The following is a 250,164-nucleotide window of genomic DNA, read 5'->3' as shown; positions in this document are numbered from 1 at the left end:
GAATTGCACAAATTTTATGGGCCAATACGTTAAATAAGGGATTAGACCAAAATTATAAATATTCAAATTTATAAAATACTCTTGCTGAGAAAAGGGCTGTCAGTCACAATATCCTTCTGGTTCTACAGTTTCCGTTTTCTGAAAGTACAAAAAAATGAATTCAAAGAAACACAGAAACACAGAAACCCCAACTAATCACATGTATGATGACACAATGGCATGGCTTCAGTGGCCACAAGCTTGGTCAATTTGAGAAGAGGCATTGCGGCCAGTGAGTACCCGGCATCAGAACAAATGCTACATGCAAGCTAGTAACTCCAACCTTCCTATTACCATGTTCTTGCTTTACTTTACTTAGAGGGGAAGTCTACCTGATATTAACTTGTTTTTAAAAAACCTATAAGAAAGTTATGAACTTTAGAAGATACAATCAATCAGACACAAATTGGCAATTTTTTGCCCTGTACTAACTACTAACAAACCTCCAAAAATCTAAATTTTCCTGTAAGAAAAGTTTCAATCATACATTCAACCTAAATATAATGGTTGCAAACATGTTTTTTATAAAACTCCTGTATTAAACAAATCTGTTTCTCTAATTTTTCTGCATTAATTAAAACCAGGATGGACTTCCCCTTTAAGCCTGGTGCTGTGGGCTGGGTGAATTGAACTCAAAATGAGAAACAAAATGGCGAGTAGGAAAATATGCAGAGGACACAAAACATTCAGGAGGAGAGAACCATGTGGATGAAGTGTGAGCCGACATTTGCTCAACCAACAATGACTCCAGGCCAAATGTTTAAGCCTTGGTATTGTGGTTTAAGTTAGGTTTAGGGTTAGGTATAGTGTTGGGTCTATGGTTGGAGTTTAGAGTTTGGTTAGTATAGGAACACGGAGCAAATGTTGTCACAGGAACATGTTGTGTACGACTGGACGAAGACGCAATTCACTTGTTCCGCAAAGTCCTAACGCGATGTGATTCAGGTGTACGACATTTGGTAAAGCATTGGAGTGTGGAAGTCAATCATTCACGCAACTCTGGGCATGACGCTTGAAAATCAATGGAATAAACACATGCTGAGTTTCAACAAGAGCTTGTCAGACGTTCATCTATATTTCCTCATATTATGGGTGCTCAAAGTTATTCAAAAAATGTGGATTTCTGCTAGCTATTAGGTAGTCAGCAGAGTTGCTTCTGTTGTTTTAATAGAGCATAAGGTTTATGATGATACAGCAAAATCTGCTTCAGAGACAAGCTGTATAATATAGAAAGACACTTGTCTATAAAGATATCTTTTGGGTTTCCATTGAAGAGTCCTTGAAGCGATTCATCTGATTGGTAGTAATTCCATAAATTGAATTTTCATTGTTTCAAAATCAAAAAGGTTGTTTTACCTGTGAGCTTTCAGCCTACTTGATGAGTGTTTCTCACCAAACCCTTTACTAAAGTAATCTTTCCTGTGCCAAGATGCTAAATTTGGAAATCACCAGAGAAAAGTTCCCCCTACATCTAGCCCTATCATCTGTATTGAATCAATCGTTGGATTTTGATCAAAAACACATGTTGATGGTGACTTGAATCAACAGCCTGAAAACACTCTTGACTGACTTACCAAACAAGCTCAAGTGGACAATATCTAGTGACACACACTACGAACCATGTTTACAAGCTCTGATGGTTTAAAGTAATCCATGCTGTCATACATACATAGTGAAACGTGTATGTATTAAAGCCCCACTGTACTACTTGTAGCTACTTGCTCCCTCTATAGAAAACAAGGCTAATCGGTGACCATTGGTCCCCCATGATCTTCTTTTTACTATGTTAATTGAGAGCTGAGTTGATGAGTTGTCAGTGAGCACCCTGGGTGGTCTAATCCCTCCTAGCCAAGCAAGTACAGACGTTCTTTAAAAGGCACACTCAAGGGAGACAAAATACATAGCCTCTATATTCAGCCTGTCATTACTGTGAAGTTTCTTCACTCAGGTTTCAATGAGGAAACCTTATAAGAATAACAAAAAGTGGTCTTTAAAGACGAGTGGTCTTTCTATACAGGTGGTTACTAGAGCAGGTTTTACTGCAATTCAAGAATATGCAATCTACTTTTATAACTCTTAATATTCTGAAGACAGGAAATAAAGACAATAAAAAACTCCTGAACTTTAGAGGAATATGTAGAGCAAGTGCTCCGTTCACATACGGTTCATTATGATTACTATCAGCAGAAGATGTGAACTGAGCAGGAAGCGAATACAAATTGCAGTCAATCCCTACTGTGGTTTTGAAAGCAACGCATTGGATTACTCAAAATATACTCCCTGCCTCCATGGCAATATATACTGTAACACAATCAAACCACATGTATGTAATGTATGATGAATCATCAATATAGAAAGAGCAAATAGCGACATGTATCAGATTCTCAGTCCTACACTGGCACTAGAAATACTCAGAAAACACTCTGCCCCAGTTTGAGAAAGTAATTCAGTTCTTTAGCACTAAACCCCAAGGTCTAGAACTAGAACTAGAACTAGAACTATTCAGACACATACATCTCATTCCTGTTTTAGTTTTTCCTCCAAAAGACGATTCGTCTGTGAAAAGATGCCGACTGTACCAGGAAAAATATGAATTTACAAATATCCAATAAATATACATCTTGCTGTTGAAGGTAAAATAAAATGATGACTTGTGTATGATCCTGTGGCAGACTAGCGGAAAAGTATGTAAAAGCACAGACTACTCATCAAGATTAGTAGAAACCAATTTTTCTGGATGATGGAATGCAGCTAAATGAAAGCCATCATGACAAAACTCCTTTTTTTGTAATAGGAACATAGAACAAGATATAACCAGCTGAAGAATTCCATCAGTTTGTTAATTCCACTGACGAGTGTAGTCGATCAAATAAACATTTCAAGCAGGAAGACGACTGAAATGATGAAAAATCCTGTAATCCTTTCACACTGGAATCCTACTTCTATAGTTTTCACAGAAACTACAGTTTCCATGGGCAAGAACTCTCATACGCTTGATCAGAATGACTCAAAGCAATTATATGATTCATCTATAGAAATTCAAAAGTTGCTCTATTCTCAGATCCAAATCTCACAAGGTAGGCACCGATATCATACAATTTTCCATCCAAAGGATCAATGGACAGCATTTTAACCACTCTTCACCCGCCTACTCCAACTCCATGCAGACTCATATTAAATCATCTCCCGACCACACCGCGATACAAAGGATCCAATTTCAAGTGCTGAATAACGGTGTAATATCACATATTCCAAACAGAAGAATTGATGTACTGTAAAGCGAGGTGTTGGACAGGTGAATCCTCAGTGCTCCGAGGAGCTGTCACCAGAGCTTTTGATCATCCATCAAACCCCTCTCCATCGTTCCCCCCGCCGCTACCTTCCCTGCTGCATGCCTACCCACAGATATCCACGGCACAAATGAGCCGTGCCTGGAGAACGCCACTCAACGCAGCAGAGCTTGATGCCCTACCAATGTTCCGTTCGCACGTGAGAGACCCTGTAGACATTATTAGTACTCTGAACGGTGGTGGAACACAGAATAGCAGAGAGAGAGAGAGAGAGAGAGAGAACATATTAGAACCTCCCCCACACTTTCATATTCTCACCTTACCCTGTGTCCCACTTCTCTCTTTACTCATTCTTCCTTCTATATTCATTCATATGCAGGCTTTGTGTAGCATACATGTATATTGCCTCCGCCTCTTTATTTGTATATTTCATATTCCAATTACTTATAGTTTGCCTCAAACAATCCATACACTCCCTCACATTTATTACAGTTTTTATTGAGGACCTCTCTCTCTCTCTCTCTCTCTATCTCTCTCTCTCTCTCTCTCTCTCTCTCTCTCTCTCACTCTCTCTCTATCTCTTCCATGCTAAAGCCCTCTTCTTTATCCACAAGTTTTTCTACCCCCCCCCCCCTAATTAAAAAAACTAAACCTAGGTAATCCCCTTTATCTAGATATCTAACCGTTTTTTTGCTTTTAATCAGCTCAGAAAGTTAAAACATCAAATTTATAACATTCATAAACATTAGATCTGGCAACCCCCCCCCCCCCCCTTCTCTCTCTCTCTCTCCCTCTCTCTATCTCTCTCTCTCTCTCTCTCTCTCTCCTTCTCTCTCTCTCTCTCTCTCTCTCTCTCTCTCTCTCTCTATCTACCTCCCTTCCTTCCTTCCCCACATTCAACCTCTCCCCCACACACCCTCTCTCTCTATCAGTTTCTTGTCTCTATTAAATTTGTCCGTCTTTCTTTCTCCTCCTTTCTCTCCACACCTATTCTACATGAAGAGAAGGAAATTCATGTATACCCTTCTTTCTGAAGAAAAAAATCATTCCACCCCTCTCAAATATTCAGATACATAAAGATGCTCCCAAAGAATTCAGTATTTTGGCACACCTCCAATTTGTAACAAATATATGCTTATTTCTACTCCACCATTACCTCACCGATAGTAACAAGCACAAGCGTGGTTCTCTCTAATGACACCAAAATTTGATTGCCGAGAATCCTTTCACGTTCCATTACTCTGGAATCGCAAGCGCTTCCACGTCATATTCTCATGCTCAGACACTTGTGCCGACCTTGGAATTTGTGGGAGATCAACGTTGAAGTACATTGCATGTGGAGAAGATGGAGTTTGATTAAATGCCATACCCTGGAGTCTCATAGCTGTCGGGTACCTATAATGTACATTATGATTAGATTAAGTCATGATAAAGTCACGTCTAAGAAGGATAGAATCGTGAGGAAACCTTGCAAGTTCTCATCGTCTTAAAGGCTGCGTCATTGAGTTTTGATACTACGTGCATATTTTTTTTTTTTTCAGTTGAAGATGGTGTGTTTGAATACCATTTAGGATTGATTTAAATAATGCCAAAAAAAATTACTTAAGGATTGATCTTATACCACTACATATTTATTTATGATGTTTTTATTTAAAACATATGTATACAACAAAAAAAAGAGACATTTTGTTTTGTTGTCAAATAAGCAATTGAAGATAAAGGCCAATTTACCACTACAACTAATTTATAAATATTTTGTTATCAGGAAAAAAAAGATTATCAAATACATGTTTTTCTATAAAGTTTTGAAATCAATAACATCCTATCTTGATACGACAAATGAGTCATCGCTATTTTATTTCTGATTTTGATTTATTTTCACATTTCTATAAAAAGAAATAAAAAATCAATATTCATGAAATACTGTATACGTAACAATGTATATATAGTTATATTTGTCTTTCATTTTTGCAAAAAATCAATAAATGCCTTGATTCATATACTCAATTGATTCCTGTATATTTATCACATGTAATAAAGCTGTATTCAACTCTGTATTCTGGATTTATTAAAGGGAAAGACCACCCTGATATTAGCTTTGTTTTAATAGAAGAAACTAAGAAATGATACAGAGCAAATAGGAGAGGACCTCTCAAGATACGTCACATTAGAATCTTTAGAATGGAATTTTTTGTACATATGCTTAAAGAAATTTGGTTTTAAGGAAAATTGTATTCAATGGATAAAAACACTTTATAATAACATTGAAGGTTGTGTACTTAATAATGGATATTCCTCACCGTCATTCAATATAAAGAGGGGTGTAAGACAAGGTTGCCCTCTTTCACCATATTTATTTTTAATTGGTGCTGAAATTTTAGGGGTGATGATTAGACAATCAAATGATATTATAGGGATCCGTGTAAACGACTCGGAAGTGAAACTTAGTCAATATGCAGATGATACTGTTATTTATTTATCAGCGACCGAGGATAATTTAGAAAAATGTTGTAATATGTTATCACTATTTGCAAGTATATCAGGTTTGAAAATAAACATAGAAAAGAGCAATATCGTTCGTTTAGGTAATTTTCAGGGTACTTTTTGTATAGATAAGAAATTTAAATGGGTTTCTGATTCATTAATTTATTTAGGTATAAAAATACCTGTCTCAGATGAACTTGATCTATATGATTTAAATTTTGAAGACAAAATTAAAGAAACTGATAATTTGCTAAATGTTTGGAGTAATAGGAGTTTGTCATTAGTTGGAAAAATTGCAGTAATCAAAACACTTGTGATTCCAAAGTTTGTATATTTATTTAGTAACACTCCTAGCCCACCCAAAAAGTTCTTTGACACCCTTCAAAAAAGATTATTTAAATTTATTTGGAACAATAAAGGTGACCGAATAAAGAGAAGTATTATGTATAATAATTTGAACGATGGTGGATTAAAAATGACGCATATAGAGAGTTTTTGTAAAGCCCTAAAAATTGCATGGGTAAAAAGAGTTTTGGACCAACCCCGTGAAATTTAAAGATATTATGAATCAATCGCTATGGAATAACTCTCATATCAAAATAGATGGAAAAACAATTATGTATAAAAAATGGTTTGATAAAGGAATTTTGTTTGTAAAAGATATAATGAAAATAGATGGATCATTTAAAACTTTTTTGGAGTTACAGGAAATGTTACAGTTGAATCAAGGATGCTACTTAGAATATTTTGCACTGCTATTTTGTATGAAAAAAGAATGGAAAAGAATATTGAAAATAGGTGATTTAGAACAAGAACGAGAAGAAGATGGATATATGAAATTTATTACATTTAAAAAAGTAACCAAACCTTGTTATGAAAAATTAGTGTCTACATTTTGTTTGAATTTATTGAATACGAATCAATGTGAAAAATGGTCATATGATTTGAATGTAAATTTGAGAGACTTAATTCAATGGCAGAATAGATTTGAAATTGTATACTGGGTAACGCTAGACACAAAGATTCGTGTATTTCAATTTAAATTTATCCACCGTCGTTTGGCGACGAATGATTATTTGTATAAAATCGGCATACACAACTCTCCAGTCTGTAATTTCTGTAAAAAAGAACCACAAAGTTTATTGCATTTGTTTTGCACATGTTCTAAAATTCAGCAATTTTGGTCTGATATAAATGCTTGGTTATTAAGAAAAAATGTATACACTCAAAAAATTTCATACCTAGATATTTGTTTTGGTTTTGGCGAAAAAACTCACCATCTTATAAATACAATTGTATTTTATGCAAAATATTTTATTTATAAAACAAAGTATGAAGAAAAAAAATCTTTCGTTTTTACGTTTTACAAAAGAACTAGATTTTCTTCAACAAGTAGAATATATTATTGCATTCAGAAAAGGAAAACTGAATACACACAAACAAAAGTGGAGACCTCTAATTTAATTTGATTTGATACTTGATATCTAATTATTCGTTTACATGTTCTTTTGTTAACTTTGAATTGTATTGTATTGTATTTGTTATGCAGATCGAATGTTATAATGAACAACGATTGTAAATATCTTTGATTTGAAGCAATAAAAAAACTATTAAAAAAAAAAAAAAAAAAAAATACGTCACATTGTTGCCAATTTGTGTTTCACTGATGACAACTTTAAGAACTCATAACTTTCCTACTTCTAATCAGATATTGCTCAAACGTTTACTAATTTGTGTCTTACGTTTATCTGCTTTTATCAATTCCAGCTAATTATTAGGGTGTATATCCCCTTTAATCCATACAGCATTGCTTGAAGTATTGCTTGAAATAAAGTAGACACATTACCACCAATTCACACCAAAGTCTATGGAATAATACATGCAGTCAGGCGTGACACAGTGGGAGAGTGTCTACTTTCTTTCAAGCAATACTGTAGGTTGTACATCCCAGTATATCATCTGCTGAGAGCCAGAAGGACCTTAACTCATACACTGTTACATACAGTAATGCCCTTCTGGCTCCCAGAAGACAATATAATGTACACTAACTCTCCATGTGTCTGTAATACTTGTAAAGTGTAATATATCTGGACCTGGCTTGTAAAGCTGAAGGTGCTATAAATTGCTGATATATTTATATCAGAATCAAATCAGAAATCGGAGTCAGGGAAAGTGCATTTCAAGGAGTAAACAAATTTATTACGACAGCTTTACACTTTGTTATTGCTTCGGAAACATGATGCTATTTTGGGAGAAAAAATTATTAACAGGTCTATGGATTGCAAGGAAAGCTTGAAGTTGAAATTGAATGATCATTTCTGCTATATTGAATCAAGATATATGTGTACAACCTAGAAACAAAACATGTGATGGTATCTAGCACTGCTTACCTTTCGGAATTTTTTCTATTCTTGTTATCTTTTCATTTCTTCGGAGCCAGAAGGGTATTATCTCTTTGTGAAAGAATATGAATTAATGCCCTTCTACAGGCTTGTAGCTCCAATCTGATAATCAGTCCTTTAATTCTGATTTATCTCAGAAACATAACATGAGGAATATGAGGTTTGGGAATTTAGACTGTTTTGATATGCATGTAGAGATCATCAAATCTGTAATGAAATCTTTCATTTCGTTTAAGGTCATGTTTTGACTAGCTCTAGATCTGACTGCATCTGCATGCAATTGCTTTGAGCATGTTATTATACACAATAAAACGGCATGGCCAACCTTTGTGTGTTTGAACATGTTTAGGTTGGATAAATCAAACAAAAAGGGAGATAATAAAGATGCGAGTATCTATTCCCGGAACCATTGTTCACTATTCCAATTATCTTAAAATGTAGGTGGGATGAGTATGTGCGCGAGAAAAGCTCAATTTGATACCCCCCCCCCTTGCTCTGCCCCCATGAAAGGACGTTGCTTACATATTTTTAGTATTCAACATACATTGTGCTAAGTTTGATTGGATATCTTAAACAAAAGGGGAGATAATAAAAGATGCAAGTATCTATTTTGAGAACCATAGTTTGTTTTTCCAATTATCCTAAAATGTAGGTGCACGATGCAAACATGAAAAAAGCTTCATAGAATGAAAGCCCCATACAACAATGTAGTGTACATGTTTTTTGTTTAAGACATAGATACATCCATGTACATTGGGCATATTTTTTTCTGAGGCATTTTTAATATTGATAATGCACACAATATTAAAAGTATTTTTTTCCTTTCTCCCCAGTGTCTCACTGTCTTCTCTTTCCTTACCGAATTGCTTAAAAATGTCGGCCACTTCCTGGAATATACTTGAGAAGCTCCTACAAAGTATTTGCCACATACATGTACAATATTGAAAAAGTTATGAAATAGAATTCATAATTTGACTTGAAAGCCAAAAAAAATGAGAAATTTGTTTGCAATCTCACATGACTTGAAGTGTAGCTTTATTCATCTGAATGTCGGGTTTTCAAATGGCAAGTTCTTGAAATCAACACAGAAATCAAAGGTCTTTCATCCTTGAAGTAAATGATGTTCTCCGAAAGATCAAACCTCAAGATTTCCAAGATCTTTCTTCCAAAGACTTGAAAGCAGGAGAAGAGGATGCAAGCCACAAATAGTCCCTACTTTATTATGCATTCTTGAGCTTCGGGATTTCAATTGATTCTTGTGGTTGCAAGCAGATGCGTTCAAGTTGTTTACATCCCACTCTATCCCACGAAATTGAATAATAGGGAAGAGGAAACTCCTTTAAAGGAGTCAAATTTGTTGACATAAAACTCTATTCTATATCTGTCTAAGGATTGTACTGCCAGATTGTATTATTAATGGTTTGATATAGTCAAAGGGCATACTACAAAATAAATACATCTTCAATTTTCAATTAAAGAAACATATCTTCAATGTACATGAACAGAAAAAGAATTATTAGATCTACATGTATCAAGAATCATTGTCTGTAATTTTAGGTAGAAATAGAAATAGAAATAAAATGTGATAACAACTAATAAACGAGATGCAAATTTCTTCAAGTGCATGTCGGCTACTCGTTTGTCTGTTTTTAAGTGTTTTGTTGTTGCAATTTCTAGGTTAGCTACAAATGTTTCTTTTTTTTTTTTTTTACTACTTTGGACTCAGGATCTTATAGGAATTGATCAGAGAGCGAAATCATTGTTTTTACAAATACAGTTAGGGGATTCAACTTGATGAATATATTACTTGTGTTTCTCTTCAATTATTACACCTTACCGTTTACTGTTCAGTTTGAATCTTTCATTATCGTTTAAATCAAACATGCTATCTTTTTATTAGGCTACTTTTTATGCTTGAATTCACTTACATGACCCTTCGAGGAACTACAAATACAATAACCAAGAAAATAAAAACCAGAGGTAAATCTCAAAGTGGATCCCATTAGCAGAGGCAGCTGCTAGTACAACACCCCGAAGACCCCCTTCTTGAGCTACGTGTCCCTATCATAATCGCTAATATTGGAATAACTAAATTCAGTTAGCACTTGCAACGACCTTCCGATGCCCCCTGGGGGGTCAGGTGGGGTTAATGAACTCCTCCTTCCAGAGGGCAAGAGGAGGTGTGAGGAGGCTTGAATCAGGTTATTGACCTTTTTCTAAAAGGTGTGGGAGGTGTGAGGGATAAGGGGGTGGTAGTCAGTTTTTATTGATGATACAGAATAACAGAAACCAGAAAATGTCTCCTGCTTAGAGATAGTACAGGGGCTGTGTGATATCAAAGGTCATGGGATCAACTGAGGGAGAAATGTTTCCCACATCATGTCAGGTACAATGTTCTATGGTAGCATATCATCTGATGAGAGTCATAAGGGCAATAACTCTTCATTAATATGGTTCATCATTTGTTTAACAAAAATAAACACTTGCAAAAGAAAAAAATTAAATGAGTTATTTAGGATCAAAACATAGAAAAGGGAAACAAAATTGGAACAGGCTTATGAAATTGAATAAAATGACTTAATACATGATGAAGAAGGTAGAGTGCATGTGATGTACTTAATTGTTCCTCACAAAAATATTGCCCTAAAAGGTAAAGGGGAAAAAAGATGAACTTACATTTGTACATGTACATGTAACTATGTACACTGTAGGCCTACAGTTAACAACTAAATTATTCAAACCCTAACCAGGTTTTGAATTTTTTAATTATGTGAAAATTGATTCGTCCTAATTTATGTTGCTTGAGAATGTGACATCTTTAAATATTCAACAAAAGCCCTCATTCAACCAATCCACCTTAATTTTTTTAGTTACTCAAACCACACACACACACACAAAGTCAAATTTACAAGGTTAATGAATAATTAAGTTGTAAACTGTATATTCAAAACACTTACTGCTATGAAACACTTATGCCATACTTTCATTTAGTTGCCATTTCCTAGCAAGAAATGGGTAAGATTTGTGAGAGGATATGATGATTGACCTGCAACATAACCACTTCAAGAGGCGAAGAGGAAAAAACAACTTTATAATTCAAGGACGATGCTAGTGGCTAAAACCTTGAAAACCTTTCAAAATATCAAGAAAAGCCAAAGCTCAGGATACTGCCTCCAGGGGCTTCAAAGACACTCCTTGTGACATATACAGGAGATAGATGCAGACTTACCATTACAGCATATATATCTAAATAAACTCTATTAAGGGATCCGGTAACTTTGCCTCAGATTCTGAAACAAAATCCTGGATTTACCTCATGCTGCAATGATAATTATAAACCTTTAGGTCAGTCAGGAACCCCATGACTTTTACAAGCCGATCGCCTGTCTGATTATCAAGATATTTATGATTGGAAATTGAAGCCAAATTTTGCGTTTTCCTAACGGTTTTCATAACACTACAGTCTATGAGGGAAAACAAGTATGGTAAAACAGGTCACTCAAAGATTTTTAATTTTTTGAGGCAATTCTTGATCCTTTTAAAGCGCGATTTTTTAGGGCTTCAATATTACACCATATCACAGACACTGATAACACGTAGGGCCGTGCATCTCAGATTTAACATTGTTAAACGATCCCTTTAAGGAGTACATGTAAATGTCCAGTATAGGGTACGAGGCATAGGGGCGGGGCACAGGGGTGCAGCTCATTCAGATTCAAGGTATTTAGCTTTGAAACCAACATGGTGCTTGAACCCTTCTGCATGGTATTTTTATCCATCACTGTTTGTATCAACCAATCAGGGTGATATAAATAGATACACTATACAGGAAGTGCAATTTGGTGAATTACAATATGAGTGGACAATGACTGACAAAGTGATACAATATGGTTATATATAACACTTGCAAAGTTACTTGCTAACTCTTAGGACCATCAACCTGTCAAGTCTCAAGAGACTTTTATTCTTGTTATTTTGTATGATATAGTTTTACCCTTGAAATGCATTGTACATAATATTTCAATGTCTGATGAATCGACCCAGATCATGAACATTAACATCACTCACAAAAATTTGATAATTACTATTATATGTTTTAAGCAACCTTTCATACTCCTTCATCAAATGTTAAATACCATACAAACATGACGAAAATGTAGCATTTTAATGAGCAAGTGTTTCTCTATCACTGCAGACATAGAGTGAGGTTGTTTACAGAGTTTGAATGAGTGCGACTTTGAAAAAAGTGTCATGAGTTGGTCTGGGAGCAGTGAAACAACCAGGGGTCAAGAGGAGAAAGAGAAGAACTTGACCTTGCAGTACCATGGGGTACATGTATGACCCCCCTCCCCCCCCCCCCCCCCACCGAGAATAAGAAAAGGGGATGATAACAGAATCAGAAAGACTGTTCATATAACAGTTACATGTACATACACTCATATAAGCATGTAGAAATAATCCACTTATTACATTAACAAAATGAACAACAAATTACAGATGCTCCTTAAAACTTTTAAAAAGAGTTAAAACACGATGATGAATAAACATATTTCTTATACATGTACCTCCTCTCACTGTCTGTTGAGAACCTAATGAACTCCATGTGAACTAATAAGAGTCTACAACATTTAGGCTGGTGGCGGCATGTTTTTCTGTTCATTATACAGTAGTACAACTCTCCACACACTCCCGAACCACATGAAGAAATAAAAACCTGGGAGTTTCAAAGTTTTGTCACAACAATATTCTTTTCAACCCTTTTCCGATGCGAACCCTAGCTACACCCGTCTTTCGGTGTAGATACGTGTGTGAGAGTCGGAGGATAATCAATCAGGTCATATGAAGTGTCCACTTCAATTTGTCATAAACGCTGCCACCACAGGGCAAGCACACGCACTACTGGGGATAGGGTTTTAAAAATTGGGGTCCGTTTCACGAGGAACGGTTCTTGACTTGGTCAGGAGATTACAGGGTATGAAAGAAACTAGTGGTTTCCTATGGTTAAAGAAGTAAGAAAAACTCTATGAGTATATTAGAAGTTTTTTTTTTAAACCAAGTAAGAAAAACTCTAGGAGTATATTAGAAGTTTTTTTTAAAACCTTGATACTTGAATAACTCCTACAAATGTAACTTTGTTGACATATTTATGAAATGGTACAACAAATTTCAAAATTAGTCTTTAAGTGAATTACTACATGTAAGTGTCAAAATTGTGATCATGATACAGCAGAACATTTTGCTGTCAATTGATCTATCGATGGTGTGAACTTCTTGAGGTATTTTAAAAAACTGCAATACCATATCTCAACACAGATTAAACTGATTAAAAAGTTCAAAGATTTATTTCCAAACACAATCATCTTCAGAAGGTGTGAACTTGTCAGGTTATTTTATGAAATACAGTCAAACCACCCAAAGAAACACAAAAAGCGTCATTTGTACACAGGTTCCTTTAGTACATGTTTCAATGAGAAACCATTTTCAAGGGAAAAAAAAAATGTGGTCTTTGTAGATGGGTGGTCACTAAAGCAGGTTTGACTGTAGGATGAAAAATTCAATGTGAATTGTCAAAATTAGTGGTAAGTGTGGTATTTTAAACACTGCCACTGTAAGATCATATCATCTACACTGTATGACCATGATCGTTAATCTCCTGAAGATATGGACTCACCCCAGCCCTACCCTAACCCTGATTCAGACCTTGCATTGAACTGATGCATGTTGGGGATATTCTGCAGCAAAGCCATATTTTACTAGGATGATTAACTCACAAGTTTGAATTCAAAGAAAATACTGGCTCCACCTCTTCTGATGTTTGTATCATTACCGAGCGTGCCAAGGGTGCCAGTTTCTGTGAAAAAGGGCAACCTCTTGTAAGCCAAGCAATGGGACGGGAGGCGTGATGATGAACCGGCTAGGGTGAGTACTCGGTGCCCCCACGAGGGCAGTAGACGGATTAGGTTACAAGTGAGCAGGCTTGGCTACGGCACACAGGTGCGCAGAGACAAAGGCAAGATGAAGATGGTTGTAGATACATGCTAATGACAGGAAACACAGATGGAGGGCGATTACAAGAGGGATGAAGAAACAGAGGCGACGGGTAGGAAGTGGGAGTAAAGAGAGAGGGGGTACAAAGATGCAAGAGCAGGGGAACTGAAGGGGGAGAAGAGGAGGAGACATAAAAGATTAATCCACAACTGTCTGCTTCAGTCACAGAATCTGTAAAGATGTATTCCCTCACTTCCCTTTCCTACTACACACAAGCATGTATTCTATATTATGGTCTGAGGCCATGATATGATGAATAATAAAGATTTCAAAATACCTAGAAAACATATTGATTTCTTTTTTCCTGAGGCAACAGTGGATAAATAAGAGTAAAACATGATTTAAATTTAACTTTAGAAACCATTCATAGCTATGGCAGAAGAACTACACAGTAAAACATTTCCCCCCAAATGCATAAAAATATTTGACTTCTTGAAAAGAATTATGCAAAGGTAACATCCCCCCCCCCCCTAAAAAAAAAATATATCATAGAAAAAAAGGGAAGCTATCTGTTTTTATTCACAACATAATATTTAATGGATATATATTTAAATCTACAAGAACACAAAAACATTTGTCCAAGAGAGCATAAAACATATTTAAGTTATATACAACGATGTGATACATTATTGTGTCCATGCTCTTCTTTTAAGATTTTATGGCCTGGCCTGGGCATATTGCTTGTGATATTTACGAGTCTCTGACTTTCATTATTCCGATATTATGATTGATGCATCTACTAGCTCTACATGAACATAGACTATACAACATCGTGTGATCGTCAGAAGGGTACAAATCCAAATTTCTAAAATGTTGATTTGTTTTGATTGCTGACAAAATATTAACGCAGCTAAAAATTTGGACGATGAACGCACTGATGTGTCCTGTGGATAAAGGCAAAGAAGAGGTGTTGTGGTCCCATAGATTAGACTCCAGACTGTGAAAAGCAAGGTACAAGTACTGGGCTCCAATCCCTGTCATTGTACTACTGTACTTTTGCTAGACATTAATCTACATCTACATGTCACATTCCACCCAGGTGAGGTAAATGGTTACCTGGCGGAAATAAGTTCATTAAAAATGTTTGAGCACTGAAATGGTAGCTGACGTGCCGTGATAAAACCTGGGTATAAGATAATAATGGAGCACCAGGAGTGGTAATATGCCAGACATGAGTGCTACAAAAGACTCCGCTTTAACTATCATAAGTATTATTAAAGACGTTGGAATGTGTTTTTCTCGAACTGCACATGTACGTCTATTGTTAGATGCATGCACTAGTGGCCTTCTGCGGGGCACATGAAGATACATGCATGTACATGTGCAGGTCCACTTGAACTTCTACTGACTGTGACATTACAGTAAGTTAGGCTGCTATCCATCACCAGTGTTTTATATTTGCTGTCAAACGGCACAAGATATTGATAAACAATTGCAGATGTAGCTTGATTTATCATGCACTATAATGCATTACCGGTAATGTAAAAAAAAATATTAAAAAAGAGTGGTACGTGTAGTACCACAGAGAAGTTTCCTGCTCATATGTGAGCACAGATTTCATAGATGTTACAACAAAAATGCTATCCTATTGAGGGCTATAATCCTCATGAAGTTTTATGAATCAACAAACTGCCAAATTTGAAAGCTTTGCCGACATGCTTGTGGATGCCTCCATGTTTGTCTCGCAATTGCTATTTTGTCACGCTTTTTTGCTGAATTAGATTCACTAAATTGTGCTTTTAGGTAAATGTGGACTTGCCTTTAGCAGAAGAACAAATTAAGTTTTTGCCGGGGCCTTGGTTGGTTTCTTTCTATTTCTCTTTTAAATACTTTCTCCAAAAAATGGGGGAGGGGGGGGGGGGGGCTCGAGCCCCCCCCCCCCCCCCCCCCCCCCAAGCCCTGCTGTAGCGCAGGCCCTGATCATTAACAAGACCTGTCAAATTATTGAAATAATTTCAAACTGCTCTTAAAATTACTGCTTGACCTTGAGGTAAGAAAATTGGAAAGAAATTTAATTCAATTCAATCTACAGTAAAAGGTTGCTATCAGTGATTTTCAGATACATTTGCAATACCTCTCTCCCCTCTCCTTCTCCCTCTTCCTCACTCTCTCTCCCTCTCCCAAAAGTTGTATTACTTTACTATTTCTCAAGAATTACATATTTCTCTACCTCTAAAATACCCATTCACACCTACATGTACATGTAGCTTGCTATTTTCTACCCATCAACTACTACAGTGTAAGTCCTCTTAAATGATCTGCCAGTGCCACTAATAAATACATCTTAAGTGCTTTCTTCATTTCCCATCTCTTCCAGACATTGATGTGATTCAACCAAATCTGAAATCTCTCCCAGAATATTCCAGGTCTGCTTTGTAGGTTTTCTTTGAATCCATCGAATATATTCCAACCTTGAACAGATATCCGCCCTCGATCATTTACACATTTTGACCACTAGAGGGTGCTGTGCCATGTATAGATTGAGGAAACATACACTCTGCACTTCACTGACAGAAGATTTATCTGTATGCCTTGAATTCTTTGTGACATACATGTATCATGGAACTTCATAGTTGTCGGACCTTGAACATTATTGGTACCACTCTAAAATATCACATGCCGTAGATTTTGGTGTTTAATGACTTAATCACACTTCAATTTGGATACCAAGATGATTACAATGATAAATAACAATTGTAGATAATGCATTGCTGTGTGAAGAATTAATTCTATGACTATGTTTTTTCCTATATTTTTGCATCTCATCATGTACCTAATTACATTTAATTAACGTTTTAGAACGATACATTCTAAATATGAGGATGAAGGATGATTCCATTTTCATCACCATAAATATGGAGACAACACTGTTATTGTACATACATGTACATGACCTTTAAAAGTTATTGGCAGAAGTATGCTAGCCAAATAAACAGTGACTTCAAAAATAACAACCCTATGCCTGCTTCAATAGAAAGAAAATGAACCATGCCGCCAAAAATATTTATAAAGTAGTCTAGTAGACTGGTATATATCCAAGGTTGGGACATGATATGCCTACCGTTGCAGATATGTACCGGTACTCAAATTGCATTGGGGCTGACATACATGTACTATACACTGTACATGACTTCAACATGTATATGAAAAGCATTCTTGGGGGTGTAAAGATCCTACATGTAAGTTGAACTGACATACAATATCTCTAAGTTGGACTTAACAATTATGTAAAACCATTAGCATCTTTAAAAATGTTTTGTAAAAGTTATTTAACAAGACATAAAATGTTGATTCAAATCATTCATATTTCATTATCAAGGAGATTTCATCATGGTCTTGATATGGAATTTATGAAAAGTCTAAAAAAAATACTTGAATTTTTGCTTTTGATAATATCTTATTTTAAGGCTACAAATGGCTCTCCATAATGTTTAAGTCCAACTTAGAGTTCAGTTTGACTTAGGATCTTTGTGAAACACCCCCTGGTTCCCCGAATTATAACTATTAATGATTATTGCAACAAACTTTTGAAAATTTGAACCACTCACAAATTTCTTTAAAGTTTCTGTACATACAAATATGAATTTATGCAATTATTTATATGGACAAAAACTGACCAAGCTATTCTCACAATAAAGGAGGTCTATACATGTAACAATGAATATTAATGATTACAAATCGTGAATAATTCATCAATTTATTACTAAATAGGTTTTGAAAGCTTCAGAATATCTGAAAATTCCAGATAAAGATTAAATTTCAAAATGATCCACTTCTAAACAGATATTTCCCTTTACTGAATACATCTTGCATTTTCTCACTCTGATATCTTTGGCTACCAATTAACCATGGCCCTGCACGCAGCTGGTTGATCTATGGGATAAATATTGATTCATTTGAGCATAATTGCCCCCAGGGTTCACTGAATGTTTCCTTGTATCCCGGAGGAAATCAATGGGGGCTAAAGCATGAACTAAGTGTCAAATTATCCTTCAAATCTACCCCGCTTTCAGACTACCTAACTTCATCGTATAGCTATAGGGGGGAATCATACAGCTTTATGGTAGATATAACCATCTTCTTTATGTTTTTTCTTTATGAAGAAACATTGGTGTAACAAACACGCATTGTTGATTGGCCAGCTGTCCCTTCAACTGACCTCTTCAAAACAACATGTAGTTTCTTTATGAGATCTGTCTATAAGTCTATACCACTTCCTTTTTACTTTTTAATTCTTAATTTTGCTAGTGTCTACACCCCTTCCGCTACACGATTATTCTTTTAACATTTCATTATACAAGGTTTGTATTATATAAATTTTCTCTAGTCTAAATGGCTATGAGATGGCTTGACACCAATCTCATATTTGCAAACCTATCAAAATCGGCAATCTTCAAATCATAAATCGAGGCAAGCTGGCAAGGAAAGGCTCAGAAGTAATTTCACAAATGCAGCCTGGCTTTAAAACTGAAAGGCCTCTCCCCCCCCCCTTCACAATCAAAATGGTTATCATCTGCTTTTGCTTTCATTCAGTGCCAAACTAGGTTGTGAGGCAAAGATTCTCTTTTTTCTTTTACCTTACGTAACTACATGTATAGGGTTTTATAATCAAGTTTCTACTGATAAATTGCTTCCCACTTACCTTAAAGTTTAAGCACTTTTTAAACTAATTGAATATAAGTTAATATTTGAATACATATGGTTTTGCTCCTAAAACTCCACTTCTCATTCCAAAATATCTAAATAACATACATGTAGGTAGAGGTTGCCCTTTGCTATTAGTCTAGACGACAGATTGCAAATTATTAATGATTTAAATACACTGACTGTTTAATGAGGGGTTGATATTGGGGAATGGAGATTATTACAGCAAGTCTGAAGGTCAGGCTAATCTAAATGACAATCACAACAATAACCAGAGGCATGAATCATTGATCATTACAGGTACATGTACATGTATGTGCATGCAGAGATTGATTTAGATGGACGCTGAAAAGCAGTATATTATAATAATGGCCTAATAGATAAGGCTGGTTATTATTTTCGCAGCTTCGAGGAGATCATTTACAAAATTCAATGTCTGCTCTTCTATGCTGGGTAAACATGTTTATTGTTTACCTTTCGATTGAAAAAGACTAAAAGAGACAGCATCCCATATCTTCTAGAGGAGACATTTTTTGTTGTTCATTTCCATACCCCCACATACAAGAGAGAACATCCTGTTCCTCTATTACCTATCAAGAAGAGAGACCCTTCTGGTTCCTCTAAACACTTCCAAAGCAGACTCAAGAGGGAATACCCTGTTACTCTATCCATGACAGTAGATGAGTGAAGATCTTCTTTGTCTAAACAATGCCAGAAGATGTAACACCCTATTCCTCTCCCCAAGCAGAGGACATCCTGTTCCTCTAGCGCCTACCAAATTTCTCTCTAGATTCATATCGCCAGGATGAGTGAAGGTCTTCTTTGTCTATCCAATGCCAGAAGAGGTACATGTAACACCCTATTCCTCTCCTCAAGCAGAGGAAATCCTGTTCCTCTATCGCCTACCCAGAAGAGAGAACAGTCCAGTTCCTCTACCCCTATACAGGAGAGGGAACATTCCTGCTCCACGACTTCATTTTCTCCTTAATCCTATTTATACAACCTTTTAAAAAAAAGCCTGACCAATCAGGAGAGGATTTTGTGAACTGATCATCTTTCCTTCCAGGCTCCCAAACAAATATTTCTTCTACTTTGACTCCAATGCTATCATTATAGAATTATGAATTATTCATCATTTTTACATCAATCAATACAAATGTATGCTGTCTATGAATCTGAAGTTAACACAAATTTCATTTGTAGTATTTTCAGTACATTCTTGCTACAGAACCAAGGTTCTTTTATCAAGATTCCAGAAGTGAAAAGAAGAAAAACTCATGCACATACATGTAGACATTGTTTTGCCAATTCAAAACATGTTGTGTCCATGCCTGGCATGTTGTGGTTAGGCTTTGACATCATTCTTTGCTCTGCGAATTGCACAGATTCTCCACATCAGAAGACTGTTTGATGGATGACCAGCATGCGTGTGATGGACTTTACATCACATCTAATAAAGTGATGACGGGGAAATACATGAACTTGTGCATCTATCTATCGAACTACCTCCGGGTGGACTTCACACAAGTATACTGTTTCTAAGGATGATGTTGATTCCTCTGAGTACACAGAGGACAGCATCTTGCTCAACATAATCTTGATATCTTCAGCACTGAGATAAAATTAATCACAATACCTGACCCATTTTCCAAAAAAGAGTTGCGACTTATTCAAATTAATCGCTAATGTGTACTTAAGAGATAGAAAATTGTTAATTTGACATTGATTTGAGAATGTGTGATCGATTCAAATCAATCTGATTGTTTTCAAAAGACATAAATGTATCCTAGGAACATATAAAATTTGGGAAAATGTTTACAATGACACAATTTAGAGTGATATTATCATATTTCTCCTTCTATAATTCCTTGTGCCCCACAGAATAGAAGTTCTAGATACACTGTAGATGGCACAATACAAATGACTAGTACGTAGAAGTCGTAGTAGTAGTAGTTGTTGTAGTAGTAGTTGCCATCGTAGCAGCAGCAGCAGCAGTATTAATTCAACCCATGTATTAAATTTTGAGATGAATATTTAAAATCCAAAACTATTGGTATGAATTAGAAGAAAAAATGTTTTAATTTAGGAAGAGATCACAACAAAACCTTTACAATATGATGTATACTGAGGATAGCATTAGTGAGATTAATCTACATGTAGATGTGTTCATAGAAATTATCTTATTGTGATGAGCATCCACATTTTAGTACAGATGTGGGTCAGCAACTCAGCATAGTACTGCTCATACAGAGCTCATACCCTCAAGACTTTACAGACATACATGTAATTGCACATAATATCGAAATGGAAAACATCCCTAAGGTAAGACCATGATGAGAAAATAGAGAGTGGCATCAAAGAGTGAAAACCATCTCAGCTGCCAATGTCGCATGATGGTGATGACAAAAGACATATCACATAGGGGTCTCCTCCCACGTGCTCCACAACACACTTTTGAATTTTGATCTTGTCGTTCAATCCGTATATTCTCTACAGAAACAGTAATCAGGGAGATATCTAGACAAGTAGGTATTGATGACTTTTATTATGAAACAGTGAATGTAAAATTGACCTAAAAAAACATACAAGAGCTTTCACACTAGGTATGTACTTCAAATGGAATGACTGCAGAAAAAGCTTAGTCAAAGTTATTTTGTGGCATATGTTTCTGACCAGTGACCACATCAAAGATTTCAGTATATCTAATGACTGATCCAAGCTCAAGAAGGGCTATCAGCTTGATACAGTCATCACTCATCAGATAAACTGAAATATATGATGTGGTCACTGGTCAGAAACAACTAAGGTATGTATGCGTCAAAATAACTTTGACTAAGCTATCTCTGCATTTATTCCATTTGAAGTACATACCTAGTGTGAAAGCCCTTCTATTTCTGGAACTTGAATTCTCATCTGGAGGATGGAGAGGATATGTAATGGAATTTGAAAACTGGAAAACAGATGTATTCTGATGACTTTGCCCATGGCATTTTTCACACACGTCTTAACTTGACTCACTTTCACTCGCATCTGAACTTTGTGACTGAGAATCATCATGCAGATGATTTGACTTATGAATTTAAGTTACCTGTAAATGAAAGCCTAAAGTGCATTATAAACTTAATTTGGAATTGTCAATGTGGTCTAAGAACATTTTTTTGATTGACATACAGTTAACAGCTAAGTTGCTCATACCCTTACTAAGTTTTGTCATTTGTTAAGTATAGAAAAAATTGACATGTCCTGATTTACAAAAAAAAATTAAAACATAGAACTTACAATTGGTATGAATAATTAAGTTGTTAACAGTATAATTATCAACAATGTAATTAATTTGATTCACTTTGAGAGCAACATGACAGATCACTGCACAGAACATGTTTGTACTCCATGAAAGTGCACCAATAAATCTTTTTCATCATTGCTATCATATTGTGCAAAGATAAAAACATGAAAACAGGGTACACAAACAAGAGACAGAAATTACAGTCACATGAATACCAAGATAAGAAAAGAATTAACAAAATATTAACTGGAACGAGAAAGTTTTCATTTTCGATCGAACCTCATACTGAAATTGTTTTCATTAAAGATATTACTTTAATGAAGTATATATATTTAAAGAACACATATTATGACAAAAAATGGAGATGACATTGTTGTTACAGAAATTTCTTTATTACCCTGATTTGAACTGAAAAAGAGAAGTCTTATTCGTAAATGAATTGGAGAAAAGCTGAGATGGTGAAACACAGCCTAAACTTACAGCTAGCAGCATTTCACAGACTGATGATCTGCACATCTTGCTTAGATCAACATAGTGATCAAGTCTCAATCCTAATAGAATGCAGATGGATGCATCCCTGCTTGATTATACTTGAGCACCTACACTGATTCACCTCAACACAGCTTTAAAGGTTTTATTCCAACATTTCCAAATGTGAATCACACACAGCGTTGCAAGATTTTATTCACAGCACCACATCTCTAGTGGTGTATTTGGATGAAAAGGCAGAGAAACCTGATCTTAATACCGGTATTTCTTTTATAAAAATGTTCCATGGTACATGTACACTGTATACCGTTATACAGATACCGAATCCTAGAAAATTGCTATTTTCATTATGACATTTGTATTACCGTTATATCAGAGACGCCAAGTTCAAAGATCTGCAATGCGTGACATTTTCATTATTCGGCGCGCGTGTGCGCGTGCGAGGGTATAACACACGTATAAGGTATAGCGTTTTTTTTTTTAATCTAAAGCGTGCGTCGTGCGTGAGAGCGTTTTCAGACCCTCGAAATGCATGATGTCACGCCTAAAATGTGACACTTGGTAGCTCTGGGTATATGAGTCCTAAAGAATTCATTTTACTCTGCACTTGATGTCAATCGTGTATCCTACTTAATAATTCAAGATCCAGATTCTTAATTGAGATTGATGAAAATCTACCTCCTTACTACTTGCCTAAACCTCCTTTTTCTCCAAAGTTCAGTCAACACACCCTCTTGTAGTGTGGCAGAAGTTGTTACATTGACTGTGGATGAGTTAAAAGATAGAGATAATAGAAGGAATAATATTGTTGTGTACAACATGCCAGAACCAAATGAGACCATGAGATCCAAAAGACAATCCAAGGACAATGATCAGGTAAAAGACATGCTGTGCAATGGCCTGTGTGTAGACATCCAGGAGGGTGAAATTGAACAAACCACTCGTCTAGGGATTCGTGGCAAGGGACCAGATGCAAAGCCTAGAGTTCTTTTGGTTCACTTCAACGACCCCAGTCTTCGGGATGAAGTCATTCAGGCATGCAGCAAGCTGCGCAAGACAGAAAAATGGAGAACAGTGTATATTGCACCTGATCTTTCTAAAGATCAGAGACAAGAGAGGTGGAATTTAAGAGAAGAATTAAAGAGGCGTAAGGAAGAGGGAGAAGAGAACCTGATAATACGAAATGGGAAAATCATCCCAGTTAAGCCGAGACCCAAATCCGGTAATAGAGGAAGCACACAGTCTCAGGATCCACGTTCAACTAAACAAATGATGCATGCAGCTAATCAAAAAGAGAGTACTGATCATTTGGTCTCACAGGGTGCAAGACGTAAAGGGTTACCTGAGTCGGCAGCTGTTGAGAAAACACATATTGGATCGGCAGCATCAACCGAACATTGTGTTAATAAAGTGGACATGGAGTCGGCTACCGAGCATGACGTCTTCCAGGAAGATGATAACTCTAGAAGCCAAAACACTGATATCTGACAGCAAGTGAAAGTATTGTACAGCAATGTTGACTCTCTATTGAATAAGAGAGATGAACTACTAACTCGCATTATTGTTGACAATATAGATGTGATCTGCCTGACAGAAATTTACCCGAAACATGTATCGATTAGCATTGAAGACTTTGAGTTCCAGATTCCTAGTTTTAGTATGTTTCTTCCTGAAAGAAGGAAAAGAGGAGTCATCATTTACACAAAATTAAGCCTTCAAGCTAAACAATATTTTTTTGAGGACCAGGAGTTTGATGAAAGTGTATGGTGCTCGTTTCAAACTACTCATCCAGCTTACTAATGGGATGTGTATACCGTAGCCCGAACAGTACTGTAGAGAACAATGATAAGCTGTTGGATCTTTTGAAAGCTGCAGATAACGCTATGCACTCACATTATGTAATCATAGGAGATTTTAATCTACCGGAAATTGACTGGTCCAGAAATGTGTCGAACTCTACTGAATTCAGCTTCTCACAAAGATTCTTAGTAATCACAGAAGATACATACATGCATCAGTTAGTGACAGAACCAACAAGGTTACGTGAAGGCCAAAGATCAAACGTATTAGATCTGATCTTAACAGATCAACCAGATTTCATCGATGACCTTGAACTTAAACCACCATTTGGAAAAAGTGACCATTTATCAATACAGTTTAATATGAGTCTGCTATATGAAGAGAAGTCTTTCACTCCAGCTTATGCATTCTTTAAAGGGAAATATGAGCAGCTAAGGGAGTACGTGGAGGAACACCATTGTTTTGAATGGACAGAGGAATACGTAAATCTGGAGGAGAAATATGCTTGCTTTGAGAAAACAATTATTGAGCTTACTAAGAAATTTGTACCGTTGAGACTTCCCGGATTGAAAGCCAGACCACAGTGGATGAATAGTGAGGTTAAGAAGGCGGTAAGGAGGAAACATTCAGCTTGGAATAAGCATCTGAGAGCTAGACGGAAGATACCTATTAATCCTGTCACTGTCAACCAAACAAGGGAGGAGTATAATGCTGTCAGAAACCTAGCAACCAGTGCCACCAGATCTGCTAAGGGAGGATTTGAACTCAAGATTTCGAAGGATGTAAAGAAGAATCCAAAGAGCGTCTGGAAGTACATTCAAAGCAAGTTGAAAGTCAAAAGTGCAATAGAGAACTTATGTAAGCCTGATGGTTCCATTGCAGAATCTGATAATGAGAAAGCTGAGTTACTCAACAATTACTTCTGCTCAGTTTTTACGAAGGAAAACCTCAACAACATTCCTGAGCTTCAAGGAAGAGATTACTCAGCTTGCTTAGAGGACATGATTATACATAGAGAGAAGATTCATCTCTTGATTGAGAAGATGGACCAAACTAAATCTGCTGGCCCAGATGGAATACACATTCGAATTCTAAAAGAATTAAAGCTTCACGTTATTGATTGTCTAGCTGAAATATTTAATGAATCTATGTCAACTGGATGTGTCCCGAAATCTTGGAAGTCAGCGAATGTTGTACCATTATTCAAGAAAGGCAAAAAATCTGACCCAGGAAATTACAGGCCAATAAGCCTCACAAGTGTAATTGGCAAGATCATGGAGACTGTGGTAAGGGATGAAATTGTAGAGCATTTGGAGTCTAATGATCTAATCACCAAACATCAACATGGTTTTAGAAAGGGTCACTCATGTTCTACCCAGCTACTAGAAGTGACAAATGATTGGACCAAGTACTTGGATACAGGTAACAACATTGACTGCATTTACCTGGACTACAGGAAAGCTTTTGACAGTGTACCTCATGCCAGACTGATGAAGAAATTACAGGCTTATGGAATCCGAGGAAAAGTGTGGAAATGGATCTCCAACTTCCTATCTGATCGCTCTCAACAAGTGATAGTGAATGGCTCCAAATCCTCTTCCTGCCTGGTCACAAGTGGTATTCCGCAAGGAAGCGTCCTCGGTCCAGTATTATTTACGATCTTCATTAACGACATTCCAGATTCATTATCTACGTCCGTATCATCTACAGTCAAACTCTTTGCAGACGACACTAAGCTGTACTCTCCTGTGAACTCACTAGAAGATAGTGCTGCATTACAACATGATCTAGATCTCCTTGCAAAGTGGACGGACAAGTGGCAACTCCCCGTAAATGAGTCAAAGACAAAGGTGATGCATCTTGGGAAGTCTAACCCTAATGTCAACTATAACCTCAACTCATCAATTTTGACATCTGTGGTTCTAGAGACTGATCTGGGAGTATCCTTCGACAACAACTTAAAGTTTTCAGCGCATGTAAACAGAGTTGCATCCTCTGCGAACAGGAAGCTTGGCCTGATTCGCCGCACCTTTTCATTCTTGGATGAATCGGGCCTTGTACACCTCTACAAGTCTTTAATAAGGCCATCCTTAGAATACTGCTCCAGTGTGTGGCACCCTGTTCTCAAGAGAGACCATCTAAAGCTGGAGAGAGTGCAACGCAGGATGACAAAAATTCTTCTATCTATTCGTGACTTGGAATATTCTGACCGGCTTAGACATTTGAAATTGCCCACACTTGCATACCGTCGTCACAGAGCGGATATGATACAAACATATAGACTTTTCCATGGGATTGACCGCAGTGACCCCAACCAATTCTTTCTGAGACCTTTGAATGACAGAACACGTGGCCACAGCTTCAAACTATCAAAAGTTAGAGCCTTCACTTCTATCCGAATGGGATCGTTTTCACAGCGAGTCGTCAATTTATGGAATGCGCTTCCAGCTTATGTAATTGATAGCCCATCTGTAAACTCATTCAAATCCAACCTGGAAAAAGCATGGAGAGCTAAATATGACATGTACAACCCTAAAGAAATGTTTCCTTGCTATTGCATTGTCCGGAGCTCCGACGTAGGCGCAATCCCCAGTACATACAGATATTAATCCTGCTGCAGAGGGGCATATAAGTAATTATACTTGAAGCCCAACATCAAGGTAAATCAAGGTAAAACACATGCTATACTGATATACTCTATTCTCTGCATATTTGATACTCTGTCCTTTGAACCCACAAGACAAAAGACAATTTTAGAATCTTAATAAAAAACTGCATTACATGTACATGCATGTAGATGATTTTCAGCATTTAAAAACAGAGTGTGTTCATGCAGCTTTCTTCCCTGCCCCCAATCTTCAAATAATCTGTCCAAGTATTAAAATGGTCAATTAATCTCAATGCCAACAAACAAGTTACTAAACTGAAGACTGCCTAAAGTTAAACTAGTCGAATGTATTTAGAGTCTAATCTGTTGGGAAGCGACAGGTTTATATATCATGTTCTTAATAATAATATGAATACGAGCTACACTCAAAGATGATAGAATGTATTTATTTTAAACAACACTCATATTCTCATCATCTAATTAACCCAAAATCTAGATCTACTACATGTAGATAGATATACACTGGAATCTGTAGACTGTAGGCATTGACATCCCCGCCCCTTACTCCTGCACCGAGGCCGTGCGTGGAAACGGGATGCAACTATGCTCAATGGTCAGCACCACTACAATCTACACACTGTACAGCGACAAGACTGTGCATGTGTCAGCAAACCAAAGCAAGAACATGATCAAAATAAACAGTTTACGTTACCTCATCCATTATTGAGAATAGATTTCCGTTCTTTGGAAAAGATGTAACCAGTTAATTTGGACCTGCAGCCTGAAATCTTGTATCACATCCGAGATTTATCCTGTGCCAGGCTCCTTTTCTCACCTTTCCAGCTATTTCTATCCACAGCCAATGCACGTACCGATAGTGTATACAAACGTAAACCCAGTCGTTCGTTCGCGTTTATTGTTGACATACATTAGCTGACACACGAGGGAATCCTTCCTCTTTGAGGTCGCCGAAAAAAAATGATACATCAAATGTGATTGGTTGAAATAATTTGTAAGAATTTGAGGAATTTAGGACAAGGTGTATTTATTTGTACACTCTGTCAAATGTGATATTTTTATCGAATGTTCATATGTACCTGACAGTTCCCAGCGGAAAATGCGTTGACTTACTAAAAAGTAATGAATCTCTCACAATTTAATCCTTTCACCTCGGTAAGAGACGTACTGTGGGAATTTTCCAGTTATCTACTTTGTGTCTGATCGTAAAGACTACAAATTTCAATTAGACATGAGCCAATCAGCAGCCATGTGACATTTCAATGCTAGATTGTTGGTCTGCTCTTCATTGCACGCATGATGCGTGAAGTTTGAGGCAACATAGAAAACACTCTATTTTTCGAATTTCAACAGTACCATCTTAATTTCAGTATGGAAAATGATCATTTCAATGATGCGATTCCCGTCGGGGAGATTGACGGAATGTGGTCGTTTGTGTGTCACGTAAGCCTGAAGATTTATACCCCATAAATGACAGTTTGCATTTGGCCACGTCATTCGTAAGAACATAGCTTGAAGCGGGGCAGTGCGAGGTAGCTTAGCCAGCAAGTTGGGCGGACCTCGCGTCTGCTTCCCGCTGCCAGTCACACTGAAAATATTACATGTAGTTGCGACATGTAGGCTACTATTTTGTACTATTGATAGTGTTACTATTAAACATGTTGACCGAAATTATATTTCAAAGGTCGATTTCTTATAATATGTCTAGAATTATTGTAAGGAGGGATATTGTTAATTCTTTAGATTCATGAAAGCTTTTTGGCGCTTGTTACAGTAATGAGTTAAAGGTATCTAAAATATGATCCGTAACTTCGGCGTGGAGATACCCTACTAAAACATACCCAAAATGAGGTAAATATTTATTAAATGTCCAAATAAAGATCATGAGTTAAAAGTCGTTATGTTTATTACCTGTTTTGTGTCAATTTTGTTATTTTTTCGGAAAAACAATGATATTAGTATACACTTTTTCACAGGTTTCACTGCAAACCGCTGCATAATACAAGTGCATATCGATGATGGGTTGCGGGCGCGCGTGAGCTTGTGTGAAGTTATCTACCGTAATGAGGATCTGAGACACTCGAAGAGGACTTGAGCCGTAGCATACACATGCTTTCTTTAATAGCAGATAGGCAAAGTAGACCATCAAACCAAACCAAACTAGTGTATGACACTTCTATGAATATATTTTTTTTGATTCCTTTTCTTATCTTTTTATTTTCATGTATTAGATTGACTGGACTGAACCCTGGCTGATCTCTCTGATTTCATTTCATCTCTTCTGCCTCATCATTACGGTCATCACCAGGAAATATAATAACTTCCAAATTATCCTGTTTCTCATCATGTGTAAGACATCAGCTTATTTCACCATTATTTACCACTCTTTGAGCATCCATCAGGACCAATCACGACTTTAGTGTCATTTATAGTCCGAAGAACTTTTTATTTTAGATCATACCTGAATATGATTTCAACAAAAATATGTGCTGCTTGGCAATTCTAATCTCCCATTCAACCTGTTATCTACATTTTAGTACACCTGATATTGGTAAAGTCCCATTCTTTTATTGATGTACCAAACATTGAATTTAACATTTGTTGCACAAAAATGCAAATTGATGTTTAAATAGAGGAAAATTTGTAGGACTATAACATTTTATAGTATTCGTTGAACATTATTATAGAACAAATTTGATTTTAAAATGTGATAACATGTGTGAAGAATTTCAAGCTATCAAAGGTTGAAAATAAATTTGTGTTTTGTAAGTATGGGTACTGAAATTCATATTGCTGCTTTCTCTTTTTCAACAGTATTGATGATCTACCTGTCAGAATACCTGAACCAGTATGCTGCCAAACATTACAGGTATGTTGGTGAAGTCATTAAGCTATGTTTATGATCTATTAATTTACTACATTTTTACCCAAAAGGAAGTCATGTTAGGCCATTGTCAAAGAGCAATGTCTGAGGCATGCAGATGAGCACAAGCCATACATTGTTTAAATTTGTCAGAAAGATAATAGGGGGAGGGGGTCATGGAGCAAATTGTGCTCCCAGAGCTGCTCAAATGCACCCTGAAGCCCTTCTACTAAACCCTTAACCCTGTATTTTCCTTCCTTTTAACTTGTGTTTTCTTATTGTAGGATTGCAAGAGTGTAAGGTTCCATTATAAAGCATTGAACCATGTCACATACATTTTTATATATATATATATATATATATATATATATACGGTGTATATTACAGCTGTTTATTTTTAAGTCTTCTCATCTTTAGTTTTGCCATGTTGACAAGTATTACAGATTACTTCCCAATTTGATATAGAAGCAAATTACAAATCCTGTTCTTAAAATGATATTGTTCAGTTGTTTTGAAGTGCTTGAAATTGTATCATAATCATTGCCTTTTTTCCCCTCTTGTATTGTCTCTTGTCTCCAGAATGTTCTCCAGATTACAGTACTTTGATTCTGGCGGCCTCTTCATTTCTGTTGTATACAATGTTCCTCTACTCATCAATTGTCTTGTTATGATTGTAAGTCTTATCCTTTCTCATTTTTTTGTTTCAAAATCAATTGATAATAAAAACAATTGGGTTTTCAGTATTTTTTTGGTTTTTTGTCTACCAAGTTTTGATTAATTCCTTCCATAAAAAACAGTGTCTGTTTATCTTAGCAGCCTGTCTGAGAATGAGTATAAGAAAGTAGAATTACATCTAAATTAGCATTAATTTGTAGCTATAAATGGTTTAGATATCCTCAGGATTTAATAATGTGTAAGAGTAAATCCTAGCTTGCGTCATGGTATGCCTCATTTTCTATACAGTAATCAGAAGATAAAGAGAAACTAATTTCATTAACTTACGTATAATTACATGGTTAATTCGTTTTGATTATCTTTAACTATTTTTTCCTTATTTCTCCAATTGAGAAAAGAGGTTTTTTTGGTGTTATGAATTCTGTGTAAATAGCTATTAAGTGCTCTTAATATGATCTGACAAATTTGTAGAGAGGGGTGCGCATCTTTGAATTCTGTATTTATGTACTTGCCACTCAGTGTCTTAGCATTGGCTTAGTAGAAGGGAAATGTCTTTCCTGGGGGGTGTTTCACAAAGTCTTTATCCTAAGTTGGACTTAAAATTTATGGAAAGCTGTTAGCATTTATGAAAATATTTTGTAAAAGTTATTTTAAAAGGCATAAAATGATGATTCAAATCATTCAAATTTTCTATCATCAAGGAGATTTCATGTTCTCGATGTGAAATTTAAAATACTTGAATTTTCGCTTTTGAATATATTTTATTTTAAGGCTACAAATGGCTCTCCATAATTTTTAAGTCCAACTTAGAGTTAAGTTGGACTTAGGATCTTTGTGAAACACCCCCCGAGGGCTATGATGATACTCACCTTTCTATCCTTCCTTGGTTTGAAAATAAAAACCATATATTCCTGCTATTTTGTTTTATTCCAGTGTATATGGCTACACACAGCGGCCCACATGGTGGTGTCGGTAAAGAGAGGAAAACTAAAGGAAAAGGCAAAATCAGAGGCATCAGAAATAGAGGATAAGCCAGTGGAGAAGGACACAGAAAGTAAAAAGAAAGACTGAAGAAGAGGTAAATTACTATAAGAATGTGATGTATTTCAGAAATTCATGCATAAATAATAAGATTTAAAGTGTATGGTGATGATAGTTACAGACAAGGAGAATTAATTGAATGTCAAGATATTACACAGTGTTGAGCAAGTTCATGCGTTTGGTGTTAGGATTGATCTTTTTTTTTTAATGTAATAAAATAAGTTGTGTCAAAATGTAATATAATAAATATTGTGTTGAAATATTCCTCTTATTTAGTTTCCTTTTAATGAATGTTGACCCTCTAACATTAATATGCTATTGCTATTTTTGGTTTGTATTTAATTTAAATTTAATGCTTGCTTGAAAGCTTCTCAAAGATTTGTTGACCTAGCAGCAACTAATAACTGTCAACTACAATAAAATTCATTAATTAAAACCCAGTGTACAGAAGAATATGATACATGTTCAAGAACTTTCACAAATACTCTATGACCACATTGGTTTTCATTACATATTGACATTTATTATACATGTTAATTGTGCACATTTGATATTGTATTGAAAGTAAGAAAAAGAAATAATAATAATAATATACTTTAGATATATATACCCTAAACTTGTTTTAATTCCAATATGCCATACACACCTAAAATGGCTCAGAGGTGAATACAAATTATGGAATGTTTCTTATTTTTGTTTTACTTATTAGTTTAATTTAAGCCCCATCTGGATTGTCTAGTTAAGATAATATTGATTCCTTAGTTTTGTTTCTTTTATTTATTGTTTTATTGTGAAGGGTAATAAAACACAATCTAATGGAATATATAATTTGTAATACCTGCATATGTATCTTTAGACAATGCTCATTGAATTTATTATACTTCAGACAATTAATTAATATTGAGCATTTTCTTATATACTGTATATTATAATTCTTAAAATACATGTATAAACAATATTTTCTTTCACAAATCAATAGCTTTTTAGAACATAAGCAGTATTTTTGTATTACCACATATAAAATAATTATAAAGTCTCTTTGCTCAGTATGAGAGATCCAATCATATTTTTAGTATCAAAAGTAGTATAAAATAGAAAAAGAATAAAGATCTGTGCAATGTTAAGTAGTGTTTGCATAATAATTGTCTGTATAGCAATATAATATAACTACAAGAAATAGATAATACAGGTAGTATTGTATACACTCTCTCTCCCAACTTGCATTTAGTTTTGATTACATAATTAGGACATTAAGGCCTCTGTAACATTCGCATTTCAATTTCTCTTCTCATAAATGTCTTTCAGATGCCCAATCCGATGTTGAGCTGCTTGCTTCATATGCAGGACATCATCACAGCATTGAACAGTCGTGGAAGATGGTTTACCAGGTTTGTGAAGAATGTCTCTCAGGCTGAGAAGACATAGGTTGAAGACTGCCCTCTGTGGTCATCCATCTGTACAGCATGAATGAAACAATACAATGTCAAAGATGGCTTCAAGATATAAAATTGCCTTTATAATATTTTTGTTACTATGAAAGGTACTATTTGATATACACTGTATGTGTATGATATACAGAGTTACAGAGATGTATGTGTTGTAATGTGGTTAAATTGTGCGTACATTTATGTTAAAAAGGACCCTTTCTATTCTATTTTAGTTTACCCACTTAATATCTCAGCAAAACTGAGCTTCGAGCCTACCTGCCTGACCATTTTATTTACATGTATAACATTAACCCCCCCCCCCCCCAACCCCTCTAATAAAATGTCCAGTCTTTAATAATACATTCCTAAGAAGGCCTTTGCCTTTAAACCTGCCAAGTTAAACTTGAAGTCTATCAGTCATTGTTTATAATTTTGTCGTTTTGTGCAGAGACTTTCAGTGTTTTTGTGGTTGTTTTGTTCGATCATTTTGTTACTTTTGTTATTTTGTTTTGTAATTAAAATGTTAATGACATGTACATGTAGTACCTTTGATAGACAAACAACAAAAATATTATTAAGGTCTAAGTCATGAGAGAATATGATATTTGAATGGATTAACAGGTTTTACTGTCCAGTCATGACATTCCTATCACTATTTGTACATAGTATTTATTGCTATTTTTCTTATAACATTTCTAATATTTTTGCTAACAGGTGAAGTCTGGTTATCATTGATTTAAATGTTCTTGTTTTAGTATAAGTATATAAAGCATACACCAAATCAGTTCAAACTAAAATAGAATTGCATGGTATACTTTATTTTTTGTTTGTCAATCTTTGAAATTGGAAATACATGTACAACATATCAAAAATGGTTATTGAAGGGTCATTTTCAGTCCTTCTTACTCCTACTCTTAGTCTTAGATGTAGGTTTTAAAACCCTAATTTTTGTGGGGATAATATTCCAAATTTCTTCTGAAGAGCAATGTCAGCAATGTCTGTGAACATGGAGTTCATTAATTTATTAAATATGAATCATTGATGCCAAAGATGTCAAAACATGTGTTCATTTCATTATTTTTTTACTTTTTCCACTGTGTCCAATATTCTAATTCCTCTGATGTCATAATGTTGAAATGGAATTAAGACAAGTCTATATGAAATACATTATTTAAAATCCAATATTGGTGAAGCTTCTTATAAAAGGGGTGATTTTGAATATCTCCAATCTCAAAGATATATTAAAATACATACATGTAGTTAGTGGTGGACTCATAAAGGACATGGTATTACGGTTATTCAAACTGGTCACCATGTTATTACCAAATACCTGCACCCCATACACACGCATGATGTTAAAGCGCTTGTCACATATCACCAATTGCGTTAACTATAATAACAAACTCTATCAAAAAAGGTATTGGACCTTGATGGTGCTTATTCATGTATGCTTTTGAGCCTTCAGCAACCATTTTCTCAGATCCAATCCCTTTTCTACATAGGGGCGGTGACATGCAATGTTTCTGGTACAGCATGTGTCTTTCCCCACATTTCACCCCAAATAAACCAAAAAAGAATCTCTTGATATGGCCATTGTATAATGGTAGTACTCTGATATCATTACCATTTGTCAAAGTCATATTAAGAGATGTTTTTATTCAGAAATGAAATATATGGATAAATGTCATATGTCATACATAACAAATGGCAAAGATTCGCCCATAGACCGATTCATATTATAGTTAATGTCTTTATTGTTATTAAAGATTATATGACCGACCCTCTTACACACTCACCACCATTATTCCTGAGGGGGGTAAGCTTCTACCAAAACCTTTCATCTATGTAAGCATCGCAAGGGGAACAAAAAAGATAGAGGGATGCAGAAAGTACCATAAGCATACAGGGTAGTGAATACAAGTTTCAACAATAATTTTGAATCGCTAGAAAGAAACAGAAAAGAAATCCATATATTGACCTGAAGATTATGGCTATATGTAAGGATGCAAGAGTAAAGGAGAAAATTACGGAGAATGTATTAAAGGGCAATACATTTTGCGAGTAACTAGAAAGCATTTAGAGAGAAAGATGCTTGAGGTTTATATTAAAATAAAGAAAGATTCTTGACAAAATCCAGTACAGTAACTACTGTATATAATGTGGCCCATGTACACCCAAGGAAGTTTGCTTGTCACTTTTAATGGGCTCATGAATTAATCGACAATTTTCTATTCCCCACCCCACCGTCTCATTAAAAAAATGTACCAGAATCATCCTTTAATAGAAGGGTGAGGGCAATGGTGGATCTAGTGGGGCCCAGGCCCCTCCCCTGGCCAAAAAATGGGTAAATTTAACCTTTAAAAAAAAGGTGGGTATTGAGTACAAACAAATAAGTGCTACCCCCCCCCCCCCCCCCCCCCCCCTCTCCTCTTTTTCGCCGGCTGGCTGATTCAGCGCTAAATGTTTTCTCACGAATTGGGCCCCCTATTTGTCCCTCTCCCTTGCCACCGGGTGAATCTGCCCCTGGGGGACGGGTCTATCCTGAAATAGATTTCGGTGCGAAAATTCGATTTATTCATATAATTATTTCTTGCCTTATTCCCACGATATTATTGCAGTAAATACACTTCATTGAGTGCAAACAGCACTATCTCGTAGAGTGCAAATATACATGCACACATTAACTGGAAGAAAAGGTCTTTAATCTGTACAATTGAAGGAGAACAAAATAATGACGCTTGACGAACTATTTTCTGGGTCATAATATCGTAAGTCCACATGTGGTCTCATTCGTTCTATAATGCATCGATTGAACATGTAAACAGTGAATTCACAAAACAAACATGAGGGAGAGAGAGAGAGAGAGAGAGTGTGTGTGAATAACACATTATTCATGCATGGTATCATTCGAACAGCAAAATAAATATATCATACCATGGTTACCATCAGTATGTTTACCCAGTCTGCTCGACACACTGTCTTGAGTTGAGAATTAAATGTAACGGTTCCCATGGATGCAGAGACGCGTGAACAATAACATGATCCCAAGTTTGATTCATAATACAAGAAGAGCGAAAAATTGCAGTTTATATACCTGGCCAAAGCATTTTAGTTCACCCACTTGGTAAGATCAAGGAGTTAGGTGTATCATTTAGGGCCTTATCATATCCCTTAATTTTCCTCTAACACGAGGAGAAAAAGGAAAGTTCCTCATACAGCAGGACAATTAGATGAAAGAGGGCTAATAAATGTAAACTGCTTGACCGCCACCAAAGCGCTCACAAAAGATAATAGGGACTTTTAGATTTGCACGTCGACATAGTGGACTGCTACTAGCAGTGCCTCACACGTAGCAGTCCACTATGTCGACGTGTAAATCTAAAAGTCACAGTGCCTTAAAAGGACGTCACACGTAGCAGTCCACTATGTCGACATGCAAATCTAAAATTCCCTAATACGAGCGAGCCAAGGCTGTTGCACAAATATATAAATAATTGAGAAGACAGATGATTAAGGGACAAGAAAACGTTAACGTTTATTTATCATAACGCATGTGAAAATACATGTGCTACTAGCTCAGGGAAAGATGCGTGGTGGTTTAACAAAATTAGCAAGAAGGGACTGGGGGAGCACGATATGATATGGTTCAGACTCAATTATGTAAACTTTTTTTTTAAAGTAGTTTCATTTCCGGGCTGGGGATTTTCTTTTGAACTTTATCCAGACATTACCATCTAAAATAGTGAAAGGCCTGATTATTCCTTTTTTTTTCTCCGAACTTTATCAAATCCTAAACCATCTTGAATCATGAAAGGCATAATATAACATGCGTGTTTTTTCCCGTTTTTTTTTTCTTCTTCAAAACTTTACCCTCGACCTCAACCTTTCAAAAATGAATCTATACCTTTAGTGACTATGACGAGGGCTATGATAACAGCTGCGACGACGACTAAGAGGACCATGAGAAACGAGATGATGAGGATCATATTCCGTCGGAATCTTTGTTTCTTCTTGATGATCGCTGTCCCCGCATCGAGGTCAGGATCGACTGGCATTGCAACGTCGATCTCTTCCTCGTCGTTGACCTGGAAGAATGATCGAAAATGGGGAGGTTTCTTCAATTGAAGCTAAATAAAGGCAAAGGTTTATAATAGCCGCAATTGTGCCTTCGGGCTGACTTCTTTAAACAATATCAACTTTCCAATGTTGTAATGCACAGGGGTTTTTTTTTTTTTTTAGTAAATAACATTAGGTTCATTTTTTCATGGGGTGACTTCTTGCCAGATTATCAGTTTCTACAGTTCCCCCTTGATGGAGTGTAAATCGTACAAAGCGAATACTTTACCACCATGGCCCTCTTGCATAAAAGTCATCAAGTTGCGATTGATCGCAACTCATACACAACTTGCAATCAAACGCATTGCATAAAGAGAGTTGCGTTTGGTCATAATTATATCTATCGTAAAGGTTTGTTGAGATGGAAAAGCTGCGCTTAATTGAAACTCTTTATTCAATTTGCGTTTGATTTTCAGAGTTGCTCATTATGCAAGAGGGCCTTGGAATATGAGATGACAGCAGCTGTCCGAATGTAGGTAATTTCAAAATTCTCGCTAGGCTGCAAGGAAGAAAAATTACCCCTCCCCAAGTATTTGGTGATTTTATATGGACACAGTAATATTGCAAAATTTGTGGGCGTATTTTAACCCTTCCCCATTATCAAAAATGATTATTAACCTCTCCGCTGTATGTCGTTGAAGTTTGACCATCTATACTCCTGACGTGTTTCAAAATGATCCCCGAGGTGTTCACCGTCGTCTTAGCGTCATTCGCATTCTTACTCGTCGACGTCGTCGGTTGTTCCACTTCAGAGTTGCGGTCTGTTTTCCGAAAGAGCGTTACCCCGTCATCGTTTTGTTTTGTCCCAGGTAGTTTCGGACGTTGCGTAGCAGGGATTTCAAGACTTGCGTCAAGTCGGGTATGGGTCCGTATCGTTTTCGAGTTCGGCCCTGATCCTCGCCCTAAGTCCAATTTCTTTGCAATAGACGATCCGGGTAAAGGTACTTGCCGTTTCGCTGGGGGTCGTGGTGGAACCGTCCGAGATTGTTCATCGCATGTAGGCCTACTTTGAGAAGAATTAAGAATAACGTCGGAAGTTCTTAAAGACGTTGATGAAGGTAAAATTGCTGTTTGATCGACAGAATTGCCCCCTAGGTCGTTTTCTATCCGGTCGTCTTCTGAGTTTTGAAGATCTAGTTCAGCGTAAATAGGATCACGTACTGGTTCAACCGGCGTACCGTTTACCTCCCCATCAAAGCGTCCCACCCCTGACGTTCCAGCTGGTAACGAGGATGATGTCGGCTGCGAAGACGACGACGACGCACCTGTCGCCGAACGTGACACTGGTCTATCGACGTCATCCTCCTCCTCTTCTTCTACAAAGTTAGCGCCTGGAATCCTAGCATACGGATGTGTCTGTATGCTGCTGTGCCCCTGAGTCGTTGCAGGGGCTGATGATGCGGGTGGGGGCTTGGGGGCGTTAAGCTCTTTTTCGGAGGCGGGGACCAGAGCTGTTTGTTGCAGACCAGGAGTCTCGGCGTATATGTGCAATCTACGATTGTATTCGTCATCGGGTGCCTTGCGGTCCCTCATCTGTAGAAATTAGACAAAGTGAATAAAATAAATACCATCACCGGCATTTTCTCATTTTGAAATATATTAAAAAATCATGAAATATATCAAAAATCTTTATCGCCCTAGTTCCACTACATTGAATTTTACTTGCCAGTATTCTAATGTAAAATACAATGAATACATTACGTGCAAACAAGAAAATAGGGGTCATGTTTCATCAGTCTAGCCCCTCCCACTATACTTTTCAAACATGTAATATACTGTTTCGAGTCTCTTATCAAAATAATGCTCAAAGAAAGTAAAATCGATCCTCTTGCGTGTCTAGGGGGTCTCTATTGTATAGGACTGGTATGATGAAGGACATGTCATTTAATTTTGGGCAGTTTTGGAAGCAGATAAAACGGTTGAAAAAAGTGGTTGCCTGGCTCCCGAGTCTAAACTATAATGCTTCCATACCTAGGTGCACTTATTTTGGGCTCGTATTTGGGCCTGTGACGCCTCATATTTGGGCAAAGCAACAAGCTGTTCTCTTTGTGAGTACTGCATCTTCTTTCGACAAAAATTACACCGTCAATGCAAAAATGTGTCAATGATTTGTTTAACTCGCTCGCAAATTTATTAACTAAAAAAATAATATTTTCTAACGAGTGACTATACTTTCATTCTGACAACGATTTCTGTCCTAAGAAAATTGTGTCGTTTGTTTCCCTCCTTCAAACCACAGGATGACCATGTAAAATTACGGGGCAGACGATCAGACGATCTTTTACAAAGAGATAAATCGATCGACGGTTGGTCTGAGTAGATTACAAGTATAACAGTAACCGAAAATCGATATCGAGTTATTCCCAAAAGACAAATTGCTTCAAAATAAGTAATCCAATCTGCATCATAGCAGAAAGGTTAGATCATAAGGCATTTCTTGTTAAATGGTAATAAATCAAAGATGAAGTTCGGGGGTTTTCAACGTTTGTGTGTGAGTGTGGATCCCATTGAGGGTGTGTGTGTGTGGGGGGGGGGGTAGAGCTAGACAGGGGCGCCAATATGCCTGCTGATTGGGAGGTTGGGACACGTTACCGGAAACTCAGTTCAGCGGGTTTCATTCCCCCGGAAATTTTGGAGACGAAATGGGGAAGGGGGTAAAGCACGTAGTAACCCCATCGTGTATATATTATGTCTTATAGACTACTGTATACGTACAGTTTTGGAATAAAAACAACAATATGCTACAAGTTACATTATGAGTTATGACGCAAACGGTAAAAATTGTCTTTTTGATAGACACTTCCGTGATTTAGTTCAAATATTGACATTGTCCGCCGTTGTGGTTTGGTAATGTTGACATCTCGTGCAGTGCACACAATATATCTTAAAATAGGTGTCGAGTTAAAAGCACAAAATTGGCGTCAGGATAGAATTGAAAACTGAACATTACGTGCATGCAATTTGATTATCATATTTCTAGTGAATTTAAGCCAGGTCACAAATACCATTGGTCAGTCAATTAATAAAGAGACCCCTTGTAATGACGTGGGCCCGCGTTAATAGCGTGAAGAATTGAAGAAAGTGCGGTCATACAACGAAATGAATTTGATATGCCTATAAACAATGCATAAATAACTTTTTCATATCATTCAGAATTTTCGTTCAAATCCCTCCTGTGATCATCAACTGTATCTGTATTATGATGACAAGTTTCAGTCAAATTTGATATAAATAGGTCGTTTTCTTTCATAAAGCACACATCTCAAATAATTCGAAGGGAGGAGTCTTGATCTATGTGCCAGATTTGTATAACACGCTCCAAAATTCACCCATCTTCAGAGACGTGTTGCCTACCCCCTGAGAGAATACAATATCCAGATCTCTCTGAAGGGTTACGCCCTATTCATACACAGCTGAGATGTAGAACGGAACAGTATAGACAGAGCCCAATTCCATACCTCGTTAGGTTGCTAAATGACTCCTAATTTATATGACTGTGTATATTCTATTTTATGGCTTTTGTTATGCTCCCTTTCTTCCTCACTCTTTACCCCCTTCCTCTATCTCTCTCTCTCTCTCTCTCTCTCTCTCTCTCTCTCTCTTCTACAAATCTTGCCTTTTCTTCTTTTTTTTCCTTCGGACGGAAAATTGGCCATTGGATATATAGGTATGTTAATTTACATAATCATGTCAGCTAACCCAACAAAAATTGACCACTACAAGGAGCAATTCTAGACAAGTAATATCATACAGTACATTTATTCTTGAAATGAGATAGTAAAGGTGACCTTAAATTATTTATGTGTGTGTGTGCTATATAAACGTTGCCATTGTAACGGGCCATTGTAACGGGGCGTTGTGGCGTGCGTCAGTAATCCAGCTAACAATGGAAATTACAAACTCATTCAACAGAGGACGCAGGTTCGAACGTCTTTCGGATGGTGACGTTAAAGGTCGGTCCCCAAACGTAAATAATCATATCTGATTGATACACGTCTGTAAAAGCCCAATTACACACACCGAGATCAATGTTGGCTTCTGTTTTCCTTCATGTATATTTCATGGAGGGTGATCACCATTGAGTTGGAATTTTAGCCAATAAGCCAAACCACTATTGTAACTGCACTGGTATGCGCTTGCTTATGCATGAAAGCTGGATGTCACATTGTATTACAAAATGGATATCTCATTATTAATTGATACATGTAATAAAGGGTCGTGAAAAATGAGCTACACAGTGTGTGTTTGTGTGGCATCCAATACTTAATAGCTGCAACATCATACAATACAATACAATACAATGAACATTTAGGGCGCCATTCCCATAAGGCTCAGAGCGCTAACATCAAATAATATTATTGGTCTTTACTACATGTAGTAATTAAAGCAGCAGCATACCGGTAGCCAAACACAGTATCATGTCCAAATGCAATATATTAACGGGGATGTAAATGACCAGATTATTTCATTTCATTTTCATTTCATTTCTTTATTGTGTCCATATAGGATAATTGTTTATATGCACCTGAACAATCTTGCTTCAACGTATGAACATAGGAACAACATTATAATTGACATTCATAGGGCCCTGTTTTACATTTGATATAATATACATGATCACGATGAATATACATTTAAATAATCTTTTTCTTCTTCTTCTTCTCTCTTTCTTCTAACATACCCTCCATTTTTACCCTATGAATATTATAATCTTTTCAACACGATCCTCCAAGGGAGTAAAAGAAGAGCTCGCATGCCACTAGTTATTATCATAACAGCATATAATGATCATGTCTAAATACAAAATAATGGCGTAAACGTATCAGATATAGCATTTCATTCGCTTCATCATTACTCTAGAGTAACCCCAAAGTGCTTTTCGTACTCTTTATCAGGGTATTCTCGACGTACATGTAAATGCATAATAAAATACGCCAATCCGAGGGGGAAAGGATATTATGCCTATCTCGATCATGAAGAAAATAAAATGTGCACGCTGTGCGACATAAAACAGGTGTTTCTTACCTTTCATCGTTGGATCTAATCAAATCCCTTGAAAATAGGCGTGTTCTAAATATATTGTAGTCTGCTTTATCCGAGTACAGAATTAGTTAAAGGCTCAGTGTATTTCGGAATTTCAAAGAGAGCTTCGCGTTCAGCAAAACCATTAGGGCATCGTGTGCAAGTCTCTCTGAGCTACCGCTCGAAAACCTGAACTATATAGAGGAGAACAATGGCGTAAATCTAACAGCAAATATGATTTTTGCTTCCAGATCATACAAGAAACGGCTATAACAATACCACCCTATTCACAATACCCATTCATTTACGTGTAGTGACCGGTGGTAGTACGAAATGAATGAGGTATAGGCAGCCGTCTGCTCAAGTGAGTAAAATTGGCGAAAACATGGATGACTGCCTCTGATGAACAGGTTTCGATTTTTGTAGGCTTTGTAAAGAAGGGCGGTGTGTTGTCGCCGAATCCTAGAAAGTCCGAACCACAACCAAAGTTTATCTATGTCTATACCAGCTCTCTGACTGTTGTATCGACTAAGCGGCGTTTAGACGAGATATATGTGTCGTTCGTCGGGTGTATTACGTAATAGTTTCTCATCTTCTATTGTGATGATGATGAATGGGTGAAGGTAAAGAAGTTACGAAGGTTAACGATGCCTCGAGATGAATGAAAAGATCGAGGATTGATATAAGGACTTTAAACATTCCTTTCTTCAAAATGAACAACTATGGTAATTTGTGGATATCCTTCGACCGAAGATACAATCCTCCACTGTATTTTCACCTTTAGTTCCGCTCTAATAAATTCACAATATTTTTAAAAACATTCTGTAAGATATAGCGCATTGTCTGCTCTTCTCTTGAACGCGTAATATATATCTGTTTATGTTTAGGGGTACACTATGAGCGATTCCCGTATTCCCATAGTTATTGTGATTGCTTTAGTTTTTCCTTGTATTTTGTTAGATAATTTCATGTGAATATGTACAACGCTGAAAAAACAATGTGTATTATTAGCGCCGATAAATGTAGGTGATTATGATGATGGTGATGGTGATGGTGAAGGTGATGATGATGATGATGATGATTTTTATCATTATTACTTTTTTAATAATAATACTCTGGATTTATATAGCACCTATCACAATTCCGATGTCTCTAAGCGTTTTACAGATGTATTGTCATCGGATTCAGGCTTGCCCGCATACAACGTATGCACCTTCTCCACTCCCTGGGGAACATTCCAGTCAGGCGCCTTTTGACAGACGCTCACAATGCTAAACTTTCGCATCATACCAGAGGTACCTATTCAAAACCTGGGTGATGGAGAGGAGCAATTGCTCACGGACATAATTGTGTGCTGTGCCGGTGATCGAACCCACGACCTTTGCATCTCCAGTCAAGTGTTTAGACCACTGGACTTCGAGACCTCTATAATTTATTATTATAATTATCATTAATATTATCATTAGTAGTAGTAGTATAGTAGAAGTAGTAGTAGTAGTAGTAGCAGTAGTAGCAGTAGTAGTAGTAGTAGTAGTAGTAGTAGAAGTAGTAGTAGTAGAAGTAGTAGTAGTAGCATCGTCATCTTTATATTTTTCTTTCTCTTTCTCTCTCTCTCCCCCCCCCCCCCCCCCCCTCTCTCTCTCTCTCTCTCTCTCTCTCTCTCTTTATACCAGAACTATATACATACCTGCAATTTGTGGGGAGTGATAATAACTGCAATAAAATATACACCGTAACAAAATATCAACTCATTTTCCTGATAATTGCCTCCAAGACAACATTAGACATCATACATGTGCCGTTCATACTTGTCATACAGACTCGTTCTCCACATAATTATTTCATCAAATACTTTCGATTTTATTAATTTGCTAATATTTTCAGTCGGATTCTCGATCTACAATCCAAATGGTCTGAAATAAACTCTGGTAAAGAGAACGAGACAGAGAGGGCGGGGGATAGGGGGCCCTGGGGGGGGGGGGGGGGTGGCTGACAAATAGACCAACAGCCAGAAAAGAGACTGACGGTAGGTAGTATTAAGTACTTCCTCGCCCATCTATCTATACTGATTGCATCGGATACTTACCTGCGCTGTGCTAGACTTTTCGGCTTTGATATCCCAGCATCATTTAAAATGAATAACTTGTTGTTTTTGTTGTTGTTTTTGTTATATGTCCTACTATTTTTAAAACTTTATTTGTTACGTATATGAAAAATCATTTATCCATTAAAAATATATATATTGTCGTTGTGAAGGTATTATGGTATTCATTCACTTTACTCTCATTCCCATGAGTTTTGAGGGTTCCAATCCAATTCCAGGTCTTTTGGCAATCTCCACTATTAAGGTTGAGTTTGGTTTAGTTTTATTTACGATCATAAAATATGAATTTACAAACATCATAACACTAAAATATTGTACATCGGGACTATTCTAGAAAAATAAAATATTGAAAAATAAAAATGAAGGTCGAGGGATCACCCGCTTCAGATTAACAAAGTTGGCATGATTTATTTATTGAAACGCACTGTGCGCTGAAAACGTCTGCCACGAATCTACTGGGGAAATAATGTCCAAACTTCTTTGGAAGCGCACAGGGACGCATCATCATGTGATATCGACATCCCGATCGACATATTACTATACAAGAACGGTTAGGATAATATTTAGGATTAAAGGGTAATCCAACCCTTGTAATAAGTTCACTTGTATGAAACCGGGATAATAAGATTAACAGAATGGCGAAAGTTTGAAATAAATCGGACCAATGATTATAAAGTTATATGAATGTGTGAAATATGTGATCACTAAGCCTATGCGAATCTCAAATTGGCAGTTTGGTCAGTGGACTGTGACGTAGTCGCAGATAACTCTCCCGTTTGTCGTGTATAAAATCATCAAAGTTTTGTGTATTTCTCCTAATTGCATTACCAAAAATATTAGTATAGGTCCTACATTTTTGAAAAATTGAAAGTTTAATCATGTTGTGTGTTGGAACAAACGGAAAAATTGACAGATTCAGCTTGACAGCTTGACAATTACAGATTCAGCCAATTTGTAGAGCCCATACATGTAGTAGTTTTTTTGTTTTGTAATATTCTTTATTGTATTCACTCAATAAATAATATTAATTCATACAAATTGTAATATATAACATATTGAAACCAATTACAGAGCACAAAATACAGTAATCTCAATTATATTGAATGAATTAATATTGTTATAACCCCCCCCCCCCCCCCCTCTATATTTTGTTCTGTGCCACTAGTATCCCTATTACATATTACAATTTATAACATATTGGAACAAAGTACATACTACAATCAACTTAGTTATATCGAATGAATAAAGTTTGTTAAATCCCCTACCCCCGTTAAAAACAAAACCAACAAAAAACACAAAACAAAACAAAAAACAAAAAACAAAAAAAAAAAAAAAAAAAAAAAAAAAAAAAAAAAAAAAAAAAAAAAAAACGATACAAGAAGACGTGGGCAGTCTATGGCAGTCGAGACCGGTCAATCACACACGGCTGTGAACCGGGCAGGCCCCCCCCCCCTTTCCTCATCCCTTGCATTTTCTTGCATATTATCCATGTTTACCTTGAGATGTTCCCATTTTTTATAGTGGAGCGTCAACGTATTTCGTTCAGTAGCACTCTTTCTTTCTTCCTGTTTACTTTTGAATATTTTCTCTCTTATTTCTTCAATACTTGGAGGCTTCTTTTTTTCCCTACTAATAAATATCAAATATTTAATTAATAAAACCACGTGATTAATCATTTGCCTATCTTCGGTTATTTCGTCTAATCCAATGTGAACTTCCTTCCAGCTCATATCTTTAAGGATTGGAATATCCAAACTATCACTACATTGATCCCATAATTTTCTCACCATTTCGCATTCAAAAAATATGTGCCTATATGTTTCCTCTTCTTTTCCACAAAATGAGCATTTATCACTTAATATGAATTGAAACCTGTATAAATAACGATTGACATAAACAATTTTATAAAGCAATTTGAATTGAAATTCTCTTAGTTTATAATCTAAAGTACTAATTCTTGGTCGGACAAAAACCTTTTCAATTTCTTTAACCGACAGATTGTATGATGAATGTAAATTCTGAAAACTGACAGGGTGGTTACAACCTCCAAACTATCATAACTATCTTTTTGCGATCGACTTCTAATCACTCAAACTCTCACCAGTATAATTTTTTCCCGGGATATTTTTTTTAATTCTTCTGTTTTCTTCTAGAGGCCTAGTTTGCTTTCAAGGTTGGATTTTCCCTTTGACAGACGTCCATCTTGTGAAGAAAATCATAAATAATAAAAACCTAATCTAATAATTAAAAAAAAAAAAAAAGATACACACACACATAATATGGAACATAATAATCCAAAGATCAGTGACTCAAGAACTGCCAGTGATATTGAGCAGCGCCCTCTCCGATACATACTTAAAAGGAACAAAATTTACTTGACTCATGCCATCGGAGTAGGATTGGTGTTTTACGAGATAATAAAGTGAGTAAATTAGAGCTATCATCTCCTTTTCCACAATTCATTTAATGAAGTATGAGTTCTATATGAACTCTTTGGTAAAATTATACCTATATTATTTCATTGACTGTCGAAATTGAGTAGCATAACTTATGCCTTGCTTTGTCGCCGACAAGTGATCTACATTTCGGTCCCATATATTCACATTTTTGTCAGTTGCCTATGTAGGCCTAGAGCACTTTCTTCGAAATCGCGCAGCGCACAACACAGGATGTCGGGACACTGTGAATGCCAGCCTTACAACGTAAGACTGAATTCCTTTTGTAGCGAGCTGTATCAAATGTAAAATTATCAACCACTATTTATTTTGTTTGTGTGTGTGTGTGTGTGGCACATTGATTGTGAATGCCTGATAATGATTTTGGTATGACAAATCTTTTTTTATTTTTTTCCTTTGTTTGATCAAACTTCAATTCAATTCAAATTCAAATGAGGTTTTATTCAAGACTTGTCAAAAAGTCCAAAGACTAAAAATGCAAGTTTACATCACACCTGCATACAATCATATAAAAGCGCATCCAGAAACAAGAAAACATAGCAAATGAGAAAAAAATATAGAAAAATAAATAAATGTTTACATAAAAAAATCAAAGCATGCCAGTAACAACTTGCAGTGAAGAGGCGATGTCAAACTCAAAAGATTACGCAATGATATTATTTTAATCACTGCTTTCATTTTGTTTAAAATCATATGTTTAATGAGTGGATGGAGCTAGCCTCTGAATCTTTGCCGTACATGTTGACAGGACAACAGGATGCAGATTGCCAGATCGCGAGATGTAGGATGTGGGCAAATGCCAAATAGACTAGGCAAAGAGATTGAATCAAATTATTCATAAATTATAAATGTGTATGAAATACAGGGATTGCAAGTCAAGAATCTTTCCTGTTTATTTTTTCCTCAGTACCTGTCCGTAATCCGAGGTCTACACTGCAGACAGAGCTTTTGAATCCTTAACTTAGGAGTGAGACAGATAAGACAGATACTCCACCATGGACAGGTTACTTCGACTTGGAGGAGGTATGCCAGGTCTTGGGCAAGGCACCACACCCAGCGATGGACCTGTGGTTGATACAGCAGAACAAGTTTACATCTCATCTCTTGCACTTCTCAAGGTAAAAACCTCAAAATACATGATACACCCTATAAACCCTATTCTACCCCCGCTCACATACGCACAAAAAGCATTCTTGTTTTTTCCACTCTTGAACGAAGACCTTCCTTTGACGTTCATTGTGAAGTGATAAAGAAAGTTATGTTGTAAATCTGCAATTTGGCAGAGGAGAGGATAATTTACTGTGCTTGTGGAAGTCTCTCAGGAATGTTGGCCAGATATGTAGTTGTAGAAATGTTTATGATTGAGTTTCAAACATAAGTCACCTCCTCATATCTATGTGAGTTGAAAATCATTCTATCGATGAGAAATTGATATTTGTGTGAAAAATTACACAAATAGATAATAGGAATACGGTTTATGTAGGGTAATGTTGCTACTTTGTGTATGTGGAATATGGTTTGCATCTTTTCTTTGTGTTGCTCTTGTACATACTGGCACATTCAGTCATCAAGTTATTAAAATTTATGGCAAGTAAACTGAGAATAACGCTTAATAGGAAAAGATATTTAGATCTCCCTTGATGCCATTTGAGATTAATGTGGATTTCTAATGTTTTTTTCTTATCTTTGCTGCAATCTTTTCTTTATTTCTGTTTTAGATGTTAAAACATGGCAGAGCTGGAGTACCTATGGAAGTTATGGGTCTGATGTTGGGAGAATTTGTGGATGATTACACAGTCAGAGTAATTGATGTCTTTGCTATGCCACAATCAGGAACGGTAAGATCGCCTTTAACAAGTCCTTTTCTCTCATATTATCCTACCCTTTCTCTTCTTCATCATCTTTGACAAAAATTTCTCTAATATGTCAGTTTTACTTTTCCTTCTTTCTTATTTTGTAGTTGTATCCAGTGAAAGAAAGTTTTTTGATATAATCATAAATTGAAGTGAAAATAGGCCAAACGGTGAGCTGTCTCAACTAATTTTTGTCATGCCCTTGTCAGCAACTACCATTTAAATCATAAGTTCAGTTTGAGTTAGGCAGTGGGTAAATGGTTTAAATCATTAATTCAGTCTACTCACAGGTCACTAAAAGTCTCTTTAAACATGTCTCTTTGTGTGATAAATATTCTCATACCAGTTCTGTGAACACATACAGAAAATCAGTTCACTATAGCCAACAGTATCATGAAGCATTGTCTACTTCATCATCATATAATTTATGAGCCTATTTTATTAGATGTTTATTTTTCTCTCAGAATAGTTTTATTAGAGGTCTTTTATATATATTATTAACAATAATTCTATGTTTAGGATATATAGTTTAGGATTTCAAGGTAAATATATCATGTAATTTTATTTAGTCTGGGAATTACTGTGATAGGCCTGTTAGCCTTTGTTATTCCCACTACATTATGAGTAATATATGTTTCTTTTAAATCTTTGTTTTACATATATACACACACATGTTTATTGTATTTTTTTTTTAAACTGTGGAAATATACTTGAATTGAATCTAAATTAATATCCTCTGCTTTCAGGGAGTGAGCGTAGAAGCTGTAGATCCTGTATTCCAAGCTAAGATGTTGGACATGCTGAAGCAGACGGGTCGTCCAGAGATGGTGGTGGGATGGTATCACTCTCATCCAGGGTTCGGATGCTGGTTGTCGGGCGTCGACATCAACACACAGCAGAGTTTTGAGGCCCTTTCAGACAGAGCGGTCGCTGTCGTGGTCGATCCCATACAGAGTGTGAAAGGGAAGGTGAGAAGGAATTGACTGTTTGACTAATCATCTTTAACTATTATAAATGATTTAGAATTATTATGTAAAACAGTTATTCATCATAATCTCTTAGGGCTTCATCAGCTCCTACCTTTGTCATTCCCAAATCCTGTAAACAGGCTGGTTTCAAATCCTTAGCCCCACGTATCTGGAACAAGCTCCCCTTGTTCTTAAGAAACAGTACTTCACTGGAATTTTTTTCAAAAACTAACTGAAAACATACCTGTACAACTCCTCTTAAATGTTTGATAGACTAAGAGACAGGGTCTTGTATCCTTTGGAAAAAGCGCTATATAAATCCAATTATTATTTATTATTATTATTATGCACATTGATCACATTAAAGACAGTTTTCATTTGCATATTAAGCTTATTAAATTGTTTTAACTCAGTATTTTCGTAAAGCTTGTCTTGCCCCGCAAAACAGTCTTAAAATTGACTTCTTCTTTAAGAAGCCATTTCAAAAGGTTGCACTAGGACGCTCTTTCAGTCATTTAACTATAAATTAGTATCATACGTTGATACTAATCTTACCTTACATGAAAGTTCTTGTAGTAGAGTGTACAATGTATGTTCATGTTTTACATGTAGGTGTGTAACCAGTCTCTTATGATTTTAATCATTACCCCAGGTTGTAATAGATGCATTCCGATTGATCAACCCTAACATGATGGTGCTGGGGCAGGAGCCTAGGCAGACCACATCTAACCTAGGTCATCTACAGAAACCATCTATTCAAGCCTTGATCCATGGTCTTAACAGACATTACTACTCAATCGCTATCAATTACAGGAAGAATGAATTAGAACAAAAGGTAAGACAAATATTCTGTTAAAGGTATTGGGTAACCTTGCCTTTGCTTTTTTTAAAACAAAATCCTGGATTTAGCTCATGCTGCAATCATAGTTATAAACCTTTAGGTCAGATATGAATCCCACTTTTACAAGCCAATCGCATGTTTGGATATCAAGATATTTATGATTGGAATTCAAAATTTGAAAGACCGTTTTCCCGACGTTTTCTTACAACACTACAGTCTATTGGGGAAATGAGTATGGTAAAACCGGTCAATCAAAGTTTTTTACTTTTTTGAAACACTACATGATCATTTTGAAGGGCAATTTTTTAGGGCTTCAATATTACACCATATCACGTAGGGCCATGCATCTCAGAAGAGAAAATAGTGGCAATTAGTGGACATTGGAATTGAATTATAGAAACATCGACAACTAAGTGAAAAGAATAAACACCGTTAATGAATAACACATATTCAAGAACTGATTATTACAAAATGCATGCTTTCAGGAAGTCAGGATTTTCTAAGTGGAATATTTGATTGTGAGAATATAAGGGGTAAAGTATTTATTATGTTTACTCAAGGGAGATGTTGATCTGACTGAAGGATAACTTGCTGTATTATACAAAGGGAACATGAATGAATTATTTTATGACATATGATGAAGGCATTTTGATCTGGATAATGTTGGGCCAGTTTGTTTTCTTGAATTATGAGAAATGCTTGTTGTATGGAACAGATGCAGTTCAATCTTCACAAATTAATAAATGGATATGCAAAATATGTGATCCTTGCCATATATTGTATAGATAGATGCATGCATGCTTCAAATCAACTAAAAAGAAAAAGAAATATATATTGGAAATGTAAAGATGTTAAATCATTCTTCATTAAAATAGATTATTATTATTATTATTATTATTTATTCGACCATAAAAACACATTCAGCATGTACAGTGTATATAGGTGTATACAGAGTGAAATAGGAAAAATACAAAGTAAGATAAAGAAGGAATAGCATGTGGGTCAGGGTGCACAAAAGCGAAATTCTTCCCTGTTGCCCGGGGGCATGTGCACCCTCACATGCCATTCCGAGACATAATAGAATATATTGCAAGGTTCACATTATATAAGTATACAAAATAATTACAAACAATCATTCAGAAAATCATGATTAAATTAAATTTCGATAAATGCATTAAGAGGATATGAAGCTGCAATGAATAGAGTGCTTTAAGATTTGTATGCAGAAAAAACTTAAAACTTAAAATAACCAGAACACAATTAACATAAATCGTCATTATTCAATTGATCCAACGGTGTCTCATTCAAAGAAATTCTAATTAAAAAGAAAAAAGAAGAGATGTGTAATTGTTCAAGGTAAATCTGACCAGCAATTTCTTGTATATAACAAAAATATACATATGAATAGAGCGTAAATATTGTTTTGGACTATACAATCAAGGAAATTATAAAACGTCATGTACCACAATAATGTACAATTTTTGCAGAAATTAAAGGTGCAATAAGCATTAGGATTGATAATCATTCACAAAATATTGAGTAGGGCCTATGGTGTTATCATTTAAGAAGAGTGGCATAATGTGGATATGAAGCTATCAATGTGGACCATTGTTCCAGGTTCAATTAATATAATCATTGTATCATTGAAAAAAAAAGAAAAAAAAAAAAAAAAAAATTAAACAAGTAACATTCTGAATCCAGTGTTTCAATAAGTTCTTGGATATTGATAAACAATGATTATTAAAGAAAAGGAGGAATCCCCCACTCTCAGTGAGGAAGCCCCTCTCAGTTTGAAAATTAGTTAGAATTGAGAAGGGACCGCTTCATAGAGAGTAGAAAGGATGAAAGTGAGGAGACCACCGATGCATCCCTAACCTCTAACGGTAATTCATCCCATACCCGAGGAAATCTCCGGGAAGCGGACAGGAACAGGGCCTGTGTTCGTGATTGCTGATGAATGAAGGACAGTGTAAAGAGGCGTCTCTTGCTAATGGCTATGTTTTCTATTAGTGTTTCACAGTCACAACAAAAGTACAGACATTTGAAGGTAAATGAACATAAAAGATAATCTCTACGAGCTGACAAGGTAGACCAGTTGAGAACCCTTAACCTTTCTTCATACGGCATTTCTCCTCTTCTCTGTTTAAGAGCAACGCGCGTTGCTATACGTTGGATTCTTTCTAATTGTTGTGTTTGTTTTAGGGTATTGGGATGCCATGCAGGGATGCCATATTCAAGTATTGGCAGTACCAAGGCCTTGTAGAGGGCAAATATAGCAGAGGTGGACGAACCATGGGCTACAACTCTTATAAACCCAAGAAGACGACTCGCGCGTGCAGTAATTGCATCAACCTGAATGTTCCAAGAGAGGTTTGAACCTATTACAATACCAAGATATTTGTAAGAAGTGACAGAAGAAAGCAGTGTGTCACCCAGGGTAGATGTTGTTTAATGTTCAATTGTTCATAAAATTAAAAGAAGTATAGGACATTTTAAGATGTTTTTGTCATACTCCCTCCGTATGTCATTAAATGTTTGTAAAAAATATACAGATTTATGTAAAGATGGTTTATCATTCTTGATTGGAACAGATGCTCTTAAATCTTCACAAAAAGAGCTGGATGGATGGATTGACGTTGAAGGATTACAATGAACATTGCAAGCTGAATGAATCAACTGTCAAAGAGATGCTCAACCTGGCTAAGGTTTACAATAAGGTAGGTGTAAATGTTCTCTAGCATTATAAGGTGCTTTAATTCTTATTAAGTAAAACATATATATTATTGAAGTTATGTAGTGACAAGGATTGTATCAAATCAGCTTTCTCTCTCTCTCTCTCTCTTCCTCCCTACTTCCCTTTCTCTCACTTTTCCCCTTTTCTCCTCTGTCAAGTAATGTTTGCTCTTAAATGTTTCTTAGAAAGCATTCAAAAGCCCATTTCCACTAAACATAAAGCATATTATATCCAATGGCTAGAGAAAAGATAACCATTTGTTACTATTACTAAGGTACTTAATATAAGCCACAGCATAATGATAAAACTAATACATGTAGTACTATTCTGGAATTACATAGCACTTAATATATCTGCACTATTAAACCTTGATCACAAGCTTTCAGGCAATATCAATCATTACATTAAACCATTTTCCTCCTTAATAATCTTTTTCCTTGCAGGCTGTAGAGGAAGAAGACAAAATGACGCAAGAGCAACTGGCCGTGAAGAACGTTGGCAAGTTGGACCCTAAGCGCCATCTGGAAGAGAGGGTGGAGGTTCTAATGACATCGAATATCGTCCAGTGCCTCGGTGCTATGCTGGATACTGTTGTATTTAAATAGTATATTACCAACTGTCGTCACATGTAAATATTTTGTAGGTATTCCCATGTAAACTATCTATCACCAACAATATCAATTGAATTGGTGAGTATCACAGAAGAGAAAAAAAAACAAAACAGCTTTACACAAGTTTCTTGGTGAAGCATCAGATGTTTTGACCTCCATAATTTCTGGTGAAAGTTTTTCTACTGTGCTTAATACTGGTCCAACAGTAAAGGGTAGACATATATGTCATTTGGGTAAAAAATTTGAACAAATTACTTACCTACTTCTGGAAAAGAAAGCAAACCCTGGTGCATTGTAATATTTTGGCTAAATGAGACATTACAGGTATGTCATTTTCCACCCTAATCTGCTGGTACACTTGGTACCACACGTAATGAATTATCCTAGCTCTTGGTTTGATTCTGAAATGCAGGTATGTGCAGCTGATGGGTTTCCTGTTATTCGTGGGAATTTCATTTCTGTATTTGATGCCTTGATTTCATGCTATTGCACCCAGTGATTATAATGATGTATTTTGGTAAAGGAAGGATTGGGGATAAGCCTAAACCTAAACCACAATCAGATTTATTTGAATTTTTTATTTTCCTAAAATGTCCTTTAATTTCTGTTATGGTCAGATGTGAAAACTGCTTCAAGTTATGATATGTGATATTGCCAGAATACTATACGCATGGTTGAAGAATGCTTTGAAAAAGAACATGCATTTGTATCCAGACAACGGTTAAAATTTCCTGTAGGGTGGGGGGGGGGGGGGGATCAAATTAAAGAAATACAGTTATCAAAGGAAGTTTTGGACTTTTCTGTATGATGACATACATGGCTATTGGCAGAAGGGTTGGTACTTTCAAGAGTTCAATTTACTAGCTTGCAGTATATTTTTTGCAATGAGCCGATGTAAGTTGTGAATTAAAAAAGAGAGTCAGTTACATCCGAGATGCATAGAAAGTGTTGTGATTTATATGGAACTGAATGAGCAACTCATTCCAGAACGCATATAGAATTGAAGGATTTTACAGATACTGAGAAGTTAGCATATGGACATATTTAAAGATAAAAATCATTCACATTACAGATAATTAAGTGAGGTTTATTCTTACTTTGACTAACGTATATTTATTTGTTAATGAAAAAAACATGCGAGATGGCTACTTTTGCAGCCCAAAATGTATATGTATGGATATGCAGGTCATTGCATCTCATAGAAATTTTTGTAACACAATTGCAAGTATTGATTATAAGCAAAGCAAATTCTTATGTATTCTTCTTATTTCAAGCAAAATAAAACTTCCAAGAAATTGAAACACTTTGTTGTATCAAATAGTTATCAGTCACAGAAATCTATTGCCAGAGATCTGCTCACTAATCAACCCCAAAAAAAATCTCATTTGTAATAGATTTTTGTGACATCATTCTAGGCCTTTCATGAAGAAGGTAACTATGTTTGTAATGTTTCATTATGTTGCAAATAAAGATGTACATAATGTACAATGTACTGTCATTTTGCCTTTCTGTTTTTCTGGTTGTTCAGCATTCATATTTCTTAATTCAAAAAGATGTAGGACATGTGTTTAATATGTTATTATGAGAAAAATAAATACATTCAAAGGGAAATAATTGCTTTGAATATTTTAACACACCAACATTAAGTGCTCTGTACAACTAGGTAGAAACAAAAATTTGTGCAGAAACCTCTAGCCATCATATCCATTCCACTCTCACTCATCTCTCTTTCCTCCCTCCCTCTCTCTCTCTCCCTCTCCCTAAATCCTTGTATCTCTACTCACTCATGTGTTCTCTCTCCTCAATTTTTCTCCTTTCTTTTCCCTTCCCCTCTACTGGTATTTTCTTTCCTCTCTCTAGTCTAGAATATGCGCCACTCTTTCCCCTCTCTTTTTTTTTTTTTTTACACTTTTCTATATTTACTACATCAAACTGCAGTAACTTTTTTCATTTAAAAAGTGCTTATTTTATTCTTGGAACATTTCAAAACACATAACCCCTCTAGATAAAGTTCTTCACTACTCTTACTACTTAACATTGCAACTAAATATTTTATTTTTAGTGCATGATAATTGAAAACCATTTTCAGATAAGAATACAAAAATACAGTTGACACAAACACATAGCTCTTGGAGCTTTAATACAAATAACTAAGTAGTGCTAAGTTTTCTAAACAGAACATTGAGACGATCTCCAGCAAAGTTTCATGATTTTCAAAATTTGAGTACTGATAATCAAAGAGTTTAGCCAAATTCATGCATTAGAAAAATAAACTGGACAGTAGCTTCGGTATCCTAAATATATTTAATAAATTTGCCACATTTATCTCTTTATCTGTTTATTTTGCAGTAAAAAAAAACATGTTTGGTGCCGTTGCCAAAAATGTGTTGGAAAAGTAATTTTAAATGCTTATATATTCTCCATATAAATCTATAAATAATGTAGTTGATGAAATTTACCTTAAAGGTACTATGTCCCATTTGCAGGCCAAAAAAATGAAAAAGTTAAATTCCAACTGCATTTGAAAGATAATACTAATTTAGAACTTCCCTAAAAAAAGTGGAGCTTAAAAATGTGTTCAAGTGGGAAAATAACGACTATTAGTTGTCAAATCGACTTTAGGGCTATAGAGCCCAAAAGTAATAGTCTTGATTTTCAGACAAATGGACCGAATGGTCATATGTTTTATGCTGCGTAAAGATTAAATCAGTTTAATTTTGGCCATCACAAGAAGTGGGTTATTGATGTAGACAAATGCTCATGTACCCTTTACAACTCTTTTCATGTATGTTATTACCAAAGAAGAAAAAAAAGCCAGTCAGTCATTCAATAGTGTCTGACAGTGAAGTCTAGCAAGTAAACGGGTTTCCTTGCATAATTTGAATATGAGGACACTGCTAACGTTTAAATTTCACAGATAGGACATACATGACATATTCATAATTCCTGCAAAGTTCTACAGAATTTGAGGTTGGCTGCAAAAGGGACATAGTACCTTTAATCAACACATTCAGATGGGAACATACTCTATGTATGGCTCCGCATAGGAAGTACACAGGGCTCTACAAGGTTACAGACTCTTTGGCCCAAATTCACAAAGGAAGTTTAACTTAACCCATGGTTTAAACCCTCATTAACATAATCTATGGTTTAAAAATTAGCGCAAAATAAACGTACCAGGCCTTGCGCGCATCTAATATTAGACCTCTGACTGTGTCACGCTTATTTTGTGCTAATTTTAGACCATGGGTTAGGTAAATGAAGATTTAAACCATGGGTTAAAGTTAGAGCTCCTTTGTGAATTTGAGCCTTTAGGTTGTGAACCAAGTGTTAACATTTAAATATTGAGGGGGTCCAGGGTACTTGTTGTTGAAATCTGCACTATGATGGACATCATCAGTGACATTCTTGCTCTAACTTTAAGAATTCACACCAAGCATTGATACTTGCAAGTCTTAAGAATGATCTGGTAGGATGATTGAATACTCAAATAAGGCACTGAGAAGTTTACCTCTTACAATAAAAAAAATCTATTATTCTCAAATATCAAAGAATATAATATATTGTCCCTTATCATAATAGATCATAGAAGTAGTCCAAACCCTGTCCAAGCTCCCATATTGATATTCCTGTGCCAAGCTCCTCAGCTAAAGCTATTCTGGCTGATATTGACTGGAAAAAAAGAAAGAAGAAAGAAGAAATTATGAAAATAATAACAACAACAAAATCCTGTAACCTTTTTTTTAGTTTAGATGCACTGGCTGAGATTCATTATCTTTGAGTTATGCTATTATCCTTGTTTGGGTTTCTTTTCAATGTCCTAAATTTCAGCCAAGAAATATAGTTGTTGTTTTTTAAGGTTGAGAGGGGGAGGAGGGGGGAGACAAAGTAAAACACAATACAACTAACTTTAATAATTATTTACCCATTATCAAAAATTGTTAAGTACATGCTTCTTATTTCACTACATGCACGAAATTAATCATCAAATCAAAGAGGTTATAAAATGGTTATAAACTAGTTGTCAAAGAAATGATTGGCAGATAAAACTATAACAATACAGAAAAAAACATATAAAAAGAAGAGCAAATACATGATTCTTACCTGAAGAGTTGGATAGAATATGTGGCGAGAGATAGATCCATCCCTGACAAAAATACAAGTGAAAAAGATTAATAATTACAGGTATGTACTGCGTTTGTAAAGCATTAATATACTGGCTATTGCAATGCTGACACGGGCATGTATGGCCCTAACTTTATCAGAAATTCACTTCTATCAGGTACCCATTGACTAAATCTCAGCCGTAAGATAGCTCTAAAGTGCATGCTTAGTCTAAAGGGCACACAGCATCAGGCCGGGATGTGAACCCACAACCCTGTGATCGGAAGTCAAGAAGACGAACTGACGGATACTCATGTTTATTGATCCCACAATTAATTTGCGTCAATCTGTCTCCTTTTGGTATTCTGGTAACTGTAAAATTAGAATGGTTCTCCACATTAAAACACTCCAACAATCAATGAACGCATGTTTCCCAATAAAATAATTCAATATAACTTACTTGTATTCAAAGTAGTGTTCAGCTGAATTTGTATCCCATTTTAGTTTGTTCTTTTTGAGTAATTCTAAATACCTGTAATAAAATGCAAGAACAAGAATTTTGACGAAGAGTCCATTACAAAAAAAAAAAAAAAAACAAACAAACAATCCTATCTTGCAAAGAGAAGATGAGAGACAAAAGGCATGAAATAAATAAAAAGAAATATGAAATAGTCTAGAAAAACAGAGAGAGAGAGAGGGAGAGAAAGAGAGAGAGGAGAAAGAGGGAGAAAGAAAAAAAGAGTGAGAGAGAGAGAGAGAGAGAGAGAGAAAGAGAATCAGACATGCATTAAACAGGTAGACATACACATACTACAGAATGTTTTCTAGGTGTCATCAGAATAACAAAGCTACCACATGTCAGATATTTGGTGAAAGCAGTGGCCTTGATCTCATATAGTTTCTCCATATCCTGCTTTGTTTCTCCATGCAGTATCAATTTAATTAAAATCAATGTTTATCGTCCATAATATATGGGGGTTCTTCTTGATTGCATGTACAGAAGGAATACTGTAATAAACAATAAAAAAACAAATGGGCTCCTAAAGTAATGGATATTACATGAAACTGTATGTGTACACAATTATTTGTCAAAACAGAAAATATTGAAGTCTCAATGGTTCATTCAGAATGAGGGACCTTCACGGTTTCAGTGATTTAGTTTGCTTGCCCCATTCCTGGCAACTTTTAAATGCTCATGGGAATCACGATAATGTTTTTTTTTAAATGATTTTCATCCTTTGTTTTGTATATACACTTTGCTTTGCCGAATAAATAAAAATAATGAATAATAATCAAATTATAAATACCATACATTTTTAAAGAAATGTCTATAAAAAGTAAAAATCTTGTGAAAAAGTAGAAGAATCTTACCTAGGACCTATGATTGCATCAGCTGCTTGTGGACCATAGTCATAGCCATAGAAGTTTAGACCAAGCAGGATCTTGGCACGGTTTGGTCCTGGATCTGGGACAAGAGCTTCCACACATAGTCTCACCCATTCAATGGGAGAGTTGGGACCAGGCCTAGGAGAAATATGTGTACAATACAATGAGTAGTATTGTTCAAATAATATTTATACAATTACTGTATGTGCTTTTTTAATAAAAGGAAGAAAACGTTAAGATCTGCAACCTTCAAGTTAATTCTTAACAGTGTTTAAACTTACCTTTATCTACCTTTTGATAAGTAAATTATGTAAAATCATCCCTTACAATCAGATTCCCATTGCATCTGCTACTTGCGTTTTCTATTCATAATATATCTCAATCTATTTCTAAAATGATCAAAAACCCTAAACGATCTTCTTTATAAGTAAAAGCATATGGTGCCTCTGCAAGGAAGTTTGAGGCATCAATGAACACATTTTCATATAAATTGATCTTTCCTCCTTATAATCAACAAATTTTTTTGCTCATAAATAATGCAAAATGTATAAAGACTATGATTATATTATTGCAGATATAAACATCTTCTACATGTATTTTCATGTTTAAAAAAAAAAAACTATCACTCCTCCTTCCCTTTCTCGTTCCTATCTGTCTCCTCCCCCCCCCCCCCTACCCCTCCTTATACCCCTCTCCTTTTCAAAGCAAGTAGTACAGTGCACCATGTTAACTTACCTTTGTACATTAGAGAAGTCATATGTCATAAGGCTAAATCCATCAACCACTGGTGCCAAAATATCGAAATTGTCCTTTGTAAAAAGAGACTGTTGCCTAGAATACATGAGGAAAGAAAAAAACAAGGACGAAGATAAAGACAAGGAAATTGGAAGAGAAGGGGGAGGGGGAGTATACAGAGCCAGATAGATAAAAAGATAAAATATATATTTATTTTTTTCTTCTACTTTCCTATTCTTCAAAAGGTTCAATACTCCCCAGATCTTTGCTTCACTTACTGTTTGCTACCTTTTTTTTCCTGTATTAATAATATGTTTGGGGCTTTTACCAAAACTGAAAATAAATGAATGAATTATGGTTGATGTTCCTTGTGGTGACATGATGGAAAACTTACTCGCCAAGTGATGGTGGAGGTATAACGAGGTAGAAAGCCATGCCAGCATTGCGGATGGCATCTGCTATATCAACGACCATGTGTAGGAGATCATCTTTGTTCATAGACCGGACCTGGCTCCATACCTCTAGTGCAATGCCATCAAATTTGTATTTCTGTAAAAAAAAGAAAAGAGAAAGAGATAGACACTTACAAGGACATGCGTAAAAGATAATATACAAATATTGACTGCTTTGAGGGGAACAGTTAAAACTAATGCCTAAAGTATGCTCCAAATTGAACTGTGCCCCAAAAGAGGGCATAGTGTAGTCTTGAGATCACCGAAAAGCTTAGTTTTATTCATGTCCCAAAAAATAAATAATCAATATTTGTATAATATACTGCCTCCCCTGTGTCAATTCTTAACAAACAAAAATTTAAATATGCATGTCAACGTGTATTCATTTATAAAAAAGAAGAAAATTGATCTGTCCATGAGCATTGCCTGTGTCTCACTCCGTGGATCCATTGTTAACTTCATGTGCAACCTTGCATGGTATGCATTTAAGCCTAGAAGAACTATGCCCAGTCAATATTTTCTAGCTGTTCATAGTGAGTTTAATGCCTGCAGATTGACTAAACCAGTATCTTGACATGCGGTTCATACTTACATGTATCACAGACTTGAGGAGTGTTCATGTATGATCAAAATGTGTCTAGATATTGCAGATAATAGCAAATCACTGTTAATAATAATAATAATACTCAGTTCTTTTATAGCGCATAACACATTACAGGATAGCATGTCCCCATGTTACTCTGTTATTTCAATACATAATTGGCCCACATTTCCTGACATAAATATGGAAGGAAACATTGAATTAGATAGATTTAACATTTGCCTCTCAAATGAAAAGAATGCCACAGTACAATACCTGATAAAATTTGACTATGGTGTCCGCCAAGCTTTTAATTTCAGCCTCACTTTTGAAGACAGCATCATAATCCCTCGTAGTCCAGCCATCAAACAGTAGTCTCGGAGCCATACCCACTTGACGCTTCCCCTTCTTGACCTCTTTGACCCAGCCTGAAAATTTAAGAGTGTAAAGAGATTTCCATAAATTCCACCTGATGAGGATTAGTAATGAACCATCTTGAACTGAATGAAAGGATAATTTCCAGAGTCACACACCTATACTGTGTTCATATGAAACAATAATAACAGGAGTATTAAAGGTAATGATCAGTTTTGGAAACGCCCCCTCTCAAAAAGTGAAAGAATATGTTTTGACTGATAAGTGATGATACAAATTTTGCAGGGAAACCGCCTACTAATTGATATATTTGGTAAATTATCATATCTATCCGGCCTGGATAGATATCGCGTAGTCCCATAAACATCTTTCTGTGTACAATGCTTGTAGCTTTACCAAGACTGGGCCAAATTTCTTATCATTTTGATGATTCCAGAACCTTGCAGTACACACTAATACTTATATGCTAGCTTTTCTGATCAATTCCACAACGTTATTCCTTCACAATGTAATCGCATGACCAGAACTGGCCTTTACCTTTAATGATTTCAAAGGGGGAGGGAGGAGCAATAACACATCTATAAAATGCCTGATAAGCAGGATGTGAAGTGGAATAATATTCACATATTCATTCATACTAACATTGTGCCAAACTCTGAAAATATCTGACTGGTTAAGATAGACCAGTTCACGGTTAGCACATTACTGCAATGACCCCGAATATCCACATATCTTCAAATCATAAAGAGGTCCCACTTTGTACATTATGAAGTAATCACTCCTACAGCCATGGAGGTGGTATATAAATAGCCTTTGTTTCCCCTTTTCAAAGAATACTTCAACCTGTGTATTATGAAGTGCACTGCTTGTGCATAATGAATAATGATTAACTTTCATGACCACGTATTCAGTATTTTGTCTCCATGTATTTCAAAATTTGTTCTGCAATGACCTTTATCCGCTCATGCTCAGACTGCAACCGTGAACTGGTTTATTGATACAAGAATATAAAACAACCAGCCAACCTTTATCTATATCATGAGCTCCAATGATTGTAAACTCCCTTGAGGCTATTCTCTTTACTTGAAGCCACACTGGAGAGATGGCAGTAAACTTTCCTCCGAACCACTTAGCAATGTCGTAACCATGAGAGTTCCACTGTAAATAGAAATCACAGATCAAAAGTAAATCATGAACAAGTCATCCAATAACAGGAAAAGTGAGATGAATTAATATCAAAATAAATATATCACACATGTTTTGCATGTTTTTATAATACACTTGATATAGAGGTTATATTTTGCCCTAATTTTGTTTATCACTTTATGTGCTGTCGTACGGCCAATATATTTTATGCATGACAAGGATACTCCATGTATCTATCTTTTATAAAGTCGTTATTGTTTATATATCTTAAAGAAACCATGTGGAAGGGTGATATTGGGGAGGGGGAAAATAACAGAGAAAGTGTAATTAATAGTTATTTCCAATATTCCTAGTATAATTTACCCAATATTTCATCTCTATTCATGCTTACATTCCTCAGTGTCATTACCGCAGATTATTTTCACCATATTCCTGAAATGAATACGGTACATGATATTTTAATTCTAATCTTTAATTTTGTTGGGGTAAATCAGAGTTGGTTTGTACAAGTATGATAATCTTTAAAAAAGGCATTGGTCAAATTCTTGAAACTTTACAATTCCTTAAACTATAATTTAGCATTAAAGCAAAATCTGTAGGCTGAGGCAGCTAAAGTTTTACTTCTGCTTTAATTATGTTAGATAATGTCAAATGGCATCAACTGAAGTGTGCTCTCATCATTCTTGAGTCTATCTATACATTTTTCCTACAATATATAGGCCTTCATACTAGTGATTAACCAGTGAACAGTTTTCAAAGTGATACATCCCTGTGAAACCAGTGGAATCTCTAATAAAACAAGGTGACTGTAAAATTGCTTGGGCCATCTTGAGACTCACAGGGGTGACATAGCCCAGCACACCTCCTGTAAAGTGTCTTTCCTCTGCCTTTGTGTTGCAATAGTTGGCATGTTCCTTCTGGATATCCTTTGACTTGGGGTTTTCTTGGACCAGGCCTCTCTCCATCACAGTCTTGTCAGATAGCTTGACTTCAGGCTAAGGTATACAATAAGAGATGGGAATTAGGACACTTTTATCACACACATGAAGAAGAAAAAAATACTGTGATATCGTTATCAAAAATTGACTTGGCCATGGAGGTTGGACTTCTGCATTTCAGTGTAAAGTACCTTTCTGTTCATTGGAGCTCCTCTTGGATTCAGTGTTGTAAAAGTGTGAATTTCTCTAAGCGACTTAAAAAGAAAATTCACATCTCTTTGGGAGCTCTCCAAAGGCGAACTGCTCAGCAATCCCATGCACTAGTATTTTTTTCTCTGCTGTATTTCCAAATCTAATATCATTAATCCAACTTAACTCTCTTAGCATTACACAGTGCTCTTTATGATTATTTTTTAAACTACATTATATAAGCATGGATCTGCAAATGCAAATTTTAACACATTCATAAATAAAAAGGCATCATAAATCAAAGTAGGGAGGATGAAATAGGGTGAACGAAAACCAAAAAGGAAAGTGACAGTTGGAAAGAAAAATGGAATATATATTTTGATAGAAAGGTGGAGAAATAAACACAGAAGGAGAGAGAGAGAGGGAGAGAGAGATTTGGAGGGGAGTTGAAGATCTAGAGTAGCTTACTGCTCCATTTTTTGGCTTCTTGGCTCCCTTTTTAGGTGGACTTCCTGCATCAGCTGGTAAAGACCACATGTAGATGGAGAAAATGACCAATATCCATGTTGTCCAACCCCAAGTCACCTGCATCTTGCTTGTTTCATAGAGATGAGGTTACACAGGTGGTATCAATGGGTCCTAGATAATTCTGAAAATATAATAAAATATTTACAGGCAGGTCAGTTCATGGATCACATAAGGAAGGAAAGAGGGAGCATTTTACAAGCTTAATTTTTATCTCAGAAAAGCAAATATAGCATAGCAAAACAAATTGTGTATCAAGACCATGACGATATAAAGCAATAAGTATGTAAATTATATTCAGGGGTAATTGTGCCAGAATAATCACACACATTAATTTCCTAATTGACTCCATTATTATACATAATTTGTGTGTGACAGAATGAACTCGATCTACGCCTGGTGCGAAAGTAACTTACCACCAAAAATTGGATGGCAATCTTGCTCGGATAGTCAGATTTACATTGAATTGAAACTCTCTGTCTCATTCTACACCACTCTTACAAATGCATGAGTTCTAACCGTAAACGGTGTGGTTTACGTCGACGTCTATGTCTGCACGTCACAAGAAAACTTTAAACAAAACATGCTTGCCCATATCAGGAATTAACCACAATATCTGATGATATAGCCGTCTGGTATAATGTTATCATGGCCATTGGCTTGTACAGACAGTGAATATACAAACAGAAGGTTCATTTCATGGGGAGTCTGACGTAGCTCAATCTCTCCACTCCAGCAAAGCATAGTAGTCAACTCTAGCTCTTGGGTGAAGTGACGTCCAGACCTGGGCTTCAGTACACCAGATACCACATGTGGGACTGACCTAAAACTAAAAGAAAAGAAACCTAAAACTCAAAGAAATTCTCTGTTTTTTGGAAGTTTTGAATTTTGATGCCACATGGTACTAATTAGTTCAATATTCAATCAGAAGCAGTCTTATTATTTAGTATAATTCTTCTAGTAAATAGGTTTAATTGACAATTTTACCTTCAGGAAATGTGTTTTCAGACGAAGCGGCTGACTGTGCATCTAAACGCCTTACCTGTCGACCTGTGACGTGAACGATATACGGACAGACAGATGGTTGGATGGGCCTCGGGGAGGGGAGGGGAATTCCCTGAAACGCAAACAAAATATGGATTTCAAAGCATTTGATACTGATTGATTTTTATTCGACAAGCTTCCAACATACAACAATATACCAGATCAATAACAGATCAAAAATAATTCAGCTTGAACAGGATAACCCACGAAAGCTCGAGAGCTTATTTCCATTTGCTTATTTCCCTTACAGACATGTATAAAATTAATAAGTTAAAATAGTAATATTTACAGACAGATTAAAAGAACTACTTATTAAAGATAATAATAATAATAACAACATTAAACTGATGATAAAAATGATATTAAGTACAAGAAGAAAAAGAAGAAGGAGAAGAAGAAAAAGAGGAGAAGGAAGAAGAGGAAAATAATGATGAATTTGTAGAATTTCTATAACGTACGAAAACACAAGTATATACAACATGAAAGTATGAACCGACAGAAGAATAAAAATTTCAATCATATAACATGTCATTCACTTCTCTTCTCTGGCTGTCAAGTATTAGGTATTCCTTTAATTTCCTCTCAAAATGATCATAGTTTCCTATTTCTTTTACACCATTGGGAAGGGAATTCCAATGTTTTATGGCATTGCACGTGAATCAAACGAATTTCCAATACTACCTACTCTTTCTGGTAAGTTAAAGTTGAATCGGCTATTTCTTGTATTATAATCATGTACGTCAGTAATATTGGTGGATTTCACTGAAGTATCAGATTATTTGTTTTTCTTCAGAAAAATACACCACTATATTATATCGTACGAAAATTACACAAAGTCATATTTTAATTTGAACAAGAACAACAGACCTATTCATTAATTATTTAAAGTGAAAATTATGGCGAGATATAGCTAGCTAGGCCCCCCCCCCCCCACTCAGTGTCATTTAGGGTACGCATAATGCTTGTTCCCTCTTTTTGAAAGCAGCCCCCTATCTGAGGACTGCCAACATTTCTGAACCCCCCTTTCACGGGCTTTTCACAGGCTTTTCCTGCCTTGGAGACCCCCCTAAATCATGAAAAATGCTCAATGTACCCCCCTAAATTCGGAATAATTTCTCAGGAGTCCAAAGAGATGAGAGAGAGAGAGAGAAAAAAAAACTTTTTAAAGAAATCTTCGGGTGAAAAGTGAATACACCCCTTTTTTTTACAATTCTCGGGCCGGACTTTGTCGCACGAAAAGTACCCCTTTACCAGACATTTTGGTAACACGCATGGGGTCCGTTCGTTCTCGGAGTGGGGGGGGGGGCACGGAGTTTGGGTCATCGATGTGCTATGGGGGCATGATTTATCCATCACCTCAAAACCCAGCTTTAATAGATGGTGTATGCTACGGGTATGTATATCCACGCCCCTGCATGTAAACCAATTACAACTATTACAACCAGGGGCGGCCGAGCGACTTCCAAAGTGGGGGGGGGGGCACCAACAAAAAAGGGCACTTTCTGGAAAAAAAGGGCACCTACAGTGGGAAATTTCAAAGCGAAAATATACAATTTTTTAGACATTGGTATATACCCCTACATTGTGATTACATTATCAGGGATGATTTCAATATTTGTTTCTCTTCATACATCATACAAGATATCGCTTAAGCATCATAATTTACAGTTGGGTGTGATGTCTGAATATGCATTTACGAGCGAATTTTTTTTTAAAGATCTGTGAGGTCGCAGTGCAAAAAATTACATCTTATAAAGAGGAAAAAAGCCAATCGTGATGGGGTTATAAGCACATTCTCATAACGGAAGACTGAAAAGACCTTTGATAAGTAACATATTACATCATCTTTAAATGCGAGCGAGCGCAGCGAGCGAACTTTGGAGGAAATTGCTCTTAGTCGCTTTTAATAAGGGGCACGTTTAATGATTACATGAAAAGGGGACAATTATCAAAAAGGGATAAGACACTTAATAGAAAAGAAAAGGAGCACGTGTCAAAGTACAAAGGATAATTATAAGAAGTGAGAATGAGGCATTTTTTCACCTGAAAAGAGGCACTCACCAGTGAAGAAAAAGAGGCGTTTACGAAAATGGGAAATAGGCATTTGTTGACGGAAAAGGGGCACCCATCAGATTTTGATAGGAGCATTTATAAGAGGTGAAAAGGGGATAGGTCCCTTATTAGAAAGGAAAAGGGGCACGTATCATTATTAAAAGGGGAATTATCAGAGTTGAAAAGAGGCACTGACCAGATATGAAAAGGGGCACTTATGAAAATGTAAAAGGGGCACTTATAATAAAGGAAAATGTGCATTTGTTGAATGAAAAGGGGCCCCGTTCAGATTTTTAAAAGGGGCAGTTATGAGAAGGGGAAGGAGCTCTTTCTTTTTAATGGGGGCACTTATTAGAAAGGGAAATGGGTAGTTATGAGAAGGGGAAGGAGCTCTCTCTTTTTAATGGGGGCACTTATCATAAGGAAAAGGGGCACTTATTAGAAAATAAGAGGGGCACATGTTAAATGAAAGGTGTGCTCATCCGAGTTTAAAAAAGGGGTAGTTATTAAAAGGAGAAGGGGCACTTCTTACAAAGGAAAAAAGGGTAAGTTGTCAAAGTAAATAGAGCACCTCTCAGTTTTGAATAGGGCAATTATCAGAGGTGAAGGGGGCACTTATTAAAAGTGAAAAGGGGCACTTCTCGTACCTGAAAAGAGGCACTTACTAGAGATTAAAAAGGGCACTTATTCAAGATAATTTCAAGATTTATGAGAATGGAAAATGGACACTTATTGCAAAGGAAAATGGGAACACGTCGAAGGAAAAGGGGCACGTGTCAAAAATAAAAAGGGCACTCGTCAGAGGTGAAAATGGGGAAGGGGCACTTTTACTAAGTAATAGGGGCACTTGTCAAAGTAAAAGGGGCACCTCTTACAAAATAAAAGGGGCACTTTTACTATGTAAAAAGGGGCACCCCCGGGAGGGCCGCCTCTGATTACAACGGGAAGGCCTTACGATAAACATCTAAAAGAGTGTGTTTTTTAATTATTTTTGTTGTCTTTTGTCATTATTCGAGAAGGTAAAATAACTTTATGTGTTATATAATCTCAATATATATTTCAGTTTCATCTTTATCTTTAATAGTTTGATTTTCATGGTAGGCATGTATATCTTGCCATTCAAAGGGATTTTTGTTATATGTGACAAACTATTCATGTTCACAAGAGGCATATGGCATATATTTGTAAAGCGCTTAGAGACATTAGCGCTATATAAAAGCATATTATTATTATTTATTATTATAGCTAGGAAGTCTGAACTTATTAGTGTTATTGTTTCAGTGTATTTCAACAACATTCATTAGCACACATAGTATAAAAGAAAGAAAATGATTGTTAAATTCAACAAAACAGATCAGAGAGAGAGAGAGAGAGAGAGAGCTCATCGGGAGGGGGGCAGTGGCGGATCCAGGGGGCCGGGCCCCTTCTCTTGGGGAAAAAATTGGAAACGGGCCCCCTCCCTTGGCGCTCAAGGGGGGGGGGTGCGATTTTTCAGATTTTCGAGGGACAACAAAAAATTGCTCACCAACTTTTTTTTTCTCTCTCTCTTTTTCTCTCTTTGATTTCTCTCTCTCTCTCTCTCTCTCTCTCTCTCTCCTCTCTCCCTCTCTCTCTATGTCTCCATTTATCTCTATCATTCAGCTTCCTATATGAGAAACATCTTTCATAATATACACCGCATTAACAATTTTGTCAAGAACATTCATTAGTAACAGTATTTACAGGCAACAGTATAAACACAACTATTAAAATCGAAAATATAGACTTTTCAAGAATTATTAGCGAGGGAATAATTGTTTTCCACACATGTTTTATTCTCAATTTGAATCATTGTGTTTGGCACACAAAAGTGTTGGACGAGAAGTAGGTTATCAGACAAGAACAGTGTCACAATCTGTATTCATGGGCGATGTTGTGAAATGGCTGTGCATAATCGTAGACCTGAGAAACCTGATATTATTTTCTCGATTTGTCCATATTTCTGCTTTCTTCATCATTAGAGTGTGTGCCCGTTTGGATAAAAAATACAATCGCATTTTCCCTCACAGCATCAGTCATCATGGCTTAACTTAATATCACAGAAAGAAACATCATCACATTCCTGGAAACGTGCAATGCATATAATTGCGGTGGTATGAAGCTGCATGTATAATGAAGCTTTGTACATAGGAAATTCAGCTCAGCCCTCGGGATGTGTATTATATTCAAAATGATTACCGTTGGTGCGCTTAAGAGGCACATAATATGCATAGTGAATATCTGAGGAATATATTACATTACATATCCCGAGTTGAAAGGGCTGCAATTCATTATGTTTGACAGAGAGGCATTAATAAGGGTTCGCGCATGGGAAAAGGCCAAATATGAAGAAAATGTTATTCTGTGTCAGAGTACCGTAAGGGGAACGAAACCGGTAGTAACATTAAATACTTTCATTCAATTCATTATAGTTAATTTCTGATCGATAGTGACTATTTAAAAACATGCCTGTGCATACCTAAATGTACCTGGTGAAGTAATTATTCATAACCATCAATTAAGTATGAAGCTGTGTCATTATTTAAGTGTTTAACAAGGGAAATGACGAGGACAGGGTACAAGGGTAAATGAAAATACATAAATAAAATTAATGTAGAAACAGAGTGAAAACAAAGGTTGAAAGGTTGATGTGTCCCACATTAAAGAGAAAAGCAGGTTTGTTTTCCTATGTGGACCCTTCTTTGTTCGGTTTGAGGTAATTCAGATCGATCAGGAGTTACAATAATGACATTCTGACCTATTCTCCATCAAGAAACTGTAAAAGATAATCGTTACGTGAGGTTTTGATCTAAGGCTGGTAGGGCCATTACTCTTACATCATGAAGAATGCACGCCATGTCATACCTATCATCGCTTTGATGAAATAGACAATTCTTGCTGCCCCTGACCCCCCCCCCCCCCACTCACCCTCCCCCATGCCCTCAAGAAACTGATCCCTTTTCCCATCAGATCCACTATCTTAAGCTCAGTGAAGTGAGGTGTGGAAGCAATCTTCGAACTTTACGCATCGATCATTTTGCCTTGGAATGAACCAGGCACCACTGGCATTTTAAATTTCAACACAAAATATATTATTTTAACGACAAAAATATTCAAGACATTTGCACATAGTGTGCGTCACTGCATGCCTTGCTTGTGCGTCTCCCTGTCATGAGAATCCTTCATTATCATTCACAGGCGTATTGTGTTAATGGGTAGGGTGAAAGGTAGAAATAATTGACGATATTTTGATTTGAATTCCTCTTACTGTCCATCTTTTCCATGCATTCTCCCGTTTTTCCTTTCTTAGGCTCTCCCATTCTCCCTCGGTCGCTGCTCCTTTCTCCTTCTCTCTTTCTCTTTCTCTCTCTCTCTCTCTCTCTCTCTCTTCCATGAATAGTATTGACCCCTCCTAATAATCTACTTTTTGGGTGTGCCTTTTTTTTCCATCTCACTCCCGTCTTTGTCTCTCACTTTTCATCCTGCCTCTCCATACATCTACAGTTTCCATTATTTTGCTCTCTTATTCCCCTTCTCCCCTCTCTTCTCCCTTCATTATCTCCCTCTCTCTTTCTCGATCCATCTATCTTTTGCTCTCCCCTTCCCTTTTATCTAATCCATAATCCACTTATTCCGGTATTTTGCATCAAATGACTTCCCTTATAAGAACATAGTGCCTCAAGCTGAAGAAAAAATAACATTACATTGGAATTAATGATTGTGGGAATGTGGCTCACTTGATAATGTTTCGTGTTGCGAGGAAATGAAAATAAAACTGTAAATAAAATTATATGTAATGGAAATCTAGAATCTGTAGTGCGCTCATAATGTAGAAACCAACACTGAATTACTCCAGAATGAAGTATCACTAATAAGAAACTTCAATCAGATATGGACAGACTCTTGGAGTGGGCTGATCGTTGGCAAATGCAATTTAACGCCAAGAAATGCTACTCAATGCGAATTCACAGAAAGAGGCATCCCATTATGCACACTTAAAGGCTACTATGAGGGGAGATGATCTTCTAAGTGTGGCCAGCAAAGCATATCTTGGAATCGAGCTACATGAGTGTCTAAGCTGGAAATCGCATGTAGATGCAGTCACAAACAAGGCCTCGAGGACCCTTGGATTCATTCGGAGAAATCTCGGAAGACAATGTCCAACAGAAGTGAAAAAACTGGCTTACATCTCCCTCGTAAGGTCCCAGCTAGAGTATGCTTCGGTGGTATGGGACCCCAACAAGCGGAATCAGATAGACCAACTAGAGAAGGTCCAAAGACGTGCACTTCGTTTCATTAATTTTGTGGAAACTACCAGCGTGATGCCAGTGTAACATCCATGCGAGAACAACTTAATCTCCCAACTCTTGAAGAAAGAAGAAAACGGGCACGTTTGTCAATGTTCTACAAAATAGCGAATAACAAAATTGCGATACCAATACCGGAGTACATCAAACCGAGAGAGCGAACTACAAGGAGGAGTCAACAACAACGATATATGAGATTAGGCTCTTCAATGGACTCTTACAAATTTAGTTATTTTCCCAGGATACTTAAGGACTGGGACGAGCTACCTCAAATCATCGTTGAACTCCCTTCTTTGGAGCAGTTCAAGGTGGCTCTTGAAACAATTTAGTTCCCTTTCAGGAACTGTACAGCATAGAGATGTATATAACAACTCTATGCTTATACCCTCATCTAGATGCTGAACAGGCGTTGATGAGTATTAACAAAGAAGTAGAAGAACTTTCATTTTCGATTTCCACTCATTATTTTGTCCTATCACCATAACCGCTTTCTGCTTTCTAATATTATATTAAAATGAGATTGGAAAAAGAAAGGAAAAATAATAATTTTACCAAGACATTAAAAGAAAGAGATGCGATGAAATTGGCAACAATAGTCAAATTTGACTAATAGCCATTATAATACCAAACGACAACAAAACAACATCTGGTATAAGCTGCATGGGGCACAGGCCTACGCACTCTTTACCGTCGTGTAAGGTCGACGCCCCTTAGCTTGATGAGCAAGCGCCTATGTTTCCCGCGTACCCCTTCCCCTATTCTTCAAAATCTTGCATCCGCCACTGAGGACTGTAAACAAAAAAATCATATCCTCTGGCAGGCATGGTTACATGTACTTTCAAGGATTTGCCTGTAGCCGCAGAAACAAAGAGGGGAAAAGATGCAACTTATGTGTCGGCACATTGTCTGAATCAGGGGCGGATCCACGTAGCGATTTTCCGGCCCGGGCCCCCCTCCCCCCTAGCCTCCAAAACGATAAAAAATATAGGATAATAACGTAAAGTTAACCTTTTTAAAACAAAAACAAAAGCCCACCCCCTCCCTTTGTCGCCGACTGGATCCTCTGCAGGCGCGGATCTACGGGGGGGGGGGGGGGGGGCTGACGGGTCAACAACATCAAAAAATATTTATTACAAAAAAAAAAATCTCAAGGAATTATGCCCAAAAACAAAAATAGTGGTCTTACCCACCCCCCCCCCCCCCCTTCCCTCCCTCAGCTTATTCACCGGCTGGCTGAGTCGGCGTAAAATATTTCCTGAAAAATTGGACCAAAACAAAAAGTGCCTCCTACCCCCCCCCCCCCGCTTATTCACCAGTGGCTGAGTCGCAACTAATATTTTCACACGGATTGGGCCCCCCCCCCCTCTTCCCGCCGGCTGGATCCGCCACTGGTCTGAATAGTCCTTTCTCCACAATGAAAAATATAAACTAGCTTTGGATACTAATAATGATATGGAAGTCCATTATCTAAAGTTCGCATAATTTTTTACATTTTCTTACACGTTTTCATTACAAACTCCACAGTTCTTATATTCATCAAACGTTCTCAAACATTCATTACCGTACTTGCAATTTCCTCATGTCGTATTAACCTCCAGTAGCCATTAGTATTCCCGGATCTCGGTCATCTCACTACGCATGTAATGAGAATTCTGGTTAAACGATTTGTTCAGGTATCTACATGCATGGGACTATGGGAGCCAGGGGACTTCCTGGCATTTATAATATTGGAGACACCGACCATTTAGATGAAATTAAATGCATGAAATATTAATGATGTAATATTTATCAGTAGGCCTGAGGGAATAGCCTCCCCAAGTAATGACATTGCATCTGATTATATTTTTTACTTGAAGGCCTGTGTATGTTGCGTGTATTCGGGCTAAGCTGGTACTTTCACATCCGTACACCACTATTGATTAATTTTACAAGTCATAAAGTGTTTATACTTCTTGTGATAATTATCGCCGTCAGAATGAAAGGCGACGCTTAACCTAGCATCTCGCTTTGCACACATTCTTGGCTAAACTATTCAGATACAATCAGCATGCTAAATTATTAATTGCCATTTAAACGATAGGAACATAATTATGGCCTCTGATTAGATTGTTGGCTTTGTAGTTTCTATGTTATTGTCACATTACCATTGACATACCGAGCAATTATAATCATTGCTTTGTTATATAGCAAAATGGAATATAGTAGTTTGTATGGAATGAATTAATCGGTGCATTTGCTTTGATCTCTTTACTTTCAAACGTCAAACGTAATACAGAAATATATTTTATATTCTTGTATTGATATTTCATTATAACTTAGACTAATACAATTCCTACTTGGATCAAAACAAAATTAAAGAATTAATTATACATGTATACTTTTTTTTATAGGAACAGTTAAGCAACTGCTAGCATCAAATACACATTTCATACGGAATAGAGGTATGGGGGAAGCACTTATAAGACTAGCCTAAGTATATTATTGTCACAGAAAATGGTAGTTCGTGCTATAAAATTTAGTGAATGGCCAACTCCCACAGCTCCATTATACAGATTGCAAATCCTAAATGTGTATAATTTCCATGATTTATCAATTTATACTTTCATGTTTGATCTAGTCAATGACTAATATTGCCTCATATTTTGCTACAGCACTGTGATATTATAGGGCATAGCTATTCCACAAGACAAAACAAAAGTTGGACAATAAAATTACCTTTTCCAAAATTTATAACAACATAAGGTCAATTTTCATTGTCTTTATTTGTGGGCAGTGAATTTCGGAACAGAATTACCTATCAATGTCAAATTAACAAGGTAATAAATAGGTTTCGGAAATCTGTTACGAGTCATTTGTTGAACAAATTATGAATGAAATATTAAGTTAAATAATCTGCATGGGTATACAAATTGTATTTTACATTATCAGTTTGTACTTTGTAAAGACATTGTTAAGTATTCTTATATTTTAAAGCAAATTTATTATTTTTGTTTTGTTACGTTTTCAAAACTGATTTGTACCAAAATACTTTTTTTTAAAAGAGGTTATGCTCGACTAGCACATGTGCTATTATCTGGCCCCTTTTATACCAACCAATAGTTTTTCTTCTTAAACACATTGTATGAAATGTATTACTGTATTGCTGTTGATTAATAAATCAAATCAAATCAAACTCATGTTTGCCAGTTTGATACACATCGCTTGCTGTCCACACCGCACATTAACTTTCTTTAACTAAGTTTTAGCAAAACATTTTTCAAATGTCAAATTTTGACACGAGTTTTTTTTTATTAATCTTAATTCGGAGTTTGGCTCTCCGATTTCTCAGACATACCCTTTTTTCATTCGACGTGTGTATTCAGCTATGTTACTTGAATTGAAGCTTTGTCAAGTACAACTACAATTGATCATCGTTGATGCACTATGATGTTTCAGGGACGTTATAATTTGGTGGAAGTGCTATCGATTTTATCACATGTCGTGAGCCTTGGACATGGAAACGTATTTATCTCAGGAAAATAAACGTATTAGGCATTCTAGAGACGCCAGATTGTTTTATTATAGACCTATCGAGACAGTCCATTTGAATCAAATTTGAAGTTAACTGACAGGTGGAATGTTTTGCAACTGAAGGCCGATTTAAGTCAATCAATGTAGAAGGAGAGCTGGACGAATAAAAAGGTATCATGGTTGAAAATAGAAAGAAATTATGCGGATGACGAAGGAGGAGTAAATTAATTTTTTTTTTACTGGTGTTCAATATAGAAAAAACAGGAATTTTTAATAGTCAAACACTTACGATTGTATCGGGCAACCGTTTTGAAAAGATTACGATCACGACACAGCTCTTCAAAGTAGCTCACCTGTCTGCACACAGTGACGAAATTACAAATGACATTGGGGTAACACTCCCCCCCCCCCCCTCCGCCGAACGCCCCGCCCCCCAGTAAATGAGAGAAGTAGATTACCTGTGTGCAAACAGTGACAAAGTTACAAATGACACTGGGGTAGGCCCCCTCCCCCACTGCCGGACGCCCCCCCCCCCAAAAAAAAAGGGGGGGGGGAATGAGCGAAAGAAAGAGGGAGAAAGAATGAAGGGGGAAATCGATGTATGAAAAGATGATAATTATGACCCCTCCCACACACTCTCCCTGCTCAGTCGGTTTCCTTCTTTGAATTACACCCAACTAGTGAGACCCGTTAAACCGAACTGACGCTGCGATCCTGTCTGTATTACCTGTTAAAGAAAGGACCTTGATAGTCATCAAGCATCTAAAGGCTTGTCGAAGGACATGAACTTTAAAAAAGGCGGGCAGTGCTTACAAAAAGTACAATGCTTCAAAAGTTTAAATGTATCATATTACATTATCAACTGGCCTGGGGACATTTTTTGATATGTTATTTCCTTTTCTTTGAGCAGTATTGATTTCAAGGTATCGACCTTTTCAAGTTGGGGGAAAAAACACGTATATACCAAGCAACGGAAATCATCATAGATTTTTTATAACAAACTGACTTTTTCATTTCTTCTTTGCTTTTCATATGTCTTTTTAAACCCTTAGCTCTTAACTTACCATTTATCCCCGACTAGTCGGCTCTTAGATGCTCCAGGGAACCTTTCTTAATATCCATATTATTTGCCTTGTAAGCCGTCAATTCGAAGAAAATCATCATGGGAAAAGTCCTTCAGCTATCCCTCGATGCTTTTACGATAATCCTTAACTGATGAGAAGAAAGCAGCTGTCCTCACGATTTTTTGTAATTGCATATTATATGACCAACAAAGCAGTTTCAATTGCTATGATTATATCTCGACCACTGTCGACCTATAGCTCAGGTAAAAGGTATCCGGTAAAAGGAAAATCATTTTAAAGTCCTCTCAACATTAGACAGCTGCAGAGGCAACCATTTCCACAAATCGATGTGTATAATGTGACTATTATTCACACAATTACAGACCTTTGGTGAATGATGTACTTTGTGTGAATGCCTCGTCAATATTTGAATGCAATCTGCTTTGAATATGTTTTATGATAAACTAGTCGCATTCTTGATTTGCAGACTACAATATTTTCATTTTTTAATCACGAAGACTTTTTTCAAAGACAGACGTTCCATGTCCTTTCTTAGTAAGATGGAGACTTTTCTATGATGATGGTTACTATGGGTATAACGATGGTAAAAAAGATAAGAAAATCTAGTGTATCACAAAATCCATTATATGCGTCAAACTTTGATATAATCTGCACAATTTTGTCAAGATGAGGGTGGATGAGTATATCACACAGCATTGTTTATTTTTCAACTTTTTATTGATTTACGTCAATCTTCTTTTACCGTTCAAAACAAAACAAGAAGACGTTCCTTTTTGCCAATCATATTTAGTAGTAAACACATACATAAAATTGTTAAAGGGTAACCATTAGCCAACTCAGGTAAAAGTAATGACGGAAAGTGCATTTTGTTTTCCTTGCATTTAAAAAAAACGAAGGAATGATCGCAGAAGGGAATAGTTTTGCTTTCATACTTATTATGGTGAAACCTCATACTTTAAAAACAATCCGGGAAATGCTATGATATACATCCCGCAGGCTGAATTACTTTGTAGGTTTCCTGACAAAGAAAAGATGAGTATTCTCTTTCACCATATTTTCGTTGTCCCAATAAGATCACGGAACGCCTTCAGGAATAGTCCTGCCTAAAACTCGCTCTCCTCATTCAAGGTCATCATTACATAGATCATCACGTCGATTGAGAAGAGTCGTGCAAGAAATTAATTATCTACAGCCACAATCTGAAGTGCTTAGAGCCTCAAAGCAGTATATATTCAATGATCACAGAATAATGATTAAAGTATTCTAAAACAGGGAGAAACAGAGACATTGCAAATAATACCAACAGTGCAGCTGTTTAACAGCAACAGTCTCATTTGAATAACACAAGACGTTTTCGTCTGAAATCATTTATTCGAATAAGAGGACATTAAACATTTTCTAAATCGTTTGATGTTCATAAAATGCATTTGTATATCCAGCATAGAGTGTAATTTAATAAGGCAAAACCCTATAACACATCAAAAGAAAAAACAATGCAACTAAAAAATAAAGAAAGATATACATGAATATTATTATATTATTATTTGAAAATGGACCAAACATTTAATTTTTACCGAGGAGGGGGGGGGGGGGGGGTGCGCTGGGACCTCTGGTACGCGGTTGCAAACATTGTGCTATTGGTCTCATGCAGTTCTTTTCGCTACCCTGTTCATGTTGGTTTTCAATACGTGGACACGCCACGGAGAGTGGACAAATGCGATAAAAGATTGTTTTATAATTATTAGTTCGCATTCAGACAATTCAGCACCAGTTAAGATAGAGGAATTAAAATTACACGTATAATAAATATTCACAAGATATTTTGTAGCTGTTTAATTCATTCAAGAATGATAACTTTGACTAAGAGTTCATCAAATTAATTTTTGAAGAATAACACTGTCTGTCAGTTTGATTGCAGATTATATTCCTTTGTTCATGATCAAGCTAAGTACAGCTATGAATAGTGATGCATAATCTAAGAATGCTTCTAAAGAAATCCATTATTTCATCTGCTTAAATAGATTGCACTTTCTAATAAATTAGAGCTTCTATTATCCGCGTTAAAACAAGTTATCAAACAAATTATCAAAAATAAAATATTTACGGTAGTAAATCAATAAACAACATTTATAGAATTAAATTCTTTGTACATCAACTAGTATCTACATTGAAATGTCAAAGTTCAGTTTATAAATTAATTAACATAAAATAGCACTTACTGATTTACAAGATCCAATCTTTAATTTGTTATTACAGAGTTACACGGTAATGTACACACATATACACATTGCTTTACATCTGGTATACACAATATATGATTTAGTTCTACGCAAGAGAGTAAAATATTGCTTTCCTAGCTTAACCAAACACTATACAACATCCTAAATAATGTGTCTTTCGTCCATTCTTTTCCATTAATTTTCCGTTTGTAATTCAATAGACTAAACTGTATACCCCAAAACGAAATATTTCAGCTTTGGGGTGATCGTCATAATCACTGTGCCCTAGACCAAAAGCTTCAGCCTCTCTCCTTAGTTATCCTGAGCCATCTCTCCTTCTCTATATCTCCCCTTTCCCTTTGGACCTTTACCATCTCCCCCTATAATTCTGTCTTTTATCAGTCCTTCAAGCTCGAGTTCTCTTTCTCTCTCTGCTCGTATTTCGATTGTGATGCTGCTCCTATTCTAGTTTCATATTCACATTTATATTCATACCTGAATTTATTCATGATGTGATTCAGAATTCTATTTAAAATTCTTCCTATGTATAAGTCATAATATAATTGTCTTGTTATGTTGTGTGCTGAGAACCATACTTTCTCGGTCGGGTCGCATGTCGTTTTCATAGTGTCGACTCGGTAATAATAAGAATAATAATACTCAGTTTTTATATAGCGCTTATTAGAATCACTAAGCGCTTACAAACTTAACGATTTTTACCACGAGATAAAAATGCCATCTCTATAGAAAATGTCTAAAGCAAGGAACGATATCATTTTGAAACTGACAGTGTAAAAAAAAGAGAAGCATAACATAATCCTCTAAACTATAGACCTTTGAAACATAATCATTCGATGAAGAACAGACTATGAAAGGTTTGTTTAGCTTGCTTTAAGGTCTTTGTGAACCTCATTTTTCTTAAAACCCGAATCTCCTTTTAGCTTTTAGAAAGCACCTTTGCCATTCAAAAAAACGCTTATAAACAAATACATCTAAACGATTCGCTGCTGAAACAAGATTTAATCCCCTTTTTGAAATTACGTTTTCCTTAAAGTTCAAACACATATTTCATTCAGAGCAAAAAGGCAGAGAGAGAGAGAGAGAAATCAATTTAGTTTGATATTTCCAATGCTCTATTTCAGATTTTGTTCTTCTTCTAATGCTCTATTTTTAGGGAATTCACTACACGAAGTAGATAAATGAGTAGGTGACAAACGAATAACATATCTAAGAATTTTTTTCTAATGCTCTATTTCTAGGGAATTCACTACACGAAGCAGATACATGAGTAGGTGACAAACGAATAACATTTCAATTAACCTGGATCTTCCAGCGTTCAAATCCTTACTAATGCGCCTTCGAAAGTGTTGTTATCCATACGTGAAGCAACATTAAAGAACCTTCTTAAACATATAAACGAAAATAGCGGTAGTGTATTACACAAATAAACTTGCAAAAGCTGTACAGATGTTGAAAGTATTTTAGACATTTGGAATACATTAAAGGTATTATTTAGATGTACAGTATATCTGTGGATATCATCAAAGATTAAACCGATTATCAAATTTATCGCCGACAAAGAGAACGATAAGCATAGGCAACCGTTCATTACAATAATATTATAGCAAAATCTACATTCTTCTGTCTAATCAGTCTGACATAATATATGTATGGTTGGTTTAATTTGGACTTTTCAAGATTATGAATTTTGTGCACCCTTCCTTGTCAGTCTATTGAATTTAATTAACTGTCAACTTTTCTCCAAAGCTGTATGTCTATGGATGTGTTTGGACGATGCGTTACCATTTTGTAAACGAAATCTGACTTATGCAGCGACGTCGACTAACGCGAGGTTTAACTGTATTTTCCACCTTAGCGTTTATAAGTAAGTAGCTTTAAAATACACGCCTCTATTAAATCACATTATAGTTATAGTCCATGGGCCGGAAAAATGAGCTCAACATAGGTGAACAAGGCAACTCAAGAGAGCCAAGTCAACGGAATTGTGACTGCCATGTATAAACAAACAGGTACGTCTCCGTGCAGATGGCAACAGATCCAGGACATGGAACTGTTACAGAGAGCCACTGGAATTTGGGGATCTTTAAATTTCTTGTCAAGCTTTCAAAGAGTTTCCCTTCTGATGAGTACACGTCAATTGAGACGCACTTCTCTACACCCTTCCTAGAAAAGACGACGTAGATATTGTCATTCTGATCGACGGCACACCAGGCACTTGACCAGTCTTCCTGGTGTATTGCAGTTAGGATAGATCCGTATTGGTCCATAAGTTTGATGGCAGGTCCATACGGAGGACATGGATCAGCAACCAACAGATTACCTGTGGATAGGACGTAAAGCTGCCATGGAGTGGTATTACCAGTTGGGATTGTTCTAGAAGCCGTTTTAGCATCGCTCTTGAGATCAAACAGAAAGATCTTTTCTAACTCGCAATCGCCTACGAAAAGCATGTCGTCTTTGTCCGCTGTCACAGAGAACATGAAGCATGTCTCCTGCGGGCTAAGAACCTGTAAGGCATCACCGGTCTTGCTGTAGACATGAACCTGACGGTCAAAGCTCAGCAACACCAAACTACCGTCAGGACGGACGGTCATGTCACGAACAGTCACTCCACTGATCAAGCGTTTAATTCCAAGGTCAAGGCGAAAGATGTCAACACCACCGGATTCGTGACCAATGACGACACTTCCGTCCGGTAGTGAGGTCAAACTACGCTTCGCGTGACCAGAGGAATCTGGTAACTTGATCGATGCTATCAGTCGCAGAATCTTGGGCTGTACAATGTGGCCAATTGACAATTTTGTGTTCGCATTCTCGCGGTTGAATTGGATATCTTTCAAGAGATCTAGCACCGCTGTGACATGTTCCTCAAAGTAGGCGACAGGATCATCCATATCAACTGATGCATAGCGTCCGATGACGGAGAAGCATCCGGCATAGTTCTCGCGAGACTGGTCGTCCTTCCTGGAGGCATACCCCATCCCAACCTCTCTAAGCTTGTAGTCAAATTCTTCTATCATCCTCTGTACCTGGAGGAGAAGGGTTCTCCTGCACTGTTCTATCCGCTGCATGTCGTCATCAGCTGCTTCCAGAATCTCTTGTTTAAGTGACTCCATTCTATCCTTGATGATGGACCCATACTTTTCCAATTGGTCCACCCCGTCTCCAGGGTTTTCTCTTAGAAGTAAATGGGTGTCCAAATCACCACCCTTAGCCATCCTGGATCTCTGTCAAGGCACCTGCAAAAAAAAAGGGTAATCAATTTTAGCAACTTCTCGCTGTTGATTGTAATTTCTATCGAAAGACGAAACTATTACTGGAATGGCGTAAATAAACTGAAAGCTAAGAAACAGCAGAAAAAAGGAACTGTAAGAGTACCAACTTTATCGATTTTAGGCTTTTTATCCAATTTTGTCTACTTCTTTGAGACAGAAAACAGGAGTTTTGTGATCTAAAACGATCACTTTAGGCATTACAAATTTATACAACTGTAAAAATATCTGGCTCTTTTTCCAATTTTCCTAATAGCAATGCGTCGTTTCGATCGAGAGTATAGAGGTTACAAGCCCCAAGAGGGAGTACACCATTCTTCATTCACTCTGTGAATAAAACAAATTATGACTATCGGCGCAAAATCTAACACCCAAATGAGCTAATTTTCTCGAAAAGCGATCTTGCAGACAGGTTCTGGAGATGACACAAAATCCCAAGGAATAGAGCTTCAATTTCAAGCACTGCTACATTTTAGGACGGCTTATTTAGGACTAAGAGGGAAAATGTATCATTATGATTCTCATGTATCTAATGTTTCGTTTATTTTCTTTTTCATATTTTTTTCTCTATCTCTCTCTTTATCTTCCGTTTTCTTGCCGTTCTATTATGGAGAGCTTTTACCCCTGGGCCCGCTACAATGTGTCAACGATTGTAAAAATTCGCTCGAGGAAGGCGTTGCGGCGTGAAACTAATATCCATAACATTCCTTCGAAGAAAATTAAAGGCGTTCCAGAAAATAGGGAAAGTTCTCCGTGTTTTCCTCTGCAGATGATCCGCTTATTTTCAAAGCATAAGAAATCCACTAAACTATCAAGTTTCGTATCATGTATTTACATTTCAAAGAAAAATTCAAACCATGCAAAACTGTTATCAAATGAGGCAACATCATTATTATTTTGTTTATATTATTTAAAAAAACTTTAGTCATTAACCTACGAAAGAAAAAAGTATAGGCCTACATGTATAAATACAGTTACAATCTTTGTTTCCACTGTCTCGTAATTTTTAAAAGTAAAAGTAGGCCTAAAGTTGGCATTCCAAATAGAATATCTCCGATTACAAAAGAAAGGCACTTTTGGACATGCATGCAGGTGCGTAACTAGAATTTGTAGGTTAAAAGGGTAAGCTTCACAGAGCTAATTGGAAGAAAGGGGTCAACGCGTTGGGGCAGAATCGGTGTCTGGGGTGCTGAACACCTTCCTCCCTCTAGCCCAAGGATTCTGTTCCAAAAATAAAAATCACCATTAGTGTGTTTTTAAATAGATTTTGAGGTCAATGATATTATCATTTTGTCATCTCTCATGGCTATCGCACCGAATGTTATCTTCAGTAGATAGCAATAGGGTAAGTCCCACTGCTCGCGTTTAACAACCAAGCTTTGACAAATACGGTGCATGTAATTGTACAGTTGTATAGACAATACTAATAATAATGACATCTCAATGCCGTACATAATTTATAGTTTGTGACCAAATGTAAACGCTGCAATATAATATCACCTTTTGTGCCAAAGATACTTGGAATGTTACGTGAAGTTCTTATAGCTTAAAGATAAAGTTGAGTTCTGGTCATGCGATTGCATTGTGTAAGAAACGATGTGGAATCGATCAGAATAGGTTGATCATCTAGCATATAAGTATTGGTGTGTACTGCAAGGGTCTGGAATCATGAAAATGATAAGAAATTTGGCACATCCTTGGTAAAGTTACAAGCACTGTACACAGAAAGATTTAAAAAAAAAAACATAACAATCCGTCCAGATTGTTAAGCTGTTACATGCCATTTTTAGAATATTAAGGCGATTGAAGAGCCATGCTTTTCAGGGAACATTTTATTTCTGGTGTTCTTCCACACTTGCATAATAACAATGATAACGCTCATAAACTATTGTTCACCTCTTCCCAGAACTCAACCTTCTCTTTAAACCTATGTAACTTAGGTAAAGTCCCTCACTAGACTCTCATCAATTTCGATTGATTCTTTGACTTATATCATTCGATATAGCGCTCCCGAGGTCAGTCGACATCGCATGGTTCTTAATTGACCTCAAAACACTTCGCCTATTAACACTACACTATATAGGGAATCAAAAAGAAAACACCAAATGCAGTAGGAATGGAACGGTGCACGGGTGATGTGCTTCGGCATCAATTTCACCCATTTTACTCTATCGCCATACTTGCGATCTCTCTCATTCTCTGAACACTCAAGGCGCAAACGGCATTAACGGGTCAAACTACAGTGTAACTATGTTACATTTTAGACATTTGCATTTGCATTTGGCACTGAAGGAGAAAAGTTAAGTCCTTGACTGTGGTGTAAGGCACTGTCTCTCTGTGGTTGTAAGACACTGTCTCTAGAACACTGTATTTCCATTACATTTTATTTGAGGGAAATATATCAATCATCAGGTATCAATTTAATCTAAAACGCAAATTATTTCCTATACTCCTCCGCATACACCACACATATTCATCTCACTCATTTTTCCATGCTCAATGTCACACAAACGGTAAAGACGCCAGATGTTGTTTTTCCATTAGTTGATAAGATTGCAATCAGTGACAAAAACATGTTGTATGTCACATGCCATTTGGGAATAACAGTAACTTGTTCAAGTACAAGAGCAAAACATGGATACCAACCCTCTGAGTATTTAGTGGAGCAGATCTCTGGGGTAATAACGTCCTTTACCTAAGTATTTTGATCAATATTGAGGATTCTGTCAACATCAGAATACTCCCGATGGTTATTCCTGTAGAGCTTGTTTCAATTCACTTAGTGAATCTCCACGGGCGGGGTATACTTATTACCGAGACTTATTACGTGGATTTAATGGTTCATATCAATCCAAACTTCCTTGTTATTATAAATCGGAGGATTTAGTTACAAGTAGTAAAAATGAGTCTCGACCTTCAAGCTGCATCGATTCTCAATCGTTTCAAAAGGTAAACTGAAATCTTCATTAATAATTCCCGCCAACCACATGATCTTAATGTACATTTTTAGCAAATTTACCTCGCATCGTTCCCCCGCCCACGTCGCAGCTCTATCTTGGTTTGTCCTTAAAAGCCATATGCAGATAAAGTAAAAGAATCATATTCGTAGTGTTTATAAAGAACATCAAGGTGAACGTTTGGACTTTAAAGACAAATTCCTTTTCAAAATCACATGCTTTCAATCACATGCGAAAACAATGAAACAGAGAATACGTAACTAACGAACGATAATAGATAACTAGAAATTTAATTCGTCATGGGGACGAATTAGGTGGTCTGTTTTCAATTTTATGAACATTGAAAAGTCAAAAAAGAAAATAAAAGTGAAGAAAAAAAATTGTTGGAAACTCCCGGACTCGAACCAGGGACCTCGAGGTCGGAAGTCAAGTGCGTTACCGATATGCCAAAACATTTCCCATAGAGATTACACGTAAACGGAAAATAGAATTCACAAATCCCACTTTGTAAGTGAAATATGAGCATGATCCCGGCATCTGATCGAAAAATAAAGGGCACACTTGTTATAGCTTATTGTCTCAGCTACAACATACTCAAAGCTCAGCATAAACAAAGATAAAACGACTGAGATATTGCTCGCGAAAGACACGAATGTAGAATCTAGTTTTGAGAAAAAGTCATGTCCCATAGAGAATACACGCAAAATGTGAAAAATTGACATGCCTGCTTTAATCGCAAAAATACGCCATGATGCCCTTGTCAAAATGAAATATCGTGGTGACTGCATTTGTAGACAATATTCTCAGGTAGAACATATCAAAATTTGGAAAAAATTAATCAATATTTACAGAGATACAATCAATTTTACAAAAATATGCTGACGTCATAATATGCAAATTGAAATTTTGAGTTCGGAGGCCATTATGATGACGTCATGAGTTAATTGAGGGTCAAATGAGACATGAAATCATATCTCCAACTCATGCTTTTTCTAACCATGATATAAAAGTTGGGGTCAATGGACTATCTGAAGAGCTATTATGATTTTTAAAATGGCATGTTTTTGATCAAATTTGCATTATATTGCCCATAGCAGCACGCGCGGATTTTGAACTTTGACGCGCGCTCACGGCCTTATGAAAGATCAAGGGTGACTAAAAATAATGTAAATTGTCATTTACGGTAAGAGGAATCTAAATAATGTAAAAATTTTGAATTTGACCTTTTCCGCGCGCTATGAGCGCGCGCAACGCGCGCGGGGACACTTACGGACGGAAAATTTTGAAATGCTTAAAATGACCTGATTCGTACTCTCCTTTAATAGTTAAGTGATTTTGAGCATTTGTAAATTTTGACGCACGCGTACGTGCGCGTCGTGACCTTTATGTGACCTTTGATGACATGACCTTTTGACCCTTGACCTGAAATATATGTGATATGGATATGAATGACCTTTGCTTATGCATCATGAAGATATGATGGATAACGTGATTTCACAAAATGGCGCCTGGATGACGTCACGATGACGTGATGACCTTGAAAAGGTTCCTGTCACGTCTCATGACAATGACCTATGACTGTGCCAAAATTGAATGAAATTGACGAAATCGAACTTGAGTTATCCTAGGCACAAAAAAGTGTAGGAAATAAATAAAAATAAAGAATAATAATAATAATAAAGAAAATTCTGACGAAAACAATAGGTGATCTGTTTTCAACAGACCACCTAATTATAGCTAATCATTATTATGAGAAAAACGTCTTGAACCAACTTCAGAAGAGCTGTTAATCGCGATGATGATAATGATCCACTGCACTTGTATGGCGCTGTTAATATGTTTCAAATATTCGAAGGCGCCCGCTCTTCCGATAGTTATGGACATTTTTGCTTGAAAAGATGGGTTTTGAGGCCTGCTTTAAAGCTTGAGTCAAATTCAACCAACTGACGAAAAATGCTTTAAAAATCACGTTAATTGACTCTCATTTGCACATAGAGTCATATCGAGACGCTCTGATTAAAAAAAATGGAAGTATGAATACGCCTGCGATGTGCACACATCTAGTCAGAAGAAGATCCAAAATGGTTCGCCTATTTCATGTATTCTGTAGATATATTATTGTCCATTTTTATCAAAGAGTCGAGAAAGCGTTTCGTCACATATAGATTGAGTAAACACTTTCCATGCTAGATGCTTCCGCTTGTTATGGTTTTGTATCTTTTCCCTAATGATTGGTCTAAGGGCGTAAACAAGTCCTAAAAGGTGGGCACATGATAATTATGTCCTGCCGCCCATCTCATACTGATTTTGTGAAGATCAGACTCACTCGGAGGTCTCTTGGCATGAAACATAGAAAATTCATTATAATAATAATAATAATAATAATAATAATAATAAAAACGGTGCTTATAAAGCGCTTACCACTGTAGTCTCTAACAAAATACAATGATAAACAATTACATATAGCAAAATGCCACTTACTATCGTGGTAATTAAGGAGATAAACTTATGCTCAATGGCTATTTTGAAGAGAAATTAAATCATTATTCATATTACAACGACGAATCTGAGCTAACATCCATTTTAAATGACCCTTTTGTATCTGTTTCATGAGATCTAATGATCATAGCCTGAAGTAGCGTGTAATAGTAGGGCTTTGCAGCAGCCCAGTGCAGCAGGTGCTCCCATACTGTTCGTCTATCCGATAATTGGTAAAATGAGTTGAAACTAAAACTAAAAACAAGAACAAAACAAAAACAGGGGATAATTATGTGTGATATGTGTGGTGGTTATTTTACCTGGGAAGTAGAATTTTATCCTCTAATAATTGTGCATGTTTTCCATTCTGTGTACAACATGGATCCCCTTCTTGTAACTTAGTCGAGTTTCTCAATCTCAAGTCTTTTAACTTGTCATTTTTTTTTAAAGAAAATCATTTTATTGTTAAAACTTGCACAACTAAGGAAACACAATAGCCAAGGACAAAACCAATTTAATGGTAGATACAAGGCAAAAAAAAAATAACAGCAAAAGAACATTTAAAACAACCTTTAATTTGACTTTGCCACTTCGTCGCATCAACGTCTAGTTTTGACTCCATGTACATAGCACTACTGTTTTAGTTTTAAAATTAATTTTACGAGACCAACGCCCCCTAACTCAAATGTATATACAGGCCATAAGCATTATTATCTTTCAGAACGCACGGCACACATACCCAGCAGCACATCCTTTTAAGCAAATACGTCTCAATGGCAGTGTGCTAATTGACGCCACGAATATAGGTAGAATGATATATGTTGCTTGTATGCATGTGGCAGCATCTGTCAATGGAAGATGCATTGAGATGTATTCCTAGATCAAAAGTGACAAGATCCCTGCTGGCGTTAGAGGATTCCCAACACTGACCGAATATAGGCGACTTTCTCCGTGTTTTTCTTCTTCTTCCTTTTGATAAATATCTCCTAATGTAGTATCAAGTCTTCTCCTCGTGTCGGAGTTGACACACTTTCATATATTGACAACATTTTGAAAACCCTATGGCATCAATCTTTCCAAGGGATGTCTTTTATTCTCCTCTATGCTTGACAATTATACGTGCATCTTTTCCTCGATTTGTCATTTTAGAGCAGAACATCGGGGGCGTTCCCTTCGACGAAATGTCATCGATCTTTTTTCATTATCCAGAAGGAAAAAGAACCTTTTGTCTTATCATGCCAATGGGTTTTTTCCATCAAGCTAATTTTAGAGGTGATATTTTGAAATAAAGTGTAACAAATTTGTCCCATATGGAAGGACAAACTAAATGATCAGACTTTTACTAGAAAGTAGCAAATTTATATCAAAACCTTCTCACCAAATATGAGGGCAAGAAATTTGAAAGTTTGAAGCTAGGAAATCCGTATGGTACCCAAACAGAATCTTCTATATGGTATTTTTTTATGACCAAAACAAAACTTGATTTGCTAAGTTTGTGAGATCGTGAGAGAGCCACGTAGTATTTAAATAAACTCGTTTTTTGATGACAACATCACAAAATCTTATCAAGGTGCTCAAGTAAGAACTTTAATAACAATGGTCATCTTATGCAATCTGTAATGCCAATGTAGTTATGAATCGGTTAAAGAGAAAAAGGGAATCTTGATGTATATCAGATTGAAGGATAAACTATCTCTGGAAAGGAAATGTTAGCAATTCTTAGCAATCTTGGTACTAGTACACGACATTGCAGACGGAAATCAGCAGATGAAATCAGGATGACAAAAGTTTGAGAGAAATATGAACAAGCTAATTCTTTTGCTCCTTTCTCCCCCTTTTCTTGTCCTAATTGTCCTCCTATCCTTTCTTTCCTTTTCCTTCTTCGTCATTTCTTGATTTCAAAAGATATTTTATTCACACGCATCCCTTTATTTATTTAGTGCTCCTTCCCTTTTCCGGACGTCCTCGAGTTTACTGACTTGCGTGAATAAGATGGAAGTTTACTGGTACCGCGTTTGACAGACTGTTATGTCCACGTTCCGTAATATAGATTGATTGTTATATTAAACATCCGTGCATGCTTTCAATTTCGCACGTAGCAATATCAGCATTCAACTCATGCCAGACTTGTTTGCTCCATTAAGACAAGAAAATATTTGAATGTTTTCTCTAAATGTCAGAGTTCCTCCAAATGGAGAAAAAATAACACTGAGCGTGATACAGATGCGGAATGTCGAAATGTGAAAAGACGTGCAGACCGCGAGACAGAAATGTAAATAAAATAAAGAGAAGAACATAGTGAGAAGATGGGGATGGAAAAATGAGATAATGAGGGAAAGAGCGAGGGTAGAGAGAGATAAAGAGGGGGTGGGGTGAATAGAAAGGCGGTCTGATGGAAGGAAAAAATCGAACATCGCACAACGTGTGCAAGATTATTATGGTTTGTGGCGATAAATGAATCTCATCTCGAGCAGCTGAGGAATGACTTGGATTATCCGCCAACGGGATCACATTTCCGATTGCTATCAAATCTAGGCTAATTAATTAGCTTCTAATTATATATAGGAGATTATATTCACATACAAAATTATAGTCGGTCACCAATTGTAAAAATGTAAAATTCATCTTTTTCATTAATAGTTGGCCAGCTAATCATCCATAATCAAATACTGAAAGGTATTTACATCTATATCGAAATCTATCTTATAGTCTGAATTCCATTTTGCTAATTCTAGGAAGCTTTTTTAAATAGAAGAATCGATTTGGATAAACCGTCCCCAAATTAAAAAAAACACCTGATTGATTCGTACAGGGTGTAGTCTTGAATGTTTACATAAAATAATGCAGATCAGATGAAATATCATAAAAGGTAAGAAGCTTTTAAAAGCATAGAGTACTTTCTGGACCCCATCGAATGGGGAGTAGAGGCTTCTGCCCCCTCCCCCGAACCCCTATCCAAGCTACGGTATTTTGTGTACATAATCGCCGCAATGTAGAAATATATTTAACTCCATTTTTTCTGATCGAATGTTTTTATTTTATACACGCATGGTTTTTTACCTGCACTGTGAGAGCATGTACAATTCAGTCTATGACTGCCATTCGTGTTTGAATATACCTCGATTGAATTGAATTGAATTGAATTTGACCAAATATTTGGTAGATTGTATATCAATAATTTCCCTCCAAATATAGCCTGTATTTAACCAAATCAGATTTCTTATTAGGAAACATAATCATGAAGTATTTTTGCCCTGTGCCCCTTTGTAAATGATAATCATCGTTGCAGAACGCGATCTCATCGAATGCCTCGTCCAAACAATCAACGAATTAAATGTTGCGTAGAAGATTAAAAACACCCGCCATTCGAACAAAATCACGTCCGTTCCCGTGGGGAAAATAAGAAAGAATGATCTCGTTTCCATCGATCGCGTAACTCGTCATTCCTTTTATCTTGATACCCAGAAGCTGCTCCTGATTAAATTCGCATCAACTTGCCACTGGCTTCCTAATATCCTAAGCTTTTCTGAGCACTTCATTCTTTGCTTTGCCAAGTAAGATTCCCCACACTGGGCCAGGGGAAATTAATTCTCATGTTGTAGATTATTGTTGAGCTAGGTTGAAGAATAGGTCCAATAATTATGCCATCAAAATTACTAATGAAAACTCCCATCGGATGAAATATTTTGCTCCGAAATTAGATTTTGCAGGTTTTTGGGATGCTTGTAGAATAATTATGTGCGCTGCCTAACGAAATGCATTTACAATGGAAATAGTATAAAACCAAACAAAGCAAGAACTCATTCTTCTTCTTCTTCTTCTTCTTCTTCTTCTTCTTCTTCTTCTCTTTCTTCTTCTTCTTCTTCGCCATCGTCGTCGTCTCCGTCGTCTTCTCTTCTTACTAAATAATATTTCTACCACTGCCTTTTCTTCTTCTTCTTCTTTTTTTATCATTATCATTATCATTCTTGTTGTTGTTATTCTTTCTCTTCTTCTTCTTCTTCTTCTTCTTCGTCTCCTTCTTCTTCTTCTTCTTCTTCTTCTTCTTCTTTATCATCTCCTTCATCTCCTTCATCTCCTTCATCTTCTTTGTCTTCTTCTTCTTCATCTTCTCCTTCTTCTCTTGCTTCTTCTTCTTCTTCTTCATCTTCTTCTTCATCATCTCATTCTTCTCGTTCATCTTCTTCATCTTCTCTTGTTTCTTCTTCTTCTCGTTCGATCTCCTTCTTCTCCTCCTTCTACATTTCTTCTTCTCCTTCTTCGTCGTCGTCTTCTCCACTCACTGTTATTAATATATCTACTCCGGATTATATCACTCTCTTTTCATCTTCTTCCCTCTTTTTTGTTTTTCTTCTTTTGGAGGTCACTTCTCTTGTTGGAGAAGCACCTTGAGAGCCTGCCCCTCGACCATTTCCATCCTAGTGACCGATTTTCTACTCTTTTGCCCCCATTCCCACAAGTCTTCAGCCATGTAAATGATATGCCTAAGCTTGAGTTTGACCGTAGTTTAACTGACAGTATTGAGTTTTTAAGTGACGTCTCAAGCACACCTACCTCACTGGTTGTCTTTTCTGTTTATTTGGCGGGAAATTTACACTTCTTATTCACCAGCAGCCGTCTGGATATAACAAAGGATTGTATTGTTGTTACCCTGGCCCCTGAGTTAGCTGAGCTACAGGACTATGTTGGACATGCACGCAATATCAGAATAAATAATCGCTCATTATAATGGAACTGATGATAATTCATTCCACCATCTTTCTGTTTCCATTAATATTCACGAATGAAAACATTTATTTTAAAATAAAATAAACAAATTAAGCGGATTTTTCAATACCTGCCAATGTAACTCGATTACAGTATGCGGGGAGGCTGATAGAAATGGATTGAAGGCCTCAAAAGTAGTGCTCCTTTAGACGTAGATATCATGTTTCGTTTATCGATTCAGTAATATATATAGGCAAAGCAGGAAAGCATGGACTGTATTACATGGATGTTTATAAATCCTTGAGTTTTTCCATATAAACATTGATTGCACATCCGAACACGCTTTTCAAACGAGGGAAGATGCACGATTGTTGTAATGTAGAGGTATTACTTTAAAAAGTTTCATGCTCAAAGAACAGATAAAGCAGGTTGAAAAGCTATCTTGCATACCACAAAGTGGTTATAATGACAAATTTCATCTCCGAACATGACGAAAGAAGTCCTAAACAGTAAAATTCGTGATTTAATTGGATAATCCAATAATTTCAATTTGAAGCAAGCACGGTAAAATTATCACAAATATCGATATTCGTAATGCATACATTATCACACTATGATTAAAGTCATCAATCTCACGTCCGCCTAGGCCAAAGTATATGATAAACAGCATTATCGTGGTTCGATTATCGAATATCTCATTTGACTTTGTCGAAATATGTTATTATAGCAGCGACAATTTTAATTCAAATCTGGGTGTTAATTCTTTGCTCTGAAAATATCTCATGAATTAATGTCCGTTCCACACGAGGAGCCTTTTGCTGACATACGACTGCGTCAGCGACTGCGCATAATTACCTTCGTATCTGATTAGCAAATATAATGACGCAATCGAAATGGCGCCTTGTTTGCCAAGGGTATTTATAAGCACAATACGCGTTACACATCATTTCGATTGCGCCATTATCCACGGCTGCGCTAATCAAAATATGGAGGCAATCATCGAATGTGTCAGTAATTCAACGCACATTTTTTCACCATTCATGTACATACAGTTTGTGTACACTTTCACTGTCACATGGTGCGTCAAAGACCCAGCAAGTCACTGGCGCAGTCCTAACTCACCAAATGCCGTCTCAATGCGTCTGACACTACAGTAGTCCTCCTTGACAAAAGTTAAGTTGCCTATCGCAACAATACACCTAAAATGGTGTTCACTTACGTCATTATAGCTTACAAGCAGAACATGACTGTTCCTAGAAAGCTTGGCCGTTCTATACTTTGGTGATTATTGCCTTTAGTAAGGATAAGGAGGAAAATGTGTTCCAGGTGTGTTCTAAATCTTACTTGCGTCGTGGTATCTTCTAGCAGACGACTACGAGTTAAACGTGACGCATTACCATTGGCGTACTGACGGGGGGGGGGGGGGGGGGGGAGGGGTAGTTGCCCCCCCCCCCCGAAAAAAAATCAAACGTGGTTTATTTCTAATTCGATTCCAGTGATTTACTAGTGTTACTAAATGACATGATTTTCCGGATTTTTATTTCTTTCTGCCCCCCCCCCCCCCCTCCAAGTTTTTGCTCATTACGCCACTGTCCATTATCTAATGAAAGACGCATGAATTATGCATTACCTTGTGACTAATTCCAGGAAAGATGGTTCGTGAATTCGCTCGCTTCATGTGTATCACGGTAATTTAAATAAAGTAACCATTATTCAAGACTAGGATGCATTAGTGAGATTAGGTTATGACGTTTTCATCAATCACCGATCACGAGTCCCCATAGTAATAGCCTCAACGAGAATAAAAACTGTCTGAAGATTCTTCATGGCTTGCCACAGCTTGCCTTGGGTTACGTTATGGATTGTGCGGGCGGTCTACGTAATTACTTTCTTTACCACTTTTAAAGGTACCTAACACTTTAGTTTGGTGGTGAACGTAGTGTAATCCGACTGAGTGTACAAACATTCAATAAAGTTTCCAGAAAATGATTAGGTAAGGTATAGGCCCATTATAATGTTATGTTTCAAAAGTTAAAAGAATCCTAGTTTCATGGCTGTACAAACAAGGAGCTAGTACGTCTCATTATGTAAGCTAGAATAGTTGATTCTTCCACGAAGTTAGGTGTAAAGTCTGTTTCACGTTTCACCCGAAGGCTCATCAATAAATTAGTACTGTCCAGTGTCTTGTATCGCCAAGTACCTCTTATTTTGTTGTAACTCCTATATACTGTACATTCATTTAAGCACATACCTCTTTAGTTTGTCATTTTAGTTCAGTAGTCGTCCATGAGCCTTCGGACGAAACAGACTATATTCATTATAATTTTTGAAAGAATAAACTACTCCAGCTTTCAAAATGTATATATATATATTATATCTACAAAATATGTATAAATTAGTATATTATACCTTCGGCGTAGTATTTTGCCATCTCAAGAACCATTTTCACATCGCATCCGTTTGCCGGATATACATGTACAACGGAAGGCCAGTATACATATAGAATTTACCCGGGGGATACATCAGGAAGGCGCCACAAGGATCACGGACTGCACTGAAACTCAAGTTCGTTTCAAGTTCGTCCAAAAAGAAATACCCGGGAAAAACACTTGAGGATAAATAGAAGAGCTAGATAAATAAGTACCCGTAGAGTTTAACCAAAGGACAGCGATACTACTTTGACATGTCGAGGTTTCCCATCCAAATAGTGAGAAAGTTGATTCTCAAAGACATCGTGCCATTGTTAAACACAAATAAAATATCTCGTTATTATTTTGTAAATTGATATTTGAAGAAAAGAAAGTCTTGGACGTTGCTATCAAAAAAAGTAGCAAAAGCCTTTTCTAACATTTTGCTTGTATATGTTCAGATATTCCAACCAGTTATTAGTATGTATTAATAATGCAAATGCTTGTTACCCGGCCTGCTAACAGTAATTGCTTCCCCAGACTGGCAGTAACTTGAATTCTTATTTAGATTTGTTTTCTCAGAATTGAAAGTAAATGCTTATTTGAAAAAGAGGAAATTCGCTTTAATCACCAAGCTTTGCTCCACTCCTGTTATAGCTTGAGCTTTTACTTTGACATGATGAGAATTTATCAGTCTTTATCTTTGCATCTTAAACTGCCCTAACTCTCATTTTGAAGCTAATCGATAGTTGATATAATTCTTGTCTTCAATTACTACATTAAAAAACCCACATGGATTTTCTCTCTAAGAAAAAGGGTGAAATAAGACGTGACCCCATAGGAGAGTGAATAGGTAGTGAAAATAGAGTTAAAATTCACCCTTATCTTTTTAGAGAGCACATAAACAGATATTCACTCCTAAACAAGTCATCACTGTCGTGACTCTCGGGGGAGTGAAAAAAGAGGACATTCTTTTTTTAATAGAAAGTTATGTAGTGTATGTATTGATACAGTCCATTCCATTTAATACAATGACAACAATTTAATATCCGATCTTTACAAGCACCCCTTAAAGACCCTATCCGATGAAAATACAACTAGATATGAATGGAAAATTGAATTAATATAGAACACAAATATAAAGGATTAAAAAGTATTTACCCTTTCATTATTGCACAAAAGCAAATTAAAACCTCATTTTACGCACCCCTCCAAATTACAGGTCAACAGGTGTCAAATTTGCCGAAGTTACAATGAACATGTGGACCGATCAGTTCACCTAGCTGAAGCGATGAGCCGTGCTTAATAATGCAAAGTCATTGTGAATATGCTTACTCCACCTGTTCTACACATTTTTACATAATAGCAGTGAAGGGATGTTCCTTTATCTACCCGAGGAACTGTATATTTTGTCCTCTTACTTTGTCCGTCATATTCATACAGTTTTAGGCCGACAACTTCCGATTTTCAAAGCTTTAGATTTTGAGCTTTCAGAGAGCTAAAACTCCTCTGACAGACACCAAAAATGACATATAATTGATATTATTATAATCTGTCGCTTATAAGCTTTTCGTTGATAAATAATTCATCCATTCATTTCATTTTTCAGTTCGAATATGGTCTTTCAGCTCTTGTTTTGCTACTACTGAAATATTTGTATATCGCTTACCGTCCATATTAGTGTCTACATTATCTAAATTATTTTGCTACCATGCACAAAATTCGACCATAAGGAAGATAATTATATTAAATTGACAATCGGCTCTCCGTCTCTGATGAGATTCAGCGCAGTTGTAGCCGTGCCTAATCCAATATTCAAACTGCAATATAATAATGAAGTTCGTGCGTGGTTGAATGTATAGCAACGAAAATCGTAGTTCTCCTTGGCAACCCTTTCTATGCAAAGTCCAATCATGCAAAAGCACATTTAAGCATGGAATATTTTTTTATACTTTCACATTATCATGAATAGACAACTTCCTCAATTTCTCACTTCCTCAATGTCTCAGATAGAACATTTTAATTTGCCATGCATAGATTTGGTCTTTGTTGTAGTTTTTGTTCGTGTTTTGCTTTGTTGTTCCCCCCCCTCTCTCTCTCTCTCTCTCTCTCTCTCTCTCTTTCTCTCTCTCTCTCTTTCTCTCCCTCTCTTTCTCCCCCTCCCTTTCTCTCTATTTCCTCCCCTCTCTCGCTATAAAGAATAAATGACAATTATGTATATAACGGCCAATGATTGTACGTTGAAAATTAATCATTTTAGAGTTGAATGTGAAACCATTTAAAAAGTGGTTTCGATGGTTAAAATAATGACAGCGTACGAAACCTACTATGATTGAAAACATAAACGAGGAATTGTGAACTACGAAGAAAATATGATACTTCCGGGTTTTGATAATGAAGGTTCCTCGACTTTCACTAGATTCGCAGTGTAACATGAGATTGAATTCGACATGAATAGCACGTTCAAAGTCCTTCAACTATAATGTATTTGAACTTCAGCAGCAAATGTAAATTGTGCACGACTCGTTTTCACCTTACCTACTGCATGAGTAAACATAACATGTTCCCTACTGGATTGTGATTTTGATATTTTCATATCTGTTCATCTTTTACGATGGATATCCATTATATCTCTATCCTATTTATCAATTTGAAATAATCTGCCATTCGGCCCATTGGCCGCGAATAATATTGTTTAAATATTTTAAGTTGATAAAACATTTTGAATAAATGAATAAACATAACGAGGACTGCATGATGAGTCCAAACGAAATGCTTCACACCTTTATTAAAATACGTTGATGTTGTAGTACTAATGTACTATCGTTGTTATTAAGTTCATATCAAGGTAATACAAGAATTAATTGCAGCATAAGAACGGACAAGATTAATTATATTAAAAGTGTAAGAGGCTCCGTAATCTTGGTTAGAATATGACAAAAATGGCTTCACGATAATGTTATCAACCTACCTTAAGGTTCAATCCAGGTCAGAGCAATAATCCTCAAGTAAGGCACATACCCTCATCGCTAAAAACATTCCACATCGTCAGTAACACTGCCACCGACTTCCCGTATTGCTACCTCGTCGGTTGTGGCGGAAAGCAAATCTAAACACGCTTTATATATAAGTGGGTTGAATTTGCAGACGACGAGCGCGTGTGATCGCGATACATCGCCTGACAGGCAATCGAGCGCGGAAAAAAACCCTGCTTAATGCCATCTGCACGCGAATCATTATGGATAAACTAAACTTTTCTTCGAGTTTAATGTTGCGTCAACACGAATGCATAGTAAGCTAACACACCCTAGTATAATCCTTCTCCGCATTTCCTTTTCCACCCGTCGACAAGATAATTGTTTATACAGCCTGAGGCTGAACCAGCGAGATGATTCATAATTTTTCCGTCCATCGTGTTTTTATTTCGACTTGGGTTTCATAGGATCCGCTGGTCGCTAATTCCTCCATCGGGCTCATCCACGTTTGGGTCACCGTACACTGTCTTGTACTCTCCATGCGATAAACAACAGCCACTTAAATTGAGGCGATGATAAATGGGATAGGGAGATGAGTTTTACTTTACATTAATAGCTTACTGACAATGCATTACTTATTTCATTACGGTTCCGTTTTAAGAAGTAGGCCATGCTGGTATTCATGGATTTCTTGACCTTTCGCTCCAGACCATTTTACTCGATTTGTCCACCAAGGTCATCAATGGTAACTTACATGAAAACCATGATTTGATTGGCTGTTGAGTGGTGTTGCCATGGTAGTTACCATTAATGGCAAAATTATCATCAATGGTAAATTTTATGCAGCGGGGCCCAGTTCCGTAGAATCTATTTAAAGCCTGGGATGCTTTTTATTAAGGTTGTTCTTAAATTTCATTGGAAGGAAGTTCCGTTAGGGAAAATCCTCAACTTGAGAGAACATGGAAAAAACATGCTATGATAATATGAATAGGAGCGAAGAGGATTTTAAGAGGGGTCTTTTTGTTAAGTGAATGCTGGGGGTGCTGTAGGGGGTGCTTTGGGGGAGGGGGGTAAAGTCAATTTAGCCGCAGTGTGACTGTAGATCTATATGATTATAAAGGAACATTTTCTGGTATTAAAATTCTTGTCTCATGACCTTTAGCCGCGGGCCAATGAAGGATCAGTAACTTCCCGATTGATAGTCAGGTGAATAAACCACGGAACCATGATACTTCCATCCTAGCTGCAATGCAATCTCCTCATAGACATTACTCCGTACCTCTGGGGATAGTTTCTTTCCTGTAGAACCTTCAGCAATATTTCATGCGTCCTGAATGAGAAAAAAACATGAAAAAGAGTCGTTTCATTTTCAGCTATCGATACACTCATCGGTCCCTAAACAATGAAATATGTATCTAGTCACGTGACATCATGATGAAAAATATGACTTCGTTTACATCCTTTGGGGAATAATGGTGTCGAATATTGGCATAATATTCCTCTTCACCAGATTTCAGAGAGCTGCGATATCCGAAATGTCATGAGTTTTCTAAAGGTGAGTCTAACGGTGGCGTAGCTACGGGGGGGGGGGACGCACAGGGGACACGTGCCCCAACTTTTTGACTGGTGAAGAAAAAAGAAAGAAAAAAAAAAGCCGGAAAATTAAAAAATGGAAAGGGTGAGACGATCGAAGAAAAGATCTAAATGACATCCCGCACCCCTCAATCAGTAGACTTGTGAATTGACATTGCATTTTTTTCCGATTAAGACTGGTACCCCCCCCCCCCCCCAGGCGCGGATCCACGGGGGGGGGGGGGGGGGGCCGACGGGCCCGGCCCCCCTGGCTTTTTTTTGTTGATGCATACCCCCCCCCTCCCCCCACTGAGCGAGATATTGGTCGGCACGATTTTCACATTTTCGAGGTCAAATACGAGAAGAAAAAAAATTATGATCACTACCCCTACCGATAGAGGATTATGGTAGCCGGTCAAAGCGCGGGGGTCGCATGGGGTGACAGGTGTATTATATAGAATTGCTGAATACTGGATTCGTTGGTTGGAATATACGAATTAAATAGGCCTATCACCAACTTAGATTCCATTTCAAAGAATAGTGCCGACGTTGCCAAGAAACACACCAAGGGACTTTTGTTCCTCGGTGAGTTATATATTTTGGAATATCATTTTAGGAGTATTTTAGCCCCAAACAAGATTGTTTAGGAAAATTTGGACCAATAATTGATAATATTCATCTGTACACTCTTACCTTATCTCTCTTAGTCATGAAAACAGTTATTATGACAATGAAACTACCTCTATATACGCCTTTACTACGGGATAAAAATGTTTATGATATTTTTGAAAACGTTGCTATTTTCACGAAAGTAGTTTAGTCCATATTTCAATCAGCAGTGAGATGTATAACCATTAAAGGCTTGGTTTCAATTTCAGTATATTCTTCTTCTATTTTTCTTCAGTGGTTTCAGACGACGTAAAGACACTGACTGCGGTTTACCCATTCCATCCTTCAACTTAAATGTATTTCAATAAAAAAATACTTATTCCATCTAGAGTATTGATTCTTGAGGAGAGAGACCGATGATCTACTGTAGATGGTGAAATAGTCGGTATGGATTTGGTTGCATCGATGCGAATAATTTTAAGGTCAGTTTTGACAGCTGGAATAGTGAATAATAATCCGCCTTACTCAATCCAAGAGATTTCTGTTTCCTTCCCCATTTTCACAGAATTTCCTTGATTTAAGCCACACCCCTCCTCTCTCTGAACAAGGCAAAAATACGTTGTTTATCGACATTAGCGATATGACCTATACAATTGTCAAATACGCATAGAACATAATGCTGTTTTCAAAGCTGTCTGGTCTGAATTCATGCTCACTGATTTAAAGCGACATCCCAAACGCCATGGAACCGGCAACCCAAATCCACTTTCATTTCGTCACCTAGCAACCGTTTCATCCTTTCATTTATGCAGCATAGAACCAGAAAGAGCAAAGACTTAACTAACCTAAATAGAAAGTGAACAGAGTCTTCTCACTCTCGCCATTTAATGCCATGTAGTCGGGTGCTTTACATTTTCGTCTCTCACTATTAAATCATCTACATAATATTGGGGTACGCTTGCATGAGTGCGCCACTTAGAAGCTATCTAATTTCTGCCGCTGTCTCTTTACCACCCCCCCCCCTCTCTCTCTCTCTCTCTCCCTCTCTCTCTCTTTTCTCTCTCTCTGTCTCTCTGTCTCTCTCCCTCTCTCTATCTTTCTCTCTTCTCCCCCTCTCTCCCCCTCTCTCTCTCTCTCTCTCTCTCCCTCTCTCTATTTTCTCTCTTCTCCCTCTCCCCCCCTCTCTCTCTCTCTCTCTCTCTCTCTCTCTCTCTCTCTCTCGCATAGTCCCCTAAATCTTTTTATCGCTCCTCTCTCACTCTGTAAAAACTTGTACACTTAGCATGCATGTTGAGTTTCAGAGAGCTTTTTATTCGGTAGTCAGATCAAAATTGACGTGAAGAAATGAAAAGGAAAGGAAAAGAGTGAAGCCTTTTAAAAAGAGTCCATTTCCAAGCTCGAGGTAGTGTTAACCATCTACACGATCATCGTTAAAGTGTCCTTGTTGTTTTATACTCTTTAAGTACTAAATAATTTTCGATATCCTCCTATTACCTTGCTTGGTCGTCGGAGAAAAACTGTGTAATAGTATCTCGTTATGACGTCATGACAGTTAAAAAAAAAAATAACAACAACCTTGATTAAAATGATTATCATATACGTATTTGCTGGCTTACTTACATTATAATTACTAATTTTAAGTTATTTTCATTAAAATTTATTTTAAGTTATTTTGCTCGTCTTTCTACCCCTTCTATCTCGTGTTTCACTTTCCTCTCCCTTCACTTCCTCTTCCTTTCCGTTCTAGGACCTTAAAATATAAATCAAATTATCCATGCTTGCTGTTTCATTGGAATACATTATTATGTGTGTACATTTTGTCATCATGTATGTTCACATTGTAAGGTCTATCTTAATTCAACCCTCAGGAAGCTAATGTCGATGATCTTCAGGGAAATAAATGTCATTTTCTATTCAATTCAATTAATGTATATTGCTTATTCATTATGTAGGCCTATACCATAATGGATACATACAAATTGAAGATCCTTTATCAAACTCGTCTTCCGTCCATTTTAAATATTCGAGTGATCGTTTTATTTCTACGGCTGATTTAAGTAGTCTTGAATGGCGAAATACAAATACATGTATTATATCAGAGAAGCTATCGAAGCGTGTACAACACCGATGGAATTATCTTTATATCATTGCAATATTTGTACTGAAGAAAAAACACGGGTGCATGGACATGACGAATCGATAACACGCAAGGTTTCTCAAAATCAAATGCGCCAACGCAGGATCATAATATTTGTCAACCTCCTCTTTCCCTCAATCTCTTTGAAGTCTTCAGTATTTCATTGGCCCTGTGTTTGCTTTGGCATGTAATCCCATATGATAAAATCGATGTGATGTTGTATCCCAGCATGACAAATATCCCTGTCATGCTCTTGATTCAGAATTGTGATTGATAACTTAATTTGCTACAGACCACTTGGGATTTTAAAGGGTCACGTACTTGTGGAAAAAATAATTCGTTGTTCTAGGAAATAACAAATTAGAGGACCGACAAAAAAAGAGCACTTTTATGTTACTTTTGAGACATTCTTTTTCTTTTCTTTTCCCGTTTATTTCTTCTACATCATCATCATAACTGTTACGATCATAATCATCATTATAATTACCATCATCATTCCTTAACCTCATCACTATCCTCAACGATCATTACCGCCACCACTATACCACGCACCATCATCAATCATCATCAATCATCATTACCATTCATATCATCATCATCGTCATCATCATCATCATCACCACCACCTATTCGTCATTTATTTTTTCATTATCATTTTTAGTATCGTCGCATAATTATCATCTTAATATTTCCCCATCCCATTTTGTTCATTTTTTTCTTTGTTTTCTTTTACATCATATTTTTTCGTTCTCGACAAATTATTGCTTCCTTGTCGCTAGTTCATCAGGGATATGTTGTGTTCTTATACAATTTGATAATGACCTATAGACATTAGTAACAAATACCTCTGCATGGTAATTCAGACTTGGGTGGAGAACGCCCCTAAATTTCTTCTGAGCCCCAAACATTCCAACTGCTTCGCGTCGACTGCTTTGCCTTGAAAACATAAATACAAAATGAAAGTTTCTTATTACCAAATGCCCGTTATCTTATTGAATATAATATTTATACTGCCTGGACAAGAAAAGAAGATGAAAAAACGAAATTGTATTTCCTGATCTACGGTTTTACTACACAAAAATTATGACTTGTCCCTCGATCCATATTAATTTAAACATTCAAGTGCATGGCTGAAGTCGTGACTCAGTTTCCTCGATGGCTTTATAGAAAAAATGAACATCGAATAAGACAATTGTTATGTTATCTCGGAAAAGGTAGATCGCAATCTGAAACGAAGTCTGCTGGATATTTTCTTCCCCTTTATTTCCAAGCATTGTTTTAATTGTATTGGTCAAAGTTCAAAATGAAAAAATGGCCCTTGTCCCTTGTTTGCTTAATGCTGAAAAAAAGTACTCGACCAAAATCATAGACATTTAAATGATACACTGATGATTGACAATTAAATGAAAGTAACCGTCTTATGTTCTGTTAATTTAGTTAATGGGTTACTAGAATCATGAAAAAACAGCTCCATGGGAAAACAGATCAGTTAATCCATCTGTTTGGGGTCATAAGTGCATTATATCATATCATTTTACACGGAGATAATACCTCTTTGGGCTCTATACAGATGAAGTGTTAACAATAAGGATAGAACCTTACGGAAAAACATCAACAAATAAACAAACAAACAAACATACGTACAAAATGATCAATGAATGAGTCAGATATAGAAAATTCTGTTAACCGTGAATTGATTGAAATAGCTATTTTGATGGGCTGGTAATAAGATTTCAAAATGTAAAACATTCCAAGAGTGAGGATTTCAGAAATAATTATTTGAATAACTACGCCTATTTGGTTATTTTGCTTATGAAGTTTATAGGCAAACATGAATGATAATAAAATAATAATTTGATTTTCACATTGGAATATCAAGTATGGTTTACCCTTTGGATATGAGCCATTTCTATACTAGAACCGAATTGATGTCTGACAAACCAATAAAGAGTTTCTGAAGAAAATAAAAATCATGTTTGATGTAGGCCTATAGATAATAGAAAATAAAAAAATATAGGCGGTGAATCATCGTAGATGGCAGTACACTCTAGATGGCTCTGCAGATCTGGAGAACATCAGTATTTAGAATTAATTTTCTCAATTATTTTTGAACATTTATAATGTTATTAAATGGCAAAACCATGAAGGCAAGTGTATTCCATGACCCCCCCCCCCCCCAATTTTCCAAAGTCGATAAAGTTCCCTGTGATAAAAAAAATGCCCTTTCCAACAAAAACCAAAAAGTCCTATCACAATGGGATTATTCCCATACTGAGGTAAAAATGTGACTCTTTTCCATTTCAGTGGTTGGTCCTTAGTTTATAATTATCCATGAAAAAAGGAGGAGCCCTTTCCATATTAAAAGTACTTTTATTTCCTTGCAATTTCTTTCGTGGCTTCCCCTCCCCCTCCATCAACAGACGGTACCCGGATAAGAAACCAACATTGTTTATAGACGACGTCGTACGTAGGCTACCCCTTCCCCCTCCATAATGTAAAGAATCCATCATACACATTTTTGACCATGGCTAATAAAGGGATTCTCTCAGTTGCCACACGAGTCGAAATAGATCAGTAACGGAAAGTAAATGTTGAATAATACGCATACAGGGTTAGAGGTAAAGGGGCAGTCTTCAATCTCAGATCTCTGGACAGTCATACCCATCGTAGGTTGGGTCCAATATAAGCAGAATGTGTTTTACTAGAAGGGAACGGTCATGAAAGGAGGGGGGGGGGGGTTAGTGAGCACATTTTTTTTGGTCCTTTTGTGCACCCCCCTTGGGCGCCATGCAGGGGGGGGGGGGCCCAACCCCCCAAAAAGGTAAAAATCACGTGTTTTTACATGATTTTTTTCTCAAGGGGGGGGGGGGGGTGGTGGCCTGCATCCACCACTGGCTGTTTCTCCTCCTCCTTGGCCTCTTCCTCCTCCAACTTCTACTCCGGGGGGGGGGGGGGGGGGGGGGGTGCTCAGATTTGGCTTGGATGGGGGCGTGCCGCTCAAGCCTCGAAACCCAATTTTTATGGGTCATTTGGGGGGATATTTCTCGAAATAAAAGACCCATGTTTAGGCATTTTTTTGTGAAAAACTGACACATTAGAGCGGCACACCCCCGTATGTCTTGATATAATGTGAGTATCCCCCTTCCCCGGCTTCTACTAAAAGGCTGAACACAATGATTTCTTGACTCTAGTCTAGTATAGTACGCCTATATTACATCACTTTTCTTGTATATTTTGTCCTTTTTGCCACGCCTCTCCCTCTCTCCAGGCTCCTTTTTTTCTCTCTTTCTTTCTCTCTTTAGCTGAGTGATGAATGAAGGAATATTGATTTTTCCCGACATCAATACCTATACTTCGCCCTTTTCGGATATTAGTCGAGAGTGAGTTATTAGATGAGATAAGATAAGATAAGATATTTATTCGTCTTTCTTTCAAATGTCACATAGAGCATAACATTATCATTACACATTTACAATGCAAAAAAAAAAAAAAATTATGGCAATGATAAAAACTAAGTGAACTACAAGAAAGACGAGTTATAAAGACGAGGAAATATGCTCTCAAACTTTCATGGGTTAACTTTATTAAGCTTACTTTATTTAGATTTGTTATTCAACCAATCAATCAATCAATTGACATATAAATCTATAGAGAATTATAGATCTCTATATGGTTATTGAACATCACCAACACCATACACTACCCTTGGATTCATCTGCTCATTTCAATTTTGTGTAAGCTTTTCTTTTTTTCTAAGTTTACAGAAATATTTGTTTTTATTTAAATTCAGTTTATTAATTATAAAAAAGTAAATGAGTGTTCGTTCATTAAATTCTTATAACTGCATTTAAATACATTTTACAATTTAGTTATGTTTCTTTTCTAACTATTAATTAATGCAAGAGTAAATTCTATAAAATAATATTTTTGCTTGAAAATAGACTAACTTTACGGCACACGCGCGAGATCATTGTTCAGCGCACGAATTGTATGAAAACTTTAGCTTGTTTGATCTGCGATTTTGTCAATGGCGTCCAACGCATATTTGGATCGTTTTTAAGCCGTCAATCTTGCCGTAATTTATGCTTAGTCTGTTGATCTCTTGGAGATTTGGCCAAACTTTACATTAACAGGAATGTATACTGGCTTTTAAATATTATAAATGGACAACTCAGGTATGAATTAGGAGGTTTATACCTCTCTTTTCGGCTTTTACTTTTGTCACCGAAAACTCCACTGACTGTCTCCGGTAACAAAGCCCTTCGCAGAGTCCGCGTCCATTCACTGATTGAGTCGGGAGACTTCCGCAGCTTCGTTGGGGGATAAAGCGGACGCTTGGAGCTGGAGCTTGGGCCTGCGCTTGAGCTTGCACTTTTGATCCTGACCAACTGGTTTGAACTATTTTAGGGGAAAAGCAGTTTTTCTCTGTACAAGGATGGCGGATGAAGGTGGATCTCTTGACCTGAAATGGGTGGTATGTATTCATATTGCATTGCAATGTTATGTTAGAATGTTTATTCAGAGATTTAGACCTGATTCATATTTGTTTATACTACTAGACCTACTAGGCCCTAGCCTAATAGTAATATAAAATTAAAATTTGTTGCACTTCAGGATTAATTTGTTGTTGTTTTAGTTTTATAGTATGTTTCATTCAATTATGAATATTCATGCCAAATTCAATTCGCATTTAAAGAGGCAGAAAAAAATATACTCTGCTCAATTTTCCGCAATTTGTGGAGAATCTTGACAGGCTGTCTATAAAATCGTTGGTTGTTTTTTATGTATTTTCTGGCCAGCCCTTCTCACTAGATTGAACAGACTTTTTGGCTTGCACATGCAATGTCTGTAAGTGGGAATGTCTCCTTTCTGGGAAAGACAAAACAAAAAAACAAGAATAAAATTGAAAGTTTTAAACTGATAATGAAGTTTCAAAATCTCAAATTAGATCTATGCGGACATTCTGGGCTTTGTGCAAGGTGCAGTTAGTTATGGGATATACTTTTCCTTAATATTAATAAAGTACAATACGTTACATTACATATGACCAAAGGCTAGCTGGGTCTAAGATTTTATCTTGTTATATGTTTGTAAATAGATGCAAAATGGGCAAAAATGGGCAAAAACAGTTTTACTCTACATGTATTAAGTTGTGGATGAGACACAATAGGTGGTACAGACAGTACACTTTAATTTATTACACTAAGACAATTTTCTAGGATTGCATGTTGCAGGTTGCTCAACAGAAGTCTTTTTAAGTGTTCAAATTATTTGACATGTGTGTTTCTTCTTTTGTAGGTCAGTAAATGATGAGCCTTAAGCTTAAGGGCTAGATGATAATGTAAAATATGATATTGATATCACCTTAATTGGCACCCATAGCTCTGCATGAAGAGGCAGGTACACAAAACCTAAAATGTGTTCGAAATCACCCCTTCCCGCTACCCACGAACAATGCAGTGGCTTCGAAGCTCACTAGTGGTCTCTTCTTTTTTTATTCTTTTCATAAAAAGCACTTTGAAATCTGTCAAGAAATGAAAGATTTTGCAACTGGAGTAATAGCGATTTGCTTATCTTTCACTTGTTCCTGATGATAATTGGTAAAGGTTCGATTTACATTACAAAAACGCTGACCTCTTACCAGTGTCATCTTATTTTCACTTTTTTAAGACCTTGTTTGATAAGGAGAAGGAGAAGGCGAAAGCTGCTAAGAAAGAAGCTGCAAAGAAAAGGCCCTTAAATGATGACATCGCGGATCTTCCAGAGATGGGTGGTGGAGATGGGAAGCCAGGTGGGAAGAAGAAGCTGTCCGTGGAACGCATCTATCAGAAGAAGAGTCAGTTGGAACATATCCTAATCCGTCCAGATACCTATATTGGGTCTACAGAACCATTTACAGAAGTGAGTAATACATTGTTAAAACTGTAGAAAATTGTGAAGGCCTAAGCTATCTAGTAGAAGTACAATATTTAAAAAAAAAAAGTTATTGCACAACTGCATGTGTAATTTTGTTCATGCTTGCTGTGGGACTATTGGGGAGTAGGATGATATTTTCATCACTGTTCACTACATTTTCCCTATCTTTTTATCCTTTTCTTGCATACATGCAAATGAATAATACAATTTGTGCTATCTCTGAATATTGTAGCCATATCGTCGCTGTTTTCACGAAGTGACGGTAGTGAAAAAAAAAATTGCATTCACTTTGCGTGACGATTTTCCTCACTACCGTCACTTCGTGAAAATAGGGACGATATGTGTAACAATTTGTGTACTTTGCTCTTTCCTTTATGTCAGAAAAATCTTTTCCAAGAATATTTTCCTTTTTTGAGTACAGAGAATTATATACATGGAGAGGGTATTTGCATTGCAGTTTTATAATTATTTGCACATCAAATCAAAGTTCATAATCATTTGTATGTACACTAACTGCCAATCATATCATTTGTTTGCTTGTTTGATATAGACAATGTGGGTAGTCGATGATGGTGTTATGGTGAACAGAGAAGTGACCTATGTACCAGGCCTCTATAAGATCTTTGATGAAATTCTAGGTGAGTTCACTATCGAATAGTTATTTGTTTAATGATGAAACATAGAATAATAGACTGGTAATTACTACAAAATAAATATTATTCCTGTTTATTTTTATGAGAGGGTTGTAGCTCTGCTTGCACATGTGAAAAACAGAAAGCTGATAGTCAGGAAGGCAACGTCTGCCTGTTGTTGTTCATTAGCTTAAGTCTGATGGAGATCATTGCATTATGTAAGAAATGTAAGATGTAAAGCTGAAGACATTACCCATGCTATTGCCAGAAGCCAACAAACTATACTCAATAGAGCTCGAGCAGTAGTGTCACCGATTGTTCAGTTTTCTAAATTTAGGGCCAGACTGCTCAATTAGTTCTGCCAGTCTTGTGTAGATCTATTAATACAAGATTTTCTGATTTCTTCATTTTGACAGTGAACGCAGCTGATAACAAGCAGAGAGATCCGACCATGAACTGTATCAAAATCACATTGGATAAGTAAGTAATATAATACAAGTAACTCTGTAACATTGCCTCAGATTCTGAAACAAAATCCTGGATTTAGCTCATGCTGCAATCATAATTATAAACCTTTAGGTCAGTCAGGAATCTCATTGACTTTTACAAACCGATCACTTGTCTGATTATCAAGATATTTATGATTGGAAATTGAAATTTCATTTTTCGTTTTCCAAACGGTTTTGATCATTTTGAAGCGCAATTTTTTTTAGGGCTTCAATATTACACCATATCACAGACAATGAAAAAATGTAGGGCCATGCGTCTCAGATTTAACATTGTTAAACGATGCCTTTAAAACAAGGGATGAAGAAACATGTATTCTTATGCAATTATATTGTGATAAAATGATACCCTTTTTCCTTACCATCTATTCTTAAATTGTTTTAATTCTTAATCTGACAGAGAGCAGAATCTGATCAGTATCTGGAACAATGGGAAAGGTATCCCAGTGGTTGAACACAAGGGAGAGAAGATGTTTGTACCAGAAATGATCTTTGGTCATCTCCTCACCTCCAGTAACTACAATGACGATGAGAAGAAAGTCACAGGTAGATTTGTGGAGCTGCTTTTCTTTTCTTTCCTTTGTAGTATTTTAATTTATGAGTGTGTTCACATACATAGAATTCTGCAAAGTTGAACAAACAGAGATTTTCATTTGCACTAAATTCAATAGTTGCCCACCACCAAAGTCTACATCATAGCTACAATGCCATTTTTTTAAAGATGAATAAATTTGCAAAATCTACCAATATTGAAAAAAAAAATTAAAATATGCCATGTATGCAGTTGGGAAAAGTGGTGATGGTTAATCGTGATGTTGATTATGATGAGTAGAGTTTGTGTAGTTTATGAAATTATTCTTTTCAAGATTTTGATAAGATCAAAGTAACAGGTAGGTTTCTACAGTGCTGATACATGCTGAAATTTAGAAAGAAGTTGAAACTTGCAAAAATAGATCTTGATGACAACCTGTTTCTATGTCATCTATTCCTATTTTTCCACAAAAGCTATTTAATTTGTTCAATCAAAATCTTTTTTTTTCTTCGTTTTCTTCAAAAGGCGGTCGAAATGGATATGGAGCTAAACTGTGCAATATCTTCAGCACAAAGTTCACTGTGGTGACAGCTTGTAAAGAATACAAGAAGAAGTTCAAACAGGTAAGAATGCAGAAATTATCTTTATTGTGAGAAGATGGATACAAAAGAAGAATTAAGATTATACATTATGTATCTTACCTTGTCATTCAAAGACTGAATAGGCATATCATTTTACGGTCCTTTTTAATAAGATACATGATTATTATTTCTTCTGATAGTATGGAGAGTGTTGTTCATTCATGACACACTCACTTGCATTGAGGTAATCCAATGATTTCTGCCTTGTGCAGGCCAGGTTTATACTGTTAAAGTGTACATATCTTGACCATAACATGTCATTCTTGTTCTCTTCAGTCATGGCATAACAACATGTCCAAGACGACCTCTCCCAAGATCACTCCGTTTGAAGGAACTGACTTCACAGAGGTGACCTTTAACCCTGACCTGTCAAAGTTCAAGATGACTGAACTTGATGCTGATACCATGGCCCTACTGACCCGCAGGGCGTATGATCTCGCAGGAGGCTCCAAAGGTGTCAAGGTCTTCTTGAATGGAAAGCGTCTTCCTGTAAGTATTCAATATATTCAGATCTTGATAACCGTTGTCCAAGTCACGAACAAAACTCAGTCCTCAAAGGCTTTATGTCTTCCTCTGTCTCGATGTTGCTAGTATATTGCCTTGTGAATAAAAACAATTTCTGGAAATGTCAGGTAGTATATGAGAACACAGTTTGTTGGTTATGATACATAATGAGGCATTAGTCTCATACCACCCCCCCCCCCCCCAAAAAAAAAAAAAAAAAAAAAATGCAGGCTATTGTTATATTTTTGTAGTATGTTATAGTACACCAGATATTACTTTGACTAAAACATTGAAAAAATGTAACATATATCTGCAAAAAAAAGTGTCAAAAAAAGAATGAAATGATTCAAATGACTTGACATGAAAACAATGAAGTGGTATGGCACACAATAAGAGCTCCCCCCCCCTTTTTTTGCTGGACTTGGGGTTAACCCGCTAGCTTTCTATACATATATATGTATATAGTCACATATCTTGACCTTAAAGAGAGACAATGTATTTGAAATATGTCTTTATTGATGTATTGCAGGTGAATGGCTTCAAATCCTATGTAGACCTCTACATCAAGGATAAAGTAGATGAGACTGGAAATCGATTAAAGCTCGTTCACGAGCAGGTCAATCCTCGCTGGGAGGTGTGCGTCTGTCTGAGTGAGAAAGGCTTTCAACAAGTCAGCTTTGTCAACAGCATTGCCACAACCAAGGTATGTAAAGCCTCATTTCGATATGAAGAGTAAACCACCCTCAAAACTGCCAAATAAAATGACATAAGTTCAAAACGCTTCACAATACTCCATCTATAATATATGTAGATAGATAAATATGCTTAGCTGACTCTGTTATGTGCAGAAACTCCATTTTTATCCCCACTAGTCATTCATTCACAAATCATTTTTATTTTGCTTACCAGATCTTGTGTGAATTAGTCTCTTTTGAAGTAAATTAAATCTGAAGTTCATTTTCATAATTTTTTCTCCAATTTACAACCAAGATATTCTTTTTGAGGGAATTCTTAAATGAATGCAACTCACATGTAGCAGCCAAGCAATTCTAGGCTCTTGTTTAATGGTAGATTTGAAATGTCCATTGTAAAAGGAACTTAAAGTCGATTGGAAGTGGCTTTTGTTTAATTTATTTATGTAAATGATGCATCCTGCACTCCTTCAAATGTGTTTTATTGATTGTTGTTTTGTTTCACTTTTTCAATGCTGTCATTTGTTATCTAGGGTGGACGTCATGTAGACTACGTATCAGATCAGATAGTGAATCAAATCATCCAGACAGTGAAGAAGAAGAACAAAGCAGGAATCAACATCAAACCTTTCCAGGTATGAAGATCACTACCCTCCCCCACCTCTCCTCCTTCCCACTCTCTTCATTTTTTTTTTTTAACTCGCCCTATATATCTTATCATTTTCCATGTGATACCTTCATCTCCCGCTTCCCAACCCATATTTCTTCTTTTCAATGCTCTTACATTTTGAAGATATCTGTCTTACGGTAAGCCTCAACTCAGGGCTTTTTTTTCTGTTTTGATTTTGGTGTGGTTTGGGTGTAGGATGAGTTCTTGGTCCAGGGCTAAAGTTTTGAATTTGGTTAATGCCTTGATTGACTGTGGAGCAAGTGTCTCTAGAGCAGGTGTTGTAGAACCTTGGAAACACCTTCATATGCTTAGTGCATGGTAGTATCTGGGTAATATACAGACAATGTCACCCTTGTGATCAAGTACAACATATATGCAATAGATACGAGTCTTACCAGACCAATTAGGTGTTGTGGTATAGTGGTTTATGCGCTTGACTCTCATTCCAAGGGTTGAGGGTTCAAATCCCAGCCCAGCACTAATGCCTTTGTTAAGACATTATTCCACAGAGTGGATTTGGCACTATATAAGTTACATTTATTATTATATTATTATGTGCCACTCTCCTACCAGACAATAATTTGGTACCTGTTAGGATGTGATTTAGAGACATGTAAAAACCGAGAATATTTTTTATTATTATTAATATTGTTTTTATTTTTAGGGAAAAGACCACCAACTTACTATATTCTTTTTCCATACGTATGATTCATTCCTGTAGGTCCGTAGTCATATCTGGGTGTTTGTTAACTGCGCGATAGAGAATCCGACCTTTGACTCACAGACCAAGGAGAACATGACCCTCCAGATCAAGAAGTTTGGCTCCACCTGTAAGCTCAGCGAGAAGTTTGTCAAAGCGGTAAGAAAAATATTCTTCTTCTTTCTGTAATTCATTTTGACACTTCACCTCTCTTGATTTTCTCACACATGAACAAAATCTACCAAAGTGGTAAAGACAAATTAGTTTTCCCTTTTTTCCATTTTGCTTTCTTGATAATTTCTCATATGGGTACAAACTTGTAGCCTTGAAACCGTCAGCCTTTTACGGTAGCTATGAAATGGAGTTTGTACATGTTTATATAGAATGCACTATAAAAACATGAGATAATATATCTTGTGATTCAAAGAAAATCTGTTTATAAATGTAATGCTTCCTGGGACAAATTCCTAGATTTTTTCTGACTTGTTTTTCCATACAGATCGATCAATCAATCTTATTTACTGGGTGTAAGCCACAAATATGTTTAAATAATTGAAATTCTGTTTCTTCTTTATTTCAGGCTGCCAACTGTGGGATCGTGGAGAATATCCTGTCATGGATGAAGTTCAAGGCTCAGGTAAAGGGAAAACATTGTCATGTTTGTTCTAACGTTGCTTTTAATCAATCAAAATGAAAAAATAGATGATATTTAAGACCTTGTTATTGTTGTTGATTTTTCTTCTTCACATTTCTCCTGTCTGAGAATAGATTTGTCTCATGTTAATGCTGTTCCATCAGGTAACCTTTATCACAAATCTATTTAGCACATGTTGACTGGTACTACATTGAGGCAAATTAATACAATTTTAACTAAATGTATCTTTAATGTTCTGTCTAGGCACTTAAAATGATTTAGATTTAAAAGGTACATCATGAACGAAGTCAGCCTTTGTGTAGCTCTGCAAAGGTAAGAAAAGGATATTGAGACTTGCCAGTCGTTTTATACATCATACCTGTCTCTATCTAATGAGCTTGCAACCACTCATGTTAATTTGGTACAACTGATTGCATACAGAGTCAACTGGACAAGAAGTGCCACACCTCCAAGCACTCCAAGATCAAGGGTGTCCCCAAGCTAGACGATGCCAACAGTGCAGGGGGCAAGAACTCTTCTGTCTGCACTCTCATCTTGACCGAGGGAGACTCCGCCAAGTCCCTGGCGGTCAGCGGGCTGGGTGTGGTCGGCAGAGACCACTATGGGGTGTTCCCACTCAGGGGAAAGCTGTTAAATGTCAGGGAGGCCTCTCACAAGCAGGTAAGAATTCAAGACATATACCGTAGGATAATTATGTTCTTTTTCCCTGATTCTTTTCTAGATTTTCAGTGTTTTCTGGAAAATGCTTAGTGTTCCATCTGGATTATGGAGTTTCCAAAAATTGTGTGTTCTCAGTCCTTATGCTCTGCGGTGTTGATATGATACAGCAGCTATAATTTTCAGTGTAGTTTTATCTAACCATCATCCAATATATATAACCAAAGCAAGAGTGCTCTTTATGATGATCCTTTAATTCTGTAGTTGAATGTTGATAGCTGTGGGTCTATCTAATCTAGCTATGGTTTGAGCCTTATTGGAAGGATACAAGGTGCACTTATGAACTCACTTGCTGCCATAAAATGGACTTTGTCAATGACTGTTGATTATTATCACAACCACTGTTTGATTAAATAAATGCATCTGTCTGGTTTTCCAGATCATGGAGAATGCCGAGATCAACAACATCATCAAGATCCTTGGTCTCCAATACAAGAACAAGTATGATTCTCCTGAATCCCTCAAGTCACTGCGCTACGGAAGACTGATGATCATGACTGATCAGGATCAAGATGGATCTCACATCAAGGGTCTCCTTATTAACTTCATCCATAGCAACTGGCCTCATCTCCTACAGAGAAACTTCCTGGAAGAATTCATCACTCCCATCGTCAAGGTAGGTTGGTGATACAGTGAAACCTGTCTATAAAGACCACCCAAAGGGGCCAAGACAAGTGGTCTTTATAGGCAGGTGGTCTTTATGTACAGGTTCCTTTAGTACATGTTTGAATGCGAAACATTTTTCAAGGGAAACAAAAAATGTGGTTTTTGTAGACAGGTGGTCTTTCTACACAGGTGGTCACTAAAGCAGGTTTGACTGACTGCAGTATAGATGTTTTGTGTAGGGTAATTATCATCTACTCTGTCTTGGACGTGTTTGCATTAAGCATTTACTTTGTATCTTTTGTGTTTATTTTCTTCTTTCTCCTTCATTGTCTGTGTATTTGTCTTGCTGTCTGTCTCTCTGCCTGCTCCTCAATCTGTTTGTCTATCTATCTGTCTCCCTGTGTCTCTCTCTTTCTCTCTGCCTCCTTCTGACCTTTCACATGTCAACATTAAAATTTATAGAGGAATGCCATCTAAATTTCTACATGTACTGTCACTCTATGATCCTTGTTATCTTTGAACACTGTAAACAGTTGTATGATTAGTTACTCTATAACAGGGAAGACATATAAGAGCAATTATTTCATACTTAACCTCTATACTTCTCCATCCTTTTAAAGGCTATGAATAGTAATGACAGTAGTCATAATAAGGATCGTCAGTGAGATCATATTTTTCATGACAAGGTAGGAAAGTCCAAAAGAGCAGTTTTGAAATATCTTGTGCAAATGCTTGACACAAAATACAAGAACATAATTATTTTTACCCTGGGATTTGCTCATTACTTAAGAAAAATTAAAAGAAACTAATAATTCTGAGCACTTCCTGTTCATCAACTAAATCAAAGAAATCATACAGTTTCATTTTTGCTTGCCAAACTATATATGTGCTTTGATCCTTGACTGCCACTTTGTCAATTCATCATCGGTCATGTAGTCATACAATGAGCTTCTAAAACATAGGAAACAAATTCTAACATTGCATTCAAGGGAAGGGATCATATCATCAGTTGCGTTCATTCTCTTCTCTCTATTGTATGCCCTTAGGCGAGCAAGGCTAATGAGACGACACTGCCCTTCTACTCCCTGCCTGAGTTTGAGAAATGGAAAGACGCAACTGACAATTGGAAAACCTGGAAAGTCAAATACTACAAAGGTTAGTTACTTTTCTTACAGTATTATCATGTAGGGAAGTGATGGTGATGATAACTTATTGTTTTGGATGGTTGTTTTTTAAATCAAAAGTCAGGATAAAATGGATTTAGTTTGCAATAACATTTGAAGGGTGAGTCAAAATCAGTTAAAGTGAGTTTAGCTTATCTTTGAAGTCATGTCCATCGAATGCCTACAAATTGATTGTACTCTTTTCGGCTCAAGATGATAAGTATCTTGTTTTATGAAATCTTTTCCTGAATCCTTTATTACTGAAATATTTCAGGAATATTTCATTTCATTTCATTTATTTTCATATTTCTCCTGTCACATATACATTTCAAAATAAAATACAAGTTATTTTTTGTGTGATAACATAACAATCAATAATACATCATAAATAACATAAAGATAAGTGGTCAATATAGAGTACTGATTTAACTGAGAGAAATATGATAGGACCTACATGAAAGCAAGTTTGTAAAGCTGAATGCCCCCGTGAAATAGTTTGTGGTAATGAATGAATTTTTTTTCCTCTATTCATTTACCATTCTTTGATGATTGGTATAGATGCAGTTTTTTAATGTAATAATTCAAACTTGAATTGCTGAAACGTTCATAGAATTTGTCAACTTTGCTTGAACTTAGTTTTGATACATTTTGCATCTCTACGCCATTTGTTTAGGTTTGGGTACCAGCACAATGAAGGAAGCAAAGGAATACTTCACTGATATGGAGCGTCATCGGATCCCATTCGAGTACACTGGACCAGATGATGATGCTGCAATCGTTCTTGTAAGTCTTCTTTTCATATGACTAGAGATAATTGCATCATTTGTTGGTGGTTTGAAAAAACCTTTTTAGCCTGGGCATTTAAATGTATTATATTTTCTAGTGTGACTTCCTATGCAAAGAGCTTGACATTAACATTGCATAGGAAACAGTTCCAACACAAATATAGAGGGTCTTTTAATATAATTAAACAAAATATTTGTTAAAGATTGGAGGTCAGTGTGAAATTTTGCTAGTCACTTCTCTATGAACTCTTTTGATGTTGAGCTATCGATAGATGCACACAAGGTTCCTATGGTTTCTTATCAGCAGCATCAAAATCCTGTGAATCTCATACACATTGTGTGCATAGATGTCACCCATTGAAAGGCCAGGCTTAATTATATGCTGACAGAAATCATGTACGTCAGGATGCAATGAAATCCTATGATTTTCGGTCTTTGTGTTTGCTTAAATTTGGTAGGCTATTACTTTTCTTGGGTGATTTGATTTGTATGCTGTATAGGCATTCAGTGAACAGAAATTGGAAGATCTATGTAAAGTAATTGGTTGAACTGATATTGTATCCTTGTATTGCTCCAACAGGCTTTCAGTAAGAAGAAGGTGGAGGATCGTAAGGTGTGGCTGAGTGAATGGCTGGAGGAAAGGAGGAGCAGAAAAGAAACCGGACTTGGGGAGGTAGGATAATTACTGCTATATGTTATGCAGTGTCTTGGAAATTTTCCTTTTACTCACAGATAAATGAGTTGATTTGAAAGTTGATGATAATCCAAGCTAGATCTATTTGCTTCATAAAATTCAGAGGGTGGTTGTATCTCCTCAGAAATGAAAGCTCATTTCTAATCATTTCATGTAGATTATCTTCTTTCTTTTTGGGGGTGTTAGGGGCTTTAGAAGAAAAGCCATAAATTAATTATATATTTTTAAATTTAAAAAAATGTTAAATTCAGAATCGTTTGATGTATTGTGTTTCATAAACTTTTCTCACAATAAATTATTTGTGAAAGTCCTATTTAAATGTAGTGGCACTACAAGGGTTAAACAGAAACCTGTCATCTTGTGTGTTGCATGATTTGTTTTCTAATGAAGTAGGAATAATTTTAGTGTTGATATGAAGATAAAAGAGAATCTGGCCTCACCAGATGGATGCTAAAGACTCTGAATAAAGGCCATCAAGCAAATGAAAGGATGATGATGATGATGGGGATTATGATGATGAACAAAATTACTATTTTTATCTTGCTACAGCGCTACCTTTACCAGAAGGATACCAAGAAAGTCAGTTACAATGAATTCATCAACAAAGAGCTGGTTCTCTTCTCGAATGCTGACAATGAGAGATCCATCCCATCCATGGTTGATGGTAAGTGAAGTGCTCTCAATCTCCTCTGCCTCTGATACTCATCTTTTCACCTTTATTGTGCAAAAAATAGAGGGAAAAGCTTAATAAGTCCAGGCTACTTGTTTTAAAGAACAATGTATAGGACTGCGTAAACTGTGCAATGTAAAAAAATTACATTGAACATAAAATGAAGTGCAACAAAATGAGGATAAATTTAATTCAGTGTTATACTTTTGCACAATCTGATTTAGCAGTTTGATGTTTTATGCAAGATAGCAATGAGTATTCATGTACCGGCTTTTTGTTCCTCTAATGTGATTGTATTTGATTTTAGGTTTGAAGCCTGGTCAGCGTAAGGTGCTGTTCACATGCTTCAAGAAGTATGAGAAAAAAGAGATCAAGGTGGCTCAGATGGCTGGTGCTGTGTCTGAACTCTCGGCCTACCATCACGGGGAGGTAAGATAGCACTTTCTTGAGTCTTGATCAAATACTCATTCATCCTTTCAAATCCACCCTAGATACTGTAGTATCAATGGAAGCAATATAATAGGCCTTTACTGGACAATATGTAATAGGTCTTGCAATAGGCATAACAAATGGAATGAGTAGTTGTTCTGATTGATAAAAAGCAGTATTTTCATCTGTTCATGCACATAATTAATTATTATTACCATTTTAGAAAGTATTGGTAGGCTGAAATGAGACTTAAGAAATGTTGTGTTACTAAAAAAGTGTCATATTGAAAAAAATGGATAGAATATATGCATCAGAGTCGAAAATATTCCCACTATCAGTCTGTATTGGATCATCCAAAAGCCATTGGGCACTTATGTATTAAATGCATCAGATGCATGGTACATATCGAATGATTCCTTTAATTTGATAAAAAAGGAAAGTGTAGCAGACTTCAACTCAGTTTTATTTCAACTTTCAGCAATCTCTGATGAGCACTATCATCAACCTGGCCCAGAACTTTGTTGGTAGCAACAACCTGAATCTCCTGCAGCCCATTGGTCAGTTTGGTACCAGGCTTCATGGAGGCAAGGACGCTGCCAGTGCTCGTTACATCTTTACTCAGCTCAGGTGTGTATGTGTGGCAAAGCAAGTATATACAGTCAAACCTGTCTATAGTGACCACCCAAGGGAAAGACAGAAAGTGGTCTTTGTAGACAGGTTCCTTTAGTACATGTTTTAATGAGAAATCTTTTTCTAGGGAAACAAAAAAATGTGGTCTTTGTAGACAGATGTTCTTTATATACAGGTTCCTTTAGTACATGTTTTAATGAAAAACCATTTTCAAGGGAAACAAAAAAATGTGGTCTTCGTAGACAGGTGGTCACTAAAGCAGGTTTGACTGTATGTAAACAAATGTGAAAGAAAGATTGGATCCTTGAGTAAAAAAAAGTCTTATTTTATTTATCCTCCCATCTCGTGGCTGGTTGGAAGAAAAAAATTGTTTCATAAAGCTTGCATAGAACCACATGTCAGTATGACCAAGGAAAGCCATGTCTGATAATTGAAGGACTTTTGAATCAACATCAGAGATTAACCTTGTAGTTATTGTAAGCAAATTTAATTTCAACCGTTGGGTTAGAGTCTATATTTTCAACTTCAGTAATGGTAAAATATATTGAGATCATCTTCCTCTTCTCCTCTCCTGATTTTTCCACCCAAATTTCTTTTTATAGAAAAGACATAACAGCAGGTTTGTTTTGAAACTCTTGCGTTTCTAAGAGATCAAAAGTTACATCAAGAATGGCAGAATGTTCATAGAACTATTCAGGCCCTTTAACAATGATGTGGTGTAGCTATATTAACATTCTCTCTCTCCATCTTTGTTTTTAATCAGCCCCTTGGCAAGGCTTGTTTTCCCTCACCATGACGACCCCCTCCTGTCCTACATGTACGATGACAACCAGCGTATCGAGCCAGAGTTCTACGCCCCCATCATTCCCATGGTACTCATCAACGGCAGCGAGGGTATCGGTACGGGATGGAGCACCAGAATATGTAACTATGATATCAGAGAGGTGGTGGCCAATGTGAGACGACTCCTGGCTGGAGAGGAACCTGTTCCAATGGTGAGTGGATTTTCTTGAGATTGTAATGAATGAAATGATGGAATATCATTGAACAAAGGCAAAATGTAACTCTTTGTCTTGCCATAGAGAATTACAAAATATACCGGAAAGCGCAAACATAACACTACAAGTGGAACTAAAGGGAAAAAGTATGCAAAAATGAGTTTTGATTGGCTTCTAAACAAAAGATTTATTCAGTGTTTTCTGATTTAAAATTTTTGAAGTCAAACATACCTTTAGAAATCGAGATGAATTTGATTGATTGATTGCTGAATATTCAAGTAAATGCTCTAGTCAATATTCTGTTGTCAAAATCCAGCTTTCAATTTTATGAATTCAGTATGAACAAGATGTCATGCTGCAAATATAATGCATAAAATATTTATTTCCCTACTTATTTGTATTTGTATTGCTTCCCATTGAATCTTACATGTGATTGTCCTCTGTCTTCTCCAGCTTCCATCCTACAAGAACTTCAAAGGGACCATCGAGGAGTTTGAGCCCAATCGTTTCGCCGTCAACGGAGAGATCTCGGTGGTGGACGACAACTCGGTAGAGATCACAGAACTCCCCATCAGGGTCTGGACTCAGAACTACAAGGAATCAGTCCTAGAGAACATGGTCTATGGGACAGATAAGGTCAAGCCATCTATCTCGTAAGTTGTCCATAAAATAGAGCCAATCATAATCACCTTAAGGATTCTTATTTGATTGCATCAACTTTCCAGCGGTCATGTCGGTGGGCTTAGCTAATGTGGAATTTAAAAAAGTTGCTTCTGCACAGAACAAAAAGCCGTAAGTGTATTTACTTTCACGTGTATCATAGGATACAGACAGGGGAAGTATATGACACATAATTCATTTTATTTTGCTGTTTTCTTGATGTAAGTGAGAACCTTTTATAGATCGCTTCCGCTGCAATGCATGATGAAAAATAAATATAAAATCTTATTCATTTATTTCGTTTCATTTCAACAGGGTAGCCCCATCAGTAGTTTAAATCTTGTTTACTGTTGCACGCATTGAGCATGTTAAGATGTCATTCTTCCATTTTGTTAATCTGTAACCCAATTGTTAGTCTGTTTACACCTTCCTGCATTCAGCCCAGTTTATATATGAGCCTTATCATTCCATGACTTATAATAATAATAATAATATGTCTTGTTTACCAAGGGTAGCCTCATCAGTATTCATACTGTTCTCCCTGAGGGCCCTGCAATCATATTATTACCCTGGTCATCGGATTCAGGCTTACCAGTGTTTTCCATGCCTTGGACAACATTTATCTACTTCCAAATTGTCTTCCTTTCATCCTGTAATTCACTTAGTACTCATGTATCTTGGAAATCTATGACTAATATTTATTATTTGTTTTACTTAATTGTCCAGGGACTACAAGGAGTATCATACAGACACCACAGTGAAGTTTGTAGTGAAGATGAACGAGGATCGACTGCTACGAGGAGAAGAAGAAGGTCTTCATAAGATGTTCAAGCTACAGACAACATTCTCTCAGGCTAACCTCATGGTATGGGCTCTTTTAACTTTTACAGTGATATGTTAACCTTCTGTATCATATCCCAGGGGGGTAGTTGACTGGGGGTGGATGTCCAGGGGGTAGGTGTCTGGATACGGTTGACCACTTCAAGAAATTACTCAAGTCACATCTATTCTGCTAGAAATTACTTTATTACCAGCCTACATATACTTAAATGATCTCTGAAAAGTGACTTCTTTTGTTTATAAGTGGCCCAAACATTGTGGAGCGGTGTGTGCAGCGCTTTGTAACTGCAAGGAAAAGGCGCTACATCAAATATCTTTTGATTTGGATTGGAAAGTGTACCTGCAGCAACGTACATTATCTAGCTCTTCCTTCATGTTAGCCTGAATCTTCTAAGATTTCCGTGTACATGTAGATAACCAGACATTTATAGACTTGAACATTTTTCAAATGAATGATATTGTGCATGACATTTTGTGATTTTGTAAGGGGTGTGGTACTTTGTGTTTTTAGCGCTCCTAATAAAAAGATATTATTTTTATTATAAGATGGGCAAGAGAAAAACATCTCAACTTATCCTGGATTTTGTTTTTATCTGAGTGTAATACCTGCATAACAATTTCATACCTGATACGGCATTGACATGGTTCTGAAATCTTGTTTCCTGGTTCTCATACCACTCCCTAATTATTGCAACTTTTTTAATATGAGGAATTTAGTGTGATAGCTCAGTTGGTAGAGCAGTGGTCTCGTAATCTGGTGACCCGGGTTCGTAACTAAGTCAATGCGCTAGTGCCCTTTAGTAAGGCATTAATCCTCATTACCAGGTCCCTCGGAGAAGACCTAAAGCCATCGGACGTCTGGTTGCTCACTATCAAGCATTTATGCTTTCTTAGCAATCAGGTAAAATAACCACCACCACCACAATATCTACTTTATCCGTTCAGGTATTGTATGACCGTCATGGCTGCATCAGGCGCTATGACAACGTAGAGGAGATCCTGAGGGAATTCTTCACTTTGCGTATGGAGCTGTATCACAAACGTAAGGCCTATCTTGAAGGTATCTTGGAGGCGGAGTCGAGCAAGCTCAACAACCAGGCTCGATTCATCATGGAGAAGATAGATGGCAAGGTGGTGATAGGTGAGTACACCTCTGGCAAAGGGAACTCTCTTCCAATCTCTTTCAATTTGTAGGCTCCTGTTCACTACTGAATTTTTGTGACTTTAGTCAAGAGGTTAAAGTTCAAATTGCTTGTCTTTAGATGTGATATTTTATCTACAATTGTCTTTTTTAACCTAGGTGTACTTCAATGGTATTTCAGAGGAAGAAATTTCATAAGTAATTTGAAAGCTTATTGGATGTCTCATAGAACTAATTCAATATTATTCAAACTATCCTTATGACCTTGTTCAACAATTCAAGCAGACATCCATGTAGGCATCCAGATGTATGGAATTCTCTACATAACAATAATCAAAATATAAAATCACCCCCCCAAAAAAATTGACTTCACCTCTTTTCTTCTCCACATTACCTTTACAGAGAACAAGTCTAAGAGTTCAATGATCAGTCAGCTGACCTCTCGAGGGTACGACTCTGACCCAGTGAAGGCCTGGAAGGAGGCGCAGCAGAAGTCTGTGGAGGAGGAGGAGGATAGCTTTGATGATGCTGCAAGTGATTCATCCGAAGCTGGTTCAGGACCTGATTATAACTACCTTCTAGGAATGTCCTTGTGGAGTCTCACCAAAGAGAAGAAGAATGATCTTCTCAAGCAGAGAGATGAAAAGGTCGGTTGTACGATAACATAGAATTACTTTTGCAAGTCAGAGCCTGGTATTGATTAGTTCTGTGTTAGAATTCTGTGTTTTACGATGATAGCCCGGAAAAGGGGTTCTTCTGGGGTTGTTGCAATTTTTGGCAGAATAATGGGCTGTTTTTTTAATGGGGTTCTATTTTGAAAGTTTGCTTGACTTATTATTTTACATGCAGAAGTTTAGTGATATGTTGGACATGTCAAGAGGCACACTTATTGAGAAACAGTACTATTCATTGAGTGTTCATTTCTCCTTCTAACTAGGCAGCAGAGCTGAGTCTCTTGAGAAGAAAGACTGCCAGTATGCTGTGGACTGATGATCTGAATGCTTTCATGGCAGAGCTCGATGTAAGTCAATAAACTGAGTCCAATCCCAGCCCCTATGAATGCACACTGAATGAACATTTGTGCTGTAATATGATGTTATAATATTTATATTACTCACCGTTGTAGTGGGATGGAGGATAAGTAATTCACATGTTTTTCCCAGATTCCCCATTTGAACACGTTCAGCTACCCATAGTACTTCATAGAGAGTATTTTGGACTCCGATGAACTCCGTTGCTCAGACAAGAGTTAACAGCTTTATAGTCTTTCATTATTGCTTATTTTATTTATGTTCATTTTTATGCTGGGCAATGCATTCGCGCCTCCATTGTTTTATTTTGTTTTTGATGGCATAAGAATTAGAGTAGGGCAATAACAAATTTGAATATAGTAATGAATGAGTCCACTGGAATCACAATGAATTTAAATCTAGAATGTATCATTTCTTTTGATTGCCTTTACTTTGTCATAATATTAGCATACTCCTTTGTCAGTATCTTCAGAATGTCATTTTATCATCTGTTGAGAGCCAGAAGCACATTATACTTTTACATACAGTTATGCCCTTCTGGCTTTGACAGATGTTATATGTATTATTAAACTTTATTGAAACTAAATCAATATTTTGTTTCACAAAACAGAAGGATAAAGGATGTAAAATATGTACATGCATTTTGAATGATGGAGAATAATGCAAAACTTGAATATTATTGATAAAGAATTATTATTTTTGATGGTCATCAGAGGGTGGAGGCTCAAGAGAGGGAAGATGAATCATCAGGATTGACCGGTGTCTCATCCAAGATGACCAAGGGTAAAGGAAGTAAGATAACCAAACCACGCAAGCAGAAGCTCCTCACAAGAGAAGAGACCAAGCCCTCACCGTATGGACGACGTGTAGCCCCACGTATAGACAACCTCATCAAGAAGGCAACTGGTGATGGCAAGAGAGGACGGGTAGGTTTTTGAAAATTTGGAGGCTTGTTCCCACATGCCTCTGCCCTTTAATGACAATCAGTAGTTATGTGTGATTTTGTTGTTTCATTATTGTAAAACGCATTGTTATTTTCTCTGAAGATCAAATGCGCTATAGAAGCCTAGGTTATTATTATTACAACTTCATATATGAATCTGATCTTTCTCATGAGAAAAGGTAATGCCGAGAGAATAATATTTTATCGCTTTTGCTTACCCCTAAATGGTATTATATTTTGCCTCTGGCATTTTGTAAAAAGGTTGGCAACATCACATGAATTCAAATATTTTTATTTAAAAGATTTTTTTTCTTTCTCCTAAATTTGGGCATATGTAGAATAATTTTTGGAAAGATGATACATATATATCCAATTGAGCATCCGTGTATAGCTATTTATATTCATAATTCTAATACATTATCAAAATATTGGTACCTTCTCATCGAACATTCATGGGTTTCTTGTAGTGGTTTGTCATTTACTTTATTTATCACTTATGGTAAAATTACACAATTTTCATTTAATTACATGCATCATAATATTTCTACTGATGACTTTTCATTTGCCCATAGTGCATTGTCATTTATACATTTTGAACAAAAGTGTTCAATGTAGAGGTAAGATAATTACACCTTTCAGGACCAAGAAGTCCTGAAAGTAGAAGGTAAAGTAGAAGAAGAAGTAGAAGGTGACTCTGGCTTCTTGTCATAATTCATTCTTTGTCATATCTCTTTCCTATCGTTGATTCCAGAAACCCAAAGACTTGGACATAAAGATGGAGGAAGGATCTGAGCTCTCGGGACTCATGGAGGATGACAAGGATTCAGTCGCACTCTCGGACAAACCAGCTGGAGCCAAGCCTAAAACAAAGACTGGTATGCTTTCTCACAGCCTGGCTGGCTATATGCCACATAGAGCCATGCACATTTGTAGTAGAGAGATATTGTCACTTTCATCCAGCCCTAATTGTCTAGACTTAATCTCCAGCCATTCTGTTAATGTAGGACATCATAACAAATTCTCAAATTTCAGGATTCAAGTAGCCAGCTCAGATCTTAATGTATGTAGATTTAAGATACAGCCATGTAGCAAAGCTGACTGGTTGTATACACTGTATAGTCAAGAGAGCAGGAAGGCTCAGTCCATGTTTAATCAGTCTACATTCACAGAAAGTAAACACCTGTGTGTGTGTCATAAGAATGGACTTTCATTCCAATTTTCCACTACCAGTCATCATTTTAACTGTATAGGTGTAGGAGCTTTGGGTTCGAGAATAAATAGGTTACTTGGAAATCACCTTATAAGTAGTTTACCTTGGTCTATGTCTTCATCTGGACATGCATTGCAAGCATATTGCCCCAAACCCGTCTTCAACCAATCTGCTAGCCATTGGAAACATTGCAAATTGATATGCAGATTTCAAACTGTAATTAGGGCTATTCCAAAATAATCCATATACTGTTAAGGTCTTTGAAGAATTGATATGGCAATGGCTTCTAGAAAATTATTGTGTTGTATTGTGTGAGATCATCGTTCCTTTCTAGTTGTACATTATTTATATCAGCTACTCTATTTCAGATAAGCTTTTGTGCAATACATTTTGATTTGTAGACATTGATTTTTACATTCAATCTATCAAGTACAGTGAGAGAGAGTATGCCCCAGATACAGGAAATCACAAACAAAGCTATTAATTAAATAGTGTGGCTCATAGCCAATTGAGAGAGTTAATTGTGATACACACACAACAATGTGATAAAAGGTCGATTCCAAAAAGTTCCTCCCACATACAATCTCTATTGGAGGAATCTATTTTGGCCTCCATGAATTGACCTTTGATCATTCACAAGTGTGTATGTGTCACATATAGCTCTCTCAATACACTATGGTCTGGTTGAATTTGTATATTTCAAAGTCTGAAATTCTCCTCCTTAAATTTTCTTCGACATCATTGCATCGCAAGATGAAGAAGCAAGAACTGGGTACACCAAAATGTTAACAATTGTTTGATATGTTTGCATGATTTCAATGAAATCACAAACTTTCTGATACTCAGTGATACCGTGCCTTAATATGTTGTAACATCTTGAATGTGGTTCAATTAAGTATAGTGTGTGTGACTTTGTCTTCCTTGTGTCAGTACTAGCAGTTACTCAAAACTTCTGAATATTATCTTGAGAATCGAGTATATGGGCAAGTCCAAGTTATTCTGTCCCATATATTACCGACCACATCTCAGATTATAGCATGTCTGATCCTCGTATTAAAGTTAGCAGCGCTACTAGAGCTTAGAACAGACGTGAAATATGAAGTGAAATTGCACATTTAATGTCAAATCGTGTTCAAAATCTACAATATTTGACAACCTGGACCAACAAAAGACTCGATACATTCAACTTGCCCATATCATAGTCATGTACAGAATAGTTAAGTTGTGGACAGTTTGGCTTTATCCTTAAACTCTGTCTTCCTATCATATTGAAAATCTTGACCTAAAGAAAGATGATTTGATTTTTTTTCATGAATGAAGTAGAGATTTATTCTAATTTGAGTTCTAGACCATTTTGCAGCTGATGAATGAAATTATAATTCAGAGAGGAATTTATTTCTTGACAATTATTTATTAAAATCTCCCTGAAATTTTTTTCAAACCAAATTTCTAGTGTAGTGTTTGTTGATTAGTGTCTGTGTATTTATTTTACACTTAGGATATATCAAATGGGCATGCCATTCTTGTCTGATGAATTCACACAGACTGCTTGCAATCATATTCAGGTCATGTGTTAAATTTGGATGCACCTTACTGAAATGGGAAGACAACAGGGCCTGTTATAGGATGATTAATTTGTAACATTATTGTTTAATTAAGTGTACTTTGTAATACAGAAAGAAACCTCCTGTCTCACTGATAAAATGACAAAGTATTCTTTTACAATTACTAACAGTTAAGGCAAGGTTTTCATGAACAAAGTGTAGGATGTATAAGTTTTGAAATGACTGAGAAAAAGAAACGAGAAGAATTAAGTTTCCAGACTTCTAACCCACATTCTAATTTAAAACATCTTTCTTTAAAAGATGAGTTATATATTGTACATCAATTAAACAGGTCTAAGATTGTCACAGTATCACAATGCATAAAAGTTCCCCTCTTCAATTAATGATAACCTGATTATTTGCCTTAGAATAAATGTTAGTTGTGAAGTTGTAATATCTTAGTAATTTTTTACCAACCTGTTATATTTCCACCCTTGACAGCACCCAAACCTAGAGTGCCTAAGGAACCAAAGGCCCCTAAAGAGCCCAAGGCCCCTAAAGTACCCAAGGCCCCTAAAGAACCCAAGGCACCCAGGAAACCCAGACAGCCCAAGGCCACTGGGGGCGAGAAGGGTAAGAAGGGGGCCAAGAAACCCAAACGTAACCCCTGGTCCGATACAGAATCAGAAGATGAGCACCTCGATGATGTCACTAGTGGTGATGCTGCCCTGGCTGCTCGACTGGCAGCACAGACGGACAGAGGCCCACGAAGGGCTGCTGGTAAGTGATCCAGTCATGCTTCATGGAATCCATTAGAAAGGGAGGATGGGACAAAAGAATTGTTAAATGAAGTGTCGTACCAGCAAACACTTACAGTGTTATTATTCAGGTCTCTGGATTCTTTAATTTACTGTACTTTACAGTGCACAAACTCTTCTCCACTCCACTGAGGAGCAGTGAAGCTAGCTGTCTTTATGCTAATTCATATGCTATTCATATGCTAATCCAGTTACACCAAGTTCTCATCGTACCGAGTTCCTATTTAGCACATGAGAATAGGTATTTTGTGCCCATTTTGTTCGCAACAGTCTGATAACACATGGTTCCTTGTCTTGCTTACGCCATCCTAGCATCGACCAAGATGAAGTACACCTACAGCGAAGACGAAGAGAGCGATGGGAGCGGTGAATTCGTCATCACCCCTGCTGCCCGCAAAGAGGAAGTCACCTACCATGACGAGGACGATCTCGATGACGACCTCGCCATTTCCCAACCCCAAGAGATGTCCAATGACCTCTCCGACGATGACATGGACAATGGTAGCGACGCCTCCTTTGGAGCACCTCCGCCCAAAGCCAAGAAGAAACCTGCTCCAAAGAAGCCTGCTTCAAAGAAACCGGCTCCAAAGAAACCGGCAGCTAAGACGACGAATGCCAAGAAAACCACCAAACCTGCCAAGTCATCGAAATATGTAGAAAGTGATGATGACGATATCAGTGATATATCGGTAAAAGGTACGTTCACATTTTGTTTGAAAACTGACCAGGAGATGTTGGTTATGCAATTTTTGTCAATGAAGCGCACAAGAAATACAGATCCCTTATGCATTTTGTCAATGAAGTGTATGCGATCCATATGTATTACAACAATTTACACTACTTGATTGCTGTGGATACTTGCAGTAGTTGTCACAAAGAAATATGTGTGATACTGTTATTCTTTTGAATCGTAGACTTATACAAAAAATATAGAAAAAAAACTAGAAAAATAAACGAAACAAAAGGAAACTTATTCAGAGAGGGGCCATGTGTTGATATTCACTTCTTATTTGATTTTTATCCACTCACTGACACAACTTTAAGTAAAGGTGAAAGGTTGCTTACAGTTATCCTATTCTAGATGACTAACATAATAAAACTAATCCTTGCAACATTAATGATGTACAAATATTTATAAACAATATAAATTTAAACGTGTCCTCTTCTGTTAAATTTCTTGGTATCCTTTTGGATGATACTTTATCTTTTCAGGATCATCGATTGTATATAACTAACAAAATATCTAAAAACATTGGTGTTCTTTGTAAATTACGTGTATTTCTGCCTGAAAAAGTATTGTTTATGTTGTATAATTGTTTAATTTTGCCTCACTTACATTACTGTAATATCACCTGGGCCGGTGTGGGAACAACTAAACTAGAACCTCTCCATAAACTTCAAAAGAAAGCTTTAAGAATTTGTACAAACTCCCATTATCAAGCTCATTCACGTCCCCTGTTTTTTCGCTTAAGAACACTCAATATTTATGATATACATAAAATTCAAAGTGCTATTATGATGTATAATGTTTATAATAATTATGTACCTAAAAGAGTTTGTCAAATGTTTATCCTTAATAAATCTGTTCATTCGTATAATACTCGTTCCTGTATCAAATATCATTATCCAAAGGTCTCTACCCAGTTAATGCTTTACTCTTTTAGACATAATGGTCCCCGGATTTGGAATGATTTAACTGATAAGCTAACATTATGCACAACTATATCATCCTTTAAAGTTCTATTGAAGAGACAGTTGGTCTCTTCTTATTTCCCTTAACTCTTTCTTTTTCTTGCAATGTACCATGCATTTGTGCGCGTGTGTGTGTGTGTGTGTGTGTGTGTATCTATAATGTGTAGTATATTATTTATATATTGTTATTATTGTCGTAACGTATACAACCATGTAATCTCGTTATTTATTATTTATGTCAGGGGACTATTTTACTTACAAGTTTTTCAAACTTCCTTTTTAGTCTCCAATTTCTTAATTCCATTATTATAAGATTATGATTGTTTCATGTTACTTTTGTATATATATTATGTTATGGTTTTATGATTGAAATAAATGAACTGAACTGAACTGAACTGAACTAACTTGGTAAATCAACTAACCCATTAGACAAAGTTAGTAATTGTTTTAAAGATAAATCTATGCCATCTGTACTATTCCTTAATTCTTGTTTTCTGTCTTCTTGTTTTCCACCAGATGAGTCGAGTGACCAGATTTCAATCAACAGTGATTCAGATGCTTCTCCAGTACCAAAGACCAAAGCCAAGGCAAAGCCTGCACCCAAGCCTAAAGCAGCTAGAAAAGGTAAACTTAATTCATTTTTTCAATTGAAGCAACAATTGTACCATTGTGTCTAAATTATTATACAGAGTGTAGTCAGTGAAAAATCATTTTCTAAAATTAACTGCTAATAAATTAAATTTTATAATGTTATAAAAATATACTTATTACATGCATGTAATATTGATATTTTACAGTACATGTTTTCATGGCCATCTAATCAACATCTCATAAATTTTCACTAATGTAAACATTTTGCTCACATCCATTTAAATTCATGGTTATTTCATAACATGTGTTTAAATGGGATGCCCACATCTATAGACTTATGACAGTTTTGTGAGACACTGTTCAGCATTTTAGTTATTGGCTTTGCTCTACTTCCCTTTATTTGCTTTTGAATGGCATATTCACACTCGCCCATTTCCTTACATAACAGAAACAAAGACATCGATGAGCAACGCCCTGAAGAAGATGAACGCACCCAAGAGGAAAAAGGAATCTGATTCAGACTCGGACTTTGGTGTGAAGAAGCATGCAGCTAAGAAACGTGAGGACCTATACCATTCTCTAATTAATCTTAGGAGCTGCGCATTGCTAATATATACATTCGTTACTTACCCTTTATTACTACAAGTATTGCTATTACTATACACGTAGAACATAGAGACCACTATGTTATTGATGGGTCTTAGCAGTGTATGTTTGACAGAAGAGAGGGGAATGGATTCTTATTTTGACTAATGTAGAGCTATCTTGTCTTTCATTTTTGTTTCTATTCAAGACATGACATTTTAGGTCTGTTTTTGTTATATATTTCATAAAAAACAAGAAGTAAATTTGATGACATCAAAGATAAACTTTATCTGTATTTTGGACAGATAGTGAACATTTTCCATTGTTGTTCAAGTCTCTTGCCTAGTATCCATTATTTTTAATTTTTGATTTAAAAAAAGAAGAAGTAATAATGCCTCCTTAACGAGTACCTTTAACAATTGCCTTATGCATTTTCTTCTTAATTTTGACAGCTTCTGCCAAGCCCAGTAGCAAGTATATTGACTCTGACTCTGATGATGATTTTGGAATCTCCAAAGCACCACCCAAGAAACTTCCCAAAGCAGAGGTGAGTTCTCTTGAAGCATAGATTTCTTGTTGTTGTGGGCAACGTTGCCTGCAAGTTCCAAGATGTTTTGTTGATTCTTGTTATAGATATTTATTTTACTTGGCTACCATGAAAGCACTTTATGCAACGAGTAGACCTACATATTCAAACCATACTCAAAGGTAATTCAAACGAGGTGGCTAAAATTCCTAGTTTCACAGAACTGCTGTTTCATTAGTAAAACAGGCAATAGGCATTTAACATAACTTGTTTTACGCCGGTGTACTTTATACTTTGACTATGTTGTAGGCGGAGTTGGCCGTTGATTCCACTAGGTTATAATTTTTTTTTTTGTCTGTATGTTAGCCTTTAAATTTTGCATGAAAGGCTGTAGACCAACCATTTATTCAAGATTTGCTTCTGATTACAGCCTAAAAATCAGGCACTAAAGATGACCCATTCCTGGCTGTACGGCTCTGATGAAGAAGACAAAGGCGACGACGTCAAATTCGGCACGAAAAAGACAGGAAACGGTACCGTTAACACTTCAAAAGGAGGTACTGGACGATCCAAAGCCTCAATGAAGTATACATACTCAGACTCAGAAAGTGAGGATTAGTCCAACTACCTTGACTTACATCAATTCACATATGGATTTATGTGATTTAAGCTCACAAGACATATGTGAGATTTTTTATATATTTTTAAGACGTTCTAGTTGCTGAGGCTGCCTAATCTTTTTTTATTTGTCCTTCTTATGCATATGATATCTTCGATACTTCAATTTACTGAAATGTTTCGCTCAAACTCAGTGCAATGAATTATTAGGAACAAGAATTCTGATATTGAGACAAGTCAGGTAGGGCTAGGTGCCCAACTGTATCTATTGAAAGCCCATCAAGGAATGTATGTTTGTTTGTTTTTACACGGAGAGTGATGCATAATACCTAATGATAGGTAGTATTAATTTATTTCATGTAAATGGATAGGAATATCAGATTATCATTATTAATGTACCTTCCATATCCTGCTGGAGGCTTTCCTTAAGTGTGGAGGTGATTAAACCGACAATCAACTAGGATATTTTCCCAGGCTTTTTAATGGTTAAGGAGACAGTCAGATCAAGAATTAGATATTTAAGTTGAATTCTTGATTGACATCAAGTTCAGAGTTTAATAAAAGTGGATTTTTTAAAGAAATTATACCATTCTAACTTCAAAAGAAAGTTGCCAGTCCTGATGCGAAATCAACATTTCTTCATGAAGAGATTGACAAGATTTACAATTAATTGTAGTGATCGTTCTAGGGAACAGTATGGAAAACTTATATTGAAAGCAATTGTCTTTTCCATTTTGTTATTGTCCTTTTCAATTATTCATTGTTTATGTTAACATAATCACATTCTTCACAAACAGTAAGTAGGCCATTACCATCATTTTTGCCATGATTTTGTGATGTAGAATAGGAATGTGTACAATCATGGGAAATTGTTTCTCTCCATCTGTGACCTCTCATTACCTCTCTCTCTCTCTGTCATCTTTCTTTTCTCTTTTATTCCTAGCTCATCTATATCTTATAATTTTGTTTCTTCAAGCACCATTACCATTTTACCAATATGTAAATATTGTACAGATATGTAAATATGACTGTAAAGGTACAATGTGGGTCAAAAAGTATTTGATCGTGATATGACGTTATGCTGTATATAAGCATTTTTACTAAACAGTGGGTCCACAGTGTGCATTCCACCATTTCTTGCCCATTTTACATGAATCAGACATGTAGCTCTTGGATGGAATGATCTTTTTGTATGACATTTTAATGAATATGAAATCCCCAATTGGCTTTTTATTGAAATACTCAGATTTTTAACATTTGAAAAATTGATCAGGGGTACTCTCTATTTTAAGAATCTCCATTTGCAAAAAACAATGAATACTGTTTTGCTGTTATTTATGTATTTTAATATTTATATACTACTCCGAATATCCTCGCCGTCATATTTTTATCTGAATTGTGCAATTGCATTCCTTTTCACGTCATAAATTATGATGTAGTGTTTCATATTAGATTTTACTGTTTTCATTTTCAATCTCAATTGCTAAATATTTTTAACAAATAATTCAGGACTATATGCCCCCTTGTACATGTAATTATCGGAGGTTTGAATGTAATCACATTTTCAAATAGAGATCTGCCTGAACACCTGATTTCTTTTCTGTTCTCTAGGGCAATAATTTTATTCAACTAGTAGCCGAAACATTTTAATGAATCAACTGGATGTATGTATTATGATTATATTTTAATGTAATGTCCACTTCTGTGATGGAAGTTTATCAGTGGGTCTATGCTCTTGTCTTCTTCAGTATTTAATGTAAATTAGAAAATTTGTAGAAATGATCGTCTTCTCTGTAACTTTGAGAAAAGGGCTGTAAATAATAAAAAAATAAAAAATCAAGAAGGCAAGGAAAAGGATGATTTCAATATTTTTATATCTGCAGTTTTATAACTTCTTCATTGTGAATTAGTGTGACAATGTGACAAGTATTCAATTCCACTTTTATTCCGAGAATTGTATTTTAACAAATATTCAATGTTTTTAGATTGGCCAATAACTGTAGCATTGTTAATTTTGAAGGTTTATCAAAAATATGCCCCTTTTATCAAAACAAACAAGAAAGTGGAATATGTAAATAATCTGTTATGCTACGTACACGAGGATTTTGCGGCTCCTGCAAAACCCAAGACCACGTTTATGGTTCAGTCTGTTAGATGCTCCAATATGTATACTGGTATGTATAGATGTATATACATGTACATGTGTGGAGATTGCTAAGGCCAACTTTTATTTATCAGCAACATCTTCACGGAAAAGATGAGACTTTTAAATGTTTTACATGCAAGCTACATATCGAAGGGTCAGTGACACAAAGATGTAACTCCATTTTTAGAAAAAGTGGTTTATGTGTCACCGAGCACTTGGGCCTTAAGGAGTCAAGTCTATGTTTCACTAGCCATCGACTTCAATGGGGTGTTGGATGGAAGTCTTTGTGTTTTCTGGAAAGCCCACACTTTTCTGAACATTTTGGCAAAATATGGAGTTACGTCTTTGTGTCACTGAACCCTCGATATGTGAATGCACATGTGTGGATGTATGAATGTAGTCATCAAAAGATCGGAAGAATCTTTGCCCCTTCAATGTATTTATACACATCTCGAAAATGAACAAAGATTTTGCATTCAAATTGACTGTATTGTGTTGTGTGATCATTGCTTTGTAAAGGTATTATCAAGGTCAGGTTGTGAAATTTAGTCAAAGATAATCAAACAAAACTTACGCCAAATGTCGACTAAAAAGGAGCATGTGCCAACTGATTTGGGAGGAAATTTTTAATTAGCACAGTACATGTAATGAGGAAAAATATGAAAGAAACAACAGAGGAGTGAAAGAAAGAGAGAGGGGAGGATATGATAGAGAAAAAAAGTGAGTGCAAAAGGAAGAATCGGACAAGGTATAAGCACATTACATTAGGTGATACTTCATCCCAAGCTATCCACTTTGAATTATGGTTTCTTTTATTCTGTCAATTTCTTTGTATCTTACAATCTGTATCTTTCTTGCTTTTTACCCATAACACAAACTTTTATCTTTCAAATTGCCTGACTTCCTTATGCCATTTAAAGATGTGAAGTGTTAGTGTGTGTTTAATATATTAGTGTCGTGTTTGGGATCGGTGTCTTAATAGTTATTGTAATATTGCAAGGTAATAATTGCAAGGTATTTGAAGGGTAATACAAGAGTATAATTTATTATAACTCTAAAAACGATGAGTCAAATAGTCCAGATTCACAAGTATATTTACAAGATGTAAAGCAACTAAAGTATAGTTGATAGCTTGGTGATATGGTCTGAACTCTTCTGTTCCTCTCATGAGGGATGCACACACATTATATTCCCAAGTTCATTCTCACGGTCATCTCGGTAACACATGTAATCTGTTCTGGGAAAGGGTCTTATCAAACAAAGGGGGCTTTAATTATTGGGAGGGAGACAGGAAGTCTTTTGTTTCGGAGGTTTGGGGTTCTTATCAAATGTATACAATTTGGGGGTTATTTGGCTGGGATTATTTATTAAACAAATGTTCTGGAAGGGGGAGTCTGGTATATCTCAGGGTGGGTCTTATCTGTATTGGGGCATACTGAGTGATATATACTATTACTGAGGGGGTTGTAGACTTACCAATACATAACATTAGGATCAATAGAATCAATGTACAAATTCATAACTGTAATAAATGGACGCAAAACAAAGTCTGTTTGTAGAAAATGTTTGGTTTTATTATCAAACAACTTTCAATATGAAGAACAAAAAGTTCTTTCTTTTAAAGCCACATTATTACGAGTTGTTCACCAAATGAAAATAGACTATAACTACATAAGACGAGACTTTCAAATGAATCAGTTTCAGCCAAGTACTGTACGGTCTGTACCAACCTCTCATTATGTTTGTACATGTAGTTGGATAGAAATAGTTAAGTAGTACTACCATGGAACAAGCTAGACTGTTCTTCAAACAAAAGCATAATTATGTTAAAGTCATGAGGTAAACATAAATATCTATCTTCAAGTTACAGACAATGTATGGGAACTATAAAAATATAAATGACATGGTTCAGGACAACGGACACTTGACAGAAAGGAAAACATTGAAAATTTATAAACAAAAATTACAAAATACTAGACTTCACCTGAGCACATTGACAAAAAAAAAACATAAACCTGGCAAAAATAGAGTACATATTGTAACATGTATGTAGAATTACACAAAGAAAAAAAATGAATACTTTTAAATGTCTTTTTATTTCTAAATATCCCAAATTCTGTACAAGCTTTCCTCATAATCTTTCCTTTTTTGAAACGTTTCCTTCATTCTTATGATTTCATGTTGGAATGGTTCTTTGCAGAAAGTATCCACAACAAATAAAAAGACAGTAATTATCAAAGTCATTACAACTTCCTGCAGTATTTTGAAATAACAGGCAACACCAACACTGAAGTCTTAAAAATGTACTACTAAATGAACATTGTACAGAGGAATGAAAAACAAATTTCAAATGATAGCTTTTTGTAATTCCAGACTCAAAACTTGTAGACTTGAATACATCACTGGAAGATAAAGGACTAAAACATTTACAGATATATTTTCACTACTTCAATACCATTTAAGGAAAAACCTAATCACAAGATTCTTGCTAGTTTTGGTGCCTCTCTGAAAATGTCTGAATGATTATTGTAATCGTACAATATGACATAGACTGCTTTCAAAGACTATTTGGACAGATGATGAATATACTTTCAATGGCACTAACTTGATTTTAAGAGACCACGATGTCAATACATTACCCGCTTCACTAACCTATATCCATCTTGTATATTTCTCCATCAATACAAATGTTTAAAGCCATCACTTGACATTAATAATGTTTATCTTCATCTATCTAGTTCAACTTGGGGAATAAGGGATATTTTGTAACACATCTACGACCATGGTCAAAGACAACAATGACCTACATTACCGGTACACATGTACATCCACCTTATAAAATCATGTTGCATTTATAATTGATTCGTATCATCGTTGATTATCTCCACACAAGACAGGTTCAAATCATGTGCAATTTGCATAATATTTATTTAAAAAAAAAAAAATGTCTTGATATTTCCCAATAATTGATGAATTAAATATTGACAACAAAAGATGCTTAAGGGCAATTCCACGGTAACGGAAGGACACTCAGACAAGATTTTTGAACTTCAGGTTCATACTAAATAAACTGTTTTATTAGTATAAGATGTGAAACAGTACAGATATAATACCTATATAAGTGCCTTTAATTCTCCCCAAAAAAATTGTCATTATAGTTAAGAAGTTTAAGAATGTGCATATTAATTATCTCGGTAACGGAAGGACATAAAAATGGACATGGTTTTTCCATTAGTGTTTATTAGTGTTTATCCAAACTTTGTGAAGTTGATGAAGCTTTCCACTTGACTGAAACACATTTTGTTCCCCATAGTTTAATACATACTAATAAAACATTTCTTTTAGTATGAACCTGAAGTTCAAAAATCTTGTCTGAGTGTCCTTCCGTTACCGTGGAATTGCCCTTAATTGTAATTTTTGGAAATTTAAAATACTTACAGACTGATAACTGAAAATATGAGGCACTTTAAAGAAATCAGATATAAACAGTTCCTAACACCTGGTATACAAAAAGGTCTGCATTAGAGCTGCAGAACTGTAGATGCATTAGCATCTGTTTCAGCCACAATTATAACAACTTGGCTTCCTTCCACATATGCAAGGACCTTGTCTTTCCAGTTAGCCATCACCATACGGAAAGAGTTCGGGACTTGCAGGTTGGCTTGCAGTGTCTGGAGTAGACCTCCGTCCTCAAGAGAATGCTTCTTGATCATGACAACATTTGGGACAGAAGCCTTTTGAGAGGCAACATACAGAAAGTCACTTTGGTGACATGCCACGGCCAGATAGAGGGTGTTTTCCTCTGCGATTACAAACTTTTGGACTCCATCAGAACGTAGCCTCTGACAGCGTACACCCCTTCGATCAGGGTTAATGAAGATGGCATTCTGACTCTTATCAAATCGCAGGTAGCGAACACCGCTGATGTAGGACGTGGCAAGAGTATTCACCAGGTTGCCTTCGGTGTCCATGAACGAGATGTCTTGATCATGGAAATTCTGGTCAGCTACCACTATCAGGTCTTGCCCTTCACTTGGGCAACAAGTAACAGAGACCCACTTGCCACCAAATCCATGCATTATGTTGCTTGAGTTGTCTACAATTTTGAAGATTTCCTTTTCATTATTCTGGTACACTATGGTGCTGCCAGCAAGCACAGTCAAGTCTCGAACGATTGTACCAGCCACAAGGGTGGTGATGTCTGAAGAGTGATGAGGAGAGACAGCATCGATTCCATTCCAAGTATCGGCAATAAGCAGTGTGCCATCCTTCATGTACATCAGCTGCGATACAGAATCATACGTGGCATCAACACTGTGGGAAAGTTCCCAGTATGGTCTCACTTCCAATTCTCCAAGCTCACTGCCACTGCATGATGCCTCTAGGTATAGCTTGCCTGGGATGAACTGCAAGCCAGGATTCTTCAAGGCTATGATGAGCGACGAGCTAGGAGTCACATCTCTGGCCTTCAGGAGATCCTTCATCTTCTTCTCTATACTTCCATGTTTCCTCACCATCTCTGCATCACTAGAGGATTCCTGCAGAGTTTGCCATTCTGTCACGGCGGCTTGTAGTCCATCCTCCAGATTGGAACACTTGTTCTGTTTTTCTTCCATATCTTCCTCCACCTCTCTCATAACCCCTTCAAGATACTGCATAAGCTCCTCTTCTTTACCCTTTACCTTCGAAATCACCTTCTCTGCTTTTTGACGGATCTCCACAATCAGTTTCTGGAGAATATCCACAGTATTCTCTCTATTCATGTTGACTTTATGGTGAGTCGTCTGAATTCCAATGCTCTTATTGCTGCATTGGTCGACTAGCCCCTGCATCAGGGTTCGGACAGTAGATGCCTTCCTCTGCAAAGGAATTATGGTGTTTGCACGATGGTTGCAAAGATGACAGCACAGCTTAACACACTCAACGCAGAATAACTTGGCAGGAACCCAGCAATGTACTTTACAGTTCTGATCAGCATCAGGTCCAGACACAGTTTTTTGATGGGAATGATGCTTCCGACCCTGAACACACTCCAGGCAGAGATGCTTCTTGCAGTCATGGCAAAAGTACTTGGCATCCGTCCGGGGCTTCTTACAAGATTCGCATGGCTTGGATCCTTGCCCCTTAGAATCTCCTTTAGAATCTGACAAAATATTGAGAGAATGACAATTCTGATTGGTACTTCGATTGCATGGTCCCCATTCTTTTTTTAAAAAGATACTAGACGAAAATCCCGAGCTTTTTAGCCATTTTTCTTCAGATCTTTTTTTTTTTTTATGTTGAAGAAGTTTTTTCTTCTGATTTGAGTATATGAAAACTGCAATCTTGAGCTATTAATAATAAAAATCAAAACAATTTCGAAAATTCATGTTTTAAGAAATGTTGCTCTTTTTTAATACTAATTTGTTTACATAAATGTATACAAATGATTCAAAATCGCTGCATTTAATTATTTAACATTGTAGACTGTAAAATGTAAATGGGATAACATTATTATGTTGAAATCGGTTTATATCATATTTTTAGATCATATTGTTCAGTAAAAAAATATCTATTCTGCTTCAAATTTGAATGACTGAACGAATCATTTCTCCTTGGAATTATCAATAATAATGTATTTAAATAGTAAAATGTCCATATTGTATACATGATCATGAGATTTACAACAATGTTATCAACAGAAGAGCTGAGTTTTTACTTTTTAGATATTTTTGTAAAGTATTAAGAGATTGCTGGTTGAGAAGAAATATGGGTAGTTTATTTATTCCAGTGAAAAATTGGGAAAAGGGGAATGCATGTGACCAATGCAATGCTGCCACTAAATGGCCTAGATAATTTTTCTGATTTAGAAATTAATAAACAGCAGTTATTTACTTGGGCCATGATTCTTGGTTTTGTCCCACTCTTCCAGTTTTCCTAGGACACTGTTGATGAGCGCATTGCCCTTCAGTCCCGCCACTCCTTCCCGAGGTAGACGGGTCACTACTCGGCACACAGGGCAAGTGATCACGCTCGCTGCTTCGCGGCCCGACTGCACGCAACTTTCCAAGCAGTCGAAGCAAAATGTGTGCTGGCAAAAGAGACATCTTGCATTTCGAAGCCTGTCCATGCACACGGAGCATTCAAATTCTTTGTTCAGTGAGTCTATCACATCGAAAGGAGCTGCCAAAGCCATGGTGAATTTTCCCTTTTCTTTTCTTTCCAGGGAAAATGTTCCAAGACGGCAACAACATGCAGCAGTAGCTGTGTACACACGAGCATGTAGTCTTATGACAAACACGTTTGTTCGTTCGATTGTTCACTTTCGTTTACTTATAGGCTTTATTCCAGTTTTCATGTACCTAACATAATTTATCCATCGAAAATTTCGAGACATATTTATGATTGAATTGCATGCAAAAGTATATCAATCTTTTTTTTTTTAATAATTTGGTATCATTGAAAGTTCAAAAAAAGTTATATCCAATTATTATAATTTGATACATTCGCTAAATTTATCATACCGACTTGAACAATCCTATTGTTTACAAGTAGAATGAATACGGATGGATGGGTGAGTGCGACAATAATAATGAACGATTATAAATTGAGCATAGTAGTTGCTTTCCTGCCGACTCAAAATCTAGCTACAGCATGCATCCTTATGTTAATTGTTGTTTCTTCAAAGCAGGGAGATGTGAGTTTAAAGATAATAATTTGATTTTTTTTTTTAAAGACACTTGTATAAATTGTGTGTGGGAATGGAATTTTCTCTTGAAATAAAATCGCGGCCGCGAGGTTGCCTGGAAAAAGTTCGAAAAACAAAATACATCCTCAGGTTTTTGCAGGTTAGAAAGCGATTTCAACAGACGGTGAACAGAGGTAAGAATTCACTATCCCGTAAGTTGTCTCCGTTATTTTTTCAACCACATTATCGTGGGTGCAACAATTATGTTGCAGGTGAAAAGACTGTGTGCATTCCAGATCTTTAGTAAAGATAAGTTTTAAAACAGATCGATTCACACTTAAATCTTAGCTCTCTTTTGTTTGTGTGTGTGCTTTTTGAACTTTTGATTGATCCCAATTCGTTTGCTTTAATCAAAGATAACATTTTGACCACTCTCTCAGCCCTCCTGATACATGTTTGCACCTTTATTCTCAACAGATAATGGAACATCTCCCAATCTGGATTTATGAGGCACTCAATATGTAATAGGAGTGCATCATCTCCATTATCTGGGGAGTATTTCTACTAGACTTCAACTTCCTTTCCAAGTTCTCATATCGCTTGCTTTTCTCATGCTCATCTCTTATTCTTTTCTCCAACATCACATCTTTCTACACACCTTCATATAGTGAATAAGATAGAAAGCAACATAAAAGATCAGTTAACAATTTGATAGAGTTTATTTTCATTTTTTATGACATCGAGAGAATTTCATCTGATCTTAGTCTCTCTTGTACATTCAATATTATAAACAATATAAAAACATCTTAACCTAGTGTGCAACTATAACAGCCACACTTCAATCTCAAATAGACTCAAATAGACAACAAGAACTAAGGAGGATTGGCAACAATATATCGCTTCTCTTATACCTTTACTCCAGCGCAAATCTGCTGTCATTATTTACAAGATTTGCATAAGTCAACCGTAGTCGCCTCTTCTGTTTCATCTCAAACAAGGATAAGATCAATTTCATCATAAATCTCACTAAAACATTGGTTAACTGTGCAGCACAGCATAATCTGAGTTCTCACACAGTACGTTTCACACACAGCACGGGACTACCGTTATCAAAGTTCATAAGAAGTGCGACACAAATATACAAGATGGGCTAGACATCCCCATCAGTAGAAATATAAAAGGTGGTAAAACAACAGGGCCATGTTTTATAGGAATCTTGATCTTATAATAATTACAGCATCTTTTGGAAGTACTGTATATTAAAATATCTATAGAAGGTCGTGCTTGTATTCCAAAACATTTGGTTGGCAGCACAATAGGTGTTTAAGGAAAGTTTGGAAAGGGTGGATAGGTTTAAGAAAGCATAATTTTCTCATCATTTCAGTAGTGGTCTGGGTTAACTATGTAATGGTCAAACCCTGTTCAAGGTCTAATAAAATGAGCTGTCTGCATTTACATTTTGTAATAGAATTTAGTACTCTGCTTTTCTTTCCAAACATGATTTCAACCTCTGGCTCTTCTCTCTCATACAGATGTCTTCAGCAATTTAACACTGGATATGATTACATCTTTTTATCTTTCATGACATCATTATGTTCTATAGATCAGTCACATCCACACAAACATTGTGTATGTGTAATATTAGCTCAAGGAAAGAGAATAATTCATCTCTATTAGTCCCTATACAAGCCTTTTATTAAGTCAACGCAGACCGGGAGCCAAATATCTGAAAAAGCGGCTCCCGGTCCTTATTTTTTTTAGAGAACCGGGAGCCGTTTTCCAGGACCAGGAGCCGTTTCCAAAATTGATGAAAATATGTACCGTTTTCTTTTAAATTATTTGTTAAACGTTACCTTTTATTTATACATACGGTAGTTTAATTTCTAGTTTAAATTTTGAGCACTCTAATATTAAATCACTCATACCTTAGATAAATCTGTCATTTGTAGTTGTTGTAGTTCATGTTTAATACTATTTTCATGCCGTTAAATGTCAAAAATTTAAAAATGTTGGGAAGGGGGGAATTAAATTATTTCTATAAAAAAATATTTAAGAAAAACCAGATCTATAATGACAATGCAGAGCTTCCAACCTGTCGCTTTCAAAAAAACATATTATTCAGCTTGAAAAAACATATTTTAGGTGAAAAAAAAAGATTATGCCTGTTTTACGTTTTTGTTATTTTCCCTATAAAATGCTATTGCATTCATGTTTCTTTGAATAAAAACACATTTAATCATTGAGAACGACCGACCTGTCACTTTAAAAAAAAAATAAAAAAAAATATTAATAATAATAATATAATAATAATTAGAAAATTAAAAAAAAAAGATTTGTTAAATATATTTATCTATTTTATCAGAAAAGTCCATTATTCAAAACATCACAGAATTTTAGTCAATGAGTACGAGGGCCGCTGAATCAAGGCAAGTCTGGAGTTGCAATCAACTTTGTACATAAAGTCAATGCATCAGCAGAGCCGGTGTTTTGATTTTCATTTGCTTTTTTGAAGATACCATTACATTCGAAGGGCATGCGATAGGCAAAAAAACTGGTAACAAAATCGCTGATTTCTTGATTTTTAGCGCTATTTTGATGAAACTGTTTCTTAAAACTGAGCTTAACCCCCGTGAGCTTTGGAAATATGGCTCCGATTTTGCATTTTTGACAGCAAAATTTGGCTTTTCGGATGGATTTTTGGAAGTTACATCGAGACTTTCTTGTACTGACACTGTGTGTGTACTGCAGTACAGGACTGATGTCATTTGTGTATGCATGGCCTGGGCTGGGGAAATGCGCTCGTCTTTGAGTGGTGTACATCCCCTGTATTGTGTGCTCCGTTCTCCGCTAGGCGTAGGAAATAGCGGCCGCTCGTATTCGTGCTGCAATTGTTTCTGGGCGATTTTAATTAGGATTCTCATTATAATGATTTGTTAGGGTTCATTCAGTCCACGTTTAACTTGTATCAAGTAAGTTTTTGTCACATTTGTGAACATTTAGTGCTAGACATGTGGAAGTTTATGAAACAGAAAATGTTAATTCTCCCAGACCGGGCGCCAGAAATAAAAAATGACCGGCGCCCGGTACTCATTTTCCCCGTCTTACCGGGCGCCAAAAGTCAGGGACCGTAGGGTAAAAATCGCCCGGCGCCCGGTTAATAAAAGGCTTGTCCCTATAACAATCATTATGTTTATACCTGGCTGTAAAGCCTTGAATTCAAGTGAATACAGCATTGGATTGAGAACGTCTTGAATCAGGGTCATTAAGTACTAAGATACTCTATTCAAGAGGCTGGTACTCGACTGGAAGAGGAAGGGTCATTTAAACACTTCTCCATGACTTCCACTCATTTTACAGTACTATAAATAAGGGGTCATTGAAAGAATACTCGTAAAAGAGCACAATAAAATCAAGAACCAAATTTGTGCCACATGTTTGAAGAAGCAAAATTAGCTAAGAAGGATTTGAAGAAGCCTCTTTCAACCATTTTTTTTTACACTAAGACTCCTGTAAGTAGTAAGTACAATCGTGTAAACGTTCAAGTATCAAATAAATGCATAGTTTATCCACAATCAACAAATAATATCAGAAGACCATGTGTGAAGACTACTTCCACCTGTGTTCCAAATTACATTACATATCTTGTATCCTATACCTTTTATGCACTGCAGTAACCATGACAACATTTTTGGCACTAGTTAAATGGAATCTCAATTATACATACATTATTTCAATTTGAATCTGACAATAATCAAAATTCAAAGACACTAAATCAAGAAATTTGTATTTTACACAATTTAGTACAATGGAATTCAAACACAAATAGAATCATCATATGTTGGCAATTTTTTCTGTAACGGGTTAAAATACTAGATATCTTCACCTGAGATTGGAACAACTGTGCAACACCTTACTCTTATATCTATAAGAGGGGGCCTGAATTTTCCTGGAATTAACTCTTTGGGATCTAGCACGAAAAGGTAGTATTGACAATATGCAAACCAATAGAGTAGAGGTGTCATGGTCGAGTGGATATGTCACCGGACTGTGGATCACAAGGTCCGCGGTTCAAGTCCTGCCGCAGCACTAATATCCTTTGGCAAGACATTGATCTACATTTGCCACTCTCAACCCAGGTGTTAAATGGGTGGGTACCCGGTAGGATGCGAAAGTTAATGTGGTAAGATGAGCAAGTGTGCGCTCATAAAAATGACGCCTGGCTGTAATGATCCCCGGAGAGTGGAGAATGTGCATACATTGTGTGTATGACCGGGGTAATACATATCTGTAAAGCGTTTTGAGAGGGCCTGTGGTCCTGAAATGCGCTATATAAGAACGAAATATTATCATTAATAGTGGGTTCAAACTGGATTCATTATAACTGCCACTTGTAAGTGTTTGTCATTTACCATCAATTTCTCATACTGTCACAAAGTTTTGTTGCTTCTCCAATAATTTGTAGCCTTACCTGGGACATTACAAGACAAGATTTCTTCACCTCAAACAGGTGGATATTCTTCCATAGAAAGCTTCTCACTGAGTCGTACAACAGTGTGCCAATTCGCACTTCACTCTTCTAAGTTATTTTTTCGGAGGAACTTGCCATACCATCACATTGACTGTACTCTTCAGAAGCAGTATAAGGGGTTCTAGCAAATATATCTAGGAATTGCATTTGGTTGGGTCGGACAAACCTACACGTCGATATACAAACACTTACAGCGTGGTCTTCGGCAGTAAGATCTTTTACTGCTCTGCAGGATTAATCAAACACCTCATGCTGCCTATAGGAGAACACTGAACACTCCTCCCCTCCCCCTTCCTAACTTGGATGGGAATGGAGTTTTTCCTTTTCTTCACACATATTCAAGACAGTGGACCAGTGTATGCTTCATCAAATATCAGTGTCGGCTGGATCTTTCTTGTAGAGCTTCCCATAGCGTCCCATGTACTTCCTGATGTATTCTTTGGCTTTATGTTTGACATTCTCGTTGACCTCTAGATCCTCGATGTTTCGGCAGTGCTTCAGCTCCTTGGCCATGATGCCGTGGGTTAGCTTCCTAGCCAGATGCTTGAAGTCTTCCGTGTTGGTGATGCGGCCCAGCTTACAGTCTGGTTTGCGGTAGGCGTTGAGATAGCCAACAACATGATGGGACATCTATGACAGGGTAAGTAATGGAGAACAAGGAAGTACAAGTGAATGACATAAATATGAACAGGTCAAAATAAGATGAAAGTCCATGACAGATACATAAATTTCAGGGATATTCATGTTTTCTTTCTTTCTTTCTTCCTTTCTTGTATTTTCCATTCTTCCCTCTATGAAAACAAAGTAAACTAGCATTAGACATCCCCTGTTCATAAATCTATATTATTAACTTTAGAGAATGATATAGATATTCTGGTAATAAGAATGTTATAAACATCCAAAAGGTAGTTATAGAGAGAGAGACAGAGACAGAGACAGACAAAGAGATAGAGGAAGAGAGAGATAGAATAGGAGAAGGAACGCCATTATGAGATTGAACGAGAAAAAGAATATATCATTACTTGATAACTGTCCTAAGTTATGAGTGTGCATATGCTGACAAAAAGTATACAACTGTTATGTGACGTGTTTATTGTACAAAAAGTTAAATAGAACTCAATGTTCAGGAACCCTATCATTGCAAGATTATAAATTTCAATTTTATCAAACTTGGAGCAATAGGGGGGTGTTTCACAAAGATCCCAAGTCAAACTTAACTCTAAGTTGGACTTGAACATTATGAAGAGTCATTTGTAGCCTTAAAGTTGATACTCTAAGACAATCCCAAATACTGAGATAATTACATAAATAGAAAGCTTTTAACCCCCATAATAACACCAAATGGTGTCCACCCGACAAAACAAGTTTAGAATAATGAATTTATTCGAGTAAACTCTACCAACATATCTAAGTCTGAAACCCGGAAGTGCACGTAGAGTCGGGCCTTTATCCGTGACGTCACGAACGGGAGTCATGGGCTCAGTGAGAGTGAATGGCAGTGATATCCCTACGTAAATGCTATCCTGTCAGAGCTTAGATTTGTTGTTGTTAAGGAGTATATTTGATGGATTTTCTGTTTTCATTTGAATGAAGAATAACGAAGCAACATTTTCCAGTCGCTGATTTCTTTTTATATCCTCATATTCACCTATTTGGTAGAGATTTAAGACGAGTTTACTGCTTAGGAATTAAAGTTAAATCGTGCACTTATGAATAGGCGGATGCATTATATTGTCATCAGATGAACATGAGCAGTTTTGTAAAAAGAATAGGTCTAGAACTATGATAGTACTTATCATAGATGTGTGTGACTGCCTCAAAAAAGGATACAGTACCAGTTAAACATTTTATGTTGTAAAATATCAAACTTGAACGAGATCATGCAAGCGCGCTTCCTCTATAATATTTTGGCGAGTGATGCGGCTCTTGCACGAACGTTCGTGGAGCGAGCGGAAACGGGAGGTAAGACCAAGCCGCTGCTCTAGGCGCTGCTTGCTTGTGATGGAACGTACGTGCGCTAGTTATATGTTTATCGGCAATTGCAAGAGAATGAAAGCGACGTTGCCAGCTAAGAAAAACAACTAACAAAGACTTGCTCCTGACTACCGGTGTCATAATTGGTAGATGAAGGATGTTCAGGGCCAAGGAAGGCGAAAGACATGGGAAAAAGGAAGAAGAAACCATCGGGAGATCGCTGTAGTGTATGGTAATGAACTGTGCATGGGTATAGACAGCTACTGTTCACTCCGTGCCTGGGCCGATTTCAACACCAAAACAAAAATTACGTGGTGAAAATATCGACTAATAGCACATCGTTGGCATGTATATGTCATAATTTTTAAAAGGGGAATTGATATTAATACTATGAAGTACTAGGGGAAGGTAAAGAATTGTACATAGAATTATGATTTATTAGACTTTTCAGCCTTTGAAACAAAAATATGCAGAAAATCGTATCACTCTGCACATGTTTGCTATGGAACATCCGGGTACGTGAATATACTCTCTCCCGGACGTGAGGTCATAAATAGTAGACCAGCGTCGTGACTGATTTTCTATGCAAAGAGAGGCGGATATTTTAGACATTTCAATTGAGGATTTCGAGTAGACGGAATTTTTTTTGTGATATACTAAGTAATTGAAAAACTTAAAAATAACATATACTTGCCGTAGGTAACAAATTAAGGGACATTTATTTGCTTAGAGTATCAACTTTAAAATATATTCAAAAGCAAAAATCAAAGTATTTTAGACTTTTCATAAATTCCACATCAAGAACACTAAATCTCCTTGATAATAGAAAATATGAATGATTTGAATCAACATTTAATGCCTTTTAAAATAACTTTTACAAAAATATTTCATAGATGCTAACAGCTTTCCATAATTGTTAAGTCCAACTTAGAGTAAAGTTCGACTTAGGATCTTTGTGAAACACCCCCAGGACATTCATTCCAGGATATCATCCTACAAACATTGCTTACCCTTGATCTGAATGCCTCCTTGAGCCTCTTGGCAGCTTCAGAGGAAGTATCAGCAAGAGCAGTAGTGGTTTTCGGTCTACCCTTCTCATCGTATGTAGGTGTGTTAGATTCTCCACCTGTCTCGTCATCATACATATCATCTTCATCCTCGTCCCAAGAGGGCAACTCCCACTGGGTTTGTCTGTACAGAGGATAAACAAATGAAATCACATCATAAGGGAAGTCCAAGATGTATGATCATTAGTATCCCATACATTGCTTAAGTATTGACAAGTTCTGAACATAAACACAATATCAAATCTGTTATTTCACTTCATATTTGGTCTCATCTGAACTCTGGTATGGCCGTTAAATTCATGCAGGAATCAGAAATTAAAATCTTAGATATGGTCAGTAATATATGGGGTATCACTGACTGGACTTGCCCAAGAGCTCCAATACTTACCCCCCCCCCCCCCCACCCCCATTGCAATGTGCTTTGTATCAAGTGGAAAGAGCACTCAGATAACACTGATCAATATCAGTTCAACGATACATTCTACAACGATTGAATAAATAGCCAAGAGGCTAATCTACATTACCTTGTAACAGAGTGGTAGTAATAGACTTTTCCTTCTGCGTCCTGGGCTGTCTTCCAGTTAGCAGGAAGCTTGGCAGTCTTTGGTTTCGCAGGGGGTGAAGGGATAGACTCTGTAACCTGAATGTAATCATACATTATGAAAAAAATAGTATGGATAGGTAATACTACCAAATGGCCATAATAATAGTGAAGATAATGATGATTTCATTGTTTTTCACACATAAAATCAACAGGTTCAATAAATGGATATACAAACAGTATGTAATGGTGAAAGGGAGGGAATTCCTGTGAGTGCACGATGTGACGCTGAGAGGGATCGATTGCGCTCGGTATACATCTCACAATCACATTATAGTTGATTTTAAACTCCCTCCCCATCCAAAAGTTGAGGCGATCCACACATCACATTGTTTGTGTCAATTGCTTTGCAGTCAAATATCATACACTGACCGAATTCCCAAGTTCAACACAGGACCAAACACTATATGAAACCCTAACCTTAACTAAAACCCAATATGGAACCCAAACTCTAATTCTACATCTTTGACAAAAAATAGCCCAGGGCAATTCTTGTTATATCGTTCCTATTTTCACGAGGTGACGGTAGTGAGGAAAATCCGCACGCAAATTGTATGCGATTTTTATTCACTACCATCACTTCGTGAAAATAGGGACGATATGTTGGAGTCTCGTACCACCACCAAGTACCTACCTGTGGTTGTTGCTGCTGCTGTTGTTGTTGCACTCCAGCCATTTGTTGTTGGTGTTGTTGCATGGGCTGTACATGAGGTGAGATGCCCTGCTCCGTAGCAGCGAGAGGAACGATGGTCTGAGTCACCAGCATGCCGTCAGGAGTTACGAAGGTGAAGGTCGTTTGGGCAGCTTGCTGAGGCTGTTATCAAAGAGGGGTATAACAGATCTCAAATATACTTGTCTTCATAGGAAAATGCTATTGAACTGGAAGAAAATATTCCAGTCTTTTCTTTGAGCTACAGTCATTTTCAAACAATCCACCCTGGAATATGTTGATGATACTAAATCAGCACATTCAGACCATCAAAAATACAGCAACTATAATTACATCAGACGGCTTCTATAAAGTCTGATTATCAAATGAGACATCAACACCATTTTGAAAGGTACTGTTTAAGACCTGCACTGTTACTCATTTAAAAATTAACGAGAGGCTCTCGAACCTAACATCAACTGATTTTGATATGAAGACTTACTGCTTGAGGTAGTACTGGCGTTTGCAAGACTTGTGGTGCCTGGGCCATTGGGACGATCCCTGGTGCAGCCTGGGCAATGGGGTAGCCCTGTTGGTTCACACTAACCACACTGGAAGAGGGTACGTTTGATGATAGTACTGGAATGCCACTGCTGGCAGGTGCAGCAGGGGCGACATAGGTGGTAGAGGGAGGGCTCGTCTTGGAGGACTGCTGGTGGATGCAAAGATGTTGGCACAAGTTATGTTATATATCTTTTGTGTCAAAGGTGGTTATTAAGCAAATAACTACCGTTGGTGAAGGTGATGGGACAAACTATCACTTCCGAGGCGATCTGGATGTAGCTATCTTTCCGAAGCGAAGCTGAGGAAAGATAGCGTATACATTCTGATCAATGAGGAAGTGATAGTTTGCCATCGCCTGAAACTAAAAGGTGATTATTTGCTTTATATTCCACATCTAAAACAATTTAACTACAAAAAGAAAAGGACGTGTATGCATCTACATGAAAGACACCAGGCCCAAATTCACACCAAAAAAGTTAAAAGTTTAACCCAACCCCTTGAGGGTACGATGCGCGCATGTGTTTGCTTTAATTGCGCTCATTGGTAATGCGCGCTTAATTACGCCTGTTTTAGTGCGCTTTTGGATTATCTTCAGTGAAAGTGATTTGCCCTGTGTAGATATACCTCTATCTTCAGTGAAAACAAAATTTACATGGAACAAGAGTATAGCTTTACAAAAAAATGTATTTCCCAACAAGCAATATTCCATTTAGTAATATGCTTCAAATGTAATAAATGTATAATTCAGCTCATCAATATAAACTCTAATGAACATCGAGTGTTTATAAGACTTGTATATTGAGAAATAATTTACACACAAAAAACAACAACCTAGTAACATAATTAAAACTATAAGGAAATAAATGGATATGTGACTAAGAAAAAGTCACATACCTTTTGACTCAATAATGGGAAAAGGGAGAAAACTTTAAAGTAACAAACCTTGGCTGCACTCTTCTGTGATTTAGACTTCTTTGATTTCCGACTTGGGACCGGTAACATGGGTGGAGGCATCAAATCTTCCTCACGTGGTGCAGATTGGCTCGGTACCTGGGCAACTCCTGCCGCAGGAATGGGTACCACCTGTGGAACATGCACCTCCTGAGAGGGTACAGCTTCCACCGGAGGTTGCATCATGTGTTGTTCTGGAGGATACATATTAGGGTCTCCTGGATGGGGCTGACCCCCTAACAGGTGAACGTCCATGTTAGGATGGAGTTGTGCCCCCATCATGTGTGGGTCCATATTGAGATGCTCGGCATGAGGGTGCACCATGGCATTAGGATCCATGTCAGGGTGGATTTGGTAGTCCATACCGGGGTGTGGCATCGCTCCGGGGTGTGGCATTCCTTCATGGGGTGGCATCCCTTCATGGGGCGGCATACCCATCATCCCTGGATGCATGTGTTCTTGAGGTGGGATTGGAAACCCGCTATCATCGTACATAGGCTGTCCTTCATGAGGCATCATGTGATGTTCATGCATGGATGGGTGGTACCTTTCCTCCATGCCCATGTGTTCATGTTGCTGCATGAGTTCAGGAAACTGCCCTTGCATGTCTGGATGCATGTGTTCTGGTGGGAAGGCCATGTCAGGATGAGGCATGTCTGGATGATGTCCCATGTACTGCTCCCCCATCGGCGGCATACCACCCATGTGCCCAGGTATGACCTCGATGGGCATACCATGTTCATTGACCATCATACCATGAGGAGGAGCATTGGGGTCTATAGGGAAGCCATTAGCATCGATGTACTGAGCCATTTGCTGCTGTCTCTGCTGCTCACTCTCCTGCCATTGTGCCATCATCACAGCCTCTTGCTCTTTACGAGCCGCATCTTCCCTTTCCTTCGCTTCCACCTGCATTTCAAATAAATGTCTCCTCTCTTCTTTGCTCATTTTTTTGCTTTCCTTCTCAAATTTCACATCCTCTTTAACCACTCCCTTGCCTTCCTTTCCTTTAGCATCCTTCCATGGTTTCCTGAGCTTTGGAGGTGTAGCATTAGTGTCAGAATCCTTAGACCAAGATGATTTGGTCTCTCGCTCTCTACTTCTTGATCTACTTCGTTTTCTCCTTGATTTATCATCACTTTTATCTCTATCTTTCCTTTCTTTGTCTCGATGGCGATCTCGATCACCATCTCTACCTCTGTCTCTGTGATGTCTATCGTCTCTGTCCCTACCCCTATCCCTGTCTCTTCCGTAATCCCGATCTCGATCTCGATGATCTCTATCATAGTCCCTATCACGGTCATGTTTACGATCCCTATCCCTGTCATGTTCACGATGTCTGTCTCGTTCTCTGTCTTTGTCTCTATCTTTTTCACTCTCCTTCTTTGGTATCCTATAAATTTCCTGTACAAAAAAAAGGGGATAGAGTTTAACAATTCTTCATAATGGATGCTCTTACAGATCTAATGTAAGAACCTTTTATTTTCAATTGTCAAACACTTCAAGCAATAGAATTACAGAAATTGTACATACGCTTCAACAATATCGTTCGCTATTTCAAAGAAATTTACCAAAATTTATACAAAATTCAACTTTCATTTCAGTAAATTCTTTGTTTTGTTATGTTCATGAGAATATAATAGAAACAGTACATATCATCTCTGTAACTCACGAAGCTAAATCCTTATCTATGTCACCATGTCCCAAATAATTTGGCCCAGATCTGACCTTCAGCAAAAAAATATCTTCAATTTTGACAAAGGCTACACTGTTATAAATAAACACAATGATACAGATCTATTGCATATCATGTAATAATTTACTCAATATGATGTAGCATAAAGTATAAAACTTACTTTTAGGTCACTCCAAGAGCTCAATAGAGATGAAAGAATGATGGAAATTTCTGAATCGCCACCCTTTTCTCCTTCATCGGTTTTGCTTTCTGCTTCGTTATCCGTCTCAACTGCTACACTGGGTGGCTGCTCAACATCTTTAGTCCTGTTTTCAGACTCAGATGTGCTGGCCATTACAGATTCTTCTGCAGGTGGGGTTGAGGACTCGCTAACAATATCCTCTGATTGTGAGATTGCTACATCTGCCTGAGCATCAGTAGAAGAGTTTTGAGATTGCACGTGTCTTGTTGCATCTGCAGCTAATGATTTGAGCGTCCTAACTTCCTTGGAACTATCGTCAGACGATTCTTTGGTTTCTGGAAGGCCCGTTTCTGTGCTATCAACAACAGCACTATCAAGAGCTAGTGTTTCACTCAATGAATTTTCCTCAGGTGCTACCTTGTCCTTGCTAACTGATTCTCCCACTGTGGTAGAAGATGTCGCAGCATCCGATGCCGAGTCCGGTTGCCCTGGCAACACATCTTCTTGTTGCTCATTCTGAGAATCCTCTCCTGCACTTGACGATGGTTTTTCCATGGATTCCCCTTCGCTACCAGTGGAAGTTGGAGATTCCATGCTCTCTGCTTCTAGCCTTTGCCGGAGGGCAAGAGGTACTCCTGAGGGTGCTTCACTGTCCATATCACTTTCAGAACTGGTTGCTTCTGCTATCGACTTGAGCATCTCAATACTACTGTTGATGTTCAGACTTGATGCCATGGCGGCTGAAATGGGCGTATCTGATCGTGAAGGTGTCTCGCTTGCACTGGACGAGTCAACGTCACTGTCAGCCTTGGTTGCAGATGTCATTTCTTGGGGTGGTCCTTGGTTGGCAAAGTTTCTAGCCCACCTCTCAATGACCGAGAGAACCTTGCTGTCTTCCAATGCATTCTTGTTTGGAATAGGAAGCTTGGCTAAGGTGAGGAGGATCTGCAATGAATAAGGGAATCAGATTTCTTCAAAGTTAGAATGAAACCATAAACATGTTTGCATGTGAGCACATGTCTTGACTTAGCTAAAATATAAACAATGCCTTGCAAGACCATGTTGATGACATTAAATCTCACAAGTATTGTACAGTTTCTATTACACAGGAAATGAATCTCTTGCAGTCAAAGATAGTGGCACTTATTTACTTCTTGTTTTCAATTTATGATCACTGTACAACTCGCGAATGAACTATGACTGAATTCTGAAAAGAATTACAAGATGTAAATTCTTTCAAAAGGGAGTGCGATATGGCAATAGGAATAGTGATAGTTAATTACAGGGAATCTTTGGCATTTCACAAAATCCTAGTTTCAATAATACCAGTCATGTGACCTCAATCTGATAGAATCTGCATTGGATATCTCTGCGTCTTCATAGGTTGTGTTATGGCTTTAAAGCTTATCTGCCATAGTTTACAGGAGGGATTAGACTGCCTTACAAGGTCACAGGACAGGTGGTTATCTCATTAACTCAGCTCTCAGTTAACATAAGAAAAAGAGGATCATGGGGGACCAAGGGTCACCGATTAGGCATCGTTTGTTATATAGAGGGCGCAAGTAGCTACAAGTAGTGCAGTGCCCCTTTAAAAAAAAAAAATTTGTTTTCAGATATTTCGTTAGATTGAAATCTTTGTTATTTACCTGCATTTGGAGTTCAGCAGGGTTATCTCCCAAGTCAACCATCCAGCTCCATATTAGCTTGAGACCATGATGGGTTAGGAAGTACTTCAAGTAAGCCTGTTCAGTCGTTTCCTGTATACATGGTTAAAATCAACATGAAGAATGAAAATGAAGGTGTAGAGTGGAGGTGTGGTATAGTGGTTAATTCCCTTGTTCCTCATTCCAAGGGTCAGGGTTCAAGTCCTTTGGCATGATGTTAATCAACATTTGCCACTCTACACCCATGTGTAAATGGGTACCTGTCGACTGCCGAGGTGATAATAATTGCAGGGCCCGCAGGAAGAGCAGTATAAATACTGATGTGGCTATCCTGGGTAAATAATAAAATGATAATAGTGGGTTCTTGTCTAACGCTCATGTCTGTCAGACTGGACACTCCTGGGGCTCCTAATCATCATCCTGGCTTTAGCATGGCTGCCATTACGGCGCTCTAGTATTTCAAGAAATTAATTCCTGCCAGGTACCAATTTACATCACTTGGGTTTGAGGGTGGCAAATGTAGATCAATGTCTTGCCAATGGACATTAGTGCCGCAGCAGGACTCGAACTGTGAACCTTGTGATCCAAAGTCCGGTGACAAATACATTTGACCACAACACCTCTACAACTAAATAAACATCTGTAGTACAAATGACTCAATGTCCAATCACTAGCCCTGTTCCACAAGACTTGGTAGCAATAACAACATACAATAACTAATATGAGAAACTGGAAATGATTGTGGGAAATCTTGTTACAGAACTTTGGTTTTATGAAACAAAACAAGGCCCTTGAGCCTTCACAAAGACAGCCCTTGAATCATTACATCAATTGCAGTAAATTCAAGCTAGCGCATTTATGCCTTTCCTTTTGTATTGGTCTGACGAAGTGAGTAAAATATGAATTATATTCAACAAGGAAAAACTGCACCACAAAGCAAAACTTGCATGGTTGATGCAAAAGCAAACAAGTCAATGCAATAGCTTTTCTTCTTATCCCCTCAACATTTTTTGATGAAATTATATGCCTTTAACCCATAACCTGTACAAACCCATTGATTACAAACTACTGAATTACAACCTGACATCTATCCACCGTATTAAGATAACTTAATTGAAACTTTAACCAGATGTTTAGGCCATTATAAATTCCACAACACATGAAACTCAAAAGCCACCCCCTCATAGATCCTGTAGTCAACACCTCTTACCTGTAGCAATTGTAGAAGTGCAAGCCTCTGTTTGGGTTGATCAGCTCTAACCATGAACCTTGAGAGTGCGATGGTGTGGTCATTGGATTCCAACCCACATTCATCACACTCATCTACCATCTGCTGTATCTCATCTTCTAACTGTCATGGTGAAAAGATAAACAGCATTCTATTTGGAACAATTCTGATAACTACCTTCAATATATACAGGGCATCAATCAAGTCAGGCCTCCACACTATTATTTATTAAAGTGATTCATTGCAGGATCTCTAATGAATTTTAGGGTTGTAAGCACTGGTTCTGTTTCAAAATCTAGAACTTGTTTGGATCCATCCATGAGCCCCAGACTACAGTCAGTGTCGAGTTCCGATTTAGTAACAATACAGAATAGAGTATAACATTTACTAGGTTATAGGAAGAGTTGGATCAATACATTTTTCTTCTTCTGGTTCTTACATACTTGCCTAAAAATAATACAAAAAGTGGAACCAAAGGTGAAAAAGTAAGTTGAGGGAAAGCAATATGCCATGAGATAGGAGATATCAAGCAAATAATTCAGTTATTAGTAAATTTTAAGTGTTTATAAAAAACAGTTACAATATATGAAAATATGCAAAGAAGAGGTATTGGCTCACCGTGATATCTGTGAAAGCTTCTTTCCTTCGTTTCTCTCCGAAACTGCCTCTTCTCTTAGGTGTTGTATCTTTGCCTTCCTTCTGTTTCTTCTGTTTGCCAATCACACCCCTGCACTTCTCAGATCCACACAGACACTTCTGAGCTTCTTGACTGAGAAAAGATAAATCAAGGGTATACTTCAACAGCCTCATCCGTAAACTAGATATCTTAATAAAACTTTATGATAACAAAGTTGTTCAGAATTCATGACCGAACTTGGACCTTAAAAGCCTTCAAATCAATTACGCAATCGTGTTTGTATTCATGAAACAAAAAGGAAAAACACAAAGGAATGGATAGTTCTCCAGCAGACTAACGTTTAAACCTGGTATATCATTAAATATCAAAGCATATAGTGTTGTCACATGTCTTGCTCTCGATCCTAGAGAATTAGAGACTCAGATAGATATTGCCCTTATAATGGTCAGGCAATGTGATTTTAACATTCTGTACAAGGCATTTCACTTACCCATAAACTTCAAACTGGTAGTCAAACGTAAGCTCTTCCCCAGGTTTGACTTGCCTCTTGGTAAAGAATCCTACTCGAAGCTGACCATTCACTGTCCACTACAAACAAAAAGTTTGAAAACAAAACAAGTTAAATGTAGAAGACAAGCTGTCATCTCTCTTCTTAAGGCACATTTTTAACTCCAACATAGAAGAGGCCCTTCGATACCAGGAATTTGCACAGCATCAGACAAATACATTTGTGTTACTATATTCTAGCATAAAGGATTAAACATACACATCTCCTATATGTTCGTCGTCTATCAGTACCATCAGTAATAACAACTAAACTAACCATAAACCTGCTTACACAAGTTGTGTACCTATTCTACTTCATTTCAACTATCGTCCTTAAGTTATGCAACAATTTAAAAGGGATTTAAACACAATAAACAAAGGAGACAAATCCACAATATAACATTTTTACAAGGGGTATATATACCTTCTGTGTTTCACAGTTAGGATCACAGCTGTGGTTCATGAATCGAGATACATTCCCTTTCTCGGTAGCATCGATGATCTGCAAAATAATGGAAGATGTTGATTAAAGTATTAAGCATACATTTAGCACATCTTCAAATCCTATCATAATAATATTCATGTGATTCATAAGGTTCATCTTAATTGTCCATTCAGCGACAGGAATTTGTTGCATTTAAATGGTATATGGATACATAATAGAAATATACACAAAGAGACAAATTCAATAAAGGATATTTTGGGTAAACAGAAAAATTGACTATTCTAATTAATTTGATCTCCCGGCAGTTTGCCATGGAATATCACTTTTATTTAAATGAATAAAAGTGATTCTAATTAACAAGGCTCAATGGACAAAGGGCCTAAAGTTGGCAAAAACAGACTATCATTTGAAGAAGAAAAAAAACAGAATGAAAAAGCTGCAATTTATTGTAAACCTCACATAAAAAACAGTTTGACTTTCAAATAATCAGAAAAATGCATATTTATGACCTACTTTGATGTAGGTGGTAGCATTTTTTCAAGAGTACCATCGACAGTTTGTAATCATGAAGCAATATTTACAACCTGAATTGACCACTATTACTCACCTCATCTGACTTGAGCGCCATGAAATAGAAGTGAAGGTTCTTGTCTTTGCTGTACTGCTTGGCTCGATGTTTGAACTCATGGAAGTTTAGCACCTCTCCAACATATTCCATCACAAACTCATTACTGATGAAAGAATATTACAAAATAATGATGAAATGATGTGCATCGTACCCTGTTGTAAATACCAGATTCTAGTATAACTCATCATTTGTTATACTTTGCTGAAAGACTCCACATCTATTAAACAAATATCTTCAGAACAATATGCTTTGATTGAGATTTGTTCAAACAAAATTACAAGATTGGGTCGTAAATTATGACATCTGCAAACAAATCAATCTCACCAGCCTAAACATTGTTACTGATTCATGCAACATAAAAAGAATCAATAAAAACTGCTGACAAATTCCATGGTTATTTGTTATCATTTCCTATCTTGAACAGAATTTATTTATCTGGAATTCATTTCACATTAGGAAAGGCTAGATGTGGATGAGATTTGACTTGGTGAACTTACTCTTTCAGTTCTTCTTTAGCTTTCAAACCATGTCCCTTTTCTTCGGTGTAGAAGACTCCTACTCTGGCATTCTCTCTCTAAAAAAAAATGTAACACATCACATCAACGATCAAAACGTGAAACCATATTACTTACTAATCATTCAGGAGGTACTTTATCACTGCAATCTGCAAGATTATAGTTTTATTCTGAGCAAAAGTAAATGTTGCATTTCAATAAACATATTCGTGTATCATAAATTGAAGAAAGGTCAGAACTTACTTTTTGGAAGCGCCTGTTGGTACAGTAATCTCCACATGGACATCGTGAACCACTGTTAGGTAGAAGGAAAAAAACAGAGGTAAGTATATTTGTTAGCAAGCCTCTATAAAAGAAGAAGAGGTATTCTCTATAGTGATGACAGGAAATACTGTTTTGCCTAATACATCAACTTTAAATGGAAATATCGCGATGAGTCTAACCTCCACAATAGTTCTCAGATTACATATCAGAGTCAATTTTTTGTGTCGACAATACATTAAATGTAAATGGTCAATCCATCCATATTTTCATCCCAAATCTCCCAAATAAAGGACACTAAACAGCTACAGATATTTTGTTTGTATAATTTTGGAGCATGAATGTGACACTTTTAAAAGCATAATTGTTTAACAGTCTCACACAGACAACATGAAAACATGCCTTTAATATGTGATTATTAGACGATAAAGATATTTATTTATATATTTATATTGATAACTTTCTACCACCTCCTTTAATGATTCTCCCAGGTTCCCAAAAGAAAGACTTACCATTCCAGCATGAGGACTCTGTTGAGACAGTCTTCCCCACAAGCCTGGATGCCACGCCTTCTTTCCTCTCTAGAGGTAGCACAGCAGCATACCATTCTCCTCGCTTCCTTACCGGCTTTTGATCTTCGCCTGCAGGATAGACACATAATAGTAAGATTAAACAAGAACTTATGTTTGAAGTTTGATCGTTATTTTACGAATAATTAGAGGGAAGAGTATATTATTGTATATTCTCAAACGAGAATTATGAAGTAAAATGAAAGAGTATGACTGGCGAATTTGCTGGGAAAGCCATCTGGGCTTTATTGAACAAATTACATCAGAGTGGCATTTTGAAAAGGTCACCCCACCTCCTTCTATAGTTGAACATCAAAGATGAGCTCTTTTAGTGGTAGAACACATTTACAAGATAAAATATGCCTGGGTATGTATATATCACTTACTGAGAAACCAAGATACATCTTTGACTTGGTTAAGGAACAAGATCCATCAAAACAGTACATGGTAACATTTTATCATGAAGTTGAGGGGCCTGTTTTATCAGAGGGCATCATTACGAGTGATTTTATGCTATTAAAATAAATACCTTTCTGTCAGGTAGTAATTCTCGTTCAACTCCACAAAGCGGGGCATCTTGCTCCTCTCAACGATTCCCCACTCGGCATACTGCAGCCTCCGCCTCTCTTCTCTACTCTCTCGTGTTTCCTCCTTTGGCCTTTCCCTCTCCTCTCTCTTTCCTCCCTCTGCCCAGTACTCGTCCTGCGGTATATTCTCCTTGTCCTGCCTCGAGTGTCTGGACTTCTGTTTTTGTCTCCTTTCTTCAACCCCTCCCTCACCATCATCGTCGATCTCTCCTTGCTCCATGCCCGTAATATCATTACATGGTTTCTCCTCAGACTCCTCCTTGATATCAGAATCCAGTTCCCCTTCTTCCATGGAGTCCTCTCCTGCCCCAGGTTGTGGTTCCGTAACCTCTCCTGCATCTTCTATTTCTTCATTGATGATACCTGCCTCATGGTTTTTCGCAATATCCTCAAGCTTGATCTACATGAGAAATTGGGTAATAAAGTGTAAACCACGAAAAACACTTAAAATAACACTCACTCCAAAAATTGCAAGTGCACATACTTTTAAATTTCATATTTACCTTTCCTTACGACACATAGTTTTCCTTCCAACAGCGATCTCAATAAAACAAAATATACAATTCAAATTTTGAATAAGATTTGGCCTTATTTTTTAGTTCCCTATTTTCATTTTCTTATATATTCCAAATGCTAATCATTGTATATATCTTTGTATTGTTTTGAATGTATGTATTGAAAATGGAAATGAATAAAACGAATTGAATTGAATCAAGTTCTTGAGGACTGTATTAATAAAACCTCTCAAGTCAAACTAAGAAAGTATATCTTCTGATTAGCTAAACTTGCACGATGATAATAAATTTCTTCACTCTTCACCATGAATATTTCAAGTGAGACTTACCATTGCCTGATTATCCCCTGCACCATTCACCTCCAGGTCAAGTCCAGATGACAGGTAGGTAGCTTCAGTCTTGCCAATGACCCATGGATCAAGTGTCGTGTTGTGAGTACTGTTATCATGGCTTGATTGATCTGCAGTTGCAATAATCATACGATCTAGATGTACCCTCACTCTCTTTGATGGGGAGAAGGTTTCTTCTTCTAACTTGGGCGAGTCCACCGACTGCTCTTCTATGTGGCTTTCAACATGTGCAGATTTGCTTTCTTCTGGAGTGTTCACTTCAACTCTGGATTCCTTTATCTGGTGTTCCTCTGTCTGTGGCTGAAATACTGAATTACTGGACACGTTGATCATGGATGGATCTCCTTGTGGGGTTTGAACTACACTAACATCCATCTGACTCAAAGTTGGTGGTTTTACGGGGACCTCTGGAACAAATGCCGCCCATCTAGACTTCCTTTTACGTTTACTACCTACAGGTCCCTCTTGGATAACATGTTTAGTTGATTGTTCATTGACTGCAATAACAGGTTCTTGAGTACTGGAAATTTCTGTGCTTTCTGCAGAAATAGGAGGTACCATCTGAGTGGTTATATCATCATGTTGGGCAGATGGGATGTCTGATGATGGCATGGTATTTGTTTCCACAAGTTCATCGTGATTTATGGCAGATTCTTTGTTAAATACTTCAATGGTACCCTTTTCAGAAGGAAGAGATTTATTTACAATATCAATGGAGGGCATGATCATCTCATCACTGACGACAACTTCTGAGGAAGCTTTGGCTTCGTCTGCCTCCTGGACGGTTATATTTTGATGACTAGTACTGTGGTCAAGAACGATTGTTTCAGTGTTAACATCAGGATCTTGGGAATCACTGATAGGTGGTTGTGCAGGCTGCGACACTGATGTCACTTCTTCCAGTAACATTACAGTAGAAGTCTGGTCACATATTGTCTCCTTAACATTATCTGCAATTTTATCTGAAACATCTTGAATGGAAGTATTCAAATCGGACTCTTCATTTGGTAAATTAACAGAGATCTTTGAAGTTTTATATGATGTGCCTGCCATTAGGTCAATGATTTCCATTGACATTGCATCTTCAGATTCAGACTCGGTTTTGCTAAAGTCAGATGTCTTCACCAGTGAGAGACTTTCCACATCGCTTTGTTCAGTTTCAAATGATGTATTTATCTCACTTTCTTTCTCTTCAGTACTTTCCTCAGCTTTTTCGGAGCGAACTTGGTAACAGGATTCATCGGGAGCTGGCACTATTTTGATCTCTGGAACAATCCGTGTTTCATGGATAATAATATCTCTGTTCTCCTGAAGACGACCATTTTGGCTCTGTTTCTCATTTCCATCAATCTCTGATCTGGTCTGTTCCTCTGGAGCAATTGGCATTTCTTCAGAACAAGTTCTACTGTTCTCCCGAGGACTAGGACTAGGACTATTGCTCAACTGTACATCAGTATCAGTATCTGTACCTTCCTCATCTGGTATATGTGGGGGTGAAGAAACTACAATAGTACTGACATCATGCAGTTGTTCCTCAACTTCCATGTCAACATCCATGTCAACATCATCACTCTCTTCTTGTTTTGGTGAATCATCTTCTTCCTTTCCTTCCATTACAAAATTATCACTTTCCCCAGTTGTATCCAGTACAATTTCTGTCTCAGCTTCAGTATCAGTGGAAGAAAATGCATTTGCCAAGAGTTCCATTTCAACTTGGCTTTCAAGTATATTTTCAGGATAGAGACTTGGGGCATCTCCAAGACCCATCAAACTCAATTCTGCTCCACTATCCGATTCTGATTCTTGATCTATTTTGAATTCCTTCCTTAAAGTATTCTCAAACAAATTTTCTTTATTTTGGCTGCTTCTGGCTCTGGTTGTGCTTGTTTCAGTATGAACAGAAGATAATTGATCAACCTTGTTTTCTTCCAAAGGTTCTTCCACTGGACAGCCTTCTCTACTCTTACTGCGGGTAACAGGAGGAGCTTGATCTTCTTCTGATTCTGTATTTGAAGCTGTTGGTTCCTTCTCATCACATAAAGTCTGTAATTCTGACAGTGGTTTATCTTCATCCTCATCCTCTTCAAATACTCCGCCCTTTGCCTTCACAGCACTACGAGTACTCCTTCGAACTGCCCTTGAAGTGAAATTGAATTTGATAGGTATTCTCCCAGCATTCTTATCGGAGGTATCTTTTTTGGAGTTTTGGTCCTTCTCTTGAATAGTGTCACTTTCCGTAATCTTTGAATCTGCTTTGCTGTTTCCTGGTAACTGGTCACCTTCTCTTTCATCTGCCTTTTGCGTTTTCTTCTCAGCAGTTACTTTGGTTTCCTCCTTGGTCTGATCTACATCTTTCTTCACATCTTTATCATCCTTTTCCTTCCTTCTCCGATCAACCCTCTCCCTTGAGACACTTCTTTCATTTCTTCGATCGTCTTCCCTGGATCTCCTGTCGTCTGTTCTGTCCATGCTTCGCCTATCACTCCTTCTCTGCCTACGTCCTCGATCGTACCTGTCATATCTGTCGTCATCATCTCTATACCTTCTTCTTTCTCTGCTGCCACTTCTTCCTCTCCTTTCTCTGCTGTCACTCCTACCCCTCCTCCTCCCCTCTCTACTCTCATCATCAGAGTCATCCCTACCGTATCGGTCTCTTCTCTGTGAACGTCTCCTAGTATCCATTCTAGTTCTGTCTGACTCTGTTCTACTTCTATCAGAGTCTTTTCTCTTTTCATCATCAGAATCATCTCTGTATCTTTCACTTCTCCTTGATCTTCTTCGGCTGGAATCATCATCCTTTTTATCACTTTTGTGATCAGCATCTGTTTTATTCTCACCAGAGTCTCTCCCTGCTCTCCTGCTTGATTGTCTTGTGCTCATCCTACTTGAATTGTCTTCTTCCTGTTCTGATTTTTTTTTTGTTTCTTCCTCATCAACTGACCCTTTTTGCACTTCCTTTGTATCTCCATCCTTTTGTGCCCCTAAATCCTCAGTTTTCTCAACAGTACTACTTTCATCAATTTCGGTATCTCCTTTCGGTTTGGTGTCTTCAAGTCCAGTACCTGACTTCACATTTTCATGCGAAGCACTCTCCTCCAGTACCTTTTCCACTTCACCGGATTCCTCCTTTTTCGTCTCTCCTTCCAAACATTTTGATTCTACACGCTGAATGTCATTGTCCTTTGAACTATTAATACCACCATCATCCTCGGGGGCATTTTCAGGTGTTCTTCCTATGGAATTAATGTCACCACTTGTATTTTGATCACTTTCAAGTTCATTGTCACTAAGAGCAACTGCAGGTGAAGTCATACCCGATACTTCAGATGTGTCGGTCTGACTCCCATCCCCTGAATGCAGAAATTTCAGGTGTTCAACTTCACTCTCATCATTCCATTTATGCTTTGTTGTAGCCATCAACTTTTCGTCGACTGGAAAGCTTTTGAAGTCTTTGATAACATAATCCTTCCTGAGTACGCCCAATCGCCATTCAACCAGGGGCTTTTTGTGCTTGCCATGCGAGTGTTTTTTCTTTTTTTCCTTCTTTCTCAACCATTCTTCAGGAAGGAGATTTTCTTGTTCTGATTTGTTTCCACCTTCATTGTTAAAAACATTTTGAGCTAGTGTTGCATCCGTGTCTTCGCTAGTTGCAAGATCCCCTCCCTTTTCAATTTGTCCATGATTATCAGAGCTACACGTAACTGAATCTAACTGGAGTTGAGGCATATCAGCTTCCACTTCTGATACCTCTGTCTTAGCTTTGGCAGAAACACCAGAGTCCTGTAAGACCATTGGCTCATCGGTGGGCTGCTCGGGCTCATAGGGAGCAGAATCTTGAAGTGAGGGACCCTTTGCAGTCTTGTCATTGACAACACAGGTTTGTTGGTCAGGTGTGTACACTTCTTCAACTGGAGTTGGTTGGTCTGGTTCATATGCTTCAGGTGATACAGTGGTCTGTTCATCTTTGGAAGGTATCACTGGTGATGTTGTTGGCTGTGCTGGTTCATAGGGTTCTAGAGAGGTGGTCGGCTGGTCAGGAACATATGCATCTGCCTCTACTGCTTGTTTTGGTTCCTCTCCCTTCTCGTTCTGTTGGGTAGTGTCTTTGGTGTCTGAACCAGCTCCTTCAGTTGAATTAAGCTGCATTAGTTTTTCAAACTCTTCCATCTCCTTTGCCAAGATATTAGGATCTGGATGCGGGCTGGCAGCCTTAGGCTTCGCTCCAAGAATACCCAGTTGATCCTAAAACAGAGAAAGGAGAGGAAAGGGTACATGCATTTCTAACAAAAACACCACATACAAAATGAGTTTACATGTATCTAACTGTCGTTGTAGCCCTAAAAGGATGGGGGGGGGGGGAAGAATTTCCCCTTGCTACGATACATCCCCTAATAAATTTATTTCAGTCACAAGCTTCAATAACTTCATCACCTTAAATCTTATGCATCTTTTGATACCATTTTTATATAAATTTGACCAAAGGGTACTGCACAGCAGCAAAAATGAACAATTCCCTTATGTATTGTACAAATAGCAAAATTGTCACTTTGTGAATAATTAGCAATAATAAAAAATAAAAAAACATTTGAGACATACACCTGTACATTAAATATGAAACATCATGGGCTTATTCTTTATGAGATCCCCCCCCCCCCCCTCCTCTACAGAGAGAGCACCAAAATAACCTGGACTTTTTAGCGTTAAACCAATACAATACATGTCCCCCCCAAAAAAGGATCATTTATCAGAGTACCGGTAAATAGGCAGACTTTAGTACAATCCACAATCTTTAATGTGTATGCCTCAAATGTTAACATTGTTATTTCTGGTCACATGGCCTTTGACCTCTAGGCTACATTCTTTCATTCTTTATCTTGTCAAACACTGTCTTATGAGTTATGACTATGCATACTATTACTTGTACAGTTTCTAAATAGCACTCATGTTTCTTAAATTTTGACAAGTCAACAACAAAAAACCTCTAAACTTCTGCAAAATGAACTGCAAAATGAACTGCAAAATTAAATATGAATTTTCCATTTTATTTTCTTTGTTTAAGAAAACATGAAATTGGGTTTAATAATAAAGAGTGCAATTTAAGTGTTAAAAATTCAAAAATTATCCTGTAAAAGATTTGGGTTGGAGACCACGATTACTGTGCGTGTAAGTGAGGTGGGCTATTAACATCACTAGTGGTAGGGCACTCTTGCTAGCAGGCCCTGCGCGAAACGTGTGGCTGATTCATCAAGACAGCTTTTCCTACTAAAATGCTTTTGTGATACACCTGAATAATAATGGTTTTCCTTCGAATCAGGGTCTCATTGCTTAAACAGGTTGGCCATTGATGACCTGATAAATTCCTACATGTGACCCAACAGCACAGGTCTTGCATTTATTTTGTACCTAAACTTGGCTGAGCAGGTCATCAAAAAAGGATAGAATATCACATTCTACATCAAGCAAATTTTCATAGCACAGTTCATTCTGCAATAAAAGACATTTATGACTATCTTTTGTTGGATTCTTGTTTTTAAAAGTCCATATGGTGAATTTCTCCAAGAGTTTGGCTTCTCAAACATACATGTACGGTAATGTTCGCAATAACAATATCAAATTTGTGATCACAATTGCAAACGTGAGCACACGTGACATTAATATTATTTCTAAAATAGAAATTCACGATTATGAAAACAAAAGTGGACTTTTAAAAATAAGAATCCAATAAAACATAGTCCTAAATATCTTTTATTGCAGAATGAACTGTAGCATGAAAATCCACCTGGTGTACACAAAGTGAAATTCTATCGATCTTTTTCACCACCACAAGCCCAAGTTTTAGGTGTATGATTTCAAAGCAAAGTCTATACTGTACACCGGATGAGAAGAAATATATCCAGGCTCTGATGATCACAATCAGGGCCTGATTTACAAACTGGAACGATTTGGGTCTACTGCTATGCTATTACTCATCTCTTCCCAACATCCTGGACTTCGCTCGTTGTTTCAATCACTAGTTTGTATAATTAAGCACACAATGCACACATCTGTGACCTCCTGAACGGTTCTGATAAAGCTCTCTTTTGGGTTCAATTTGCATTTTCATTTCAGAATTAAAATAGTTTATCTAATAGTTGCTACTTCTTTCTTCTTTTTCCACATATTCACAAGCACTGCCACGCAATTCATTTGTATGGAATATTATTATTATTATTATTACATATACTGCGCTTTTCCCATAAGGCCCAAAGCGCTCACAGTTATGCCTCTTGATATCAAGAATTACCATTGCTTTACAACAGAAAATCATTTCTTGATATCAAGAAATAGGAATAAATGTTAAAACAGCTTGCCATAAATACGCAGCATTACGCAAGCCAAGTACGCAAAGGTGTGACCGAGGCATAAAAGACAATTACATAAATACATTGACTTACCCCCGTTTCGTTGACCTCTTGGGCTTTCCTGCTGCTTCTCAGCCATCGCCTTGTAGGGATGATTCTGAAAGGCTCCATGGTGATCTCTAACCTTTCCTATCCAGTATCAGAATGTCTAGTACCACAAGTCCGTCAAGCACCTCATCTTCCTTCAACAAGTCACCACGCCTCTGACTGCAGGCAAGCGCTGGAAAATGAATTACAATGAGGACATGAGATATACAGCAATATCATTCCGCTTTTTATAAAATGAGGAAAGGGTGCTTCGTTTTTGACGTTTTGAATTTTTACAAAATGGTTACACATTATACAAATGCTAGGTAATCACTTTGACGCAAGTTACCAAAATTAAATTTTATAAGTCCATGTGCTGAAAATACAGAGGCTAAAAATAATTTAAGCTTGCATGATATCAAACATTAATGACTAGTACATGTATAACCTTGTCTATATTTCTACAAATTCATTATTTATATTACAAAACAAAAACATGATTAAAATCATCACTCCCCTTTTGATCATGGAGGAGGGAGGATATGAGAATAATAAATGAGATACATGTATATATACATAAACATGTATATACATGTATATAAACTAAATAAGAGTTCTTTAGACTTAAGATATATGGCTATGCAGCAACGATAGATAAGACAATGCTAAAAATAACCTCGACGTACAAGTAATAGTATCATGAAAATATATCCCCATGTTTGATTTACACCTAAGAAGAATGATGTCCATGCCTCAAACAATTCTCAATCTATTGAGACGACGAGAAAGCGGGATGGACAGGCACACAGTCAACCGGAAAATGAAAATGCCACTGGCACCTCCTTTATTGGCAGAGGCATAGAAAGACCTCCTGCAGGCAACATAAATAACTTTGTACATATGATTTACCAAGCCACAGTGTCACCTACATAGTTGGACACATCTACCCTTGGTTGAAATTTTCAATTCTTCTGGAACTGTAACCTTTATGTCCTACTTCAAATACTGGAAAATATTTGAAATATTTGAATTACTAAAAAGAAAAAAATTACTCTGTATTATATCTCCCACTCAATGATGATTGAGAAGTAATGAGCCCCATCCAACAACAAAAAAGGTGACTGTTCAGTATTCAATCTTGCAGAAATTGATGAAAGATATCAAATTAAAATCCAAGGACATAACACTTGGTTAAATTTATGCATGATCAAAACTGGAAATCATAGTCTCTGTAACAATGGCCTATGTATGTATATCAAAAAGGAATCCACATGAAGGTCAAAGTATGTTCCGCATCCTTCATCCTCTATCAAAAAGACATTGCTGCAATCTGCTTTTGCCAATCTTTGCAGCTAAGACTTTATTTTACAGCATGTTCTAGAGCCATACATGTACAGTACATGTAATTCAGACTATTTCCACCAAAATAAGACCTGAAGTCTCGCCAATAATCATTATTTTTAGATCTTGTATCGACAATAAAGTCTCGCCAATAATTATTGTTTTCAGATCTCCATATCGGCAACAAAGTTTCACCAATAAATATTTTTTTCTTATCTCGAGTTCGGAGACGCCGATGTATTTCATTTCCCCATCATTTTTAAATCATGACAGATCGTTTTTGAGTGTGTGTGTGTACGTGTTTTTGGAGTTCTGTTTTAAGCCTCTTTTCATGATCATGATAAAAAGACATGTCTTCATTGATATGACTAAATACTTGAGAATTTACATAATTTATGTTCAAATACTTGTATTTTCATAACAGTTACCGTATTTGCCGGCGATAAGGCCGCAGCGCCGCAGAGGCCGCACCCCAACTTTGACATTTCAAAGAGGAAAAAAAATTCGTGCTGGTTTTGACTTGATTTTTTTTTTTTAACTCTTTCGCCGTAAAGGCCGCACCCCGACTTTTTTATGTTTTCTTTTCCAAAAAATACTGCGGCCTTTACGCCGGCAAATACGGTAAACAAAAAACGCTTGTATACATTTAACGGTTAAACGTTTAGCACAAAACCCATGGGCCCGAATTCACAAAGGAGGTTTGTCGACAAACCTTGGTTTTCGTACGTCATATGACGCGTTTTACGCGTTTTTTACAAACCTGGTTTGTAAAAAACAAAAGGAGGTTTGGCGAAACAAAAGGAGGTTTGAGCTCAAACCTTGCTTTGTGAATTTGGGCTTTAATGATTCAGGATGTTATTGCAAAGAGAAAAAAACAGAAATAAAATTAATTCAACGCCTCGGAACACCAACAGCGAGCTGCAAACATGTCGTTTATTATGTTTCTATTTTGTTCTCTGGAACGGTACCGTCTGTTCCAGCTACGCTACCGGTAGTGCTTATAGCTGGATCATCAATTTCATTCAATAAATATTGCACCATTCCAAAGATTTAGAGTTTATTTCTTGAGTGCTATAAAAACCAAAGTTTTATTCAATTCATGTACCGATGATTATGAACTCATAGCATTCAGCAAAATGAGTACTCATATCAAACCAGCTAAATCATCTGCATGGTCATCCATACCTGTCAATTGGTCGCATTACACGAACTTTCATGAAACGAAAACGAAAGATTATGTTCAATTAATCTATAAGGACGCGACCTTTCATATATTTGCCGTAGTGTTTTCACAAAGTGTGGGGTAAATTGGTCCGGACCATTTGTAGACTAGAGAGATTTATTTCACAAAAATTACCCCCCCCCCCCCATTTTGTGAATAAAGGGGCATGTTTTCACCAAATCAAATGCTGAGCAATGCGACCACCGGACTCGATGCGATGACCTGATGATTTAAAGTAAGCCCATCTACCGTAACCGTGAGGCGGAAACATGTACATGTAGATCCATCAGACTATGGAAATCGAAGTCTAAATACTATGCATTTGATTGAGGGCCTAAAACAATGTAAATGTTCACTACATTACTTTGTAGACTATGATCTATAAATAACAAGTTAGAGGTCCAGAAATGAATAGACAATTTCCTTTTATTTTTAAAAACAATGCTCCTTCAAACCAAAGAAGATCTCTAGTCTTCAGGTCTTACTTAGTTTCAGAGCACAAAGCTGCCAAGACAATCCATCGAATAATGAACAATATCCCAGAAAATGTGGTACTTCTCATAACAAGTGTGTCTGGACACATCCAAAACACGGCCAGGGACAACACAAATAAACTACATGGCCGTCAATAATGCCATGCCCATGCACGGTCGCCATTTGCAACCCACCAATCTCACAAAATACCATGAATGTACAGACAAGACCAACACGACTGGAACTAAATTTCTGTCTCATGTTTCACATAAAAATTACATAAAAATAGGCTGTAATAATGTGCTGATAATTATGGAACAACCTATATTCCAATACAACGGGATTTTCGTTTGATATTGTTAAGATAAGTTTGAAGTGTACAACAGTTTTCGGAACAGAACCAGCACAAGCGTCATCTCGCAGCATTGCGCACATTACCTTCGCCCAGAAGTTCGGGCGGAGGTCATGTGCGCTAGATGCCGATGGGTCCCGTACTACGAGGATTCCCCGCCTATACAATACACACGCTAGTTCCGTTGCTGTGTGTATACATGTGGAGTAGACGCGTGTGTATATCAACGAGAGAAGTCTTTAAATCCCTACACCTGCAGTGCGAGTACCGCAGTCTGTTCGACGAAAGTACTTTCGAAACACTCTTAATAATACACAATTTGAACTACACACTTCCTGTAAATATAGGAACACGAAGTAAAAGTATCCTTCCCTATGTAGACGATACCGCAGAAAATTCCCCCACCACAAATCCGAGAAAAGACGTTCACAAACCATCACTACACGTTCAGTTTCGTGTCAGAAATAACCTAAGGAAAAAACAACATCGGAGACTCTGAATGCAGATTCTCAGTATCGGTGCATTTAATTGAAGATAACCACGACAAACCGATGTTTTTAACTTTTAAAACACCTTGAAACAGAATGAAACTGTTATCAGAAGTATAATTAAATACTTACTCAACAAGGCACAATCCTGGAAGGTGATGTATAGGCCCTGGTTTGACTTGCTTTTCGGACAAATTGCACACGCACCGAAATTCTCTTACGGAACATATAATCACGTGATAAGTATACCGCGGCAGTGCAGCGAATACATCGTCGATCGACATCCACACACCCAAGCAAAATTCGGACTGCGGAGAAAAATAATTGACATCTTTCGAATAATACCACTCGGGTCTCGGACTTGATAGTTTATCTAACTATTGCATACATTATCATCTTATAAATTGGCCAAATAGATTGTATTAAACAACAAAATACCAGTATCCCTTTGGAGCTCATTGACAGTAAAGGAAAGGGAGAAAAGTGTGTTTTTCCCCTCAAATAATTAGCATCAATATTCCAAGAGTTTAGCCTTGCATTGTGTCACATCACCAGGGGGTGGGGGGAGGGGAATTGATCTGTATCTGTTCACTTTTCTGGAAATAGTCGGGACTATTAAGACTCCACTTCCTTGGGGAAAAAGATTCATCTTTTTTTCCAAAGGATTTTAGCTGCATCTCAGTGTTTTCCACAAATGGGAAAAGAAAAGAAAATATTTTGGAAATGTTAGAATCGAACCAGTTTTTTGAAGCAATTAAAATAATCAAAAATTGTTTAGGAATTATTTTTTAAGTAAAGGCTCACTACTGCTGTACATATTGGCTTAAATTCATTGTTCAAAATTTAAAACAGACATACCATGTGTGACAAAACAGGTCTATTCATCCATATACCGGTAGACCAAATGGGACAATACTAATGAGAATAATGTGATCCCACCATTCTATAATTTGAAATGTCTATTTCTGGACTTCATTTCTCCTCCAAAAAGGCAATTTGAAAAGGCTAGATCTTCCCTCTGGGTTTACAACTGTGGTAAAACATATACTACCAGGTGTCATCCAAGAAAACTGACAGCCCACAAGACCGACACATCACAGACACATCACAAAGAACTTAAGAAGAAAATATAGAAAAGAAGGAAGTAGCAAAAGGTCCAAGAAACTGAGAGCCAACAAGAAAATATCATTCTAGTGAGGCATCAGTCTCTTGGGCAGTCGGTCTAGTAAATCCTAAAATAAGTTGTCTTGGAGTCTATACCCCTGCCCCATCCTCCATCCTTGAAGGCCCCATGACAACATTTTTTAGAGGTCTATGACCTCAGATACATCTAAATCCAAACCTTTCTTGGGTGCCCTATAACAGGTCCAAGGGGTACCCTTTCATTTTGGTGTAAACACACTAAAAATTGTACAAGTACACTGCCTTCTTCTGCAGAGAATTTGTTGTTCCCCCCCCCCCCCCCCCCCCTCTGCTTGCCCATTTCTGGTTACACTACAGTCTTTGACTAATGTATGTTTGTGTAGAAAAGATTTAATGGGTTCCTTTGCTCATCAATATACTGAACTCTTTTTTCTTTCTTTCCAGAATTGGTGATTAATAACTTCATTCATTCATAAAGGGCTGTACTACTGCAAACTGGTATACAGCAGCATGGCAGAAAATAAATTTAGTAGTCATAGTTACACAGAACTGAGCAAATACAAAAACTGCAGAAGATATTACAATAAATCTTGTCATATATCTTTCTGGATTATTAAGTTCTCTCTCAAAGGTATATCACATCTTTGTTATCTTTCAGGCCCTTCAAATCAGAACTAGAAAATAATTAATTGAAGGGTTTTGAAACCCGATTTCCTTTGTATCCTAAATTTGTGGCTTACATCTGTAAGTATCTACAAGTATTGAACACAAGCTCTAAAATCTTTGCTATGGAATAACGTTTTTGAAAAGTTGTTGATAATACTTATTAGATCGGAAGCATGTTTTACTAAAGGGGAGGAGTGCCCTCTGCCCCTCCCTTGATTCAAAAGTGATGATGGCCAATGGGCTAAATAAGAATATATATATTATCTCACATTACTATTCACAGAAATGATTGTATTATTCTGATAGATCTTAAAATCAAGTTTGAGAATCCCCAAAGGAATACAATGTATCTGTACTTATAGTGAAGGACGTATACCCATAGCATATTTTGTAATGCTATGGCTTAGAAAGAAAGCCGATAACTGATAGTATGTAAGAGATCAACGATGCATCTCAGCTGCTGACTTTCTCTAAATACCAGCTTTCCATGATTCTCAATGGCGGCAAGCAGGCAAGACGAGAGTACTTTTTCATGTTATAGCAACAGCCACATAAGACAGAAAAATCTGTCTGACTGGAGGAGTTTGATATTATCTTCTGACTTTCAACACGTTGTCTCAGCAGAGCATATCCATGAACAAATAGTGTTTTTTTTACAGTCTATATCCCTATCAGCTTTCCATTTTCAAAAATGTAGTAAATGAGCAAGAGATTTTTGTTTATAAAGTTAATACTTTTTTTTAGATATTGTGACAGCCACTGATGGTGTATTTTATATCATATCATTTTAGGTACTTCATCTTTGAGGTGTATTCAACAAGACATATAGCATAACAAGGCCAGCACCTTTTTGCCCAGAAATGAGGTGATGCTCGCTAAATTTTTGTTGTTGAAAATTCTCAGGTGAGATGGATTGATGAGGTTGGGCAGAGGTTGTACCGTTGTACAATACTTGCTCCTGAGACAAACACTCCACATCAATCTCCTGCACTAACTAAATTTTGAACTTCAACCCTGGACTAAAAACTATACCTAACTTAACCTAACCCTAAACCTAAAGCTAACCTAAAACCTAATTGTCACCCTAACCTTAATATACAGTGAAACCTGTCTATAAAGACCACCCTTGGAAGACAAGAATTGTGGTCTTTACAGGCAGGTGGTCTTTATAGACAGGTTCCTTTAGTACAGGTTTCAATGAGAAACTATTTCAAAGGGAAACAAAAAATGTGGTCTTTGTAGACAGGTGGTCTTTCTATACAGTTGGTCATTACAGCAGGTTTGACTGTACCTATACCTTTCTTGAAACGAAACCCAGAGCAAGTGTCGCTGGATTAACTGTCAGATCACCAGGGCTGGGGTTATAGTCATTCTGCTGGTGCTGCTCTTGACAAAGTGTAGTAAATGAGTATCTGGCAGAAAGGAATACTGTATTATACGAGCACTGGAACTGGTAGCCTCACTGAAGCCATCCAGGTGATAACAGAGCAGCCTCAACACTCAGTGCACGGTGGATACTAGCGCTATACGAGAAGCAAATAGCAATATCATAAATCAGATTTTTAATTGTAATTTTTTATTTTTCCTTTATTCACTTCCTCCAAATTCTTTATTGAGCAGATAGGAAATAAACAGCTATTTGTCTTTCTCTAAAAAGTTGTAAAGCCATATCATGCTAATCTTGCAAATTCTGAAAAAGACCATGCAATTTTGGGAGACCCCCCCCCCCCTCCCCCCACCCCCAACAACAAAAATATCTTGTTGACTAGTGATATTTTTTTTCAAGAGGATTATTTTTTGAAGAAATGGGTGTCAATATGATTTCAATTGCCTGAATAAACACAGGTTTTATTTTGTTCTTCCTCCTGTTACTTTACATACATGGAATTCTAAATAAAAAATAAATATTTTGGAAAACGTCTATCTCCAACGGCAAACTGAAACACTACTTTTTCTTATTTTTGGGACCCTTTCCATTACTATAAACAAGTTTAAAGCAGCACTGCAGCTACTTGCGCCCTTTATACAGCCAACAATGCCAAAGCGTTACCCGTTGATCCCCCATGGTCCCTTTTTTTAATGAGATACCCACCTGCAAGTGACCAGGCAGGGAGGTCTAATCCCTCCTGGCCAAACTAGTGCAGACAGGCTTTAAAACCTTGTGATTGATGTAAAGTAAGGCAGTTTAGCTTTAGAGACAAGATCAGTATAAACAATTAATTCATATCAGATCTACATGAAGGTTTTAACAGTCGAGAATGATGCCTCCGCCATAGTGATTTTACAAACCAAAACAGAAGCAATTTTTAAAATTCAAGTTCAATTGTATTTGTAATCCATTAACAGGTTCTCAGAATACCATGATTACAAGCTATGTTTCATAATTATACATGTATGAACCTGTGATCTTTTCATTGGCTCTGCAAGATACATACATGTCTTGAGTTTGATGGTAATCTGTCCATCGGTTCTAATGATTATGCAATCAAAAGCTCTTTTTACATTCATAATAAGCCCATGACCTTTGACCTTTGTCTCCATGACCCCAACATCCGATCAGTACATTGGCTCAGCAAGATACATACATGTACAGAGTGTGATGGTAATCCTTTCATCGGTTCTAATTAAATTGTGATCACAGGTTATTTTTGCATACATGTACATAATGAGCCATGTGACCTTTGATCTTTAACCTTGTGACCCCAAAATCAAATCAGTTCATCGGCTCTGCAAAATACATACATGATCCAAGTTTGGCGGGAATCCATCAATCTGTTCTTGAGATAACGAGATCACGAGAACGGGAAGTACGGACGGAAAACATAATGCCTCTGACTACTGCAGAGGGATACAAATCTGAAAAACTGTTAGTTCTCGACAAGTTTGGCTGGGTGAATAGGGTATAAAACTCAGATACTATCGAAAATAAGCCTCTGTACATGGGACAGTCTAGGGTGAACATCAAGGTACAGAAGTCTGTAGACTATTATTATTATGTATTTGGCATCACCTGTGCCTGGGAACTGAATCACTGAGATCATCGAGTCTCTTCTCCCGATATTACTGACTGGGAGTGTGCAGGTGGACCACTACAACGGGGGTTCCCCATAATCTTATACGAATAGTGCAGTCGGTTTTTAACGTGGTGGTGACTCTCCTCTACATGGGGCCTCCATTTAATATCCTATCTGAGGGCTGGAGTATTTTCCACTGTATCATTGCTTACGCCTATAATTAATACAAGAGAGGGTCACTTGAACACACAGCACTGGCTTCAGTTATTAGCCTGTGTTGGCTTTGGATCACAATCTTTGGTTCAACAGGAAGATGCTTAACTGACTGAGCTAACTCGCCTGGACAGCAGGATAGCTTGAAAGATTCTCTGCAATCCTTTGGATGAAGGTCAAAGGTCACAACTTGTTGAGATAACATTGCATGATATACAACCACGCATGAATTATTTGGATAAAAAGAGTGAGAATCAGCATTTTATGAGGCTTGTTACAACATTCCATCCAGAAGTTTTTTGATAGAAATTCAGAAGATATGGCAGGAAAGGGGCTTTACAGAAAGTTATAAAGAAGAATTAATCCTTTATTTCTTCTTTAAAAACAGAGATGAAGAATACACAAGATTCAAGATGGCATCGTTCAGTAATTATCCACACTAATAGAGTACCGAAGCTGTGACGTCATAAAAATCTATTTTTAGAATTTCTCAATTTTTTCTTTATATTCCGAAATAACATCAAAAATAATGTCCAAATGTCGAAAACCAATTGAATATGTTAAGTATTGGCTGAGATATGACCATCTGAATAAATATTATTATTATTATTATATTATATTATTATATGCTCTGGCTCCTAATGGTTAGGAGCCAGAGCATATAACACTGAGTTCCCATAGGACATATATTCATTCAGATGGTCATATCTCAGCTAATACTTAAAATATTCAATTGGTTTTCGACATTTGGACATTATTTTTTGATGTTCTTTCGGAATACGAAGAAAAAATTGAGAAATTCTAAAAATAGATTTTTGATGACGTCACACTTCACCACTCTATACTTCAGGATATGCCATGTGCTATCACTGAAAATGGTCAGGGGACAGGGGATACCCCATCCAATCTACCCCCTCCCCCCATCCCCCACAGACGAGTAAGAAATGTTTAAAAGATCACTGGACATTCTTTACCTTCGATGGGTTTCATTTTTAGCATTCTACAGCAGTAGCATTTTTTAGCATTCTACACAATGCAAAATGCCAATAATATTATTTCAAAAAGATGCACACGAGTGACACGACCTACAATAGGCAAGTTTACTTCATTGTGAAGAACAGTATGGCCCATCTAGGCAGAAATCAAATGTGTGGGAGTTGGGAACTTGGGACCGGAGAACATTTTCATTATGAAATATTGAAATTTAATCTTAGGGGATGAGAAAGCTATCAATATTATTTTTGCATGATTAATTTTTTCGCGCCGAGCAACTCCAAAACATATTCACTGGTTCTTAAACTCGCGTTGCACGCAATTCAGCCCTTTCAATACACTCATAATAAGTCATGCTTATATTTTTGCAAGCTCTAAATTTCGCGCTTGCCGATCTTAGCAAGAAATCGGCAAAAATTAATGTACCGCAAATATTTCTACTTTAACAGTACTGCAAATGAAGAAAAAAATATACCGATATAGATTATGAAATGTTGAAATTCTGCTTATTTCTTTAACACTAGCAAGCTTATCTAATTCTGCAAAACTGTTACATGTACGGTAAATGTAATTTATTTTGTTTGTCTTGCGAAGACAAAAATCAATTTTGTGCCATAATTTTAAATATCATGACATTGATAAAGGTTGATAAATGGCAGTAATTTACGTTTGATTAAGGAACTCCATCTTTTATCACTTGATGCCCTAGCATGCGTGGCTCTCGATCCAACGCCTGATCTGACAATCTAGCTGCAGTGCTTATATTCTGTCCTAATACATTGTATAAATTGCATTATTTCCTAATATAATCTTAACCACAACCATTTACAAATAGAACCATAAGCTGAAAATGAAGCTTATAGAAAGAGTTTTGGACAAAGCCTTTCCCCATAACCCATCCCTGAATCTCCCTAGACACACATGCGTGCATACTTTGTGCACAGGTAGTAATGGCCATAGCACAGAGCAAGCACAGTGAAAAACATGGCTGCCAACGATAGACAAACCCTTGGAACACACTCTGGGTATGACCTTTGAATGGAGTTCCCTGTACAGCCTTCAGCAAGCATGCAGTATAGATCTATGCACAATGTACATTAGTGTGATCACACAGCACAGATCGTTGTACTTGTGTATAACAGGGCATGTTTGCTATGCTGCTGTGAATGCTTCAGTCTCAAAACACTGAACAGAACATGTGCCAAACTGCCAATGAATGAAGAACAATGAATAGCTGTATACATCTGGTTTCCTCAGGGTTATCATCAATTAAGACAAAGACAAAATCAAAAAAAGAATGTACTACGGTACAAGTACTGAATGTACTAAGTGCATGTGCTGTATGTTCCTTCCCCTTCATGAAATTTGATTTATGAATGCTGCATCTATCTATATGATTTGGTTGAAATCATGATCAGTTTTCTTTTAGCAACGCATTGAATCAAGAGAGCAGTACAGCCAATGATTTCCTTGTTATTCCCAGGTTGTTACAGTTCACTTCATAAACAATAATTTCCCTATTGTGTGAAAGAATTATCTGGATTATAAGAATAATACTGATGACTGATTGATCAATTTTATATCTCAACCAAATAGATGTTTGTCGATGCTACTTAGATATAATTCACATCTATTAATCCACACTTTCTAAGCAAAACGATCCACACTATTTATCAAATGAATCAAGCTTGAGTGGATGAGATTTTTGTCCAATATGCTATGCAGGAGGCAACTCTCTACCTATTCAAGAGCGCTATCAATCATTCACAAAACTGAACCGTTAAATCTACCCATATTGCTTTGAAGTTGAGACACATAAAGAAACGCAACACATCCTTGTGATAATGCATGGTGTTTGCCATGAAAGCCTTGTGTAATGGTCACCAAAAAAATATATATGTGTAGACTAATGGTATAAAATTTCTTGCAATAACTTGTCTTGCAATAACTACATGTATATATCAATGAGACAAAATGTATTAAGCAGAAATAATAGCAAATACAAAGATATCATTCATCATTCCAAATTTGCGTATAATATCAATATAAAAATGTATTTGTGTATTGTATCCCCAGGTAGAAAAAAGACTAGGGATGAGTGGATTGATAAACAATTATTGAGACTGATTGCTATTCGCCCTAATGTAAAGCCCCGATCCAATTTAAAAACATAAAGCTGCCATTGAAAAATTCCTGTTCATGGCCCATTTAACGACCACAGAATAAGATCACTTGACTTAAATGTAAATGTAAAAGGTAATTTTCATACGAAAAGTTCAGTGCTCTTCTGGTAGCGGGGAATTTCTCTCAGGGCGACTGTGCCCGCGCTGGAGAAAACGAAAACCCTTTTCATTACCTTGGTACAGACAAAAGTTAGGACATTCCTCAGTAGCAGAGGCAAATAAACTATACATGTAGATGTAAATAAAAGTATTTATTTCTACATGAATCTGGGCTCGGGTATTTAAATGAATATTCCATTCACAAAATTTGTTCAGCATTAGAAACCCAATCCTGTCATTAAATGTAGCAACTGTATAAAATACAGACTATGGATGCATTTTGCGGACAGATATCAAGTTGAAACATCAACTGTACAGTCTAGTTCTAGGAATTGAGAGCATATTTGTACCGGTATGTATTACATTTTACACTCTTATACATGTAGGTAGATTCATCCTTACGCTATTCCTATCTTTACAGTCCTGCATCATCATAAACCTGAATAGTGTCTATCATGTTTAACATGTACATTGAATGCATGTCCCAATGTTCCTGAACCATTGCACAACTCTTTTTGCTCTACTCAGGAATGTACATGTATGTCTCTATGTGCATTGCAACACTACAATGTATGGGATACATGTACTATACATGTACTTGCAAAGCCCTAAATCTGGCAGAGAATGACAGCACTGCAAATAAGACATGTTACTACATGTATTAAGACATGTTACACCTTTCTACAGCCAATCAACAATTGAATCCTGATTAGAACAGGGACATTTGCAAAAACGTTACAAGACAATAAGAACTGCTACTTGGTAGGGCCACGTACATGTACACGCATTAGGGACTTTTAGATTCGCACGAAGACAATGGGGATTGCTACGGTCGACGTCCTTTTAATGCATTGCCTTGAATGGACGTCATACGTATCAGTCCATGCAAATCTAAAAGTCCCTTTTGGCTAGATACAGAAAAGCACGGTCAATGGAAATACTTTCACGTGTGCACTTTGTGCAAAGATAAATCCAAGATTTCAATGCACACAATGAAAAGCAATCAGGCCAAGCAAAGGCCAAGCAAAGGCCATACAAAATACTTTGAAAAGATGTAAGACTTCCTTCGGGATTATCATGGGAAATGCAGAAATCTTCACAGTCACTGTTGTAAAGTAATCATGTCTTTTTCACCATAAGTATTAGTGCTGTAACATCACGGATATCTCCAATTCCGTTTAACCGCCTGTCAAAACCGGACGGTTTTCGGTTAAACGATTTATTTTTTTTTAAAAATTTAAAAAAAGTTTTTTTTTTTTTTTTTTTTTTTTTTTTTTGGCCGTGTGAAAAAGCAGGAAGGTGATTTAACTGAAGGCGCCGATTTGGGCTTTTGAACTAGTCACAAATAATAGTAACAATGTCGTTTTAGAATAATGTGTAAGATCATTAAAGTAAATTAAAACAGTAGAGGACCTAGGATAGAACCTTGTGGTACACCATGTGTTAAACTTGGATGAATATATATATTGAGATCTATTACAAAGATTACTTTCAAACCAAGATGACAGACACAATGGAGTGTTGTTCTAGTTTCCAAGTGGTAAGTCATCACACCGATTACTGAGCTGGGAGACATTGCCAGGCATAGTGCAAGGTGGAGGGGCATAATTCGAAACTTTAAAAAAAAAAAAAAAAAAAAAAAAAAAAAAAACAGGAAAACGAAACCGTCCAATTGAAAACGGAATCCGCCATGGGCGGTCGGATACCGGACGGTTAAACGTTTGACTACAGCACTAATAAGTATAGTGAATGAAGTGGTAGGCAAAGTCTGCACAAAAAGCATTTACGGTACCGGTACTCTCTCTCTAATGCTACGGTCACAAAGGTTCGTACAAACGATAGTTTTGTACGAATCTCCCTGTTTTTCCATTGTCTTCCCGAATTTCCATTGTCTGAAAATCGTTCGTAATGGCATTTGTGACCGAGGCTTTAGCTTTAGCAGAGTTTTGATAGTGTGGCCATCATGAAGCAATGCATCAAAGCATAAGGGGTACTGTAAACGCTGTTACTTTCCTGTGACTAATGTTTCGCGCTGAACGACCTCAAAACATATTCGCGGGTCCCTACATTCGCGTTGAACGCAATTCAGCCTGTTCAAAAAACACATAATAAGTCATTATATTTGCGAGTTCTAAAATTCGCGCTTGCCGATCTTAGTGCGAAATCTGCGAAAATTAATGTACCGCAAATATTTCTGTGTTAACAGTATACAGTCCCCAAAGTGAAAATCTACATTTAAAATTGTGTATCTACAAGTAGTGATTTATGTAGCATTAAAGAGTGTGTGAACGTACTTTTTATCAGATGTATATGTACCGGTATGTTAGGTTTCCTTTTCTGTATGAAGAATTAGATGGACCTTCAACTGCGCGCAGTTCGAAATGACGCCTCAGCCATGGAGCAATTTTACAAACCAAAACAGAAGAATTGTTTAAAATTGAAGTTTGATTGCAATCCGTTAAAAGGTTCTCAGTTTCATAAACATGTTTGATCCTTTGATCTTTGACCTCATGACCCCAAAATCTAATCAGTTTATTGGCTCTGCAAGATACATACATGACCTAAGTTTGGTGGGAGTCCATCAATGGGTTCTTGAGATAACGCGATCACAGGCTATTTTAGCATACATAATGAGCCCTGTGACCTTTGATCTTGTGACCCCAAAATCTAATCAGTTCATTGGCTCTGCAAGATAGATACATGACCCAAGTTTGGCGGGAATCCATAAATTGGTTCTTTAGATAACGCGACCACGAGAACGGGACGTACGGACAACCCGAAAACATAATGCCTCCAGCTACCTTATAGCGGAGTCATAAAGAATGTGTTTGATACTTTGATTAACTGGAGAAAAGTCAAATGTAAATTTTTTTAAATGTGATAAAACTATATTTAGTTCTGTAGTAGCAAAAAAGAAATTGGATGTCCTCACAGTGTTCCACTTGTATCAAAATAAACGCGCCAGATACATGTATGTTGATGTTCTGTCCATCCTTTCTTGTGATTTAGTACCGAATTACATGTACATGTATGAAAGAGACATCAGTTTGAAGCTACAAACAAACAGCACTGAGGTTCATGCAAATTATATTCATTAACCTTCAGAGATCTTCTATTTTTTTTTTTAAACATGTGACCATCACATGAGGGAATGTATGTATTTGCCTCGGCCTCTCACATAAATTACTCTCCACCTCTCCTTTATTCAATATGCCACACGAGGAGGAAAAAAATTCATAACATTTATGATTTGTCAACTAAATTCAAAGAAATTTTGTGAAAGGTTTTGGGGGTATAGCCAAAACTGGACATGGGCTTTAAAATCTCATTCATGCAGGGAATTTAAATTTGTCAAAGATGTTAATTTTGTGGTTGATAAATCAGTGATTACAGGTTTTTATCAAATAACTTGCATCACTACAGAAGGACTAAAAATTATATACTGAAATTCTTCAAATTCAACACTTCTCAACAAGTGGGCCGCGAAGCTCTCTCAGGTGGGCCGTGAGGTCGGCCAACAAATATTTTAGATAAGGGAAACGCTCTCGGCGGTCTCGCCTGCATTACGCAATAAAATATGATGAAAAATTGAGGTTTGAAACTTTGAACATTATTTATAGGCAGGGTGGCCCATTAGCAGGACCCAAAATATGAAATCCTCTGAATATAATCAGCATTAAGAAGTTAATATTTACTAAGAATCATCAGAAGAATTATTTACTATTATTTGTAACAAGATTGATAACTTTCATTAAATATGAACAAATAACAAAAATTGATTTATCAATTCTCATATTAAGTTGTGAAAAACATCATTCAAGTCTGCTGACCTAATGTGACCTTAGACCTTGACTTGTGACCTGGAATTTGTGTCATATGATTTGTGATACTTGATAACCCTTGGGTACAAGTTTCATGGATTTTGAACAAACCCTGTTGAAATTATGACTGGTCCATATTTTTCCATTCAGTTGGATAAATCCTATGATATTAGGAATGCTGCTTTAATACTAATTTTATGACATATCGGGTATTTTCCCCGAATGACAAAAGCCAGTTTGTATATTTCCATTCAGTTGGATGAATCCACTGTCAATAAGAATGCTACTTTATTGCTAGTTTTGTGAGATATTGTAGGGACAGTTATGTTTATGAGGATCTACTGTTTTGCAAAGAACTGGCTGACGAAACCACAAAATTGTTTATAAACAGACCCTCTGAATAATACTGTGTGAACCTGTCAAACATCAAATCACAACTTGATCATCTTATTTCCAAAAAAACAAGCTTGAGAGTCTCTTTGCAAGTTACAACTGACAGTGGCATAATATATACCACACAACTCTTCCTCTTTTTTTCTTCTTCTTTTTTCTTCTACTTGTATCATGTTTAATTGTTTCTTTGTTTTTGTTTGATTGATTATCTCATTAAGTTTTTGTTAGGTGTGCCTCGAAAAATTTCTACCAGCCAAAGTTGGCCTCAAGTAAAAAAAAAAAAAAAAAAAAAAAGACGTCTAGAAGTATTGCCGTAATTAATAATTTTAACCTCAGTGCTATTTATCATAATTATCCTTTATTATTTCAAATAAAAGAAGTACATCAAAAGAGTATTTTGAAATTTAATCTAATCCAATTCCTATTGTAGGCTACTCAAGGTCATCAAATTTTCCAAACAGGCAAAATCATTATTTTTACTGCTATATTTATCTTAGTACCAAAACATATCAAAGTTCAAGACGTTTGGCCAAGGGCAGATATGCCAACCTCTTGACACAAAAAACAGATTGAATATCCTAAAAAGTTCAGATTTTCACGAAAACTCAACGCTACCAATGGCCCGTTGGCCCTGGGCCAGTAAAATGTTGAGAAAAATATTTTACTGGTAAGAGCGGGCAAGTAAAATGTTTGCTCTTTCATTAACATTTCATGAAAAAATTGTAAAGCTGCCAATGCCCTCCCATGTAGCCTCGTTGTTCAACGTTTTTGTCGGGGTTTGGGGGTTTACTTGTACATGTTTTTATGCAATTCCGCGGTTTATATCTTTCTTCTTTGTTTTAAAAGATAAAAATCGTATTTTTAAGCGGCAATATCGTATTATCGTATTTCACTTTTTTTATCGTATTAAATACGATAAAATTGTACTGGTTGGCATCTCTGCAAGGGTCTACCTGTAGCATATCATTCGTATCCAAATTCAAATTAAGAAATTCCCTTAATCAAGACTGACGAGTTATTGCTCACTCTATGCAAAACGTCTAAGTCTCATTACTATGGTAAACATATATATGTTGTTGTTTTTCTTTCCAAGTTTCTTTAGAAAATGTTCAGTCATAAACAATACTAAGGGCCAGTAAAAAAATTCAAGTTAAGATGTCAAAATCAACTCTCATAAAAGGCAGGCTTACATGTGACTACCATTACCTTTGGGGTGGGGGCTTCAAATATTATTAAAATCAGCATACACTGTAGACTAACCGATTGTGTTCCGAAAAATGTATGGAATCATACAATTACATGTGAAAATGCATACATTTCTATCAAGTGTATGCCAAAATTTCTGTTCTGGGCAAGCACACCAAGGTGATAAATGGTAGCCTACAGTTGAAATGTTATACATCTGAAGAAAAAAATCTGTGTAATACTCAAACACATGGGCAATCAAACAGGTAGTGACCCCCCCCCCCCCCCCTCCCTCATCAGATGAATTCATGAAACTTGTCAAAAAACAATGTAAATACATCAATTGTAGCCAGCTGCTAATAACAATTCCCTCCCTTCAACCCTAAGTATTGTGTCTATTGTATCAATTTGCAATGTACAGGTAAAGGCAAAATAAGGCAAATACATGTACATGTATAGAGCACGTCTCAAGAAGAAAGCAACGACAAAGAAGGGGGAGGGGGAATGTTATAAGAATTGATTTTGTAAGAATGTTATGTAACATCAATCTTATTACTGTAAAGCATAATAAATGTTTGACCCCTTGAAATGTCAGGTTAGGATTGGTTAGAAGTATCTGGTGAAAATTCTCAACTCTACAAATCTATCTAATATTAGAGCAGATACTAGTCTCACAGTCCTTGAGTACAACAATTTTAAAAAATGATGACGATCCACAGCACTTGTATGGCGCCATTTATCCGTTTCAAACACTCAAAGGAGCCCGCTCCTCCAATAGTTATGGACTAAAATCAAATTACGTGAAGCCCAAAGGTGTCCAGTAGCACGATCTTTCCCTCCAGTCATAATGGTGTGGTCCTCATCAGTCTGTTACTTCGTATAGATTCTTCATCCGTTGTCTGCTCAGCTTGGCTGCAGCTCCTACATGAGTTTCTAAGCCTTAAACTAGAGTTAAAGACAGGAGATGCATTTACCTTTGTATGGAGCACGGCTTCAGTCCACGATAGTTGGTGTGTCCAAAAGATGTTGACAAGGATGGATGAAACGGAGCCGAGAACAACGTTTATAGTGGTGGTGCTGCCGAAGGTGATGAAGCTGGTGAATGCGCTATGTCTCCAAAGCTTGCCCTTTCCCCAGACCCAAACTGATGAATCGGCTTCAGCTGGTTGATCAATAGCTCGACAGGTAACGAGGAGGCCCCTCTGCTACCGCTCCCTCTTGAATCCAGCAGATCAGTTCCTTCCTAGTCCTCAAAGATGGGTTCCTTGAGAAGTGCCAAAAGACCAAATGAAGGTTCCAAAGATATCAAGGTGTCCAGTCACTAACTTGCCAGTAAGTCAGTTCAGGTGGTTCTCCAACAACTCCTAGAACCTTATATATGTGGTAGAAATAACATCTCTTAAAACTTTGGCATCATGACAAATGCATTACATTTAGGGCAATGAATAAGAATGAAAGAATACTGGACCAAATTCCAGTCTCCAACCCTGGACCAAACACTCAACAAAATGTACTCAAGAAATCTCAGATAATTGTGCTCATAATGACCTTTTTTTACACATGCTATCAGTTCAAATATCATTGTACTGTACTATGTACAATTCTAGGGCATAGATATTTCTTTTGAGATTAAAAAAAAAAATAACAAATGTGTTTGATCAATCAGAACTTCAAAACTTAATAACCATCTTATCTTTATTCAAATATTGTTCATACTTTCAATGATCTCTTTCTTATATATTTTCTTGTCTTATCAAAGTGAACTGGATGTGTTTACTTGACAACAATCCAACAACGAAAACTCCCATCATCAATATACTACACAAACGAAATTCCCATCTCCAGCCCTGGACCAAACAATATACATGTACATAACCCTTTTTCTTTGACAAGATAAAACCCTCAGCAATTGTCGGTAGAGTGAGTGTTGGAACACTATTGGCGCCTGAGTGGACTTTCCCTATGATATTTTTAATTTGTACATGTTACATGATTGTAGCCATAAAAGCATCAAGAAATATTAGCAAGGCATGTTTGTTTTCTTACTAATGACACTTACGGTGCGTGACCCTACATTTGCTCCTGCAAAAGTGCCTTGGGCTCTATTTTGCCAAAAAGATAGGGTTATACTAATCTTTACAATGTAGGTTCGCAAATGGGTTTTAGATTAGGTTTATTTATGGTTAGGTTTAGCTAAAGCGTTTGTCCACAGTTGAAATTAGGAATTCATTATTTGTTGGAAATCAACCACAGGCAATTCTTGCCAGAGCACGTGTCCTAAAAATCATATGGTTATCCAACTCACCTGCACAGGATCAAGATACATGTTTTGAATGACCAAAACGCTGCCACGCAAGAAAACTGTTTTATTTCTCCAAAATTATATACATATTAGTTCCAAAATATACATACTGTACATTAGTTCCTTTGATTTAATGCTTTTATTGATGTCCATACATTTTAGAACCATTTTTGTTCTTTGCTGATTTAACGGTGTGCACTGAACTGTGTATGATACATACCTACTGTACACGTAATCCTGTGAAGCATGAATCCCTGTGTCTTTACATCAAGAACCTACATCTACCAGTAAAGAACAAACAAAATTGCATCATCATTGAGTTTAAATCTTTGCTGAACATAACCCAACTTCATTGTAAAAACATGTTTGCCATATATTCAACAGGCATCCGATAAGGCGATAACATTGTTTTAATTTTTTTTAAATTTTTCTAGGGCTATACAGGTACACTCAGTAAACTGATTAAAAACTAAAAATTCTCCAGATGTGAGAGTTTATAAAGAGACATTCACTCCCTTAGAGAGCAGGATAGCAAAAATGAAACGGCAAACAGCAGACTGTACAGTATAGGTTATGCAGACATCTCTGCCACTAAGCCATATATGGATAAACAGTAGGAATGACGAGAAGGATGGGGAAGCATTAAAACAATAAAGTAATTTCTCTGGGGCTTTCTAAGATTCTAAATTGTCTACTACATATTGACATTGAATGGCACCCCCTGCCAGCCATGTACATGTACTGTACATGTATGTCTGTCTGTCTGCGATCTAGGTGTAAAATTTTAACCATATGCAAACTTCATTTTACACATGAGAACATGGTGATGAGCAGAAACATCAAGTATCACCTGCGTAGTGTCTGGAGAGTGAAGTGGTGTATCAATAAGCCAGTTCATAGTTGCAGTCCGAGCATGAGCAGATAAAGGTCAGTATGTATGCATACCAAATTGTGAAAAACACAGAGACAATCAGACAAAATACTGGATATGTGCTCATGAAAGTGCACTCCATGATACACAGGTGGAAGTATTCTTTGAAAAGGGGAAATGCTATTTATCGAAAATAATATCGCTAGTGATATTTGTTTGTCTTGCAATGTATGGTCAACAAGGGATCTAAAAGATCACGACGTTTCGTGCACCGCTGCAACACTTCGTCAGGTGATACAATCTAATGTAAACAAGCAAGACAAACGAATATCACTTGCGATATCATTTTCGAAACTACATCCGCAATGAGTAATTAGCATTAAAGACTATTTATGTAACACCTCAATCGCTGTAGGAGTGATTATTTCAAAATGTACAAAGTGGGACCTCTTCATGTTTCAAAGATCTTCGGATATTCAGGGTCATTTGGCTAACCGTGAACTGGTCTATTGCCATGTAATGATGCACTGAGAGATCTACTCCTATCCAGCCTTGACTTCTGTAGTGCTCTTTTAAAGTTCTTAACAAGAGGAATCTTGGGCAACTTCAGAGACTACAAAACTCTGCCAGAAGAATCCTGTTTTGGGTTAATTTTGGACTTTAATATACAGCCTCTATAACTTGAACTCTATTTGTTGCCTGTGCGATGATGAATAAATTTCATCAATGTCCAGAGTACATATCAAAATGGTTGCTTGTTGGTTGATCTAAGAAATGCAATAAGTACTTGCTCATCATTGTCTGTCTGGCTTAATCAACAGTTTAACACCTCTCCAAGGGTCTCCTAGAATCAGCGTTTTTCAAACGCGTTTCAGGCAAATTTGCATGGGGATATACGCAATCCTCTTTTCAAACCTCTTTAGATATGGGTTTATTGAAATGCCAAAAAAGTGTGTTCTGGATATGAGAGTGAGCCAGAATCACGTTTCTGAGAGATGATAAACGCAAAGCTGTTTTGAAACACACATAAATTTATATTGGACCTTCCCAGGCTAATTTCCGGTTCGGAGAAATAGCGCGACCCATGAGCTGTGCCCCAGTAGACCTCCGAGCAACTCTGCTTCCCGGGCCAAACTGTGAAAAGCAGTTGCGGAGAGACAAGGCCTTCATTTTTATTAGTGACGAGTTGAAAAATCCGTAAATTCTAGAGATATCATTGAATCGTAAAGAAAAATGAGACCAACCTATTGTAAGATATTTTGCCTTCCAATCGATGCAATGACCTTACCTCCGATGAATTCATATTTTGAATAAATTATTTCATGTTCCCAAAGTGTTGTGTGTTGCGATCCAAAATCCAGGTTTGATATTGTGATACCCCGAGAATTCTTCATCAATAAATTGTCTTGTTATGCCCAATAGTAGTCTAAAGTTTTGCCTCCTGTTTGGTATAAATTTGATCTCAAATCATGAATTAAAAAATCACAATCCTCAAACTGAAAAATGTGTGCCAAGTATGGATACCCAATGAATAATAAATCACACTGGTTTAATTAAACACTTTAGGGAACTTCTCCAAATCTCAACCAGTACCAGACCAGTGAAAATTGAAATGAAACTATGAAAGATTGAAAAAATCAATTTAAGAATCATGTCGATCCAGCTAATGTTTAGTTAGGGTGTCTGGACGAATTTTAAATTTGGGATAGTTTTTCACCATTTTTTTTTATATGTGAATAAAAAATATTCGGATGCTATGTTTTTTATAATTTTTTTGAATTTTTTTGAATTTTTTTGAATTTTTGAATTTTTTAAAAAATTTTTTTATTTTTTCTATTTTTTCCCACTACCATACCACTCGGCAGTTTCCCAGGTCCCTCGCCGAAAACGCATGCAATTTTACCTCGAGTTGCAGTTGAAGGCGCCGATTTAATAAGAATAATAACAGTAAACAATGCTGTTTTAAAAACCAAAGATGGCAGAATAATCCATTTTCCTCCAAGTCCAAACAGAAATCTGGACATTTGGTCCCAGTTTCTGAAAGGCGAGTTTGACAGTGCTTGAGTTGGGAAACATTTTTACCGACGGCACCATGCCAGCGGCCGCCGCTCTCCCTGGCACGGGAAAGCGTGGGCCTGGACATTTTTTTTTTTTAAATTATTTTTTTTGCGGCCGAATATTCGAGAACGAGAAATCGTACCCGAGTAGTTGTCAACCGTGCAGGTACTCGAGCATTCGACTACCCGTCGCAGCCTTAGTACGTACATTGATGGTTCGATTTTAACTTCAGCCGGTATTCCATTGCGGCTTGCCTGGTTGAAGTGGTTCGGCATGTGCGACCGATTCAAGGCTAGCCGGATGATGAATGTACTTTTGCGCGAAGTTTTGAACTTGTTGTTCGGGCAATGACACGCCTTTTCCCTCGGGCCTGTCTAATTCTCAACGTAATTTTCGGGGACATGAAATTGATTGTTTCTAGGCTCTTACGTACGGCCAGGCATAGAAGGAAGGGCCTAGAAAATAGCTGGATATCTCCTATTTTATGGAACTTCTGGAGTCGGCAGATGGGTGAGTTTTCTTAGTGAAAGAAAATGCTTTCTTATAATGTTTGTTTTAATTAAAAAGTTAGATTTTGGCATTGGCCTCCCTACTAAAGCAGCCTAGATCTAAATCTAAAGTTAGATCTAATGCCTATGGCGTAATGCCTACCGGATATACGATTTAGCCAATTGCCTCCTTAGTCTACATAGAATTTAGAAATATTAAAGAATTTCAAGTCGAAATATTAGATGTGCAGAGTGAGAGTCACATAGGGCTCCGCTCCCGCGTAATGAACAGAAAAACACTGACACCGACAGAGACCACACTGTTCCTGAACCGGAGCGAGCGTCAGCAGTGCATTTGACTGCATGTGACATCGATTCGTAGACACTGTACGGTACTGCAAGTGCAACACTACGGCTAAGCCAAGCGGCCCAGGCGAGAACCCGGCTCCAAGACCCCGGAGTTGCCATCAACATCACGTAGGCCTACTCCGTCGCCCGACTTCGACCTTGTAAATGGAAAATCGAAGGAAAAATACTTTGTTAGAGACAATTCACAATTTCCTAAACTTACCAAGGAACTTATACTGCCAAATTCATTCTCGTATGGCTGATTCAAAAAGGCAATCCCAAAGAAAGAGAAGATTTCTCAGGATAAAAGCTCTAACTTGTTAGGATTCCACAGCATCCATGCAGCATAGGCTATGCATATCGACTCTATGCAAATTTTGTCGAAAACTACGCTGGCGCGCGCGGCGCATACGCGCGGGCGTGGCGTAGTTTGCAGACACAAACCTTTGTACACGAGTATCAAATTAAACTTTTTAAGACTTTAAAAACTTTCATCCTCATACTTTCTTCGTAGGCCTTTTACTAATATTTAATACAGCCGAAAACTTGATAAGTTGTGCTAGGCTCAAATTTGAATGCAATAGTGTTTACATATCATGCAAGGGTCTGTGTATGCAGACTAAGCACGCCGGCATTCAGTCGCTCAACATGATAATGTACATTTTGTAAATGGAGGAGATAAAACACTAGAGGAGCGGAGTGGAGACCGAGATAGGGGAGAATCTTGACGAAAATGATGATGATGATAATTAATTTTAATAGCAATAATAATGACAAAGTAGGCCTATCAACAAAATTATGTAAACTGTACCATTGGAAGGCCTAGCAGAGTCATATAACTTTGCAGACACCGCTTCACAAAACTTTTATAGAGGGACTCCCAGAAGACCCATTTCCACTTTTCCCGAAGTTATGATGGGTGCCATAATTTATACGGTGGAGTTATTGTGCGGCTGTTTAGTGAGGGCGACTTTATACTAAGGGATGGGGACATAAAAGGAGAACTTTTTGATGTTCTGTCATAGCTCAAAAATTGTGCTCACGGCAATTCAGAATCAGTGAAGCTGTATATAACAACTCTATGCTTTACCCTCATCTAGATGCTGAACAGGCGTTGATGAGTATTACCCATAGAGATATATACTACTAAACACTAGAGGGCGTACTCGCTCAAATTGCTGCTCCGAGCTGGAGCGGTGGCCGCCATTACTAAGGAGGGCAGAAAAACGGACGACCCAACAAGATACTCTGCACAACATACGTGGAAAAATTGAAGAAGCCAGGTTCGTGCGTTGCATTTGGATGTTCGAACCGAAGAAAGAAAGGGAACTGCATAATATTTCACAAGTAAGTTCTTCTTAATGTTATGTTGATTAATAAGGAGATTTTAGAGCTAAAAATGTAGTTTATGCAGTGACTGTAGCAGTAGTCTGTACCCGGGTTGTCTCATGACAAGCCACGGCAGCTCCTGCAGCAGCGGAGCGCGCCAGTCCACGCCCGCCGGGCTGGGGCAGGCATGGGTTAAGGTTCTGGGGATGGTGATGGGAAAATTCTGCTGCGCTGGAGTCGCTCGCAACTCCAAGAGTCAGAGAGTCCAACTCGGAAATATAACTCCATGAGCTTGATTCTATTAAAGAAAAGTCTAGAATAAAATGATATAATTAATTTGATCTTATCTAATTTCAAGATAAATTAAAAATCAAATGTCAGCTTCTTTATATTTTAACTAGACTAGACTAGAGGCTAGAGCTAACTAGCTAGATGATAGATCTAGACTCTAGACTCTAGATCTAAACTCTAGTCTCTAATTTCTAAAGCCTGAAAAGCAAAGCCAGGTTAGACAGAAATAACCGTCTGATATGGGTCATTTCTTTAATAAAACTGACATTTGTTGACATTCCCCATAATATAATCAGAGGTCTAGTGGAGCCAGACGCAGTCTCAGTAGAACAACCGACGATATAGAGAGACTGAAGCTTTTGGTCTAAGCCAGGCTAGCCTGCCATATTTCACATCACAGGAGTTATCCAACTAGGCTAGGCAAGCCTAAAAATCCCACCACACACTACACTATTTCTATCAAATTTGCTTATGACTTGCTGACATTATTATTATTTTATTTATTTGGCTGGAAGCTGCTTTCAGTTTCAGTCTTAAAAATCACATGAAATAGCATGAATAGTAGAACAATTGTCATGTTATGAGAAAAAACTCATTATTGTTTCCATTTGCTTTTATTGTAATGCAGGAATACACTCAAGAGAGGAAAGGATGTTACACACCACATCTCATTCCTAGAGCTGTGCCTACTGTCTTTCCTGGACATCCTCCCTATAAACAGACCCATGGCTCAAGACTCCCAGCAAAACCATGTACAACATCCGAAAGTGTTCCCGTGCCTCCAAAGAAACCCTATGACATTACAAAAGAACATGACTATTCTTTTTCTGTCTGAGTTGATTAGAAACTGAATATAACCAGACAGCAAGTGCAGGATGCCAAGAAACAGCTTCAAGTGGTGAAACAAGGTAAACAAGAGAGATGGAAAAACCAGGACTCTCTTGCAGGAAGTCCATGAAAGCAAGCTCATTAGCCAGGATCAGCTTGACCTACTTCAACACAACTTTGGAGAGAACGCATTTTCAGGAAAAAAATCCAAAACATAGAACTTCATTCGTACAAACTACAAAGACAGATCAGTCTTTTATATTTTGCCTCTTGTCTGCATAGCTTATCCACTGGATGATTGACTGTGAAGCCGTTTAAAACTGGAGAGAGCTTTCAATAATCTTTTAAAAAAACAGAACAATCTGAGACTTTTGTTCTGTGTAATGAAATAAAATTCTTGGGACACATTGTGACAGTTGCACAACCTAACCATAATTTTCTGTTTGTTAACTTTACACGAAGGCAAACTAAAGTGGAACTTAGAAGAGTTGATTAAATTAGGGGTTAAACAAAATGTACTTGAATTTTGAGTTGTTGTGAGGTACACTGTATTTGAATATTTACTCTATAAGCTTCATAATTGTACCTGCTGTATCTGATTCAGTTGCTATAATTTTTGCAAATTATTTGCACTCTACATGTGCTTTGATTCTGCAGGTACAGTATGGATAACCTGAGATAAACATGTAGACCTTTTTTTATAATATTGTCTGGATTAATTGCTCTCAACCAAGTGATTTACATCATTAAAGATGAAAAGCAAGAAATTCACATCAAGTGAGCCCATTTTCAATAAACGAGAAGAATTCACAGATGAGTTGCAATTGAAAAGCTTGTGTAATGCACAGTTGCACACCATATACACACCCATAGATCGTTTTGTACATAGGTTTGAATTTTGTTCCAAAATGGAAAACTGCTTTTGAAGAGATTTGATAACAGAACAATTATATGGAATAATGTCACTAGATGTAAACCCATAAGATTGTGCACTCTTTGGCTTGTATCTACTGTGTACATTTGAGGGTAATCAGTTTCAAATTTATTTTTATACCTGATGAATAATGATGTCAAAAGACCATGTTACTATGAGGTTTCACTGAATAGTGTAGTGCAGTATCCTGAGATGTAAGTCTCTTCAATTATAGTTCTTCATAGCAATACAGGTGACTTGGAATATATGCTCAATTACTTTTTCTGGTTTGCATTTATTACTCGATGAAATGTCTTTGTATTATTAGTAAATGTAACGCGCCTGCGTGCGCTTGGAGCCAAGACTAGTTAATAAAGTGTTCGTTATCGCTGACATCTTGACACATAGACATTGGCCTCCTGACATTTATGTTTTGGGAGTTATTGTGGCGGTTTTGGGATGTGTAATGCTTGTCTTTGGTGGCGAATCAATTTGTCGTGGTTGTGTTGCCTATGATCCGTGACAGTAAATTTGGGGCTAAAATCTGAGGTGTTGTTTTTGCAATGTCTGTCCTTTCAATTGTGTTGTATTATTGCAGTATAATAAAATGTCAAAACTTAAATGCCTATGCTGTAGAATATCAACACACGTGTGCCGTGTGGTAATAAACGGTTCATTTATTCATTTTTTTCCTTCAAATTGAATTATAAGTTTATTCTCTAAAACTGGTTGATGAAGAAAATAAGAAATACACTGTATCAAGGAGAATATTATTTATGGAGAAAAAAGGTGATGTGAATAAATAATTATTACATCAATGATCAGCTGTTTTTAAAGAATATTCATATATATTTATAGTGAACTGTAAAAAATTGAATTATTCTTTCAGACATATAGAAATTTTATAGAGATTAGGTGAAAGACATAAGGTGTGAATTTGATATAAAATGAGTGAGAGAAGAAGAAAAAGAATGTTTGGATGGATGGATGAATGATTGGATGAGTAAATAACATAATTTTTTTAAAATAAATGTGTATAATTCTTTCCTTTCCCCTCTTCCTATCTTCAGTATCATCCTATATCTGCATTTCCATTATCTACCTATCCTTCTATGTTATATCTATCTATCCATCTATTTATGTGTCTAGCTATCTACATACCCATCTCTATCCCAAATCTATAAGTATCAATCTGTTTATAATAGCCATAAACATAAAATGAATATATAACCTTTAAAGCGTTTTAAATCAATAAACCCTGGCTCTCATAATAACTGAATTAGAAAGACATTGACCCCCGGCATTGGCCCTGTAGCATAAAACTTTGGTTAATATCATGACATAAATATCAAATACAAGTCCCAAATGCTTGATTCTGATTGGTTGAAAGCCAAGTAATATTTGATGTCATAATATCGCAGTTTTATATTGACAAAGAGGAAGAAAAATTGAAGATATACTGAAATATAAATAGCTTTTTGTGTCCCTTTTACCTCACCATAACACCCGTAATTAATCTTGACCTACACCAGATACCATGACTGAGGCATGAGTAGGGTTCATGCATTATGCAAAATACCACAATTATAACGTTTCATACTCGAAAACCGATAAATCAACTCGAAAAATGAAGCTTCACATTGCTTATCAGTAGCACAGTTTCGAAGGGAACATCCGGGTATTTCTCGAAGTTGTGCCCTCCTTAGTAATGGCGGACCGCGCTCCATGCGCGCACAGAGCTTTGAACGGGCGCGTATGACGAGTCCGCACTCTAGCCTTATTAAGTATATATCTCTATGGTATTACCATAGAAGTAGAAGTAGAAGTAAAGCTTAGAAAGTGTTCATTTGGCATAAATCAGCGATTACTAATGAAACAAAAAATGTTATAGTTTCTCAAAGCATGCACCTAGGAACCCTGATAATTCATCAGCCTCAATACATCAATATCGCCGGAGGGCAGGGGCGGCGATCCCCCCGGAAAATTTGAAAAATTGCAACTGCAACCAGGCGCGTACGTACGCAGGGGGGGGGGGGGGGGGGTTGAACCCCCCCCCCCCCCCCCTCTTTGGTATTTTTTATGTGTGTATTTTTTTTTGGGGGGGATTCTAAACATAGGTCCCATTTTTAACAAAAAATATCCCTAAACATAGGTCCCGGTTTTTTTAATTTTCCAAAATGTTTGGGTGATTGCCTGGCAAACACCCGGAAATTGTGAAAAATGGTCTTTCAAATGGGTAGGGGTTTCGAGCCTTGAGCGGCCCACATCAATACAAACCGATTCTGAGTACTCCCCCCCCCCCTCCCTGGTCTACGCCCCTCTAGTTCACTTTGCTCCCTCGTCTTTCGCATTTCGTCCCCCCCCCCCCCCCCCGGTCATGAAATGAAATCGCCGCCACTGTCAGAGGGGGATCCATTATTCTGAAGAAGAAAAAAATATATATAATATACATACAAAACTATACATTGTTACCAGGTACAAGACTAGATTACATGTATATTCCAATGTATAAAAGTTGCTCGGCGGGTAGTAGCTAGAAAGGAATATAAGTAACTACAGATATAATATGATTACAAGATAAATAGTACCAGATTACAAGGACATGACAAAAGGGAAAGAACTTAATTTTCCCCTAACTGAATTCCAAAGATCCGTGACAACAATTTCAGTTAAATGTGCCTTTTGGATTGGGAACTTGAAGGCGACAATATCAACATAGTGGGGGCGTCCCAAAACGCCGCCCCCCCCCCCCTCCCCCAAAAAAGAGAAAGAAGAAAGGAAGAGGACGTTATTTTTTCTTCCCCCTTCTCATTTCTCTATGTATCTCATTCTAATTCTATCCCTCTGCGCCTCAGAAATGTTTACTAGATCGATGGCGCATAATAAATGCTGTATTATTATTATTATTAGGAAGAAAAAGGTTCGGAGTCGAGAACGGTACAACGAATCGCCTTCTTTCTCTATATGAAACGTCAAAGCTTAAGCGATTCGCGCGGGACGGGGGAAATTCAGATACTGATTCAGATCCTCATCTTTCTCTAATAATTTAATTAAACTATATGAAAGGTCAAAAGAAACTGAATTTAGACCAGGATTAAGAGTCGATAACGGTACAACGAATCGTCTTCTTTCTCTAACAATTTGATGAAACGTAAAAACTTCCCCCCCCCCCCCCCCCCCCCCTCCCTGGGCACCCACCCCTTCCCAATACCAGGACAAAAGAGGTAAACTCTTTGACGCAACTCCGCACCGGTATAACTCTGCCACGGGTGGAGCTAGTTTTTAACAATGAAGGTAGCACATTGAAAGTAAACCAATTGCCAATTTGATGAGTGGACAAAAAGCATTTGACACACACTAGTTTCCAATATGAACACGTCATGAATACAATCTACATAACCATACAAGCGCGAAAAAAACTCTTTCATTCTAGAAAAGATATTATCTCGTCATCAGAATACTTTGCTAAATTAAAATGCTTCTCGGGCATCCTGTTGCCAAGCATCACCAAGATAAAAGGGGCACCTAAAGAGGGAAACCTCCGAAAGCGAAAATACATTTTGGGCCTTATACTTTGCAGTTGAGTATGATTGTCTGAATATTCAGCGAAGCGAGTAAATACAAAACAGAAATATTTATGAGGTCACAGTCAGTGCATGCGAAAAATTACATCTCATATAAAGAGAGAAAAAACAATCCTGATTGGAGTTTGAAGCACAATCTAATAAGAAACACAATTATATATCAGCTATAAACTTTGGACAAAAATACAAATTGGACTATAATACAAATTGGACAAAAATCTGTGTTTTTTTAATCTTGGTATGAAAAAGGCTGAAATGACTTGATTGATGATTAGGGAAAACTTTTGACTCGTGAGCTATCATGAACACAAATTCTGCTTGAAACTAAATTAATTGTCTTATCATTAAAAGCTATAATTAAAGTGTCGATATCAAATGCATATTGAAAAATGTGGAAAAAATTAATGTAGTAGATCCTCAAATGCCGTCACATATCAAAATATTATAGTACATGACATAAAAGGTCGTCAATATATTTACAAAACTTTTCTTGGAAAAACAAGTTGTGTATAAAATGGGAACGACATTTTATAGATTATACCGCTGAATGTCAAATTAAAATGCAAAAATATCATAGGATGATATTTCGTTCTACTACACATATCGGTTTAAGATATTTTCAAAGATAGTAAATAGGATTCTGTATTTGAACAAGCAACTGATAAGATAAAAATAGTGAGTAATGATAAATGTTCGTTTTGTACAAAAAAGTGCTGGAAGATATTGTACATTTCTGTTATAACTGTGAAATCAGTAAATCAATCTGGAATGAAACGGTGAAATGGATAAATGAAGGTTTTCGAGTACAGCTAAAGTTTAATTTAGAAAATGTAATCTTTCGTTTTGAAGACAAAAGAAACGATGCTTTGAATTGCATGGTGACTTTGATTAAACATCAGCTATTCGTACAAAAGCTTAATAAAATAATTCAAAATGTTAGTTCTTTGAAGAAGACAATTATTCAATATTATGAAGATGAGCCTCCATTCCAGGCGCGGATCTAGGGGGGGGGGGGCCGAGCGGGCCTTGGCCCCCCCCCCCCCGCCCCGCAAAAAAAAAGAAAAAAAAGAGAGAAGATAGGAAAAGAAGGGAGAAAGGGAAAAAGGAGAAAAAGGGAAAGAAAGAAGAGGAAGAAGAAAAGAAAAGGGGGAAGAAGAAGATCGGGGGCCGAAAGGGCCTTGCCTCCTAGGCTGTTAACCCCCTCCCCCCCACCCCCTCCCCACCCCCAATCAAAAAAAAAATAAGAGAGAAGGAAGGAAAGGGAAAGAAAAGGGGAAAAGAGGAGATACTGGACTACTGATAGGGGGGGGGGAGGGCTTGGGGGAAATCATATTCAAACGTGGTTTATTTCTAATTCCACAACGGTGGATTACAAATACTGCTGAAATGACATAATTTCCGAAATCTTTCCTCACTTTTTAGTAAATTATACGTTTGTATGTGTTTGTTGGAAAATGACAAATTCCTAAATTTACAACCAGGCAAAAAATATGATTCTTGAGATTCCTACATGTCAGGGCCCGAGGTACGGCGGGGATCGAGAGCCTCGAGCCCCCCCCCCCCCCACTTTTCTTGAAAAAGTATTTTAAAGAGAAATGAAATAGAATGAGAGCAAGAAAGTAAGAATAGTTATATACACAAAAATATGCTCATCTGACCTTAATTAAACGCCTAAAACCCCTGAGCTTCCGGGGCCGGCTCCGCCGCCTCGACCCTAACAGGGGCCCTAAGGCGGGCCCCTGAATGCTTATCTGACCGTAATTTATTGCCTTAAACACCTGAGCTTGCGGGGTCGGATAAGGTATCAAGATGTGTTTATCTGACCGCAGGCGCGTAGCCAGGGGGGGGGGCGGTTGGGGGGGGGGGGGGCGGTCCCCCCAATCGGAAGAGGACGTAGGAAGAAAAAGGAGCAGACAAAGAACATATTTGATATTCAGACAAGGATTAAGGGTATAGAGAACGGTACAACGCTTCGTTTTCTTTCTCTAATAATACTACGTCAAAGCCTCGCGCAGGAGGGGAGGTGGGGGGGGGGGGGGGACTGAATTCAGACGAGCATTCAGAGGCGAGAACGGTAATACGAATCTTTAATGATTTAATGAAACGTAAAAGCTTCTGCGCTTCGCGCGGAAAGGGGGGGGGGGAACTGAAATCAGACGAGGATAAAGAGTCGAGGACGGTAAAACGAATTGTCTTCTTTCTTTATTAGTTTAATAAAACGTCAGAGCTTCCGCGCTTCGCGCGGAAAGGGGGGGGGGGGAGGGAACTGAAATCAGACGAGGATAAAGAGTCGAGGACGGTAAAACGAATTGTCTTCTTTCTTTATTAGTTTAATAAAACGTCAAAGCTTCCGCGCTTCGCGCAGGAGGGGGAAAGGGGGGGGGGGACTGAATTTAGACAAGGATTAAGAGTCGAGAACAGTACAACGAATCGTCTTCTTTATCTAATGATTTAATGAAACGTAAAAGCTTCCGCGCGTCGCGCGGGGGGGGGGGAGGTGACTGAATTCATACGAGGATTAAGAGTCAAGAACGGTACAACGAAACGTCTTCTTTCTTTAATTGTTTAATAAAACGTCAAAGTTTCCGCGCTTCGCGCAGGAGGGGGAGGGGGGGGGGGACTGAATTTAGACAAGGATTAAGAGTCGAGAACAGTACAACGAATCGTTTTCTTTCTCTAATGATTTAATGAAACGTAAAAGCTTCCGCGCTTCGCGCGGGAGGGGGGGGGGGGGGAACTGAAATCAGACGAGGATAAAGGGTCGAGAACGGTACAACGAATCGTCTTCTTTCTTTAATAGTTTAATAAAACGTCAAAGCTTCCGCGCTTCGCGCAGGAGGGGGAGGGGGGGACTGAATTTAGACAAGGATTAAGAGTCGAGAACAGTACAACGAATCGTTTTCTGTCTCTTATGATTTAATGAAACGTAAAAGCTTTCGCGCTTCGCGCGGGAGGGGGGAACTGAAATCAGACGAAGATAAAGGGTCGAGAACGTTACAACGAATCGTTTTCTTTCTTTAATAGTTTAATAAAACGTCAAAGCTTCCGCGCTTCGCGCAGGAGGGGGGAGGGGGGGGGGACTGAATTTAGACAAGGATTAATAGTCGAGAACTCTACAACGAATCGTCTTCTTTCTCTAATAATTTAATAAATCGTAAAAGCCTGGGAGGGAGAAACTCGCCTCCCCCGCATTACGTCACTGTTGGTCACCATAACGTACCAATATTTGGCTCGCATAATTTCAAATTTGGGCCCCCCCCCCTAAGAAATCCTGGATCCGCGCCTGCTCCATTCTATAGTCGGTATGTTTAACAAGTTTTGTTTTTTTACTAAATGACAGTCACTGCAACATTTGTTGTTTGTATGAGCAAGGAGAGAAATGTTAAAGTATTTTGTTTTATTTGAGTAAAAGAAAGACTTAATTTCATTGTTTTGTAAAATGTTTTATTTAACTCGATAAAATAGCCTATGGAGGGCTAAAAAAAAAAATATATATATAATTGGGGAAATTAAAGAAAAATATGCTCTTAGTCGCAAATTAGGGCACATGTTATGGAGAAAGGAAACTGGGGCATCAGTTATCAGAAGGGAAAAGTACATTTATTAGAATAGAAAAAATATCGAATTAGAAAGGACAATTCAGGGATGAAAAAGGGGCACTTCTCACTTCTGAAAAGGGGCATGTCACCAGAAAATAAAAAAGGGGTCGCTAGTTATCGAAGGGAAAGGGGCACCTATGATATTTCAACAGGGGAATTCATCAGAGGTGAAAATGGGCAACTGTCAGATTTTGATAGGGGCATTTATTAGGTGTAAAAAATGGCAGTTATGAGAGTGTGAAAGAGCCCTTAATACAAAGGAAAAGTGGCACTCGTCAGAAGTAAAAATGGGCACTCCTCATTCCTGAAAAGAAGCACTATACCGGAGATAGAAATGGGCACATCTCAGAAGGAAGAAAGAGCATTTATTAGACTGAAGGAAAATGGGGTACATTTCAAAATAAAAGGGGAATTTATCAGAGGTGAAAATAGGACACCCGATAAGAAGAGGAAGGGGCACTTAATTCTCAGGAAGGAAGGGCACTTGCTAAAATAAAAGGGGCATCTCTCATATTGAATGGGGGCAATAATCAGAGGTATAGGAGCACTTTTCATATGTAAAAGAGGGCAATGTCGATCGGGGTACTTGAAAAAGTGAGGGGCATTGCATATATGCCCCCTCCCATGCACCCCTTAGGAGCGCCACCTTAGTGCATGGGCCTAGTAAAGAGTTCCTGTGACTGTGTAAAGAATTATCCATAAATAAAGTGTACATAATGTTGAATTGGTTGATTGACTGATTGATTTTATTTGCCCAGTATAAAAAAAGTAAATATAGAAAATAAAATAATAATTTATGATAGGAATTAAGGAACACCCTGCAGCACATGATGCGATCTTTACACACATAAATTTGGCAATGCCACTTATTTGTGAAATATGAATAGGCTCGCTTCAGTCCCTGTGACTTGGTGAAAACTAGTACGAGAGGCAAGAGCGCTTTACCGGTACCCAAAGTTCCGCTACCACTGCACTACACATTCGAATTTCCGCCGCGCTTCCTTACACACCAGGGGCTCGTTCCTAGCCTCCCATGTTCCAGCTCAGCCGATGTACCGGGACCTGTCGCCGTGCCGACAAGCCAGCAATGTGGCATCACATCGTCTTGACAACCTAACCTGTACCTGAATTGAATTATAACTTTAGTAAGAAACAGACCGAACTGAAGATCAGTGCCATCACTTATTAGGGCAAAGGAGGAATTTAGAATCAAGACCTCCACCAGGACCAGGGAGAAAAAAGAGACATCAACTTCAAGTTCAAGCTAAATTTATTTTCTTCAAAATGGCCGGAAGATCAGATGATAAAAACCTAGAAAGCAGACGAGAGTACTTGGGTAATAACAATGCTGTGGTCTCAAATATTATTAGGTACATGTATGTAGGAATATGTATGTGATATTCAAAAAAGGTGATGCCCTTTGAAATACCTTTATAATACCGGTAACAACATTTCATTCGTACCATAACTTCAGGAGGAGGTGGGTTGATGGCCACGTTCAGGCTGCATATATGAGCTCGAGAATGAGAATGAGATTGAAATATGATGGCACAATGGGATTTCTTAATGTGGAGACGAACATATAAATTAAACAACGAAATGAATGCATTATTTGATAAGGTTGAGGGTATTTGCGATCCTTTGGACTTGATTAAATCCAGGGTGTCGATCTTCACGTGAGATGCTCCCAGCTTATAGACAATTAATTAACGCAAACAATGATACATATGCAGACCAGGGAGAGATACATGCGCTTTTGTTAGGTTTTTTGTATTAGCAATCGGTCAAGAACAGACTATATAATCACCAATGCCTAGTTTCTTTTTAATATTAATTTCCTTTTAATTTTCCCTTTTCTCTCTTTTTGAAATTTATAATGTGGATCACAGCTGGTATACAAATTATGGGCTCCTCTCTCCCCTTTTTTTCCTTCTTCCAATATCCTATCTTTTTAATTTTGATGACCAAAACAAGGAATAAGAATGAAAAGAAAAAGAAAAAACAAAACTTCACTTTTGTACATGTGTTACCATGCAAAAAAGGTTGTTATATAAATATTGCACGATCTTGACTATACAACAATTTATTGAGTGTCACATGACACTTTTTCAGCCAAAAGGATATTTGCTAAAAAATGCCCTATTTTATATTCCTTTCTATTTCACGTTTATATTGTGAAATATGGAAAATCACTTAAAAGTTAAATGCTTAAATTGTATAAGTTTTTATCAATTTTTCGTTAAATGGTTCTAGCCTAATATGTCTTGTCTAATGCAAACTTTGATTTTGTATATGATCTATGAATTATATATATATTATCGATCTCTCAATAATATCAATATGAAGAAAATTAGTAAAAATTCATTACAAAAAATTAGTAGTTGCATCATCTCCTGTAACGTTACGCCTATGTAGAGTGGTTCAGCTGCATAATGAACGACTTAGCTAGTGATTGGAATCTATCTGGGGCTATGCACAAATTGCAAAATGCAGTCTGTAGAGTAAATTTTCTCATCTTGTACTGTACTTTAACTTAGCTGCATGATGTTATCTTTCATGTTCACAGAGAGAAGTCATGTTGGAAAGTGGGTAAGAGATTCCCTCTCAAAGATTATCGCTAACAGACCAGAGGATCCCATACAGTTCCTTGCAAGCTAGTAAGTATGAATCAGATGAATATATGTCATTAATTGGTGGAGTGAAGATAGAGATGTGATATGAGAGCTCCAGTGTTGGCTTCATGAATGTTTATAATATTACAATAATGCAAGGTGGTATTTAGTTAAAATGTGATTTTGGGTTATTTTTCACTTTTGTATACCTACCGGTATTATCTTTACCGGTAATTACAGTCTATTAGTACCTGTTTCTACTTCATGTAATACTGTATGTTTCAAGTTTTCTTACTAATTGATTTGAGGGCTTTTATATAGAAAATATGACAATTCATATGACAGATTGTAATGTATGATACGTACATGTAAATAAGCATGAATTAATAAAAAATTTAATGTTACCACAAGTGCTTAATTCAAACTTGTTAATCATAATCATAAGTGTAGGCAGGAGCTTATTTTGTACCATATATTCCTTCTAGCTTTAATGGGGACTGCCATCCCACAAAAACCAAAATTCCATGAAATATGAGGTTCTATAGTATCAAACCATCTCCACCTGATTTTGTAGAAATACTTGTAACTCATTGTTCCGTCATAAAGTTCTGGCTCGTTGAAACAAAAAATAAATTAATTCACCAAAATTGTCCTTGCTTTTGTTTTTCAGCTTTGAAAGTATCCGGGAGAAGGGGAATCGAGTGGTGAGGGCACATCAAGTCCTGGTTCTCACTCATCACAGTCGGTTGGCATTTGAGGATAATGTAGCCACAGCATATCAGATCTTGAGCACACCGTCAAGTAAGTGGAGCCAGTCTTCTTTTCCCTCTGCAAGTGTTCATAGGGTAACATTTGTCTGATGGGGTGACATTTTAGTTATGTTAATAATTTATGATAAAGACATGCTATATGAAGGATGAGCACTACATTTATGTTTTAATTGAAGGGGGGGGAAATGAGTTCACTTTAAGATGGCTCATGTTGAAACATGTATTTGATTGATGTATACAAATACAATGTAAATGTGAATTTTTTTTGTTTTGTTACAAAAATGAAAATTGCCCTTTGGGGCAAAGATATGGAGGAAAACAATTTTTATCATTTTACTCCAGTCACTACTGATTACTAACCAACTTCAATCAAACCTTCTTCTTTGTTGAAAATCTTGGTAAAGTCATTTTTGTTTGGGCTATCTGTTGTTGGACTGGTGTTGGTGTGACTGAGGTATTTAGTGTCATGGAATGGGCTGAAACTTCCAAGATCACCAGTCACCAACAACAAAATTGAAACAAATACTTGCAACAAAGTTTTAGAATATTGATAGGTGTTGACATGATGCGTTCATTGCTGCGTTGTAGGCAGATACAATGCAGACCTGTGGGGGAAACCAGTAACCATTTACCCCTAATTTAGTCCTTTTTGAGTTAATGGCAGAATTGAGACAATCGATGTGAATGCAGCCATTTTGCAAAGATAGCTTTCCTAAACGTTTCTTTTTTTTTCTTTCTTTTATTACAGGTTCTAAACATTCCTTTGGTTTGACTGGATCAGCATACAAGGAATTGCTGCGGACAATTTTGAGGTCAGGATACTAAAGCTTAACATTTTTTTTTACTGATTTGCAAGAGGTTTAGGAAGGGAAAAAAATAGAGAAGAAAAGAAATGGGCAAACAATTTAGTATCATTTGGTAATAAGTTCATAGCAAAATATTATGGCTACAATTTAAGATTTTGATTAAAGTTGTGAATATATCCATTGAGTAAGAAAAATGAATGGTAGCAAGAATTGAAAGAGATTTTGCAGTATTTGATACATTTTTTCAAGTCAACCTAAATTAGAATCAAGAAAGCCTGTCTTTAAGAGATAATCATACATTATATCTTTCCTAATCTGATGTTTTAATTGCATTGTATGGAATGGTATCATAAAATGTTATTAAAGGGCAGAAATAAGAGAATTGGGAATAATTACAGCTACTGGATTATGTGATGAAATAATGATCATGGATGTGATTAGATTAAGTTTAAGTAAGGGAAAGGGTTATAATCATGATTTATATTTATCCACACATTAAAAACGTCATCTATACCCCATATAATCAATCTCAACGTTGCCATCGTGATTGCAATCATCACATTCTTTTCCACAATCTTTCAGGTTTGTTCCAGAAACTATAGAAGATGATGTTATGAAGAAGATAAGCCCAAGAGACCATGAATTTATTCCGCTTGATGTGTTTCACCACGGCATACTGACTGCATTTGTACTCAAAGGTAATATATCTAATGCAAGATATTAACATGTTTGGAGAGGCTGTTCATTCAGACCAGTTTCCAGACTAGCAGGAGCTCTCACAAAGATAGTTGTTTAGCAGCATTACAGATATGCATTGGTTAAAACTCTTCTTTTACCCACTAACTGTTCATATCAGTGAAGCAATACATAAACAATACAGCCCTGTTTATGTATGCATCTACAAGATTGTAACGTTTGACTTACTCAGTGTGTACCAATATTCATTGGTTGTTGCTTTAAAATATTAACAAAATTAAGCCAAAGTTTGCATTTATTTTTTTAAAGGATGGATCAATATATCACTATAAGAAGATAAAAAGTTGAGTGGCAAGAAATATGATTAAGACAATGTCAAATGATGGTATGACAGCAGTTACCTTGCTATCGAAAATTTAAGTCTTTTTCTTGCCTCATAACGTTTCCTTTTTAATTCTCGCATCTACTATTCATAGATTTCTTGCAACAATCAGAGGGTTTGCATGCGTGTCTGGACTCGCAATCGAATGGTCAGGTCCCGCAGATTCTTTGTGAAGCTGTTCTACAAGAGCTCAAAGAATCTGTTACAACCACATCTACGGAGCCTATCTCGTAAGTATATCTGTGTACTCTGCTTCCTAGTCTGTCCAGAAATATGAATGGTTGAAACAGAGGATCCAACGCATGCTCCAGCAACATGAACCCCCTACCCAAGTATAGTGCAAGGGTTGCGCACATGCAATCATTGTCCTAGCCTATGCGTGTTTCAGCACTATTTCACTATGAACCATGAGATATTGAAAGTTTAGGGAATAAATGCTGAAACTTGACTTTTCATGAATAATCTTCATTATTGTGATCCTGTGGAGTATAATTTAGTGATAGATTTAATGAAATAATTGTGCAATAAATGGATTAATCATTCCATGCTGCCTCTACACAAATTGTGCGATGGTTTTTTATCTCCCCTCCCATGCCGATTAAAGTGAAAAGATATTGGGATTTTTTTTTCTTTCGAGGATAAGCATTATCGGGGCATATTTCACATGTAGACATGACCATTATGAATCTTTGCATTCATCTAGTTCTAATGCTGTTTGTGTTTCATTTACAAAAAGCAATGCCTTTTTATTGACATATCAGACTGTGTTTAAGGAATTTCCCTTCTATCTTTGATGATGCTAATAGAATACAATGAATATTAGTCTCTCTTTCATGCATTCTTTCATGCATAACTTGCATTTTGAGAAGTGATTACATGCAGATCAGAAGGGAATTTGGTTATTGGAAAGAAATGATTCTTGCGACATGAATGGGACCAGTATATCACTCATAAAGAAATCCTAGTAGGACTCTTTCTTCCAGTCTCTTTCATCCTCAACTACCCCCTCTAGAGCTCAGAAGTATACAGTTTGCTGTCTGAGTGATTTTGCAAAGGAATTTACCAGTACTTGTATTTACTTTAAAAATTATCAAGGCCACGCTCTAGATGATCTTTTCTTCCTCTATCCATTGAGAGCTCTAGATTTCAGTCTGTTCATACTGCTGTTAGAATCTGCTGCGGAACTTCTTGTAGTTTGTGTTTGGAGACAGCTCAATATACCAGACATGTAGCTCTACTTCAACCCCCATGCCCCAAATGCTGCAAGAAAAATGATCTCCCTCTCTCTCTCTCTCTCTCTCTCTCTCTCTCTCTGTGTGTTTTCATTAATAAAAGTGAATTTTAAAAGATATAGGGCATCCACCACCAACAACAAAAAGTGTCTTTTGGACGCCCAGACACCCTCCTGGCTGGAACCTTTCATCCAAGCATTCGTCATCTATTGTTAGTGTAAACAAGCTTTAAATTGGCAACAACAAAAATCAAGTTATTTTGTTATGTCATTCGTGCAAATATACTCTCTACAATAATGCTGCAATGGCACCTGCTGTCACGCAATGACAAGGTGAAAAAAAGAATATGACTGCATACATTACTTGCCTTTATGAACTTTGCATAGCAACTAGGGCAACGAACAATTCTTAGTGAACCATAGTTAACATAGGGGCTGTTTCATAACAATTTTAAAGAGAAGGTTGAGTTCTGGGAAGAGGTGAAAAATAATTTGTGAGCGTTATCATTTATATTATGCAAGTGTGTAAGAACATCAGATAAGACATGTTCCCTGAAAAGCATGGCTCTTCAAATGCCTTCATATTCTAACTATGTCATGTAACATCGTAAAACTCGGGGGTAGGATTTTTACGCCACGTGTTCGTGTAGTCCCATATACATCTTTCTGTGTACAGTGTTTGTAACTTTACCAAGACTTGGCCAAATTTCTTATCATTTTGATGATTCCAGAACCTTGCAATACACACAAATTCTTATATGCTAGATGATCAACCTTTTCTCAATGCAATTCAATGCAATCGCATGACCAGAACTCAACATCATCTTTAAGTTGAACTTAACTCCAAGTTGGACTTTAAAATTATGGAGAGCCATTTGTAGCCTTAAAACAAAATATATTCAAAAGAGAAAATTTAGATATTTTAGACTTTTTATAAATTCCACATCAAAAACATGAAATCTCCATGATAATAGAAAATATAATTGATTTGAATCAACATTTTATGCTTTTTAAAATAACTTTTATAAAATATTTTAATAGATGCTAATGGCTTTCCATAATTGTTAAGTCCAACTTAGAGATAAGTTCAACTTAAGATCTTTGTAAACAGCCCCCTGATCTTATAGGTGTTTGAATTTTTAACTGCTAAATGATCAAGACTGATGGAACGGCACTGTATATGCATTAAATGTGCCTTTGCTTTAATTTTGCTACATACAATGTTTGGATGTTTTTGTCACAATTATTTAATTCTATAGACTATTCAAAATAAATTTCAGCTAATGATTTTTCACAAGAACTCATAATTCCTTTTAATGTCGATGAATGTGTTATTGAGTCTATCTATAGCATATATGCATGTATGAAGAACAGCAAGATTAAAGTTCTGTAAAGGAAATCTTGTTGCAATCGATAAAAGTTTGCAAGTGGATAAAAGTACCTTTGAAGGTATTATATTGTCTGTTATTGTGAATTTTTAACTGCTAAATGATCAAGACTGATGGAATGGCACTATATATGCATTAAATGTGCCTTTGCTTTAATTTTGCTACATACAATGTTTGAATGTTTTTGTCACAATTATTTAATTCTATAGACTATTCAAAATAAATTTCAACTAATGATTTTTCACAAGAACTCATAATTCCTTTTAATGTCAATGAATGTGTTATTGAGTCTATCTATAGCATATATGCATGTATGAAGAACAGCAAGATTAAAGTACTGTAAAGGAAATCTTGTTGCAATCGATAAAAGTTTGCAAGTGGATAAAAGTACCTTTGAAGGTATTATATTGTCTGTTATTGTGAAGAAAAAAGGGTAGAAGAACCCATTGTGTGTGGCAACTGAATTTGAGAGCCCAGTCACGCAACCTTTACTAAAGCAACCCTTCTCAAGTTCTCCCGTGTGTTAAGTAGATATGGTCATGAGCCTTCATGGACGGTTTCAGAGGAGGGAGGACAATACAATATGAGCGTTGTTACACACTCAGTACATTGCGTGTAATTACTTTTGGCGCCTACCCCTAACATACCTTCTCTGTTGTTTGCTGTCTGGGAACGGTCATGGCACCAAAGCATTCCAATAACGCAAGGTCGATTTTTAAGGAAATAGAACTATGAACCAACCCCTTTTTTTTATGCCTCCGCCCACTGAAGGTGGTGCCAGCTAAAGAGGCATCATGTTTTTGCGGGTTGTCTGTCCATACATCCCGATTTCTCGTTATCATGATATCTCAAGAACCGGTTGAGATATTAACTTCCTTGATGATAGTAGGTATCACCATAGGGAGACAATCTAATAGGATTTTGGAGTAACTTGGTCAAAGGTCCAGAGGTCAACTTATGAAATTCCGGGTATTTGCCTCGTTATCACGATCTCTCAAGAACCACTAGAGATATTTATGAGGCTCCAACTTGTGCATAATATGTATTGCCATAGGAAGAAGATCTAATTAGATTTTGGTTAAATAGGTCAATGGTCAAAGAGGTCAATTTCTGAGATGAGGTATTACCCTTATTATCCCAATATGTCAAGAACTGAGGTCTGAGCATCAATAATGGTAACAATATTACTAAAGGAAGATGATCCAAATATGTTTGGGGCTTGAAGTTCAAGATCATAGTGGTCAGCTGACATTTGATCATAGGCTTTTTGTTGTCATTGTGATATGTCACAAATAATTCCATCCATTTCCTACAGTACACTGAATTTAGGGCAGAGGCATATAGGAGAGTAGGAAAACGCAGTCACATTTTTCTTGTTTAATATTTGTGCTTTATTGTGTGCAATATCGCACAAGTCCATGACTAGGAGACATATTCAGAGATTGTGGATGTAGCACAAGTTTTTAAAAACTATTGAAATATTTTTGGGAGTTGGTAAAGAATTAAGTTGCCGTCTGGTCCTTTATTAGGCATTAGGCATTAGGCAGACAGATACATGCATTCTGCAAGTAAATGAGTCTGTCCCAAATCTTTTGAAATTCTATAATTATTTCCTAATGGGCCTTCAGTTTAGAGCTCTTCTCATGTATGGAGAAACATTTACCTGAATTCATCTACATGTAGCTTTAGAATTAAAACAAACAAATGAGTACAGGCTACAGCTCAAAATCCTTTTTAAATAGTTTTGAAAATGGTTGAATTTTTCATTTAATTGGTTTAGAATATAGGAGGAAAAATCTTGAACTCATTTGATCTGAAAAGAAAAATCTTTCCTTTTTTTGTTGGCTGTCTTTTTTTGTTTTTTGCTTGTTAGAAATGTAGTGAACAGCAACCCCTTTTCTGAAAGGTAGGTGCTAGGGGGCTTGATTTATCTCAGGATAACAACCATGACCCCCCCCCCCCCCCACCACCACCACCACCAAATGTTTGAATGTTCTTTACAACAATTTTTCTTTAGAGAGGCTTGTGTTTCAGATAACGTAGTTGCACGCTATCACACCATCAACAATATACTTTTTCTTGGAATTGGCCTAGGAAGTTTGTATTGAGTGGGTTCGTCTTCTTTTGTTACACGTTCCCTTTGACAAGTATGCAATTTGTAGCAGGGGTATTATTAGGAACGCAAAGGAATTCAGCAATAGAAGTCACACGTTTCAATTTTGGACTCTATCCAAGTTTTCTAAAAAAAATAGCTGACAGTGAGAGATGGTATTTATTTGATAGTATTTCCTTTTATGTTTTGTGTAAGCTCCCAGGGTCCGACTGTGAGGTAGACAAAGTAGGTCGGAAATCAATGCCTTGTTCACACGTAAACATGGCAAACCATGTCAACAATAAAAATGCTGAGGAAAATAAAGATTTAAAAGTTAAAAGACACAAAAATATTTAAAAAATCAAGACTGCAGGTAGTTGAGGCCATGATTTGTATTTTCTGATCTGTGTGTTATAAAATTCTGATTGAGATATTCAATGTGCACTATGCTGATGTCATTGTATTTTGCCACGGTTATGTTTAATGTACTTTTTGGTTTACCCATCACATGTGAATGAGGCCTACAGGAACCAGACATGTCTGCTAGATCACCTTGCAATCTGTGATAACCTTGTTCAAATTCATTCCAGTTATTATAAAGATATTATAAGTGAGACTGATTTCATGAGAGTGAATTTAAAAATGCTTTCATCAGTGGAGAGGTATCCAAATACTTGCCCCCTCCTCATAAAAATGCACTTTACTATTTCATTTTCTTACATTCATTTTTTTTGTTTTTGTGGTGAGGATGAGGGGGAAAATGGACAATGATCCTTCTTGCATTTCACTCATTCCATGTCATGCTGTGTTTTCTATTGTTTCATCCCTTTTTCGGAAATTTAGTTGAAGATATAGGCCTACTGATTATCAAAATAAATGTCCTTTTTCAGAGAGTGGTGAAAAATGAATTTCTTGGATTGGGGTAGATATTAAACAAAAAAAGCATACTTTATGTTTATCCGTAATTTTTAAAAATTTTATTTCATTCATTTTCAAAACAGTAAAAAAAAGTCTTCAAAATACGATACTTTTTCATCATAATAACATAATTCTATTAACTTAATACATGTACAATTCATAACCCATGATCGAACTCACACGCTCACACACACTTGCGTATGCATGTACGCACCACTCAAACAAAGTCAACAAGAGGAGCATGGTACAGAGTGTGACCTGCACCTGTAGTCTTGAATACCGGTAGTGTTTCTTTATTGGAACTATCTTAAAGGTAAAGATTTGGTCATGCGATTGCATTGTGAAAGAAACATTGTGGAATCGATCAGAAAAGGTTGATCATCTAGCATCTAGCATCTAGCACCTGTAAGGTTCTGGAATCATCAAAATGATAAGAAATTTGGCCCATTCTTCGTAAAGTTACAAGCATTATACACAGAAAGATGTATATGGGACTACCCTATATCTCTCACAGACCATGAGAGAAACAAATTTACCAAATATATGAATTAATAGGCGGTTTCCCGGCAAATTTGTTATCATCATGTATTAGTCAAAACATATTCTTTCACATGATTGGTAATGAGAGCTTCCATTTCATTTTTTGAAGTTAGGGCATTTCCAATCACTGTCTTTGCCTTTAAAGTGAGATCTCACCGTAATGTCTAGTTGCTCTAAAAGAAAGCAGAGAAGTCGATTGATGAAAGTTTTAATGAAGTGGACGTAAGAAAGGGTATATTTGAAAGTATTAATCTCTAGACATGGTAATTTCTAAGTTGCTGAACCAGTGACATGACTAATGTTACTTTGATGTAGTGCCAAACAACTCTTCCATTTGTTTCAACACATAAAATTTAATTTCTTTCAAAATGTATATACTCAGGAGGATCTTCTCTTTTGGGAGGACCTATGATACATGTAATATGTTATCCATAAAACCTTGAGTGCCTACAGGGAGAAGGCATCTTCTTGTCAAGCCCATCAGTTAAAATAAAAACAAGGTATATATTTTTCATGACGGTGGCAAATATGCAATTTGTGAAAAAGTAACTGCAAGTCACGCTAATATATTTTTCATTGTTGTAATTGAATGGGAAAACATGAGATGGTGTCTGAGAGAACACCATTAACAAAGCAACTTTTCTTGGAAACGACCTGGTAGAATGTTCCTGGGGCATGATCTGTGAAAAAGAAATATTCCAGTTTTATATGGATTCGAAAGAGCTCGAGGTCAGAAGGAGTGCTGCGAACTTCTTTTTTTCCCCCCTTTTTTTTCTTCATTCTTTCGTTCTTTGTCTGGAAACAAGTTACAAATAGCTTTATATTCTTCATTTCTTATTTTTACAAAAAGGGAAAAATTTGAAAAAACAATATTGCTCTCACTGTCAGAGATAGAAAGTTTCAGCAATTGAATTCTAATCACACAAGCAAAGTAAGACCCCGTTCTCACTCACTTCCTAGACCGATCCAGGCTAGATCGGTCCAACTGTGAGTGTGAACAGACAAGCGGTCTAGGAAGCGATCTTCAATCAAAAGTGATTGTGTCTTTGGCGGCAAAGTAATAAAAGAGAGAAAGAGAAAGAAAAAATCAGAAAATAATATATGGAAAGATAGAGAGAAAATGATAGAAGGAAGAAACAAAGAATACCATAAGAGAAGGTTATAAAAGTCCTGTACGGTCTCTAAAATCCACGGCAAGCCGCCGGGTAGGGAACATCGTACAGGGCTCGGTGTATTTGTGACCTAGGCAATTTGAAGAAAATTCACTCCCTTTACTCCAATTCACCTTGAAGTTGTAAACCATAGCATAATTTCAGCATATTTTAAGAATTAACATACAGGATCAAAAGTTAGAATTAAATTAGATTGAAATTGTATGATTAAGTATGATGTTATATTCTCATATTCATTGTATTTTCATGCTATCATTGGCCGTAATTATTCCTGGCCCTGTATGGGTTATTTGCAACTAATTTTTTTGCTATTGATTTTGCTTGCAGAATACTTCAAGCTGGAGCTAGGTTGAATGAAGCTCAGATATTAGGCTGCTTAGAAGAGGTATGGAGGATTGCAGGCGTAAATCTTGTGATTCTTTCCCTGGGGGGTGTTTCACAAACATCCTAAGTTGAACTTATCTCTAAATCGGACTTAAAGTTTATGAAAAGCCATTAGCATCTATGAAAACATTTTGTAAAAGTTATTTTAAAAGGCATAAAATGTTGATTCAAATCATTCATATTTTCTATTATCAAGGAGATTTCATGTTCTTGATGTGGAATTTATCACTTTTTATTATATTTTATTTTAAGGCTACAAATAGCTCTCCATAATTTTTAAGTCAAACTTAGAGTTAAGTTCAATTTAGGATCTTTGTGAAACACCCCCCCTGATTAAGTAATCTACCTTACAAATACATTGTACTTCAATGTAGGTTACCCTTTTGAAGGGGGGGGGGGGGTCCCTATTGATCAAAGCACTTTACAGCATATTTGTCCCCTGCTCGTGATATGATGAGTTATGATTTACTCACTCCACTTGTGCAGGCTCTTACCCTGTTACATGATAGCATTTATTTGCTGCAAGAAAAGTCATGCAGTTAGAAAGAGAGAAGCAATTTAGTAAATTGCTGACTAATAAGAGATATCAGTACTACTAGCAGCAGGCCGGGGGGGGGGGGGGGGGGGGGCAAATTCATGACCTTGTTACCTAGTTTCAAGTGTTTGCCCTGTATACATTATAGTGATGCACTTGTAATCACAAATCACACTGTAATCTCCATTCGAATTGCCTGTCTGTTTAGCCCTTTGCATAATTGTGAATATGCTTACCGGTATTCTGAATCCAATTTCTACATATCGTCGGTGGGGTGACAAAACCTCGTATCTCAAAAATAAAATAAAACTTTCCTGTCTCAACAAATGTAGTGCTGTGACACCATCCTTTCTTTTTAAAACTGAAATATTTATACAATTTTTAATGTCATTGTTGAAATACAGTAAAATAATTGTTTTTATGCCTCCGCTACAAAGTAGCCGGAGGCATTATGTTTTCTGGTTGTCCGTCCGTCCGTACGTCCGTCCGTACGTACGTCCGTCCGTACGTCCGTACGTCCCGTTCTCGTGATCGCGTTATCTCAAGAACCAATTGATGGATTCTCTCTAAACTTGGATCATGTATGTATCTTGCAGAGCCAATGAACTGATTAGATTTTGGGGTCACGAGGTTGAAGGTCAAAGGTCACAGGGCTCATTATGTATTCAAAAATAGCTTGTGATCGCAATATCTCAAGAACCGATCAATGGATTCCTGCCAAACTTGGGTCATATATGTATCTAACAGAGCCAATGAACTGATTAGATTTTGGGGTCACGAGGTCGGAGGTCAAATGTTACAGGGCTCATTATGTATACAAAAATAGCTTGTGATCGCGTTATCTCAAGAACCGATCGATGGATTCGTGCCAAACTTGGGTCATGTATGTATCTAACAGAGCCAATGGACTGATTAGATTTTGGGGTCACGAGGTCGAAGGTCACAGGGCTCATTATGTCTACAAAAATAGCTCGTGATCGCGTTATCTCAAGAACCGGTCAATGGATTCCTGCCAAACTTGGGTCATGTATGTATCTAACAGAGCCAATGAACTGATTATATTTTGGGGTCATGAGGTCAAAGGTCACAGGGCTCATTATGTATGCACAAATAGCTTGTGATCACATTATAATGAGAACCAATAGACAGATTACTATCAAACTCAAGACATGTATATATGTATCTTGCAGAGCCAATTAACTGATTAGATTTTAGGGTCATCAGGTCAAAGGTCATGGGGCTCATTATGTATGACTATAAATAGCTTGTGAATGCATTATTATTAAAACCGACAGATGGATTACAATCAAACTTGAATTTTAAAAATTGCTTCCGTTTTGGTTTGTAAAGTTGCTCTATGGCGGAGGCATAATTTTTGACTGCGCGCAGTCAAAATTCCATCTAGTTATATTTGAAAGTGAGTTACAAGGTTTTTGTGTTTATCTACATTGAGATACAAGTTTTTAGTTTTTATTCAAATTGAGATACAAGTTCTTACTTCCAACTCTAAATGAGTTACGAGGATTTGAATACACTAACTTTGGTACTGTTAGGCCGTGTGTGAGTTACAAGGAAAAGGAATTACGATTCTTATGTTACAAGGTTTTGTCATTGCAACTTCAAAGGGGGTTAAAGTTGCGAGGTTTAGTTTAAGGGTGTTTGTGTGGAATTTGTGAAAAAACCGAGAAGGAGGCGTTTCATAGATTTATCAGGTGGTGTCGTAGGCCATTAGGTACAAAATTATGCAAAAAAATCCAAATCTCAAAAAATTGAGATACAAGGTTTTGTCACCCCAACGACGATATATTCTATATTCACCCTGAGTAAGTCTTTATTAATAGTATTTTTAGAGCCACATGGCAATTGGTATAAAATAGTGTAAATCATATCCTGCATCGAAAATGTATTGGTTCTTGAATGGTTAAATATGTGTCACATGATCAAAATAAACACAAAATTTGTTTAGATAATTTTTTGTTATTCAATACATTTAATTAAAATTAAAAATGTAAAAAAAAGTTTTAAAATTAAAATGTTGATAACATTTAACAAAAAATATATACAGTATACAGTGCGTCACAGAAAAAACGATACCGAGAATTATTGATGTTTTATCATAACTTAGTCACATTTATAATTACTAAATGACACATATTTGGAAAGCTTAGATCCTCCTCTTTCATTGATGCAACTCATATGATGCATATTTCACGCATGAATGATTACAATGAATTTGAAGAGAGGAAACCAAAAGTCATTTGGCGGACGGTATCTGAATTTCAAGGAGAAGATTACATTTCTAGAAAGTTGAGGTTCTGCCCTTTTATATGACACCTCAATCAGGAAAAATAAGCAAGGAATGACAAAGTTCTGTTTGTCTAAACTAGTGCTTGCATTTCCATAATTTTATCAAACAAATTCGTTGTCACTAGGTGCCTGCCGTAGCAACAATCAGTCTTTTGATTATTATTATCATTTTGGGGGAAATTATTTTTTTGATGCAGGATATAAACAATTCGTCGCTCTCACCACGAACCGTCCTCTCTAGCAAAATTTGCTATTTTTTCGTTTTTCGTTTTTTTCCATTTATTGCATGTACTCATGGTTACCTACATCCTGTAGAAATTTCAGAGCGTGAATAAGCTTGGTTAGGTAATACCGTAATCATCACAAAACGTCCGCTCACCGATTATAGGATTTGTCTGCACCACGAACCGTCCTTTGTTGCGCGCAGTACCAGAGCCTTCCATTCATTCTGTACACTGTCAGGTTGCGCGCAAGTAGTCGCGTAGCGTGATCGCGCATTTTATCTTTTCCACGAACCGTCCTCTCTGTTTACAAAACAATTGTAGCAAAAATACTCCAACTCAAGAAAATCTAAACACACTGTATACAACATTAAGACCTAAGCTCTCAAGTAGTCTCATTGATTTTTAATATAATCTGTTCTAAAGTCTAACAATTACCATTTCAAAAAGTCCTATTTTTTAAACGCGTTTTCTGCAAAACTGACTTTCGCTTGGAAATGCGCGGAGAGGACGGTTCGAGATGCGAGCGACGAATTGTTATCTATATAAGGCTTCCAAGTGATACAATAAATCAGTGTATTTAATATCTTCAGTGCAGTACCCGGATCACAGATCAATATTATTTTTGTATTGCTCTGTCATCCAGGAACTTCAACTGTCAATACAATATAGCGTGACTATCGAATTTTGTTATTTCACTAGTCAGCCTGATTTTGATAATAAAATTAATATTGTATGGTTTTTATATACATGCAGATCCTAATACTAATAATGTTGTATGGCTTTGTTTTTGTGAGATACAAGAATAAGAATATGTTGTCATAGCTAATTCAAATATGTGCTTATTTTAGGTTAATCTTAGGCTATTTTTGTCATTGTTCCTGAAACTAGTTTAGTTATGCTTTTTATATGCTCTTAGTTTAAAGGTACTATGTCCCATTTGCATGCCAAAAAAATGAAAAAGTTAAATTCCAACTGCATTTGAAAGATAATACTAATTTAGAACTTCCCTAAAAAAAGGTGGGGCTTGAAAATGTCTTCAAGTGGGAAAATAACGACTATTAGTTGTCAAATCGACTTTAGGGCTATAGAGCCCAAAAGTAATAGTCTTGATTTTCAGACAATTGTACTGAATGGTCATACGTTTTATGCTGCGCAAAGATTCAATCAGTTTAATCTTGGCCATCACAAGAAGTGGGTTATTGATGTAGACAAATGCTCATGTACCCTTTACAACTCTTTTCATGTATGTTATTACCAAAGAAGAAAAAAAGCCAGTCAGTCACTCAATAGTGTCTGACAGTGAAGTCTAGCAAGTAAACGGGTTTCCTTGCATAATTTGAATATGAGGACACTGCTCAAGTTTAAATTTCACAGATATAGACCGCGGGCCGAGGTGCATTTTCTTTTCATCTCGTGCCTCAAATTTGTATCTAGCTGTATTTTGGTCAACATGTTTAAAAATATTTATTACAGTCACATCTGAAACTCGTCAGTAACAAAACTTGCACATTTTCTGAAAATATCAAAAAACAAAAAACAAATTTGAGACAATTTTTCACTTTCTACGGTAAGAATGACCAATCACAATACGTTGCTGATAGCATGATGTGTGGAGTGACTGGCTTTTGGCCAATCATATTCTTTGTTTTATGCGCACGCCTATGCGACTTTTACTGTGCACTGCGACTTTCACTGTGTACTATGGCGACTTCTGAGTCGTTTGATGCCAGTGAGACGGACAATTCTGAGGCTGGTGAATCCGCTTTCTGTTCCATACATGTCATCGATACTCAGAGCAAGATTATACCATTTAGTGATAAAAGCTATCAAAAGTGTAAGGAGTGTGCAGCTAAGTGGGTAATCGTGGAAGAGAGTTTAGAAAGTGAAGTTGCAGAGAAGTTGCAAGAACACGTACACGAAAGTGAAGGTGTGGGACAAGTCGGTCTTCAGTCATCGACAACAAGCAGGTAAGTTATCACCTAATATATTGGTATAGATCTAGATATCTAGGCCTGCATGAAATGAAAAGTGTTCACATTTTCCCCGAAATAAAAATTGCACTTGAAAAAAGAGCAGAAATTACAAATTTGGTCTAGAGTAGTAGAGAACAGACTAGATCTAGACCTCTCATCTACTATGTCTATGGTCCTGGATTACAGGATAGATTTTCTAGGTCTAGATCTACTACTACTAGACCCTGTCCCTACTACTACTGTCTAGACCCTCTACTTTTTTTCGTCTCCAGATAAATTATAAAATAGTCTAATTCTTGACTCTTGCTTGTGTCAAGAAATTAAGCCATTTACATAGGCCTAACTACTTAAACTAGGTCCAGCAGTTCTTGTATTTTAGCAGATTGAACTTTAATAGAAATTATTTATTAGTCTACATCTCTCACATTTTCTTTTACTAGGGAGCACCATACTCGGCTTCGAGGATATCATGCTGAATGTTACCGACACTTTTGCAACGTAACGACAATCAGTAGAGCATTGACAAGACTTCAGAAGAAGAGAGGTAATAAACAATGATTAAATGCTGCTAAAATAATTTAAACAGTACAGTACAAAGACAAAGAAGAGAAGGAGAGTGTTTGATCTGTGCGTGTGTGAGGCAGTGCAAAAGAAGACACCGGTAGGTGCAATTGTGCAATAATTGTTCTGCATCTACACATTTAGATCTACTGGCGATTTCAAGTTCAGTGTCAAAAGCCACAACACTGAACTTGAAATGCGGCTGGTGTTGGAATTGACCTCGGAAAATATGTTGTTGAATGTTGTCTGCTGAACCGAGTATCATGGTTCGCTTTGACGATTTATTTGTTATTTCCCTATTCCCCAACACAAATCGCCTAGAGATTGGGAAATTTGTGATTTGAAGTTCGGTGTTGGTGTTGGTGATCTTAAGATCATGAACCAAATGATAACGTCACAGCAAAGTTAAGCGAAATCCAATTTACAGTCAAAATGTTTTACAAATCATCAGAGCTATATATGTGTCTATTTTCTAAAGATTAATAACATTTTCTCTTTTGATTTGAAAATACGATTTTAGATTTTACATCCTGTTTGATGAAATTTGAATGCCATTTCTCACTGATTTCACTTTCGTTGTATAGCCTTTTCGCTTGAAATCGTGAGTGGATCACATAAAAGGCGTGACATCACTCAGTATTGAGCTATTTCTCAAGTACAGTCAGTGTTGGAGCTTGGTTCAGCAGCTTGATCCACACTTTCAACACCAACACCACATTGAGTTATATATTCAGAAAATCAGAATGATTTTGATAAAATTGGTTTTAATCAGTATTTTTTCCCCTGTCTGTTCCTTTCTTCCTTCTCTTTTTCTTGTTAAACCCACAGATGCTGAGAAGACATCTACAGAAGATCCAGAGGAAGTGTCAGCAAGTGAGGATGCCCCTGCACCCAAGAGACTGCTGCGGTCGAGAGTATCCCATGAAAATCAACCCTCTACCAGCCATGACTTTGATAAGCCGCATGTATTGCCAGTCCATTGCATTATCTGCAAAGGAGCTAAGTATATCCGCGAACAGTCTTCTGGTAAACGGAAGGTAGAAAAATTAATTCTTTGTGAAAGAAAAGATGGGGGGCATCTGTTAGAGGCCGCTTTATTAAAGCAAGATGAACAATTGCTTTTACACATACGTGGGAAAGATCTTGTTGCAATAGAAGTAAGGTACCATAAATCGTGCTATTACAGGTATACAAAAGTTGTGAAGAGATGTAATACTTATAAACAGGATACTCAGCAAACAGTAATATATGATAAGTCATACTCTAGTTTCTGCAAAAAGGTAATTGAGGAAAGGATAATGAAAAATAAGGAGATCCTTAGGCTGACTAAGCTGAACCAACTCTTCATCAAGGAAGTCAGGGGAGTTGAAGGATTAGATGCCTCCTCCTTCAAAACCTACCGATTGAAAGCACGATTGAAATCCTCACACCCTGCTCTTTGTTTTGTCAGGCCTTCTAGGAAGGTGGAGAGCGACATTGTATTTGTTGAAAATCTGTCTGTTGAGGAGGTAGTAGAGGATGCAGTTGGAGAAATGACAAGTGAAGAAAGCGAGTGCAATGAAGCTGTGAGTGATGACCCTTCACATGCAGTTCCATCCAGAGCTTATCACCTGAGGGATATGTTCCATGCTGCCCAGGTTGTTAAAGACAGCATCGTCAATGCACCTAACCCAATAAAGTGGCCCCCCACAGCTGATGACTCAACCCTGGACACAGTCGACAAAATTGTGCCTTCTGCACTCTTTAATTTTCTTGCATGGTCAACTGGGGCAAGTTCTGACCCAAGAGACTCCGGAAAGGTTGAGGTGCCTGATGAGCTCCATCCCCGCCTTCTTTCAGTTGCCCAGGATATTATGTTCTTGAGAGCAAAAGGAAGGATCCTTCTTCCCAAGCATTCATCCCTCTCAATGGCAGTTCGTCACTTAACAAGGTCACACTTGTATGATGTTGTATTTTACTGTTCATGTGATTTATATGAAAACTTTAGAGATTGATGAGGCTTAAAAATTTATAACCACTTTGAATATATAGTCATTTACAGTATTTGTGAGGTAAATGTATATACTTCCAGCAAAATGTTTTTGATGCCCAAGTCTAGTAGTGGTTTATTGACTGCACTGCACATTCAATTGTTTATGGTACATAGTCATTTAGACAAACATAACATGAATCCATTGTTACCATGTTTCACTCAGGTGTACATGTACATGTAAATGGGTACCCATCTAACCAGAGCAGTACATATTTTGTTGCTAGGTATTACTACATGCAGGTAAAGAGAAGTGTCATAAAGCATAACAAGTGCTCTATAAACAGGAACCAATATTTTATTTTGAAAATTCCTGATACATGTTGAGTAATGGTCATTCCCTTTGTCATTCTGGAAAGTATTTGTTCTTCATGTATTTTTTTTTCATCATGACTTGACACTGAAAGTTGTTTCTCAATATGTTAATGTAAGGGAAGAAAATACTTGTAGATGTCGGGAGATAAATGTGTTTTTTGCCTCTATTCACTGCTAAATAAATACATTGTACCATTGTAGGTATAGATTTGAACTGGACATGTAAGTATTTTGTTCCATTGTGAAAAAATATTCTAATTGTGCACTATCGGAGGATTGAGATTAAGTAGTTCACAATTTTGTAAATACCATGATTAGTAATTGAAATGTATTCACGTTTAAGTTTATGTTTTATGCTGTACAAATGTGGGTATCTGGCAATTCTTGTTTTTGTCATCAACGTAATGGAGGGAAAATATTGTTAAAAATATAATTAAATCATCAAATCATCAAAGGCAAGTAGCAAGGAAGTTGATTTATGTCTGGTTTCCATGCCTTGTATGAATCAATGATGGATTTTCTCCCTCTAACAGTACACAATGATATTGAACATTTGAAAGTCATTGTATGAATTAATTCTCTGTATTGCTAGTACAGTAGACTTATACTTGTTCAAAATCTGTTGGGGCAGTTTAATAGATTTGGTATTAAGGAATGAGTTTGATCATTGTTATGAAAAAAACAAAAACAAAACTGCCTGGAAATTTCCTTTAAGAGCCAGAAAAGTGTACCTCATCATGAATACAATTTATTTTTCTTACAATGAATCTACTTCATACTATGCATTACGTCTACTGCCCCCCCCCCCACCCCATTGTCAAAACTTCCTGTGATTTTGCAATGTATTTGAGATACATGTAGTTAAAAGATGATTAAAAATATTGATTGAATATGGAAATTTTGGCTTATCTATCTTGACACCTGTTCAAATTGTGTTTTAATGTAAATTAATTTATTGGATTGTTTGTGTGTGTGTGTATGCACTGTATATATATATATATAGAGAGAGAGAGAGAGAGAGAGAGAGAGAGAGGGGGGGGCAGACATACAGCCAGAGAGAGAGAGAGGGTGAAGTTTTCAGTATAAGTGTGGGGGGTGCTATATTTGTGATGGGATACCGAAGGATGGTTCAAGTTGTGTAGTAAGTGATGAATACTGGTAGTCAAAATGCATTGAAACCATGATTATACTCATTAAAAGATGTGCATCCTCATGTGCACACATTGATATCCCCCCAAACAAATAAAAACAAAAATGAATAAATACATAAATAAAAGTACCACAGTCTACCAAAGTCCCCATTATCTCCTGACCCCCCCCCCCTCTTTTCCACTTCTCTCCCCTCTCTATTAATCTCTCTCTTTATTTATCTCTATTTATTTTCAAGATTGTTTTTGTTTGTTGTTTAATCAAAGGGGGAAGTCCATCCTGAATAGAAGCAGAAAAAAGTTACATTGTGGAGTTGTCGAGTTGTGTTTCATTAATCACACCTTCAAAAATTGATAACTTGCTTACTTTCAAAACTTGCTGAAAACTTTCACTGTCGTCTTCCTTTCATTTTTCTGACTTTATTTAAACTAAAATATTTGTTAGGATGGACTTAACCTTTAAATAAAGAAAAATATAACACCAACCATTCCAAGACAGACTTGGGTGTTATTCCCTGGGTGAAACAAAACCTCCAAGTCCAATAAAATCCTGTGGAACCCATTAGCACAACACAGATCTCAAGATTTGAACACAAGAGGGCGCTGTAACTTTTTTAAATTAGCATAATTAATTAATGTGCAACTTATTGCACTGACGAGTTATCAATTGTTATTCAATGATTTTTGTTCTATTGAGTAACAAAAATTTAGGTATATACAAGAGTTGAGGCACGAAAATGAAAAATAAGCCACATATTTGATCTATGGCCCGCGGTCTAATAGGACATACATGACATATTCATAATTCCTGCAAAGTTCTACAGCATTTGAGGTTGGCTGCAAAAGGGACATAGTACCTTTAATAATGCTTGAGGTTCAATATGTAAATATTGTATTGATATATTGTACCTTCTTTTGTATTAGTATTTTCCATTTCCATTGGCATGGGCGTCATGCGTGGCATGCATGGCAGACCTGATGTGCTTTATAAAAAGCCACTATTATTATTATTTAAGTTGCTGATTTTATCTGGGATTCTTTTTAATAATAATAATAATAATACATAAGATTTTTTTGGCGCCAAATCCACTTGACAATCAAACGCTCAAGGCGCAGCTTGTGCAAAAGATGAAATACATGACATAATCAGTGATTTATATTTAGATAATTCAATGGGCTCTCATCTGAGTGCCCATTGTGAAACGTTATGTATAGGATCTACAAAAGGTTCTTTCACTTCAGAAATATGTGGGTTTCTGTGACCTTACGCAATATCAGATTGAACGGCATGACGTTCACTGAATCTAGGTGAGTCTAGGTGCATTCATAAATTTACAAAAAAATTGAGGTTTGGACTCTGTCCAAATATCAATGTTTGAACTTTCGTTCAAGTGTGGCGAAAAAATCTCACTAAAAGCATGCTTTTTAGGGAAGATTTAATTGTTCAATTAGAATTGATTGTGTTATATTCAGCAATACCTCATAAGGAATTGTTGTCTATGTTTGACTTCAAAGGAAGCAAGCACGCACAAACAATTAGTGAAATTAATCACTGATATTATTAGCAAAACAATGAGTACATAATCAATCGTTCAGCTCTTAGAATGTGACTGTAACATCCATTCACTATTGGTAGTTTCTGATTTAGACATAACAATTTACTGACAATTTCTATATTTTTTTAATTAAAAAGGAATCAAGTTATTTTTAACATGTTTTAAGCTTTGTTTGAAAAGTCTAGCAAAAGTGCATTGCTGGTTGAACTAAATATCACCATGCCACTCCTGCACACTTATTTCTTGAAGCTTTTGGTTAATAAGTGGATCAAGTCAGATTGATAGCTTGATATATTCTATAAATCAGAAAGACATAAGTTATCAAGAATATTCTTCACTTTGAGAATCCAAGACATTGTTTTTGATATTTAAAAAATATGGAGAATTCACATTTTTTATGATGTTTGATAGCTGGATTATATTTCATTGATCATTGACAATATGATACCAAAACAACTGGTTTTCTACTTTGTAATTACTGAGTTCACCGTTAACAAGGCAGTTGGGGGTTCATTTAAAAGATTCTATTTTGTTGAAGTATTATTATTTACTCTTATTTATCCGTTTCATAGGTGGCATTCACCATTCTTGCAGGGGGCTTTTTTTAACAAAAGATGTCAGATACAAATATTTTTGAAAATGATGTGGGAAAATCCCTATGAATTCCAGAAACATTTGTATCTCTGTTATATTGCCATTGATTTTTTGTTCTGTGAATGTCAGTTTTTAAATGGAGCTGTGAAATATAGCCCATTGTAATCTAGAATTGCAGTTGGGGAAATTGTTTTGGATAAATATTACAAGGTGCACCTATTTCTTTGGATTGTTAGTCAATACATGGTGTAAAATTTTGATCTTCCCCTTGGGACTATGGTCAAAGTCTACCAATTCAAGCTGAAGAAGGAATATCAATCAGATATAATCCTGACTGAATTTCCTGTCCATTTATGAAAACCAAAACACAATGAAAAGCATGCTGCAGGACAAAGGCATGAGCATATTTTTCTTTAGATTGATTCATGAAAAAGAAAATAGGATCACTGAGTTGTAAAATTATCAATTTTTCTGTTAGAAAATGCAAAAATTGTGAAAGCGAAGGTGCCATTCATGATTTCTTTGGACAAACAAATTGTTGAAAATCCAATTTTTAGCTTTAACACTTAAAAGTTGTTATTATTCATGTAGCGTATTTTTACTTACTGGCAGCTTTATCTATAGACTCTGATTGTAGATATGTGAAACTGTGGTCGGTTTTACCGTTACATGGAATGAAATTTTTCAAAGTTCATGGAATGGTGAATAAATAGTGGATTTGTACAGTAATTTAATACCCTTTCTGTACTGCCCCAGTGGTTTTGGACAATAGTCGTAATTTAAATTTCCAGACTGACAGTGATAAATTTGCCATATTATATCTTTGATGATATAGAATGTACAACATACATGTCTCTGTTCCTGGGAGAAAAATGTAGATCTTCTGTGTCAAAATCCTTATTGCAATGCTCCCATTCTTGAGTATCGTTTGCTGGCTACGGCACATCAGGGCTTAAATCCACTGTAAACAAGTATTGTTATTGTCTATCATATCCTAGGCTGAAACTGAAGCAAAGTCCAGCCTCACTGGGTCCATGTCATCAGATGAGTTCATTAGACATGCTTCTGACATCTTCCTTGAAAAGGTGAGTTTTTTAAATTTATTTTTCATTTTATTATTTTTAGTCTCTTAAGCTGTATTCAAAATTAAGGATTTCTGTTATTTCATTTAACAGTTTAAATATTGTATGATTAAGACTTGTAAAGCTGTAATTAGAAGTTGGCAAAGATTACCCTATTTTTCAAAGTTGATTATGAATGAGACATGTTATTCCATGTCTCCTTCATTGAAAGGTACAGTATGTGAAAATGTGTTATGATATCAGGGCTCAAATTAATTTTTTGTCCACGGGGGCTCTTTTAGTACTGAAGAGGGCTCTTTTTAAATACAAATTTCTATTCATTAAGTGGTACCCATAATACTCCCAAATTCTTAGCTTTTTCATCATTATCGGCATTATTTCCCTCTTACAACTTTACAAGTTATAACATGCAGCTAAAAATTTGAGCGAGAAATCCTGCACGCTAACCTAATTTCCATAGTTCCATTTCATTGGTTTAAGGTTTGAAAGTTGAAACTCAATATTGTGTGAAAGTTATAACAGAAAAGATAATCTTTATTTTATAATTCCACAGGGGTGATTTTTAATTTTGCAATCACCCCTGTGAGCAATCTGACGCAGGCGATTATGAGGCTCACAGGGGCGAATCGCCCACCGCCCTTGTGTATTTTGAGCCTTGTATGAGATACATCAGCAAAAAAATGTATTATCCATCATTTAATTGTCGTGAACTGATTTGATTCAAGATAACATGGCATTAAGTTGAGGCATTCTATAATCAGCAAGAAAAAGAAAGGAGACAATCTTGATTTTATTGCAAAAGAATCATAAAAACCATCAATAATATATAATGAACTATATATCAAATTAAAGAAAAATTGAAACTTTACCAACATCAAGTACTATCAACTTTTATACTTTCATGCTTGGATGGGCACATTCACTTAACCGTTAAAAGGTTTTATTTTTTTTAAATAGCAAAAAAAAAAAAGTAAGTGGCCATTCAAATATTAATGAACATGTGCATCTGTAAGATATTCGAGGTCAATAATAAAAACAAAGAATGAGAAACAATGAGAATGATTGAGCTATAAATGTCAACCATAATCTCAGGATTGTATGGTCAAGATGCCTCTCTCGTCACGTTTCTCGTTACTGTTTTTTTTCTCCATTGTTTTAGTTTGACTCTACAAGATTAAAATGCTCATCAACATTTGGATGGCCAGATACCACATGTTTGCAATCTTCTTGCAGAGATGCATTTATTGTTGAATATCTATACTCACTCATGCATGAATGTTATGATTCCAATTGCATATCATTTTAAAGAGAATGTTTTTGCTGAGTGTTGATAAATTATTAATCTGTTGATCCTTTATTGGAACTATTATTGTGAAAATTACATATACACATTTATTCCTATAGATATATTTTTTCATTTGTCTTGTTATTAGATATGTTCTGAAGTTTGTAATATCATAGAAACATATCTTGATTATGAGTGCAGTGACATCATGATGGACATTATTCTAAAATGAATGTTCTTTTGTGTTGCAGGTGAAACCCATCAGATGATACTTGAACCGTTAAGACCTATCACAGGGAGAAAAGAGAGTCATGTTGATTGGCACAAGGATGGTTTCATTTCAAAGCTTGCAGATTATGTGAGTGTTTTATTGTAAATATCATGAAATTGAATGTGTGAAAAGGTGCAATACTTTTATACTGTCAGTGACTGTGTAGTGATGTTAAGACAGGGGGGCCAATCTCTGATTATATCTTTAAATTAAAAAGAGCCCCTTTTTGTTAATAATATGGAGTGTGAAACGGGGCATTAGTCACAAGGGGCACCTCTTGTCTTTAATTTTTGGTAGAACAGAGGTGTAGTTTTTGAGAAAATGAAACACTCCCAATCAAAATGTTGTTACTTTAACCTTTATCGTTATTTTTAGAATCTTCAAATTTAGATGATTTGGTGTGACAACCCCCAACCCCCCATTTGGATATAGCTTTTACATTCCAGTATAATAATTTTAAACAAAATTTCAAACCACACATGTGGTCCGATGATTTCCGGCCAAATCAGCATTCCAGAAGTTATAAGTAGCGCTACGGTTCAAGAGATGTGTGTCAATTTCTTTGTGCAAGCATACGAATAATGCCATGTCCAAAGAAATTGTGATCAGAAAGGGTTTATGACTAACAAGCTATTTTTTGTATTGTATTGTATTGCAGTGTTTGAAACTCTTTCGTTTTCACAAAGTTGGGATATATTGCAAGAGGTTATGAATCTGAAAAGAGTGTAAAATAGGATATTTCATAGTTCTGTCATGGCTCTGTGTTTGTGTTTGGTATTCATAAAACTCTGGAAATTTAATACTCAGAGAAAAGAAATGTCTTTTTAAAGAGACTTTATAATCAGGGTTTGAATCAAGAAATCTTGTAGTTTGTATAATGATACTACCCTAATATGACAGGGGGAGCTGCTTCATTTAATCGGGGTGATAGTTTGAAGTAAGACTTCAGTGCCTTTTTAAGATGTGTCTATAGTGATAGCACTGTTATTGAAGTGGTACTATTTTTTCTTTCTGTTCATAAATTACTTGCTATCATCACTTCAAGTCTATTATAGATACAATTAACGGACATCTTGCTTGAAATGATGGTGCTGTCGTGGAAGGCTTTTGCCGGCAGTTGTCTCCCATGAGCAGTTTGAGATGTTCACTATTGAAAACAGTGGGAGTGATAAATGAAAGCAATTCATAGTACTCAAAACATTTTTTCTGGCTAATGTTTCACGGCAAGATTTTAACTAAGAATCTTGTAAGATGAAAAAGGGATCATGAGGATATTAGCTATGATCTCAAAATCAGGTTTTTTATGCCTCCGTTACGAAGTAGCCGGAGGCATTATGTTTTCGGGTTGTCCGTCCGTCCGTACGTCCGTACGTACGTACGTCTGTACGTACGTACGTCCCGTTCTCGTGATCGCGTTATCTGAAGAACTGGTTGATGGATTCCTGCCAAACTTTGGTCATGTATGTATCTTGTAGAGCCGATGAACTGATTAGATTTTGGGGTTACGAGGTCAAAGGTCAAAGGTCACAGGGCTCATTATGTATGCAAAACGAGCTCGTGATCGCGTTATCTGAAGAACTGGTTGATGGATTCCTGCCAAACTTTGGTCATGTATGTATCTTGTAGAGCCGATGAACTGATTAGATTTTGGGGTCACGAGGTCAAAGGTCAAAGGTCACGGCTCATTATGTATGCAAAACGAGCTCGTGATCGCATTATCTGAAGAACCGATTGATGGATTGCTGCCAAACTTAGGTCATGTATGTTACTTGCAAAGCCAAAAAACTGATTAGATTTTGAGGTCACGAGGTCAAAGGTCAAAGGCCACAGGGCTCATTATGTATGCAAAACGAGCTTGTGATCGCGTTATCTGAAGAACCGATTGATGGATTGCTGCCAAACTTAGGTCATGTATGTTACTTGCAGAGCCGATGAACTGATTAGATGTAGGGGTCACAAGGTCAAAGTTCAAAGATCACAGGGCACATTATGTATGCAAAAACAGCTCGTGATCGCGTTATCTCAAGAACCGATTGATGGATTCCTGCCAACTTAGGTCATGTATGTTTCTTGCAGAGCCAATGAACTGAGTAGATTCTTGGTTCATAAGGTCAAAGGTCATGGGCTCATTATGTATGCAAAAATAGCTTGTAATCACAATATTCTGAAAACCTGTTAATGGATTACAATTGAACTTGAATTTGAAAAATTTCTTCTGTTTTGGTTTGTAAAATTGCTCTATGACGGAGGCATCATTTTCGACTGCGCGCAGTCGAAGTTCCATCTAGTTTCAATATGTGATTGCAGGAATTCTTTTTGACACTGAATCGGAATTGGCATGGAAATGTGTCCGCACTACTGTTAAGAAATCCATGGTATGTCAGATAAACATTCAAGCTATCCATGGGTATTCAACTCAACACAGATAATATAGTTATATATACATGTATTACTTGAAGATAAAGACCAGCTCTGGTCATGCCATTGCATTGTGAAAGAAATCTTGTGGAATCGATCGATTGGTGTGTACTGCAAGGTTCTGGAATCATCAAAATGATAAGAAATTTGGTCCAGTCTTGGTAAAGTTATAAGGACTGTACACAGAAAGATGTATATGGGACTACGTGACACGTGCGCGACACGTGTGCGATATCTATTAGGTCCAAATAGATAAAATAATTTACCAAATACACACCTGTATGTCAATTAGTATGCGGTTTCCCGGTAAAATTTGTATCATCACGTATTAGTCAAAACATATTCTTTCACATGGTTGGTAATAAGAGCTTCCATTTTATTTTTGTGAGAGGGGGGCGTTTCCAAAACCGGCCTTTACCTTTAATGTACAATATTCCTGGTGTTTATGGGATATTCAGAAATAGAAGAGTTGTATTTAATACAAAAAGGCGAGAAATCAAAATGTGTGATTTATCTACTGAAGATGTGGATACAGTGAAAGCTGAAGTCACAACTAGGAAATATGTAATTTTCTTGATATTTAAGTAATATATAGCCATAAATGACAACTGGGTTGTAATGGAAAAATACATTTATATTATTGACTTAAATCATGAATTGTAAAAATATCTGTCGAACTTCATATTTTGTCAATCATGTAAACGTCGACGAGTAGATGCGACATTTATTTTTTGTAAAATAAAGTTTGTGTTTCCAGTAGACTGTAGCACATTAAGGAGAAAGAAATGTAAATGAATTGCAAGGAATAATAGATTTACCATGGCAGAAAACATGTGGTTACCCTATTGATTGGAAGTCATTTAATATCAATAAATAAAATAAAGATACAAATTTGATTACATTCTTGAAGTAAAAATATACATTCTGTTAGGATCAAGGCCGTTTTCTGAACATAAATTTGAGCTTGAAAATGTATTTTCTGGACCTTTGAAGATTGAAACTATGTACATGAACTCGTAAAAAATTTGGACAAGGTTTGCGACTTTGCGGTAACACTACATATTCATTTTTACAGGATTGGTTGGCCCTAAAAAGGGCGTACTTGTGCTCTATCTTGATGTTTCGATAGGTTATACCTATCATATTTAGGATGAGTGTGTATGGTATATATGGGTTTATTTCATTTTGTCAATCAAATGTGATTGTATTAATCAGATGTAAGGTGTAAAAGTGATGATTAAATATGTGCAATGTATCACTGAAGAAAAAAAATTGTGTGTCAACAGACCATTATATGTATGACTTTAATTGATTTAAAGTACAACAGATCAAAATATTCAAGTAGTGTGTTTTAATAATTTAAATAATTGTGAGGTACTGAAAGTGGTCTGAGAGATATTGAGGTTGAGAATAATGGATAATGATGTACAAGCTTTGACCTTGTAAAATTACAGTCATTGTGCTTTTGTTGTTGGTTTTGTCACTCTTGACAAGGGTCTTAGTTGATTTTGAGGTATATCGCAGGTAAATAAGAATTAAAACAATGCATTGTACTTTTGTATAAGATATACTTTATCATAGATACTATTTTAACCTTTTACACGAAAAACATGGCAATTCTATAATAATAATAATAATGATATTCTGCTTTAATATAGCAATTAATACAAATGTCTCTAAGCGCTTTAAAGATATAATTTTACTACGGTCATTGGATTCAATACTTGCCGCACACACAGTGTGCACAACCTCCACTCCCTTGGGAGCATTTCAGCCAGGCGTTACTTGACGCTTAAAAACTGTTTGACCAACGGTGAAATTTTGAACATTAAAGTATGCTTGTGGTTTGTATTTCAAAACGATACAGTTCATGAACGGTTGGCGGAAAACGGTATGCGCTTACTACAAAAATTAGAAAATAACTTGGAATCTGAACACTGTACACACACTTTGTACAATCACAAAAACATGCATGAAATACCAACAGAATATAAAGGTAAATGATTTTTGTTTTGTTGTTAAAGTCTGATTTGGGATTAAATTCACAAATATTTGTCATGGTGTGGATAAGGTTGTTACTCTAATGCCAAATTGACTGAGGGAATTACAATCTGTAAAATTATGAACAAGTATTTGATTATTATCTCAACAATTCAAGTATATAATAATGTTATATCACTTATTCTGCAAGCAAGTAAATAATAGTGGACTGGTTTTGGATGAGAGTAAACATCAATACATAAATGGTTCGTTGAATATCATAAATATAATAAATGTTGAAATTAAAGGATTATAGATTTGAATACAAATAATTAATACTTTCAATCGTGAAAAGACAAGTCCATCATTCTTCTGATGTTCATTTTCGTTTTTCAATGATCAATCGTCCTGTTTACATAGATTTTCACCCACACCCTACCATGCATTAAAATGATCAGAAATGAGTCAAATCAGATAAGATGGAGATAAAGTTAAAATATGCATTTAACCGTACAATAACAGTCACTCTTATAAAGAGCAAGTAATGCAATATATATCTTTTTTTGTAGCCATTAAACTAGCTCAAGTACTGCATATATTTGCTTCATCCAGCTAAAATGTAAAATGTAAATGAATGCATAATAAATATGTAAATCCCTTTTTCGGCGATGAGGAAGTTTCCCTAATGATGATTTCATTCAATTTCTTTTTTCTTTCTTGTTAGCTTTTTAGCTTCCCTTGTTGATTAGATGGATGATCAATGAAACCCTTCAAAAAAAAGTGGGAGTAGATTATTGTGTGTGTGGGTTTTAAAATGTGAAAAAGGAAGTACATGTACAACCTTTATAGCCACTGGCTGTGAAGGAAGCTGGTAAAGCAAAGACACCATATAATGAAATTTTGAACAATCACAGAAAAACTGAAGGTATGATCAGGTATTTTCTTTTTACATGCAATTGTTTTACATAACATCTGTTTAGAGCCAAAAGGGCATTAATTCACAAACTTTGACAAAGAGTTAACGCCCATATGGCTCTGAGCAGACAATATTGAAGTTTCAAATTGGGCAATTTGGCAACATCATTATGATGCAGTTTCTGACAGCACTCTCATTTTCACCAAGAAAAAAAAATTGAACTTTTTGCTTTTGGAGCACATGTGATGTATGCCTTTTGTCAGAAAACTGAACATTCATGATATTTTAGTGTACAACAAAATGGGTAAGTTGAGATTCATATACATTTGGTGATCTCAACATTCAAACATTCGTAAATTTCCTATTTGTTCAAACTCTCTGCAAACTCTTATTCTGGCTTTTCTATTATTACCAAATTCAAGTTGTTTGAAAGGCAACAATGCTCAATCACTATTCTGATCATTTAGTCCTAAATTGCAAATGTATCCCTATTCTCCATTATATTTTATTATATTATATTATTCTTGCTCCAATAGCACACATGACTTCAAAGAGGAAGGTGTGCTATTGAAGCAAGAACATACGTTTATCTTCTATACTTTTGAGACTGTCATTAAACATAAAAGAAGAAGAAAAAAAGTCCTCTTAACAATAAAAGACTTTAAAATAAAACATAATTGACGAGTGAGTCTGAGGTTATGCTCTCATAAAACTGAGATTTCACCTCTAAGAATTTCTTGAATACACTTGCTAATGATAATACATTAAAACATGTACATCTATACCACTGATATAAGTCTAGAGTAAATCAGGAAAGTGTTCACTTGTAACACAATCTCTATAGATTATCCTAGATGTTCCTCGCGATTGCTGTCTGTGGATCAACTTGTGCGTTGCTTAGCAATGATGGAGAAAGGTTGAGGATTGTAGATGATTCCAGGATTTCCCTTGAGGGAGAAATTGTGATCTGGCGGAAGATGAAGTGTAAAGTCTTGTATGACATCGGTCAAGATGGAACTGATCACCGTGTTTGACAAAAGCTTTCCCGGGCACTGACGAGGACCTGAACAAGTACAAAATGAATGAATGAATGAATGAGGACAAAAGACAGAAATAACAACATTTCTCATATTTGTTAACGTAGTGTAATTTAGGCAATTTTCACAATGATTTTAGACATCCAAATTTGTCTTTCAAGTAAAAGAGAGTAATTGAGATAATTGAGACAAAAAATTAAAATACGATCATTATCCTTTGTCTGTTTCCAATGCACACTGAATGAATTGAATATGATTACCCGGTAGTTTAACTGGCATATCGTCTGCTGAGAGTTAGAAGGGTGATCATTCCTATGCTTTCAAACAGAGTTAATGCCTCTCTGGATCTAATGAGATGATATACTGTGGAGGGAACAGCTCTCTGTTAGCTGATCTATTTGTTGTGTTTTACTATTAAACCAGTCCCATCTGTGTTTCCTGGTGTTACATTAATCTTAAGAATGTAAATTGTGATTCTAATTCTTCTGAATCCATAATGAGGCATTTTTTGCACCTGTTGGAAAGTTCCATTGATATACCTTTTAAGGTTCAATATTGCAATGTTATGGGTGAAAAGGTGTTTCAACCAGAACGTTGTTACATCCTATTGCAAACACCTTGGCACCCTTGAGGTGGAGCTAAGATAGGGACAAATGAAGGTTATTAGCTCCAGTGACACTTGCTCCATGCTTTGTCAAAGATGTAGGAGTTGCTATTGTTATTCTAGTTAGGTTGAAGATGAGGGTTATGGTTAGTGTTTGGTCCAGGTTTGAAGTTAGGCATTCTGCAGAACAATTGTTACAGAAGCATGTGTCATAGAACTTAATTATTCAGAGTTGTGTCTCTTCAAATTAACTTACCAATAGAAAATCCAAGGGTCTCTCTTGTTGCAAGGGTCCCGTCTTCATTGAGGAAACGTTCTGGCCGAAAGTCACAGGCATCTTCCCATTGGTTGAAGTCTTGTAAGGCCATGAGGAAGTTTGGGAGGATGATGGTGCCCTTATCGATGTCATAACCAGCAAGTTTGGTGTCTTGTGCAGCACAGTGTGGGGCACCCAGCGGGGCAGGAGGGTGAAGGCGTATACTCTCCAGCATGACTGCCTTGGTGTACGGAAAGTTGTCGCTCCTTAAGAGGAGAGAGGGGCGCTGGTTTCCTGGAAAATATTGATAGGGGGGGGGGGGAGTTACATTCAAATAAACCTTTTACAAACAGAACATGGCTGGACAGTGTATGGGGTCTGCTGCCTATTTCAACTCAATCATAAGCACAGTACATGCATAGTTTAAAATATCCATCCGGACCCCTGTGTGATAAAACAAATTAGGTTGCAGCCCTCCAATTGATCAATTTCGAATCTAACAATGCTATCTTTTTCATGTATTTTATTTTTGGATAATGAGTATCAACACCATAGATACATTGATTATGTAAATTGATAAAGAGAAATTAGTCGGTTTATAGGTACAACTTTCAAGAGCAGTTTTTAAACGAAACGATATAAGATCTAATCAAAGCTCAATGTTTACTTCGGAATTAAAAAAAAAAATTAGCCACTCAAATGAAGCTCTGATAAAAGGCTGTGCCAGTAATAACTTTGACCCTTGTCTAGGTTGTCCATTTAGACTTACTTTGCTCAACATTTCTGTCGACTTCCATCCTCAGTTTGTCTTGAACATCTTGATGAATAGCTAGGTCTAGCAAAAGCCACTGCAAAGAAGCAACTACACTGGTGCATCCAGCCTGAAAGACATCCAACAAAATAGCTGCAAGGCTTTTCTCATTTTCTTCCTGGTCATTCACCATGAATGATGTCCCAATGGCAGCTTTCTCAATCTCAGTGTCACTGTCCCCTCCACTGCTACTCTCCTCTCTTAGCTTGCTGGTTTTCTCCAACTCGAGCTTTTCTTTGTGCAAGAATGCATTGATAAGGTTTGTAGGATCACCCTCATAGGTTTCTCTGTGCTGGTGGATATGTTCTTTGAGATAACGAGTTACCTTGGCAAGACAGTCTGCCATGTCGATCCAGTCGCTCAGAGCGGACTTGACCCAATTTGGAATCAGATTCCCAACTAACGCCAACATGGGATTCGGTGACAACGCTATGTAGAGGATATCCAATAGTTTATTGACCTTCTCGGAATTAGGATCAGGCACCTCACCTAGCATCAAGTCAGTGAAGATTTCAAAAAGGAGACGGTGACTGGTTGAACAGATGGGTAGTGGCTGGCCCTTTGAAGCTATCAACTTGTCTTTGAAGTTGTCAATGTGGGGGTGGAGGTGATAACTAAACTCTGGAACTCCCAGTTTGATCATACGAAAGCCAGTGGAGAGGAAGTTCCGGTTTTTGCGATGTAAGTCACCTGGTTGCTTCAGGATGATTCCTATCAAAACAGAGAGGACAGTAGATTTAATGCGAGGGTTAAATTTGAAAGATGAATATGAAGAATATTTTCACTTTTCAGATAAAATAGAACATTGGAGCGAAAGCCAATTGGAATGAAGGTGTATGATAAAAACAAACATCCAAGAAAGCAAATTGTGTTGGTCTTCTCAGCCTATTTTAATTGTTTCAATCTGTCAATCTATTAGGCAGTAGCTTTGTGAACCTATGGTGAACAGAAGGGACCCTCCTTCCACCTTGGTAGTAAGTTCAGTTGGATAAAAGTTGTCATGTGGCTATCGACCGACTGGAGGCACTGTATAGAGATTAGATACTCCCACTCCAAAGTCTTGTTTAAAACTTAGTTCAAGGACATTTTGTCTATTTGAATTTGTCAGCACGTTCTTTAGTCTGAATAGATTTTAACTTTCCCTTTCTGAAAAGCATGATCAGCAGAATATGATTCTAATCAACTTTTTATAAATAATGAAATACTCAATTATACTATTTCAAATCTCACTATCTTTTCAGTGTGGGAGGAAAAAAAAAACTCCCACTTTTTGCTAGGATGTTTCTTTGGTGACAGCTAACAGAATCTAGAAACACAAACGGGCGTTGATTCCTTTTGATAGAAAGTTACCCTTTTTTTAAAGTTACAGTATCGAGACAGTACATCCACATTCTAGAACAAAGAATTCTTAAAATATCCCATCCGGTTGTAACAAATACCACCGACTCTTAAATCCAAGCCTTTTATTCTTCTGTAGTAAACAGGGTGTCTGGACCAATGGGATTCGAACTCACGCCTCTCTATGGAGGTTCTGTTCATGACTGTACTGGCATTTGATATGGTCGCCTTAAACTATTGTGAACAATTGTTTAAAGTGAATCAGCCTTACCCACCCCTTTAGCCCTACCCCCTTTAGCCCCATCCCTTTAGCCTTGTTAACGTTCACTTCTATGAACCTTGGATCAACAGAGACACCCCTCCCCCCCCCACCCCGTCCCGCCCTTAACTGATATAATAATTACCTTGTGATTGTTTCAGAGTATCGAACATGACTTGTGGGCGATGACTCATACATGCAGCATTGGTCACAAAGGCCTCCTTGATGACGTCTTTATTGTTGAGAACCACCAGATTTGTCGGTCCCAACTTGAGTATTACAAAGAAACACGAATGATAAAGTAAAATAAGTCAAAATAATCATATACAATTACATTAAATTATAAAAAAATGTAATGAAATGTTCAAACACTGATACATGTCACGCCGGTTTTACTTGTCGGTTTTACTTCAATCATGTCAACGCCTACCAAAAAGTACACACTTTAATGTACAAACATGTACATATTTTTAATTATTTAAACATATTTGTGGCTTTGTGTATATTTTTGTATTTAAAAACCTTGGTTGCCTAATAATGCCATGGGATCAGTTTCAGACAAACGTATTTACTCTTGTCCTTTATAATCACTCCAGGTAATCACTTTGGATACAGTTATGGTCCATCACATTTAAACACCATGGTCCTTCGCAAACCACGTGTAGTTGCCTTCTTCTGATCGATATACAGCGATGATTGGGGCGTAGTATAACTCGGTCTTATGTCACTATATGATAAAAGTAATTCATGTTTATGAGTGATATAGTAAAACTATTTCATAATGTGAAAGATGATACTGTTCTATTAACGTAGCGTATCCGATTTGAATGGAACACTTTCTTTTTCACAATTTTGCGATATCACAATTGAAAAACATGAAGGGATGATACTAATGATACAGATACATTCATGATGGTGATGATGATGATAATGATTTTCTTTTTTTAATAATAGATAATAATAATAATGATAATATTTATAATAATAATAATGACAATAATTATAGTAGTAATATTATTATGATGATAATGATGATATCGATTTATAAAGCTCAGCTATACTATATCAATACTCTTCTGTGCTGTGGTGAAAAGAAAACTCGTTATAGTGCTACCTCACTGATACACAACCCAAATCTATTTAAATGCTTCTGAAAACAATTTGGCCTTCTACAAAACTTGAATGGCAACATATGGGGCTTATTTTTAGTGATAGGTAATTCCAAAGCTTTGGGCGCAATTAATAACGCCGATGAACATCAAAGTCACGGATAAACAAGGAGTTCTTGATTTGATGCCCTTATTATTCATCTTTTACTTTTTAAACAACATGTTGAATGAGAGAAGATGTCAGCATAATCGGTCTGGCCTAACTTTGCTGACAAGTATGCTGATAGAAAAGAAGAAAAAAGGGTTTCTTAATTGTTGACATTTCTTGGAAAGGCGGTTCTCCAATTTAGAAGTAAAATGCCAACAAGCAATCAAAAATGAATGGGCCTCAGACAAGAGTTTTAATATGAATTCCGAAAATACTCCGAACCTCACAGTCACACATACTTTTTGTGTTGGTTCCTGTTTTATTCCTCCAAATAAACAAAACAAAAAACATCATTAACAATTTCGTGAACATTATTATGCATCATGTACATGGATGGTCCATTACATTAAGAAAATTACATATACATAATTTTAAACTACGTAGGAATAATTAAAATTGGAGTTTTTAGAGCTAAGATAAAAGAGAAAAATAAAACAAAACAAAGCAAAGCAAACACCCTTTACCACAATCTACTAACACACGCACGTGCACACACACTACACACACCCACGCACACTTTTTTCTTTCCATAGTTTTGTTATCGATTAAAGAACAATACAAGTTATTCTTAGAAATACAGTTTTTTTTCATCTTGACATTGACATAATTCAATACATTTTTAGCACGTACATTGTACGGTTGGTGAAAAAAAATGAAATCGGTTGTAACAAAACAAATAACCCATCAAGCCATGCGACACACACACAACACGCAAACACGCCCACCGCCCGACCACACTTCCACAAACACTGATCCTAGCCTCCTCAAAATACCCCCAAATTTGAGCGACAGAATAATAATACTAATAATGCAAATATGAATACATGATTAAAACAAGGCTAATCCAGTGTTAAAAATTCATGTAAACTTCACTTATTTCAACTTCTGTAAATGTAAGGCTAATTTACCTCCCCTCCCTGCAATATTCTTTTCTTCTTCCCCAAATTCCAGCAGTTCTTTTTGAAAATCACCCAAATACAATATTATGGACTTTCCCCTGCATTTATATATCCAATATTTCATTGCAAAATAATTGTATTAGATATCTTTATTCGTGGGGAATTACCGGACAACCCTAAATTAATATCCACCCAATCGACAGACCTTAATTCCCTTAGCTCAAACTTGGTTATTACATTCTGCCATAACTTTTAAACATGTACACACTCCCAGAACAAGTGTAAATATGTTTGAATCTTTTGCTTACACAATGAGCACAAGTTATTTTCAACACAGCCGAATCTCAATAAGTGTTTTCTAGTACCCTGTTGGTTATAAAGGTGGAATAATTATTTTTACCCCAATTTACGGAATGATTGTGACAATGATTTATTTCTAATAGATCTAAATAACAATATACATTCTCAAATTTCATTGAATGATATTTTGCGAGTGTTTGTTTTGCGTGACTGCTAAAGCATAATGGTGCTACTATGCTAATTAACTAGGGGACCTAAGTCCTTAAAGTCCTAGGTGACAGTAATGATGATAATGCCTAACAAAAGGGCACTAATATAGCTGATCGACACGGTTTGATCCTGGGGCCTCACAGTAATGAGGCCATTGCTTAACCACTGAATAATGACGGTACGCAGCAGGGGCTAGGGTACGGGGCTGCGCCCACAAATACAAAAAAAACAAAGAAAATGCAATAAATTATAAATAATTCATTGCATTTTCCCTCGTTCCCCAACAAGAAATATTCTTCTGTAGGGCCATGCAATGGTTCAAGGCATGGCCACAGAGAGGTTTTTTCTGTCGGGGATCGGGGAAAAATACAATGAATTGTTGATAATTTATTGCATTTTCTGTGGGTTTTTTTTTATTTGTGCAGTCACAACAGGAACACAGTTGAAAATACTTAAAATGTAAAGCCACAACATTTTCGGCTGGGCAGCAATTTAAATAGCGCCCTCCATGACTTATTAACTTGGAATCATAGTTACACAAGAAAAAAATCTACCCCCTACCATCTTTAAGCAGAAATCAAAGTATAGCTTCCATCTCATTGATTTTTCTCCGTACAACAGTCTTTTCACCCGCATTACACGTTGGGTTTTTACAAACGAGTCAAAATTAGTCATTCGTAACCCCCTTCATTATAACCTTAATACAATATTAATCGATCTTTCCCGTTCCAAATAAATTAAAAACATAATTTTGTCTGTTTTTTTCCGATATGACCCATTTTGGAACCACTAGTGAAGCAAAAGGGTAATTCAATTTACATAATGCATATGTTTTTGTACAAACACCGTGAGGTCCCCGTTTCCACCATCTGAGAAGTCTTTTAATCTTGCTTAAAATATCCTTATAATTCAACTCTTTCTACAGATTCTTTATTTCTAACAAATATTGTCATATCGTCTGCATATAAAACGTTTAACTTCAATTCCTCCAATATTAATAATAATAACCTCATCATTCCTCACTACTGCTGCCAATATTTCAGTAGCGAGAATAAATAGATAGGGCGAGAGTGGATCTCCTTGCCTGACACCTCGCTTAATATCAAAATAACCAGTAGCAAAACCCCCATTCATAACACAACTACCTATATTACTGTAAATAGTTTTCACACACGAACAAAATAAGGGACCGAACCCAAACAAATTCTAAGACTCTACAAAAGGAAAGTACAAGATACGGAATCAAATGCTTTTTTGAAATCAACTGCAATATAATTACTACAAGCTTTATCATCAGAATCCTCATTAAAAAAACAGAACATAATCATCAATTAAACGTATCGCTTCTCCAAATACAATTATTCGTATAGCCCGTCTTGTCTATACGTGTATGACTTCCTCAAGTACTCCCTTGATTCTTGTAGCTAACACCTTTGACAAAATTTTGTAATCAACATTTAATAATGTATTTGGCCTATAATAATTCTTATGTCTTGAGGGTCTTTCCATTCCTTCTCAATTAAAGTAATAACCCCCTTGTTTTGCGATATGGACAAACTCCCCATGTCATATCCTTCATCCTTCATTTAAATCATCTACCAAAACATTTCCAATATTTAACCAAAACATAATATAAAATTCAACTGAAAGGCCATCATTCTCCGGAGACTTTTTTTATTTGATAGCCTTCAATACACACATCTTTTGTTATTTCACCTTCACATGATCAGGAGATGATCAGGCATAATTTCGCAAGTATATAGATAAAGCTTGTTCCAATTGAAAATAACCCAAAAGTCCGTGTCTAACCGACTTTGAACCAGTGGCGTCTTTTGCCTAAACGTGTACTGCTTAAAATCCGGATTATTTTTCCTCCATACGTCATACAACTCTTATTTCCTCAAAAACATCTCTAAATTATTTACAAATGTTGATACAACTACTCTCGTGGCTCCCATGTAATCCATTTTTCATCTATAAATAACATTAAAGTCTCCTTCTAGAATGATCGGATAATTCAAAGAGTCCAAAGTTGAATACATGAGTCTATTTTTTACCAAGAGAGTTTTTGTTGCTGAATATTTCCCCTTGTTGGGAAGTACACCTTCCCCATAAAAGCCTTATATCTTAAATTAAACCTTTTAATAAAACAGCCATCCACACCTTTAACCACCTCCTCCACTTTAACATCAACATTTTTCGCAAATAGAAGAAGAAGAACTCCTCTCCAGTGATTTGACCCATGGCAAAAGAACATCGGCCCTTCCCAATCCTTTCTCCACCCCAATTCTATATCTGGTGAACTACGTTTACTGCAACATTATTACATCCCCTCCTTCCTTTTGATCCACGGGTAGCCAACCCGCGGGCCTCGAGCTCTTCTGGTGCGACCCGCGGAGCATTGAAAAAGTAATTTATAAAAACAGCTCATCAATGAAATGCGGCCTGCATATAGCAGCGATGAAATAGGGTAAAACATTTACACACAGCTATCTCTATTTCCATAATTTGTTTTCATCATTCACAACTTATTGACTCGTTACTTGGCTGATACAAAACTCCTCATATTCCCTCTCATATTACATCAACATCACTCGCCGTGTTAACTTCAGTTTGTGATTTCCGCACGCAGTAACTTTTGTTAATATATAAAATGTTGTGAATCGAGAAATATGTTTAGAGTGCATCCCTTTTTTCCCCGCCATTGAATTTTCTCATAATCGTAAACTGGATATAGTCCCCTTCCCTTTACACCGCGTTCAATGAGATATAGCCCACAGTGAAGGCCTAATACAGTTAGAATATTATTTCTGCTGTGTCCTTGATTTCGTTTGAAATAACAACCAACATGGCATCGACTTCGAGACCTGCGAGGAAAAGAAAAGTTTCTGATGAAGGCAGAAACTTTAAATCAGATTGGTCTCTGAAGTATATCTTCATAGAAGAGAAAGGTAACCCACTCATTTGTCACCGGGTTAACACATAACAGTACATTATGACACGTTGAATCTAGCAAATTATGGAGAGTTATAGGGTGAGACTAGAAAACAAAGACCTAACAAATTATAGTGACCGGTCTGACTTGCTGAAACTTGTCCATCAAATGCAGCCCCAGAAATCAAACTGAAAAAGTAAGCCCCATTTTTTCTCTAACCGATTTTGTTTTTTGCTTGTTTGTTTTTGCAAAATTGTAGGTGTGTACACGTATTGCGTGCGTGCGTGTGTGTGTATGTGTGTGTGTGGAGAGGGGGGGGCGAGAAGACTACCTACGGCCCGCGAAGTTATGCCAATCGTTAGCTGTGGCCCGCGAGCTTTAAAAGGTTGGCCACCCGTGTCATTTAATCCAATTAAAAATAGTTAATCGTTTAGTCCTATCCCTTAAACCTCTAATATTTACCAAAATAAAATTCACACTATCCATTGGTTTTCTTTTCTATTTATACGCATACTTAAACAAAAAATGCAGTAAGAATTCGTCATCAATATTATTGCAAAGTTTCCGAGAAATTATGAACACTATCCATTGATTTTCTTCTCTGTCAATACACACGTAAACAAACAAAAAAATATGAATTTATCACCAATTGTAAATTAAGTTTCCATGAACTTATGAACACTATCCATTGATTTTCTTCTCTGTCTATACACACTCTTAAACAAAAAAAGCAGTAAGAATTTATCACCATTTGTAAAGTTTCCATGAACTTATGAACATCTATTAACCTCAACAGTTTTAATTCATGCGTACCATGTTGTAACTTGTGAGAATAAGCAGAAACAGACACCCCCTCACTCACAGACAGACAACAACACAGACGGTATAACCACACACTCACCCATAAGCCATAACAATTCAATATAATTCATCTAACACAGTTCTTCAGTACACCCTCCGACCCAGCTCATGGCTCCGAACTGACAGCCCACGGCCGCCCCTCCCCCGCAATCAGGGGCGGCGATCCGGGGGGAACACCCCCCTCAATTTCCTAGGGGCCGTGAAAGGATATCCTCCCGGGTTAACGTTTGTTCTTGTTCCTCATTTATGTCTTCATCTTCTTCTCTCCCGCCAGATCCTTATTTAACATTGCTATTTGTTATCTTCTTATCACCCCCCCCCCCTCCCCCCTGAGACACCCTAGCTTTTTCAAAACGACAAGTAACTGAAAGGAGAGAGAGAAAAAAAAATCTTGAGCGCAGTACCCTTGTAGTTGTAAGCATAATCAGCGAACTTTCCCGCCCTGTAGTTTCTAATTAAATTATACAATGCAACCATTCATCCCTCACTGCATTTTTCTAGGAAATACAGAGGGGATCATTCATGACCACAAAAAATCATCTACTGCATGCAGACAACAACAAAACCCACATAAACACTCATTAACCCTATATACTAAATCAATTTCCTGAACTCCAATAGACTTGAGGGTCATCACACGAGAGCCCTCCCTATCCTATCATCTCTCAACATACACACGCACGCGTCCTATAAACACACTCACACACATACGTCCTCCTTTTACGCACACATCTCGCGAGAAATCCGCAAACTTGACATTAACAGTTGTAAAGTATAGAACAAATATTTATAACCCCCGTTTTGCATATTTTTCTTAAACTTCACTATCATCAGAAAATAGAGCTTGTCATTACTTTAACGCAAGAAATACATTATATCAATTTATCTTTTTTCTCCTTCTTTATGAAGTTAATTGGTAAATCAAGTTCTTTAAAACCTGTCAAACTTATACTTTCTACTATACTTTGAGGCCGCCATCCTAGTCAAGCATCGCTTATGATTGCGGTCTCCTGCACTTTGTTAACAGATAGTTCGCATAATACTTTAATTTGTTAATAACAATATGTTGAAGAAATATAAAGTTTCGTTACTAACAGAAATATGTAAAAACACATTTTGACATGAAGTTATTATTGTTTGTATTAACCTTACGTGTATAATTATGTTCTTTGTTATTCAATTAGTATATTTGGAAAAATGCAGAAATGAAATAAAACAAAATATTAGAACATATTTTCAATGAATTCTGATAAAAATTATGATCATTTCTATTGATTAAAAACAAAATAATGACATTGTTCTTCAACTGAGTTATGATAAATCTGAGAATTCATATAATTCTAATTTGTGTACAAATTTTTTGTCTTACTTTGTTAAAAAATAAAATATCTTTCCTCTTTAGAATTTGATTATCATCTTTGTCTACATCTAAATATTGATCCTCATGACTATAAGAAATCACTAAAAACATTTACTGGATATGAGAAAAATAACTAACACACGCGCGCACTGGAATACAGTGAAAATGTACTGAATTTGAACGATTTGCATTTGTCTAAATGCCCACTATAGGTTTGTTATAAATTTTTGCTTGAGCCCCATGTTCTGCGGGCCCTGATTTGTGAATATATGTTAGACGGGGTAGCAGGTTTAGGTATACATCCAGAAATATGAAGTAAGGGAGGAGGTTCAACACTTTCTTAATTACTTTTTTTGCTATGGCGTTTCAAATAATTTATTTCTTGCAATGTAAACAAGGTAGCAAACAGTACTTTAAGAAATTCATTTGTGTTTTAAAGCATAAGACAAACATTTATGTTTTTCTGACTGCCCCAACTTTTGACTTTCGACATCTCTTTTTCTCTGTTTATATCTTTCTCTTTCTCTCTCCCTTTCTCCTTCATCATTGGATGTTTTCTTTCCCTCTATCGTCATATTTTACCTTATTTAATTCAACATGTCTTATTGATGTTGAGACATATTTCTTGATCATTCCATGCGGTTGCTTTTATTCTTTACATTATACTCTAATAATGCCTTTTATTGTCAATGTCTTTAATGTACATCTTGTAAACTTTTGCAATTCGGCCTTGCGGCCGTGAGGAAAGTATTTGAATAAACCATTTTGGATTAACCTCCACATTCTGTCATATTTAAATGTTCTTTTTAACGTTTTGGTCATCATTGACACAAATATACAAGAAACGGAAAAACAAAGTGCTATTCAAAAACAAAAATTAAAGCATATTAATGGATTAAAAGCCCAAAGCAGTACTGCCCCTCATTTGAACTTGTCATTTTAGTGACTTATTAGAACAACCAGCCCTGCTCACTCTAAAAACTGAAATGTTAAATCACCATTTAAAAGGGCCGAGGAGTGACCACTCTTTCAGAATGGTAGATTAACACTTTGAACATGCTGGATCCAACACTATAAAGGTTGAATCCAGCATATTAAAAGTTAAAATCTGATGATTTGAAAGAGTGGTCACTCCTCGGCCCTTTTAAATTGACATTTAACATTTCAGTTTTTAGAGTCATGGACGACAACTAGCATCCCTTCCCCTTCCCCTTTTCTGTAAAACGCGTCTTGGCTTCGAATCCTGGAGGCAGCCCGCCAAGTCGACCATTGGACACTGAAACACATCTTCCATGGAATATAGAAAAGCCTGACCTCAGGACTGTTGGTGTTGGGTATCCACTTTGGTAACTGGAAAATGAAATACCGTTTTTATCGTATCTAAGCGCTGCTTTTCACGACGACATAACTTATTTCCACACAAAAATTATGTGACTTTCATACTCATAGATCAGTTACAGAAAGAGAGAGAGACACACACACGCACACACACCTAAATATAGTTAAAACAGACATGAGTAAACAGTGGTAGTATAATAGTTGTACGCCTGGTAGTAGTAGTAATAGTTGTACGCCGGTAGTAGTAGTAGCAGTAGTAGTAGTAGTAGTAGTAGTACTAGTACTAGTAGTTTGTAGTAGTAGTAGTAGTAGTAGTAGTAGTAGTAGTAGTAGTACTAGTAGTTTGTAGTAGTAGTAGTAGTAGGAGGAGGAGGAGGAGTAGTAGTAGTAGTAGTAGTAGTAGTAGTAGTAGCCGTAGACCTCTTAGGATACTGCATTAAGATCACATTTGTAGGTCTTCTTAGACTTTTGTACGATGGCAAAAAACTTCTTGCAGCTTTATGCACACGAAGACTGAATGCAAGTAATATCCATCCTATAAGACTAATCCAGATTACGTTCTTAAAAGGCAATAAAGTGGGGCATAAACAGGATCAAGACAAATTTAGCTTCTGGGTCTATGTAAAGCAATTGTCTATTTTGCTTCGCAATGCCAAGTGAATACCTTTATCAAACGTCAAAAGCCCAGCTATCAATAGAGATTAATGACTAACGTTTAAAATAGCTATAGTTGATATATAATACTTCCTGAAAGCATGGCAAGGTATAGGGGAGGCCTTGTTTAATCTATTATCTGAAAACTCGTTGTTTCCAACAACAAAAAACTCCCGTCTTTCTCTCTCGCTCTCTCTCTCTCTCTCTCTCTCTCTCTCTCTCTCTCTCTCTCTCTCTCTCTTTTCTCTTTCCCTCTTCAGTATTTGTGACCTGTTCTGGCAAAAACACAACACTTCATTGTAATCGCGGAAGAGGTTTACGGTACACCAGGTGTAAAGTCCTAGAAGGACTAAGGAAAGTGGATAGAAAATAGAAGTAAAATGGAAAAGGCGAGAAAGTGGAGGTTGGAAGGAAGAGTATCTTTTCGGAAGTGAGTATAGTCCGGGAAAGGACTGTAAACCAGAAAGTTGTAGACAGGATGAGAGGTTTGAGTAGAAGACTGGATTGAGTTGGAGGGTTGAGTAGATGAGAGAAGCTGGCTTGAGTCGGCGAGTAGAGTTGCAGAGCAGGAGCAGGAGAGTAGACTCGACGTTTCGGACAGGTTGACTGTCCTGAAGACGGACAGTCAACCTGTCCGAAACGTCGAAACACCTCTTCCGCGATTGTTCATACAACCATGCAAACCTTCAAACTTCATTGTAAGGAGTAAGAAGTTAACTTTAATACTATTATCGGATACCTCATTCAAAGGAATTGATTGAAATTTGACAAGTTTTACTCACGTTTATGGTGTAAATGCTGCCATACTCGTCGGCGAATCGCTTCATTTTCATCAAAACATCGGAGCGTAAATCGAGAAGTGAACCTATAAGGGGCAGTCCCTTGGGCCCAGGAGGATACCGTCTTCCATCATCCTTCTTTTCCCGTAGAGAACGGAAAAGGCGGTACACCAGGTATAGAGTTATCACACATAATATAACTGATGTGAATGAACTTGGATAAGGCAAAGACGATTCGAGCTGTGATGAGCTGATCTCGCACTTCTCCATCTCAGCTAGTGTCTGTATAATGCGTTTCTGTCGATTATTCTTTCTATGTCCTTCTTCCGTCTCTGTATCTACAAGGTTTCCTTCCCACTCTTTCTCAAGTAAATCTGGCGCTTAGATGCACTGATGCCTAGTATTGTAGTAAAGATTATAGGGCTTAGTTGTAAAATGTCCTCAATCACAAAGCAACGCTACTCATTACTCACGTTTATTACATCAAGTCACGTCAAGAAAATGAGAAGATTACATCCCTCAATTTTCTGGCCAGTAGCTAGTGGTTTAGGATGTTAGTTTGTTCACCTACTTTTATTGGATAATAAGTTTGTATGATATCGCTATATTTAAGTGGAGTGTTTGTTTTTTTGGTTCACGTATGATTGAACTGTTGAACAGGAATAGCAGTCAGTAAGTCCATGAGGTGAGGTGCGTTGTGACGGGGTAATGGCAAGGTAGTTTGTGGGCGGGCCTTATGCGTTCGTGTCGTCTGCAGTCATTCACGTCAAGAAAATGAGAAGATTACATCCCTCAATTTTCTGGCCAGTAGCTAGTGGTTTGGGATGTTAGTTTGTTCAGAGATAAGTCCCTGGTTTGTTCACCTACTTTTATTGGATAATAAGTTTGTATGATATCGCTATATTTAAGGGGAGTGTTTTTTTTGGTTCACGTATGATTGAACTGTTGAACAGGAATAGCAGTCAGTAAGTCCGTGAGGTGAGGTGCGTTGTGACGGGGTAATGGCAAGGTAGTTTGTGGGCGGGCCTTATGCGTTCGTGTCGTCTGCAGTCATTCATAGTGAATAGTCCATGATCACTGGAGCTATCAATCACTCGTAGGCCCCACCCCAATGGGGACATGACAGCAAGTCAACAAAGTATATCTCTAGAACATGACCCCCCCCCCCTCCCTATCAATAAAAGATGTAGGTCGGGTCGCAATGAATTGACAGTTCTCCAAACCGTTTAGCATGCATGTGTGTGTGTGTGTGTGTGTTTTCTGATATAGAGCCCAAATAGGTATGTGACGTCGACGGGACCAAAAAGGGAATAAAATGGGGGAGGAGGGCACCTTCATTCGAATCCAAGTGAAAAAGGTCTCTGACTCTGTGTTTTTTTATTTTTAACGTGTGCCTTTTTACTCCAAAAACTTTGGGAAGCAAGTAAAAAAGGTTACTGTACCTTAGCTTCTAGATACTCCGCTCAC

General features: G+C 36.8%; 11 protein-coding genes and 1 long non-coding RNA gene across 17 annotated transcripts; 6 read left to right on the top strand and 6 right to left on the bottom strand.

Annotated features, from left to right (window-relative positions):
* Positions 1 to 28,363: 28,363 nt before the first annotated feature.
* On the top strand, positions 28,364 to 34,170 carry LOC100891012 (transmembrane protein 18). Of its 2 annotated transcripts, none has more exons than XM_011675642.2 (6): positions 28,364 to 28,551; positions 29,340 to 29,457; positions 29,923 to 29,977; positions 30,551 to 30,644; positions 31,580 to 31,719; positions 32,991 to 34,170. In XM_011675642.2, exons 1-5 carry the CDS (start codon positions 28,480 to 28,482, stop codon positions 31,715 to 31,717), a joined length of 477 nt encoding a protein of 158 aa, XP_011673944.1. In that variant the 5' UTR covers positions 28,364 to 28,479; the 3' UTR covers positions 31,718 to 31,719; positions 32,991 to 34,170. The 2 variants fall into 2 exon arrangements, with proteins under 2 accessions (XP_011673944.1, XP_003725623.1); XM_003725575.3 differs by having other exon boundaries at positions 28,365 to 28,551; positions 31,580 to 31,724; positions 32,993 to 34,170.
* LOC577848 lies at positions 32,185 to 42,746 on the bottom strand. 2 transcript variants are annotated; one of them, XM_003725574.3, is made up of 5 exons: positions 42,256 to 42,746; positions 37,849 to 38,763; positions 37,019 to 37,199; positions 34,911 to 34,955; positions 32,185 to 33,141 (listed from the first exon to the last, which is right to left on the bottom strand). In XM_003725574.3, exons 2-4 carry the CDS (start codon positions 38,761 to 38,763, stop codon positions 34,939 to 34,941), a joined length of 1,113 nt encoding a protein of 370 aa, XP_003725622.1. In that variant the 5' UTR covers positions 42,256 to 42,746; the 3' UTR covers positions 32,185 to 33,141; positions 34,911 to 34,938. The 2 variants fall into 2 exon arrangements, with proteins under 2 accessions (XP_003725622.1, XP_801724.1); XM_796631.5 differs by lacking the exon at positions 34,911 to 34,955.
* A 3,978-nt stretch (positions 42,747 to 46,724) lies between these two features.
* Positions 46,725 to 55,317, top strand: LOC580426 (26S proteasome non-ATPase regulatory subunit 14). Its single transcript, XM_030974290.1, has 7 exons — positions 46,725 to 46,778; positions 47,720 to 47,930; positions 48,531 to 48,650; positions 49,412 to 49,633; positions 50,286 to 50,468; positions 53,066 to 53,191; positions 53,652 to 55,317. Exons 2-7 carry the CDS (start codon positions 47,808 to 47,810, stop codon positions 53,811 to 53,813), a joined length of 936 nt encoding a protein of 311 aa, XP_030830150.1. The 5' UTR covers positions 46,725 to 46,778; positions 47,720 to 47,807; the 3' UTR covers positions 53,814 to 55,317.
* A 1,505-nt stretch (positions 55,318 to 56,822) lies between these two features.
* On the bottom strand, positions 56,823 to 65,299 carry LOC578405 (chitinase domain-containing protein 1). The gene is made up of 11 exons (XM_778575.5): positions 65,237 to 65,299; positions 64,193 to 64,373; positions 63,437 to 63,592; positions 62,477 to 62,609; positions 61,353 to 61,504; positions 60,439 to 60,593; positions 60,045 to 60,140; positions 59,295 to 59,447; positions 58,384 to 58,455; positions 57,924 to 57,966; positions 56,823 to 57,491 (listed from the first exon to the last, which is right to left on the bottom strand). Exons 2-11 carry the CDS (start codon positions 64,313 to 64,315, stop codon positions 57,393 to 57,395), a joined length of 1,182 nt encoding a protein of 393 aa, XP_783668.3. The 5' UTR covers positions 64,316 to 64,373; positions 65,237 to 65,299; the 3' UTR covers positions 56,823 to 57,392.
* Positions 65,300 to 78,085: 12,786 nt separating this feature from the next.
* LOC100891238 lies at positions 78,086 to 97,632 on the bottom strand. The gene is made up of 2 exons (XM_003725576.3): positions 97,299 to 97,632; positions 78,086 to 81,744 (listed from the first exon to the last, which is right to left on the bottom strand). Exon 2 carries the CDS (start codon positions 81,721 to 81,723, stop codon positions 80,479 to 80,481), a length of 1,245 nt encoding a protein of 414 aa, XP_003725624.1. The 5' UTR covers positions 81,724 to 81,744; positions 97,299 to 97,632; the 3' UTR covers positions 78,086 to 80,478.
* A 7,981-nt stretch (positions 97,633 to 105,613) lies between these two features.
* Positions 105,614 to 134,590, top strand: LOC578275 (DNA topoisomerase 2-alpha). The gene is made up of 33 exons (XM_030973708.1): positions 105,614 to 106,094; positions 107,291 to 107,521; positions 108,087 to 108,174; positions 108,585 to 108,648; positions 109,075 to 109,220; positions 109,732 to 109,829; positions 110,124 to 110,336; positions 110,881 to 111,054; positions 111,577 to 111,678; positions 112,435 to 112,572; positions 112,994 to 113,050; positions 113,489 to 113,728; positions 114,165 to 114,401; positions 115,438 to 115,546; positions 116,228 to 116,337; positions 116,920 to 117,012; positions 117,583 to 117,697; positions 118,011 to 118,132; positions 118,611 to 118,759; positions 119,526 to 119,757; positions 120,214 to 120,413; positions 121,147 to 121,285; positions 122,206 to 122,401; positions 122,804 to 123,048; positions 123,339 to 123,422; positions 124,146 to 124,358; positions 125,127 to 125,250; positions 127,631 to 127,909; positions 128,260 to 128,643; positions 130,156 to 130,263; positions 130,679 to 130,789; positions 131,268 to 131,362; positions 131,772 to 134,590. The coding sequence occupies exons 1-33, from the start codon at positions 106,056 to 106,058 to the stop codon at positions 131,958 to 131,960; spliced, it is 5,124 nt and encodes a 1,707-aa protein (XP_030829568.1). The 5' UTR covers positions 105,614 to 106,055; the 3' UTR covers positions 131,961 to 134,590.
* Positions 134,591 to 137,439: 2,849 nt separating this feature from the next.
* Positions 137,440 to 140,424, bottom strand: LOC100891315 (E3 ubiquitin-protein ligase TRIM39). The gene is made up of 2 exons (XM_003725577.3): positions 139,980 to 140,424; positions 137,440 to 139,248 (listed from the first exon to the last, which is right to left on the bottom strand). The coding sequence occupies exons 1-2, from the start codon at positions 140,278 to 140,280 to the stop codon at positions 137,627 to 137,629; spliced, it is 1,923 nt and encodes a 640-aa protein (XP_003725625.1). The 5' UTR covers positions 140,281 to 140,424; the 3' UTR covers positions 137,440 to 137,626.
* Positions 140,425 to 145,465: 5,041 nt separating this feature from the next.
* Positions 145,466 to 191,340, bottom strand: LOC578079. 3 transcript variants are annotated; one of them, XM_030974938.1, is made up of 23 exons: positions 191,234 to 191,340; positions 187,466 to 187,526; positions 185,918 to 186,314; positions 171,366 to 171,541; positions 167,363 to 167,549; positions 160,908 to 165,170; positions 160,006 to 160,463; positions 159,420 to 159,548; positions 158,890 to 158,941; positions 158,629 to 158,705; positions 158,111 to 158,234; positions 157,483 to 157,560; positions 157,003 to 157,100; positions 156,494 to 156,644; positions 155,858 to 155,998; positions 154,630 to 154,740; positions 152,963 to 153,928; positions 151,098 to 152,510; positions 150,094 to 150,303; positions 149,577 to 149,756; positions 148,866 to 148,981; positions 148,285 to 148,465; positions 145,466 to 145,930 (listed from the first exon to the last, which is right to left on the bottom strand). In XM_030974938.1, the coding sequence occupies exons 5-23, from the start codon at positions 167,438 to 167,440 to the stop codon at positions 145,667 to 145,669; spliced, it is 9,090 nt and encodes a 3,029-aa protein (XP_030830798.1). In that variant the 5' UTR covers positions 167,441 to 167,549; positions 171,366 to 171,541; positions 185,918 to 186,314; positions 187,466 to 187,526; positions 191,234 to 191,340; the 3' UTR covers positions 145,466 to 145,666. The 3 variants fall into 3 exon arrangements, with proteins under 3 accessions (XP_030830798.1, XP_030830799.1, XP_030830800.1); XM_030974940.1 differs by having other exon boundaries at positions 145,657 to 145,930; positions 150,094 to 150,300; XM_030974939.1 differs by lacking the exon at positions 171,366 to 171,541.
* Positions 191,341 to 192,153: 813 nt separating this feature from the next.
* LOC115919943 lies at positions 192,154 to 194,780 on the top strand. Its single transcript, XR_004062073.1, has 2 exons — positions 192,154 to 192,357; positions 193,259 to 194,780. It is a non-coding gene; the product is annotated as an uncharacterized LOC115919943 (long non-coding RNA).
* A 7,673-nt stretch (positions 194,781 to 202,453) lies between these two features.
* On the top strand, positions 202,454 to 229,189 carry LOC584524 (tubulin polyglutamylase complex subunit 1). Of its 2 annotated transcripts, none has more exons than XM_784384.5 (9): positions 202,454 to 202,890; positions 204,121 to 204,211; positions 204,837 to 204,967; positions 205,685 to 205,748; positions 206,325 to 206,440; positions 206,915 to 207,050; positions 214,489 to 214,546; positions 226,786 to 226,872; positions 228,406 to 229,189. In XM_784384.5, the coding sequence occupies exons 1-9, from the start codon at positions 202,839 to 202,841 to the stop codon at positions 228,421 to 228,423; spliced, it is 753 nt and encodes a 250-aa protein (XP_789477.3). In that variant the 5' UTR covers positions 202,454 to 202,838; the 3' UTR covers positions 228,424 to 229,189. The 2 variants fall into 2 exon arrangements, with proteins under 2 accessions (XP_789477.3, XP_011680533.1); XM_011682231.2 differs by having other exon boundaries at positions 202,454 to 202,924.
* LOC105441014 lies at positions 218,992 to 223,387 on the top strand. The gene is made up of 3 exons (XM_030974076.1): positions 218,992 to 219,578; positions 220,025 to 220,128; positions 220,974 to 223,387. The coding sequence occupies exons 1-3, from the start codon at positions 219,214 to 219,216 to the stop codon at positions 222,137 to 222,139; spliced, it is 1,635 nt and encodes a 544-aa protein (XP_030829936.1). The 5' UTR covers positions 218,992 to 219,213; the 3' UTR covers positions 222,140 to 223,387.
* A 3,205-nt stretch (positions 229,190 to 232,394) lies between the features above and the next one.
* Positions 232,395 to 249,472, bottom strand: LOC584508 (cytochrome P450 2J6). Its single transcript, XM_784367.5, has 5 exons — positions 248,701 to 249,472; positions 238,190 to 238,313; positions 236,406 to 237,158; positions 235,637 to 235,930; positions 232,395 to 234,802 (listed from the first exon to the last, which is right to left on the bottom strand). The coding sequence occupies exons 1-5, from the start codon at positions 248,965 to 248,967 to the stop codon at positions 234,621 to 234,623; spliced, it is 1,620 nt and encodes a 539-aa protein (XP_789460.3). The 5' UTR covers positions 248,968 to 249,472; the 3' UTR covers positions 232,395 to 234,620.
* Positions 249,473 to 250,164: the final 692 nt, after the last annotated feature.

This window comes from Strongylocentrotus purpuratus, unplaced genomic scaffold, assembly GCF_000002235.5.
Source record: "Strongylocentrotus purpuratus isolate Spur 01 unplaced genomic scaffold, Spur_5.0 spur5_scaffold_7, whole genome shotgun sequence".
Classification (NCBI taxonomy): Eukaryota; Metazoa; Echinodermata; class Echinoidea; order Camarodonta; family Strongylocentrotidae; genus Strongylocentrotus; species Strongylocentrotus purpuratus.
Note: the sequence above shows the minus strand (reverse complement) of the source record. Positions and strands in the feature narration are given on the sequence as shown.

What these genes read in the sequence shown, in the direction of transcription:
- LOC100891238 (XM_003725576.3), bottom strand. Translation starts at nt 81,723, where the DNA reads ATGGCTAAGGGTGGTGATTTGGACACCCATTTACTTCTAAGAGAAAAC.
- LOC584508 (XM_784367.5), bottom strand. Translation starts at nt 248,967, where the DNA reads ATGGAGAAGTGCGAGATCAGCTCATCACAGCTCGAATCGTCTTTGCCT. An exon ending in GCAGCATTTACACCATAAAC is followed by an intron (nt 238,314 to 248,700) that starts GTGAGTAAAACT and finishes GTAATACTCAAG; the next exon opens with TTGGGACCGACAAATCTGGT. An exon ending in GACCCTTGGATTTTCTATTG is followed by an intron (nt 234,803 to 235,636) that starts GTAAGTTAATTT and finishes GTACTTGTTCAG; the next exon opens with GTCCTCGTCAGTGCCCGGGA.
- LOC578275 (XM_030973708.1), top strand. Translation starts at nt 106,056, where the DNA reads ATGGCGGATGAAGGTGGATCTCTTGACCTGAAATGGGTG. An exon ending in TCTCTCAGGCTAACCTCATG is followed by an intron (nt 121,286 to 122,205) that starts GTATGGGCTCTT and finishes TTATCCGTTCAG; the next exon opens with GTATTGTATGACCGTCATGG. An exon ending in CAAGCCTAAAACAAAGACTG is followed by an intron (nt 125,251 to 127,630) that starts GTATGCTTTCTC and finishes CACCCTTGACAG; the next exon opens with CACCCAAACCTAGAGTGCCT.
- LOC100891012 (XM_011675642.2), top strand. Translation starts at nt 28,480, where the DNA reads ATGGAAAATGATCATTTCAATGATGCGATTCCCGTCGGGGAGATTGAC. An exon ending in TATCCTGTTTCTCATCATGT is followed by an intron (nt 29,458 to 29,922) that starts GTAAGACATCAG and finishes CTTTTTCAACAG; the next exon opens with TATTGATGATCTACCTGTCA. An exon ending in TATGCTGCCAAACATTACAG is followed by an intron (nt 29,978 to 30,550) that starts GTATGTTGGTGA and finishes TCTTGTCTCCAG; the next exon opens with AATGTTCTCCAGATTACAGT.
- LOC578405 (XM_778575.5), bottom strand. Translation starts at nt 64,315, where the DNA reads ATGCAGGTGACTTGGGGTTGGACAACATGGATATTGGTCATTTTCTCC. An exon ending in GACTTCTCTAATGTACAAAG is followed by an intron (nt 59,448 to 60,044) that starts GTAAGTTAACAT and finishes TATTTCTCCTAG; the next exon opens with GCCTGGTCCCAACTCTCCCA. An exon ending in GATGCAATCATAGGTCCTAG is followed by an intron (nt 58,456 to 59,294) that starts GTAAGATTCTTC and finishes ATTTTATTACAG; the next exon opens with GTATTTAGAATTACTCAAAA.
- LOC105441014 (XM_030974076.1), top strand. Translation starts at nt 219,214, where the DNA reads ATGATGTGTGGAGTGACTGGCTTTTGGCCAATCATATTCTTTGTTTTA. An exon ending in CAGTCATCGACAACAAGCAG is followed by an intron (nt 219,579 to 220,024) that starts GTAAGTTATCAC and finishes TTCTTTTACTAG; the next exon opens with GGAGCACCATACTCGGCTTC. An exon ending in AAGACTTCAGAAGAAGAGAG is followed by an intron (nt 220,129 to 220,973) that starts GTAATAAACAAT and finishes TTAAACCCACAG; the next exon opens with ATGCTGAGAAGACATCTACA.
- LOC584524 (XM_784384.5), top strand. Translation starts at nt 202,839, where the DNA reads ATGGCCGGAAGATCAGATGATAAAAACCTAGAAAGCAGACGAGAGTAC. An exon ending in ACATCTACGGAGCCTATCTC is followed by an intron (nt 207,051 to 214,488) that starts GTAAGTATATCT and finishes TTTTGCTTGCAG; the next exon opens with AATACTTCAAGCTGGAGCTA. An exon ending in TATTAGGCTGCTTAGAAGAG is followed by an intron (nt 214,547 to 226,785) that starts GTATGGAGGATT and finishes ATCATATCCTAG; the next exon opens with GCTGAAACTGAAGCAAAGTC.
- LOC100891315 (XM_003725577.3), bottom strand. Translation starts at nt 140,280, where the DNA reads ATGGCTTTGGCAGCTCCTTTCGATGTGATAGACTCACTGAACAAAGAA. An exon ending in AACCAAGAATCATGGCCCAA is followed by an intron (nt 139,249 to 139,979) that starts GTAAATAACTGC and finishes ATATTTTGTCAG; the next exon opens with ATTCTAAAGGAGATTCTAAG.
- LOC578079 (XM_030974938.1), bottom strand. Translation starts at nt 167,440, where the DNA reads ATGGAGCCTTTCAGAATCATCCCTACAAGGCGATGGCTGAGAAGCAGC. An exon ending in AAGAGGTCAACGAAACGGGG is followed by an intron (nt 165,171 to 167,362) that starts GTAAGTCAATGT and finishes TCTCTGTTTTAG; the next exon opens with GATCAACTGGGTATTCTTGG. An exon ending in TACTACCACTCTGTTACAAG is followed by an intron (nt 148,466 to 148,865) that starts GTAATGTAGATT and finishes TCCTCTGTACAG; the next exon opens with ACAAACCCAGTGGGAGTTGC.
- LOC577848 (XM_003725574.3), bottom strand. Translation starts at nt 38,763, where the DNA reads ATGAGGGACCGCAAGGCACCCGATGACGAATACAATCGTAGATTGCAC. An exon ending in CAACGACATACAGCGGAGAG is followed by an intron (nt 37,200 to 37,848) that starts GTTAATAATCAT and finishes TCATTCTTCCAG; the next exon opens with GTCAACGACGAGGAAGAGAT.
- LOC580426 (XM_030974290.1), top strand. Translation starts at nt 47,808, where the DNA reads ATGGACAGGTTACTTCGACTTGGAGGAGGTATGCCAGGTCTTGGGCAA. An exon ending in CATCTCTTGCACTTCTCAAG is followed by an intron (nt 47,931 to 48,530) that starts GTAAAAACCTCA and finishes TTTCTGTTTTAG; the next exon opens with ATGTTAAAACATGGCAGAGC. An exon ending in TACAGAGTGTGAAAGGGAAG is followed by an intron (nt 49,634 to 50,285) that starts GTGAGAAGGAAT and finishes TCATTACCCCAG; the next exon opens with GTTGTAATAGATGCATTCCG.